Source organism: Triturus cristatus, chromosome 4_1, assembly GCF_964204655.1.
Source record: "Triturus cristatus chromosome 4_1, aTriCri1.1, whole genome shotgun sequence".
Taxonomy (NCBI): domain Eukaryota; kingdom Metazoa; phylum Chordata; class Amphibia; order Caudata; family Salamandridae; genus Triturus; species Triturus cristatus.
In genome coordinates this window covers 34440920-34729277 of record NC_140585.1, presented here as the reverse complement: position 1 = coordinate 34729277, position 288358 = coordinate 34440920, and the positions used below count along the sequence as shown (strand labels likewise).

The 288358-nt window shown below is 49.3% G+C and overlaps 3 protein-coding genes across 6 annotated transcripts; all 3 read left to right on the top strand.

Moving 5' to 3' along the window:
* The first annotated feature begins 111838 nt into the window (after window positions 1-111838).
* Window positions 111839-247954, top strand: LOC146839389 (uncharacterized). Of its 3 annotated transcripts, XR_014981065.1 has the most exons (9): window positions 111839-112443; window positions 157264-157916; window positions 185661-185880; window positions 201258-201306; window positions 208184-208327; window positions 218460-218574; window positions 227338-227489; window positions 230413-230703; window positions 242952-247954. XR_014981065.1 is itself a non-coding variant. In XM_085651415.1 (8 exons), the coding sequence occupies exons 2-8, from the start codon at window positions 157266-157268 to the stop codon at window positions 243106-243108; spliced, it is 1488 nt and encodes a 495-aa protein (XP_085507541.1). In that variant the 5' UTR covers window positions 111839-112443; window positions 157264-157265; the 3' UTR covers window positions 243109-247954. The 3 variants fall into 3 exon arrangements, 2 of the variants coding, with proteins under 2 accessions (XP_085507541.1, XP_085507542.1); XM_085651415.1 differs by lacking the exon at window positions 230413-230703; XM_085651416.1 differs by lacking the exons at window positions 230413-230703; window positions 242952-247954 and adding an exon at window positions 230001-230331.
* On the top strand, window positions 211476-217166 carry LOC146839391 (uncharacterized). Of its 2 annotated transcripts, XR_014981066.1 has the most exons (3): window positions 211476-211677; window positions 211874-211954; window positions 216897-217166. XR_014981066.1 is itself a non-coding variant. In XM_085651417.1 (2 exons), the coding sequence occupies exon 2, from the start codon at window positions 212670-212672 to the stop codon at window positions 213609-213611; it is 942 nt and encodes a 313-aa protein (XP_085507543.1). In that variant the 5' UTR covers window positions 211476-211677; window positions 211874-212669. The 2 variants fall into 2 exon arrangements, 1 of the variants encoding a protein (XP_085507543.1); XM_085651417.1 differs by lacking the exon at window positions 216897-217166 and having other exon boundaries at window positions 211874-213611.
* On the top strand, window positions 213347-217233 carry LOC146839390 (uncharacterized). The gene is made up of 2 exons (XM_085651414.1): window positions 213347-216956; window positions 217153-217233. The coding sequence occupies exon 1, from the start codon at window positions 214037-214039 to the stop codon at window positions 215849-215851; it is 1815 nt and encodes a 604-aa protein (XP_085507540.1). The 5' UTR covers window positions 213347-214036; the 3' UTR covers window positions 215852-216956; window positions 217153-217233.
* Window positions 247955-288358: the final 40404 nt, after the last annotated feature.

Here is a 288358-nt window from a genome sequence, read left to right as displayed (position 1 = left end):
TTCAGCTGCCCCTCCCACTATACGTTTACCCATTTGAAGACGTATGGAGTCAGGTACAGTTATTGTCAGGGCAATATTTTCCTGTCAGCGCCCGGCGACCCCAAATTGTCAGAACTGGCACTCGGGGGTGTCTTCCTTATCCTACGATATGGGACTGATCTCTGCTTTTAAGTTGCTAGGTCCGTTTGCGGTACTGCTGGTCAGGTGGACTGTAATAGTAGAGTCTTGCGTTTTCATTTAAAACATGTCCTGGTTCTGTAAGCTTTCATCCTGTCAAACCTGCAGGGAGGTAGTTTCCTTGTCGTAGAATGCTAATCTGACAAGCTGCCTATTGAACTACAAAGATTTTGATGGTTGGCAGCAAGAATCTGGCATTTTATTTTTCAAAACTGAATGGAAAAATGGAATCAGTGCAGGCTCCATCCGGTAGGTGATAACCCCGGGTATTGGTAGCAAATTACGAATTCGTAATAAACAGTCCTAACAGACATGCTTGACAGGATCACTGTACTATTTTGCTTGCTTACTTTGCACATTACCTGATGTCTTTCGAAAATCGTTTTTATTTAATTTTAAATTGCTTACCTGTTGTCCTTTGAAAACTGTTCTAATCAATTTTAGCTAGCCTATGTTCCTAATTTGTTGCTCGAACATTGTGTGTGGTGCCTTTTGCCTCACTTCCGGTTTCCCCATGCTGTCACTAAGAGACGCCATTTTTTTTTTTGGTTGAGTGCTCTCTAGTCTTTTGGCTGCCGGGGCTATTTTAATGCACGCTGCACGGATGCGCAGCGGACGCGTGCAGCAGGATCGTGAAAGGCACGCCCGTCAGCATCCCGGAAGCGGCCAGCTCTAGCCATGCTGCCCGCCGCTGCCCAGGTCAGGGTACTAGACTTCACTACACTGGGGATACCTTGAGGGCTATTAACCCTCCCACCTGCCCCGCCCGAGGAAATTGGGATGTGAATGTCTGCAGCAATAATGTGTGCCAGACCTGTGACTTCAATTTGGGCCTGGGACCTGTTGTAGAGCAGCAGGTAAGCTCACCTCTGAATAGTCCTCCTAGGGCCCTCCCCCCCCCCCCCATCGCTGCCACTTTGATCAATGTTCGCTCCCTTAGGAAGCATCATCTGGAAGTGTTTGTTCTTCTTGATGATGGATCGCTTGATCTATTGTTTGTGACGGAGACCTGGCTAGACTCCTCGTCAGACCCCGTTGTTACCCTTGCCACGCCAGAGGGATATAAGATCATTAGAGCAGACCATCCAGAAGGAAGGGGGGGGTGGGGTGGCCATCTTCTATAAGAGTAAGTGGGATCTACGTAGGGGGGATGTCACCTTATGGGGAAGTGGGGGCGTTCTTGACTTTAGTACCCGTTTCTCAGACCACTTTTCTGTGGGTAGCTCTTTGATTTATAGGCCCCCCCGGTCCGGCTAGTTCATTCAATTGGGCCTGTGGGGATGCCATTGTGTCTAGGGCATTGAGATTCTGTCATTATATTGTATTGGGGGATCTCAACATTCATCTTGATCACGCTGATGCCAAGGATCCGTGCGAATTCCTGGATGCCCTCCATCTGGCCCAACTTGTCCAGCGGATTAAGCTTCCCACCCATCAGGCTGCCCATTTATTGGACCCGATTTGTAGCAACTTTCCTATTTCGATCAGAGACCCATGTCCGGTCTCTTGGTCGGATCATTTTATCACATATTGGGACATGATGAATGATGAACCTGTAGCGCGGTCTTATGCAAACCTGCCTTTAGCAGAATTGCCCCCGGTGTGTTCAAACTAGCTTTGGAGACCACTAGACCTACCTTATCAGGTGGCCTTGTAGATTGCCTGGATGGTTTTACCAGTTGGATTTCCAAGGCAGTCATTACACTTACTCCACTGGGCTCTTTTAGGCTGTCCAGGGACTCTCCTTCCAAACCCTGGTCCAGCCCCGAGCTTAAAATACTTAAACATGAATGTAAGATTCTTGAGCGAGCGTGGCGCCGCAGTGACTACTGTTCGGCTGCTAAGTTGAAGCTCAGAATCAAACAGAAAGTCTACGACGAGGCCATAGCGGATGCCAAGAGGCAATTCTATTCGAGTCGAATTGACTCCGCTAAAAACAACGTACAAGAAATCTTTTCGATTGTTCAGACCTTCACATCTCCCTCGGCCCAGGCTAGTGTGCTATTACCTTCTGACACCTGGTGCGATACTTTATCGAATTTCATCCTGGATAAGATCTGCACTATTCAAGCGGCCTTTTCACTGTGATAATGAGTCGGTGGTATCTGTCTTGCCTCTAACTCCCAGGGCTGAACACTGCCTGGATGCGTTTAAGATAGTGGTTCTGCAGGACTCTCTCAAAATGATTAGGAGTTTTAAATCTGTCTCACCCTCTGATCCTTGTCCTGCTAGACTGCTTGCCGCAGCAGCAGAAACTATCAACGTAGAGGTAAATAGCATTGTTAATTTGTCTCTCCAGACAGCCAGTGTTCCAGCGGCCTGGAAGCAGGACAGGATTTTGCCACTTATAAAAAAAACATCACTTGACCCCCTCAATCCGTGAAACCATCGACCTATTTCCCTTTTGCCGGGGCTGGCTAAAGTGTGTGAGAAGGTTGTCAATAATCAACTCACTCAGTTCATTGAGAGGGAGGGTATTTTGTACCCTGCTCAATCCGGGTTCTGGGCTGCCCATAGCACCGAGTCGGTCTTGGTGGAGGTCGTGGAGGCTATTCGGGAGTGTCTGGACGCTGGCGGGAGGGCAGCACTGATCCTGTTGGACCTCTCGGCGGCGTTCGACATGGTCCCGCACTCTCTTCTCCTCTCACGACTCGCCGAGATAGGTGTGTTGGGCAGTGCCTGAGACTGGCTTAGATCTTTCTTAGAAGATCGGGCCCAACAGATCTGGATGCCCCCGTGCTCCTCCTCTACACAGTTTGTGTCCACGGGGGTGCCCCAGGGGTCTTGTCTTAGCCCCCTTCTTCTTAATATTTATGTTACACCCTTAGTCTACTTGACAGGGAGCTTGGGAGCCAAGGTGATGGCCTACGCTGACGATACCCCGCTGCTATTCACTTGGGATAATAATGATGAGTCGGTTTCTTCGGTTTATCACTGCCTTTCATCCATTGTTCAATGGTTAGCCGCTGCGCAGCTCAAGTGCAATGAGGAGAAGTCCGAAATTCTCCTCTTAGGGAGATTTTCTCCAAACTAACGTGGTGAGGTGGTTACTACTCATTTATGATCCCACGCCACTATCTCATTCCTAAATGCACCCCAATAGTTATGTTGGAGCGCTATGTATTTATTTGGCCGGCTACCTGCAGCATTCCTCCCTGGTGGTAGCTCAGAGCGCCCCGCTAAGTACAATAAGCAGTGAGTTTTGCTTGCAGTTCAGGCTTCTGTTTGTTGACCTCATTCTCACTCAATTCTCTAGCGGAAGGAGCTGCCACCGCCACAAGCACACTGGGCTCAGTAGTCGTATGTTTCGGGATCTCTCTTTCTGCTCCTTTTGTAGCCCTGTAAGCCAGGGGCGTAACAAACGCCCCAGCAGCCCCCGTGGTGCGGGGGCCCCCAGTCTTCAGTAGGTGAAGGGGGCCCCCTCAGCTCTTCAGTAAAGAGCTGTGAAAGGCTTGCTCTAGTAAGCAGGTGCAGTCTGCAGCCTGCTCCTCCCGCAGACCCAGGGCTGAACTGAAGAGAAACAAAGTAACAAGTTACATTGTTTCTCTTCAGTCAGAGCCGGCCGGAAAAAGGATGGGGCCCCGCACTCTTCAGAAACACCGGGGCTTTCAGGGAGAGAGGTGAGACTTGTAAAGAGCAGGGCAGATAACATTCTGCAGCGTTGTCGGTAAGTCTAGCAGTTTTGATTTTGAGTATTCATTGTGAGCTCCTTCAAAAAACATGCTATGTTGTGGGTTGATAACAAATGCCTGATATGTTTTAAAATGCAGCATTTACATTTCTACAGATAGGTTATCTGGGACTTTAATTAGTCCCAGCTGTAAATATCCTCCTGTCGCTGACCCTTTTCTTTGTCTCACACCACTAACAAGTGCAGGATATGTTACCTCCTGCCAGGCCCAAACATGAGCCATGGCCCTACCAGTGAATCTGCCACCGATGTACAACTACAATAAAAACTGTGCAGATAACTGGTGATTTACAATCCTGCTGCAGAGTAACCATTTGTCTGTTGGTAGTTTTTAAATGCTGATAAACTGAATTTTATGGGAATAGCTCAGTGGGTTACTACCTCTGTCACAGATATCCTTGTGTTACTTGCAGTTCAGAAGTTACTATCCTAACATAGGACAGTGACCTATGAACTGTCTTTAAAAAGCTGCATACAAACTTCGCTTTTTTGTATTGTGATATAGTTAGAACTTCTCCATTCCTTCATTATTCTAATGTTGCCAAAAAGAGTTTGTTTGGGCAGTTATACATTTTAATCAGTAAAGCCAACCCCCAACCACTGGAGTACTCTTTAAATCCTGAGTTTGTGATTCTCCAGTCCACACCCCCGTAAAATATGTTGCCCACCAGTATGGATGACGTGATTTCTACACCTTATAATCCTCATTGGCTTATGTGACATTCCCCATAGACTGATTTATTGTCTCTGTATAATGCGTGCTGTTATGTAAAGTACTGTGACACCCTAAACTCATATGAGTAGCGCTGTACAACAAACGGAATGGATATGAGAGAGGGGCAACGGAGAGATGAGGGGCACAAGTGGAGGGTGGCAGTGAGGGAATCCGAGGAAGAGGTCATGGGGTGGGGAGCTACGGAGAGATGAGGGGCGCTGGTGGAGGGTGGCAGTGAGGGAGTCAGAGGAGGAGGTCACGGGGTGGGGGGAACTACAGAGAGATGAGGGGCACTAGTGGAGAGTGGCAGTGAGGGAAGCCGAGGAGGAGGTCCTGGAGTGGGGGTGGAGCTGCGGAAAGATGAGGGGCACTAGTTGGAGGGTGGCAGTGAGGGAAAACGAGGAAGAGGTAATGGGGTGGGGAGCTACAGTGAGATGAGGAGCACTGGTGGAGGGTGGCAGTGAGGGAGTCAGAGGAGGTGGTCACGGGGTGGGGGGAACAGCAGAGTGATGAGGGGCACTAGTGGAGGGTGGCAGTGAGGGAATCCGAGGAGGAGGTCACAGGGTGGAGGGGAACTACAGAGAGATGAGGGGTACTGGTGGAGGGCGGCAGTGAAGAAATCTGAGGAGGAGGTCATGGGGTGGGGGGAACTACAGAGAGATGAGGGGCGCTGGTGGAGGGAGCAGTGAGGGAATCTGAGGAGGAGATCATGGGGTGGGGGGGCTATGTAGAAATGAGGGGCACTAGTGGAGGTTGGCAGTGAGGGAAGCGGAGGAGGAGGTCATGAGGTGGGGGAACTACAGAGAGCTGAGGGGCACTAGTGGGGGGTGGCAGTGAGGGAATCCAAAGAGGAGGTCACGGGTGGGGGGATCTACGGAGAGATGAAGGGTGCTGGTGGAGGGTGGCAGTGAAGGAATCTGAGGAGGAGGTTATGGGGGTGGGGGGAATTATGGAGAAATGAGGGGCACTGGTGGAGGGTGGCAGTGAGGGAATCTGAGGAGGAGGTCAGGGGTGGGGGGGAACTACAGAGAGATGAGGGGCACTGGTGGAGGGTGGCAGTGAGGTAATCCGAGGAGGAGGTCATGGGGCTCGGGGGGAATTACAGAGAGATGAGGGGCGCTGGTTGAGGGAGCAGTGAGGGAATCTGAGGAGGAGGTCATGGGGTGGGGGTGCTACAGAGAAATGAGAGGCACTAGTGGAGGGTGGCAGCGAGGGAAGCCGAGGAGGAGGTCATGGGGTGGGGGGAACTATAGAGAGATGAGGGGCACTGGTGGAGGGTGGCAGGGAATCCGAGGAAGAGGTCATGGGGTGGGGGGAAATACGAAGCTATGAGGGGCGCTGGTGGAGGGTGGCAGTGAGGGAATCTGAGGAGGAGGTCATGGGGTGTGGGGGAGCTACAGAAAGATGGGGGACACTGGTGCAGGGTGGTAGTTAGGGAGTCTGAGGAGGAGGCCATGAGGGGGAGTGGCTATGGCGAGATGAAGGGTAGTGTTGGAGGGTGGTAGTTAAGCTATCTACAGAGAAAGAGGTCAAAAAAGAGGTCAAAAAGACGTTTGCACCAGCAATAAAGCCGGCCCTGTCATGGCCTTTCTGTTTTCATTTATTTAATTAACAGTCAGGTGATTAGGACAACTGTGGAGCATACTTTAACATGCATGCTAATTATTTTTACTGCTATATTCAATGTTTCAAGTTTGAAGGTGATTTTACTATTGTTTTTTACGGGGAATAGTGAAAGTGGAACTGAATGGTGGCTGATATGGGGCTAGGGCCCAAGGTCAGGTGTGAGATAAGGTGTGATGGTGAAGGGTGGTAGAAAAGTGGATAATCAAGCCTGTAAGAGAGTGCGCTGCAGAGTCAGAGGTCAGGTGGAGGTAGTAATGAAGAGGGTTTCTCCCTGAAGGCTCGCACAGAGGGAGCCCGGGTAGGTTCACTTGCTTGATACTCCCACCTTAGAAACTTCCTCTTCCCATCAAAGGGACATTGCATGGAAGAAAAGCACTTTTTAGAGTGATAACATTTAGAAAGAGACTTTGAAAAGAGTGCGTTTTACTGTGCCTTGTAAGAGTAAGGAGAGATAAAGGAGGGCCCAGAAGCAGGCCTGGCTAGATATACAAGTGATAAATTGGGCCAGCAGTGGCCCACCCGAATGTACCCTTGGCCCACCCAAATAAAAATTCCTGGAGCCGGGCCTACCTCCTGCCCCCAATTTTACCATTCCCCGTCCCACCCTTCGTGTTAGTTGGCACTAGCTTGGTTTTATTTTACCTTTGCCAATGCTTGATTACTTGCTTCACAAGCATTGGCTGCCGCTGCATGGCTCCCACGTTCTGGCCTCACACTTCGGAGCTGAGGAGACCCGTCCCCTGTTGCTGTAGACGCCTTGGTGCTGTTGCTCCACCCTGGTGTAGGCTGCCAGCTCCTCACCCTGCTCCTAAACCTCTTACTCATCAGCTCACAGCCTCACATCTACCGGGGCACATGAGCTGAGCTACCGGGAGCCGTTTGTGTTGGCCTTGGCGCTGTTCTGTGGTATTGCTTGCTGTGCTGGAAGGAGAAAGGGCTCCTTCCTGTCCACCTCTAAACAGGTGCCGGGGACTACAGAGAAAGGGGGCCGGGATTGACAACCCTTGTTGCATGTGACAATAAATGACCTAGTATTACATTCTCTCTATAATGGTGAGTTCAAATCAGAACATGCCAAATGTGGCCCTCGGGGTAAACGCACTGCTACTGGGCGCCAGAGACACACAAAAATCACTATTCGGCTCCCGGGCATCGGCTAAGCTTTATCCAAACTGTTCTGAAGTGCTGCTCACGTGGTATTAAGAAGTCTTTTCTTGCACTTTTTCGTCGAACAGCACGTCACAGAGACCGGTCTGTGTGCAACCCATTAATAAAACAAATTGCACCTCTGCCAGTGGCATAGCGTTAACTTTTGTTGAAATAGTGCCAAGAAACACGCTTATGCTGTTTGTGAGCGCTATAATACATATAAATTGTACCTATTTCAGCTGCACGCAAGTTACCAACTGAAGCGTGTTACAATATCGCTTAATAGAAGGTCCTTGCTCTTCATCTGATGTGTACATAAAATGAAAAGCATGTCATGCTTTGTTAGCACTGGAGTCGTAGAAGAATATGGAAGGATTTGCTGTCTTCGTCTTTCTTTTCTCATCTTGGTCTCTTTCAATCTTACTTTCATTAATCTTGCACTTAATTTACTAACTTTTCCTACTTATGCCTACTGCTGATTTTTGTTTCTACTCGTATGTTGCATACTTCCTCTTACTGTGCTACGTAACCTCTTAATTTTACCTTTCTCTTACACCTCATATTTGTTCCCACTCTTACGTTTTATTATTCCAACATACTCTTGCTTCCACTTACAATTTATTACGCCTATTTCCTCCTGCTCTTACTCATTTCTCCTCTTACTCCTATTACGTCTTCTAACTGCTATTCTTACTTTTGCTACCGTATTTACCAATGCCCTTATTACCATTAACTTAGTCCTACCTACTCCTACTTACACTCTTACTCCTGCATACTCCCACTTGAACCTACCTTCCACTACTTTTACATCTACATACTTCAGCTCTTCTGCTTAGCCCTTCGAATGCCTATTCTTACTCATACTTGGGAGAGGAGTTGGCCTAACGGCTAGGGCGGTCGACCTCGAATCTGGGGAACTGGGTTCGAGTTTCAACAATGACGCTGAACATCCTGTGATTCTGGGCAAATCACTTAATCTCCCTGTGCCTAACAAATATGAATGTGTCCTCATGTAACGCAACTGGTGCTCATGTAAAGCGCTATGATACCCGATACGGGTCAAGTTCGAGCTATGTAAAACTCCATAAAATAAATAAAAATAAAAAAAATGAACATGATCTGCTCGGTCGCATTGGAAGGTAAACAAGCATTTGCAATGCAATTGGTCTCGCATTTGTGAGAGTTAGAGCTATTGACATTGTAAAGGACAGTGTATTCTACCTATGTGTTTTCTGCTTGGAGTGGAGTGAATGTGTGTGGTGTCAAGTGGACATATGTGGTTTGGATTGGAATTGTTAGTTGTGGAATTGTGTTGTGTGGATTGGATCTGTGTAGCGAAATAATGTAATTATGTGGATAGTAATTGTGTGGTATTGAGTGTACTGGAATTATGTGGAGTGGGATTGTGTGTCATGGAGTGGGATTGTGTGTCTTGGAGTGAGATTATCTGGAATGGTATTTTGCGTTGTAGAGTGGTATGTAGTGGAGTTTACTTATGTGGTGTGCTGTTAAATATTATAGCATGATGTGGAATTTTGTGGTGTAGATGGGATGTATTCTGTTGTTGGTTTGAATTCTGTAGTTTGTTGTTGAATTATGTGGTGTGGAATGGAAATGTGTAGAGTTGAAATGTGTGACGTGGAAGTGTTCGCTGCTGGGTGAAAATTATGTTGAGTGGTATCATGAGGCATGGTGTGAAGTGTAGTTATGTGGAATGTTGCTACGTGGCAGACTGGATTTATGTGGAGTGTATTTATGCAATATGGATGAGAGCATAATTATGTGGAGGTTAATTATGTGGTGCTGAGTGGTATTATGTGGAGTAATTATGTGTGATGAATTGTGTGGGGATGAATTGTGGAATTGTGAGACGTGTGGAATTATGTGGCATGGTGTGGTGTATAATTGTGTGGAGTGGAATTATGTAGCATGTTGCAGAGTTGTATTTTGTGGAGGGTAATTCTGTGTTTTAAAGTTGAGTGTAAATATGTTGTGTGACGTATAATTATATAGGTTGAAGTGGAATTATGTATACTTAAATTGTGTTGTGTGGAGTGTAATTATGTGGTTTGGAGTGCTATTAAGTTGTGTGGAATGTTATTATGTGATGTGGACTTATGTGGTATGGAGTGAAGTAGAAGTATATGTTTTTTCATTTTTAGGATTGTAATTATGTGGTATGGAATGTAGGGTTAAATTATTTATAGTTGAATTGTGTGGCATAGAATTATGAGATGTTCAAATGTGCTGAGTTTGGTAGAATTAGGTAGCGTGGATTTGAGCAAGCTGTGCAGGCTAAGGCTTTTATGTCATGGGGTATAAAGTTGACGATTGTCTATTTTTCTTTGTAAAAATAATTTGGGCTGTTTCTTTACCTTCCGGTACATTTCTGAACAATTTGTTTAGCTAAATTGTAATGTTGCTTTGTGTGCGCATGCAGGGAAGAACGAGTGTATGCAAAAAATCATCCTATGTCTCAGTATTAACTTCCACACCTCTAAACAATAATCCCAATCCTAGAATGAGTTATCCGTTTGCTTTACAACAGTTAGTAAAACAAGGAAGTGCTTTGCGAGTCTGTAAGTAGCAAAGGTTTTAAAGGGACTTTTTTTTGTGCAAAGTATTGCTTTTCCCAGTTCAAGGAAGGGATAAAAAAATATCTTCAGATAATAATAGGGGTGACAGGATGGTGCGATAGCAGAATATTGATTTGTGTGGATCTGGCGAGGACTGCGGGCAGCAAGTGCTTGATACGCTATTTGCATAAGAAAATACTATATAGTTTTTTCGTTATCCTCCATTAGTTATTAGTAAGGAAGAGGGAAGAGAAGCGTTCACCGACAGCATTCGGTTAGTCTTAGGGAGACAAAGAATGCTGTGGTCTGTGGTAGATGGCGCCCAGAAGGCGTACGAACTGCCAAAGAAAGGAAGTGGAAATGCGCTTTAGACGTTGCTGGTATTGATGGCTACTGTGCGGTTGCAGACTTCGCTGGGCTGACAGTTGGTGGGGAAATGCTACGTTGTCACTGTAGGTTTAATTACATGAATCACGCATTCTCTCTGGTGTTTGTCCTTGGGGTACTTGTTGACTGGTGCTACATATGGGATCTGGTTTGCCTTTGACAGCAGGTATGGTTTAGTGGGGTACATAGTGTAAATTAATGTTGGCGTGAGGAAACAAAAATCGGACCCTTTGTACATTTGATATTATTCTGTGCATCATGCAGAGGATGAAAAGTAGCAGGAACGGCTTTGATGCCGTATAGGCTAGCAGGAAGAAGTGTTTTGGGGTGGTCAGTTGCAGAGATTGTTCAACATTTTTAAAACTTCCATAGTGGCATTGGGGAGGCCAGCAGCTGAAATGCTCTGTCTTTACTGGTAGGCAGTGGTTAGATGGTGACCGGTCATCAGTCTTTCTGTGGGTGATGGACAGGGGAGCAGTAGGCGGCGGTCACAGGTTTGCAGTGACATCCGAGGGGTGGTTTTAAAGGCGGGCAGAAAAGCATAATTGCGGGTTTCATAGGGGTGAGGGTAGAGTGTAATGGATGAGTTAGTAGCAGGCACGACGGAAGTGATCTGCGTTTGGAGGTGGTTAACTGAGAGGGCTTCGCTTGAAGGTGGCTCATCAAGTAGGAGGATGTGTTTGGTGGGCCGGCTGGAGGCGGTGTTATGTAACTTTGCTGGAGGGCGCAGCAGCATTTACTGATGTATGTAAATCGCTCGATGAGAGGGCGGATGTGACCAATAGAGGAACCAGAATCCTTTTTTTATGGCTGGGGTGACCCCCAGCAGTATGGCGGGTCGCTGGCCTGAGGGCTCTTGACTAGCGAGGAGAATGGGGGGCCCCCTCCATGTACTTTGCAGGGGGGCCCCCTCAAGTTTCGTTACGCCACTGCTGTAAGCTCTGGCATAGTCAATTGCCTACATCAGTTGGTGTTGCACATTTAACAGTTTTTTTATAAGCCGCGCCACGTAAGGGCAATCGTCCCAGGCCCATCACTCTGTGGCTTTCTCTGCTTCGTTTCACCGTGAGACTCACTGGATAGATGCGGGTTCGCTGGAAGCATGTGTGCTTTATGGGGTTTGTGGTGCAAGTTCCTCCGTCAATGTAATATTGGACTCTGGTCTGAATGTATTCACCAAAAAGTGAATTACCTTTCATCTTTGGTGACTCCTTGGTTTCATAGCCATGGGGTACATGTTTTCCTGGCCCTTTAGTTTGAAAAGGATGCTTACTGGATCTTTCCGGAGAAGTCTTGTTTTCCTACCGGGAGCCCTCCTATCTTGGAGGAGAAGAGAGCTGTGTGGCATCTGCTGGTACACTCTGAGAGTTAGTGTTATCGCCCACTTCTTGCCACTGTTTGTTTGCATCTCTTGAAATTGTGCTGCCGTGTTAGACAGCGTAGACCTTTAGGTAAGTGTGTTCCTTGCCACCCTTAAATGCCACCCATGCTCTTTCTTCTAATGCACATGCCGTTGTACATTTGTTGGTGTGTGCCAGGTGGGCAACTACCTTTTGTGCTGAGAGGGCTTTAGGCCCCCTCATCCCCCAGGTCAGGTTCCCTGGGATAGGCTGGCGGGGCTGGAGCTGCTGGCCTGACCTTCAGCCACAACAAGGTATGTTCGGGGGGACAGCGGCAGCTCGGGCAGCCCAGTGTGTGTTTGTTGCATTGACGATGGGAATACAAGCCCATGTTATCATTGTGAACGGGCGAAACGCGTCAAAGCTGCAACTCTCGCATCCCACACCCACCAGCAAACACCAGCCGGGGTACCCAGCGGCACCCTCACTCTAGCCAAAGGCCTAGAGGACGTACCCATCAAATGGCACTTCAAAGATAGACAATGTTTGGCCTAAAGAATGGTTTCCTTCCATAAAACTCTATAAAGTTAGCCTCGTGTATGAAAGTATAACATACATTTTAATAGCGTCTGGTCATGTTTTCTCGGGGCTCTGAAGGCATCGATATTGTCCAACACTAATTAAACATAATGTGCCATTAAAGTGCACAAAAGATATATTTATTTTTGGTACCAAGGAAACAAGCATTGGCATAGCCAATAGGTCTCGCCTTTGGGACCTTATAAGTGTTTAGCCACGCAACAGTTGATGTGGTTGCACCAAGGATATTGTGCTGCATAACTAAATACTTAGAAGGTCCCAAAAGCGAGACCTATTGGCTATGCCAATGCTTGTTAATTACTTCCGTATCTGAGACCAGTACCATATAATATACTGGGTTAAGGTTATTGAATGCCTCTCTAGCGCTCTCTTGTGTTATCGCAGCCAGGCGCGTGGCACGTGGCCACGGACAGACAGGTCCCACAGTAACCTGCCCTGATCCGCATTTGTGGGTCGGGAGTCACGCGGGCCACTCACGTCTAATCCGGATTAGCTCCAGATTAGCCCCTCCTCCCCCGAGGAGGTGAGCCCCCTCGGCGTGTCGGCCACCCTCCTGCCCCGGAGCCCGTCCGGCCTCGTCCTGCTCACGGGTCCCACCGAGTCCAGTCGGATGTTTGCTTGTTTACCTGCCGCTGCCTGTTTTCCTCTTGGCTCGTTGTTTTTCTGTTCTGGCTCATGAGTTTTTTTCTGATGCCTGTTTACGTTTCCCCATCTCCGGGGCGCTGGAAGAAGGGGCGCGGGGAGGGGGCGGGTGGGGGGGGCTGGCTGCCGCCCTCCAAGATAACCGTACAGAAGACTGAGGTGCCATAGAGAGGCCTTCACAGTTTGTTCCCAACTTGTCCGTTTGCTGTTAGTTCTCAGCAGAGGTCAGAGGCCACGGGGCAGGCGGTGTTTTCTGACAAACTGATGTTCATTTAACAAAGATTTATGTTGACTTTTCTTTTCATTGATTTTGCGTTTTGAATTGTGTGTAATCTGAGCCCGGGCACAGTGCCCCTGGGGTACAGGAAGTGGCAAATACTTTCTTACACACAACATTTAAATACATCTAAATGAAGTAAAAAATATTTCAAAATATATCAGCAAAAAAAGTCCCTCCGTTTTTTGAACTTCCGAAGTGTGACGGAAACACAGGTTTTCATAGGGTCGAAATAAGCCGCACACTTTACTTGGCGACGCGCACATGACACGCGCGCCAGTAATCTGCTTTCCGCTCATTCCCGCTGGGCCCAGAGGGGTTGAGCTGTGATGCTGCACGTCTGAGGCTCAGTGCGCCGAGATCTCCGGGGGCCATGCCAGTGGAGAGGGCGCTGCCCCCCGAGGGGCTGTCGCCTTCCCCCGGAGAGGGATACTCGCCATCTGTTCACCTTTGAGATTCCACATAGGGCAGACGTGATCCTTAAATAGGACATTATGGGATAGCACCTGTACTCGCTTCTAACCTGCCTCTCCGTCTTTGATCACTTTATTATCCCCAGAGATCCCGAGGCGGCTCCCGAGCACACCTGCTTTCTGTGTATTATTACTATTTAAAGTCTGTAAAGCTAAGGGGGAAGCAAAGATACCAGCTTTAGGCGATGTTCCTAATGTTTCCACCTGCCAGAACATTCGAACACCGGCCATGTCAGTAATAGCCGGCCAGGTGGCCCCTGGCTCTCTGGAGTGGCCGTGCCCAGGACACCTCACTTTCACCGTATGTTTGGGACAGTGCGTTCCCCATGCACCACAGGACCCACGCTGCTCCCCACCAGACCGGGGGGAGTGTGATGGCCTGTTATGTTTATGGGGAACACCCCCCTGATCACAGAGAGGGTGGTCTGGGCTGTGACCCGGAAGAGGTGCAGATAACAAATGGGGGCCGGACCGGATGATCCGGGTCAGTGCACCGAAGCGTAAGCGTGGAGTAGGTGTGTGTTTAATCATTCCCCGATCCCGGAGCGCATGCTGCCCTCCTACCCACATAGTGCGATCGTCACACTAGCAGACGATTTAACAATGGCCTAGAAGCCATAGACCTCGTGGCTAGCGCGCTGCATCGCACAGTGATTCACTCGGACACACGATGTGGTTTCCAGCGTGGTCCCGACTGCCGTTTGCGGGCCACGCCCCTTTATTTATATCCAGCGCATGACGTCATGCGTCAGCGCTCTTCCCTCACCTCCGACGCGGGTAGACTATACCGCTACCCCACGTCGGAGGACACTACATTCCTTCTAACCTTTATCAAAACAAACAATAAACATTTTGACCTAGTAGGTCTGTTACCAGTCACTGGAATTCCAGTCCCAGGTCCGTCACACCAGGAAGTCAGCCAGCTGGGAGGACGGCGCCGGATTTCTTCTCAGGCTGTATCCGGACTGCTGTCCCCGCACTGATGGTGTTGTCGGGACCACTCCTTGCGAGGCTGCGCCCCCTGGGGACCGCTCCTGAGGGCTGGGCGACCTCCCGCCGGGTGTTCCTGGCGGCGACGTCGCACTCTGGTCTGGGTGATCCTCGTGATCGGAGGGGGTGGGCCCCTGACTCCCTTCTGAGCCTCCATCCGCTGGCGGCTGACTCGGCCAGTCGCCCTGGCGTTCCGACGGATGCTGGTCTGAGGTCCCGGGGTGCACTCTTTTGAAGAACGATATGTTCCTGGTGACCTCCTCGGTCCCTCGCCTCGCGGTGACCAGAGTTCCAGTTCGGCGGACTACTGTCCAAGGTTTGTGTTCAAAGGGGAGCCGGAATTTGCTCCCAGGATACCTGTCCTTGAGATAGACTCTGTCTCTAACTTGAATGGTTGACATCCGGGCTCCCCGGTCGGCACTGGCCTGTTCATTGGTGTGGGTCCTATTGGCTAGGACCTTCCCCGCGTCGATCTGAGGCGGAATCCAGCTTGGGTGATGCGGGATGGTGTCTCGCACTATTCTGCCCATGCTCGCCGGTCCCGGGGCTGTCTCTGTCGTGAGATGAGGCGTCAGCCGATATTCTCTCAGGAAGCTGTAGATGGCCCTCTCGAGCGGCGACCCTTCGGCGTGCGCAATGCGTACCACTTTGTTGAGGGTCCGCATGAACCTCTCCGCTTCCCCATTGGCTTGAGGCCAGCGCGGGGACACTTTCCGGTGGTGGATTCCCCACTCCTTTAGATAGTCCGCAAATTCTTGCCCTTGGAAGGGTGTGCCGTTGTCCGTCTTGACCACTTCAAATATCCCGTGCGTGGCAATGGTCTTCTCGAACTTTGTGATAACCTCCGCGGCGGTCTGGCTTCCCACCACCTCGACCTCCGGGTACTTTGTGTAGTCGCCGATGATCACCAGGGCATAGCGTCCATCTGGGAGGTGCCCAAAATCTGCGCTCACCTTCTCCCATGGTCGTTGCGGGTTTTCCTCGGTGATGACGGGGTGGGGATGCTCCGGCTGACCTGACGCCTGGCACCAGGAGCATGTTCGGACCGTTCGCTCCACCATAGGGTCCATCCCCGGGAACCATACCTTGGCTCTCAGCCGACTCTTTGTTTTCACCATGCCCTGATGGCCCCGGTGTGCCAGGTCTACTGCTTGCTGGGCCAGACTGGATGGGATCACCAGTCGCGGGCCCCGAAGAAGACACCCGCTGGTGTCAACCGAGAGTTCATCCCTGACCCGCGTGAGCGACTCCAGGATGGCTTTGGCTTGCAGCGTTCGTCTGGCCATGGAGGACTGGATGGGGCGCCAGTCATATGACTGAACGGCCGTCAGGACTAGTTGCAGACATTCGTCCTCCTGGGTGGCTGCTACGATTGTGTCGAGGCTCATGGGCAATGGCCGGGACCTCTCTGATACCATCCGGACATATTCTTCCGTGTCTTCAGCATCCTCTTCTTCCGCTTTAGTGGCTACTCTGGGATGTCTTGAGAGATAGTCCGCGGGATTCGAGGAGCCTGGCTTGTACTCTACTGTGTAGTCGTACTCCTGTAACTGAAGGATCCACTTTTCGATCCGCGGCGGGGGTTTTGATGCCGATCCCTGAAACAGGGGGATGAGGGGTTTGTGGTCCGTGGACACGGTGAATGGATTGCCCTACACGTAGACGTGAAAATGTCGGCAGGCCCAATGGATGGCGATCGCTTCTCGCTCGATCTGCGAGTACCTCTGTTCTGTGTCCGTCAAAGAGCGGCTCGCATAGGCTATCGGGGCCCACTCACCATTCTCCTGCAGCTGCGCGAGCACTGCCCCTAGCCCATACGGGCTGGCGTCCACTGCCACATTGGTGGGCCGTGCCGGATTGAAGTATGATAGGGTGGTATCAGCTGACAACGCCGCCTTGGTGTCCTTAAAGGCTTGCTCCTGTTCTGGTCCCCATTGCCACGGGGTGGTGGACTTTGTCAGTTCCCTGAGGGGCTTCGTGAGGTTTGACAAATCCGGGACAAACCGGCCGCAGAAGTTCACCATCCCCAGGAAACTCCTTATTTCCGAGATGTTGGAGGGTGCTGGAGCGTCCTGCACATCTTTGACCTTGTCCGGGTCCGGGGCGACTCCTTGGTCGGAGAATGTGTATCCAAAGAAACTGATCTTCTTCTTTAGGAATTGGCACTTCTCCCTATGTAGGGTCAGTCCGGATTCTTTGATCCTCTGGAGGACCCCTCGCAGCCTCCAGTGGTGGTCTTCTATCGATGAGGCGTACACCAGGAGATCATCGCTTACGTTCAGGACCCCTGGCAGCCCACTGAGTACTTCTCGGATAGCGTTTTGGAACACCTCCGCGGCGCTTGAGATTCCGAAGTTGAGGCGTCGGTACCGCCTGAGGCCAAATTGTGTCGAGAAGGTCGTGACGTAGCGAGAGTCTTGGTGCAGCGGCAGTTGGTGATATCCGGACCTAAGGTCCATCTTTGAAAACCATCTGGCACCGTTCAGTTCTCCCAGGATGTCGTCAATGGTGGGAGTTAGGTGACGCTCCCTCTTCACTGCGGCGTTGGGGAGGCGCATGTCCACGCAGATGCGGACCTGCTCCGGCTGCTTCGGTTTTCTCGCCACTACGATCGGGGACACCCAAGGGGTGGGTCCGCTGACCTTCTCAATAATCCCCTGTCTCTCCAGTGCCTCTAGCTCGTCCTCCACCTTCTTGCTCAAATGGAACGCGATGCGCCTGTGTCTCAGCGCCACCGGTTGGACCGACTGGTCGATGTGGAGGGATACTTCTTTACCTTTGAGGCATCCGATGCCCTTGAAGACGTCTTCGAACTCCTCTAGGATAGCCTCTAACTCTTCCTCCTGCACCGCCAGGGCGAACGATATCAGCCTCAGCTCTTCCGCTGACTGCCCACTGATCAGCATTCCATTACCTTCAGGGCTCACGTATACTGTGGTGGGTATCTTGACGTCGTTGTGGCATATCTCCGTCTTGAAACACCCCAGGAGCGGGATTGGTGTCTTCTGCCCATACGCAAACACTCTGATTCTTGCTTTGCTCAGTGGGGGGCTGGGATTCAGTTGTTCATACACATTGGCCGCCATGAGCTCGATCGACGCCCCCGTGTCTATGGTGGCTCTCACGTCCTGGTTGTGGATCTTGACTTTGCACCTTGGGAGTCGTCGTCTCTTCCGTCGTGGTTGGTCTACCGCGAACACGTAGTGGACCGGGTAGTCCCCTGCGTCGTCATCCATGTCCTCTCCGTCTTGCTCTTCCGCCACCGTCTGGGCTGCCTCCTTCCGTGACTTTGTAGACCGGCAGACTGCCGCAAAATGGTTCATCCACCCGCATGCACTGCATCTTTTCCCTCTTGCTGGGCAGTCTTGCAGGCGATGGGGCGCGCCTCCGCAGTATCCGCGTCCCTTTTTCCTGTCTTGCGGCTTTCTCCCTGCGTTTTGGCGCGATTTGGGCCTTACCACGTTGGTCGTGTCCACCGCGTTGACTTGCTCCGTCTTGACAGGGCGGTGGAGCGCCGCCTCCATGTGCGACGCCCTGGCTTGCGACAATTCTTTCGACCGGCCCAGAGTGAGGATGTCCGCCAGGGGCTTGCCGTCCTCCTGAAGAATGTTAACTCTGAGTTTGGACGAGAAGCATCCTTGAATAATCTGACCTCGGATCTCCTCCTTTTCTTCGCGAAAACCACACGTGCTGGCCAGTTCCTTCAGGCGCCCATGGAATGCGTCCAGCGATTCTTCTGCTTCCTGCTTGGCCTGGCGAAATATGAACCGTTCGTAGTCCCTGTTCGCCATCGGCTCGAAGTGCGCATTCAGGGCATTGAGAAGCGTGTGGTAGGTCTTAGGTGTTGCCTCCACCAATGTCTTGTAAATGCGATGGATGTCCTTGCCTCCCAGGTGAAGAAGTAGGGCCCTGCGCCGCTCTCGGGCTATGCCCGCCCCTTCGAAGTAGATCAGGAGACGATCGGTCCAGTCTCTCCATCGTGGGGCAAGAGAGGAGGAAGTGCCGTCGACCACAAACGGCTCAATGGCGGGAATCAACGCCATCTTGGCGCAGTCGCAGACACACTCCGCAGCACGTGCGCTGCCTACCTTCCTGGGACAGTGACAGCCGCCTGGCTGAGGTCAGGATGGACACCCTCAGGGCCTCTTCAGTGTCCCGGCCGCGTCAGGCCTCGCAGCGGGGTCCTCCGCTCACCAGGGTGCCGGGCGCGTAGCTCCGTAGGCTCCACCGGCCACGTGCGAGGCACACACGCATCAGCAGGCACACCCCCGAGGAGATGGGCCCAGCGTGGGGTCTCCCAACCTGCCTAGGGCACATCGCAGGCGAGCCGCACCCAGGCGAGACAGCAAAGGGCCAGGGTCGAGGGCACAGCAGAGGTGCACGAAGAGATGGCTGTCAGCACCATAGCATGGGGTCGTTTCTGCCCCTCGTCGCCAGTGTGATGGCCTAGAAGCCATAGACCTCGTGGCTAGCGCGCTGCATCGCGCAGTAATTCACTCGGACACACAATGTGGTTTCCAGCGTGGTCCCGACTGCCGTTTGCGGGCCACGCCCCTTTATTTATATCCAGCGCATGACGTCATGCGTCAGCGCTCTTCCCTCACCTCCGACGCGGGTAGACTATACCGCTACCCCACGTCGGAGGACACTACAGGGAGCACAGGACCCACGCGGCTCCCCACCAGACTGGGGGGAGCGGTTTATTGCGCGGTGTGGCCGTGAGACTTCACCGAGCGCTGAACTCGCGACCTGTCCTGGGGCCGCTGTAGGAGAGTAGGGTCTGCTATCCTATGGTCACCCCAAATTTTTGCTTTTTGCTTCACTGGTTTTCGACATATTGAGGCTGTGGGCCTGCCAATCAGACCCCCAGCCTGCTGTTCTCTCTACTAAATTGACACTGTGCACCCTAGGTGCATAACCTATTGGAATTGGATCACCCTGTGAGCCCCTGTACCAGTGTACACTAGGTACCCAGGGCATTGGTGTATCTAAGGCCTGCCAGGGGCTGAAGCATGTATTATGCCACCCCAGGCTTGGCCTAACAAATTTGACACAACTGGCTGATCACTCAGCTGGGGTAAGTTGGTGTAACCACCTCTTACTTAGGTGTAGTATACCTATACCTAACCTTAAATGGGACACATGTTAACCTATAAGTCACTCCTATGGCAGGCCTTAACAATCCTGAAGGCAGAGTGCTTGGTTCCATGTGAGATGGTGCTCTGGCATGAGCTGAGCCTGTCTGCAGTGGTCGGAACAACTTCCTTCTACTGTTTCCAGATATCGTCATACCATATACTCTTAAGTGCATTATGAACCTCGCGGTTTAATGCTAACTTTGGTTTGGCTTTATCAAAACATGTCGAGTAAGGTGTCATACGAATTGGAATACTAACCCCTCGCCAATTCTGGCGACGGGGTTAGCATTCCACCCTTCTAGAGGGACACGACATTTACAGTACCTGAAACCCGGGTAAAATCAGACATAGCCTCAGCTCCACCAAATGGATGCTGCCACCACAGACACAAGTCTGCCCTCCTGCTGCTGGGAGTCCTTCCAGCTTGGGAGGTGTGGACAAAGGGTTTCCTGCCAGGGGAGGTGCGTGCACCACCCCAGACAGGATTTTGTGTATTGGTCAGGTAGGGCTTGAAAGAAACCAGACATGCCTGAGGCTCACAAGGAGCCTCGGTGCATATGCCAGTTCAAACCGGTCCTGGGGCACACCAGTCCCGGGCCTGGGGCGAGCTGGACAAAGGATTGGGGGTGTAACCACCCCCCTTCCTGGTCCCACCCTTAGGGAGGGACCTAGCAGGTAGTCCGGCCCCTAGAATCCGCTTAAAGGTAGGAGCTGTGTCCTAAGACTTCAGACATCCTGGAATCAACTTGAAACTAAGAAGAAGACGGGAACTTCGACGCTCTGCCGCACAGAGGACTGAAGCCAATCTCCCCTGTGGTCAGGGAGTGACCACCTTGCTAACGCAAGCACCATCCAGCGAATCAACGTCTGCTTTGCCGCCGCCTCCCGCCGGAGCCCGAGCCCAGAGACTGACAAGATCTGGACCTCCAGACCTCTCACCGCCCGATCCACAGTCCCTGAAAAGAGGAGACCCGTGGAGGCACCGAGACACGTGGAGCCAGCCATCTTGAAACGACCACAACAAGCTGACAAGTGCAACAACCGAGGCTCCCTCCAAGTTGTGCTTTGGGATCTGAGAAGCCCAACACCCGAGCAGCATCTGCACCAAAGGTGAGCCCTCCAGCATCTCCACGATCTGCGTGGGGCCCTTCTGCATTTTGCCACTTGACGCGCCTAACCGGTTGCTGGCCCGCTGGCTAGTGGCCATCTTGGCGACGAACTACAAGAAATACACCGCTGGTCTGGTTGCTCCCGACTGGCCCTTGCTCCCCTCCAAAGGAGCAGTCCCTCTGACCTTGCTGGTCAGAACCATCAGCCTATTTCATTTTCCACAACAATTGCTTTTGCCAAGGCTTGTTTGCTTCGATCAAGTCGCCGACACCGCCGACAGCGAGAGCCTGCGTGGGACAGGTCGTGAACCGACTCCTGGACGTTGTCGACCTTCAGGGACTACGTGGCTGCAGAGACAAGCTACACCTTTTTTCCTGTTTGCACCCGACATCGCCTGGTACCCACCTGGTGCCACGCTGGTCACTGGCTAGTGACTGTGAACACTGTCCCCTCTGCTTACAGGTCTTCAACATCCCCGATCCACTCTTGGATCCACCCCATCTCTTCCAGACCGACCGCCTGCAGCATCTTTGTCCACAGGCTCCACGGAACAGATAGAAGAAACCCGACGCACTTCGACGCCTATGCACCCGCTTCCTGTGGGTGAGGTAAAGCTGGCACTCCGGTGCCCAAGTGTAGAGAATCATCTCTAGTGTCTGTGTTTCCAATCTTAAGTTCCTAGTCCATCCGGAAGATCCTTTTTGCAGTAACTTTGTACTTTTTACGCACCCATTGAAACCTATGGGAGCTCGCGTGTGACTATTTGCTCTGCACACGCAACCCGTGGACTTCCTGGTCACTAACTGAAGTTAGCTCCTTGTAGGCCCAGCGATTCTAGAGGCCCTAGGCCTTTTCCCTTTTCTGTTCGTGGTACTTATACCACTATTTTAGTATATGGTTTGAGTGGCCACCAGGGCCTATCCATATAACGTGCAACTTCTGTGTATTCTATTGGAATCTTGTTTGACGATTTGTGCTCCAGTGCTCATAAAGAGACTAGGGGTTACTTTGAGAAATAAATACATATATATTTTGAATATATATCTGTGTGGTGTCCTTTCATTGGTATAAAAGGGGGTTGCATTTGGTAAAACAGCTTGCTTAACACGTTTCATGAGTTTAGCCTCAAAGACTGCTTAGCCTACGCTACCACTAGGGCAGCTAGTCTGAAAAGGTTGACTTACAACCACACCATAAGGGTTGCTTGGCATGGTACAAGGTGGTCACTTTAACTAGTGAACATCATATACCAGGCCAACTTCTCACATTGGTGAGCAGCGGTTGGATTTGAGCTTGCTGTGTTTTACCATTGTAATCTCTTGGTTACCAATTGAAAGATCACATAGGTACCTGTAGGTACATATAAAACAAGATTAGATATACTTAAGTTCTACTGAACTTAGTTGTTGTAGAGCAAAGGGAGTAGCACACCCTGACTACAACTACTAGATAGGTTTAGTAGGTAAACCCAAGTGTAGGTAGATTGCAACACATCCACCCACACTTAAGAGCAATGGCTGGGGCAGAGGGGTCCAAGGTACCCATCTCTGTTGAGAGTGACCCCCAGAGGGCACCATCCATCTTTGCTACCCTAAATCAGAATGAGCTCAGGCATTTGGCAACTCTTAGAGGCCTTAAACAGCCCAAGAACCCTACCTCTGCTGAGCTCAGAGAACTCTTACAGAATGATGAAAATCAGAAAGAGCTCGAGAAAGCTTCCCAGTTAGCCCCCTCAGGGACAGGAACAGGAGGCCCCCCTTCTGAAGATGCTACTGAGGTACCCCTTTCCAATAGTCACCCCTTAGATGGGAATCCTACCACAGAGGATGAGAGTGAGAAGGATACTGAAAGTAGTGAGGATGAAGGGAGAACTAGCCCAGTGCCAAGTGTTATACGTGGCCCAGCTAACCTAAGGCTATTGGGGACTGACAGTGGGTTCACCCCATTGGATCTCCCCAGTGGACTTAACACAGGGCTTGGGAGGCAAAGGAATCGCTCAGGTGAATCTAATGCTTCCCATGGCTCTAGAGGCTCTCAAGGTCACTCCAGAAGGAGACTGACCACCCCTCAGAGGAGGGAACATGAGGCCAGAATGCAGGAAGCCCAGCTGAGGATCAGGAAGCAGGAGCAAGAAGTAGCCATGATGGAAGAAAAACTGAACAAGGCTAGGCAACCTAGAGAGAGTGGGTCTATACCCACTGGTGGCAGCATTGTCCCTAAGGACAAAGATAGGGTCTTTGACAATAGGAACCTGTCTAAGGTTGTGCCCCCCTACAAAAGGGGGATGATATCCACAAATGGATGACTGCTCTTGAGAGAGCCTGCAAAGTGCAGCAGGTTCCTGAAGACCAGTGGGCAGCAATCCTCTGGCTCTCCTTTGAAGGAAGAGGCAGAGACAGACTCCTCACTACTAGAGAAGAGGATGTCAGAAATTACAGAGTCCTGAAGAGTGTCCTAGTTGATGGGTTAGGCTTAACCACTGAACAGTACAGGTTAATGTTCAGAGACACCCAAAAGACACAGACTCAGGACTGGTCTGAATACATTGAATGTGCCACTAAGGCTTTGGAGGGTTGGTTGCTGGGAAGTAAGGTATCTGATTATACAGGATTGTACAATTTGATGATGAGAGAACAGATTTTAAATAACTGTCAAAACCAGCAACTGCATCAACACTTGGTTGACTCTGATCTGACCTCTCCCCAAGAATTGGGAAAGAAGGCAGACAAATGGGTCAGAACCAGGGTTAAGCAAAAGAACCAGGACCAGGGCCAAGGGGGTGATCAGAAGAAAACAGACCAAAAGGGTGGAGATCAGAAACCTAAAGACCAGAAGTCTTCAACAGGGCCCCAAACTACTGCTAAGGAGGGTGGGTCCCAACAACAATCTAAGGGAAAGAAGAAAGAAGGTCAAAAGAACGCCTGGTGCAATCATTGCAAGAATACAACTCACTGGACTAGTGATTGTAAGAAGGGTGGAGCCCCCAACACTGTTGCCCCTAAGGCACCTGCTCCCAGTACTACTGTTAGCAGTGTTGGTCCCCAGACAAAGGGTGTAGTGGGAATCACTATGGGAACTGAAGGAGATTCTGACTTAGACAGAACCCTGACACAGGCAGTCCTGATCTGTGATGGGGACATTGATTTGTCCCTGACTGTGAGCCCCAGTAACCTGGGCAAGTACAGACAGACTCCTTTAATTAATGAAAAAGTGGCTCAAGCCTACAGGGACACATGTGCCAGTGTCACTATGGTGACACCAGGCTTTGTGGATCCTGGACAGTACATACCAGGTGAGAATTACCTGGTGACCAATGCCACTACTTCACATAGTGTGGCAGTTGTTAACTTCTCATGGGGAGGGGTAACTGGCTGTGAGAAGTTGGCCTGGTATATGATGTTCACTAGTTAAAGTGACCACCTTGTACCATGCCAAGCAACCCTTATGGTGTGGTTGTAAGTCAACCTTTTCGGACTAGCTGCCCTAGTGGTAGCGTAGGCTAAGCAGTCTTTGAGGCTAAACTCGTGAAGCGTGTTAAGCCAGCTGTTTTACCAAATGCAACCCCCTTTTATACCAATGAAAGGACACCACACAGATATATATTCAAAATATATATGTATTTATTTCTCAAAGTAACCCCTAGTCTCTTTATGAGCACAGGAGCACAAATCGTCAAACAAGATTATCACAGAATACACAGAAGTTGCACTTTATATGGATAGGCCCTGGTGGCCACTCGAACCATATACTAAAATAGTGGTATAAGTACCACGAACAGAAAAGGGAAAAGGCCTAGGGCCTCTAGAATCGCTGGGCCTACAAGGAGCTAACGTCAGTTAGTGACCAGGAGGTCCACGGGTGGCGTGTGCAGAGCAAATAGTCACACGCGTGCTCCCATAGGTTTCAATGGGTGCGTAAAAAGCACAAAGTTACTGCAAAGGAGATCTTCCGGGTTGACTAGGAACTTAAGATTTGGAACACAGGCACTAGAGATGTATTACTACACTTGGGCACCGGAGTACCAGCTTTACCTCACCCACAGGAAGCGGGTGCATAGGCCTCAAAGTGCGTCGGGTTTCTTCTATCTGTTCCGTTGAGCCTGGGACAAAGATGCTGCAGGCGGTCGGTCCGGGAGAGATGCGGTGGATCCAAGGGTGGATCAGAGTTGCAGAAGACCTGAAAGCAGAGGGGACAGTGTTCACAGTCACTAGCCAGTGACCGGCGTGGCACCAGGTAGGTACCAGGCGATGTCGGGTGCAAACAGGTGATGAGGGGTAGCTTGTCTCCGCAGCCACGTGGTCCCTGAAGGTCGATGACGTCCAGGAGTCGGCTCACGAGCTGTCCCACGCAGGCTCTCGCTGACGGCGGTGTCGGCGACTTGGTCGAAGCAAACAAGCCTTGGCAAAAGCAATTGTAGGAGGATTCGGAAATCAGCTGTTGGTTCTGACCAGCAAGGTCAGAGGGATTGCTCCTTTGGAGAGGAGCAAGGGCCAGTCTGGAGCAACCAGACCAGCGGTGTTTTTCGTAGAGTTCATCGCCAAGATGGCCACTAGCCAGCGGGCCAGCAACCGGTTAGGCGCGTCGAGTGGCAAAATGCAGAAGGGCCCCACGCAGATCGTGGAGATGCTGGAGGGCTCACCTTTGGTGCAAATGCTGCTCGAGAGTTGGGCTTCTCAGATCCCAAAGCACAACTTGGAGGGAGCCTCGGTTGTTGCACTTGTCAGCTTGTCGTAGTCGATCCAAGATGGCTGGCTCCACGTGTCTCGGTGCCTCCCGGGTCTCCTCTTTTCAGGGACTGTGGATCGGGCGGTGAGAGGTCTGGAGGTCCAGGTCTTGTCAGTCTCTGGGCTCGGGCTCCGGCGGGAGGCGGCGGCAAAGCAGACGTTGATTTGCTGGATGGTGCTTGCGTTAGCAAGGTGGTCACTCCCTGACCACAGGGGAGATTGGCTTCAGTCCTCTGTGCAGCAGAGCGTCGAAGTTCCCGTCTTCTTCTTAGTGTTAAGTTGATTCCAGGATGTCTGAAGTCTTAGGACACAGCTCCTACCTTTAAGCGGATTCTAGGGGCCGGACTACCTGCTAGGTCCCTCCCTATGGGTGGGACCAGGAAGGGGGGTGGTTACACCCCCAATCCTTTGTCCAGCTCGCCCCAGGCCCGGGACTGGTGTGCCCCAGGACCGGTTTGAACTGGCATATGCACCGAGGCTCCTTGTGAGCCACAGGCATGTCTGGTTTCTTTCAAGCCCTACCTGACCAATACACAAAATCCTGTCTGGGGTGGTGCACGCACCTCCCCTGGCAGGAGACCCTTTGTCCACACCTCCCAAGCTGGAAGGACTCCCAGCAGCAGGAGGGCAGACTTGTGTCTGTGGTGGCAGCATCCATTTTGGGGAGCTGAGGCTATGTCTGATTTTACCCGGGTTTCAGGTACTGTACATGTCGTGTCCCTCTAGAAGGGTGGAATGCTAACCCCGTCGCCAGAATTGGCGAGGGGTTAGTATTCCAATTCGTATGACACCTTACTCGACATGTTTTGATAAAGCCAAACCAAAGATAGCATTTAACCGCGAGGTTCATAATGCACTTAAGAGTATATGGTATGACGATATCTGGAAACAGTAGAAGGAAGTTGTTCCGACCACTGCAGACAGGCTCAGCTCATGCCAGAGCACCATCTCACATGGAACCAAGCACTCTGCCTTCAGGATTGTTAAGGCCTGCCATAGGAGTGACTTATAGGTTACCAGGTGTCCCATTTAAGGTTAGGTATAGGTATACTACACCTAAGTAAGAGGTGATTACACCAACTTACCCCAGCTGAGTGATCAGCCAGTTGTGTCAAATTGTTAGGCCAAGCCTGGGGTGGCATAATACATGCTTCAGCCCCTGGCAGGCCTTGGGTACACCAATGCCCTGGGTACCTAGTGTACACTGGTACAGGGGCTGACAGGGTGATCCAACCAATTGGGTATGTACCTAGGGTACATGGAGTCCATTTTAAAGAGAGAACAGCCAGGCTGAGATCCTGAATAGCAGGATCTCAGGCCAACTAAGTCGAAAAACCAGCTAGACACTAGGCAAAAATTTGGGGGTAACCATAGTCAGATATCCACCTTCCTACACAACCCCCCCCCAAACGAAGGGAGATAAGGCTGACCTTGACCAGGTAAGCCTATATTGCCCAAGAGGCCATATAAGGAGGAACCAGCACTGGCATGGTTACCCCCTGTCTCATGGTCCACTAAGCAATCCCTCACCCTAAGGGTATCAGAGGGTCTCCACCATAGGGAATCTCTACCTTTGGTGTGTCTTGGCAAAGTAAAAGGCTGGTGTTGAGATGGAGTACTGAAGTGAGTGTCCTCAAAGTGAGGCCTCAGCTTCCTCCAATCATCCTCCACCATGGATGCCTTTCTTTCTTTCACTGAGTTGCACTGTGCTCTCAGGGTCAGCCTCTGGCTACCTAAAGCTGGAGGCTGGGTCCCTTTTGTGGGCTTACTGGAGGGACAGGTCAAGTTTGGGGCCCTAAGGTCCCATGTTTGCCTGTGCCCAACAGAATCCCTCTGGGGGAGGTCCCTAACTACCTGTAAAGGAGATCCCTCAGGAATGTTTTTACCCATCACCTGACTAGGGCTACTAGCCAGGCAATCCTCATTCTTTTGATGGGGGGGTTCTTGTGGACAGGGGCCCTCTTGGGGTCCACTGGCCTCCCTGACCTCTGCAGCCCTGGGCTGACTGAGGCAGGGTAGAGAGAGGCAGGCTACCTGCACCAGACTGGGTCCCACCTTGGAAGGGGCCACTGACATCAGAGGCTCTGCCAGGCCAGGCCTGGCTACCTCTGGGGCAGTTCCTTCACAAGGGGTGAGGTCAGCTCCCTGAGGAGGCTGACTTTTTCCTAATGTCTGGGGAGAGGGAGACTTTTCTTCCTCCCCACTACTCTCTGTTTGTGTGGAGTGATCCATAGTTTCAGGCTTCACTACACCTATGTCAGTCTGAGTGTGGGCTGAGACCATTACAGCCTTGCCAACCTTTTCAGGGGGGCACTCAGTTTGTGTTTGAGCTGTGACTGTCACAGCTCTGCCAGTCTCTACAGGGAAGTCTGTCTGTGCCTGGGCTGTGGCTACCACTGCCCTTCCAACCTTTCCAGGGAGGAAATCTATTTGGACAGGGGTTGTGAATGGCACAACCCCACTACCCTTTTGTGAAAGGCCTACCATTTTAGAATGGGTGTCTTGTTCAACTCCAGCCCAAGCTGAGAGTTCTAAGTCATTCCCCAGTAAGCAGTCTACAGGCAAGGTTGGGGACACTGCCACCCTTTTAGGGCCAGTGACACCTCCCCAGCTGAGACATACCTCTGCCATGGGATGACTGTTCTGTTTGCCATCAATGTTGGTCACCTGGTAGGAGAAACCAGGCAAAAGCTGCTCAGAGGGAACTAGCCAATGGGCCACCATTGTGATGCTAGCTCCAGTGTCTCTGTAGGCCTCAGCTTTTGTACCATTGATGTAGGGCTCCTGTCTGTACCTACCCAAAGTGTTGGGACAGGCAGTGAAGTTGGCAAACCCCAGGCCACCATCACAGACAAGAGTATCTGCTGCAGGGGAATTGGCTAAGCCAGGGTCCCCCTGTGTTCCCCAAGTAAACCCACCCAAATGTTTGGGGGCACTCCCACCACCTGGGGGATTACTGCTGACAGTAATAGGTGGTGTGACAGGAGTAATTGGAGGAACAGTTTTGTTTGTAGCCCTTGGGGAACTGCTGTCAGTTTTCCAATGCCCAGGAGTTTTACACTCATGGCAGTAAGGCTTTTTACCTGTGGTAGAGGAGGGAGCTTGGGACCCACCACCCTGTGTGGAGTTTTGGGGCCCTGAGGAAGATTTCTCTTTTGCTTTATCCCCACCCTTCTCTTGAGGTTTGGTGGTATCTTTCTTTTGGTCACCACCCTGATTCTTAGGCCTGATCCTGGTCCTGACCCATTTATCTGCCCTCTTTCCCAATTCTTGGGGAGAGGTCAAATCTGAGTCTACCAGGTGTTGATGGAGCAGCTGGTTTTGACAGTTACTTAAAATCTGTTCTCTCATCATCAAATTGTACAATCCTGTATAATCAGATACCTTACTTCCCAGCAACCAACCCTCCAAAGCCTTAGTGGCACATTCAACATATTCAGACCAGTCCTGAGTCTGTGTCTTTTGGGTGTCTCTGAACATTAACCTGTACTGTTCAGTGGTTAAGCCTAACCCATCTACCAGAACACTCTTCAGGACTCTGTAGTTTCTGACATCCTCTTCTCTAACAGTGAGGAGTCTGTCTCTGCCTCTTCCTTCAAAGGAGAGCCAGAGGATTGCTGCCCACTGGTCTTCAGGAACCTGCTGTACCTTGCAGGCTCTCTCAAGAGCAGTTATCCATTTGTGGATGTCATCCCCACTTTTGTAGGGGGGCACAACCTTAGACAGGTTCCTATTATCAAAGACCCTATCTTTGTCCTTAGGGACAATGCTGCCACCAGTGGGTATAGACCCACTCTCTCTAGGTTGCCTAGCCTTCCTCAGTTTTTCTTCCATCAGGGCTACCTCTAGCTCCTGCTTCCTGATCCTCAGCTGGGCTTCCTGCATTCTGGCCTCATGTTCCCTCCTCTGAGGGGTGGTCATCCTTTTCCTGGAGTGACCTTGAGAGCCTCTAGAGCCATGAGAAGCATTGGAGTCACCTGAGCGATTCCTTTGCCTCCCAAGCCCTGTGTTAAGTCCACTGGGGAGATCCAATGGGGTGAACCCATTGTCAGTCCCCAATAGCCTTAGTTTAGCTGGGCCAAGTATAATACTTGGCACTGGGCTAGTTCTCCCTTCATCATCACTACTTTCTGTATCCTCACCACTTTCCTCCCCTGTAGTATGATTCTCATCTAAGGGATGGCTATTGGAACTGGGTACCTCTGTAGCATCTTCAGAAGGGGGGCCTCCTGTTCCTGACCCTAAGGGGGCTAACTGGGAAGCTTTCTTGAGTTCTCTCTGATTCTCATCATTCTGTAAGAGTTCTCTGAGCTCAGCAGAGGTAGGGTTCTTGGGCTGTTTAAGGCCTCTAAGAGTTGCCAAATGCCTGAGCTCATTCTGGTTAAGGGTAGCAAAGCTGGATGGTGCCCTCTGGGGGTCACTCTCAACAGAGATGGGTACAGTGGACCCCTCTGCCCCGGCCATTGCTCTTAAGTGTGGGTGGATGTGTTGCAATCTACCTACACTTGGGTTTACCTACTAAACCTATCTAGTAGTTGTAGTCAGGGTGTGCTACTCCCTTTGCTCTACAACAACTAAGTTCAGTAGAACTTATGTATATCTAATCTTGTTTTATATGTACCTAAAGGTACCTGTATGATCTTTCAATTGGTGACCAAGAGATTACAATGGTAAAAAACAGCAAGCTCAAATCCAACCGCTGCTCACCAATGTGAGAAGTTGGCCTGGTATATGATGTTCACTAGTTAAAGTGACCACCTTGTACCATGCCAAGCAACCCTTATGGTGTGGTTGTAAGTCAACCTTTTCGGACTAGCTGCCCTAGTGGTAGCGTAGGCTAAGCAGTCTTTGAGGCTAAACTCGTGAAGCGTGTTAAGCCAGCTGTTTTACCAAATGCAACCCCCTTTTATACCAATGAAAGGACACCACACAGATATATATTCAAAATATATATGTATTTATTTCTCAAAGTAACCCCTAGTCTCTTTATGAGCACAGGAGCACAAATCGTCAAACAAGATTATCACAGAATACACAGAAGTTGCACTTTATATGGATAGGCCCTGGTGGCCACTCGAACCATATACTAAAATAGTGGTATAAGTACCACGAACAGAAAAGGGAAAAGGCCTAGGGCCTCTAGAATCGCTGGGCCTACAAGGAGCTAACGTCAGTTAGTGACCAGGAGGTCCACGGGTGGCGTGTGCAGAGCAAATAGTCACACGCGTGCTCCCATAGGTTTCAATGGGTGCGTAAAAAGTACAAAGTTACTGCAAAGGAGATCTTCCGGGTTGACTAGGAACTTAAGATTTGGAACACAGGCACTAGAGATGTATTACTACACTTGGGCACCGGAGTACCAGCTTTACCTCACCCACAGGAAGCGGGTGCATAGGCCTCAAAGTGCGTCGGGTTTCTTCTATCTGTTCCGTTGAGCCTGGGACAAAGATGCTGCAGGCGGTCGGTCCGGGAGAGATGCGGTGGATCCAAGGGTGGATCGGAGTTGCAGAAGACCTGAAAGCAGAGGGGACAGTGTTCACAGTCACTAGCCAGTGACCGGCGTGGCACCAGGTAGGTACCAGGCGATGTCGGGTGCAAACAGGTGATGAGGGGTAGCTTGTCTCCGCAGCCACGTGGTCCCTGAAGGTCGATGACGTCCAGGAGTCGGCTCACGAGCTGTCCCACGCAGGCTCTCGCTGTCGGCGGTGTCGGCGACTTGGTCGAAGCAAACAAGCCTTGGCAAAAGCAATTGTAGGAGGATTCGGAAATCAGCTGTTGGTTCTGACCAGCAAGGTCAGTGGGATTGCTCCTTTGGAGAGGAGCAAGGGCCAGTCTGGAGCAACCAGACCAGCGGTGTTTTTTGTAGAGTTCGTCGCCAAGATGGCCACTAGCCAGCGGGCCAGCAACCGGTTAGGCGCGTCGAGTGGCAAAATGCAGAAGGGCCCCACGCAGATCGTGGAGATGCTGGAGGGCTCACCTTTGGTGCAAATGCTGCTCGAGAGTTGGGCTTCTCAGATCCCAAAGCACAACTTGGAGGGAGCCTCGGTTGTTGCACTTGTCAGCTTGTCGTAGTCGATCCAAGATGGCTGGCTCCACGTGTCTCGGTGCCTCCACGGGTCTCTTCTTTTCAGGGACTGTGGATCGGGCGGTGAGAGGTCTGGAGGTCCAGGTCTTGTCAGTCTCTGGGCTCGGGCTCCGGCGGGAGGCGGCGGCAAAGCAGATGTTGATTCGCTGGATGGTGCTTGCGTTAGCAAGGTGGTCACTCCCTGACCACAGGGGAGATTGGCTTCAGTCCTCTGTGCAGCAGAGCGTCGAAGTTCCCATCTTCTTCTTAGTGTTAAGTTGATTCCAGGATGTCTGAAGTCTTAGGACACAGCTCCTACCTTTAAGCGGATTCTAGGGGCCGGACTACCTGCTAGGTCCCTCCCTATGGGTGGGACCAGGAAGGGGGGTGGTTACACCCCCAATCCTTTGTCCAGCTCGCCCCAGGCCCGGGACTGGTGTGCCCCAGGACCGGTTTGAACTGGCATATGCACCGAGGCTCCTTGTGAGCCACAGGCATGTCTGGTTTCTTTCAAGCCCTACCTGACCAATACACAAAATCCTGTCTGGGGTGGTGCACGCACCTCCCCTGGCAGGAGACCCTTTGTCCACACCTCCCAAGCTGGAAGGACTCCCAGCAGCAGGAGGGCAGACTTGTGTCTGTGGTGGCAGCATCCATTTTGGGGAGCTGAGGCTATGTCTGATTTTACCCGGGTTTCAGGTACTGTACATGTCGTGTCCCTCTAGAAGGGTGGAATGCTAACCCCGTCGCCAGAATTGGCGAGGGGTTAGTATTCCAATTCGTATGACACCTTACTCGACATGTTTTGATAAAGCCAAACCAAAGATAGCATTTAACCGCGAGGTTCATAATGCACTTAAGAGTATATGGTATGACGATATCTGGAAACAGTAGAAGGAAGTTGTTCCGACCACTGCAGACAGGCTCAGCTCATGCCAGAGCACCATCTCACATGGAACCAAGCACTCTGCCTTCAGGATTGTTAAGGCCTGCCATAGGAGTGACTTATAGGTTACCAGGTGTCCCATTTAAGGTTAGGTATAGGTATACTACACCTAAGTAAGAGGTGATTACACCAACTTACCCCAGCTGAGTGATCAGCCAGTTGTGTCAAATTGTTAGGCCAAGCCTGGGGTGGCATAATACATGCTTCAGCCCCTGGCAGGCCTTGGGTACACCAATGCCCTGGGTACCTAGTGTACACTGGTACAGGGGCTGACAGGGTGATCCAACCAATTGGGTATGTACCTAGGGTACATGGAGTCCATTTTAAAGAGAGAACAGCCAGGCTGAGATCCTGAATAGCAGGATCTCAGGCCAACTAAGTCGAAAAACCAGCTAGACACTAGGCAAAAATTTGGGGGTAACCATAGTCAGATATCCACCTTCCTACACTGGCCTCAAAAGGGTTGTGGTTAGTGCAGACCTCCCAGTAGAATGTTTGTTGGGCAATGACCTAGAGAGTTCTCTATGATCTGAAGTGGAGTACAGGACACATGCAGAGATGTTAGGTATATCACCACATGTCCTTGCTGTGACCAGGTCACAGGCCAAAAAGTGCCTTACTGAACCTCAGGTCTTGGATCCTGGAACAATGGACCAAGCACCTACCAAGAAGAAGAACAGGAGGGTTAAGGCTGTGCCTTCCCCCCTGCCTCAGAGTGATGATCAACCTTCCCAGGAAGCTGATCTAGAGACCCCTGAAGGAACTGTCCCTGAAGAGCTTGAACCTGATCAGGTTGAGTTTCTGGGGACAGGGGGACCTTCAAGGGCTGACTTGAGGCAGGCTCAGTTATCCTGTCCCTCTCTTGAACCCCTCAGACAGCTGGCTGCTGCTGAGGCTGCTGGGAATGCTCAAGGTACCCATAAAGTGTATTGGGATGAAGGCCTCCTTTATTCAGAGGCTAGAGACCCCAAGCCTGGTGCCACCAGGAGGTTGGTCATACCTCTGCAATTTAGGGGCTTCCTTCTTACCTTGGCCCATGATATTCCTTTAGCAGGACACTTAGGCCAGAACAAGACTTGGGACAGGCTTTTCCCTCACTTTCACTGGCCCCATATGTCAGAAGATACTAAGGAGTTTTGTCGCTCCTGTGTCACCTGCCAAGCCAGTGGCAAATCAGGTGGCACAACAAAGGCCCACCTAATACCACTACCTGTGGTGGGGGTCCCCTTTGAAAGAGTGGGAATAGATATAGTGGGTCCCATGGATCCTCCCACTGCATCTGGGCACAGATTTATACTGGTGGTAGTGGATCATGCCACCAGGTATCCAGAGGCAATTCCCCTTAGGACCACTACAGCACCTGTTGTGGCCAGGGCCCTGCTGGGAGTATTCTCCAGAGTGGGGTTTCCTAAGGAGGTAGTATCTGACAGAGGTACCAACTTTATGTCAGGATACTTGACAGCTATATGGAAGGAATGTGGTGTCAACTACAAGTTCACCACCCCTTATCACCCACAATGCAATGGGCTTGTTGAGAGATTCAACAAGACCCTAAAGGGTATGATCAAAGGATTACCTGAAAAGCTCAGGCGAAGATGGGACATCCTTCTACCCTGCCTTCTGTTTGCTTACAGAGAGGTCCCACAAAAGGGGGTTGGCTACAGCCCCTTTGAATTGTTGTTTGGGCACCCTGTGAGAGGCCCACTGTGTTTAGTGAAGGAAGGATGGGAGTTACCTCTCAAAAAGCCTAAGCAAGACATAGTGGACTATGTACTTGGTCTCCGCTCCAGGATGGCTGAGTATATGGAGAAGGCATCCAAAAACCTTGAGGCAAGCCAGGCCTTACAGAAAGCTTGGCATGACCAAAAAGCTGTCTTGGTTGAGTTCAGCCAGGACAGAAGGTATGGGTGTTGGAGCCAGTGGCCCCAGCAGCCCTCCAAGACAAATGGTCTGGACCCCATACAATCCTGGAAAAGAAGGGAGAGGTCACCTACTTGGTGGACCTAGGAACTCCCAGGAGTCCCCACAGGGTACTCCATGTTAACAGGTTAAAAGCATATGTTGACAGGGCAGACATGGGCTTGCTCATGGCTACAGATGAGGGACAGGAGGAAGAGAGTGACCCTCTCCCAGACCTGTTGTCTCAGAACCCTGAAGATGGCTCAGTTGAAGGAGTGACCCTTGGAGGCAACCTCACTGCCCACCAGCAGACTGAATGTAGACAAGTTCTACAATCATTTCAACATCTGTTTTCCCTAATACCTAGCCAAACTGACTGGTGTACCCATGTGGTGGACACTGGTGACAGTCTGCCTGTAAAGAACAAGCTTTACAGACAACCTGACCACGTCAGGGACTGTATAAAGGCTGAGGTACATAAAATGCTGGAATTAGGTGTCATTGAACCCTCAGAGAGCCCCTGGGCTAGCCCAGTGGTTCTGGTCCCCAAACCTCACACCAAAGATGGCAAGAGAGATGTGAGAAGTTGGCCTGATATGTAGTGCTCACTATTCTAGTGATCACTGTGTATCATTCCAAACGACCCTTATTGATGATTGGTTGCAAGTCAACCTTATAGACCAGCTATCCTAGTAGCGTGGATACGAGCAGTCTTAGGCTAAACTCTAGAGGGCGTGTTAAGCCAGCTGTTTACCATCACATATACCCCTTGAACACCAAGTGAAAGGACACCACACAAGTTGTTATGAAAATAAAAGGATATTTATTTATAACAAGACTACCCTGGCTCTTTAGGAGTCAGGGAGCTAAGCACACTACAAAACTCTTAGGAAAATACTTCAGTTGCACAATTTACACAAATGCCCGAGGGGCACGAGAAACCATCTACACTAACAGTGAAATGCGAATGGTTAGAGTCTGGAGGTACTGATTCCGGAGGGTTCCGATCAGTGGGACTAAACGAAAAAGGAACTGGACACTTGTAGAGCGAACCTGCGATGGAGCACCGAGATGCTCGAGTTACCTAGCCCGGAGGCTGCGGCTGCGTGAAGTTCGGCAAGATGTCGGGAGTCCTCGTGTAGTCTCAGGAGCCTGAAAGAAGAAGTTGCTGGCAGGCGACCAGTGACGATGTTCAGAGCGATCCAAGCCTGGATCGGTGATGAAGGAAACCTGAAAGCAGAGGGGACTCAGTTCTCAACCGCTAGCCAGCGATCGTGTGGGTACCAGGGGGGTACCGGCTGAGGTCACCTCGACCAGGTGAGTGGGTGACGTCGGACTCGGCTGTTCCTCGGACCAGGAGGCGCGGCGGCGACCAGGATGGAGGGCGAGCTGTCCCACGAAGGTGTCTGCTGTCGATGATGCTGGGCCCAGGAAGGGGCAGCGGATCTTGGCAGTGGCAACCCAAGCGGGGGAGTCAAGATGGCGTCGGGAGTGGACCAGGAGGGTCCGTGGTACTCCTCTGTTGAAGGGGAGCAAGAGCCAGTCTGGAGCAACCAGACCGGTGATGCAAATAATCTTGGAGCGTCGTGAAGAGGGCCACAAGCCGGTCGGCAAGTGGTCGGACAACGCTGGGAACAGCAAGAAGCGGAAGGGCCCCCACGCAGATCTCGTGGATGCTGGGGAGACAGACTTCGATGCTGGAGCTGCTCAGGGTTTAGGGCTTCTCAAACCCTAGGTGCACTCACTCGAGGGTCCCTCGGTGGGCGTGCTAGATAAGCGTCGTGCAGGTTCTGAAGATAGCCGGTCCCGCAGGTCTCGTCACACCTACGACTCTCAGCTGGGCTGATGAGGTAGGTAAAAGGTCAGAGATGGCAGGGAACTCGGGTCTCGTCGAGCTGGGCAGTCTTGATCCGTTGGAGACGTACAGCAAACCGCAAGCGCTTAGGTGGTGCCTGCTGGTGCAGGGTGGCTACTCCTTAGCCACAAGGGAGAGTCTTCAGAAATAGTCAAGAGTTCCTTTCGTGGAAAGTGGTTCGTGATTCGGAGTTATCCGATTATCTGATTATCCAATTTGGGAAGGGGACTCGCTCCTACCTTTATTCTAAGAAAAGGGGCTGGCCCGTGACTAGGTTCTACCTATGGGTGGAGCCAGGAGGGGGGTGGTTACACCCCTATCCTTTGTCCGGCTTCGCGCCAGCTCAGGGGCTGGTGTGCCCCCGAAACTGGTTTGAGCCGGGCTATGCACAGTGAGCACCGGGGTGCCACTTGCAATCACCTTCCTTTCAGCCCTGCCTACCTGGGATACACAAACCCTGTCTGGGATGGTGCTAACACCGCCCTCGACAGGAAACCCTTTGTCCAAGCTCCCCTTGCTGGAAGGTCCCCCAGCAGCAGGAGGTCAGACTTGTGTCTGGTGGCAGCATCCATTTTGTGATGCTGAGGCTTGAGTCAACTTTAACCGGGGTTCAAGGTTACTTCCATGTCGTGTCCCTCTAAAAGGGGGGAATGCTAACCCCGTCGCCAGGACTGGCGAGGGGTTCGTATTCCCATTCGTATGACACCTTACTCGACATGTGTAGGTGATGTGATGCCAAAGTTAGCAAATAACCGCAAGGATTATAATGCATTAAAAGTAGTTGGCCCGCGTCACCATGGAACGGCTATTAGGACTTGGTTCCGCAAGCCGTCGACGGGCTCAGCTCGCGCCAGAGCACCGTCCCACATGATTCCCTGCACTCTGCCTTCAGGATTCATAAGGCCTGCTATAGGAGTGACTGATAGGAATCCATGTGTCCATTTTAGGGTTTAGGTGTAGGAATACTACACCTACAGCAACGGGTGATTACACCACGTGGCCCCAGCTGTCGTGCAGCCAGTTGTGTCAGATTTGGGCGGCCATTCCAGGGGTGGCATTATACATGCTTCAGCCCCTGGTAGGCCCTGGGTACACCGATGCCCTGGATACCTGTGGTATGCTGAGACAGGGACTGACAAGGCGGCCCAGTTCCAATTAGTGGATGCACCTAATGTACATGTGTGTTAATTTCGAGAGAGAACAGCTAGGCTGTGGGTCTGATTGGCAGGCCCACAGCCGGAGAAAGTCATAAACCAATGAAGCAAAAGCAAAAAATCTGGGTGATCATAGGATTGCAGACCCTACTCTCCTACATGACCCCCCCCAAACTTTGGGACAATAAGCTAACCTTGACCAGGTGAGTCTTCTTGCTCTAAGTGGAAATACCTGGAGAGCCCATCTGCATTGCCATGATCAGTGCCAGGTCTATGCTCCACTGTGAAGTCCATCCCCTGTAGGGAAATGGACCACCTAAGTAGTTTGGGGTTTTCACCCTTCATTTGATTTAGCCACAAGAGGGGCTTATGGTCGGTCTGAATCTTGAAGTGAGTGCCAAACAAGTATGGCCTCAACTTCTTCAGGGCCCAAACCACAGCAAAGGCCTCCCTCTCAATAGCTGACCAATTCTTCTCTCTGGGGGTCAGCCTCCTGCTAATAAAAGCTATGGGCTGGTCATGACCATCAAAATTCAGTTGCGATAGAACAGCTCCCACACCCAGCTCCGAAGCGTCTGTTTGGACAATGAATGGTTTGGAGTAGTCTGGACTCTTTAGGATAGGTGCTGTGCACATGGCCTGCTTTAGGTCATCGAATGCCTTCTGACAGCTTGCTGTCCACTGAACTTTTTTTGGCATCTTTTTACTTGTCAGGTCGTTTAGCGGGGTCACAATGGATCCATAATTTCTGACAAATTTCCGGTAATAACCAGTCAGGCCCAAGAAAGCTCGAACCTGAGTCTGGGTGGTTGGAGGAGCCCAGTCCTGGATGGCCTGTATTTTGCTCTCCAATGGTTGAACCTGGCCTCCACCTACAAGGTGGCCCAGGTATACAACCTGTGTCTGCCCTATCTGGCACTTGGTGGCCTTGATAGTGAGGCCTGCCTTCTGCAGGGCCTCTAACACTTTCCTCAGGTGGACCAGGTGATCCTCCCAGGTGGAGCTAAAGACAGCGATATCGTCCAGATACGCCGCACAGAAGTCGTCCAACCCAGTGAGAACTCGATTCACCAGCCTTTGGAAGGTGGCAGGTGCATTTTTCAAACCAAAGGGCATTACCACGAACTGATAATGCCCACCCGGGGTAGAAAATGCTGTTTTGGGCTTGGCCTCCTCAGCTAACCTGATTTGCTAATACCCAGCTGTCAGGTCAAACGTACTTAAGTAGTTGGCCGAGGCCAACCGGTCGATAAGTTCGTCTGCTCTTGGTATCGGGTGGGCGTCAGTCTTAGTGACCGCATTGAGACCTCTGTAGTCCACGCAAAACCTCATCTCTTTCTTACCGCCCTGGGTGTGAGGTTTCGGCACGAGCACTACGGGACTAGCCCAGGGGCTGTCCGAGGGTTCAATGACTCCCAGCTCCAACATTTTCTGCACCTCTGTCTTGATGCAGTCTCTGACATGATCAGGTTGCCGATAGATTTTACTCTTTACGGGCAGACTGTCCCCAGTGTCGACCTCATGGGTACACCACTTGGTCTGACTGGGTGTCAGAGAGAACATATGTCGAAAGGATTGAAGAACCTGTTTACAATCCTCTTGTTGATGTCCAGAGAGGCTGCCACAAAAGACAACACCATCTGCTGATCCATCGTCAGGGTTCTGAGAGAGCAGGTCTGGGAGAGGGTCACTCTCCTCCTCCTGTCCCTCATCTGTGGCCATGAGCAAGCCCATGCCCTCCCTGTCGACATATGCCTTGAGCCTGTTTACATGGAGCACCCTGTGGGGGCTCCGGGGAGTTCCCAGGTCTACCAAGTAGGTGACCTCTCCCTTTTGCTCAATGATCGTGTGGGGCCCAGACCATTTGTCTTTGAGTGCTACTGGGGCCACTGGCTCCAGCACCCACACCTTCTGTCCAGGCTGGTACACAGTCAGGACAGTCTTTTGGTCGTGCCAAGCTTTCTGTAATTCTTGGCTCGCCTCCCGGTTTTTAGACGCCTTTTCCATGTACTCCGCCATCCGCGAGCGGAGACCGAGCACATAGTCCACAATGTTTGATGCCGGCTTTCTGAGAGGTCTCTCCCATCCTTCCTTTACCAAACAAAGGGGTCCCCTTACAGGATGTCCGAACAGAAGCTCAAAAGGGCTGTAGCCAACCCCCTTCTGCGGGACCTCTCTGTAGGCGAACAAGAGGCAGGGTATCAGGACATCCCATCTCCGCCGAAGCTTTTCAGGTAGTCCGTGAATCATCCCTTTTAGGGTCCTGTTGAATCTCTCAACAAGCCCATTGCATTGTGGGTGATAGGGTGTGGTGAACTTGTAGTTGACACCACATTCCTTCCACATAGCAGTCAGATATCCCGACATGAAGTTTGCACCTCTGTCTGAGACGACCTCCTTAGGGAAGCCCACTCTGGAGAACACTCCAAGTAGGGCCCGTGCCACCACAGGTGCTGTAGTGGTCCTAAGGGGAATAGCTTCGGGATACCTGGTGGCGTGGTCCACCACCACCAGTATAAACTTGTGCCCTGATGCTGTCTGGGGTTCCATTGGTCCGACAATGTCGATCCCCACTCGTTCAAAGGGTACCCCCACCACTGGTAGTGGTATGAGGGGGGCCTTTGTCGTGCCACCTGACTTACCACTGGCTTGGCAAGTGACACAGGAGCGGCAAAACTCCTTCGTATCTTCGGACATGTGGGGCCAGTGAAAGTGTGGAACAATTCTGTCCCAAGTCTTATTGTGGCCTAAGTGACCTGCAAGGGGAATCTCGTGGGCCAAGGTGAGGAGGAAACCTCTCAGAGACAAGGGGATGACCAGCCTCCTGGTCGCACCAGGTTTGGGGTCTCTTGCCTCGGAGTACAGGAGTCCATCGTCCCAGTACACTTTGTGGGTACCTGTGGCGTTCCCTGCAGCCTCAGCAGCGGCCTGCTGTCTGAGGGGTTCAAGTGAGGGGCAGTCTAACTGTGCCTTCCCCAGGTCTTCCCTGGAGGGTCCCCCTGAGCCCAGAAACTCAACCTGACCAGGTTCAAGCTCTTGCGGCTCAGTTTCCCTCAGTTCCTTAAGGTCAGCCTCCTCGGAGACTTGATCCACGACCTGGGGCAAGGGGGAAGGCGAAGCCTTACCCTTACTGCTCCTTTTCTTGGAAGGTGTCTGGTCCGTTCTTCCAGGATCCAGCACCTGTTCAGTGGGGCATCTTTTGGCCTGTGACCTGGTCACAGCAAGGACATGTGCTGGCAAGCCTAACATCTCCATGTGAGTCCTCTGCTCCACTTCTGACCATTGTGACGTTTCCAAATCATTGCCCAACAGACATTCTACAGGGAGGTCTGAACTAACCACAACCTTTTTCGGGCCACTTACCCCTCCCCAGGAGAAATCAACAACTGCCATACTGTGATTGGTAGTGACGTTGCTGGCATTGGTCACTAGGTAACTGGTACCTAGCATGATCTGTCCAGGGTCCACGAAGTTAGGTGTCACCATGGTGACACTGGCACACGTGTCCCTGTAGGCCTGAGCCACTTTTCCATTTATCAAAGGTGTCTGTCTGTATTTGCCCAAAGTATTGGGACTGGCATCAGAGGACATATCCATATCCCCTGTACAGACAAGGACGGCCTGAGTGAGCGTGCCGACTAAGTCGTCACTCCCCTCGGTTCCCAAGGTTAACCCAACTAATGCCTTGGGAGGCGCACTACCACTGCTGACTGTACTAGGGGGCGCAGGTGCCTTAGGGGCTGCAGTGGCAGGAGTTTGCCCTCCTTTCTTGGTGCACTCACTAAACCAGTGAGTCTTACTTTTACAGTATTGGCACCACCTTTTTGACTGGCCTTCTTGAGTCTTCTTCTTCTGTGAAGCCTGACCCCCACCCTCTTTGGTTTGTTGGGGACCTGTCGAAGACTTCTGGTCATTTTGTTCGTTCTTGTTACCCTTTTGGTCTGCTTTCTTTTGACCACCCTGGTTCTGATTCTGGTTCTGCTTGACCCTTGTTCTGACCCATCTGTCTGCCTTCTGTCCCAATTCGTGGGGAGAGGTCAGATCCGAGTCGACAAGGTGCTGATGCAACAATTGGTTCTGACAGTTGTTTAAAATCTGTTCTCGCATGATAAGATTGTACAATCCTGTGTAATCAGTAACCTTGCTACCCAGCAACCAGCCTTCCAAAGCCTTAGTGGCACAATCGACAAAGTCAGCCCAATCCTGAGACTGAATTTTCTGGGTGTCCCGGAACAGCACCCGGTACTGTTCCGTGGTTAAGCCGAACCCATCAATCAGTGTGTTCTTCAGGACTTGGTATTTGTTAGCATCCTCAGCTCTTGTAGTGAGGAGCTTGTCCCTTCCTTTACCTTCAAAGGAAAGCCACAGTATAGCTGCCCACTGACTTGGGGGGACGCACTGGACAGTGCAGGCCCTCTCCAAGGCAGTTATCCACTTGTGGATGTCGTCCCCTTGTTTAAAGGGGGGCACTATTTTACTCAGGTGTCTAGTGTCTATACCCCTGTCTTTCTCTCTATTGAGAATGCTGCCACCAGTGGGGTCTAACCCACTTAATTTCTGCTCTCGGGCCAAGGCAAGTCTTTCTTTGGCGAGGGCAAGTTCTTCCCGCTCGATCCTCAGATTGACCTCCCGCATCTTCGCTTCATGCTCCCTCCTCTGAGGGGAAGTCATTCCTCTCTGAGAAGGTGCCTGAGAGACATGTGTATGAACCGATCTGCCAGAGCCTCTGGAGAGAGACCTAGCTCGTCCGTTCCCAAGGTTAAGCCTGCTTGATGGTGGGCCCGGGGCTCCCCCAGTTCCATTCTCATGCCTGCTTAAGTTGGTCCTTGTAAGCCTGCCGACTACCACTGGACCTTTGTCTGCCTCGTCTCCCGATAACTCGTCCTCGTCCTCCTCCTCTGTGTGGAGGTCGAGGTCTGGGTCACCGAGGGTTCCCTCTAAGGGAGGCATGTTCCCATCTGCACTGGGGGGACCTGGGTTAGAGGACCTCCTAGCATCGTACGCCTCTAAGAGACCTATCAGTATTGCGATGGTAGGGTTAGAACCCTGGTTTAGCTTCCTGGAGGCACACAGTTGTCTCATCTCCTTGAAGCTAAGAGTTGCATATCGTGACACGACCTGTGGAGGGTCACTGACCACTAAGGGAGTCCCTGCAGACTCTCCGTGGACCGACATGCTTTTCTAGTGAGGTGTAAGTGTTGCACCTACCTACACTATGGGTTTACCTACTGATCCCTTGCTAAGAGTTGTAGTCAGGGTGTGCTAAGCCCTGTTACACTACAACAGCCGGTTCAGTAGAACTCGGAGTATTCTAAGTTAAGTTATATGTACCTGGGTACTTATGTGATCTTTCACTGCGATATTCTTAGGATACGTGTGTGGTAAAACAACAGCAAGCTCAAATCCCAACCGCTGCTCACCAATGTGAGAAGTTGGCCTGATATGTAGTGCTCACTATTCTAGTGATCACTGTGTATCATTCCAAACGACCCTTATTGATGATTGGTTGCAAGTCAACCTTATAGACCAGCTATCCTAGTAGCGTGGATACGAGCAGTCTTAGGCTAAACTCTAGAGGGCGTGTTAAGCCAGCTGTTTACCATCACATATACCCCTTGAACACCAAGTGAAAGGACACCACACAAGTTGTTATGAAAATAAAAGGATATTTATTTATAACAAGACTACCCTGGCTCTTTAGGAGTCAGGGAGCTAAGCACACTACAAAACTCTTAGGAAAATACTTCAGTTGCACAATTTACACAAATGCCCGAGGGGCACGAGAAACCATCTACACTAACAGTGAAATGCGAATGGTTAGAGTCTGGAGGTACTGATTCCGGAGGGTTCCGATCAGTGGGACTAAACGAAAAAGGAACTGGACACTTGTAGAGCGAACCTGCGATGGAGCACCGAGATGCTCGAGTTACCTAGCCCGGAGGCTGCGGCTGCGTGAAGTTCGGCAAGATGTCGGGAGTCCTCGTGTAGTCTCAGGAGCCTGAAAGAAGAAGTTGCTGGCAGGCGACCAGTGACGATGTTCAGAGCGATCCAAGCCTGGATCGGTGATGAAGGAAACCTGAAAGCAGAGGGGACTCAGTTCTCAACCGCTAGCCAGCGATCGTGTGGGTACCAGGGGGGTACCGGCTGAGGTCACCTCGACCAGGTGAGTGGGTGACGTCGGACTCGGCTGTTCCTCGGACCAGGAGGCGCGGCGGCGACCAGGATGGAGGGCGAGCTGTCCCACGAAGGTGTCTGCTGTCGATGATGCTGGGCCCAGGAAGGGGCAGCGGATCTTGGCAGTGACAACCCAAGCGGGGGAGTCAAGATGGCGTCGGGAGTGGACCAGGAGGGTCCGTGGTACTCCTCTGTTGAAGGGGAGCAAGAGCCAGTCTGGAGCAACCAGACCGGTGATGCAAATAATCTTGGAGCGTCGTGAAGAGGGCCACAAGCCGGTCGGCAAGTGGTCGGACAACGCTGGGAACAGCAAGAAGCGGAAGGGCCCCCACGCAGATCTCGTGGATGCTGGGGAGACAGACTTCGATGCTGGAGCTGCTCAGGGTTTAGGGCTTCTCAAACCCTAGGTGCACTCACTCGAGGGTCCCTCGGTGGGCGTGCTAGATAAGCGTCGTGCAGGTTCTGAAGATAGCCGGTCCCGCAGGTCTCGTCACACCTACGACTCTCAGCTGGGCTGATGAGGTAGGTAAAAGGTCAGAGATGGCAGGGAACTCGGGTCTCGTCGAGCTGGGCAGTCTTGATCCGTTGGAGACGTACAGCAAACCGCAAGCGCTTAGGTGGTGCCTGCTGGTGCAGGGTGGCTACTCCTTAGCCACAAGGGAGAGTCTTCAGAAATAGTCAAGAGTTCCTTTCGTGGAAAGTGGTTCGTGATTCGGAGTTATCCGATTATCTGATTATCCAATTTGGGAAGGGGACTCGCTCCTACCTTTATTCTAAGAAAAGGGGCTGGCCCGTGACTAGGTTCTACCTATGGGTGGAGCCAGGAGGGGGGTGGTTACACCCCTATCCTTTGTCCGGCTTCGCGCCAGCTCAGGGGCTGGTGTGCCCCCGAAACTGGTTTGAGCCGGGCTATGCACAGTGAGCACCGGGGTGCCACTTGCAATCACCTTCCTTTCAGCCCTGCCTACCTGGGATACACAAACCCTGTCTGGGATGGTGCTAACACCGCCCTCGACAGGAAACCCTTTGTCCAAGCTCCCCTTGCTGGAAGGTCCCCCAGCAGCAGGAGGTCAGACTTGTGTCTGGTGGCAGCATCCATTTTGTGATGCTGAGGCTTGAGTCAACTTTAACCGGGGTTCAAGGTTACTTCCATGTCGTGTCCCTCTAAAAGGGGGGAATGCTAACCCCGTCGCCAGGACTGGCGAGGGGTTCGTATTCCCATTCGTATGACACCTTACTCGACATGTGTAGGTGATGTGATGCCAAAGTTAGCAAATAACCGCAAGGATTATAATGCATTAAAAGTAGTTGGCCCGCGTCACCATGGAACGGCTATTAGGACTTGGTTCCGCAAGCCGTCGACGGGCTCAGCTCGCGCCAGAGCACCGTCCCACATGATTCCCTGCACTCTGCCTTCAGGATTGATAAGGCCTGCTATAGGAGTGACTGATAGGAATCCATGTGTCCATTTTAGGGTTTAGGTGTAGGAATACTACACCTACAGCAACGGGTGATTACACCACGTGGCCCCAGCTGTCGTGCAGCCAGTTGTGTCAGATTTGGGCGGCCATTCCAGGGGTGGCATTATACATGCTTCAGCCCCTGGTAGGCCCTGGGTACACCGATGCCCTGGATACCTGTGGTATGCTGAGACAGGGACTGACAAGGCGGCCCAGTTCCAATTAGTGGATGCACCTAATGTACATGTGTGTTAATTTCGAGAGAGAACAGCTAGGCTGTGGGTCTGATTGGCAGGCCCACAGCCGGAGAAAGTCGTAAACCAATGAAGCAAAAGCAAAAAATCTGGGTGATCATAGGATTGCAGACCCTACTCTCCTACAAGAGAGATGAGGTTCTGTGTGGACTACAGGGGCCTCAATGCTGTCACCAGGAACAGATGCACACCCTATTCCAAGGGCAGATGAGCTCATAGACAAACTAGCTTCTGCTAAGTTTTTGAGCACATTTGACTTGACAGCTGGCTACTGGCAAATCAGATTAGCTGAGGAGTCTAAGGCCAAAACAGCATTCTCAACCCCAGGTGGGCATTATCAGTTTGTGGTGATGCCCTTTGGTCTGAAGAATGCACCTGCCACCTTCCAAAGGCTGGTGAACCAAGTCCTTACTGGGTTGGATGACTTTTGTGCAGCATATCTTGATGACATCGCTGTCTTTAGCACCACCTGGGAGGATCACCTGATCCACCTGAAGAAGGCTCTTGAGGCTCTGCAAAGGGCAGGCCTCACTATCAAGGCTACTAAGTGCCAGATAGGGCAGAGTAAGGTTGTGTACTTGGGCCACCTTGTAGGTGGAGGCCAAGTTCAACCACTGGAGAGTAAGATACAATCCATCAAGGACTGGTCCCCTCCAACCACCCAGACTCAAGTTCGAGCTTTCTTGGGCTTGACTGGGTACTACAGGAAGTTTGTTAAGAACTATAGGTCCATTGTGACTCCTCTTAATGATCTGACATCCAAGAAGATGCCCAAAAAGGTTCAGTGGACAGTAAGCTGTCAAAAGGCATTTGATGACCTGAAGGAGGCCATGTGCTCTGCACCTATCCTGAAAAGTCCTGACTACTCCAAAGAGTTTATTGTCCAAACAGATGCTTCTGAGTTGGGTGTGGGAGCTGTGCTGTCACAACTTAATATAGATGGTCAAGACCAACCCATTGCTTTTATTAGCAGAAGGTTGACACCCAGAGAGAAGAATTGGTCAGCTATTGAGAGGGAGGCCTTTGCTGTGGTGTGGGCCCTGAAGAAGCTGAGGCCATACTTGTTTGGCACTCACTTCAAGATTCAGACCGACCATAAGCCCCTCTTGTGGCTAAATCAGATGAAGGGTGAAAACCCCAAACTGCTTAGGTGGTCCATTTCCCTACAGGGGATGGACTTTACAGTGGAGCACCGGCCAGGTACTGACCATGGGAATGCAGATGGTCTCTCCAGGTACTTCCACTTAGGACATGAAGACGAGACTGGGCAAGGCTAGTTTAATGTCCCAGCGTTTGGGGGGGGGGGGGTTGTGTAGGAGAGTAGGGTCTGCTATCCTATGGTCACCCCAAATTTTTGCTTTTTGCTTCACTGGTTTTCGACATATTGAGGCTGTGGGCCTGCCAATCAGACCCCCAGCCTGCTGTTCTCTCTACTAAATTGACACTGTGCACCCTAGGTGCATAACCTATTGGAATTGGATCACCCTGTGAGCCCCTGTACCAGTGTACACTAGGTACCCAGGGCATTGGTGCATCTAAGGCCTGCCAGGGGCTGAAGCATGTATTATGCCACCCCAGGCTTGGCCTAACAAATTTGACACAACTGGCTGATCACTCAGCTGGGGTAAGTTGGTGTAACCACCTCTTACTTAGGTGTAGTATACCTATACCTAACCTTAAATGGGACACATGTTAACCTTTAAGTCACTCCTATGGCAGGCCTTAACAATCCTGAAGGCAGAGTGCTTGGTTCCATGTGAGATGGTGCTCTGGCATGAGCTGAGCCTGTCTGCAGCTTTCGGAACAACGTCCTTTAGCTGTTTCATGATATTGCCATACCATATACTCTTAAGTGCATTATGTACCTCGCGGTCAAATGCTAATTTTGGTTTGGTTTTATCAAAACATGTCGAGTAAGGTGTCTTATGATTTGGAATACTACCCCCTCGCCAATTCTGGTCGCGGGGGTAGCATTCCACCCTTCTAGAGGGACACGACATGTACCTAACCTGAAACCCGGGTAAAGTTAGACAGAGCCTCAGCATCACAAAATGGATGCTGCCACCACAGACACAAGTCTGCCCTCCTGCTGCTGGGAGTCCTTCCAGCTTGGGAGGTGTGGACAAAGGGTTTCCTGTCAGGGGAGGTGCTTGCACCACCCCAGACAGGATTTTGTGTAGTGGGTTAGGGAGGGCTGAATAGATTGAGACATGCCTGGGGCACACAAGGTGTCCCTGTGCATATGCCAGTTCAAACCGGAGCTGGGGCTCTCCAGCCCCAGTCCTGGCGCGAAACTGGACATAGGAAAGGGGGTGTAACCACCCCCCTTCCTCTGTCCCACCCAGAGGAGGGACCTAGCAGGTAATCCGGCCCCTAGATTTGGAATAAGAGTAGGAGCTGTGTCCCAAGACTTCAGATCATCCTGAAACTCGACTTTAATAAGAAGAACTACTGGACTTTGACGTTCTGCTGCACAGAAGACTGAAGAGAATCTCCCTTGTGGCCAAGGAGTGACCACCCTGTGAATACAGGCACCATCCAGCAACTCAACGACTGCTTTGCCGCCGCCTCCCGCCGGAGACCGAGCCCAGAGCCTGACAAGACCCAGACTCCCAGACATCTCTGAGCCAGATCCACAGTCCCTGCAAAGAAGAGACCCGTGGAGGCACCGAGAGATGTGGGACCGGCCATCTTGAAACGTCCACGACAAGCTGACTGCGCAGCACCTGAGGCATCCTCAATGCTGTGCTTTGGCCCCTGAGAAGCCCCAACACCGAGCAGCATTTGCACCAAAGACCAGCCCTCCAGCATCCACGAGATCTGCGTGGGGACCTTTTGCTTTTTGCCACTCGACGCGTCATCCCGGTTACTGGCCCGTTGGCCAGTGGCCATCTTGGCGACGAAAACGACAACTAACACCGCTGGTCTGGTTGCTCCAGACTGGCCCTTGCTCCTGTGAAAAGGAGCAGCCCCTCTGACCTTGCTGGCCAGAGCACCAAGCTTTCCTCGATTCCTGCGTGGCTTGCATTAGCCAAGGCCTGTTTGCTCCGATCAAGAAGCCGACACCGCCAGCAGCTAAAGCCTTTGTGGGACAGCTCTTGAGTGACTCCTGGACATCGTCAATTTCTTCACTTCCACGTGGCTGCAGAGACAAGCTTCCCTTCTTCACCTGTTGGCACACGACATCGCCTGGCCGGTCACTGGCTAGTGATTTTGAACACTGTCCCCTCTGCTTACAGGTCGTCTACTCTTCAGATCCATCCTTGGATCCACCCGAACTCTTCCTGCCTGGCCGCCTGCAGCATCTTCATCCTCAGGCTCCATAGACCTGCACGACGAAACCCGACGCACTTTGACCCCTATGCACCCGCTTCCTGTGGGTGAGGTAACGCTGGCACTCCAGTGCTCCTGGGTAGAGAAACACCTCTAGTGTCTAGGTTTCAAGTTGTTAGGTTCTGGTCCATCCGGAAGACTCCTTTTCCTTTAACTTTGTGACTTCTACGCACCCATTGAAATCAATAGGTACGCGCGTGTAACTTTTAACACTGCACACGCATCCTCTGGGCCTCCTGGTCACTAACTACAGTTAGCTCCTTGTCGTCCCAGCGATTCCCAAGGCCCTAGGCCTTCTTTCCTTTCTATTTGTGGTTCTTATACCACTATTTTAGTATATGGTTTAGCTGGCCACCTGGCCCATCCATAATTGTGCAACTTTTGTATATTTAAACACTGCCTTGTTTTAAACGAATGTGCTTCTGTGCTCATAAAGAGTATAGGGGATACTTTTAAGTAAATAAATACATATATATTTTGAATATATATCTGTGTGGTGTCCTTTCATTTGGTATTCAAGGAGGTTACATATGGTAAAACAGCTTGCTTCACATGCCCTCAAGAGTTTAGCCTGCAGACTGCACTGTCCACGCTACCACTAGGATAGCTGGTCTATCAAGGTTGACTTCAACCACCACCATAAGGGTTGTTTGGCATGGTACAAGGTGATCACTAGAATTAGTGAGCAGCATATACCAGGCCAACTTCTCACAGTAGAAATAGTTCAGTTCAATGCAAGTTGTAATTTTTAACTCACTTCTCTACCTCGTAGTGCTGCGCCCTCACCACACCAGAAACTCGCATATGGGATTCTAACATACATAAAACATCCCAGAGCTCCTACCTCACAGTGGTATTGCCACTGGGAGGAGAAACCCATATGATGAAGCATGCCACCTATGGTGAGTGATGGTTTTCATCCTAAAAGGGATATCTCCCCTTTGGGGTTTGTGTTAGACAATAGTCCTTCATTTCACAGTCTTTTGTTTTCGTGCTAGCATAGACCCGAGGATTTTTTGTTACTATAGAAAGTGTCTGTACCCAGCCAAAACCAGTTATGTGGGGCACTTTGCAACACAACCTCCATTGTCAGTGTGAGCCCTGGCACCAGACATACCACAGGGAGGAGGAGCCAGGTAGTGCTAGAGGTACTCATGTGGTTTGACACCCAGTGATGACCTTTGACTACCATTATTTTAACTGACTTTAGTGTGTTATTTCATCCTTGCATGGATGTACGCAATGGTCCTGCATATGCCTGCTTCTCTTCTTGCTGTCTTTCAGTGGGTGCTGTCACGGAGTAGAACAGTCTTGCCAAGAGCAGAGTGTGTGGGATGTGCATTTGAAAGTGTGAAAGAGAGAGAGAGTTGTGGAATGTACTCTTTGGTCTCAAGGTGCAGTGTTGTGGGCAGTGATGCACACATGTGCTCGGTGTTGTACATTAATAAGAATTATGAAGTGCTTACTATTGGCTTTGACATGGACTTATGTCATCCTTTTTTCCTGACTTTGCCTTGCTTCAGCTTTTCTGCATGCACAGCAGCGCTTGCAAGCTGTTTGGGTTATGAGAATTATGAGGTGCTTACTATTGGCTTTGACATGGCCTCATGTCATCCATTTTTCCTGGCTTTGCCTTGCTTCAGCCTTTGCTTCAGCTTTTCTGCGTGCATAGCAGTGCTTGCAAGTTGCTTGGGTTATTCACGTTCACGGTCTTTCTATTTTTGTGAGGGATTGTTTATGTGCTCTGAAAGGCTTTTGTGAGCTTTGTCAAGATAAAGGCTGGAACATGCAAGATTCAGGGAAGGGGACGTGAGAGCTCCTTCCTGCCATGGGAATGCTTGCTTGGAACCTGGCCAGTTCAGGTAAGATTCCTCTGGCCCGGGGGAGGTCTTTCTCGAACCTTCTAGTGTGTGAAAGCTGAGGGTTGTGGACTTGGAAAACGGGAGTTTGGAATCCAAGCGAGGACGGAAGCGTCTATCTCGGAGTGTGAACCCTGGTTGCTGAGGCTCTCAATCACGGCTGTTTACTTCCTCAGTCTGAGATGCGGTGTTTTGCACCAGGTGATGTATTGAGTTTTGGTTATTGCCATTGTGATGTGAGCCAGTGGCTGTGATCATTTGATGTGAGAGTGAGTGTGTTTTCTTTGTGATGTGTGAGTGAGTCAAAGTGCACCTCCAAAGTACTAATTTGATGTATATATACTTTTCTGAACTCTTGCAGGACGTCTATTATATTTGCTTGAGTCTTATCTCGTATTATTTGCTGATTGTTTATTAATCAGTATTACTCATGCATTTAGGTTATTATTGCTTGCATATAAACATATACATCTCTTTCTATATTTGAATCTTTTGCATTTGACATCTGGACAAGCTTTTGGGAGCATTGTGTAAAATAAAACCCCAAGCCTTATTCTAAGTGAGAGAGTCCTTGCATTTTGTAAAATATAACCCTTTTCTAAAGGTGTAGTTTGTTTTGAGTTAAAGTCTTTAACTGCATCGGGTGCTGGGCTACTGTGTGGAAGATTCTGTATTATCTAATAGGCACAATCAAGACAGGCTATCAGTGTGGAAGGCAGGCACAGCCCTATTCAGGTGCAGGTGCTACTCCTCCCACCACTCCAAATGCAGACCAGGCCTATTCAGCCCAGCCCTGACTCATCAGGCTCTTTGGAGCCACTGCTCCTCCCCAGCCCCTGACACTACAAAGCCAGACATGCAATACACAAACCTAGCAGAGGCATACTGGATGGCTAAGCAAGACAATACCTACTTTCTAAAAGTGGTATTTTCAAACACAGAATGTAACAAGCATTTGCAATGCAATAGGTCTCGTATTACTGAAATCTTGAGCTATTGGTGTTGCATTATAATGTGCAACGCCAATAGCTAAAACTTTAATTAATGAGAGACCTATTGCATTGCAAATGCTTGTTCTACGGTAGGCGCTGAAGAATTAACAGCCCGGGTCCTAGCCACAGATTGAAGGGGCAGTGGAACTCACCAAAGAGCCAGCTCTGCTGTCAAAAGGCCCACTGGAATGGTGTGGAAACTCATTACAAAACGTATGCGTCAAGGAAAGACACATTATGTGGCTTATTGTAGCACTGTCTGAGGCAGTATGTGTTCTCTGTTTTGTCACTGTAATACATGTGCATACTATTTGAATGAATGAATGAACTCCGATTTCTAAAGCGCACGTAGCTGCCCTGAGGCGTCCAAGCGCTAAGCATACCAACTGAGGTTGTGTTAGGAAGAGGCAGATTCAGCTCCACAGTTATGTAGTGAGCAGTTTCCTCTGTGACAGTACCTGCTTAAGTCTTGAATGCAGCAATCAGCAACCAAAAAGTGACCAGCTGACCTTTGCAAAGGGCCTGTCACTCACGGCACCATGTAGAGTGCTTTTTAAAAGAACCTTTGATAAGTTTGCACTAGAGATATTTTTGTTGTTGTTGAAAACTGTACATTATGCAGTGGATTGTGAATTATGTGGCAAGTAAATCCATAACGAGTATGAAAAGTCTCTGATCGCAGAATTGGGGATATTGTGAAGATATACGGTGGACACTTGCACGGTAGTGAGCATAATAAACCTGTCCTTTAGTAATACTTTTTGTAAAGTTATAGATTCCCAGAAGGCCCTCGAGTCACCAACCTCCAAAGGAGGAAAGGCTGAGCCGGCCCGGTCTAGACCAGAATCACCACCCACCAAAAAATGAAAGGCCATGTCTGTCCGGTTGAGGCTTGAACCTCTTACCCTGTTCAAGGGTAGAAGCTTTTACCTTGAGCCCTCACGTCACCAGCCACCTGAGAATGAATGCCGAGTGGGCCCCGTGGAGGCGAGACCCCTCCACCCTGAGATGATGGTATAGCCCTGCCTCTGTGGCCTGCAGTGAATGCACTCGATAGCTCCTCACCTGTCCTTGGTGCTGCAGGGCCCATGGTGGCACGGCTCAATTGTCTTCTGCACGACCTGTGCCTGGTACAGGTAAAGTGGCATCCAGGGCCCCGGTGGTGAAGGAGACCATCGACGTGGCGAGGGAAGAGAACACGTAGCTGCGGCTTTGGTGGGGAGTGGGGTGGGGGCAGCAGGAGAGAGAGAGATGAGATATCAGCATAAGTGCCTCGGCTCATAGTAAATGAAAGAACAAGAGTGAAGCAATGGTGGCGACGCGCTCACTAGTGATGCACCAGCCGTGAACTGACAGTAAAAAAGAAGCCCGCGAGTGGGCACAGCAAGCCATGTGGTTTCAATTATCGCGCCCGTGTCTGGGCACGATAATTAAAACCACATGGCAGCGGTGCGTGTAATAGACACCAATAGGCCATGGGCGGAGCAATGCTCCCGCCTTTAGCCAATTGCGTGCTGTCTTTGATAAAAAGACGCACGCAAAGCCCAATAGCGTGGGCCAATAGGAAAAGCACACGCACGAGGGTGTGCGATTCCTAGGTCCGTTTTCAAACCCCCTACATGAGGTCTCTCGCTGTGCGAGCAGTGCTACGCACTGCAACGCGAGGCGCGAGACCTAAAAATCACCCTCACTAAAAGATGCATTGTAACATTCTGAGTTCAGACATATCAAACTTTATTTTCCTTCCTCGTTTCCAGGGGTAGTTATGTTTAGAAGATGTTATAAACAAACTCCCCATTCTTTCCTATGGGAACAGGTAACTTTGCAATAGTAAAAAACGAAATTGCCAGTAATTAACTATCAGGTCATGCCACACACACCAGGGCATGTCCCACCTTTCACATTCACTGCACCCTACCCACAGGGGTACCTTGGGCCTACCTTAGGGGTGACTGATATGTAAGAAAATGGAAGGTTAGGAGCTGGCAAGCCGGTGAACTTGCTAAGTCGACATGGCAGTACTAGACTGCACACAGGCTCTGCAATGGCAGGCCAGAGTTACATTTTACAGGCTCCTTCTGTGGGTGACACAATCAATGCTGCAGCCCACTAGTAGCATTTGATTTACAGGCCCTTGACACACACAGTGCACTGTACTAGGGTCTGACTAGTAAATCAAATATACCAATCATGGAATCACCAATCCATAACAACAATTTACAGGGAGAGCATATGCACTTTAGCACTGATCAGCAGTGGTGAAGCGCACAGAGTCATAAAACCACCAACAACAGGTCAAACAAAATACAGGAGGAAGGCAAAAAGTCCTGGGATGACCCTGCAAAAAGGGCCAAGTCCAACAATATTGTTTTAACCTTTTGTTAGCCAATTTTATTACGTCTTTTACTTTTTATATGTCTTTGTGTTCTGTTTGAAGATGTTGTTGCGTGCCCCTTGTATATGTTCTTTGATTACTTCACCACAGACCACAACTTTATGACAGTCTCTGCAGTGCATGCCAAAATAATGCATGTTGTCATTTTTTTCTTGGTCTTCTGTTCCAGCACTTCCTGCGGAGCACTTGATTCTCTTTCGACTGCTCCCTTCTTCTGCATCTCTGCTGTTTGGGTGCCTAGCCCTTAGCATGCTTCCACATTCCAGTGGTTCCCATTAAATAGTGTCCATCTTCCCTCCATGCAGCACCCTCTTGCACAAAGTGGTCATAATCTCCTGTGCATTTATGTTTCTTTACCAGCTGGAAGTTTAAAAACAACTCCCATAGCAGTGACTTCTTTGCTGGCCATGCTTGTGATGCTCATCATGTTCAGATGATTTATCTTGCATCGGCCTGGTGGATGATGCTTTTGGTGTTTGCTGGTCTCGAGTCTTTTTTGAGGCCATGATGACTTATTGCACTCTGGAGTTGCTGCAAATTGTCTCTGTGAAACACCAATTAGTAATGGTACATAGCAAAATCAGTTGATGTTGTTTATAGAAGATGTGGGATTTTTTTGAGTAGTCTCCTGAGCGGCTAATCAAATGGCTGCTTTAATTTGTTTTTTTGACCTCCCATAAGTTGTTCAAGCAGGACACATAGAACCAATGAGAGAGTCCCACAGGAATCCTGTGTGGTTTTCTGTTTTGGGCCCTGCTGGAGACCAAGGAACTAGAAAAAATGTTGTGCTCGCTATGCACGGTTAGTTTTATTTAAACTTAAAGCCTTGAGGTTTCCTCACAGGCCCAAATAAGAAAGGTGTCTTGAAGGTTTTAGTGAAATGTCTGAGTTTTTAGGTGTCACTCTACTGCAGTACCTGAAAATGGGGCTGCGGTACTTTTGACAGACAGAGAAACACCATCTCATTGACTAACGTCATTGACAGAAAGTTCCCACCCTCTCTTTGTTATTAGAGCGTGGAAATTCAAACTATTCACACTCTGTCCAGTGTCTGCTGCCTTTTATTTCTTTTTTGATCATTTTGGGGGATTCCGGCAAAAACAACGGCGTCTCCTGGGGGAGCAGGAACTCCACTTGAGCGCCAAACAGGAGCAGCAGAAAGAAGATGCACACAGCACCTCCCGTTCCATCAACTGGGAGTTATTCCCATTCCACTTGGTGAAAACAAAGTATCTGCAAAGGTGGTAATGTGCAGCCTCGGCGACAAGCAGTTATCCAGAGGTACTACAAACAAATATTCTTTCAGTACCCCAGGGACGATACAGCACCGCAAAGATTAGCACACCAGGCAGCTGAAAAGAGCGAGAAGCAGGAGGAGGAAGGAGCTTCAACATCTCGTGCTTCAGACCACTCTGTGCAGCCCGCTGACACTGCTCCTGCTGGAGCTGCGTCTGTCCTCACATACAACAGAAACCGCTGGTATGAGCGCATCACCACCTTCTGCATGGATTGCAGAAAATGTATTTCAGCAGGGGATCAAAGTGCCCAATCAGGGACCATGCCTGGACTTCACACAAGCAGATGTGCAAAGGAAATTAGTATTTTTTCTATGTTGGATCCATGTTTTGGTGCCACTTTTTTATGTTTTTAGTTGAACCCCCAAAATGTTTTCAAAAAAGAAAAATGTTAAAAAAAGGTTCTTTCTAGAACCACCTCCCATGATTAAAAGAGAGGAAAATGATTTATGTTGTTTGTCATGTCTGTCTCTTAAGGCTAATATATCCTTATTGTCAACCAGAGGAGGCTGCAGTGACTATTAAAGTCCCACTCCACTGTTATATGTGCAAACTAAAGGAATACATGTATACCAAGAGATGTGTGCTCTACTGGCTGCAATAGCTGCTACAGCGAACCATAAAGGTATAAGAAGATTCTGCTCTATAATGACAGAATGTCTTTATATACCCTTCTAGCAGGTTCTACGCGCCATTAAAACCCCACTCCAAAGTAATTGGCCAAAGCTGAAAGCGAGCACTTATAATAAGGCAGCGGGCCTTTAATAACCACTAGCGGCCCATGGCCGTGTGCAGCGTGGGGTTGGGCACAGCATCTGACTTGTGACCAGCTCCTGCGCCCAATACTCTGTTGGCAACCGTTCCTTCCAATGGTGACCAACCCTCTACACTGCACAGCTTCTGGCCGTGTGCAGTGGGGGACGGGCAGCTTTGGCCATGTGCAACATGGGATTGGGCACAGGGCCTGACTGGTGGCTAGGCCATGAGCCCAACCCCGTGCATGTGGCCAACCCCCCGCTGCACACGGCCTTCATCCCTCTATGACAGGAGGGCTCGCTGCACGCCAGGCCTGTGGTCAGGCCCTGTGTCCAACACCCCACAGGTGGTCAACCCACTGCTGCACACAGCCGTAAATCATATGTGGCATGGGGTTGGCTGCTTCAGCGGTACACATCTCTCAAAATGGATGAACAGATTTACACCAAATAGTGAAAAGCACGCTTTTGGAGTAATGTTCTAACTTTCTGCTGAATTTGGTGTAATTCCGTTAACTGTATTTTTCTGTATAATTCCCAACGTTTCCTATAGGAATTAACATGGGAAAAGAATGTTTTGGTATTCCCTATTTTTTTGCCCCCACTTGACGGATCACGTCAAAACTTTCCAGAAAGGAGATGTGGTGGGTGAACTTTGCTTTCAAAAGTTTGGAAAGTTTTGTGAAGATTTGTCGGCCCCATTCACCGAGCCATACTATGGCCTAGGGGTCCCCACCCCCAGGGCCCGCTTCGTTCTGGTGTCCCAGGGTCCCCAACCCCCAGGACCCCCATGGGGCTGGAGCAGAAAGCTGCCCCCACCAGGTGTGAGCTCAAAAGTTTCTCTCTGCCAGCTTTCTCACGAGCATAGAAACGTATAATTGTTCCTGCAAGAACAAAAGAAAACTGCTCCAATGGATGGGTGCAATTCCGGCTCCCGCCGCACCTAGGATGGGTGCTGGCAAGGGAGCCGGAGGGGCTGCGGAGACCTTCGGATCCCCCTGTGGTCCCATCAAAACTAATACTATCAGGTGCTCCTGGTTGGCACCGGAGCACCCCACTGTTAAAAAAAAAAGTCAGCTATTGTGCTTGCAGTGAGCCGGTGGGGCCACAGGGGCACCTGGGGTTCCCCCGCAGTCTCTAACAAAAGTGAAAGACGAGTGAGCCCAGAAATACCCAACATTTTATTTAAAAACAATAAATGAACAATACACGAGGGGCAGGAGTTGCTCATCTATTATTCACTGCTCCAAGCAAGGAGTGCCCCATAATGCACTGCGAGGGCTTTTAATGATTATTTTGAGCACGGTGTTACCCCTAGAAGGGGCACAGGCACCACCAAGCATTTTTTTAAATGTTGTGGTGGGCTGCAGGAAGTGCCACACCAATATAAAACAAGCATTGGCATAGCCAATAGGTCTCGCCTTTGGGACCTTATGTGTTTAGCCATGCAACAGTTGATGTTGTTGCACCAAGGATATTGTACTGCATAACTAAATACTTATAAGGTCCCAAAGGCGAGACCTATTGGCTATCTCCATGCTGGACGAGTTTGAAACGAGCTGATATCGCTACTTCCACAACTCTCAATTAAAAATGGTCAGACGCTTAGGGAAGCTAGTACAGTCACCAGCTTGGCATGATGGTCACCCTCTCAGAGACACGGGCCTCATGTATGACTGACTCTGCCTCAGCCCCAGCAGCCCTTCCATGGCACCTGGCTGGCAGGCGGTTAGCTGTGCCCTGGTCTCTCTAGCCTTCCATGGACACCGGCCTGCGTCATTCTTTTAGAGGCAGGCCTGGCTTTCAGGCCCTGCCGGCCTGGCATGGAACTAGGCGTCCCCATGCCCCCAGCATGTCAGACATGACATGGGCCTCCCCCACCTCGCCTCACCAGCCTTCCTCAAACACATCGCAATGAATCTTCTATGAAACCGTTACTCTACAGCTCTGAGAAGCAGCTCACGTGCAGGCGCTATATTTATATATATAAACATAACGTAACAAGGCCATCTGTGCTGGGGCTGCCTCATTCCCCCCTCTCCCGACCTGTCTGTTATCACAGAGATAACTCTTGCCAGACAGGCCCCTTAGGATGGGTCACAAGCACACCCCGCCGCAGATAGAGGGCATTCTTTGCCATTAGAGGCCCGTCGTGGGGGGAAGGGGGGGGGGGGGAGGGGTTGGGGGCTCTGCTGCTGACACCTATTTATGGAAAGTCCTGGGCCCTGTCCGCGCAGCCTTGTAAGCACACAGGCTGCTGGGTTTTCTGAATGAGGTGAGACGTGCTCTATTCAGTGTGTATCAAAGTAACAATGACAAGGCGCTGCCCCCCTCCGCCATGATCCATCCCCTGCCGCCCTGTCACCCCCTGTCCCTCGCCACGAGAGGAGTCCTGGAGACTCCACTGTTGATTCCGGCTTAAATGGGCTTCTGTGGTCGGGGTCTCGTTTGTTTTCTTTCCGCGATGCCCGTCACTAACAAGGCCACGCCCACCAAATACATATAGATGGATGAATGGATGTATGGGTGGGTGGATGGGTTTATGGATGGGTGGGTGGATGGATCAATGAGTGGGTGGGTGCTGTTAGACCCGAGGATGAACAGCAGGGTTCAGGAAGAACAGCGCCATTATACGTGAGGGCCCAGGGCCCCGGCAGCAGAGCAGGACCCACTATCACTAAAACTGAGCCCCCCCCCACCCCCCCTCCCCAAAACACTGGCAGCAGACCAGGACACATTGTCATCGAAACCAAGGGCCCCAGGCCCAGGAAGCAGACCAGGACACATCATCGAAGCCAAGGGCCCCAGGTAGTGACTGCAGAGCAGCCAGAATGTAGACAACGAACGTTTTATTCCTGGTATTGGCAGGAGCGCGAGGAATCCACCAGGCCTCTGTTCAACAAGAACACCCCCAGGGGGTCCACCTGGGCGCCCATGCTGCCAAGCAGGGGGTGCGGGGCTGGGACGAGAGAGAGGACCCCAATGCTGCCAAGCAGGGGGTGCGGGGCTCGGGCGACAGAGAGGACCCCCAGAGGGTCCACCTGGGAGCCCATGCTGCCAACCAGGGGATGCGGGGCTGGGGCAACAGATAGGACCAACAGAGGGTCCACCTGGGCGCCCATGCTGCCAAGCAGGGGGTGTGGGGCTGGGACAAGAGAGAGGACCCCGATGCTGCCAAGCAGGGGATGCGGGGCTGGGGCAACAGAGAGCACCCCCAGAGGGTCCACCTGGGCGCCCATGCTGCCAACCAGGGGGTGTGGGGCTGGGACAAGAGAGAGGACCCCGATGCTGCCAAGCAGGGGGTGCGGGGCTGGGGCAACAGAGAGGACCCCCAGAGGGTCCACCTGGGCGTCCATGCTGCCAAGCAGGGGGTGCGGGGCTGGGACAAGAGAGAGAACCCCAGAGGGTCCACCTGGGCTCCGATGCCGCCAAGCAGGGGGTGTGGGGCTGGGACGAGAGAGAGGACCCCTATGCTGCCAAGCAGTAGGTGCGGGGCTGGGGCGACAGAGAGGATCCCCAGAGGATCCACCTGGGTGTCCATGCTGCCAAGCAGGGGGTGCGGGGCTGGGACGAGAGAGAGAACCCCAGAGGGTCCACCTGGGCTCCGATGCCGCCAAGCAGGGGGTGTGGGGCTGGGACGAGAGAGACGACCCCCAGAGGATCCACCTGGGTGTCCATGCTGCCAAGCAGGGGGTGCGGGGCTGGGACGAGAGAGAGAACCCCAGAGGGTCCACCTGGGCTCCAATGCCGCCAAGCAGGGGGTGTGGGGCTGGGACGAGAGAGAGGACCCCGATGCTGCCAAGCAGGGGGTGCGGGGCTGGGGCGACAGAGAGGACCCCAAGTGGATCCACCTGGCCGCCCATGCTGCCAAGCAGGGGGTGTGGGGTTGGGACGAGAGAGAGGCCCCCGATGCTATCAAGCAGCGGGTGCGGGGCTGGGGCGACAGAGAGGACCCCCAGAAGGTCCACCTGGGAGCCCATGCTGCCAAGCAGGGGGTGCGGGGCTGGGGCGACAGAGAGGACCCCCAGGGGGTCAACTTGGGCGCCCATGCTGCCAAGCAGGGGGTGCGGGGCTGGGGTGACAGAGAGGACCCCCAGAGGGTCCACCTGGGCGCCCATGCTGCCAAGCAGGGGGTGTGGGGCTGGGACGAGAGAGAGGACCCCAATGCTGCCATGCAGGGGGTGTGGGGCTGGGGCGACAGAGAGGACCCACAGAGGGTCCACCTGGGCGCCCATGCTGCCAAGCAGGGGATGCGGGGCTGGGGCAACAGAAAGGACCCCCAGGGGGTCCACCTGGGCGCCCATGCTGCCAAGCAGGGGGTGCGGGGCTGGGGTGACAGAGAGGACCCCCAGGGGGTCCACCTGGGCGCCCCTGCTGCCAAGCAGGGGGTGTGGGGCTGAGGCGACAGAGAGGACCCCCAGAGGTTCCACCTGGGCGCCCATGCTGCCAAGCAGGGGGTGTGGGGCTGGGACGAGAGAGAAGACCCCAATGCTGCCAAGCAGGGGGTGCGGGGCTCGGGCGACAGAGAGGACCCCCAGAGGGTCCACCTGGGAGCCCATGCTGCCAACCAGGGGATGCGGGGCTGGGGCAACAGATAGGACCAACAGAGGGTCCACCTGGGCGCCCATGCTGCCAAGCAGGGGGTGCGGGGCTGGGACAAGAGAGAGGACCCCGATGCTGCCAAGCAGGGGATGCGGGGCTGGGGCAACAGAGAGCACCCCCAGAGGGTCCACCTGGGCGCCCATGCTGCCAACCAGGGGGTGTGGGGCTGGGACAAGAGAGAGGACCCCGATGCTGCCAAGCAGGGGGTGCGGGGCTGGGGCAACAGAGAGGACCCCCAGAGGGTCCACCTGGGAGCCCATGCTGCCAAGCAGGGGGTGTGGGGTTGGGACGAGAGAGAGGCCCCCGATGCTATCAAGCAGCGGGTGCGGGGCTGGGGCGACAGAGAGGACCCCCAGGGGGTCCACCTGGGCGCCCCTGCTGCCAAGCAGGGGGTGTGGGGCTGAGGCGACAGAGAGGACCCCCAGAGGTTCCACCTGGGCGCCCATGCTGCCAAGCAGGGGGTGTGGGGCTGGGACGAGAGAGAAGACCCCAATGCTGCCAAGCAGGGGGTGCGGGGCTCGGGCGACAGAGAGGACCCCCAGAGGGTCCACCTGGGAGCCCATGCTGCCAACCAGGGGATGCGGGGCTGGGGCAACAGATAGGACCAACAGAGGGTCCACCTGGGCGCCCATGCTGCCAAGCAGGGGGTGCGGGGCTGGGACAAGAGAGAGGACCCCGATGCTGCCAAGCAGGGGATGCGGGGCTGGGGCAACAGAGAGCACCCCCAGAGGGTCCACCTGGGCGCCCATGCTGCCAACCAGGGGGTGTGGGGCTGGGACAAGAGAGAGGACCCCGATGCTGCCAAGCAGGGGGTGCGGGGCTGGGGCAACAGAGAGGACCCCCAGAGGGTCCACCTGGGCGTCCATGCTGCCAAGCAGGGGGTGCGGGGCTGGGACAAGAGAGAGAACCCCAGAGGGTCCACCTGGGCTCCGATGCCGCCAAGCAGGGGGTGTGGGGCTGGGACGGGAGAGAGGACCCCTATGCTGCCAAGCAGTAGGTGCGGGGCTGGGGCGACAGAGAGGATCCCCAGAGGATCCACCTGGGTGTCCATGCTGCCAAGCAGGGGGTGCGGGGCTGGGACGAGAGAGAGAACCCCAGAGGGTCCACCTGGGCTCCGATGCCGCCAAGCAGGGGGTGTGGGGCTGGGACGAGAGAGACGACCCCCAGAGGATCCACCTGGGTGTCCATGCTGCCAAGCAGGGGGTGCGGGGCTGGGACGAGAGAGAGAACCCCAGAGGGTCCACCTGGGCTCCAATGCCGCCAAGCAGGGGGTGTGGGGCTGGGACGAGAGAGAGGACCCCGATGCTGCCAAGCAGGGGGTGCGGGGCTGGGGCGACAGAGAGGACCCCCAGTGGATCCACCTGGCCGCCCATGCTGCCAAGCAGGGGGTGTGGGGTTGGGACGAGAGAGAGGCCCCCGATGCTATCAAGCAGCGGGTGCGGGGCTGGGGCGACAGAGAGGACCCCCAGAAGGTCCACCTGGGAGCCCATGCTGCCAAGCAGGGGGTGCGGGGCTGGGGCGACAGAGAGGACCCCCAGGGGGTCAACTTGGGCGCCCATGCTGCCAAGCAGGGGGTGCGGGGCTGGGGTGACAGAGAGGACCCCCAGAGGGTCCACCTGGGCGCCCATGCTGCCAAGCAGGGGGTGTGGGGCTGGGACGAGAGAGAGGACCCCAATGCTGCCATGCAGGGGGTGTGGGGCTGGGGCGACAGAGAGGACCCACAGAGGGTCCACCTGGGCGCCCATGCTGCCAAGCAGGGGATGCGGGGCTGGGGTAACAGAAAGGACCCCCAGGGGGTCCACCTGGGCGCCCATGCTGCCAAGCAGGGGGTGCGGGGCTGGGGTGACAGAGAGGACCCCCAGGGGGTCCACCTGGGCGCCCCTGCTGCCAAGCAGGGGGTGTGGGGCTGAGGCGACAGAGAGGACCCCCAGAGGTTCCACCTGGGCGCCCATGCTGCCAAGCAGGGGGTGTGGGGCTGGGACGAGAGAGAAGACCCCGATGCTGCCAAGCAGGCAGAGGGTGTGGGGCTGGGACGAGAGAGAGGACACATCGACTGCCACAGCTTCAGGCTGGCCCTGGAGGCCTTGCTCAAGTGCCTGTGCAGGTACACTGTCCTTCTCTGGGAGTCGCATCCAAGGCCCTCAGAGTCACCTGGTGCACAAGCGGCACAGTGCATAATGCAACTTCCTTTGTTGATATCCATTTAACAGTTTACAATTTGTTATTACAGCACAGCCATCCTCAGTGGCACATGCCATCAGTCATATATGTTGCACAGTGAGGCCTGGGGGCAGAGCCGCTGATGGGGGGTGGCTCTGTGGGTGCTGTCTTACAAGAGGGCCACCTTTAACTTCAGGCGTGCTTTAAATCTCGCAGACGGGGATCCCGTCCGCCGAAATATAAACCCCATTATATCCTATGGACAGTTTATCCATCACCATTGTAACAGAGTAACCCATATGCTGAGATCTCCATCAGGCCCTTTGTTAAATTTGGTCACCTTTCCATTACCTTATTAGTTTAACGTACTCCTGTGCTATCCTGCGCCTTTAGTATATCTGTCCTCGCTTCTTACATTACAATAGGCAGTGTTTCTCTCACATATTGACGCTTATGTTGTGTTTCTTTGGTTCTGCGTCTAGTTTGTCTTTTCTTTCTTTGTCTTGGTGATCTGTCGATGAGTATTTGATCCTTTGAGCTGACTTCTTTCCCTTGAAAGGTTTCAATGGTTTACCAGATCTCGAAGACCACGAACCATGAGCACACCTCAAAGCATCACCCAGGCAGACATCAGACATCAGATAACCAGCTCTGTCCTTTGTTGGGGGTCGCGCTGGTGCATGTTGTTGCCAGTTTAGAAGCGGATGGCCCCCTTAAGAGGAATCAAAGGAGCCATCTTGGTTGGGTGAGCCACCACAACTAGAATAGAGTCGTACCCTCCCTTGGACAAGGCTGAGGAAGATTTGAATAAATATCACATTTCTGTGGTCTGTCAGAATGGTAATAGTGTGGCGTGAACGCAGAAGATGATGACGCCACTCCTAGATGGCTCTTTGAATGGCCAGGTGTTCTCGAGCTGCCACTGAGTAGTTAGTTTCTGCAAGAACTAACTTATGGTACAAAAAGGCTCCTGGGTGTAATTGGCCGGAGTTCAGGTCTCGTTCAGATAAGACTCTACCCAGGGCCACTAAAAAGCATCTATTTCTATGACTAAAGGTTGGGTAGACTCTGGGTTCTTGACTTCTGGTGCTGAGATAAACGTCATTTCGAGATTTTCAAAACCTGCTCAGCTTCCAATTGAAGGGACACCCTTTCTGTAGGAGTTTTGTTATTCGTGCTACAGTTATAGAGAAGCGGTCAATAAGATGCCTGTAGAAATTAGTGAAACCTTAGAAGCTTTGTACTTCCTTGACAGATGTGGGTGCCTTCCAATGCATACCCGCTGCCACCTTCTTGGGGTGAATGCTAATGCCTGGGGGGTAATAATGAAACACAAAATGCCACTTCTTGAGGATAAATGAAGGAAAGTGCCTCTTTTTGCATGGTTAGCCCCCACTTTTTGCCTGATGCCTGATGTGATTCTGAACTGTAAGTTCACTGGGTCCCTGCTAACCCGGTTCCCAATGCCAGATCTCTTTCCCACACACTGTACTATGATTGGCACCACTTCAGCCACCCCTGTAAGCCCCTAGTAAATGGCACCCATGGTACATAGGGCATGGGTACTGAGGAGGGTCCTCTGGGGCTGAAGCACTGACTGTGCCACTCCGGGGACCCCTCACCTAGGCTATTCACTCTGAAGAGTCGACCCACCACTACTGCAGGCCTTTAGCCCTAAGGCAGGGTGCACTATATCCCATGTGTGAGAATAACTGCATGAGCAGATATGCCCCTATAATGTTCAGTCTATTCTGAGATGTTGTGAGTGCACAGGGAAGCCATAAAGTGTACATGAGCTGGGTACTTGTGAACACGAGTTTCCCAGGTCCATGATGGCTTCACTGATTTCTAAGATGTTTGGTGCCAAACATCTTGTCTTCATAAATCCTCACTGATGCTCGTGTTGGATTTATCAATAAATTCACACAGGAGACCCTTTTAAAGGGTCCCCTTAAAACCTAACAAGCACTGGTGTGGTTCCTGACTTGTTTTTGCCAGCCTGCCACTAGTCTCTGACCTGTTTTTGACACTCTGCAACCCCCAGACATGTTTCTGACCTCATGGGGTGAGAGCCAGTGCTCTCAGAGGACATAGACAAAGCCTTCTCTGGGTGGAGGTGATTCACACCTCCTCCAGGACAGGTTGGCCTTCCTAGGTAGGAAGCTTCAAAGGTGATGTTGCCTTTTAAATCCAACTAAGGTAACTCCAGATAGTGGGGGAAGCCAACCCCCCTGCCCTGTTCCACTGCTGGTTGGTGTGAGAAAAGGTGGGGGAATTAGTTAGATTAGGAGGAGGGCCCCCACTTAGCCTGCACCACCCCTAGAGAGGGGCAGGCGATGTGAACCCCTCTCCTGAAATTCCAACATCATGGGATGGTAGAAAACCACCTATGCGGGCTAGGATCATGCTCTTTCCCACAGGAATAAGTCACTAGAGGGTGTAGACACCCTAAAGGTAAGTAGCCCACTGGCTACTACCTGTTTCCCCTTGTAACACCCCTAAATTCAGTATTTAGGTAGCACCCCAAAACCTGAACATCAGATTCAACGTACAAGAGAAGACCAGGACAAAGAAGACCCACGGCACAAGAACTGAAGCCCTGCTGCAGAAGAAAAAGGCACCAAACCTTGCCTGCTGCTCCAAGGACTTGACAGTCGCTGCCGCTGTGGCGTCCTGAAACCTCAAAGGACTCCAAGAACCCTGGAGTACCTCCAGCCTTCATTAAAGCACCAAGAAGCTCCCTTGGAGTGAAGGTATTACTCCCCTGCACCCTGCAGGCACCGATCCCATGAAGTCCAGTTTGTCAACTTGCTACTCCCCCATGACCTCGAAACAGCACTGAAGCAGGAAAAGGTACAACAGCTCCGGAGGGTCTTATCTGACTCCACACCAAGTTTGGAGTCACCAGGACCTACCAGAGGTAACAACCAAGAAGAAGAGTTCACACCGGACTCCCAAAGCACCAGAAGCAAACACATATTGAGGGACATTGAGACGCCCGAGACCTACTCTCTGAGTGGCCCAGCTGTCCTGAGATTACCTCTCCAAGTTGCCTTCTCCTGACCGCGAGGACCTCAAGATGCACATCGCTCAGCTGACCCGTTCGCTGTACACCCAGCCCCACCGGCCCCAGCCCAGACCAACCAGCTGTGCTCCTGTTATCCCTAATCCCTTCTACCTCCTCCCTCCAAGGAGACCCACTGGACTTACCCGTAAGTCCATCTGTGCAGTGTGTTTTCAGGTGCCCCCCTTCATCTTTGCGCACCAGCTTCCAAAACCCTCAGCACTCTGTTCGCGGACGCTCTTGAACTTCTCCTGCTGGAACTTTGAACCTGCTCCCGGCTTTGACTTAAACAATAAGGTGAACTTAGTGAAAGCATTACCTGATTTTATTTGCATTTTTCTACTTTTTCTCCATTGTTTTCAATGGTGCGTAATTGGGCACAAAAGTGATACCTCCTAAAAGGTAGTGCACTGTCAGTGTGCCCCCTGATAGCTGCCCTCTGGATAGGGAAAGGGGGTATAATGAACCCCCAGACATTCCCTTGAAGGCGGGTGTAGTCACTCACAGTACCCACCTGCGAAGAGATCTCTAATACCCTTTAAAACTGCAGGTGGGTTGCCGCCTGCACAGTGAAACATGGAGCGGCTACTTCAAAGCCTCTCTGTTTTTCACCTGAATGCGCTACCATGGGGGCAGCGCATTCTATGTAATAGGGCATACCTGTTTTAAGGTGCACGTGGTGATAGGGCCCCAGGTACCCTGAGGCAATTCCCCTAAGCACCACAACTGCACCTGCAGTGGCCAAGGCCCTCCTTGGTATTTTTACTAGGGTTGGCTTTCTCAAGGAGGTAGTATCAGACAGAGGTACAACTTTATTTCTGCATATTTAAAACACGTGTGGGCTGAGTGTGGGGTGACCTATAAGTTCACTACACCATACCATCCGCAGACAAATTGGCTTGTTGAAAGATTTAACAAGCCCCTAATAAAGCAGGCTTGGTGGACTCCCTGAAAAACTCAAAAAGAGATGGAATGTGTTACATCCTTGCCTGCGTTTTGCTTACAGAGAAGTGCCACAAAAGGAAAGAGGATTTTCCCCCTTTGCACTTTTGTTTGGACATCCTGTAATAAGGCCTCTCTGTCATCTCAAGAAAGGATGGGAGAGACCCCTACAGGCTGCCATGGTGGATTTCCAAACAGGGCACAAGTGTGGGTTTTGGAGCCTTTGGCACCTAGGGCCCTCCAGGAAAATTGGACTGAGCCCTACCCTATCCTTGAGAGATAAGGGGAGGTCACCTATCAAGTTAACCTCAGAACACGTAGAAACCACAAGAGGGTGATACATGGAAATCACCTTAAACCCTACCATGACAAGACTGATGTGACCATTCTTATGGTTGCAGATGAAGAACTGGAGTCAGAGAGTGAGCAAATTCCTGATCTCCTTTCCCACAACCCTAAGAATGGGTCAGTTGATGGAGTGGTCTTTTCAGACACCCTCACTGACCAACAGCCGACTGATTGCAGGCAAGTCCTAAATCAGTTTCCTGAACTGTTTTCTTTGACTCCTGGTCAGACTAACTGGTGTACACATGGACACTAGTGACAGCCTACCTGTAAAAAGCAAACTTTACAGGCAGTCTGATCATGTCAATGAAAGCATCAAACCTGAGGTAAGCAAGATGCTGGAGTTGGGTATCATTGAACACTCAGAGCCCCTGGCCCAGCCCACTTATGTTAGTCCTCAAGCCTCATTCCCAGGGTGGAAAAAAGAAATTAGGTTCTGTGTGGACTACAGGGGCATCAACGCAGTCACCAAAACAGATGCACATCAAATTCTAAGAGCTGATGAGGTGATTGACAGGCTGGGGGCATCCACATATCTGAGTACCTTTGATCTCACATCAGGGTACTGTCAGATAGGTCTGGTCCCTGGAGCAAAAGAAGATTCGACATTTTCCACTCCATATGGGCACTTCCAGTTTACTGTGATGCCCTTTGGTTTGAAGAATGCCCTTCCACCTTTCAGAGGTTGGTGAAAAAAGTCTTTGCTGGATTTGAGTCCTATACTACAGTTTATCTGGATTATATTACTGTCTTAAACTCCACTTGGCAGGATCACCTGATCTACCTGCAAATGGCCCTGAAGGCTCTGCAGAGTGCGGGTCTCACTATCAAGGCAGGCAAGTGCTGGATAGGGCAAGGCAAGGTTGTATACTTGGGCCACCTTTTGGATAGAGGCCAAGTTTTGCCTCTACAGTCCAAAATCCAGATTATCATAGATTGGGAAACTCCAACTATCAAGACACAAGTCAGGGCACTCCTTGGCTTGACTGGGTACTAAAGGAAGTGCCCCGCTTAGGGTCACCCGGGTCACTAGTAGACCACCTCTCAGCCTTCCATACCAAATGAAGAGTCAGAGGGACAGTGGAGAATATACACCAATAACTGTTTATTTGTATACGCTCCATCGGCACAGTCTCTGGGAGTGGTCCAGCGGGAACTAACGATCTGCAAGCATAGAGATACAATATGTACATTTCATGATTGGTTAAGAACACGCCCACAGTGGAATTTTCCAGGCACATGCAGCAGGACAGTAAAATACAAAAGAAAAACAGTTTCTGATCTCATAACTCAGCACAGTCCAAGGCCATTGCACCCTGAGCTGCGCTAACACTACCATACAGGTGGGAGAGGGCCTCTATCTAGTGGGAAAACTATGCGCTGGCATTAACAGTTCTTCATTGCAAAAACGAAACTAGCAAAGGGCATTTCTCAGAAATAGCAAAGAATAGTTTTGATTAATGCGTCTAAACATAAAATAATGCAGCGAATGCTAATTTACACAGCATTAACTGGCCTAATCTAACAGTACTTATGGAGGTTTGTGTAGGAATATGGATCCATTGTGACCCCTCTCATACAACTGACCTCTAAGAAGATGTCCAAAAAGGTTAACTGGACAGTTAGTTGCCAAAAGGCTTTTGACACCCTGAAAGAAGCCATGTGCTCAGCACCAATTCTAAAAGCTCCAGAATATGCCAAGCAGTTCATAGTGCAGACTGATGCCTCTGAGCTAGGGATAGGAGCGGTCCTATCCCAGACCAATGATGAAGGCCAAGACCAGCCTGTTGCTTTTATAAGCAGGAGGCTTCTCTCCAGAGTGCAGCGTTTGAGTGCCACTGAGAGGGTGGCCGTTTCTGTCATTTTGTCCCTGAAGAAGCTGAAACCATACTAGTTTGGGTCTCACTTTCTTGTCCAAACTGACGAAAGACCTCTCAGATGGCTCATGTAGATGAAAGGAGAAACCCCCAAACTGTTAAGGTGGTCCATATCCCTACAGGGAATCGACTTTACAGTGGAACACAGACCTGGGACTGCCCATGCCAATGTAGATGGCCTTTCCAGGTTCTTCCACTTAGAAGATGAAGACTCTAAAGAGAAAAGTTATTATCATCCTCTTTTGTTTGGGGTTCATGTAGGAAAGTCCCTCTTTTGACATGGATAGCCCCCACTTTTTGCCTGATGCCTGATGTGATCTTGAACTGTAAGTGCACTGGACCCCTGCCACCCAGATCTCGTTCCCAAGCACTGTACTACGATTGGCACAACTTCTGTAAATCCCTAGTAAATAGTACCCCTGGTACCTAGAGCATTGGTAATGAAGAGGGTCCTTTAGGGCTGCAGCACTGGTTGTGCCATCCCAGAGACCCCTCTGCCATTGCAGGCTGCGTGTCTTGGTGCAGAGAAATCCGAAGAGTTGACATGGCACATAGCCACTTGTGCTATGCCACCCATGCTCTGCATAAGATATAGGTAAGTCACCATTACTGCAGGCCTTTAGCCCTTAAGCAGGGTGCACTATATCCCATGTGTGGGCATCTAAGCATGAACAGATATGCTCCTACAATGTCTAGTCCATTCTGAGATGTTGTAACTGTAAGAAAGTGGCTCTGTATATACTGTTCCCAAATAGGTACAGTGTGTAAAGAGTCCCCAGTCCCCGAGGTTTGGCAGAGGCTAAAGTTAGATATAACCTTACTCTCTAAAGTGGTAGCTTGGTCGAGCAGTAAGGCAGTACCAGAGAACAGTGTAAAGCATTTGTTGTACACACTCAGTCAGCAAATCGTCTCACACACTCAAGAACTGAACTCTAGGCCAATGGTTTTGTATAAAAATATATAGGGGCATATAGCAACAGACGGCGATAAATATCGCAAAGCGCGCTTAGCGCTTTCATATTTATCGCCGTCTATCGCTGTTATTTATTGCCTGGTTAGCGCGTTATTTACAACGTGTATAACCTAGGTGATAAATATTCCAGCGTCAGCGCAAAAATGGGCAAACAACGCTGGAAAACCAGCGATGTTCACCCAAAAACAGCGAAAACATTGCTGATATGAGCATGAGGTCGTAACCACATAATGCACATCCCATGTAAAGTATACCCTAGTCTGAATTTTAACAGACGGGAAAATCCAGAGCTAAGGGTGCGTTAGCGCGATTAAGATTATCGCTACGCCGGATTTGGGGTCCTTGCAAATATCGCGATGCTGGTTTAGTGATATCTTTCCATGGAGTATTGTCAGGCACGCCTCCTTTGCATCTCATTAATGATGCGATGCGAGGCGTGCTGACATCGGGCGCTAAAACAAGGAAACATGCGTTAGCGTGTCCTTGTAAATAAAGCGATAATATTATCGCCACTTTTCGCCCAAAAACGGACGCAAAAGCGGCGATAATATTACCGCCAGCCCTTGATAATGTGCCCCACAGTTGTTGTATTTTAGAACTAACAATAGGTATCAAAAAGATACTTTCTCAGAATGAGATGCTTTGGATAAATACTTTTCAATAGGCAATCGACTTTTGAATGCAATAGATACAGTGGTTGCAATGGGCAACACAATTTCAAACACAATTATACATTGAGCTCAATGGGAATTTCTAGTTAAATGCAATTGATTTCTTTATGGATTACTTTTCATACCACAGGACTGGATCCTAGATTCAGTCCTGGGACATCTCCTGTAAACAGTTGGGTAAAAACGTTTTGGTTACAATTGTGATTTTTAAGGAATATTATTGTACTTTAAAAGTTGACACTAAGAAACTTTTTCACATAGAATCACCAATGTTATCCTATGGGAGAAAATTCACTTAGCAGGTAAGTGGAGTTATTGTTACTTTTTCTAAGTCAGTGTTGGATCCTGGATCCAGCACTGGGGCATCTCCTGTAAACAGTTGAAAGAATGTGTTTTTGTTATACAGGCGATATTTAACGAATATTTGTAAGTTTGCAAAATCGACAGAGAAGAATTTCTAGTGAAAACCAGGCAATGTTATCCTATGGAAGGAAAATCAAGTTATAGGTAAGTTGTAATTACTTTTCAGGGTCAGTGCTGGGCACCAAGATCCAGCACTGGGCTCTCTCCTGATAACAGGTGAGTAAATTCGTTTTCGCAATTCGGCTGATTTTAGATGAATATTTTAAAGTTTCAAAACTCGACAGAAGAATTTCCAAGTGAAACAAGTCAATGTTACCCTATGGAAGAAAAGTGAGTTATGAGCTGTTGGGTAAGTACTCGACTGGCAGACTTAAGGTTCTGGGCATAGACTAGACTCAAGGGTCTCCCAGGGTCAGGTAGGTACAGTTGTTACACCCTCAGCGGCACAGGGGCAGCCGGGTGCAGAGTGAGTTAGACCCAATGTTATCCTATGGGAGGCAGGGTGCCTTTGGTTGGTGGCTGCTGGCTAGCAGGCCACGCGGCTGTGGGAGCTGGGCTCCTGGTCACTTGCTCAGGGCAAATGGGGAAGTAGATTAGAGTAGAGGTTGCACTGCCAGGGCCACTCGGGCGGCTGGGTGCAGGGTGCTTTTGAGCCGTCAGGCGCTCAATGGATTTCAATGGAGAAGCTCAAGAACGAACAAAGGCTGCAAGCTCGGGAACGAAGATTCTTCAGGTGCGACCACCACTTCGAGAGGTAAGTTGGGTAGTTGGAGGATAGGTAGGCAACCAGGAGTTGGGCATAGGGGTGTCGGGAAATCTTACCCTCTGCTGGTCGCAGTTGGAGGGGTCCCTGGTTATGAGGCTGCAGGGTTGTCAGGAGCATCGAGGTGGGTCCTTGGGTGCTGGATTCGGGGTCACAGTTGCCGGGGGGATGTCATTGTGGTCTTTGTCCACTCCGGCAGAGGCCAGGCTTGGCGGGTGCAGAGTGTGCAGGGTTCGCGGTTCCAGGCTGATGCCAGGGGTCAGTTACTTGGTTTGAGCAGTACCACTGTTCGTGGTCGTCCAAGTTAGTTAGAGTCACAAGGCAGTCAGGTCCTCCGGGGTTTTTGAGGTTGGTGACCACTGGAGATGCAGGGGTTTAGCAGGAGCAGGTTCGAGGGTCGACAAGCTGGTAGGGCTGGGGCCAAATCAGTTGGTCTCTTCCTCTTGTTAGCAGCTGCACGGCAGGTCTTCTTGTTTCTTGATCTTTCTTGTTTCGGAATCTGGATCTGAGGAAGGAAGGTTCAGGGTGCCCCTAAATAGTAAATGTAGGGGTGTTACAGGTAGGTAAAGGGCAGGGACCAATGGGTCCCCTCCCTGGGGTGGGTACACCTCCATCCTGCCACTCTCCTGTGGGAGGAGGGCAGTAGCCTAGAACTGATTGGTCAGGGCTTCCCATCTTCAAGATGGCGAGAGCCCGGAGATGTGCTTCACCTCGCCTCCCCCACCTGAGAGCTGGGGTTGGCAGAGGCTGGCACACCCCCTTTCCTTCCTTGGGGTTTCCGGCCAGTCTTCCCGCCAGAGTGGAGGTCAGAACCGGTAGGGGCCAGTTGCTGAGTAAAGCAAGTGGCCTGGAGAAGCTCACAAAGGCGGCATGCCTTTGAAGCTTCCCCTGCCCATCCTGGGGTAGGAGACCTAGCACCTCGCCCAGGATGTGCATTGTTGCAGGCCCAGTAGAGCGGATGGCTCTCTACCCAGGGGTCCAGCAACATGTCTGCTGTGTGGCAGCCTAGGCAGCCCCTCAGACAAGACATGGATTGTAGGTTAGGTTCAGGGGGCATCTCTAAGATGCCCTCTGTCGTGCATTGTACATTAAATCCCACACTGGCATCAGTGCGGGTTTAATGTGCTAAGTTTGATACCAAACTTCTCAGTCTTCAGTGTAGCCATCATGGTGCTGTGGAGTTCGTGTTGACGATCTCCCAGCACCATATACTCTTAAATGGCAGCACTGCACTTACAGTGCAGAGGAATGGACCTGGGCACTGTAGGGGCACAGGGCTCATGCACCTGTACCCACACCACTGGCATAGGGCACCCAGCTAGAGGGGTGGCTGATGTATGCCAGGGCAGTGTGTGTTGTCGGCATGGCACACAGGTATGTGTGCCATGTCGACTGTCTGTTTTGTTATGAACCCAGACACTCAGCCTGCAAGGGCAGTGTGGGTGTGTCAGGGTACAAGGCCTCTAAGGGTGGCACAATACGTGCTGCAGCCCTTAGGGGCCTTCTCTGGTCACAAGGCCCTGGGTACCTAGTGTACCATTTACCAGGGGCTGACGTGGCCAGAGATGCCAATTGGGTTTAGGCTTCAACACAGCTTTAGGGAAGGAACATACGCCCTGGGTACCTGATTGGCAGGAGCCCAGGGCACACTTAGTCAAATTTCATGAGCAATTCAGCAAAAAATGGGGGCATACCATGCAAGAAAGATGGCACTTTCTCACAGTAACTGAACATGGAAGCCATAAAGAGTACATGGACTGGATACTTGTCAACACAAGTTTCCTATCTCCATTATGGTTTCACTGATTTCTAAGATGTTTGGTACCAAACCCCTTGTCTTAATAAATCCTCACTGATGCAATTGTTGGATTTATTCATACATTCACACAGGAGACCCTTTTAGAGGGTCCCCAATAAAATCTACCAAGCACTGGCGTGGTCTCTGTCTTGTTTTCACCAGTTTGCCACCACCAGACATGTTTCTGACATCATGGGGTGAGAGCCAGCGCTCTCAGAGGACAGACACAAAGCCTTCTCTGGGTGGAGGTGCTTCACACCTCCTCCAGGACAGAATGGCCTTCCTATGCGGGAAGCTTCAAAGGTGATGCCACCTTTGAAATCCGAAGCAGGAACCTCCAGATAGTGGGGAGGCCAAGCTCCACTTTGCATAATGAGACATCTGTGACTTTTGTTACCTTGAGAGCAACGGGCAATCTGTAATGAACATATACGTGGCGGCCAATGTGCATTTGAGCAGGATGGACACATGGGTAAAAGAATGACAGAAAAGGTCTCTTAACCCAATGTTACCTCTACCTTTGCAGACCAGCCGTCGAAGATAGATTTGTTGCTGGTTGATTTTTAAAAACAATTAGCAAAAATGAGGATGCATCGCCTTTGCAGCTTCCGTGGCAGTGAGTGTAGCCAGAAAGAGGCGTTGCCTCTGCATGCTGCTTCATGGTCTAGCTTTCATCTCCCGAAGTTATTTACGGTCGCTCTCCAGAGCTGCTCAGGTGGTTTAACTTTGAGCCCCATCGAGGCCTACACTTGACGTCAAGTGATCTGAACCTAGTGTTCACTTGATGCTGGCCAGTGCGGCTACCAAGTTTGAGTAAGTCAGGGCTGCCCCATGTTGAGCTTGTACGGCAATGTCTACGTAGTATCTACAGGTAGAAAAGGGATAGTTCTGTAGTAATTTATTTCAGTTTTCTTCACCGCTTTGGTGCTTTGGACGTGGAGGTCATGTCCATCTCACAGCCCTTGGGGGAATACCCGGTCTGGAAGTGCAATCTTTTCATGGTGTCTAGTTGGTCTTCGAGCCTTCCCCACCCTTAGATATGGTGGTAAAGGGTGTGGGGTCGAAAGGACATAGGGAGAGTGTGGGAAGCTGGCTCTGTATATACTACACCAAAGTAAGGTATAGTGTGCACAGAGTCCAGTGGATCCCCAGAGGCTTTAAAGAGGCTAAAGTAGATAACACCTTACTCTGTTCCGTGGCACTGTGGGCGATCAGTCAGGCTTAACAGAGGGTTGTGTTAAGCATTTGTTGTACACACTCAAAAAATGATGCACACGCTCAATGACTAACTCCAAGTCCAATCTTTTAATAAATATGTTACTTTGTTACTTTTATTTTAGAACCAAGAAACACTCAGTTGCAGGTTTCAGGTACACTAGGATTGTGTTGCAGATAACAATAGGAATATATTACAGTAGTACTGGAAATATATTGTGATGTCAATCAACAGTAGCAATACTTAGCAATGTAGAAAATAGACACCTAGTGCAAATAGCAAGAAATACAATGCAATCCCAAGGAAGGAAAACAGTTATGCACATTAACAGGTAAGGACACAACTTACTATCCCAGCCTTTGAGGGTTTGGACCAACACAGGGCAAGGTTCTAGTGGACCCCAAGTTTGCACCAACAGCGGCACAGGGGCAGCCGGGTGCAGAGGTCAAAGTTGGAGTTGAGGGTACAATGTTAGTCTATGGAGACTGGGGGTGATTAGAGAGGCATGGTTTGCAGGTAAGTACCAGCGGTTTCAGGGCACAGGCCCTGGGGGTTTAGGCAAGCATGGGGGGGGGGGCACAAGGCAGCACTAAGCATACACTGTCAACGGCACAGGGGCAGCCAGGTGCAGGGTGCCCAGATAGCATCAGGCATCCAATGCAATTGAATGGAGGAACAGGAACTCGGTTTCACAAAGAGGCTGCAGGCTCGGACCAGGAGGCTGGATGAAGGTGATCAATGACTGGGCAAGCAAGTTGCGTTGGCAGCGGATGCTGGGGCACTGTCAGCTGGGCTCCCCAACATTGTGGGGCTGAGGATGCCTATTGACGTCGGAAAATCTTCACCGGAGCTGGTCGCAGGGACCTCTCATATTGACATGAAGCTTATTAAGCGCTCGAATGCCGAGGCGTCTTGGCACTGGTGTGTGTAAGCGAAGAGCTGAGACTACGCTAAGTCTGCTCGGGTGTAAACAGCCGAGTTTTCAGAGCTTTCCTGAAGAGTAATAGGTTGGATTGAAGTCTCAGAGCCACTGGCATTTTGATCCACAGCTTTGCTGCACAACTGGACAAGGTCCTACCACCCCATCTCGCTCGTCTAGTCTTGGGGGTGCAAATCAGGCCGAGACTGGCCGATCGGAGGTTTCGGGAGTGATTGTGAGGCGTGAACATTTCCTGAATGTCATCTGAAGTCCCTCCATAACGTGCCTTGTACACCAGGCAGAGAGCCTTAAATTCTACTCGCTGCTGTATAGGGAGCCAGTGTAACGTCCTTATACCCTGCAACGTAGGATGGCCCTTGGGAAGGTTCAAGAGTAATCGTGCTGCGACATTCTGTAAAGATTGCAGTTTTTTTATCTGGACTTTGTCGATTCCCAAGAACAGCGCGTTGCAATAGTCCAATTTGGAAAGAAAGATGGCCACCATTACCGTCTTGGGAGGAATAAAAGGAAAGATCTTACATAAGGTCTTTAATAGAAAGAAACTGGCAGACATTAGACTATTGACCTGCGCTGAGAAGTTAAGCCTGTCGTCAAAGATGACTCCAAGATTCCTGACCTTTGAGACAGGGCGGGGACATTCACCCGCCTCTGACGGCCACCAGGAGTTGTTCCACAAGGATTTCCCATTGCCAAACTCTATCACTTCGGTTTTTTCTGTATTGATCTTCAAGAAACTTAGGCTCATCCAATTCATGATATCCGTTAGACAGGTGTAAATGCTAGCAGCTGTGATCTCAGGCTTGTCCGACATAGATATCACAACTTGTGAGTCATCAGCATAAGAGACAAATGTGAAACCATATTTCCTGACGAGTCTAGCCAGCGGCGTCACATAGATGTTGAATAACGTCGGGGACAGAGCCGATCCCTGTGGGACTCCACAGGGAAGGTAGAAACTATCAGATTGTAAGCCGTCCCAGCTCAAGCTCTGTTTCCTGTCTTCCAGAAAAGAGGAGAGGAAGGCCACGGCCGACTCCCCAATTCCTACATCCTTCAGCCGCCGCACCAACACCGTGTGGTTCACGGTGTCAAATGCGGCCGACAGGTCCAGGAGAACGAGAACGGCCCTGCCCCCCACGTCCACCACTCTCCGGATTCCTTCTGTGGCAATAATCAAAGCAGACTCAGTGGAATCACGTGGTCGAAAACCATGCTGCGTAGGGTCCAGCAGCCTGTTAGTATCTAGATAATTGGTCAGTGTCTTATTAACCGATTTTTCAAGGATCTTAGCTGCAAAAGGTAGGCCCGAAATTGGGCGATAGTTTTTACATTCAGTGGGGTCTAACTTTGGCTTCTTCAAAATTGGCTAATGCAGGCTCTCTTCCAAGCTGCGGGGTAGGTCCCGAAGGCCAGAACTTGATTGATCAGGGGGGTAAGCACCTCGCTGATCTTCTCGGCGGCCAAGTGCATGACGACGGGGGGGGAGGGGTCATTAGGTGACCCAGATTTTATCGATTAAAGGAGGTTTATTACTTCGTCTGCCAAAAGCGGTTTAAAACATGTTAGCCTTCACTGCACTATCTCCGCCACCGAGGGTGATTGGTTGTTATTAACTATAGTGTTTGACGTGTTGGCAAGATTGTTGTATATCAGTTGTACCTTAGTCAGAATGCCTGATCTGGTTTAAACATATTGGCCTGCTGTGGTTTAGCTAAGAATGTGACGGATTTAAAAATGTCTTTGGCTGAGTTTCCTGCCTCTTGAATCTTTGCAGTAAAATATACCTGTTTTGCTTCAACAATATGTAACAATCAGAGTGGAGGGAATAAGAAGCTGCGATCCATTCGGCTTCCAATGGCTCGTACAATTAATCAGGGAGGGGGAGAATGGATCACGTGTCCTGTGAAATCAGGGTCTAAGTCGTGTTGGAACCGTATAAAAACCCTCATATATGTACACAGGCAACTGGCGGTGTATCTCGATTCTCCGCCTGGGTGTACTGTTACAGCGTCATCATAGGGTTTTTAGATAGTACATGCTGTCCTCCGCCTGGAGGTAGACCAACTGATTGGCCAGTAGTGTCCAGAAATTAAAAGAGGGCGTGTGAGTACTCAGGTGCAGTGAAGTTAAAATTCCCTACATCACCAATACAAGAAAAAAAAAAATTATTTGAAAAAATAGTGATGTAAGAAATTAAAACGATAAGTTGGTGCGTCTGTAGACCCAGTTACTAGTCTACCGCACTAGTAGGTCCAATAATAGCCTCCTTGTAATGTTGCAATGCCCTGTTGTCTTGTATGCATGTTTGCTCTCTATACTGTAATCTACTCTCCAGAGGCGCTCGAACCTCCTGCAGCCCACCTTTAGAAGTTTGAGTTCAGGGCCATACCAAGGCGCTGACGACGGGCGCCTTTTAGCCATTCCCGTTTGTTCAGGGGAAACACAGTCGGCCGCCCCCTGAATCCAATCACTAAACTGGGAGGTTGCCACCTCGTTGTCACTGTCTAATATCGGGGGAGAGTGATTGAGAGCCGCTTCAGAATCCCTACCCTTTACCTTATTCCAGCATCGGAACGTGACCCTAGATGCTTTGAAAGGGATGCGCTTCTCAAGTGCCCTCATCTTGGCCTCAAAAGATACTGCCTTGTGGTCAGTCCAGGGGAGCGACTCAACTCTGGCCAATGTAATATCAGGGTTGTTAGTAAAAAGCCCATCCAGAATGTGTCCCGCCCGATTTGTAGGCTCGGACACTATCTGGCTAAGGCCATACGCCGCCAGGTAGTCTAGGAGGCTACAGGCATCTTCGTGGAGTCCAGGAGAGGTCACCTACTGATGGATTTGAGGTCAGTCTCACTGGGCTGGTGGGCCACTCAGACTCGGGCCGTGGGCATCGGGTGCAGAGTGGGCAGGACGCGCAGTTCCAAAGCGCATAAGGAGACCTTGGTGTTGGATTCTTTGTGGAAAGGGCTGCTGTACCCGGGAGTCCTTGCTCTTTAGGGAAGGCAGGCAGTCCTTTGAGGGATTTGGAGGTTGCTGGGCCTGCAGGACGAGCCGTTTCTTGATCTTTTTAACTCCATACTGGGCACCTAGTATTAAAATTGGAATAAGGTTTTCCCAGTATTGGTTTTATATCACTGTTTATCATTGGTTCTGCACTTTCAACTCACCGTTGGTTCCACATTTTTTTGTATGTTGTATTTGTTTTTCCCCTCCCTTATTGCTCCACCTCCATGCGTTTGGCTGGCGCGGAGGTGTAGTAGCAGCCCTATGATGAAGCATGACACAGCTTGCTGTGTGTGAGGGCAGTTTTATAAAATTGGTGTATCTCCCTCACACTTATTGGTCTTCACGAAAATCTGTTTTTATCTCTCTTCTTTGTGTGATATTCAATTCCTGAGAGGGAGGTCGAAGAGGGATATTCCTCTCACCCCTCTGTACTTTGTGTGTTTTGCTTCTGTATGTGTGTGCCACAGGAGTAAAGCTGGTAACCATGTGCTGTGTGTGTGCCGCAGGGGTAAAGCTAGAGACCATGTACTGTTTGTGTGCCGCAGGGGTAAAGCTAGAGACCATGTACTGTGTGTGCTGCAGGGTGTAAAGCTAGAGACCATGACCTGTGTGTGCTGCAGGGTGTAAAGCTAGAGACCATGTACTGTGTGTATGCCGCAGGTGTAAAGCTAGAGACCATGTACGGTTTGCGTGCCGCAGGGGTAAAGCTAGAGACCATGTACTGTGTGTGTGCCGCAGGGGTAAAGATAGAGACCATGCATGTACTGTGTGTGTACCACAGGGGTAAAATTAGTGACCATGTACTGTGTGTGTGCTGCACAGGGTAAAACTAGAGACCATGTACTGTGTGTGTGCCACAGGGGTAAAGCTACAGACCACGTACTGTGTGTGTGCCACAGGGGTAAAGCTACAGACCACGTACTGTGTGTGTGCAGCAGGGGTAAAGCTAGAGACCATGTACCGTGTGTGTGCTGCAAGGGTAAAGCTAGAGACCATGTACTGTGTGTGTGCAGCAGGGGTAAAGCTAGAGACCATGTACTGTGTGTGTGCCGCAGGGGTAAAGCTAGAGACTATATATTGTGTGTGTACTTCAAGGGTAAAGCTAGAAACCATGTACTGTGTGTGTGCCACAGGGGTAAAGCTAGACACTATATATTGTGTGTGTACTGCAAGGGTAAAGCTAGAGACCATGTACTTTGTGTGTGCCGCAGGGGTACAGCTGCAGGCCATGTTCTGTGATTGCTTCTGTGTTTAAAGCTAGAGACCATGTACTGTGTGTGCGCAGCAGGGTTGACGCTGGAGACCATGTACTGTGTGTGTGCCACAGGGGTAAAGCTAGAGATCATGTACTGTGTGTGTGCCACAGGGGTAAAGCTAGAGACCATGTACTGTGTGTATGCCACAGGGTAAAGCTAGAGACCATGTACTGTGTGTGTGTGTCACAGGGGTAAAGCTAGAGACCCTGTACTGTGCGTGTGCCACAGGGGTAAAGCTAGAGACCATGTACTGTGTGTGTGCCACAGGGGTAAGGCTAGAGACCATGTACTGTGTGTGTGCCACAGGGGTAATGTTAGAGACCCTGTACTCTGTGTGTGCCACAGGGGTAAAGCTAGAGACCATGTACAGTGTGTGCCACAGGGTGTAAAGCTAGAGACCATGTACAGTGTGTGCCACAGGGTGTAAAGCTAGAGACCATGTACTGTTTGTGTGCCACAGGGGTAAAGCTGCAGACCATGTACTGTGTGTGCCGCAGGGTGTAAAGTTAGAGACCATGTACTGTGTGTGCCGCAAGGGTAAAGCTAGAGACCATTTAGTGTGTGTGTGCCGCAGGAGTAAAGCTGCAGACCATGCACTGAGTGTGCGCTGCAAGGATAAAACTGCAGCTCATGTACTGTTTGCGCTGCAGGGGTAAAGCTAGAGCCCATGTACTGTGTGCGCCGCAGGGTGCAAAGCTAGAGACCATCTACAGTGTGTATGCCTCAGGGATAAAGCTGCAGACCATGTACTGTGTGTGGCGCAGGGTTAAAGCTGCAGACCATGTACTGTGTGTTTGCCACAGGGGTAAACCAGGAGGACATGTACTGTGTATGTGTAGCAAAGTGCCCCTTTTTTCATGGTTACCCCTCACTTTTTGCCTGACATCTGACGCAACCTGACTTGATGTGCCCTGGGTCCCTGCCAGTCAGCTTCCAAGGGCCTGTGTTCTTTCCCAAAAGCTGTACCTTTGTACCCACAATTGGCACATCCCTTGCTACAGGTAAGCCCTTTTTAGGTCTCGCCTGACCCAGCGCATGCGCTGGTCTGGCGAGACTTATTGAGAGGGCTCCAAAAAGTGCTACCAGGCCAGCCTGGAGCCACAGTGCATGTGCGCGGGCGCGCGCGCCGTACTTTACCGCCATTACTTTCGGTTTCGCGGCCGCACGGCCTCTTTGATGTTTGATCGCGATCACTTTCACTTTCGCGGCCGTAGGGCCGCTTTGCATAGCCAATAGGTCTCGCTTTTGGGACCTTATAAGTATTTAGTTATGCAACTGTTGCATGGCTAAACACTTATAAGGTCCCAAAGGCGAGACCTATTGGCTATGCCAATGCTTGTTAAAGGGTACCATGGGTACCAAGGGCACTGTGACCAGCGAAGGCCTCTAAGGGCTGCAGAACATATTGTGCCACCCTTAGAGGTCCTGTACCATGACACACACATACCCTGCCATTGCAGGCTGCATGTTTTGGTGCAGAGAAAAGTGAAGAGTCAACATGGCACACAATCCTGTGTGCCATGCCTGCAATTCACTGCCTGTGGCCCAGGTAAGCTACCCCTCTAGAAGGGTGCACTAGACCACATGTGAGGGACAGTTGCATGAACACTGTACCCCTACAGTGTCTAATCCATTCTTAGACATTGTAAGTGCAATAAAGAGTTTATGCAGAAAGCATCCACACATCCTGAGTCCATCCCGGAGCTGTACAAGCACTGGTATGACCAGAAAGCTGCACTGGTGGAGTTCCAACCAGGACAGCAGGTGTGGGTTTTGGAGCCAGTGGCACCAAGGGCTCTCCAGGACAAATGGAGTGGACCTTACTCCATCGTAGAGAAAAAAAAGTGCGGTCATCTACTTGTTTGAGCTGAGCACTAGAAGGTCCCACAAACGGGTGATCCATGTGAACCACCTGAAGCTCTTCCATGACAGGGCTGACATCACCATGCTGATGGTTACTGATGAGGATCAGGCGACAGAGAGTGACCCTCTCCCTGACCTCCTCTTATACAGCCCCCAAGATGGGTCGACGGATGGAGTTGTCTATTTTGGCACCCTCTCTGCCCAACAGCAAGCAGGTCCTGCAGGAGGATGCACAGCTCTTTTCCTTAACCCCTGGTCAGACCCACTGGTGTACCCATGATATGGACACTGGAGACAGCTTGGCTGTCAAAACCACAATCTATCGCCAGTCTGACTAAGTCAAGGAAAGCATCAGAGCTGAAGTCAGCAAGATGCTGGCGTTGGGGGTCATTGAGCCTTCTAAGAGTCCCTGGGCCAGCCCAGTAGTTCTAGTCCCGAAACCTCATTCACAGGGTGGAAAGAGAGAAATTAGGTTTTGTGTGCACTATAGAGGGCTCAATGCTGTTACCAAGACAGATGCACAACCTGCCCCCAGAGCTGGAGAATTGATAGATAAGTTAGGTGCAGCCAAATTTCACAGTACCTTTGATTTGACTGCAGGGTACTGGTGGATTGGCATGTCCTCAGGAGCAAAATGAAAGAAAGCATTCCCTACACCTGATGGGCACTTCCAGTTTACTGTGATGCCCTTTGGTCTACAGAATGCCCCTGCCACGTTCCAAAGGTTGGTGAATCAAGTCCTTGCTGTGTTGGAGTCCTTTAGTACAGCTTAGCTCCACCTGGCAGGATCACCTGGTCCACCTGGGGATAGAATTACAGGCCCTGCAAGCTGCAGGCCTAACTATCAAGGCATCCAAGTGCCAGATAGGGCAGGGAACTGTGGTATACTTGGGCCACCTTGCAGATGGACACCAAGTCCAACCCCTTCAACTCAAAATCCTGACTATTCTGGATTGGAAAGCTCTAACCATTCAGAACCAAGCCAGGCATTCCTTTGCTTACTGGGTACTACAGGAGGTTTGTAAAGAGGTATGGGTCCATTGTGACTCCCCTCACAGAACTCATCTCTAACAAGATTCCCAAGAAAGTTAATTGGATAGTTGGCTGGCAAAAGGCTTTTGACACCCTAAAAGAGGCAATGTGCTCAGCACCTATTCTCAATGCTCCAGATTACTCCAATCAGTTCATAGTGCAGACTGATGCCTCTGAGCTGGGGATAGGAACGGTCCTATCCCAAACCAATGATGATGGACAATGCCACCATGTTGCTTTTATAAGCAGAAGGCCATTGAGAGGTAGGCTTTTGCTGTGGTTTGGTCCCTGAAGAAGCTGAGACCATACCTATTTGGTACTCACTCCTGGTTCAAACTGACCACAGACCTCTCAGGTGGCTAATGCAAATGAAAGGGGAAGGCCCAAAACTTTTGAGGTGGTCCATCTCCCCATAGGGAATGGACTTTACAGTGGGACACAGTTCCGGGGCTCCAGATTTATCCACTTAGGCAATGAAGACTCTCTTTGGAAAGATTAGTCTCATCCTCTTTCGTTTGGGGGGTAGGGGGAGGTTGTATAGGAAAGTGCCATTTCTGCATGGTTACCCCCACTTTTGCCTGACACTTGATGCACTTTGACTTGATGTGCCTAGGGTCCCTGCCAATCAGGTTCCCAGGGCCTGTGTTCTTTCCCAAAAGATGTACCTTTGTACCCACAATTGCCACATCCTTGGCCACAGGTAAGCCCTTTGTAATAGGTACCATAGGTACCAAGGGCACTGGGACCAGGAAAGGTCTCTTATGGCTGCAGCAACTATTGTGCCACCCTTAGAGACCCTGCACCTTGACACCCACACACTGCCATTGCAGGTTGTGTGTTTTGTTGCAGAGAAAAGTGAAGAGTCGACACGGCACACATCCATGTGTGCCATGCCTGCCATCAAATGCCTGTGGCTTAGGTAAGCCACCCCTCTAGTAGGGTGCACTAGATCACAGTTGAGGGTTCAAGTGAATGAACACTCTAGCCCTACAGTGTCTAAGTCCATTCTTAGACTTTGTAAGTGCAGTAAAGCCCTAAAGAGTATATTGTCTGGAAGTTGGTCATTATGAACTCCATAGCTCCATAAGAGATTTGCTGAAACCTGGGAAGTTTGGTAGCAAACTTCTCAGCACATTAAACCCCACTGATGCCAGTGTGGGATTTAATGTAAAACACACTTATAGGGCATCTTAGAGATGCCCCCTGAAAAAAGCCCAGTCCTGTTAAGGTTCCTGAATGGCTGCCCACCATTTGCCACCACCAGACAGATTTCTGGACCCCTAGGTCTAGGGCCTCCTCTCTTTGGGGGAAATTCTCAAGAACGCGTGAAAACGACCGCAAAAGTAGCTTAGCGCAACTCTCCACGTCGTGGTCTATTGCGGGAAAATAACACTGTGTCAACGTGGTATTCTCAACATGGCGGCACCATGCGATAGACCCACCACAACGCGTCAAATGACCGCGTTAAAACCAATGCGACGCTGCAAAAATACGAAACACAAATGCAAAATAAGTAGTGATGTGGCCAACCGCGAAACAAAAATCAGTGATAACCAGCGACAGGCCTGCAATTCCCCCGCCTCATGCGGGAAAATGCACCATAAAAGCAAACAAAAAAAACAAAAGGGGAAAAAAAGAAACTACGTAGCACCATGGATGCTCCCGGACCGAGTGCAGAGGCCAACGCAAACCCCACAAGCCATACAGACCACCACCAAGGAACCTTGTGGTCGTGGAAGGCGAAGGAGAAGAGGAAAAGGCAGACGGGGTGCTACCTGCAGGAAAACCAGATCAGCGTCACGGAGGTGACAGAACACCACCATCCACTGAACGTCAACATGACAAACGTGAATGCAGTCGGAGTGTCGAGGAGGCATATGGAGGAGGACAAGAGGCACTGGCACGATGTGAAAAGGCAAACTAAGCACAAACCCGCTGACAACAGGAAGGCAGCAACGGTGAAAGGAGGTGGGAGTCCTGCGCCATTGGAGGAGCTGTAGCAAATGGAGGCCACAGTCATCAGGGTGAAGACGGCGCAAGGAGTTGGGAGTGCGGACACAGCTCGATAGGAACTGAAACAACATCGACCGGGTGAGTAACGACCAGGGACTGGGGGAATGGGGGGAGATGGGCACAAACATGTGCAGCACACTGCACAACCACAATGACCCTGGAATATGTCTCTGATCCCGTGGCACACTGCAGCACACACACATAGCAATAACAGCACATCCGACGACAATGTGGTACAAAGTGCAACACCGACACTGCAGAACAGAGGACACAGCTGGGTCTGCTCATGTGCAGAAACAGGCCAATCACATGTAACATAGGAGGAAACTGCGAGATGGAAATGCATGTGCAGAACCTCACCTACGTCATGTATTCAAAATGTCCACTTTCCCGCATCAATCATACAGCACCTCCCAAACAGTCACAATGTACATCATCATACAATCAGCATGTAAACCAGAATAATGCGCCAACACACATGTCAACACAATGTCAACATGCATCTCCCCTTCACATTGCAGAGGGACAAACAACACCTCCATCAGAGCAGACCAGACTACTCATCAGTGATGCTGGAGAGGATCACCACACCTTCGACACCGACGCCCTACAACAACCCATGGACATCTTAGGCAACCCACCCCCATGAGCAGTGCAGGCAAGCCACATAGAGGAGACACCAACCCCTGCACAGACCACACAGCAGGAAGCACCCGACTCCACGTCTGGCTCCCAACACTCCACCTCGGCACACATCACATTCCAACGCTAGGTGTCAGAATGCCAAAAGGAGGTGGCCGAACAGGTGCGGGTGGGGTCAGAGCACATGGAAGCCGAAATAGATCACAGATGTGGGTGTTCAAGTCCCACCAGGGACCACCTACACCCCACAAAGGAGACCCCCAGCTCGACAGAGACACATGCATACTTCCTGCAATGAACCAAGCCCACAGTCCAGGAATCAACATGCACACCCCCGCGCTGGACCTCCGCGCGGCGGCCCATTCCACTCCTCCCACGCATTGAGCTGGTGACAACAAAGCTGCATGTCCAAGGTCTTACCCGCTGCCAGAGGTAACATGGTTCGCCCGCTGTACACAGCACAAAGTAATGTTGTAGGCCCAGGGACCCTCATAAATACATCATGACCACACGGACACACTAAGATAGATTTCGGAACAGGCTACGGGCATGTGCGCCCGGCTCCTTTATCGGCAGGGACACATGTACAGTGACGCCTGTGCTGGATGTGTGTAGGGTGAGTGTAAGCCAGCCTGCACGGAGTGGCTGATGCTGGCAACAACTTGTACAGTCAACACTATGGAAACGGAAACAGAAAACACCAGCATCACAGAGACAACTGTGGAGCATCATGTTGGTAGCCGGAGCAAGTACAGAGGCCACCCAACATGCAAACAGAAGTGTCCGTGAGTTGCAGTGCACCGATGTTGGGGCACTAGAGCTGAGCTTGCTCATGCACATTAAATGTCTAGGATTGTGTCACTCCGGGAAATACATGATGCAGCTGCAGTGGGGTGTGTTACACCTGCATCATCTAGCTCATCATCGTGCTAGGTTGGCCACACTGTCTGAAGTGACATTGCTGCGTGACATCCCAACAGCATACAACTCAATCAGAAACGGTCCATGAGCCGTGGTGCTCTGAGTCAGTGGCACCTGGAGTGCAGAGCAGGGTATCAGGCAGATGATGGCATCCACGACAGGTGTGACCAACTCTGATAGTCTGGCAGCAAGACACTTCTGACTCTGGCAGTTGTCATCTGGAGGTGGCCCTGGCGGTGGTGGCGTGTGCCTCCTGCGGTGATGCGACGTCCGGGCCGGTCAGGACTCAATTTGATGTGTGAGCCCTGGTGGATCGCATTTGAGGCCAGAGGCAGCGGACAGCGCAGGGCCACAGACACATGGCGTTGATGACACATCGCCACCATCTCAGAGGCCATCCAAAACTCAGCAAACAGGGTCCCTGAATGTGCTGCACAGAGTTAGTGGCCCCAGATGCACTGCGTCCGGCACAGGCACACACGCAAGGAACGGTGACTTGTGGTGCACAGCGATAGGGACATGCGAGCTGAGCGGTCCTCATCGATGTCCAAGATGAATGTGGCAGAGGGTTGCGGGAGACAGTGGAAGGTGTCCTACAGGGCATGATGCAGAGGGTAGAAGCCGTCCGGAAGTGGCAAATGGAGGAGTGGAATGCTTCTGCCTCGTATTTTTCACAAAGTCAGTATCACAGCCATGATGATGACGACAAACTCAAGTCCTCAGACCCATTCGCCACCACAGAACAACCAGGAAGTGTCCATGGATGTCGTGGAACAGACTTAGTGGCACCGGAGGTGAAAGGGGATGCAGTCTGCGACGAGGCCTGTACAAAGATATAAAATCTGCCATGAATAAATCAAGACTGAGTTCTGAAAGTGTGACCTACTCGGCCGCAGTGTAGGCCCGAGGCAGCGGTCAGCGCGGACCAAACGCTGTTCAGCGAGCTCCTCCTGGAACTCTGACACACGACGCTGAAATGGCATGTGGGGGTGACTTGTAGTTGACAGAGGTAGAGGCACCATAGCTGAGCGTGTGTTCAGTCAGTGATGGTGCCGTGTCCTGCCTGGTACGGACTGGTTTGGATTGGTGTGACGCCAGCTGGACCGCAGTGTAGGCCTGAGGCAGCGGTCAGCAGGGGCACACAGCCACGTGTCGTTGGGATGCTATGCATAGGGTTTCTGCCACTTGATCGAAGGGTGTACGGTGAAGTAAGGCTGCCATGTATGTTTGGCCTCAGACATCATGTAATCAAGACACAGTTATGTTACGTTAAAATGAATTTATAGAGCGCACGTACACCGGGGAGGTTTCATGGCGCTATTTTGGTTGAGATCCAGGTCATAAAAAGAGTCTGGAAAGATAGAGGGGAATGCCAAAATATAATGAATTGGCATAATCGACGTGGGACATGATCAAGGCGAGAATCACCTGAATCCGGGCATCATGAGTGAGATATCTGCAAATCTTTTATATTTTACGAAGTTGAAAAAAACAGACGGAGATCACTGAACTAATCTGAGGCTTCAAAGTAAGATCCTGACTGATGATCACCCCTAAGCTTTTAGCCGAACTAGAAGGAACAGGGGGCAGCTCCATAGGCCAGAAATGAGGTCCCCATGAATTTTTAACAATGCCACCTGTTAAATATGTGTGACCATATTCCCCGCAGTGTCGGCCCGAGGCAGCGGTCAACATGGGCACACAGGCACGTGTGGTTGGCCCGCGATGCACAGAGTTAGTGACACCACAGCAGTTGTCTGCAGTGTTCAATCACCTCCGTAACGATGCTCCTTTTCTCCTCCAGACTGAACCTCGTCTTCCTCTTACACCTCTCCCTTCGTGCAATGATATGAACTCTGGCATACATGAATCAAGACTCAGTTCCAAGTGTGTGACCTACTCAGACTCAGAATGCTATGCACAGAGTTGGTGGCTCCACATAGAAGGGAGGACACAGATATGACTCAGCCATGAAGTGTGTACTCTGCCATTGCATAATCAAGACTCAGTTCCAAAAGTGTGACCTACTTGACCGTAGTGTAGGCCGGAGGCAGCAGTAGAGTACGTCAACAAGAAAGGAATAAAGCGGGCCTGTGTCACGGAGGCCGTGATGGTCTGAGGAGGCTGCCAAGGTCGCGGGCCTCGGGTTCGGGGTCGTACGGCCCGGGGTACAGCAGGTGCACAGGATCGCAGGCAACTCCGCTCACGACGACGGCGTCGGCCTCGTGGCAGGGTGAGAGGCGCCGCCCTGGCAGAGACGTTGGGCATTCCGGAAAGGAACCACGCCCAGGACTACATCCTTTTTATTCACACCCCTACCTGGCCTGGCGTATGCCGGGCCAGCCCACTTTGCACACGTTTATGGGGGACGTATCAGGCTACATTTCCCTGAACACCCCCACTGGCTGGGGTAACATGGTTTCGTCCACTGTCCACTACACTCCATACACCAGCGCTGTATGTCGCCATGGATATGGGTGTGTTTTGCATACTGCAGTCTGTCCAGCACATCTCCTCCACACTTGGTATTGTGTACTTTCCCATTCATGGGTCACTTGCCTAGTCAACACATGCCTGTTTCCCACCTCTCCCCACATTCTGCTATTGTGTGGCTGGGGTGCCATGACGTTGATGGCTCATGTTCATGGCTAGCCCAGGTTACCATAGTGCGTTGTGCTATCGTGTCTGGTGGGTGGGCAAGTTGTTTTGCATGTTGTATGTGACTTTGTGACATGTGCATTGCCAGAGTTGTGAGTTGCATGGTTGTGGAGTTGAGGTGTGTGGGGTGTTCATTTGGTACTTGCCAATGGGCTGTGTGTTTCCATTGGTGCCATCCTGGAAGCGCTGGTTGGTGATGGACTGTCAGAAGATGAAGGTCTCATGCACACTGCCTGTGTAGTTGGCAACGATGTTGGTGGCGATTTCACGGTGTTTGGATGTTGCCTGCACATTGATGTGAGGCGTTTGCTTGCTGTTGCGGTAATTGTGTGCTGTGCCACCAGGGGTTACAAGTAGGTCATGTGTGCAGTCGATTGCCCCCAACACGTGCGTGCATCCAGCTTTGGCGTATAGTCCTTGCTTGGAGTCCAGCTGTTCCTGCGCATTGTGGTGGACGTATAGGTACTGAGGTACCAGGCTGATGATGGCATCCAGGACAGGTGTGGGGGAATTAGAATTGGCTGGCTGTGAGACTCCTCCAACTCAGGCGGCTGCTGGTTGGGAGATACCAGAGGCCAACATGTGCAGCACAGCCAGCAGCTTTGTCTGGGGTGGGATGTTGGTTGTCTGCTGTGTTGGTGCCATCAGCCTGTTGGGCGATGATGGTCAGGATGCATGGATGGTTGTCCTGTTGAGCCTGCAGTGGGCAATGACATTCTCAGGTTTTGGGTCTGTGGGGGCTGGTGCGTTTCCTGGTGGTCCGCTGACTTTGTCTGCGCTGCCTCTGTGGTGGTCCGGGGGGGGGGTTCTGGGGGTGGTGGCGGTGGGTGTTGTGGCCCTGTTGGGGCTCCAAGCTGCATGATGAGTGGCTCCATGGCGTCTGTTGTTCTTCAGGTGTGGCTGTGGTCTGGGCTCCCTTTTCTGTTGCCAGTTGTCGTCCGACTTTGCATGCACCAGGTCAGAGCAGGTGTTAGTTTCCTGCTGCTAATGCGCCTTATCGCATGTTTTGTGATATTTCGCCAGTCTGGCTGGTCGTTGAGAATGTTGTTGAGTGGTGTTGTCGCGGCTTTTTGCTCAGGAACACCTACTCTGCATCTCTTTAGCGACAGTTGCCGGGGTCATCCGTGGCGATGTTTTTTGAGGATGCTATCGCCGAAAAACTGGTGATATGGGCTGTTAGCACTGGCTTGTGAATGCGGCAGTAAATGTATTACGAGTTTGGCTGCGATAATGTGCAGAATACTCTGCGATAGCTCCCTGAGAATATGCCCCTTTGGGTCCAAAAACAAAGCCCATCCTGGGCAGAGGTGTCATGCCTCCTCCCCCAGGATGGGCTGTGTCCATGAAAGGGAAGCTTTAAAGGCCTGCCGCCTTTGGGAGCTGTCCCTGCAGTTTGCTTTCCCCAGCAACTGGCTCCCACCGGTTCTGACCCCCACTTTGGGCGGTAGAATCAGCAGGAAAACCAAGTGAGTAAGAGAGGTGTGCCCACCTTTGTCAACCCCACCCCTCAGGTGGGGGAGGTGAGGTGAAGCACACATCTCAGTTCCCTCCATCTTGAGGATGAGGGGACACAACCAATCAGAGAGATGCTCATGCCCCCTCCCACTGGAGGGTGACATAATAAGGGATGTATTCACCCCAAGGTAGGGAGCCATCAGTCCCGACCCGCACACCCCTGTAACGCCCCTAAATGTAGTATTAGGGCTGAACCTTGCCTCCTCATGTTCGAGGAAGAAAGAAGAAGGACCGAAGAGCTATGCTGACCCAGGAAGAAGAGCACACCAACTGCTTTGGGCCCAGCCCTCCAGCCTGTCTTGACTCCGACCTACCTACATCGAAACCTCGACGTGTCCAGCAGCCAGCACTCATCTGAAAGACTCTGTCTCTCCTGAGCACTGAATTTGCTCCACAAAGACTCCAACACAGAACCCTGATCTAGGCGGCTCCGCAGTTTTGCAGCACCCTACACCCAATGCACACAGCCCGAGTCTGAGTAGCCCAACACCACGAGGAGTTTTCCCGAGTGAGCCTGACCTGGGATCTGGTAATCCCCGACCTACCTCGAGCTTCAGACACCTGAAGGGTCTCCCTGACCGGTACCGGAGCTGGTAAGAAGATCAGACGCCTAAAGGCACCACTGCACCCGATGACCCACGGCCCTGGGTGGCCCAAAGGTGTGTAGGGATAAAAATGTTCTAGCTGTGCTGTTAATGTATTGTTCATCTTAAGTTAGCATTCACGGCACCATTTAATGTTTAGCCGCCATTTTGAGCCATGATCGAAACTAATTCTCTCTCTGCCTATCCTGAAAGCAGCTGTGGTAGTTTTCGTTTCTTCAAGGTTGGGCCTTGCTGTACTAATGAATACACTGTTCCTATTAGTGCATACCTTGCCCACTAGATAGAGGCCTGCTCCCAACTTTAGAGCGGTGGGCACAGGCAGAATGACCTTGGCATTAAGATAGCGTGTGGCCGGTCTCAGGATCGAAACTCATCCTTCTGTACCTTCTTTGTCTAGCTTCCTCAAACTGGAAATTTCCTGTCAGGGTGTGTCTTCATTGGTTCTGAATTGTACATAATGTATCACCGTGTTTGCTGAAGTCAGTCCCTCTGTAGCAATCCCAGTAGGCTGGTCAGACTGGACTCCACTCGAGTGTACCTGAATAAATATACTTGGTTTGTAATCTCTACTGTCTGACCGACTCTTCATTTGTATAGAAGGCTGAGTGGTGGTCGCGAGTTACCTGGGTGACCCTAATTGGGACACTTCCTTCAGTTGGCACCTGAACAGGGCTTCATCGGGTGACCCATCCTCGCCCGCGGATGGGTGAGGAGGTCAGGGCCATCGTCGGGTCGGTCGGGCGGACTAGGGATCCCTGCACGAGAGAGTTACTGAACTCGCAGCTGCCCTGTCTGACCGGTCGGTGCCTCTTTCAGCACTCATCCCGGCAGGGGTCCTGAACGGCAAACCTTTGGATCTGACCGATTGGTCTGAAGAGTCGGCAGTGGAGAATACATTTGTTTGACTTGTGCGCACCAGGTGAGTTTGTTTTGGTTCTTTGTGGATATGGTACAATTTTGGTTTGCATTTGGTACAGTCTGAGGACCGATTTGGATACAAAGTGTTTGAACACTTTGCCAGGCAACATAACAAATTTGGCTTACTTTTGAAAATGCCTGTATTCAGCCAGCTTTTGGTTTCCTGTTGTCGTTGTTGTTCTGTTGATGCTCGACTTGAAGAAAAACAGCCAGAGCCTCCGGAAGGCAATACGAATTTTGATATGTTTGTGAAGCATGGTATTGGCCATATTACGTTTAGTACGCTATGGCACAAATTTATGAGGGACAATGCTGAGTTGCAGTGGCCGTTGACGGGCACTTTTGATAAACAAAAAAATGCCTTTTTAAGGAGAAGTTATTTGCAATAATAAGTAGGCAGTCTATGTTTGATTCCCTCAGAACATGGCAAAAGGAGGTTATACAGAGGCGAATAAAAGCAGAGAAAGAGGCCCAGAAGGGGAGATTGCAAACATTGACTCAAAAAGCTGTAGCACATGATAGAGAGAAACAAGAGATAGGGAAGATAGGAGATTCAGATTACAAATTAATCAATCTTATATGGCTCAAGAAGAAAATGATACGTTTGTGGAACAATTGTTAGATACTCGACCTCCACCTCCGTATGCCCTGCAGAGGCTATATCCTGCTCTTCCCTCACAGGCCCAGCTGCCCGTTTTTTCTATCTCTGCTGTTTCTGCTTCTGTTACTGTTGATCCGACTGCCTTGGCCACGGCACCTCCTGTCCTTTCTCTGCCCTCGCCGTCTGTGGCAGCTATGACTGTTAGTACTCCTGCATCACCTATTGCTTCGGCATCTCTTTTGCCCACTCTCACACCCACGACACAGCTAGCAGCGACGTTAGTACCTATTGCCTCTGTCATCACTCCCACTGTGTTCTTCCATTCCCTGACATTGCAGAGTAGTGGGACACCAGTACATGGATTTGAGGATAGAGACTCGACAAAATTTAAGGAGTGTATGGGGCGGGCGTTAGTCTGATCTGATATCGGAGAAGAAAAGAAAAAGGTGGTGGCCAATCAGGCTGCGCAGTGGGCCCGAAACCCCATGTATAGTGTGGAAGATGTGTTGCGTGTGATGTAAGAGTATGAACCTTTTGTACAGCAGCATGCCCTTAAGCATATGACAGCTACTTTGATTGGTCTTTGGGAGCAGTGTTTCAATGGTGCAGCACCGCAGATCATATATGATATTAGGGATCATGTGTATGTTACTGATATGGAGCCTACTCATGTCTTTGGTAATGTTGCGGCGTTGGTTGCTTATCCAGGAAGACTGCTTGAGAACAGCCCCAACCCAGTATCTCAGTTTCCGATGCGGGAGGTTCATCCTATCTACCATCCCGAGATACCAGAGCTAAGGGATAAGCAGGATCATGTTACTAGGCCAAGGGTAGAGGCCCGTTTCCAAGAACAATGGGCATATACTCTGTGGAAAAGGAGTGACGTTTTGTCTCTTAAGACTCAGTTACCTAACCCCTTGGGAAAATCCTACCGCTTACTATCAGGAATTGACTGAAAAAGCCTCTTCAACAGTAATGACGCTTGCGGATATTGAAATGTTTTTTGGTTTAGTAGTTCTGGTCGATATTTGGAGACAAGTACACACCCAGGATCATGTTGCGGAATTGGGTGGTACCTGGGATCAAATTAAAGCATGGGATCAGGAACGGAAGCCAGGTGATAAGCCTAGAGCAGAGATACTTGCTTTGCCCGGCCGTATCATTATGTATATGCATTCTGTTATTCCTCTGAGAAAAGTTGATTGGGACCAGTTATCGGCTTGTCGTCAGAAGGAAGATGAGAGTGTGTCTGATTTTTTCACGCGGTTTGAAGGTGTGTTTCTAGATTATAGTGGACAGGATTTGTCGCTCAAAGGGGGTGTGCAACTGTTTGTTAACAGATTCGTTTCTAATTTGCTTCCTGAAATTGCGACCCAATTGCAGGCTTCCGAGAGCACCTGGTCCACATCTTCCCCTTCTGTTATTTTGAATATGGCACAATTTTATGAACACAGGGAAAATGAGGATAAGGAGAGGTCAGAGAAGAAGCATAAAGATTTGAAGAAGAAGTTGTTGTTGCAGCAGGCTTCTAGGGGCAATGATAGAGGACGTGGTGGTTTGGCCCGACAGCTTCCACGCACTAGCAGGTCCGCAAATACCGCGCCTTTAGGGGCGAATTAGTGTGTGTACTGTAAAGAGGAAGGACACTGGCGCAGCAAGTGTCCGGTGCTTTTGCAGAAGGTGGCGGCCTCTACAGGGGTAGGTTCTCCTGGACGGAGTTGTGGAGCTGGTGACCAAGACAGGGCTCAGAATGCTGTGGCTTTGCAGGGTCGCTCTGATCAGAACTATTTTAATTGCACTCTGGGTGGACAGTATTACCATGATGATTATGATACGGATGAGGTGACAGGGATGTCTTGTAGCTAGGACAGCCAGGAACAGAGTGAGGGACCAATTCCGATACCTGTAGATCAACGTGGTCCGTACGTTAGTGCAGATGTGCATGGTTCGACTAAGGAGTTCTTGGTGGATACAGGTGCATCATACAGTTCTATTTCTTGTTCTTTGGTCCCTGGGGCGACTCTGTCTGGCGATAATAATGTTTCGGTCGGTTTTTCTGGTGTACCGGTTGTACCCCTTGCGTTGACTATTGGTCCCTTTACTGTGGATTCGCCATTCTTGTTGACGTCTAATAGTGGAGTAAATTTGATGGGTTTGGACTTGTTGAGGAAATTTCATGCCATGATTTACTGTTTCCCGGAGGGTGTCTACATGACAATGCATCCGAATGTTGTGCACGCTACGCAGTGTCTGTCCAAAACTGCGCTCCTCCTGTGGAGTTTAAAGACGTGCCGCCCACACTGTGGGCAATGGGAAAAACAGATGTGGGTTTATTGCAGATATCGCCTGTTTCAATACATGTCAAGGAAGGTGCTATTTTACCCCGTATCCCTCAGTATGAAATACCGCAGGCTGGTGAGCAAGCTTTGTTGCAAATTGTGCTGGATTTGATTGAGAAAGGTGTGGTTGAGGAGACGACTGCTAATGTTTGTAATAGCCCTATTCTTTCCATTCTCAAAAGGACTCCTCCGGGTTCCTCTGATGATCATGCAGACGTTTATCGCTTTGTGATCGACTTGCGTGAAGTTAATAAGATAATGATTCCCCAGTTTCCGGTGGTCCCTAATATTAACGACTCTGTTGACAATGATTCCTTCGTCTGCTAAATTCTTTTCTGTCATTGATTTGAAAAACGCATTCTCCAGTATTCCCATTCATCCTGATAGCAGATATCTATTCGGGTTCACTCTAGCTGGTAGAATCTTTCGATTCTGTCACGCTCCTCAAGGCTATACAGAGAGTCCGAGTATCTAGAGTTAGGCATTGAAAGGTCAGCTGGATTCCTTGTCGCTTTCCACAGGTAATGTATTGCTTTCAATATGTCGACAATGTGATCATCGCCTCAAATACCAAACAAGGTTGCAGAGACAGTACGGTTAAGTTGTTGCTACATTTAACTGAACATGGCCATAAAGTATCCCTTTCCAAATTTCAGTATTGTCGACAGGAGGTCACCTACTTAGTTCACCCACTGCCAAAGGAGGGTAGGGGATTGACCCCTTAGCGCATCAGTACCATTGTTAAAATGCCCAATTCGCAAACTCAGAAAGATGTGCGGACTTTCATAGGTATCACTTCCTATTGAAGGCAGTGGATACCTGGCTATTCGCTGCTTATTAAGCCCCTGCTTGCGTTAACACTAAAAGATGTGCATGAACCCCTGCCTTGGATGCCTGAGTGTCAGCAGTATTTTGAGAAATTAAAAACTGAGCTATGCTCGGATACAGTGCTTGGTACCCCTTACTATGCTAAATGCTTTGTATTGTATGTCCACGAGAAGGGGGGTTGAGCGCTTTCTGTTTTAACACAAAAATTTGGGGATAAGCAACGTCTGTGTGCTTATTTCTCTGCTGTGCTTGACCCTGTTGCATGAGCCCTCCCGAGCTGTCTAAGAGCGGTTGCGGCTGTGTCTGTCTCAATAAGACAATTGGCTGAACTTGTACTTGATACTGACCTCACAGTTATGGTACCCCATGCTGTGGATACACTTTTGAATAAGACAAAGAAGCAGCGCCTCACCAGTTCATGTCTGACAGGTTACGAGCTAATCCTCTGTGCGAAGCACATTACGATCAAAAGCTGTTGCTCTCTGAATCCAGCCACATTATTACCCCTCCCTTCTAAAATTGAGGAGATTGACATACATAATTATATCTTCCGGGAGGAAGAAGATACGAAAGGACGGGTAGACCTGACTGATGTTCCCTTATCTGACCCCCAAGGGGAACTATATGTTGATGGCTCTTGCTTTAAGTTACCAGATGGCACTACAACTGCTGCATACGCCATTACTACACTGCTTACAGTAGTTGAGGCATCACGAGTTCCCTATCAGTTCGCCCAAGCTGCAGAGTTTGTTGCCCTTATTCGAGCCTGTGAATTGAGTGAGGGAATAGTTGTTAATATTTATACTGACAGCCAGTACCCTTTTGGAGTCGCCCATAATTTTGGGCGGCTCTGGGCAGAGAGAGGGTTCTTTACCTACCATGGGACAAGAATTCAGCATGGTCCTCTTATACATAGGCTTCTGTCTGCTCTGACACTCCCTAAGAAATTGGCCATAGTGAAGTGCAGCACCCACAGAAACGTTACTGATGCTGTGGGTAAAGGGAACGCTTTTGAAGATTAGACAGCTAAGAAAACAGCCTGAACTAAGATGAAAAGAATGTTTATAGCAGGTCCCGCTAGGTGGGTGCCCGAGGTCACCATGTTTGAGGATACACTTGAGAACATGAAGGAAATACAGAGTGAGGCTACAGTGGAGGAATTAGCAGTGTGGCAAGAAAGTACAGCACTGTTGAACGATGAGGGATGTTGGATTGACAAGTCAGGGAAGCAGAAATGGATGTTGCCAGATGCATATGTTCTTCCTGTAGTCACGATGGGTCATGGCCCAGGCCATATAAGTGCTAAGGGTATTTGCAAGTTGTTAGAACATGTATAGCAAAATGACCACATTTCAAAGACAGCTGCATATTTAGTAAAGTACTACATGGTGTGCATGATGCACAATCCTGGCAAGGGGACCCCTACACCACCCGGCAATTTTGCACAATTTCCCTTTTGAGGTCCTTCAAATGGACTACATTGAGATGGACAGGGTCAATAATTTGAAGTATGTGTTGGTGGTTGTTTTTGCATTCAGTAAAAGGCTTGGAGCTTACCCTACTAAAGAGAATACAGCCATTGCGACTGCAAAGGCACTTCTGAAGGAGTTCTTTCCTCGCTTCGGTTTGCCCGGTTTGATTTGGAGTGATAACGGAAGCCACTTTAATGCCAAGGTTATCCAGTTAGTCTGCGATGGTTTACACATAAAGCAGAAATTTCATGCTGCGAATCACCCCAGTCAGCAGGTTTGATTGAGAAGTACAATGGTACTCTCAAACTGAAGTTGGCAAAGATTCAGAAAACCACAGGGTTATAGTGGCCAGATGCTTTACCATTAGCTCTTTTGTCAACGAGAACTACAGCACATTCTAGGACAGGATTGTCACCGTACGAGGTCGTGTTTGGACGCCGGGCAAATGTCTGGGGCGTCCCATGCCCGCGTAGGTTTTCTGAGCTTGAGTACCCTTTATTGACAGATTACCTGTGCCAATTAACTGAAATTTTGCGTTCTGTTCACCAACAAATTCGTGAGCCACTCCCACCCATTCCAGAGGAGCAGGTATTTGTTGAACCCTCTATGCCTGGAGTCACCAGGTACAATTTGTCCCTCGGCTGAGGAATAGTGCACCAAAGGAAAAGTCAGACTAGTCAGGGATGGACTGTGCAAGTTAGAGTGTACTTTGCTGTAGTACCAACGGTGTTAGTTAGGGTGAGGTGAGATTGGTGCACTGTTCCGACATTGGACAGGATAAATTGAATGTGCTCCCTCGGAGGGGGGTACATTATCCTGAGCAACGTGGGACTCATCAAGAGCTAGGACTGTGCAAGCTCCACCGCCGGTGCTCATGAGCGCCAACGTTGATGAACAATAGAAGCTTGTACCAGTGAGGCTCAGACGAACACTGGGAACACTTACCTTTACTATTAGTTTTATTGCTTTCCTTTTTCCTTGCTTCATAATGCATCCACTTGGTCGACCTACTGAGGAGGAGAAATGTAATGTTTCTAAGGACAAACCGATGCCGGTGTCCGTGGTCAACACAACAGCTAGTTTCTGTGTCCAGGGAACTGGGGAGGTAAAGGTGGGGGAAAGTAAATGCCACTTCACCTGAGGTTCTGTAATTCTCAAGACTGACTCCATTTTATTGTGCCACCATTTTGTGTTGCCCTCACGTAGGCCTGTGAAGGTAGCCTGGCGAACAAAGTGGCCTGGCCTTCTTAGTCCATGTATACATTAACTAGGTTTCTTTTTGACTCTGGAATGAACTGTAAGAAACTGACCTCTTTACCTGAAACTGACCTCACAAAGCCAATTTCCCTGATCGATCTTTGTCTGAGATTGCCAATCAAGATACTGTACATGTAATCATGCCATGCCCTGCAGTGCCATCTAAATCAGATTAACCTTTGTGAACTATGTAATTATAATGTTTGGCCCATGTCCTGCTAAAACCCCAAAGGCTACTCACCTGCTGACCCTCCAGATTTTCCATTTGTTTAGGAATGTAATTGGTACAACTCCCTTACATGCCTGGGGCAGGATAAAGAGTATATAAGACTTGAAGTAAGACCATTCTATGGACTACCTCATTCAGTTGCTACGGCTTCTGTGTGACGTAGTCACACTCATTTGAGTTTAATAAAAATGTTCTTTTATATTTCAGCTTCTGTGCCAAATTCTTTATTATTGGTTTGAATGGACTAAGTATCAGTGAGACCCCTGAGAAGGAAATCATAATTCTTCAATTGGTGCCCAACGTTGGGCCTCATCAGAGAAGTGGCTATCTGAGGGAGTGATCTTGTCAGAAGACAGAAATCTACTGAGTAGGACAGGACAGGACTCTACTAAGGAGGTACTCTGTGCACGGAGATTCTGGGGATTCTTTGTCTCTGCAGCCCAGTATATTTCTGATCTTCCTGATTTTGATCCTCCACATGATGTCACCTCTGACTGAGAACATTTTTGGCGTGAGTATTTAAAAAGAAAAAAACCGTTAGGTCATTTAGAACTTGGCAGTTAGAATTTGGACAACCATTTGTTTGGTAAAAGTCGTTATGCGACTCTTACTGTTGGTTTTTGCCTTGGATTGGTAAGGTAGTTTAGTAACACTTACTATAGCTTTGGAATTTTGGAATTTGTGTTGGCCAACTTTGGATTTGTATGGGTTTGTATATGCGAATTGCAATTTGTGTAGGCAGGTAATGAGGAGATTTTTCTCTATCTGGTTTTGTTGAACGGTGTAACGTACGAAGAGTACCTTAAGCACTACTTTGATTATAATATTGCATATTCTGCAGTATTTTTGGCATGCCTGTTTTCAAAGCTCACATTGAAAAATGTGTTGCTTTTTCTTGGTGTGATGTGAAGTAAATTAGCCGGCTCCCCTAGAGGGAATACCTAAATAGGTTTAGGTATAAAAACATATTTCTTCCTTGGTGATTCTGTATCCCCAGGGAATTAAAATATGCACATAATACATACAAGGATCCTTTGTTCTGCGCAATCTTATGAATGGAGATATGCAGAGCGATTTTTGGTGTTCTGCCAGCCAAAGCTAGTGAATTGAGTGTATCTTGGCTTCTTGGAAATAAAGGTCTGTGGGGCTGTTTTTGCAGTCTTTTGGAACACTATTGAGAAGCGCTTCTTGTAAATATGACTTACAACTAGTATTTACAAATGTTTTGGTTTAAGTACAGTCTGTGGGCTGTCCTTTGTTTCTGTCTGGAGTATTGATCTGTGGGTTAAATGTGTGTTTAAATGTCTATGTGGTTTTCCCATTAGTGCAACTTCTGTAAGTAAATAGCGCTGGCATTATTTATGAAATAAATGACTAAAACGCGCTGTATTGTGTGTCCTGAGTGTTTGACCCCTTTTTGTTTATGTCTGAAATGAGCTCAATGTGTGTTTGTGGTTTTTTCTTGATGTTTTCAGTCTGTTAAGCAAAATATCAGTTAATTAATTAAGTAGAAATTAAATAAAAATCCGGAAATGAACCATGTGATATGCTACAATAGCTATATGTTGCTATTTAATTTATAGAGTAAGCAATTATGCATATATACAAACTGTTAAATGCTTAAAAGATTAAATTAAAATTCACATTCACTAGGAATAAAAAGGCATCAAAAACGAAATTGTGTGTTTTGTAGAAAAATAAACTTATAGTATTTTTTTACTTACATACATTGTATTAGATATTAACAGGCAAACACTTCAGCTAAAGTAAATCTTTGCTGAACTCAAACGCAATACGCATTGATATGTCAGAGTTTGAAAAAGACTGACACCGTGCTCATGTTATAACACTGAGAGACAAGCTTTTACTGCCGCGGAGCAAATAGCAGGTCACGAATAGACAGGAATGTTTACTCAAGCCAGGACTTCGCCCTCAGTTAAACACGGGTGGAACTTTGCATTTCAGGCTGTTGTTTTAAAAAAGGTTCCAAAACTACGGTTCATTATTTTGTATTACAAGAAGACATTTCAATTAAGGGTTTCCTCTCTTTAAGCATTTTTTATAAGCATATTCTTTGTTCTAATGTTAGAATAATTGTTCTTTTTAAAAAAATAAAAAAAAAGTGGCGCAAGAATTTGTCATGTTTCAAGTTAAGCTTCTGTGTTTAGGCTTATAAATAAATGCGTCTAAAATGATAGGCAAGGGATGCAGCTTACTTTTATATATGGACCTATCAAAAATGATTGGGTTTATTAAAAATAATTATTAATTATGAAAAAGAATTATTAAAAATAAGTGCTTCTAAATTCGTTTTTTAATATGTATAAAGCTTAATACTCATACTGTGACCTCCTCGCATTAACATTTAATTTTAGTTGTGTTGAACCGCAAAAATTAGAACATTTGCATATGGAATTTCACTTGGCGCAGGCGTAAAAAACTCGTTTTTCTAAGGATTTACATGAGATATGTCTAATGTCCAATCTCTGCAATTTGTAAAGAACATTCTGAGGATGATTAATATGTAGCACAATTATAGGATATTTATTTTTAAGTGCCCCAGGTGTCAAAGTCGAAATTGGGTGAGGGCACTATTTAGGCAGCATTTTTTTTCATTCAGAGTAGCTTTTAAAGTGCCTTAGGCTTCAGTAAATGCATACATTTAGGTATAATACAAATTTGCAGGTTGTTCTCATTTGGGGTTGCTTTTAATGGCTCAGTGAGCCAATGTGCCCGGTGCAGAGGTTTGAGTTTAATATCAGGGTTGAAGGTTTTAACTCTAGCTGGACCTACATCCATTTAAGGTCGATGAAATGAGTACCATTGCATAGGGTGGTAACAAGCATTTGTTCTAAAGCTGGTATGTTGTGTTGTTGTGTTCTGTGAATTATTCACAGTAGATGTTTTTGAGTCTGGGAATAGGAGTGGATTGTGGCCCCTATAGGGAGTAATATAAATGGTATGTGGTTTTGGATAAGGGTTGGTTATTGCAAGTTAGAAAGAGTTAGGAAGGCTTTTTGTCTTTGACAGCTTCAGGGTGAAGAGAGAGAGGGCTGAGGAGAGGCAGAGTTTTACCTTGAGTTCAGTAAGGTGGGGGTTAGCAGTATGTTGAAACAAGATGAGTTTTTGTATGACTCCTTTGAAGAAAAAATGTTCGTGTGTTTTTCACGGTTTTGCATTTTGTCCTTCTATGAATTGTTCCTGCTGGTCCTGTGTGTCAGAAGCGACACAGTAAGTTGTATTTGACAGCTGATCACCACTAACTGGTGACCAGTTGTCAAAAGGAGGGTGAGGAAAGTAAAAGAAAGTGTACTTTTAATTTTAAGCCTGACAAATTAAGCAGGCCCGAATATTGGGTTTTGGGCTGCATGAAGTGCGTGCGTCACCGCTCATTTATATGTGCTATTGTAATTTGTCTATGCTTTTTGTGCTTGGTATACAGCACGTATATCTGATGGCTTGACATGTGTGTTTTTTATTTTATGTATGTTTTTGTTTTATGTTGTTGCTTCTGATACTATTACAAGCTCCCCTGTGTTGTGAGGGGATGGTCATGACGATGCCCATCGCTACGCAACAGTTGGTTGGACTTGTTCTAGTTACTAAATTTCACAGATATGATATTTCATGCTGTGAATATGACAGACAACACTTCACCAGTGCATGTCTATTTGGCTATAATGGTATTGAAAAATAATAATAAATAAATAAGAGATATACAGGATTAAAAGTGTGTCACCTGCAGTTAGTCATGTTAATGCTCCTTCCTTTAAGGAACGAGCAGCCTAGATTGATGTTCCCTGATTAGACCCTAAGGATGAACTATAAATCTGTGGCTCTTGCTAAAGGTGACCTAACTTTCCTTATGATATTGCACTTCTACATGTAGTCATACGAGACACCAAGAGTTTCTTATTTGCTGTCCTGAGTAGCAGGATTGTGATTTTAAGTGGGTATAGTGCCCCCTCCGGACAGGTGACTAGGGAAAGGAAAAATTGTAGATCAGACACCAGAGACCTGAGAATTATTAGACTAGGGTGACAGGTATTCTCAGTGATCATGAGGAGATATTGTTTAGCCTGTGTATTGCATGGTGCACTTGCTGCACAATTATTAAAGGGAGGTATCTGCATGCCCCTGATCATTTGTATCATGTGTTTCCCCTTTTGAGGTGTTCTAGAGAAGGAATGTAGGAACACACAGATGTAGTAATTTAAGAGATGTTTATCCCATTAGAAAATCATGAAATGAATATTTGTAACTCCATAAGGGACTGGCCTATCTGTAAAACTGGTTCCACTATGAACCACGTCCAGTTTTACTAATGATACCAGAATGTTTAATTGATTGGTTATTGAATTTGCCTTTTGGATTCCCCTCCTTTATATCTGTCCTACTTCATGAGCACTTTTTGTTTTCTTCACACTCCCCTTGAAGCAACCTCTTTCTCTATTAGGAGCGCTTAATATGGTGATCTGTTCTAAAAGTCTCTTAGTTTTCTCTGGTCTGTATCATACCCTGTCCTCCTCAGGTTTTGAGCTGATCATCTAAACTGACACATTTTCACTCTGACTCCTGCAGTACCACATTTTGGTGGGTCAGCACTGATTACAGCTCAGGCTACTGCTGCCATACCTTTTTGATGGTGCACTGTTCACACACATGTTGTGACTGATAAAGGAGAGTCTGCAACATGGTCAATCTCCTTGTGGCTTAATTATATTGAGATTGGATACAGACTGTCATGTAGCAGATCCTATAGGCTGGCACACTGTGTGTTTGAGTGTTGGTGTGAGTTACTGTGATATGTTTGGCTGGCTGTCACTCTTAGGGTCTTGAGATGATCAGTGCTGCCTTCTTTAATAGGCACCTACTCGGAAATTGATTCTGGGCTTAACTTCGCCTCAGAGAGCTACTTTGAAGGTACCAGTGGCTCCCGAGCTACTCGTTGGAGACGCCTGGACTAGAAGTACTGCCTTTGCCTTTGCGTCTTATGAGAGTGACAGTGCATTCTAAACCAGAGTTGTCCCATGGCTTCTGGCCACTCCCTTGAAGATTGCAGGCCACCTGCCTGCAGTCCTATTGTTAAATACAATGAACTGTTTTTATTCTAAACTGAAGGAAACTAACAACTGTGTCACATTTCCTACGTCACTAGATTCTGCGGGAATTAAGTCATAATAACCTGCAGAACATTGATTTAAGCATAATTCCCATCAGTGACAGCTACAGATGAGGGCCGGAGGTCTTGGCCCTACAGTCCCAGCACCCAGAAAAGTAGCAAGGCTGGACAGTGATCGCCAGCGCGCCATCAATGGTATCTCCAAAGCATCGTGCTTGCTTCATCAGAAGGCGTTGAGCATCAGAAAAGAAGGAGGGGCTGTTGATGGCAGGGTTGATTTGAGCCTTGAGTTTTCTACCTGTCATGTGCTGGCAACCTCTGACAGTGAGCAGTCCCTTGAACCCCTTGGCCTGAGTTTTGGCCACCCCCCCCCCCCCCTTTTTCTTTGCTCCAATGGAAGGGCAGTGCACCGGAGAATCTAAGATTGACAAAAGGCACTACATTATGGTGCCCATGAAAGAGCAGCCTGAGCGTCCTTTGACACTGAATAATGAGTGTTGGAGCCTGAGAATGTAGACCCGGGTCTGCACAAGATGATCTGTGCCCATGACCAATGAAGAGCACATTATTTGTAGTGTCTGCCGCAGAGGAGAGACACTGGTGCACTGCCTTGAGACATTGAGACTTTCAAGTGAGCTGTGAGTGTTTGCCAGGAGGGCACTCCAACTAAGCAATACTATTTTCATGAAGAGGCCTGAATCGAGAGGCCCAATGCGGAAGAAGACAATGGAAGCGGATTTGATGGACGATAGAAGCCTGCCAGAGAGGCTTGGAACGGACTTTGGGCACAGTTGCACAAGCGATTCCAGTGCAATTGTATAAAGTAAATGTTAATTAAGTTCTCATTTGACTGAATTGCCATGAAGAGGAAGTTGCTCCGCCTCTAGCATCCAAAAATGGTCCACCAGAAGTGAGTCTTTGTGCTACTATGTGTGTTCGGAGACCTGTCCCGAGAGCAGTAGAGAATAATAAGATGATGTTACAGCAACACCTTGACGACCTAATGAATATCGATATAGACCTAGATTCAGATTAACATGAGTCTTAGGTTATTGCCTACGTAATGGCAAAAAGAGGGTCTGAGGTTCTGTAATTCTCGAGACTGACTCCATTTTATATTGTGCCACCATTTTGTGTTGCCCTCACGTAGGCCTGTGAAGGTAGCCTGGCGAACAAAGTGGCCTGGCCTTCTTAGTCCATGTATACATTAACTAGGTTTCTTTCTGACTCTGGAATGAACTGTAAGAAACTGACCTCTTCACCTGAAACTGACCCCGCAAAGCCAATTTCCCTGATCGATCTTTGTCTGAGATTGCCAATCAAGATACTGTACATGTAATCATGCCATGCCCTGCAGTGCCATCTAAATCAGATTAACCTTTGTGAACTATGTAATTATAATGTTTTGCCCATATCCTGCTAAAACCCCAAAGGCCACTCACCTGCTGACCCTCCAGATTTTCCATTTGTTTAGGAATGTAATTGGTACAACTCCCTTACATGCCTGGGGCAGGATAAAGAGTATATAAGACTTGAAGTAAGACCATTCTATGAACTACCTCATTCAGTTGCTACGGCTTCTGTGTGACGTAGTCACACTCATTTGAGTTTAATAAAAATGTTCTTCTATATTTCAGCTTCTGTGCCAAATTCTTTATTATTGGTTTGAATGGACTAAGTATCAGTGAGACCCCTGAGAAGAAAATCATATTTCTTCACACCTACAGACTGAGAACGATTAATAGTCCGCCCTTGATCCTACCCCATAATGTCTATTTTGTCTGTGGATCCCAAGCTCACGTCTGGCTCCCGAGGGGGAGGTCTGGCAGATGTTATCTCTCTTTCCTTCTTCCCCCTGTGTATATTGCCCCGCCCAATTACCATAAAGATCATCGGCTGCAGCATAGGAGTACGTACTTGCCCCGAGTCAGAAGGGTTGTTGACACTGAAGATATAGTTCAGAAAGATACCACCTGGCAACAGTTTGATGATGCTGCAAGGGGTCTTTTACCTTTCTGGGGCCCCATGGCTAATAGTCTTCAGCTTCGTCGGCTAACAAGAGTTGTGGAAGGGGTTATCAATACAAGCTCAGGAAACCTCCTTGACCGAGCCAGCAGCCTTTTCTTCAACCTAGAGATCTTCCTTGCACACCACAGGGCTCTTCTTTGCACCTTGCACCCGGCCGCCCCTGTGCCGCTGATGGTGCAGCTCCTGTGCTGATTATTGGCCCCTACAGTGCTGATCCTAACCCCAGGAGCTTTGCTCCCACACCCGAGTGGTCTGCTCATAAGCAGCCCCTGACTGAAGGCCCCCTTAGCCCCATTGGCTAATGTTGTGCCCCTGCACTCTGCACCAAGATGCCCCAGTTCCGGTAGTGGTGCAATTTGAGTGTCTCACTGAACCTTGGTTCTAACCCCCACAAATTTATTCTTACAGGCCGTTTACTTACCTAGAAACCGATAACCTTCTTTTCCCCATAGGAACCAATGTTACACGTTTTTGTTCCTAAAATGTTGTGTTGAACTGTTTTTGTATGAAAGAAAAGAAAATTTGCTTTAAACCAAAGTTTCTTACTTACCGTTGTATTGTAAGATCCACGGTGTTATATCTAGGCATATCACCCCGAGAAATTGATGTAATCCAAAAGTAACACAAAAGTAATTTCTATATATTTGTAACCATTTTCAAAGCAAATACGAACCTGTAACGATTGCAATTCCATTCACAACTGCATTTCCTTGTAAAGTTTTGCCTTTGTGAGTATATTCTCCGTGCCTGTCCTCAGATCTGCTTGGTTCTAGAAATAAAACATAAGGATACCTTTTTATACTTACTCAATGAGTCTGGATTCTGTCTCTGAGTGTGTGTAATCAGTCCTTTATTGAGTGAATACAATACATGCTTAACACACTCTCTGGATAAGCCTAACTGCTCGCCCACACTACAACAAAGAGAGCTGTTAGTGATTGTCTAATTTAACCTCTGCTAAACATCTGGGGATCCCCTGGACTCTGTTCACACCATACCTCACTTTGGTATAGTGTATACAGAGCCAGCTTCCTACAGTGTGCGCCGCAGGGGTAAAACTGCAGACCACGTACTGTTTGTGTGCCACCCAGTGTAAACCTGGAAACCATGTACTGTGTGTGCGTCACAGGGGTGAAACTGCAGACCACGTACTGTGTGTGTGCCGCCGGTGTAAACCTGGAAACCATGTACTGTGTGTGCGCCACAGGGGTAAAACTGCAGACCACGTACTGTGTGTGTGCCGCCGGTGTAAACCTGGAAACCATGTACTGTGTGTGCGCCACAGGGGTAAAACTGCAGACCACGTACTGTGTGTGTGCCGCCGGTGTAAACCTGGAAACCATGTACTGTGTGTGCACCACAGGGGTAAAACTGCAGACCACGTACTGTGTGTGTGCCGCCAGTGTAAACCTGGAAACCATGTACTGTGTGTGCGCCACAGGGGTAAAACTGCAGACCACGTACTGTGTGTGTGCCGCCGGTGTAAACCTGGAAACCATGTACTGTGTGTGCACCACAGGGGTAAAACTGCAGACTAGATACTGTGTGTGTGCCGCCGGTGTAAACCTGGAAACTATGTACTGTGTGTGCGTCACAGGGGTAAAACTGCAGACCACGTACTGTGTGTGTGCCACTGGTGTAAACCTGGAAACCATGTAATGTGTGTGCCACAGGGGTATAACTGCAGACCACGTACTGTGTGTGTGCCGCCAGTGTAAACCTGGAAACCATGTAATGTGTGTGCGCCACAGGGGTAAAGCTGCAGACCACATACTGTGTGTGAGCCGCCGGTGTAAGCCTGGAAACCATGTACTGTGTGTGCGCCACAGGGTTAAAGCTGCAGACCACGTACTGTGTGTGTGCCAAATTCACCTTGACGCTTGACGAGGAGACGTTCTTGCATTAGCCTATACAGGGTTACTCCACATTTATAAAGCTCTTTAATGGAAAAATGATTTTTGGACCCCATTTTCAGTTTGATCGTACTACATAGGAAATCTCTAAACTGACTACCCTGAGTCGAGAGAAATTTGCCAATCATACCGCTATTGAGGCTAATATTCTGCCCCATTGGGTCCAAATTCCATCACATATATACCTTTTCTGCTATTCGACCAGCTGAACATATAGGAGCCCTGACAAAGTTTCCTCTGGCAAAAATCGGGAACGAAACGTGTTGGCTGTGTGCCAGTTTTAAAAAGATTGATTGAATAAAAAGAAGCAATTCTGGAACAGATCTCGATGTATGTGTATTGACTTCGCAACGAGTGCACCTTCCATTTTCTCTTGTGAATTTGGCTACCACTGACACCCCTGGACGGCGGGTGTGGGAAGCGACTGCACCACCTTTTGAATTTACTGTACATACAGACTGGATGTGCTTGACCTTGGTCTGCTGTTTGTTCTTTCTCTGATACTGCGTGTGTGCCGCCGGTGTAAACCTGGAAACCATGGGGCATATTTACAAGGCGGCGATAGAAAATTATCGCCGCTTTTGCGGCCGTTTTCGACCGAAAAGCGGCAATAAGTTTATCGCCCAATTAGCAAGGTCACGCTAACGCGTAAAACCTTGCATAAGCGCACAAATTCTTAACGCCCAGCTTTGCATCTCTAATGAGATGCCAAGTGGGCGTTCCTGACATGACAGGAGAAATGTCGCTAAGCGACATTTCTCCTATCATCAAGCCCCACGCTATGAAGCATAGCGGCAAGAAAAGTAGCGATAACCCCTGTTATCGCTACTTTCCTTACGCCTGCTTCAGGACTGACTTAGCCATGATATCCTATGGAAGGTGGATATCATGGCTAAGTTTGTGGGGCCCTATCAACAAGCTAACGCCACATTTCGTGAGATTATCGCTGGATTTCCAGCGATAATCTCACGTTAGGCAGTTAGCGCAAGAATTTTTATTGCTTTTGAGATAAGCGTTGCTAATAGCACGCTATCTCAGCGATAAAAATCCACGTTAGCCGGCGATAACTATTCTAGCGCAAAGTGCGCTTAGCGATAATTATCGCCGGTTGTTGCTGATATGCCCCCATGTACTGTGTGAACCGCCGGGGTAAACCTGGAGACAATGTTGTGGATTAGTGACATGGGATAACTGACAATAAATAGGCGGGTCCCTATGTGCTTCATGCCTGCCTGGATTTTCGACTGAGCCCATCAGCCTAGCGCCTGGATAACCCCACGGTTGAATAGCAGCGCCTTCCAAATCCGGATTGATTAAACTAGGGAGTGTCACACTACTCAGTCCATACTCCTGTGTGCATGCAGTACTTCAGGTCGGAGCAGAATCCCTGAGACGGAGGGCCAACCCCTGAGGGTGTCCAGGCATGTGAGGGTCAGGATAAGGGGGTGCTGAGACCCCCCCTCCCCGCTGCCTGAGACCCCGCGGTCATCAGAATCCCTGAGACTGAGGGCTAACCCCTGAGGGAGTCCAGGCATGTGAGGGTCAGGATAAGGGGGTGCTGAGACCCCCCTCCCCGCTGCCTGAGACCCCGCGGTCATCAGAATCCCTGAGACTGAGGGCTAACCCCTGAGGGAGTCCAGGCATGTGAGGGTCAGGATAAGGGGGTGCTGAGACCCCCCTCCCCGCTGCCTGAGACCCCGCGGTCATCAGAATCCCTGAGACTGAGGGCCAACCCCTGAGGGTGTCCAGGCATGTGAAGGTCAGGGTGGGGGTGCAGGGACACCACCCCTGCCTGGGACCCCGATGTCAACAGAATCCCTGAGATTGAGGGACCGCCCCTGACGGTATCCAGGCATGTGAGGGTCAGGGTGGGGAGGGTGCTGAGACAACCCTTGCCTGGGACTCTGAGGTCAACAGAATCCCTGAGACTGAGGGCCAACCCCTGAGGGTGTCCAGGCATGTGATGGTCAGGATAAGGGGGTGCTGAGACCCTCCTCCCCGCTGCCTTAGACCCCGTGGTCATCAGAATCCCTGAGATTGAGGGACCACCCCTGAGGGTGTCCAGGCATGTGAGGGTCAAGGTGGGGAGGGGGCCGAGACAACTCCTGCCTGGGACCCTGAGGTCAACAGATCCCCTGAGATTGAGGGACAGCCTCGGGTTTGTGGAGGATTCGCGTTCGGGCGGGGGTGGGTGGGAATGAGGGGGAGGGGCTGACGGTACTCCTAAACTGCTGGGTGTCCCCAGACTGGGGCTGTCATGTCTCCCTTCTCACGCACGAGACACGCCCCCCTTGTCCAGATAATATGGCCGCCCCCTGACGGAAGATGTCAGCTGGAGGTCACAGGGGTCATGCCTGTGGGGGGGGCAGGAGGCGTGATTGAAGGGATAACACCTGTTAATCTGTGATAAAAATAGGAGCTCTGTTCTCCTCGGCGGATAAGCGGGGGGGGGGGGGGGGGCACTGTGTGTGTCTGTTTACCAGGGAGACAGGGAAGAGGGGGCAGGGGTGACCAGTGAGAGGGTAGAGAGAGAGAAGAGACAGGGAGACAGGGGAGAGGGGGACCAGGGGGAAAAGGGGAGACCAGTGAGTGGGTAGAGAGAGAGAGGAGAGACAGGGTAGAGGTGAGAGGGGGCGGGGGAGACCAATGAGAGGGTAGAGAGAGAGGAGAGACAGTGAGACAGGGGGGAGGGGGTAGACCAGTGAGAGGGTCGAGAGAGTGGAGAGACAGGGAGACACTGGAGAGGGGGGAGACCAGTTAGAGGTTAGAGAGAGAAGAGACAGGGAGACAGGAGAGAGGAGAGAGGGGGACCAGTGGGAAGATGGGAGACCAGTGAGAGTTTAGAGAGAGAGGAGAGACAGGGTAGAGGGGATAGGGGGCGGGGGAGACCAGTGAGAGGGTAGAGAGAGAGGAGAGACAGTGAGACAGGGGAGAGGGGGGAGACCAGTGAGAGGGTCGAGAGAGAGGAGAGACAGTGAGACAGGGGGGACGTGGGAGACCAGTGAGAGGGTAGAGAGAGAGGAGAGACAGTGAGACAGGGGGGAGGGGGAGACCAGTGAGAGGGTCGAGAGAGAGGAGAGACAGTGAGAGAGGGGGGAGGGTGGAGACCAGTGAAAGGGTAGAGAGAGAGGAGAGACAGGGAGACACTGGAGAAGGGGGAGACCAGTTAGAGGTTAGAGAGAGAGAGAAGAGACAGGGAGACAGGAGAGAGGAGAGAGGAGAGAGGGGGACCAGTGGGAAGATGGGAGACCAGTGAGAGGGTCGAGAGAGAGGAGAGACAGTGAGACAGGGCAGAGGGGGGAGACCAGTGAGAGGGTAGAGAGAGAGGAGAGACAGGGAGACACTGGAGAGGGGGTACCAGTGAGAGGTTAGAGAGAGGAGAGACAGGGAGACAGGGGAGAGGGGGAGACCAGTGAGAGGGAACAAAGAGAGCAGAGACCGGTAGACAGGATAGGGGGGGCAGCGGTGAGAGGAGACCAGTGAGATGGTAGAAGGAAAGTAGAGACAGGGGAGAGGGGCGGGGGAGGGGGAAGACTAGTGTGAGGGTAGAGAGAGGAGAGACAGGCGAAGGGGGCAGAGTTGAGTGGAGACCAGTGAAAGGGTAGAGAGAGAGGAGAGACAGGGAGACGGGGGGCAGTGAGAGGGTAGAAAGAGGAGAGACAAGTGAGAGGGTAGAGAGAGAGGAGAGACAGGGAGACAGGAACGAGAGGGGTAGAAGCAGTGCCCGCTCTGTGTGAGACAGACTACAGAGGGAGACAGGGGAGGGAGAGGGCGATGGGCGTATGAGACAGGCTCCCGAGGGGGGGGGGGGGGGGAGAGAGGAGGGAGGGTGTTCACTCTGTGTGAGACAGGCCACAGAGTGAGACAAGGGAACGAGACAGGGATAACAGGTTAGCGTTAGTGGCAGTGAGGAAGAGAGACAGAGGAGGGGGCGAGGGGGATAGGGGAGAGGAGAGATACTGGAACTGACAGGGAGAGGTGGAGACAGGGGCAGGGTAGGGCGGAACGAAGAAGGTGGGAGACAGGTGGAGAGAGGGAGAAGAGACAGGACATTGTAGCGAGGGGACGAGGAGGGGGCAGAGGAGACGCAGGAAAGTGAGAGAGCTCAGAGGGGGCAGAGGAGACGGAGGAAAGAGAGAGAGGTTGGGGGGAGCTCGGGAATGTTTGGCTGAGGTGGGACTGAGAGACGGTGAGAGAGAGAGAGAGAGAGGAGAAAGAGGAGGAGGGCTAATGCACCCAGGGGAGAGGGGGAAGGATCGGAGGGATTGGGGCTGGAGGGAGGAAGAGGCGAGCCGGTCAGAGGTGGGCAGCAGAGGGCTGGGGCAGAGTCAACGAACAAGGGAAGGAGAGCTGAGGCAGAGGGAGGCACAGACGAGGCGCTGCAGCCGGTGTAGGCTTCGTCCCTCCCGCGGGAGCGCCGGACACTTCAAGGCTCTTCAGGGTACCTCAAGGCGCTGGGAGGTAAGTGCGGAACAACCCTCTGTACGGTAGCAGCCGAGTGTTTGTGTGATGACTGTGTGTGGGGGGCGGGGGGGGGGGTGGATGTGCATGTGTGTCACCCTAAGACAACTAAACACCTCAGAGGAAGTTTGTTTATTTGCTGTTTTATAAAACGCGAACTCGACCCGGGTCAGAGGTCAGTGATGGGAGAAAAGTCAAGGGTCTGAGGCTTTCGAGAGCCCAGAGGCAGTCCAGGGATGGACAGAGGCTCAAAGCTCCGAGGCAGGTCAGAGGGTCCGAGCTCAAAGGCAGTCCAGGGATGGACAGAGGCTCAAAGCTCTGAGGCGGGACAGAGGGTCCGAGCTCAAAGGCAGTCCAGGGATGGACAGGGGCTCAAAGCTCCGAGGCGGGTCAGAGGGTCCGAGCTCAAAGGCAGTCCAGGGATGGACAGGGGCTCAAAGCTCCGAGGCGGGTCAGAGGGTCCGAGCTCAAAGGCAGTCCAGGGATGGACAGAGGCTCAAAGCTCTGAGGCGGGACAGAGGGTCCGAGCTCAAAGGCAGTCCAGGGATGGACAGGGGCTCAAAGCTCTGAGGCGGGTCAGAGGGTCCGAGCTCAAAGGCAGTCCAGGGATGGACAGAAGCTTAAAGCTCTTAGGCAGGTCAGAGGGTCCAAGCTCAAAGGCAGTCCAGGGATGGACAGGGGCTCAAAGCTCTGAGGCAGGTCAGAGCTCAAAGGCAGTTCAGGGATGGACAGGCTCAAAGCTCTGAGGCGGGTCAGAGGGTCCGAGCTCAAAGGCAGTCCAGGGATGGACAGGGGCTCAAAGCTCTGAGGCGGGTCAGAGGGTCCGAGCTCAAAGGCAGTCCAGGGATGGACAGAAGCTTAAAGCTCTTAGGCAGGTCAGAGGGTCCAAGCTCAAAGGCAGTCCAGGGATGGACAGGGGCTCAAAGCTCTGAGGCAGGTCAGAGCTCAAAGGCAGTCCAGGGATGGACAGAGGCTCAAAGCTCTGAGGCGGGTCAGAGGGTCCGAGCTCAAAGGCAGTCCAGGGATGGACAGAAGCTTAAAGCTCTTAGGCAGGTCAGAGGGTCCAAGCTCAAAGGCAGTCCAGGGATGGACAGGGGCTCAAAGCTCTGAGGCAGGTCAGAGCTCAAAGGCAGTTCAGGGATGGACAGAGGCTCAAAGCTCTGAGGCGGGTCAGAGGGTCCGAGCTCAACGGCAGTCCAGGGATGGACAGGGGCTCAAAGCTCCGAGGCGGGTCAGAGGGTCCGAGCTCAAAGGCAGTCCAGGGATGGACAGAGGCTCAAAGCTCCGAGGCAGGTCAGAGGGTCCGAGCTCAAAGGCAGTCCAGGGATGGACAGAGGCTCAAAGCTCCGAGGCAGGTCAGAGGGTCCGAGCTCAAAGGCAGTCCAGGGATGACAGAGGCTCAAAGCTCCGAGGCGGGTCAGAAATGGGCAGAGGGTCAGAGCGGAGGTATTGGAGCGCTTTAAGGGAAGAGCACCAGTTACATTATATAAGGACAGACACGCATTTGTGGTAGACAGGGGGAGATTAAGTGATGTGCCCAGAATCACAGGATATCGAACCGACGCTGAGACTCGAACCTGGTTCCTCAGCTCTTAAGTTGTCAGCTCTGGTCGTCAGGCAGCTGCGAGGCAGTGTGGGTGCTATTCAGAGCACGCGGGCAGGTCTGGTTCTCTCCAGAGCTCGGAGGCATGCTAGGGATGGGACCCCAGTCAGTGATAAGAGGTCAGAGCTCTGTGGCTGGTCAGAGCCTGGAGGAGAGCTCAGAGGCAGTCCAGGCGCTGTTGAGATCTCGGAGGCAGGTCTGGGCTCGGATGCGAGTCAGCTGATCAGAGCTGTGAGGCGAGGCACCGATGGGGAAATGTCATAGTACCCCCAGGGGCACCCCGCTGTCCCCCCACCCCCATAATAGGTACCCAAATGACACACACAAGACAGTTGGTGTTGGGTAACAATGCTGCAGGTTTATTACATAATTCCAGAATATGTAATGGGTGGGTTATTTTACGGGCGATCCAATGGCAGGCAGCCAACTGGGCCGCCTGCCCGCCGGATGAGCCGGGCAGCGCGGGAGCGATGCCCGCCGTTGCTGCCCTCCCGGTGATTCTTTCTACGATCACGTGCCGTTGGTAATTCTACTCACGCCCCCCTCTCGGGGCAGAGCGTCGCATAGCAAGCCCCCGGTTGTTCAGGCCCACAACCGCCCGCAGGACTAGCGGGGCGCCGACACGGCTTCCGGGACCTCCCTTGAGGCTCCTCGGTTTTGGCTCAGGCACCCCCTATGGTGCCGTGCAGAGGTACCCTTTGTACCGGCCTGCTTCCAGATCGCCCTGTAACTCCGCCTGCAACGAAAAAGAAAACATTACAACGCTCAGAAACCCCCCCCACCCAACGCCTACGCCGGGTAAGCGGTAGGGAGGGAAATGGCGAGGTGGGCGACAGAGGTCGCCAGGTGGGTTGGGGAAGGCTAAATAGCCTCCCCCTCACACCAGGGCCAGGAAGTGACACGCATTGCGCGTCACTTCCGGCCAGCCCGAGGAGGGGGGCTCCGGTCTGCGTCTCCGCCCCCCCCAGTGGGAGGGGGTGTGGAGGGGTGACCGGTGCCCCGGGGGCACTAAGGTGCCGACCGCCGATTGGCCCCCTGCGGGGGCCGCGGTCAGCGGCATAGTACCCCCAGGGGCACCCCGCTGTCCCCCCTCCCCCATAATAGGTACCCAAATGACACACACAAGACAGTTGGTGTTGGGTAACAATGCTGCAGGTTTATTACATAATTCCAGAATATGTAATGAGTGGGTTATCTTACGGGCGATCCAAGGGCAGGCAACCAACTGGGTTGCCCGCCCGCCTGATGAGCCGGGCAGCGCGGGAGCGATGCCCGCCGTTGCTGCCCTCCCGGTGATTCTTTCTACGATCACGTGCCGTTGGTAATTCTACTCACGCCCCCCCTCTCGGGGCGGAGCGTCGCATAGCAAGCCCCCGGTTGTTCAGGCCCACAACCGCCCGCAGGACTAGCGGGGCGCCGACACGGCTTCCGGGACCTCCCTTGAGGCTCCTCGGTTTTGGCTCAGGCACCCCCTATGGTGCCGCGCAGAGGTACCCTTTGTACCGGCCTGCTTCCAGATCGCCCTGTAACTCTGCCACAGCCCTGGAGGCGGCTAACCGTCGCAGCCAGGGCCCCCCACCAACCCGCTATAGTCTTACCTGCACCTCTCCTATCTAGGGCTTCCTGCAACTAGCTGGAAGGGAACCGTCCCTGCAGAAAGAAGAGTTTGACATTCTGCCACCTCATGACAGTTTGACAGTGCTAGCTGGACTCAAACCTTGTGAGATCCCTTATAACCACAGGCCCAAGACTTACCAGTGAGCTATGGCTCCTGGAGTTGTAGATGGCCCCATCTATGTCCCCAGGCCCTAGACGCTATCCCAATCGGATAGGGTCTGCTGAAATAAAGGGCCTGTGAAGATGTGCAATAACTATTCAGAGCTCGGAGGCAGGTCAGAGATGGGCAGAGGGGAAGAGCTCGGAGGCAGGTCAGAGATGGGCAGAGGGGCAGAGCTCGGAGGCAGGTCAGAGGTGGGCAGAGGGTCAGAGGCAGGTCAGAGATGGGCAGAGCTCAGAGGTAGATCACATATGGGCACAGGGTCGGAGCGCGGAGGCAGGTCAGAGATGTGCAGAGCTCAGAGGCAGGCCAGAGATGGGCAGAGAGTCAGAGGCAGGCCAGAAATGGGCAGAGCTCAGAGGCAGGCCAGAGATGGGCAGAGAGTCAGAGGCAGGCCAGAGATCGGCAGACGGTCAGAGGCAGGGCAGAGATGGGCAGAGGTCAGAGGCAGGTCAGAGATGGGCAGAGGGGCAGAGCTCGGAAGCAGGTGAGAGCTTGTCTGTGAGGAGGAGGTTAAGGAGTACTTTGCGGAGGATAGAAAAGAGAATGAGGGGCAGTGGAGAGACAAGATCAGAGCAGGGGGTAAGAGGGAAGTGTGGAGAGACAAGAACGGGTGGCAGAAAATGACAGTATGGAAAAGAGGCGTGAGGTAGACGAGGTAAGCATGAGGGTGGCAGAGAAGAGAGTAGGAGAGAGCCATGAGTGAGGCTGGAAGGGAGGGAAGTGAGAGCTGACGGAGGAGAGATGGTGTAGTGGATGGAAGAAGAGGCGCCCGAAGAGGCGCTACAAGGGTGAAGGGAGAGAGGGGATGTTAGAAAGGGGCAGGGGGTGAGGGGGGCGGTAGAAAAGAAGAGAGAGAGGAGAGAGCGAGTCTGAAGACGGATTGAAAAGAGCAGTGTGGAAAGGGCAGAGTATAGGGAAGGGAAGGCAGACCGGTGGGGGGGGGGAGGGGGGGGGGAGGGGTAGTGGAGAGGGCAGAGGGGAGGGTGAGAGCCTGGGAAGAGCTAGAGAAGAAAGGACAGTGGCGGCGCCGGGTGTGAGCTCCCTCCAGGAACATGTTAGGAGTCTAATCTCGCACCTGAACTTTCTTTCCTACGCAGCTGAAAACGCGGTTCTTTTCGTGTCAGTCCCCCCTTAGAGTTGCCTGGTAGTTGAGGTTGTCTCTGCTTTGGGTCCTCGCCTTTCACACGGTTCTCTTCCGGTTTAGCGCTTTGATGCCGCCTGGTTTAAAGCGCTCCATAAATGCTACAATTAGAAGGTGTGGGAGAGGAGGGAACATTGAGTGAGTGGACAGAGAGGTGTAGGGAAGTGGGCCGTGGAGAGGGGGAGGGGCAGAGAGGGGAAGACACACCAAAGACAGCAGAGGAACATGTGAACCCGGTGTCAGCGGCGCAGGAGTTGGCCCTGCACACTCCTTCTGGGGGGGCTCCGAGGGACACACCTGGAAGGCTTCAACTGCTAATAAAATGGCTGTTGTGTCGCCGAGAAACAGCTGTCACACTGAAGCAGACCCCCCCACCCCCAGGATTTGTGTTAAATCTCTCTGAGAACACAGTCTGACCAGTCCTGACCGAGAGCTCAGGGACACCTCACCCCGGAATCCGTGCACCGAGGCGGTTTCTGAGGTCACCACCAGGCGCTGAAAGGCCTGAGACTTACCCCACCCTAATATGGACTCCAGGATATCGTGGACAAATATAGTGAGCCCTACAATCGAGAAGACAAGTGCAACTTTAGGTAACTCTAGGCTTACTGCTCTAAACTCCACATACCTGAGCCGTGGCAGCGCACACCCACGCAAGGCGCGCAGCTGTGGGTTTAGGAACGGTATATCCGGCCTCAGGGCCGGACTGACTATAGGACACTCAGGCAGGGCCCGAAGGGCTGGGATCACTGACAGCATCACAACCAGAAAGATCGTGTGGACAGAAAATTGTGACAAGTGCAAATAGGTAACTATTGATTTACTATTGTTAACTCCACATCTGCGTATCTTGAAGATATATCGATCGTATTAGTGCAGATATTAGGATTTATTACAGCCAAGGTTTACTTACGCACAGGACCTTCTCCTCGCAATATTTTTGTCGTCAATATATTTGATACAACATTTTCTCGGCTGTATTTCTGGTTCCTTGTCCCGTGCAGACCCCCTGGGCTGGTCTGTATTTCTGGTTCCTTGTCCAGTGCAGACCCCCTGGGCTGGTCTGTATTTCTGGTTCCTTGTCCAGTGCAGACCCCCTGGGCTGGTCTGTATTTCTGGTTCCTTGTCCAGTGCAGACCCCCTGGGCTGGTCTGTATTTCTGGTTCCTTGTCCCGTGCAGACCCCCTGGGCTGGTCTGTATTTCTGGTTCCTTGTCCAGTGCAGACCCCCTGGGCTGGTCTGTATTTCTGGTTCCTTGTCCAGTGCAGACCCCCTGGGCTGGTCTGTATTTCTGGTTCCTTGTCCCGTGCAGACCCCCTGGGCTGGTCTGTATTTCTGGTTCCTTGTCCCGTGCAGACCCCCTGGGCTGGTCTGTATTTCTGGTTCCTTGTCCAGTGCAGACCCCCTGGGCTGGTCTGTATTTCTGGTTCCTTGTCCCGTGCAGACCCCCTGGGCTGGTCTGTATTTCTGGTTCCTTGTCCTGTGCAGACACCCTGGGCTGGTCTGTATTTCTGGTTCCTTGTCCTGTGCAGACACCCTGGGCTGGTCTGTATTTCTGGTTCCTTGTCCTGTGCAGACCCCCTGGGCTGGTCTGTATTTCTGGTTCCTTGTCCCGTGCAGACCCCCTGGGCTGGTCTGTATTTCTGGTTCCGTTGTCCCGTGCAGACCCCCTGGGCTGGTCTGTATTTCTGGTTCCTTGTCCCGTGCAGACCCCCTGGGCTGGTCTGTATTTCTGGTTCTGTTGTCCCGTGCAGACCCCCTGGGCTGGTCTGTATTTCTGGTTCCGTTGTCCCGTGCAGACCCCCTGGGCTGGTCTGTATTTCTGGTTCCGTTGTCCCGTGCAGACCCCCTGGGTTGGTCTGTATTTCTGGTTCCTTGTCCTGTGCAGACCCCCTGGGCTGGTCTGTATTTCTGGTTCCTTGTCCCATGCAGACCCCCTGGGCTGGTCTGTATTTCTGGTTCCTTGTCCCGTGCAGACCCCCTGGGCTGGTCTGTATTTCTGGTTCCGTTGTCCTGTGCAGACCCCCTGGGCTGGTCGGACAGGGCAGTGTGTGGGCCGGATCCGTGGCTGTCCATGAGCCCGCCTTATGGTCTGATGAGCTGGTTTTTCTGTTGCTTTTCCTGATATTAAAACAAACATTGTCTGCAGTCAGCTCAGATCCATGCAGCCTTCTATAGCCAGTGAAACGCTTCCACAGCTGTCTTTACGAGTTCAAACCTGGCCCCACTTCGCAAACGCCAGCCACTTTTTAGGTCTCGCCTGAGCCAGCGCTTTGGCGCTGCTCTGGCGAGAGCTTTAGTGAACAGGGGATTTGGTAGTGCAAACTAGTGCTTTTCAGGCCTCCAAATACAGTGCATGTGCGCCGGGCGCGCGCACCATTTGTCAGCCTGCTGATCACTTTCGCGGCCACTTTGATGTTCTCAGTGAGCCGCGCGGCCACTGAGAACATTAAAGCGGCCGCGAAAGTGCTCACCATATGCCAGCCTTCCCTGTGTTGCTTTAGCACTCACTGCCCCCCTCCCCCCTCCATGTTACCCGTGTGGCTCACTTTCTCTTTCATAGCCGCGCAGCGTTAATTTCACAGCCGCGCGGCCAATGCTTGTTTTGCAATTGTTACAGAGCGACAAATATTTTTGGGGAAAGTGCCCCCTCAGCTTTCAGAGACCGGCAATGAGTGAGGACTCGATTGATTGGCTGTGCCCCAGCCCTACTGCCGAATTGCGTAATCTCAGCATTTCCTTTCAGCCTTTCCTGCCTCTAGGTCATTGTTTGCTTACTCCTTCTAATCGTGTCGGGCAGTCTTTTTTTATGTGGATTTCTTAAGATTTCATCGCACTGTTTTAATTGTATCTTGCGTATCACTTTGGTACATTTTTCACAGCATTGCTAATTTCTGCTCACAAGTAGTTGCTGTGAATGAATATTCACACTGCCTTCAATTTCGGCCAGTGAGATATGTCCGGTGTTATATTTTTTCCAGCTATCCTTGAAGCAGTGTGGCATGCCTTCCCCACATTGCCTATAATGCTTATAAGTAAACAGAAAACAAACAAGCGACTGAAGTCAGATTAAAAAACAAAAAACCCTCCCCCCTTTCAGCACCGCAATGCATGGATTGGTTTTATTTACTTTCAAGGGACCGACATAGTCATGCGTTGTGCTGCACGTTACCACCGCAGACATCATGCAATGCACTTTAGCGTTGCAATAAGAAAAGCAAACCTACAAGCCCAAAAATCCAAAGTGCTGTTGGTGAAAACAGCTGGCTATGTGACGGTGAATATTATCAACAAGCATTGGCATAGCCAATAGGTCTCGCTTTTTGGACCGTATAACTATTTAGTTATGCAGCAGAATATCCTTGGTGCAACAACACCAACTGTTGCATGGCTAAACACTTATAAGGTCCCAAAAGCGAGACCTATTGGCTATGCCAATGCTTGTTAGCTATTTCATTTGTTAATGGGACCCCTTTTATTTTGGTGCTGGGGCCCAGTTTCTGACCCAGTCCAACCTGTCTCTACTTACCTATGTGTACCTACCCTGTCCATATTTTGGTACCTCGATGTTTCCGTAGTCGATATTTTGATGCACAACTCCCCAAGATTCCCATGAGACATAAACCCCAGCTCTGCCAACCCCACGGGGTGGGCGCTTCTATGACAGCCACTGTGGAGGCCACAGCTTCCCCCCGCCCCCGGTGCAGGGTGGGGGGCTAACAGCAAACCTCAAACTCTCGCTACACCTTGTGTTTGTATTTGTGAGAGGGTCTGTGCAGCTCAACAAACCAACTAGAATGTTACACACTGGGGGCCACATGTACTGTTGTTCTGGTCACTATTTGAGAACAGTTTGTGACTGAAAACCTAGCCTGGGAGCCATCCTCGGCGCTAATGTCAGTTTACGGACTCGGACTGCCTTCAGTCTGACCTCCTGATTCATTTTAATTAGTTTGGGCACAAATTGCAGCTGACTCTGATTGGCCACCATCACAGGCACGGTGGCGGCAAGCACCAGCAGACCACCCCCCACTGATCATTTTTTTTTAAAAGAATCTTTTTTTACGTTTCGGTGAGAGTAGCTGGTGGTCCAGTGAAGCACTGCCCACTCCCCCTGAATCGTGCACCCCAATTCAGAAAGTAAATGGGATCCTAAGAGGACCCTCTTCTCTTTTGCAACACGGTTACTACCGCAAGTAAGGAGTCAGTAACTTTCCGTTGGTTTGCGACCAGAATTCTAGCCCTAAACCATTGATAAAGGTGTTATTGTTTTGTAATTTCGAGTTAGGAGTCACAGTATCGAGTCAAGGAGTCAAAGCATTGAGTCAAGGAGTCAAAGTGTTGAGTCAGGGAGTCAAAGTATTGACTCAAGGAGTCAAAATATCGAGTCAGGGAGTCTAAGTAATGAGCCAGGGAGTCACAGTATCGAGTCAGGGTGTCAAAGTATTGAGTCGAGAAGTCAAAGTATTGAGACAGTGAGTCAAAGTATTGAGTCAAGGAGTCACAGTATCGAGTCAGGGAGTCAAAGTATTGAGTCGAGAAGTCAAAGTATTGAGTCGAGAAGTCTAAGTATTGAGACAGGGAGTCAAAGTATTGAGTCAAGGAGTCTAAGTATTGCGCTAGGAGTCAAAGTATCGAGCCAGGCAGGGAGATAAAGCATTGAGTCAAGGAGTCAAAGTACTAAGTCAAGGAGTCAAAGTATTGACTCAAAGAGTCAAAATATCGAGTCAGGGAGGCTAAGTAATGAGTCAGGGAGTCACAGTATCGAGTCAGGGAGTCAAAGTATTGAGTCGAGAAGTCAAAGTATTGAGACAGGGAGTCAAAGTATTGAGTCAAGGAGTCACAGTATCGAGTCAGGGAGTCAAAGTATTGAGTCAAGAAGTCTAAGCATTGAGTCAGGGAGTCAAAGTATTGAGTCAAGGAGTCAAAGTATCGAGTCAGGGAGTCTAAGTATTGCGCTAGGAGTCAAAGTATCGAGCCAGGCAGGGAGTCAAAGCATTGAGTCAAGGAGTCAAAGTATTGAGTCAAGGAGTCAAAGTATTGAGTCAGGGAGTCAAATTATTGAGCTAGGAGTCAAAATATCGAGTCAGGGAGTCAAAGTATTCAGTCAGGGAGTCAAAGTATTGAGTCAGGGAGTAAAAGTATTGAGTCAAGGAGTCAGCGTATTGAGCCAGGCAGGGAGTTAAAGTATTGAGCCAGAGTATAGAGTTAAGGAGTCAAAGTATTGAGCAAGGGGTCAGAGTATTCAGCCAGGAGTCAAAGGATTGATTCAAGGATTCAGAGTATCGAGCCAGGAGTCAAAGTATTGAGTCAAGGAGTCAAAGTATTGAGCTAGGGAGTCAGAGCATCAAGTCAAGGACTTAAAGTATCGTGTCAGGGAGTCAAAGTATAAGGCCAGGGGCCTGAGTAGAGAGTCAGGGAGTCAAAGTATCGAGCCAGGGGTCAGAGTATAGAGTCAGGGAGTCAAAGTATCGAGCCAGGGGTCAGAGTATAGAGTCAGGGACTCAACGTATCGAGCAAGGGAGTTAGAGCATTGGTTCAAGTAGTCATAGTATTGTGTCAGGGAGCCAAAGTATCGAGCCAGGGAGTCAAAGTATTTAGCCAGGGAGTAAAGTATTCAGCCTGGAGTCAAAGGATTGAGTCAAGGAGTCAGAGTATCGAGTCAGAGAGTCAAAGTATCGAGCCAGAGATTCAGAGTATCGAGCCAGGAGTCAAAGTATTGAGTCAAGGAGTCAAAGTATCGAGCCAGGAGTCAAAGTATGGAGTCAAGAAGTCAAAGTATCAAGCCAGGAGTCAAAGTATTGAGCCAAGGAGTAAAAGTATTGAGCCAGGGAGTCAGAGCATCGAGTCAACTAGTCAAAGAATCGTGTCAGGGAGTCAAAGTATCGAGCCAGGGAGTTAAAGTATTGAGTCAAGGAATTAAAGTATCGAGCCAGGGAGTCAGAGTATTGAGTCAAGGTGTCAGAGTATCGAACCAGGGAGTCAACGTATCGAGCCAGAGAGTCAAAGTATTGAGGCAGGAGTCAAAGTGTCAAGTAGTCAAAGTATCAAGTCAGGGGAGTCAAAATATCGAGCCAGGGAGTCAAAGTATTGAGCCAGGAGTCAAAGTATTGAGTTATGGAGTCAAAGTTTCGAGCCAGGGAGTCAAAGTATCGAGCCAGGGAGTCAGAGCATTGACTCAAGGAGTCAAAGTATTGTGTCAGGGACTCAAAGTATCGAGCCAGGGAGTCAAAGTATTAAGTGAAGGAGTCAAAGTATCGAGTCAAGTAGTCAAAGTATCAAGTCAGGGGAGTCAAAGTATTGAGCCAGGGAGTCAAAGTATCGAGCCAGGAGTCAAAGTATTGAGTCAAGGAGTCAAAGTATCGAGCCAGGAGTCAACGTATCGAGCCAAGGAGTTAGAGCATTGACTTAAGGAGTCAAAGTATCGAGCCAGGAGTCAAAGTATCATGTCAGGGAGTCAAAGTATGGAGCCAGGGAGTCAGAGCATCGACTTAAGGAGTCAAAGTATCGAGCCAGGAGTCAAAGTATCATGTCAGGGAGTCAAAGTATGGAGCCAGGGAGTCAGAGCATCGATTTAAGGAGTCAAAGTATTGTGCAAGGGAATCAAAGTATCGAACCAGGGAGTCAAAGTATCGAGCCAAGGAGTCAGAGCATTGACTTAAGGAGTCAAAGTATCGAGTCAAGGAGTCAAAGTATGGAGCCAGGGAGTCAGAGCACCGAGTCAAGGAGTCAAAGTATCATGTCAGGGAGTCAAAGCATGGAGTCAGGGAGTCAGAGCATCGAGTCAGGGAGTCGAAGCATCCAGCCGGGAGTCAAAAGTATCAAGTCAGGGAGTCGGAGTATTACACCTGGGAGTTAGAGGGTCAGAGTTTTGAGCCGGGGAGTCCCTATAGCAGATTTGACATTTTAACCCCAGTGATACCCACAGCAGCACACATGCCCCGCCCCACGTCCCAGCTCCACAGATGACTGGTGGGACCACCTTGAGACCACTTTTACCTCCTAAACCGTCCACAGAGGAGCAGCTTGAAACCTCCCCCTGTGGGAGTGCACTTCTTACAGAGGTTCATGCAGCAATTTAAGATCAACACAGTGCTTCGGATTGTGTCTCCCACGTCCATGTTGACACCAACGAATACCCTGTTACTTAGAATTAGCTACTCTCCCACACCTTTGTGTTTACACTTCTGACTGTAACTGAGCATTCATATCCCTACCATATTCGTCACTGGCTACCAGACGGGCCAAACGCAGGCACATGAGACCCCCACATCTTCAGTCTCGGCACACTCACTCCTGCCCTGTGGGTTCCCATGATCTATTTACACAGAAATTAACTGGGCAGAAAAAGAATCCACTTTGGCCAAACAAGAACCTTATGCCTTTGGTATTGAAATTCCAGCCCAACAGCTGCCTTGGTTCCTCTACTCACTCATAAGGTGCAAAAAGGAAATCCGAAATATTGTGACTAGAGGGCAAAAGGATAGGGGGAGGGGCATGCTACAAGCTGCATTCTGCACTCAGGGCAGGATGGATATGATTGACGCATGCGACCAATGGGTTCTAGGTCCAAGGGACAGAGCGAAGGACGTGCCACAAGCCATACCCTACACTCAGAGGCAGCTGAGTGTTACTGGAGGATGTGCCCGTCGGGTTCTGGGGCGAAGGGCATGCCACAAGCTGCATCCTGGACTCAGGACAGGCTGGGTATGATTGAAGTATGTGCCCAACCCAATGGGTTCTGGGTCCAAGGGACAGAGCGAAGGACGTGCCACAAGCCGCACCCTACACTCAGAGGCAGCTGAGTATTACTGGAGGATGTGCCCGTCGGGTTCTGGGGCCAAGGAACAGGGCGAAGGGCATGTCACAAGCTGCATCCTGGACTCAGGACAGGCTGGGTATGATTGAAGTATGTGCCCAACCCAATGGGTTCTGGGGCCATGGCACAGGGCGAAGGGCATGCCACAAGCTGCACCCTACACTCAGAGGCAGCTGAGTATTACTGGAGTGTGCCCATGGGTTCTGTGTTCAGGGGACAGGGCGAAGGGCATTCCACAAATTACGCCCTGCACTCAGGGCCTGCTTGATCCAATATATCAAATAAAATCCCCATAAATTAGATAGAACACCTTTTTTAAGGGGCGGGATGGTTCACAATTAAAATGGGCATTTTGAGAAGACTGGGGCATCAGTTCTGCTTTGTGTGTTTACCTGTAGTGCAAACAAAAGGTCACAGATCTGGGTTGAATCCATCGTTCTTTAGCTCACTTCACCACCCGAGTTCAGACCCAGCTATATGCAAATCAGTCTTGACCCTGTGCCTCATGGGGACAGTCCAGCTCGCACTGCCAAGCCAGGTCTTCCCTGAACTGGAAACAAGCATTCTGGGACCGGTTTCAGGGTAACACCCCTCATCATCCAGGCTAGCTTGAATCCAGTGGCAAAGTGAGCAACGGACCCAGCAAACACAAGAATATGATGGACGGAGCACTGAAACTTTGCAGACACTCAACCCCCAGTCACAGATCTGGGTTGAATCCATCATCGTTCTTTAGCTCACTTTGCCACCTCAGTTCAGACCCAGCTATATACAAATCAGTCTTGACCCTGTACCTCATGGGAACAGTCCAGCCCGAACTGGGTAGTCAGGTCTTCCCTGACTTGGAAACAAGCATCCTGAGACTGGTTTCGGGGTAACACCCCTCATCAGCCAGGATTGCTTTAATACAATGGCAAAGTGAGCAAGGGACCCACACCTGGGCATACCCTGCCAACTTAGGGCGAACAAAGCAAACACAAGGAGATGGTGGACGGAGCGTCGAAACTTTTCATACACTCACCCCCAGTCACAGATCTGGGTTGAATCCATCATCGTTCTTTAGCTCACTTCGCCACCTCAGTTCAGACCCAGCTATATGCAAATCAGTCTTGACCCTGTGCCTCATGGGAACAGTCCAGCTCGAACTGCCAAGCCAGGTCTTCCCTGAACCGTAAACAAGCATCCTGGGTCTGGTTTTGGGGTGACACCCCTCATCAGCCAGGCTAACTTGAATCCAGTGGTAAAGTGAGCAAGGGACCCATGTCTGGGCATACCCTGCCAACTTAGGGCAAACAAAGCAAACACAAGGAGATGATGGACGGAGCGCTGAAACTTTTCAGACACTCCATGTCCATGGGACCACTGTCCTCTTGTAAAAAATATTTTCACTGCCAGTCACAAAGGGAAAGAGGTGCGTGGGGACCCCTTCCCTTTGGCGAGGGGCCTACCACCCATATACCACCCATTTCAAATGGGTGGTAAACTGTGAGTGTTTTGCGGCTGCAAAACAATCTTACATTGAAGTGCGACTCGCTATTAGGAAGGGACGCGCCTGGCACCCCTATCCTAATAGCGAGTCGCAAACCCTATTTTGCGAGTCAGTAATAGGTTTCCAACTAGCAAAATAGGGTTTGTAAATAGGGCAGACGTATTTTACGGTCGCATACTAGCCGGTTTCCCGTTTGCGACCGCAAAAAACGTTCGTACATCTGGCCCTATATTTCCAGTTTAGATAGGGGACTCTCCCCCTTTGAGGGTTTTCACTAAGCTCTGGCCCAGAGGTGATGCGTCTGAACACCTGACACCGGCTCCCATGTCCTCCTTCACCGGAAGTTCAGTTCTTCATCACTCAGCTGGCTCTCCAGGCGCACCGATGATTCTAATGCGGGTTCAACAAGGACTCGAGGGGGAAGGAAGTGAGGGAAGAGCAGGTCCGCATAGAGTGATCTTAGAAATATGACATTTTCAATATTCCCTCGGGGTCAGCCGCCATACAAACTGTGCCCAAACCCAAAATACAGTTGGATTGTAAGGACCAAAGTTACAGGAAAGGTACAGCTGTACAAGTGGTCGGAGATTTCTGTCCTTACAAATCCTGCCTCAATATATAACCTGTGGTCCCACAAGAGGAAATTCCCCATTTTAAGAGTAGGTTTGGAGAACTGGTGGACCTTCCAGCAGAGAGGAGATAGCACCCCTCTTGTCCTATAAAGTAGAACTTTATACATAGGTTTTGCACAGCAGTGCCCCACCCCTCATCTGCATAGCACTGACATAGCTCCTAGAATTGAGTGGCAGTGTTGCACCCCCTATGAAATTCCAGTAAACCCGAGCCAGTGTTTCACGGTATGTCGGTGTTTCAAGATGAGTCTGAGTTTCATGGTGTGTCGGTGTTTCACGGTGTGTAGGTGTTTCACAGTGAGTTGGTGTTGTTGGTGTTTCACGGTGTGTCGGTGTTTCACTGTGAGTCTGTGTTTCACGGTGTGTCTGTGTTTCACAGTGTTTCAAGGTGAGTAGTTGTTTCACAGTGAGTTGGCGTTGTAGGTGTTTTGTGGTGTGTCGGTGTTTCACGGTGAGTCTGTGTTTCACGGTGTGTCGTGTTTCACAGTGTTTCACGGTGAGTAGGTGTTTCACAGTGAGTTGGTGTTTTCAGTGTTTCACGGTGTGTCGGTGTTTCAAGATGAGTCTGTGTTTCACACTGTGTCGGTGTTTCACGGTGTGTCAGTGTTTCACTGTGAGTCTGTGTTTCACGGTGTGTCTGTGTTTCACAGTGTTTCAAGGTGAGTAGTTGTTTCACAGTGAGTTGGCGTTGTAGGTGTTTTGTGGTGTGTCGGTGTTTCACGGTGAGTCTGTGTTTCACGGTGAGTCTGTGTTTCACAGAGTTTCACGGTGAGTAGGTGTTTCACAGTGAGTTGGTGTTTTCAGTGTTTCACGGTGTGTCGGTGTTTCAAGATGAGTCTGTGTTTCACACTGTGTCGGTGTTTCACGGTGTGTCGGTGTTTCACGGCGAGTAGGTGTTTCACAGTGAGTTGGTGTTGTCGGTGTTTCACGGTGTGTCGGTGTTTCACGGTGTGTCGGTGTTTCACGGTGAGCCTGTGTTTCACGGTGTGTCTGTGTTTCACAGTGTTTCGCGGTGAGTCGGTGTTTCACAGTGAGTTGGTGTTGTCGGTGTTTCACGGTGTGTCGGTGTTTCAAGATGAGTCTGTGTTTCATGGTGTGTCGGTGTTTCACGGTGTGTCGGTGTTTCACGGTGAGTCTGTGTTTCACAATGAGTTGGCGTTGTTGATGTTTCACGGTGAGTCTGTGTTTTACGGTGAGTCTGTGTTTCACAGTGTTTCACGGTGAGTAGGTGTTTCACAGTGAGTTGGTGTTTTCAGTGTTTCACGGTGTGTCGGTGTTTCAAGATGAGTCTGTGTTTCACACTGTGTCGGTGTTTCACGGTGTGTCGGTGTTTCACGGCGAGTAGGTGTTTCACAGTGAGTTGGTGTTGTCGGTGTTTCACGGTGTGTCGGTGTTTCACGGTGTGTCGGTGTTTCACGGTGAGCCTGTGTTTCACGGTGTGTCTGTGTTTCACAGTGTTTCGCGGTGAGTAGGTGTTTCACAGTGAGTTGGTGTTGTCGGTGTTTCACGGTGTGTCGGTGTTTCAAGATGAGTCTGTGTTTCATGGTGTGTCGGTGTTTCACGGTGTGTCGGTGTTTCACGGTGAGTCTTTGTTTCACAATGAGTTGGCGTTGTTGATGTTTCACGGTGAGTCTGTGTTTCACGGTGGGTCGGTGTTTCACAGTGTTTCGCGGTGAGTAGGTGTTTCACAGTGAGTTGGTGTTGTCGGTGTTTCACGGTGTGTCGGTGTTTCATGGTGCTCAGAGAAGGGTTAACTGGGGCTCAGACTCCTCTTCCTGCTCATTCCTTTGGAACATGAGAGATCGCACGATCACATGCCGAGCCCCACACCTGACTCTCAGTGTGATACTGGGCAACCAAGGTTAGTGTCCCAAATGCATGCATTCCTCAGTTGGCATGCATAGGGAAATGTATGGACCACTCAGGCCCAGGGTAGTGACCAGAAAGCATCCGTTATAGGTCGGCATGATGTATGCTGCACCTGCGAAGTTTAGCTAAGTTAATAAACTTGACGCTTTTAAAACGTTACAAAGTTTTGAAAACTTTCAAAGGTGTCTTCTGTGAACCAAAATTCTCACTTGAAAAAAAATTCTCACTAAACATTTTTAGCGAAAGAATTCTGCCACTAAAAGTGGGGTTTCGATTTTTTTTAATCAACATGTGTAGACTTTATTCATCTTGGAAACCTTTGCAAACTTTGTGAAACTTGGAAAGTATTGAGACAAGTGTCAGTTTGCAGAAGCAAAGCATTACAACTTTCAGTACTTATAGCAACAGGCTCTGACCTTTAGAAAGGGTCCTCTTGGGGTCTCCCTTGTACCCCAAGAGGGCAGACTTCTATTTTACACTCATGTTCTCAAGTGATAAGTTACAAATATTCCATATTTGACAGAGCGATCCTGACTTCCCATTAGTCCGGAAGCACAGACCACCTTGCCGCACCGACTACCTCCTAGGGTGCCTGTAGCAGTGCCGGGAGCTTCAGGGGCCCATCTCATGTGACAAGAGGTGTCAGAGCTCAGTCTCATCTCCTCTGTTCATTCTCTCCCACTTTGCACCTCCCCCTAGTTTTTCCTTTCAACTTCGCCACCTGGATTTAGATTTCCACTGCCTGTTTTTAGGTCGAGCCTAGGCAGTGCTTGAGCTGTCTGGAAGACATGCTGTATTCAGTGTGTGGGCTTTCAATCTGCCCCTCGCTGCTGATTGGTTTAGGAGAGCATCATTCCCAAAAGCTTGCTTTTCAATGGTTTATTCGCGTTCTATGTCCCACCTTCTCGTGTCTTGCTCCTCCTCTAGAGCACTGGCCTATTAGGGCCACCCTTCCATAAAAGGTTTTTCCCTTGGTCTTCGCACACTCTTTTAGTTTTGCACTGCCATCTTTTTTCATTAAGAGTGCTTTTCACGAAACAAGCGCGAGCCGGGCCCCTTCATGCTGCAGGTAGTTGCCTAGCTGGCTGAATTGGAATGAGCACTTCCCATTAGTGATCATGTTTTGTTTTTATGTTTAGTGCGCTTTATTATTCCCGCTTCACTGCTGCCGCGCTGTATCACACAGAATGGCGGCCGCTTGTTTTACATTGGGACGAACACTTCCCATTAGTGCTCATGTTTTGTTTTTATGTTTAGTGCGCTTTATTATTCCCGCTTCACTGCTGCCGGGCTGTATCACACAGAATGGCGGCCGCTTGTTTTACATTGGGACGAACACTTCCCATTAGTGCTCATGTTTTGTTTTTATGTTTAGTGCACTTTATTATTCCCGCTTCACTGCTGCCGGGCTGTATCACACAGAATGGCGGCCGCTTGTTTTACATTGGGACGAACACTTCCCATTAGTGCTCATGTTTTGTTTTTATGTTTAGTGCACTTTATTATTCCCGCTTCACTGCTGACGGGCTGTATCACACAGAATGGCGGCCGCTTGTTTTACATTGGGACGAACACTTCCCATTAGTGCTCATGTTTTGTTTTTATGTTTAGTGCACTTTATTATTCCCGCTTCACTGCTGACGGGCTGTATCACACAGAATGGCGGCCGCTTGTTTTACATTGGGACGAACACTTCCCATTAGTGCTCATGTTTTGTTTTTCTGTTTAGTGCGCTTTATTGTGCAGCCTCCTGCCGCACAGTGCCCACTTCACAGCCGCCATGCTTTATCACACAGCATGGCAGCCGCACACCTTTCTTTTTCTGCACAGCACTTCTTCCACTTCTATACTGAAAGTCTGTCCCATCACCACTGTGAAACCCCTTCAGGTGGGGTACAAACAAAGCAGGCTTCCTTAGGTGGCTTCCGCCCACTGTCAGTGTTTCAATTTTACACAGTGTTTCCCTTTTCAAGGTGTGGAGTGTCTTTTTGTGTGCTTTCTCACGTGAAACACGTAGGGTAAGACTGCAGAGCACTCCACCCACCCCAACCCCCACTCAATGCACCCAGTGTATTAGCCTTTAACATACATATCCAGCATACTGCACGGCGTTACCGTTAACCATGCGCATACCAGTAGTGGCTGCTAGTGGACTTACCTTTAATGCCCACCGCCTCTCCTCCATCCTCATACTCCATTTTCCTGCCTCGGCTGGCGGCAGCAGGAAGCACCTGGGCAGACAGGCTCCCCTGAGCCAATCTCAGCGCTACAATGCAGCGTTGTGATTGGTCTGAGCGATGTGGATCGGCGCTCAGACTGGAACAGGGAGCCTGTGCATGTTCCTGACCAGGCTGTGTGATGCAGCCTGGCAGGAACATGCAAAGTGCGCAGGACAGTGTGGTCGGCCCCAGAGGGCCGGCCAAACAGTTCATGCACACTTAGGGAGTGCACACCACTCTCTGCCCAGCCCCGCCCCGCCCCATCACTGACTGCATTAGGGAAAATAAGATGATACTAATGATACGTTATTATCATTTTCTTTTTCCTTTTGAGCAATGGGGCGGTGCTCCTCCACCCTTGCGGAGGAGCCACCACTGGCACATACGCAATAGCTCCGTCAAAAACAATCCGTAAAATAAGGAGCCATTTGTGGGCAACATCATTTCTTTACCAACATGTTCCAAGCAGTTGGTGAGTGCTCCACCAAATATGTAGATCAATCGTTGCCAAAGTGTCGTATTGCGCCCGTCCCAGGCCTCTGTGGATCGCGCTCTGACTGCAGCCCTGCCAGTGTTGTTTTTTTTTTTGCATCGGCCTTTTGAATGAGTCACATATTTTTTCACGACATGCTATTAATGTTTGCTAACCCTACTTTATGATAAAAATAATAAAAAAGATGATGAATATGTGCACTATAATGCTCTCTTAACACAAAGTTCTTTCTAAATCTCCGGCATGCACAGTTTGAATAAAAATGCTCCTGCAGCGTTAAAAAGTAACTCGCTATTTATTCTAAAGGGCCTTTCTATGTACTCTGAAATAAAATCCATAAGAAGCGCTTTAAAATTATCGTCATGTTTTGGGCACTGGATTTGCACTGGCATTTTTAATGTTTCCTCTTTTTTACATTACTTGCATCTGCATTTTAAATTTTTCCATATTTTACCTCTACTGAAATTGTGCTTCTAAAATCTATTTTTTAGCAACAGTTTTTATTTTTATGTTTCTAATCGGCATTATTTTCCCATCGGGGTTGTAGCCGCATTTTTAATGTTTTCCCCATTGTTGCTAAAGCTTGTCAGTCATGAGGCCATCTTTCTTGGTGGCTAGTTTTACATCGAGCACTTCTGTGTGTGCATTTGCTCTCCTATAAAATGCCATGTAGGCAATTCATCTTCTTTGACATTCTATGTATCGAGTCGATCTTCTTTGACATGTTATATATGTACTCTATACTCCATAATTTTCCATGTATGCATTCTCTCTTCTATATATGCAATTGATCTTCTTTTCTTTTCATGTAAATAGTGATCTTTAAAATATTTCATGTGTGTAGCAATCTTCAATAATGTGTTATGTCTATATTCAGTCTTCTTTAACATTCTGCATATGAAGTCGATCTCCTTTAACATTCTCTGTATGGAGTCGATCTCCTGTAACATTCTATGTATGGAGTCGATCTCCTTTAGCATTCTCTGTATGGAGTCTATCTTCTTTAACATTCTACGTATGTAGTCTATCTTCTTTAACATTCAATATATGCAGCTGTTCTTCTTTATTAGTCTCTGTATGGAGGAAATATTCTTTAACATTCTATGTATGGAGTTGATCTTCTTTAACATTCCATCTATGCAGTTGAACATATTTAACATTCTATGTACAAAGCTGGTCTTCTTTAACATTCTGCAGATGAATGTGATCTTTTTTTAGCATACTGTGTATGAAGTTGATCTTCTTTAACAGAAGTGAGTTCATCTTCTCATTCCATTTTACGTATGGAGTCAATCAACTTTGACATTCCATGTATGCAGTCTTGAGTCACTCATCTTTAACATTATTTGTATGGAGATGATCTTCTTCAATGTTCACTATATGGAGTCAATCTTCTTTCACCTCCATCTCTGCAGTCAATCTTCTTTAACATTTTTCACATTACTTTGATCTTCTTTAGCATTCTGTGTATGAAGTGATCTTCCTTAACATTCTGTGTATGTGGTAGATCTTCTTTAACATTCTATATATGAGTCAATCTTCTTTAACATTCAATGTATGAATTCAGTCTTCTTGAACATTCCATTTTATGTATGAAGTCAATCTTCTTTGACATTTCATGTATGCAGTCTTGAGTCAATATTCTTTAACATTATTTGTATGGATTTGATCTTCTTTAATATTCCACGTATGCAGTCATGAGTCAATCTTCTTTGACATTCTATTTCATGTATCGAGTTGATCTTTTTCAACCTCCATGTATACAATTGATCATCTTTAACCTTCAGTGTATAAAGTCGATCTTCTTTAACATTCTGATTATTGGAATCGATCTTCGTTAACATTCTGTGCATTGAGTCGAGTTCTTTAAAATTATTTATATACAGTCAATCTTCTTTAACATTCCATATATGACTCGATCTTCTTTAACATTCTATGTATGCAGTCAATCGTCTTTATTGCTTCATGTATGCAGTCATGACTAAATCTTCTTTAACATCTAACATTCTATGTATGGAGTCAATCTTCAACTTTCTATGTATGGAAACGATTATCTTTAACATACTATGTATGGAGTCAATGTTCTGTAACATTCATGCATGCAGTTGATCGCCTTTAATATTCAGCGTATTTAGTTGATCTTATTTAACATTTCAAGAACTGAGTCAATCTTTTCCATGTACACAGTTGAGCATCTTGAACTTTCACTGGACGAAGTTTATATTCTTTAACATTCTGTATATGGATTTGATCTTCTTTAATATTTTGTGTATTAAGTCGATCTTCTTTAACATTCCTTGTATGTAGTCGATCTTTAACATTCCATATATGACTCAATCTTCTTTAACATTCCATTTCTGCTGTCATGAGTCAATCTTCTTTAACATTCTATGTATGCAGTCAATCATCTTTAACATTATGCGTATGGAGTAGATTTTATTTAACATTCTGCATATAGAGTCGACCTTGTTTAACAGCCCATGTATTGGGCTGGTCTTCTATAAAATTCCATCTATGCAGTTGTGAGTCAATCTGCTTTACCATTCTATGTAAAAAATAAAAAAAATAAAAAAATGTTTTTACTTTATCTAACGAGCCCCCCCCTCCCTGTCAATTCAATTATTTATTATGATTTGGAACTCCGAAGAGTTCCACATAAAAATAGATCTAAAAAACAACATTACACTCCATTAAAATAGACTGCGAAGTACTAAATTCATCATAACATATCTTATAAAAACACAAATGAACATATAAGTAAGAACCATTCTATAAGCTTTCGAGTGCCCAGAGGAGTGATCCATAATAAATCGGATTAACATAGATGAACACTTGCGGATTTATACGAAGTTTATGATCTAATACTATCATAAAATCTTCAAAATTAAAACCTTATTATAAAATGCGGGAATTTGAGAATTTGCTATACAGTACTAGATAACTAGCAACATAAGTATGTAGTGAAAAACAGAAATGTGTCTATTCACTATACAGTACAAGATATCCAGCAGCATAATAGCAGTGCAAGAGTATTTAAAAACTTCACAGGGCCATTTTCGGCATGGAATACACGATAACTAGCAGCGAGAAAGGGTTGGTAAGGTACAAGTGCTCAATGCGTACATAGTACATCCGAATACAGAACTCGTAAGCTAGCAGCAAAAAAGGTTAGAAAAGTGCAGGAGCTGAGATGCGTACACAGTAAATCAGCCTCCTTTGTTCCTTAGCCTTAGGGATGAAAAGTCGAAAAAGTGCAAGTGCTCAGAACATACATGATAAATCAATCTGTACTGCTCTAATATATATTTAAAAATTGTTTAAAAGAGCTAAACATTTTAAAACACATAAGTTCAGATGGGGGTGCCAGCAGGCAGTTCCAGGCCTCTTCTGCTGTGGCGATATTACACTTTAAAAAACAATTCCTTATGTATCTGCGACGTACTGTTTGTAATGTGGGGTAAACAATTAGGACATGATTTAAGTCTTGTACACAGGAATTACATAAATGAATTACTAAAAGTCTTTCATGTCTAGCGGTACCCTCCCAAGCTCCTGTTACAATTCTTAGAGGAAGTAAATTCAGTCTAAGCAACAGAATCACCCTACGTACTCCATGTTTAAGATTCCATAAAACATAAGGTTGGGGGGTTTTGCAAATACTAATCCCCACAATACAGTCATTATTGTTATTCTCTGCACACATGTTAATGTCTCTTTCACGAGAAACCCCATAGATTGTTTTCTTAATTCTGATTTTCAAAGCCCTTTTACAGAGATCCGCCACACAATCCTTATCTAAGCCGAACATTGTTAAGGCTTTTAAATAATTCCTAAAAAGACACTCTTTTCTTTCATGTTGACAAAAATGTCTCTGTATAGTGCTACCCGTAGCAGATTCTCAGAACAATTTAATAATGCATTGCTCCATCTTAGGCACGCAACCATAGATAGCACATAAGTGGAGAGTAAACCGAATTCAAGCCTAATCGCTGCAATTGGTGCAGCGCGGTTCAAATTACAAATTTGGCGCCAGATCTACCCCTCCACTTTCTCAAATGTATCCCAATCTAGTGCGTCTATTGTTTCGCTGGCATAACTCAGTGCGGGTGGTATCTTTATTTTCTAGACTGATATGATATGTGAGAAGTGTCTTTTCCCGCAGTGTGTGTACAAACGGTATATTGCAAAGGCTTGTGAAATTGCTTTGCCCTTACAGTGTCCATAGGATTGCTAGCGGAACACCTGTTTGTAAATATTTTTCCTAGATATGGATAAAACTTTACTACTTCCAGTTTGTCTTTTCCCAAAAACCAATACGAGTTTTTTCTGACTTTACATCCTTGATAACTAAAAATCATAACTTTACTCTATAAAATATTTATTTTTAAATAATACTCTTCTGTATACCTAATCAACTCGGCAAGTCATCTTTGAAGTCTGATTGGGGTTAAATCCATTATTATGGCGTCATCTGCATGTAGCAGTCAGCTCAGCTTTAAATTTCCTAATTTAGGGGAATCCCCTTTCCTGAACCCCACTCTTCTTGGCAAGTCATTGATATAAATAGAAAAAAGTAAAGGGGCCAAAAGGCACCCCTGCTTCAACCCGTTATTAGTTACTATTTTTCCTCGAGAGGCCTTGTGTTCCCCTAATAACACCTGTGTCCAAGTAGAGGTGTGAAGAGCAATAGCTAATCGTAAAAGATTTCCTGGTATCCCCATGGTGACCAATTTTCTCCACAGTCTCCCCCGATCTACCCTGCCGAATGCTGTAGAGAAATCTATAAAAGGCGCATATAACGGCATTCCCCGACTCACTGGATATTTTTCGGTTAGGGTTTGCAGGACGGTGATATTATCCAAGGTGCCACTAGTTTTGCGAAATCCTGTTTGTTCTAAGGGAATAAAATCATTCCCGAATGCCCAGTCTTGCAGATGAGCGAGGATGCTCTTTGCAAATAATTTCCCAGTTGCATCCAGGAGAGAGATCTGTCTAAAACTGGCAGGGGAGTTTTTTGGACCCTTTTTGTACAGTGGAACAATTATACTTTCCTTCCAGGATTGTGGGATCTCACCATGGGTATAACAATGGACAAACAGGGGATGCAAAAATGTTGCCCACTCTTCGCCATTCTGTTTTATAATGGCTATTGGTACGTCATCGGGACCCATCGCGCTAGAGTATCTTGCCCCTTTAATGTAGCCCTCTATTTCAGAGCATGATGGTGCACCATAATCGCTCCCCACGGTCGGGGCAGAGCTAACCTCTTGATTCCGCCCAACTGCGGAATTTAAGGCATACAGCTGGGAAATATACGTAGACCATTCTGCTTCTGGAATCAAAATAGGTTTTGACTTCTCTCTCCCATCACAAAATGTTGTTATCAGTGCCCAATACTTCCTAGTGTCTCCAGATTGAGCAACCTCTCGGAGTCTAACCCAATTTGAGTCTTCAACCCTTCTACGTTCCGATACCCTTTTCCTTTTCCGTACTTGTTTCAGTCTGTTGTTTTCTCTTTGCCTTGGTATCGTAGGCAGCCTAAATTAAAGCATTAAATTCCCAATTCATTTTTTAAATTTCCTTTGATATAATTACTAAGGGTGCAGAACTGTTAACTTGCTTTTTTCTTCCAAAGTTCTAATTGCATCCAAGATTCTCTCAAACATTTGGATAGGGGTTTCTTGAGTACAAATAAAAGCAGTATTTTCAAAGACCCTCTTAAAATTTGGGAGCTAATTATTAGACCAGCAAGTGCGCCCATTACTGCAATTGTGTAAGACCTTTTCATCCCTGATTCCAGAGTTCAGGCTTTTCGATTTCTATATCAACATTAACAGCCAAAATACTATGGTCACTCAAACTTGTAGAAAATACCTTAAATTGTGAACATACATTAAATAGTTGGAAAAATACCACCATATAATCAATTAAGGAGTGACCATATGCGCCCCGATAAGTATAAGAGGCAGGGGAATCCTCTGGAAATCTGCCATTTAACATTACAAGGTCTAAAATTCTGAGATTATGCAGAAGTGACAAGCCTCGTTTATCTGATCTTAATTGGTCGGGTAATAAGGAATCTGGAATGGACCATACTTCCTCCAATTCATGGTTTGATAAAGACATGACAACACTGTTCGATAATTTGGCATTAAAGTCACCCACCATCATAATCCGTGAGCATTCTTCAGTGTTACTTAACCTTTGCACAAAAGTACAAATTGACTCGACCAGTAAGTTCGATTCTCTCCCTGGGGGAATATACACGTTTATCAATAAAATGAAAACTGCTTGCCCCGAGTTATCTTCACCAATCCTCAACTTCACTCCCATACAACACTTTGAGGGTTGAATGTAAATCACAGGACCCCATCTTATGGTACAGCTAAGTAAAATAGCTAAACCACCATGCCCTTTTATAGATGTTTTTGCTGCACAACAATACACATGAAAATTCTCAAAATGAAAATCCCCACCCTTCCAGGTTATCTGGAGGCAAATTATTTTGGGGTCATATTCTAATAACGATTTAAGCTTGCAGCTACTTTTTCCTACCCCCGCTACATTCCAGGAAAGGATTCTTCCCAATTGGCTACCCCCGCAATTTAGGCTTTGTGTTTGTTACTTTTTACCCATTCAGGGTACCGGCCACCCAACTCCACTTAGCCAGCTCATCCTCCACATTGGGACTACTGAGCCTTTGGACTTCGGGACCTAAAATGTTAATTTCTCTGTTTCCTAGATTTCTCCCAACTGTTATTTCAATGTCTTTAGGGTTTATAGGAGTTATAGCGCCCCTGTTAGTAGAGAACCCACAACCTTGCATCTGACGGATCATTCCTGAGCTTTCAGACAGAACTGGGCAAGGGGTGGCACATCTATACCTCTCTTCCTAAAGGTATCTACATTAGCTATTACTAACATTGAAACTATCCCTGATGTGAATGTAACTCTAGTTCTTGGGGGGGCGCTCCACGAATCTAAGTAGACCAACTCAAGGTCTTTGCTTGTTATCAGTCCCAAGTCCTTTATCTCTGTCAGCAACTGAAGAAGGGCACTTCTACTCAGTAACATTGATTCAGTTTCGAACAGAGAAACAAAGAGCAAGGTTCTGCTCACCTGCCCGACAACTGGCCCTATATTCCCTATGGGCCCTTTCCCAGACTGCCCTAAGACCAGACCCCTCTCTAACATGACCCTGTTACTGTTACAAACTGTGATTAAGTCCCCCTCCCCAGATTTACCCTGGCCGGGATCTAACCGTTCTGGGAAGGTATCCCTTCCACAGGGAAGAAGAGGGGCACCTCCACTAACTAAGTCTTGTTCTAATACAGGGACATATGAGTTTGCCAATACGTTTCCTGGTGTAGGGTCTCTACTTATTTCATATTTAACCAAATGAATGTTCCGGGGAAGACTCTGATTCTGATTCTCGCTGTCGCCTGTGTTGACTTTGGGGGTCCCACTTTCTTCCTGACCCTCTTGGCTCTGCGGGTTAATCAGCACCAAGTTCGAGCAGATCGGCTGATTACCGTCATCTAACCCAATATTATGACCCACATTCAATGTAAATTGCCCCAGGGTCCCGGGAGCCTTTCTACTTGGTTGTGATTTTGTACTATTTAACTCCTCAATTACGGAAGGGAACTTCAATTTTTTCTGTTTTCGTTTTTGGATACCTCGAATCCTGTTCTTCTTCTTTCCCCTCCGACCATGTCGGGTGTTACTTTCTCTCGGTACGGGGACCTCCCCTAAGGGTGCAATGTCTAAAGTATTTGCCGATTCTTCAGTTAACTGTAATTTATTCAGTGGGTCTGTTAAGCGTGAATTGTTTGAGATACTTTTGTTTTTAATGGGGCATAACCGTAATGGGGGCGTAACCGGAGTTACTTTTAAGTTTAAATTTCCCCCTTGGCTAGTAGGCTGGGCACTCTCTATATGTTGCTTAGCTGGGGATAAATTTACCATTGGGATACCTCTGAGCGGTACAGCTAGAGAACCCTCCTTCGTTTCCCCATCCTCTAACCCAACTCCCCGTCATGGCACCCGTTACATGTCTGGCATGAGCGACAAGCTACTTCAGGGGCCTTTACTAATTTATTAGTTGCTTGATTAATCTGATTGAGTTCTTGGACCCCTATTAATATGGGAGAGAGGACTTCCAATATATGATCAGAATTTACCATACTTTTTTCTAACAGAAATAAGATTGAGGAGCGAATTCTCTCCAATGCATAGAAAATCTCCAAGGTTCCCCCATGCGTATATTCTCAATTGAGTTCATGATGTTATCTGCCCCCTTTTCCAGTAATACTGCTGATGTCCCTACATCGGACAGTTCTAATGAATCCGTTTATTAAAAACTAGTGGGGGTACTACTATACAGGGCGGGCATGTGTGGTTGACCAGCTAATAAAACCAGAGACACTCCCAATTCCAGGTCCATCTCCTTGGTACTTGTTTTTCTCATATGCACCTTCGGTTCTTCGTTTTTTCTTATTTGTTTAGCAATGTCCGGTAGAGTATAGTCCTCCATTTTCGCCAGTGCAGCGCTAGAGCTAAGGTCTATACACTGTGGCACCTTTAGCGCGGGCTCACCCAAATTTCACGGAGAGGGTCCTGACTTATGTCCGATCATACTTCTTGGAGTGGCTTGGGGATTGTCAAACAGAGATACCAGCCCTGACAATGGTGATCAAGGTGAAGTTTCTTTTCTGTTCAAGCTCTCGTTCGGAGGCCTTCTGCTTTGCCCTCAGCTAGATCCATTTCCATCTTACCGTCCTCCCCTCCTGTTTGTAAAACAATTTCACCAAGTGGCTGTATAGATGTCGATCACTGAATATTTTCACCATTATTCTGTTGATGTATAATTACGGGGGGATAGAGAGCCGCTTTAAGCTCTGGGAAAGTAAGCTGAACACCCTCCTCATTCTCCGATCTTACATGGGTGTCCATCTCCTCGACGTCCTGGACCTCCTTTTTCTCTTCCTTTGCCCCCTTACCACGCTTGGAGCATCTTACACCCTTTGTGAGCATTGACATCACCGATGGGTACGTTTTCAAATGTGAGAGGTGGTCCCTATTTCTCCTTCGCCGGATAGAGTGTAAGGGGACTACTGTGGTACGTGTAGTGATTTCCCGAGCTCGCAGATGGACCTGACAGACCTGTAACTGTTTCTACTGTTGCGTTTGAGCGTAAGCACCTGGATGGCATTACAAGGTACTCGTTTATACTCGTTTATACTCGTTTATAGTCTATTGTAATCCCACTGGGCAGGAACTGTGAGGGGTAGGGAGTCGGGTTCTCTGCTCTTCTGCAATTACTCCACTTTCTCCACCGACTCCACAGGCTCTCTTAAGAATGCCGCTGCCCGCGTCCCACGCAGTGGGACATCAGCAGGGCAGCTTTCTAGTGGCCGCCCGTCGCAGCCTTCCCCCTCCCCCTTCTTCTGCCTCGCGCGCGAGGCCGCGCCCAGGGAGGAGATCTCCCAATGAGTGTGCAGGTGGAGGTGGGCCGTTAGGGGGGCGAGGCTAGCCCCCCCTACATAGGCGTCCCTCTCGCCCAGTTCCTCCTCTGCTTCCTGCGCGCCGCAACCCATTTATCGTCATACTTATGTTGTATGAAATAAACCTGCAGCAGTTCTTCACCCACAATGAAAGTGTCAGTGTAATCCTTGGGTGACGTCTGTGCATGCGTGTTGAATGAAGCAGATGACGGTGTGGTCACTAGGAGGGATTCACCCCCGCAGCACCCGCAACCTCTCCCACAGTCACTAGCCGTGCCCTATGTAAGTTATTATGACTTACCGGGCCACATGAGGGAAACAGAAGTGAAAAAGACGGTGCTCTCAGCTCTCAGCTCCCAGCTGGGAAGTGCTGCCCGAGAAGCACAGGTCCACAGAGCCTCAGTACCTCTCAGTACCTCGAAGCCTCCTGCTCAAACTCCTGGCTCCTGGCTCCCACTCTTTCACCCTTCGCTGTAGCTGCAGGCTAAAAAGCTACAAGGGCCACTGGAAGCTCTCCTGAAGCTCCCCTGAGGGAAGCGGAGGAGTTTACGGGATTTTTGTGAGGCGGGCAGGTGGGACAAGGCAATACAAGGCGATACAGGGGAACAGGAAAACGACAGGGTGCAGTGAAGAGCCGCAGGTCTCCCCCTCCTCACTAGCACCCGTTCTCGCTCTCACCCGGGAGCCTCCGGCGTCTACCACTGATTGATCATCGCCTCGCTTCATCCACTTAACTATCGAGGCTGCTCAAAGCTGCTCAAGTCACGTCACGTTACGTCAGTGTTCAATGCCTGTGCCAGTGTTCAGTGCATGGCTTAACCCTCATGAGCCTCTAAGCGTGGGTGCGTTTTGATATGCAGGACGCCGAGCACCACCGCCGCCGCCACTGACCGCGGTCCTCCGCCGCCGCTGCCACCGCCGCCTGCTGCGAGCGGGGGTTGCGGGATCGTCCTATGAGCTGGCGGCCACGGACACAGAGCACGCGGGCACAGGGCACAGGGCATGAACAGGGCTCCGCTTGCCGTTTCGACACTCAGCGCTCCGATGCCGCCCCAACGCTCTCCAACGCTCTCCCCTCTGAACCGGAACCAGATTGCGATCACCTCTATGTACGGAGTCGATCTTCTTTAACAGTCTATGTATCCAGTCGATCTTCTATAACATTCCTTGGGTGCACACTCCAGGACTGAACAATCGATTCTCACCCCAAAGATGCTACACTAGGCCCACTGGGACCGATTCACAGAGGTAAACTGAGACGGAAGTCTAACTTTACAACTTTTGGTGGTCACAAACGTCATTTAAGGGTAATAAATTAAGACTTTTGTCTCAGTTTAACCTAAGTTTTGGTCTCAGTTAAACTTAAGACCAAAACTTAAGTTAAACTGAGACAAAAGTCCAGCTTTACCACTCGTAAATGCCCGTTGTGAATACTGAAAGTCATAAAGTTTATACGTTCGTCTCCGTTTACCTTTGTGACTCAAGCCCATTGTCTTTAATCTTGGTTCTAGAGGAGTATCCGTCTCGATCTCTTGATCATTGCTTCACCTACAGACCATCTTTACATACCGTTCTCTGCAGACCAACCCCTGCAGGCCAATTCCCAGACTAGAGCCTGCAAAGCATCCACAATACATCTACAGACCTTCTTTGCGGACCATTGTCTGCAGACCAGCCCCCGCTAACCATCATGAGGAAGGATTCTTCGCAGACCAGTCCCAGCAGACACCCATGCGCTCGTCAGCAGCAGACTTTACCAAAGCAACGCACTCTATGCCAGCACCACCCAGAAACTCCAAAAGAATCTGCAGAACATTTAAAACACCTCTGCCAGACCCATCCTTAACATCCCACGCCGCAACCACATCACCGGCCACCTGAGAGACCTTCACTGGCTACCGGCCAACAAGAGAATCACCTTCCAGCTCCTCATGCACACCTTCAGAGCCCCCCCACAACGCCAGACCTGCTTACCTCAGCCACTGCCTTTCCTTCTAAACTCCCACCAGACATCTCCACTCCGCCCAGCTGGCCCTGGCCACCATCCCACTGCCCTGGCCACCATCCCACGGCCCTGGTCACCATCCCACGGCTCTGGCCACCATCCCAAGGCCCTGGCCACCATCCCACGGCCCTGGCCACCATCCCACGGCCTTGGTCACCATCCCACGGCTCTGGCCACCATCCCAAGGCCCTAGCCACCATCCCACGGATCCCTAAGACCACGTCTGAGGGAAGACCCTTCTGCCTCGCTGCGGAGACCTGGAACTCCCTGCCTCTGCACCACAGGCAAATACCGTCACTGCCTCAATTCCTGGCTTTTCAACTGAACTGCAGACCCCCTCAGCACCTTGAGACCCTCACGGGTGAGTAGTCGCGCTATACAAGAAACCTAATTGATCGATTAATTGATTGAACCATTTACAAATCAACATTCTATGTAGACCAGATCACCAGGAGACCATCGTCTTTTTGAGGGGTTTGGGTGGCATGAGAGGTGTATGTGACAGGCATTGGGTTATGGGTGATGTGGGTGGCAGAATGGGGGTGGAGAGGAGCACGCGTGAAGCGGTAGGGGCTGTGTGTGTTGTGTGTAAGGGTTGAAAATGTGTTGCAAGACAGATGTGGACTCTGGGTAGTGGCAGTCGCCAGGGGTGGTTGAATGTGTGGTGTGGAATGGGGACACGTGACTGTGTGTGGTGGCTGCAGTGAGGAGGGTGTGTGTGGAAGGGATGCACGTGTGGGGGTTACTGGTGAGTAATGTGTGGAGGGGTGACAAGTGTGAGGTACGTGGTGGCGGATGTGTTTATAAGTATGCGGGTTGGAACATGGGTATTGACTAGTGCTTGTTTGGGGGAGTTTTGTGTGGTGATTATGGAGTGGCAGGAATAGTTGTGTCAATGGAGTTTAGGTGGTTGGGGGTGACTACTATGTGCATGTGCGGGTTGGTTGGTGTATTGCGTGCGGGGGTTGCAATGTTGTGTGTGAGCGGCTTTGGATGAGACCTGGGTGAGGGTGGGAGTTTGCTGGTGTGTTCTTTTGGGTAGGACATGTTTTATGGCTACGCTTTGTGTCACTCGCGTAGTAGTGTCTGCTGAGGCGAGTGTAGTGCCTTTGAGGGGTTCCGAGCAGGTGAAAGGGTCTTTGAGGACGGCCGCTGCAGGTGCGGGGTGACAGGTGCACTTAGGGTGAATGTCAGGCGGTATTTTTAGGCCCCAGTTTGTCCTGTTTCCCAGGAGACCCCTGTCTGGCCGAAGAGCACACGTGGTTACAGGATTATCACCCGGGAGCCTGGGCTGAGAAGGAAGGTTGGGCTTTAGAGGGGATTAATGCCTGGGGCGTCACCAGCTCGGCCCAGGAGGATGGCTGGAGGGGGGTTTTATTTAAACATTCAAAACTAGTGACGGAATGCGCTAGAAAGGGCCAAGATATTCCCACAGAAGGCCCGCCCATCACATCCCTACTCACAGGTTGGTGCAGTGTGGTAGGCAGGGGTGCCCGCGCCCTCCCCCCCCCCCCTCCTAGATTTAAATCACAGGGGGCCACTTCTCACCGGCCGTATAAGCACTACAGTAGCTTCCAGTGGGCCAAGGGGTCTCATTCTAGGCACCCAGCGCCTCATGCGGGCAGTCATAGGTGTAAGCCACACTGTACTCGGACCAGACATGCCAAGCTCCAGTCTGCAGTGACCTCCGAGCTGCCCCCCTGGGGTCAAGGACGGCATCCCTTCAGCGCTCGTTTATAGTTCGGGGAGTACCCTTCATGGGTGAACTCTGATCGATGTGTGATGTCACCTGACTCTTCATGGGTGAGCTCTGCTCCCGCTTGTGATGTCATCTGACTCTTCATGGGTGAGCTCTGCACCCGCTTGTGATGTCATCTGACACTTCATGGGTGACCTCTGCAACCGTTTGTGATGTAATCTGACTCTTCATGGGTGAGCCCTGCTCCCTTGTGATGTCATCTGACACTTCATGGGTGAGCTCTGCACCCGCTTGTGATGTCATCTTACACTTCATGGGTGAGCTCTGCACCCGCTTGTGATGTCATCTGACACTTCATGGGTGACCTCTGCACCCGCTTGTGATGTCATCTGACACTTCATGGGTGAGCTCTGCACCCGCTTGTGATGTCATCTGACACTTCATGGGTGAGCTCTGCATCCATTTGTTATGTCACCTGACACTTCATCGGTGAGCTCTGCACCCATATGTGACGTCATCTGACACTACATGGGTGACCTCTGCATCCATTTGTGATGTCACCTGACTCTTCATGAGTGAGCCCTGCTCCCACTTGCGATGTCATCTGACACTTCATGGGTGACATCTGCACCTGCTTGTGATGTCATCTGACACTTCATGGGTGACATCTACACCAGTTGGTGATGTAATCTTACTCTTCATGGGTGAGCCCTGCTCCTGCTTGTGATGTCATCTGACTCGTCATGGGTGACCTCTGCACCCACTTGTGATGTCATCTGACACTTCATGGGTGAGCTCTGCACCCGCTTGTGATGTCATCTGACACTTCATGGGTGACCTCTGCACCCGCTTGTGATGTCAGATTGGGTGACCTCTGCACCTGCTTGTGATGTCATCTGACACTTCATGGGTGACCTCTGCATCCATTTGTGATGTCATCTGACACTTCATGGGTGACCTCTGCACCCGCTTGTGATGTCATCTGATACTTCGTGGGTGACGTCTGCACTCATCTGTGATGTCATCTGACACTTCGTGGGTGACCTCTACATCTATGTGTGATATCATCTGACACTTCGTGGGTGACGTCTGCACTCATCTGTGATGTCATCTGACACTTCGTGGGTGACCTCTACATCTATGTGTGATATCATCTGACACTTCATGGGTGACCTCTGCAACCGTTTGTGATGTAATCTGACTCTTCATGGGTGAGCCCTGCTCCCTTGTGATGTCATCTGATACTTCATGGGTTACCTCTGCACCCATATGTGATGTCATCTGACACTTTATGGGTAACTTCTGCACCCGCTTGTGATGTCATCTGACACTTCATGGGTGACCTCTGCACCCGCTTGTGATGTCATCTGACACTTCATGAGTGAGCTCTGCACCCGCTTGTGATGTCATCTGACACTTCATGGGTGAGCTCTGCACCCGCTTGTGATGTCATCTTACACTTCATGGGTGAGCTCTGCATCCACTTGTGATGTCATCTGACACTTCATGGGTGACCTCTTCACCCGATTGTGATGTCATATGACACTTCATGGGTGAGCTCTGCACCTGCTTGTGATGTCATCTAACACTTCATGGGTGACCTCTGCCTCCGTTTGTTATGTCACCTGACACTTCATGAGTGAGCCCTGCTCCCACTTGTGATGTCATCAGACACTTCATTGGTGACATCTGCACCCGCTTGTGATGTCATCTGACACTTCATGGGTGAACTCTGATGTAATCTGACTCTTCATGAGTGAGCCCTGCTCCCTTGTGATGTCATCTGACACTTCATGGGTGAGCCCTGCTCCCGCTTGTGATGTCATCTGACACTTCATGGGTGAGCCCTGCACCAGCTTGTGATGTCATCTGACACTTCATGGGTGACCTCTACACCCGTTTGTGATGTCATCTGACACTTCATGAGTGACCTCTGCACCCGCTTGTGATGTCATCTGACACTTCATGGGTGAGCTCTGCACCCGCTTGTGATGTCATCTGACACTTCATGGGTGACCTCTGCACCCATATGTGATGTCATCTGACACTTCATGAGTGACCTTTGCACCCGCTTGTGATGTCATCTGACACTTCATGGGTGAGCTCCGCACCCACTTGTGATGTCATCTGACACTTCATGGGTGAGCCCTGCTCCCACTTGTGATGTCATATGACACTTCATGGGTGACATCTGCACCCGTTGGTGATGTCATCTTACTCTTCATGGGTGAACTCTGATGTAATCTGACTCTTCATGGGTGAGACCTGCTCCCTTGTGATGTCATCTGACACTTCATGGGTGAGCTCTGCACCCGCTTGTGACATCATTTTACACTTCATGGGTGAGCTCTGCACCCGCTTGTGATGTCATCTGGCACTTCATGGGTGACCTCTGCACCCATATGTGATGTCACCTGACACTTCATGGGTGACCTCTGCACCCGCTTGTGATGTCATCTGATACTTCATGTGTGACCTCTGCACCCGCTTGTGTTGTTATCTGACACTTCATGGGTGAGCTCTGCACCTGCTTGTGATGTCATCTGACACTTCATGGGTGACCTCTACACCCGTTTGTGATGTCATCTGACACTTCATGGGTGACCTCTGCACCCGCTTGTGATGTCATCTGACACTTCATGTGTGAGCTCCGCACCCGCTTGTGATGTCATCTGACACTTCATGGGTGAGCTCCGCACCCACTTGTGATGTCATCTGACACTTCACGGGTGAGCCCTGCTCCCACTTGTGATGTCATCTGACACTTCATGGGTGACATCTGCACCCGTTGGTGATGTTATCTTACTCTTCATGGGTGAACTCTGATGTAATCTGACTTTTCATGGGTGAGCCCTGCTCCCTTGTGATGTCATCTGACACGTCATGGGTGAGCCCTGCTCCCGCTTGTGATGTCATCTGACACTTCATGGGTGACCTCTGCACCCGCTTGTGATGTCATCTGACACTTCATGTGTGAGCTCCGCACTCACTTGTGATGTCATCTGACACTTCATGGGTGAACCCTGCTCCCACTTGTGATGTCATATGACACTTCATGGGTGACATCTGCACCCGTTGGTGATGTCATCTTACTCTTCATGGGTGAACTCTGATGTAATCTGACTCTTCATGGGTGAGTCCTGCTCCCTTGTGATGTCATCTGACACTTCATGGGTGAGCTCTGCACTCGCTTGTGATGTCATCTTACACTTCATGGGTGAGCTCTGCACCCACTTGTGATGTCATCTGACACTTCATGGGTGACCTCTGCACCCGCTTGTGATGTCATCTGACACTTCATGAGTGAGCTCTGCACCCGCTTGTGATGTCATCTGGCACTTCATGGGTGAGCTCTGCACCCGCTTGTGATGTCATCTTACACTTCATGGGTGATCTCTGCATCCGCTTGTGATGTCATCTGACACTTCATGGGTGACTTCTGCACCCAATTGTGATGTCATCTGACACTTCATGGGTGAGCTCTGCACCCGCTTGTGATGTCATCTGACACTTAATGGGTGACCTCTGATCCCGCTTGTGATGCTATCTGACACTTCATGGGTGATCTTTGCACCCATATGTGATGTCATCTGACTCTTCACGTGTGACCTCTGCACCCGTTTGTGATGTCATCTTACACTTCATGGCCAGTGTGATTTCTGCACCCTCTTGTTATGTCCTCGAACCCCTTATGGGTGACCTATGCACCAATTTCTTCATGGGTGAGCCCTGCTCCCTTGTGATGTCATCTGACACTTCATGGGTGAGCTCTGCACCCGCTTGTGATGTCATCTTACACTTCATGGGTGAGCTCTGCACCCGCTTGTGATGTCATCTGACACTTCATGGGTGACCTCTGCATCCATATGTGATGTCAACTGACACTTCATGGGTGACCTCTGCACCCGCTTGTGATGTCATCTGACACTTCATGGGTGAGCTCTGCACCCGCTTGTGATGTCATCTGACACTTCATGGGTGAGCTCTGCACCCATATGTGATGTCATCTGACACTTCATGGGTGACTTCTGCATCCATTTGTTATGTCACCTGACACTTCATCGGTGAGCTCTGCACCCATATGTGACGTCATCTGACACTACATGGGTGACCTCTGCATCCATTTGTGATGTCACCTGACTCTTCATGAGTGAGCCCTGCTCCCACTTGCGATGTCATCTGACACTTCATGGGTGACATCTGCACCCGCTTGTGATGTCATCTGACACTTCATGGGTGACATCTACACCCGTTGGTGATGTCATCTTACTCTTCATGGGTGAGCCCTGCTCCTGCTTGTGATGTCATCTGACACTTCATGGGTGAGCTCTGCACCCGCTTGTGATGTCATCTGACACTTCATGGGTGACCTCTGCACCCGCTTGTGATGTCAGATTGGGTGACCTCTGCACCCGCTTGTGATGTCATCTGACACTTCATGGGTGACCTCTGCATCCGTTTGTGATGTCATCTGACACTTCATGGGTGACCTCTGCACCCGCTTGTGATGTCATCTGATACTTCGTGGGTGACGTCTGCACTCATCTGTGATGTCATCTGACACTTCGTGGGTGACCTCTACATCTATGTGTGATATCATCTGACACTTCATGGGTGACCTCTGCAACCGTTTGTGATGTAATCTGACTCTTCATGGGTGAGCCCTGCTCCCTTGTGATGTCATCTGATACTTCATGGGTGAGCTCTGCACCCGCTTGTGATGTCATCTTACACTTCATGGGTGAGCTCTGCACCCATATGTGATGTCATCTGACACTTCATGGGTGACCTCTGCACCCGCTTGTGATGGCATCTGACACTTCATGTGTGACCTCTGCACCTGCTTGTGTTGTTATCTGACACTTCATGGGTGAGCTCTGCACCTGCTTGTGATGTCATCTGACACTTCATGGGTGACCTCTACACCTCTTACCTATATGTTCCCCCAGTGGTCCTCACACATTTGTTCTACCTCTTCCACCAATACTCAGACCGCCCCACCCTCACTGAGCCAGCACCCCCACCCCACCAGGGCCGGACGGAGAACACTAACCGCCCTGGCAATTAGGTCGACTGGCCCTGGGGGGCTCAGGGGGGGTGCTGGCGGGAAACACTGCTGCTGCTTTTGTTACATGGGGCTACTATTGTAGCACACGCTGCAAAACCAGCCCTCAGTAACAAAAACCGCCCACAGCGGTCCAAAACCGGACGCACCCTTCCAGCCTACTGGGAAAATACCTGGTGCCCACTACGGCCAGTCCAGCTCTGCCCCTCACCCCCAGTGCAGACACCGAGTGGTAAGCTCCACCCATGTGCAAGTTAGCGCCAACGAGAGTTCCCAGACAGCGCCAACCAGTGTCCCCAGATAGCGCCAACGAGAGTCCTCAGATAGCGCCAACAAGTGTCCCCAGATAGCGCCAACGTTCAGCTACAGCGCTCCACAGACCTCTCTGGAGTTGAAGGAAGGTTCTGGGTAATAACAGCTGCTGCTTCTGACGCGAGAGGGTGTTGCCAGCCCCTGGCCTTGACCCTGGAGATGTTATTCTTGTCTCTCTTTGCATCTTGGCACAAACAGGGCCCTGCGTTTGTTGAAGTGGAGGGGCAGTTTGGGCTGGACTGTTCCCATGAGGCACAGGGTCAAGACTGATTTGCATATGGCCAGGTCTAAACTGGGGTGGCATGGTGAGCAAAAGTATGATGGATTTAACCCAGATCTCTTGACTGGGGGTGAATGTTTTGATTTGTTCTGTATTCCGTCCATCACATGTGTGTGTTTTGCTTTCTCGCCCTAAGTTTGCCAGGTATGCCCAGACGTGGGTCCTGGGCTCACTGTACCACTGGAATCAAGCTATCCTGGCTGAAGAGGGGTGAAACCCCGAAACCGGTCCTAGGATGCTTGTGTCCGGTCCAGTGAGGACCTGGCTTGGCAGTTCGGGCTGGACTGTTACCATGAGGCACAGGGTTGAGACTGATTTGCATATGGCCAGGTCTAAACTGGGGTGGCATGGTGAGCAAAAGAATGATGGATTTAACCCAGATCTCTTGACTGGGGGTGAATGTTTTGATTTGTTCTGCATTCCGTCCATCAGTTGTGTGTCTTTTCCTTTCTCGCCCTAAGTGTGCCAGGTATGCCCAGACATGGGTCCTGGGCTCACTGTGCCACTGGAATCAAGCTATCCTGGCTGAAGAGGGGTGAAACCCCGAAACCGGTCCTTGGAAGCTTGTTTCCGGTCGAGGAAGGACCTGGCTTGGCAGTTCAGGCTGGACTGTTCCCATGAGGCACAGGGTCAAGACTGATTTGCAAATGGCCAGGTCTAAACTGGGGTGGCATGGTGAGCAAAAGAATGACGGATTTAACCCAGATCTCTTGACTGGGGGTGAACGTTTTGATTTGTCCTGCATTCCGTCCATCAGTTGTGTGTCTTTTGCTTTCTCACCCAAAGTTTGTAACGCCCGGGTCGGGCCGCCCCACCCCTTGCTTCGCCACTGAGGCCAAACTGTCTTGCGCACTTCGCATGTTCTCTATGTAGTCTGCATTATAGCCTGCATGGAGAACATGCCCAGGCTCCCGATAAGTGTCTGAGCGCCGAACCACATAGCTCAGACCAACCACAATGCTGCTACGGCTGCGTTGTGATTGGCTAACTGGGAGCCTGGGTGTGCTTCCTGTTCAGGCCAAGCAAGGGACTATGGAGGAGAGACACAGCGAGAAGGTACGGTTTTTCTTTTTTAATAAACGTTTCCCCCGTATCCTAACTCCTACCGCCCCCCTACCTCCGATCCGTGCCGGCCGCCGCTGGTGAGGCGCACTCACTCCATCCCTCCAGGGTGGTGGGTGAACCTATATGTTCCCCCAGTGGTCCTCACACATTTGTTCTACCTCTTCCACCAATACTCAGAGTGCCCCACCCTCACTGAGCCAACAGCCCCCACCCCTAACCAGCCATGGCAATAAAGTCGACTGGCCCTGGAAGGGGGTGGTTAGGGGGGGTGCTGGTGTGAAACACTGCTGCTGCTTTTGTTACATGGGGCTACTATTGTAGAACACGCTGCAAAACCAGCCCTCGGTAACAAAAACCACCCACACCGGTCAAAAACCGGCCCCACCCTTCCAGCCTACTGGGAAAATGCCTGGTGCCCACTACGGCCAGTCCAGCCCTGCCCCTCACCCCCAGTGCAGACACCGAGTGGTAAGTTCCACCCATGTTCAAGATAGCACCAACGAGAGTACCCAGACAGCGCCAACCAGTGTCCCCAGATAGCGCCAACGAGAGTCCTCAGATAGCGCCAACAAGTGTCCCCAGATAGCGCCAACGTTCCGCTACATCGCTCCACAGACCTCTCTGGAGTTGAAGGAAGGTTCTGGGTGACCACAGCTGCTGCTTCTGACGCGAGAGGGTGTTGCCAGCCTCTGGCCCTGTGCCATGGAGATGTTATTCTTGTCTCTCTTTGCATCTTGGCACAAACAGGGCCCTGCGTTTGTTGAAGTGGAGGGGGGTCTCAGGTTTCTTTCTTTGCTCAGGGTCCATCTGAACTCACCCCACCCTGGAAGCCTCTGATGGCATGAGTCCCCTCCCTCTCATGCCCCTGGAGTGTGACTCCCCAGTGCCCTGAAGGAGCTTCCCTTGGCCCTTGAAAGTCCTGCTCAGACCCCTCAGTAAATACCAACAGTGACGTGTAATGGGAAAACATTATGGGGCCAGATGTACGTAGGAAATCGTTTGCGATTCGCTATTTGGTAATCGCATACACCAATGTACAAATGTGTCTTCGAGTCATTTTAAGATTCCCAGTGTGTCGCAAATAAACTGACCTCATGAATATTAATGAGGTAGGTCTCGGTTTATGACCCATTGGGAGTCGCAAAAATCACAGAGATGGTGGTTAGCTGGGATCAGCAGACCACCATGTCTGTGATTGCTTTTAAATAAAGCAATCTTTTTAGGGCTTGCGCTTAGCGATGCAGTGCGCAGCACTGCTCGTGCAGCGAGAGGCCTTTTGTCCGGGGTTCCGAAACGGACCCTGGAATTGTACACGCTCGTGCGTGTGTTTTTACTTTTGTGGCCTGCTATTGGCCTTTGCCTGCGTGTTTGTTTTTAATAGAGCACGCAATAGGCCAAAGGCGGGCGCATAGCTGCGCCCATGGCCAATTGGTGTCTATTACGCGCATTGATGACATATGGTTTCAATTATCGTCCCCAGACACGGGCGCGATAATTGAAACCATATGGCTCGCAGTGGCGCGCGCGCGCACTACTCGCGGTTTTCTATGTTTCCAAAAGCGATCGTTCGCGATCGCTTTACTTTTTGTATATGGCTGGTTCTATTTGCAGTTTTTAGTATCATTTTTAGTCGCCGCCGTCAGCCAATCCCACCTTCCGTTGCTTGTTTTTTTTAAAAACTATAATGGAGGCCGGTTCCTCGCCCTGAGGATTATCGCACCGCTTCTCTCGCTGGGTTCTCAATGTTGACATGTAACAAGGCCGGCAGCAGAATGGTGGTAGATGCCGCCGGGTCCAATGAGCGCCCTTCCAGCCCGTGGCCCTGTCACACATCAGAGGTGAGCTGCTGCGCGAGGCCTTGTTCAGGGAGATTTTTTTTTTTTTACCAATTTTGTTCCATTACTCTTTTCATGCTCAGCATCTCTTTCTCCGTTCTGCTTTCTTTTCAGGCACAATAGGCCTTTGGTTCCATTGTCGTCGGCATAATGCCCCTGGACACCATGCTGTGAATGGAGACAGAAGCAATTTAAACAAACTGGGCCCCTGCATCCCTCCTCCCCAATTGTTAAGTGAATGGGCCTTCTGCATGCGGCCGCTAGGAAACACTGCCAGTGCACGTTCAGCGGCAGGGGCACCTCACAGTGGCACGGGCTCTTTGAAAGCCAGGGCCTGCTTCCAGGCAAATAGGGAGCCCTGCTTTGTACACACCAACAACTCAAAGGGAGACAACTCTTTAGCATACATTTTATTGTGTATAATAGGGTGCACTCTACTGCACTGCTGAGCTGTGTTATGCCACGGTGGGTTTCACGGTAGCGTCTTATGTCTTGGGACATTTGAAGTGCTCTGTTTCTGTCGGAAGTATTATGTTAAAATGTAATGCTGCGTAATATTATTACATCATTATTTATGTAGGTTTTATATACTATTAGTGTTATCCTATACTTTATAGAAGGGCTTGAAATGGAAAAATGGAAGTGCAGGTACTCTGTATCAGAGTGCCTGCTTGTTTCTGAGAAGTGCCTGTACTCTCCAATTAAAAGCAGTATGTCTCTCTTGACAAGTGTGGGCACTTTCCCTCTCAAAATAGAAAAGTGCCGGTACTCAGTACCGGACAGTACCGCCCCATTTAAAGCATTGCTTTATAGCAGATGTTCTATGATGTAAAGCTGTTTGTCGTTATGTAATGTCATTTTGTTACCGTGACGTAAATAATGTTGTTGTTATGCTGTAGTAATAGAGAAACAAAATCTCAGCAAACTACAGGGTGTCTAGATGCAAGCAGGCACGGCTGGCAGGGAATGTCTGTTTTGTTTCTGGGCGTGAAGTTGGACTTTGACGGAGGTCCGGAGCCGAAGGAATCTGTGCTGCGTTTGGCTCGGAGGTCGCTTCTCTGCTGCGGTGTTGTAAATGTAGGTTCCACACTGGATTGCTGAAGCAGGCAACAGGGCGCAGGCCTAAAAGGCCTGACAGTGAACACGGCATGTCTTGGTGTTTTGGGGAGGGAAGTTTGCCTGGAAGTCAGGAATGGCGTATGCCCCGTATGGGTTATCTTTTACAGTTACGTGCCACTACCAGCATGTGACGTGATTATGTGTGCGCCCACCTCTTGCCCCACAGCGGAAGACATCAATTAATTCCAGGACATTTATGAAACCGGAGTTGTGAAATCATCAGAACTCTGTCACTGGCCTTCATTAACAAAACAAGCATTTGCAATGCAATAGGTTTCGCATTATTAAAGTTTGAGCTATTGGTGTTGCATTATTTAACAGTGCCAATAGCTCAAACTTTAATAATGCGAGACCTATTGCATTGCAAATGCTTGTTTTTAAATGTAGCCCGTTTTTCTTAAAGGAAAATGAGATACGTTTAAAAAAAAAAAAGTTTTATTTTCATTTTTTAAGAGCAGGCAGTGGTTTCTGGGCCCCACTGCCTGCTCTTAAAAAATGTATTTATCAACATTCACAAAGTGTAGGGGTCCTTTGGGGACCCCTTCCCATTTGCAAATGGGTTACCTCTTACATGAAGTATGTGGTAAAATGTGAATGATTTGCAAACGCATTTCGGTCGCGAAACATTCACACAAACCACTGGGATTCGTTATTAGGAAGGGATGCTCTAAACATGCCTCTTCCTAATAACGAATCACAAACCCAATTTGTGATATGTTAATAGGTTACTGAATCGCAAATAGGGCTTTGTACATGTAAAAAAGCTTTTTTGCGTATGCACACGGGCTGATTCTGCTAATCGGCCCATTTTCGAACGCAAATAAGCTTTGTACATCTGCCCCATGGTGTTTTTATTAAATGCAATATGACAAAATCATAAAAGGTTAAAACGAGTTCACAGGGGTTATGGAAAGTGTTCCCCTCCAGATGTGACATGATCGTTTATTCAAGAGCTTGGAGCCCCCACCTAAAGCTTTCCTTAAACAAAAGATTCACATTTAGTTTGCGGGACCGTGAGAAGACGGACTTTGAGGGTCTTTACCTGCCAGAGAGACAAGAACACACAGTGGATATGATGTCAGAGACCCACCCTTATGGTGCTTCTGGCTGTAGAGCCAGCCATGTTCCAGAAACACGGACGTTACCTCACCTTTACATGAGGCGGTAGAACTGAGGGGTGAAGGGACGGGCCAGTTACCACCCAACCTCAAAGGACAGCCTTGGTCCCTAAATATCTGCGTCCTACAGAAAGTGTTGACACTGTCCCACTAACAGCACCAATGTCCAGTGGAGAGGACAACATCTGTCCCAGAATATGGACTTTACGGTGGAACATCACCATGGGACTGACCAATCCAACTAGGATGGTCTTTCCGGGTGTTTCCGCCTTAGTGATTAAAACTCCCCTGGGGATTGGGTGGTTCTTCTCGCCCCCTGCTGGGGGAGTGCTATGTAGGATTGACCCTTTGTACGGTGTACCCCCTGGGTTTTTGCACTGACTGTCTTTGTTGGCTGTTGGACTCTGCACTCTTTCCCCTTGGTAACCAGTGGTAAAGGGCCTGTGCTCCCCCTTTAAACATAATAAGATTGGCACACCCCTGATTGGCATATTTAACGTCCTTGCAAAGCCCCGGCGCATGGCAGGAATGGTACCCAGGGCCTGTCATTGAAATGCCACTAGTGACTGCAGCACCCAGTATCCCTCCTACTACAGTGACAGTGTAAACATGCAGAATGGCTGCTCGACCTGTCGACATAACACCTTCAGGCATCTCAAACCCTTCCTTTTAAATATGTATACGCCCCCCCTATGTCGGCCTTATTGCCCATAAGGCAGGTGCGTAATATTTAACAGGAGGACATGTAAAAGTTTAATGTTACTCATCTCCTCACAGTGAAAGAGCCATAAAACAATTTCCACTGTGTCAAGGCTGCTCTTCCAAATGAAAACACAACGACCTGCAATAGATCTTTTCCTGTAACTGCCCAGCTGACCAGTGGCAGCTGGACCGGGACTGGACTCAGCTGTTTGGCCTCTGCCTGACACCCTGTGGGTCTTTAAGGGTCTCCCCTGTGGCTCTGGGGGCCCCCAGGCCCTAGAGTACCATGACTATTCCCCATCATTGGCACTTTATGCTTCTTGGCGCATTTCCTACTTAAAACTTTTTAAAAACGTATCTGTCTCCCTTGGTTGGATTTTTGTAATGTTGGTGTCATTTTCTTTAGCAATTGTTACTCTATGTTTCTAATGTGGTTTGGAATTTTTATTCTTTGCATTTTGACTTTATCACTATTTTGTTACTGCGTACATTCTTTACACATTGCCTTAAGTTAAGCCTGTCTGCCCTGTGCCATACCTGCCAGGGGGGTGAGCTAAGGTGGATTTAGCGACTTAGGGTTCAACTTGACAATGGTTGTGATTTTTCCTTGAAGTGGGTAGTCACACTCCCCCCCCCCCCCCCAAAAAAAAATAACCCAATTTCTTACACCATCCATCACTGGTCAAGTTGGGAACCATTCATCGTTGCTAGACATTAAGGGTCAACAATGGTCCGCAGGTTGCTTTTTCACCTTTAGCACAGGGCACTCCCCTTCCTTTTCGGACCGCCACTATAGTTTCTATGGGTGCCCGGTCCACCGCATGCTGGGAGGTCATGATCTCTGCCACCTTCCCCCTTCTCAAAGTAAGATGAGTGGGCACAGATGAGGAGGCTGGACGGAACATCAACCTCTCTTTATGCCCTGATGCCCGAGTCAACAACCATTGGCATTGGTACTGCAGGTACACCCCCAATTATAAAGTAGGTAGATGGGACCCCCGGAGCGGTGAGGTCTGCAGGTCTCTGAACACTAAATCATGTTTCACATTTTCTCCTCTCGCCCACCTAGGCATGGAGCCGCCCTCCGCAACCCCCTCACTCTCGGAGCTCTCTGATGCTCAGTCTCTTTTAAATGCTGAAGGGACCCTGGGAGATGGTCACAGCGACTGGACAGAGGAGCCGACTGGAGTCGACCATATTAATACTCCGAAGATCGAAGGAGGCACGGATACGGAGAAGACCCTGGGAGCTCTTCTCACAGACACGAGTCAAGAAGAGACCCCAAGGTCTGATAACAGAGACACAACTCAGAAGTTGACTGGAGACCAGATCAATGAGAAGGCACTTGGGGCTCAAGAAGACACAAGTCCACAGGAGACCACAGGAGTTCATCCCACAGACAGGGGTCAAGAAGATCCTATTAGAACTGACCACTGTGACACAACCCCACAGGGCACATCTGGAGCCAAAGACAAGGACACGGTGAACGAAGAGCCCAAGGTGACCCACGGGATCACGGAGCCCGAAGTGACAACCCCGGACCCCAAAGAGAGTGAAGGAGCCGGGGGTGAAGAGAAGCAGAAGGAACAAGAGAGAGACAAAAAGGAGAGTGACAACACACTTCTAGGAGGAGCATCAGGAGAGGAGGAAGTGGCTACTGAAGAGGTGGAGGTTGGAGGGGAACAGAAACATGCAGACATCAAAAACGCTCAAGCCACGGAGGTAAGGATGTTCTTTTAGATTGTGTGATGATGAGTGTTGCCCACCTGGGATTCTGAGTAAGAATAGAAGGAGCGCTCATTGGTGATCATGAGTGTATGTATGTATGTATGTGTGTCTTCATATTGATGTGTAAAGAATGTCATAGTCCATAATATGGCGTTGGTGCATCAGGTCACACTGAGACACAAAATGGTCTAAGTGGAGATGTCTGGTGCACTTGGGAGCTACACCTAAGCGCATGATGGCATGGGGTATCCCATGGGGATGCCTCACACTCATCTATTCATCCACCCATCTGCTAGGGAATGAAGAGGACACATCATGGCACTTGGTGGCCTGGCGTGGGAGGGATGGAAGCCCTCGGCACAAGATGGCACTGACTGGTTTACGGGAGGCTCATTGTGGCACACAAAAGCATTGACTGGCGTTTGCAAAATTCCTAGGTATCATCTTGACACTTACTGGTCTACTGAGGTACAGTTAGGCACACAGTGGCACCGACTGGCCAAGGGAGGACATGTAATAGATACAAAGACATTGACTGGTCTCCAGGAGAAGTTTGAGGAACCTCCAACGGCAGACTGCCATATAACGGATGCTTGAGGCATATGGAGAATGCATGAGGTAATTTGGGGATGATTGAGGGATTTGGGGGATGCTTGAACCATACGGGTCATGTTTGGGGCATATGGGGGATGCTTGAACCATACAATCATGCTTGAGGCATATGGGGGATGCTTGAACCATACAATCATGCTTGAGGCATATGGGGGATCCTTGTACCATACAGGTCATGCTTGAGACATATGGGAGATGCTTGAACCATACAATCATGCTTGAGGCATATGGGGGATGCTTGAACCATACAATCATGCTTGAGGCATATGGGGGATCTTTGTACCATACGGGTCATGCTTGAGGCATATGGGGGATGCTTGAACCATACAATCATGCTTGAGGCATATCAAGGTTGCTTGAGGTATATTGGGAATGCTTTATCCATATAGAGGCTGCCTGAGTCATCTGGGGATGCTTGAGTCATATGGAAATGCTTGATGTATTTTAGGGATGTGTGAGGTATATTGGGGATGCTTGAGGTATAGAGAGATATTTGAGGAATATTTTATGTTATGTTAAAAAGTTTGTAAAGCGCTCGATTGCCCAATGGGCGTCTTGGCGCTAGCTGAAATGACTGCTATAGAAGTGCAATCCTTAAACACAAGATCAGCAGGACCTAAATAGCCAAGTTTTCAGAGCCTTCCTAACGGCAGCAGATTAGGCATCGATATAAGAGGAAGAGGAAGCTTGTTCCAGGCTTTGGAGGCTCCCGCCACGAGGCCCCTGCCGCCCCGAGGAACACGCCTAAATCTGGGAAGTAGTCTTAGCTTCGCCGAAGCGGATCTCAGTGTCCTGGAAGGCAGGTACCACCGGAAACTGTTGCTGAAGAACTCAGGTCCTTGATTGTGCCGAGCCTTGTACATGGTACAGAGCACTCTCTGTCTGACTGGAAGCCAGTGAAGCTTCTTAACAGACTTGGCCACAGCGTGAGATCTGGGAATTTTAAATAAAATCCTGGCTGCCGCATTCTGAAGGGTTTGTAATTTATTTAGCACCTGCTGGTGAGCCGTTAGGTACAAGCTGTTCTCGTAGTCAATTCTTGACATGACTAATGAGGTGACTACTGTTTTCTGCAGGTAGCTGAGATTATTTTGTATTAATCTCAACGTGTAGAAAGCAGCAGATGTGACTGCTTTGGCCTGATCCATCAACGAGAGTGAATCATTAATGATTACGCCCAGGTTTTTTTCTTTCCTGACAGGTCAAGGGAGAGAACCCAACTCTGCAGGCCACCGTTCCAGGGACCAGAAAGAGGGCGGCGGCCCAAAAATGAGCATCTCCGTCTTTCCGGAATTCAATTTCAAACAGTTCTTGGCCATCCACAAACTGAGGGCGTGCATACAGTTGCGAAAATTAGAACCGTCTGCTTCCTCTCCGCTTTCTAGCGAGACGACAATCTGCGTGTTGTCAGCATAAGATGTAAGAGTGAAAAAGAAGGATCTGGTAAGGTCTGCTAGCGGCATCACATAATGGCTGACCCCTGAGGAACCCCACAAGGCAGCAAGAATTTCCTGGAAGAGACGTCTCCCAACCGTACAAACTGAACCCGTGCTTTAAGAAAGGAGTCCAGCAGCTTCCAAGCCTCAGACGACACTCCTATCCTGCTCAACCTATCCATCTGCAGCTCAGGGTTTACCGTATCAAAGGCTGCGGACAGGTCGAGCAGGATTAGCGCCGCCTTGCCACTACTGTCGAGTGAGCTCCTGCTTGGCCAATATATGGGTGGATTCAGTGCTGTGCCCAGCCCTGAAACCGAACTGGGTGAATCCAGCAGGTTGTTATCCTGTACATATTTGACCAATTGCTAATTTATGATCTTTTCGATCAACTTGGCGGGCAGTGGCAAGCATGAGATTGGACGGTAAGTATTTGAATCTGCGGGGTCGAGTAGGCTTCTTGATGGCCGGCAGGACTAATGCCTTTTTCCATTCAGGTGGAAATTGACGTTACGACGCATAAGATGGAAAATCGAATTAAGCTTGGGAGCAATGTTTTCTGCCACCAGTGGTGCGATTTTAGGAGGGCAGGGGTCGCAAGGAGACCCGGACTTAGCTGACTTCAGCAGGTCAGCAACTTTTTATGTAGAGTGCGGTATGAGGGCGCTGAAAGAGCTGTTTGGCGGATGACAGGAAAGAGCCACAGCATCAGATGGCAGAGACAGGGAAGACGAAGCAAATATGTTAAAAAAAACCTCAATGTTGTCCCTGAACGCAGTAGCTAAAGTCTCACAGGAAGCTTGACTATGGTCAGAGCAATCCTTAATGCTAGCCGAGGAGATCTTTTTGACAGTCACAAATAGCACCTTTGTCAAATTAGACGCTTCTTCCACTCTAGTGGTATAGAAGAGGGCCTGTTCCTGAATAGTTAATTTTTTATATTCCGCTATACATTTTCTGTAAATAGCCTTCTCTGCCTCAGAGTAATCGAGTCTCCATTTTTTCTCCTGTCTACGACAAACCTGCTTCGCTGCTCTCAATCAATCAATCAATCAATCAGGGAATTGTAAGCGCGCTACTCACACGTGAGTTTGTCATTGAACCAGGGTGCAGATTGCTTTTGTCTTTTAAATAGTGCTTTTTTAACTGGTGCTAGGACATGTGCCGCGGCATCTAGCCAATGCGTGTAGTGTGCTACTTCAAGATCAAGTTCTCCAGAAGCTTTAGGAGAAGAGCTGAGTAACAGAGAAGTCAAATCATCTTCAGCCCGAAAGTTCTGCCACTTGCGAGAGGAGATCCATCTTGAGGGCCGGAGCCACCTGTCTGGAGGGTAAACAGCCAACTTCAAAGAAAATTGCCCTATGATCCGACCCAAGAAGGGGCAGTGATATGGGAAATGCTTGAGGCATACTGGAGATGTTTGAGGCACATGGGGAACGCTTGAGGCATACAGGATATGTTTGAGGTATATGGGGAATACTTGAGGCATATGGGAGATGCTTGAGGCATACATGGGGTGATTGAGGCATATGGGGATGCTTGAGGCATATGGGGGATGCTTAAGGTATATTGGGGATGCTTGAGGCATATGGGGATGCTTGAGTCATATGGGGAATGCTTAAGGTATATTGGGGAATGCTTAATGTACATTGGGGAATATTTTATGTATATTGGGGATGCTTGAGGTATATTGGGGAATTCTTGAGGTATATTGTGAATGATTGAGGCATATGGGAGATGCTTGAGTCATATGGGAAATGCTTGAGGTATTTGGAGGATACTTGAGTCATTGGGAGATGCTTGTGGTATGTGGGGGATGCTGGAGACATATGGAGCATGATTGAGGTATATTGGGGAATGATTGAGGCATATATGGGGTGATTGAGGCATTTGGGGGATGCTTTAGGTATATTGGGGATTCTTGAGGCATATGGGGGATGCTTGAGTCATATGGGGAATGCTTAAGGTATATTGGGGGATGCTTAAGGTATATTGGGCAATGGTTGAGGTATATTGGGGATGCTTGAGGCATATGGGAGATGCTTCAGTCATATGGGAAATGCTTGAGGTATGTGGAGGATACTTGAGGCATATGGGGGATGCTTGAGGTATATGGGGGATGCTTGAGGTATGTGGGGGATGCTTGAGGCACATGGGAGATGTTTGAGTCATATGGGGAATACTTGAGGTATGTGGGTGATGCTTGAGGTATGTGGAGTATGCTTGAGGTATGTGGGGGATGCTTGAGGTATGTGGGGGATGCTTGAGGCATATTGGGGATGTTTGCGGAATATGGGGGATGCTTGAACCATATGGGGAATACTTGAGACATATGGGGGATGCTTGAGGCACATGTTATGTTATGTTATGTTATCGTTTTGGTAGAGCACAACAGCTGACCCAGCTAAGAGGCGTCCCGGCGCTAAGGAACCACAGACACTATACTGAGGAAGAAAGGAGTGGGACAGACAAGAGTCCTAAGGGGAGGGGGAACAGGTGGGTCTTGATGGCCTTCCGGAAGGTAGACAGGTTCTCCAAAGAACGGATGTTCAGTGGCAGAGCGTTCCAGAGCTTGGCTCCTAAAACCCTAAAGGAGCGACCACCAGTTCGGCAGAGCTTTGTGCGGGGCACAGTCAATAGGTGTTGGCCTAATGAGCGCAAGTTGCGCTGAGGTACATACGGTGTAAGGAGTGGACGCAGAAGTTCTGGGCAACCGGATTTAATAACTTTGAATGTCATGATGAGGGTTTTGAACTGGATTCGGGAATCAATGGGTAACCAGTGTAACTTTCGTATAGTAGCTCTGACCGAGCATCTGCGGGGAAGACCAACCAAGGCTCTTGCCGCAGAGTTCTGCACGCCTTGCAATCTCGCTATCTCCCCTTTGTTGGCGCCCAGAAGTAGAACATTGGCGTAATCCAAACGGGAGAGAATTGTGGTTTGGACAATGAGTTGGCGAACCTTAGAGTAAAAAAAGCCAAGTATCGATCTGAGACTCCTCAGCAGGCCCACACAAGTAGCTGCCACTTTTTTTGTGTGGGTTTGAAAGCTGAGCGAGGAGTCCATCCAGATGCCTAGGTTCTTGACCAAGGCTTTAGGTGGTGGAATAGTGCCCAATGACGAGGGCCACCAGTGCTCGTTCCAGTAGCTGGTATTCTTCCCGAGGAGCAGCACCTCCGTCTTGCCTGCATTGAGCTGCAGGCAGTTGTCCATCATCCACTGGGCTACTGCAGCAAGGCCATCCCTAAATCTTGAGGCCGAAGTAGAAGGGCCTTCAGTGAGAGTGATGGCCAGCTGCGTGTCATCTGCGTATGACACCAGCGTTAGGTCCCACTCCTTAGCCACTACCGCAAGTGGCTGCACAAAAAGACTAAAAAGGGATGGGCTTAGTGCAGAGCCCTGCGGGACTCCCTGTCCGATGGAATGGGGCTTTGAAAGAAACGGGGGAGCTGAAACCCAGAAGGATCTGTCCTTCAAGAAGGAGCGGAACCATTCCAAGGCAAGGCCGGAAATCCCTACTGTCGCCAGACGATTTAACAGAATGTTATGGGATACCGTGTCAAAGGCTGCGCCGAGGTCTAACAGAATCAGCGCAGCACTCTGACCGGCATCGAGGATCGTCCGGAGATGTTCAGTCGTGGCCAGGAGGGCAGACTCAGTGCTGTGGCCCGGCCTGAAACCATTTTGAGATGGGTCCAAGATATTGTTTTGATCCATATGTAGGGACAGGACGTTGTTAACATGAGCCTCTGCAAGTTTAGATAGCCATGGGAGTAGCGAGATAGGTCTGAAGTTTTCCAGTTTGGAAGGGTCTAGAGTGGGCTTCTTGATAATAGGGGAGACCCAAGCTTGTTTCCAAACAGTCGGGCCATTAGCCGAAGAAAAGGAAAGATTCAGTATAGAGGCCAGGGAAGGCAGAAAAAATTCTAGCGATTCTATAAATTGGGTCGGCCTCATCGGGTCTGCTGGAGAACCAGACTTAACTTTCCTGCAGAGTTTAGTTAGGTCCTCATACGAGATTTCTGGTATGGACATCATGGTGGTGCCATTAGTAATGGAGTTAGTGGAGTTAGGCGGGTTGGAGGAGTGCTGTGGAAATGATCTGTATATTCTTTGTACTTTCTCTACAAAGAACGTGGCAAGGTCCTCACAGTGCTGCGCAGAGGTGATACTGGAGAAAGGGGATCTGCTACTCTGCAATTCTTGTACCAGTTTAAAAATAACTTTAGCAGGATTCGAGCTAGAGTTAATTTCTTCTGCATAGAAGGAGGCACGTGCGGAGCAAATAGCTTTATGGTAGAGTTTTTGTTTGGATAGGTAGAAAGCTTTATCCCTATCATTAATAATAATAATACTGATATTTGTAGAGCGCGAACAGCTACCTCACGAGGAGGTGTCCCGGCGCTATAGACCGCTGGGGAACCCGTCCTGGCTATCCCTGTGAGATGGTCCCTTTCTGGGTATCTCCAAGGTGAAACCAGGCATCCCCAGCGTCTGTGGGGGGCCGTTGTAGAGATAAGGCAAGCTTAATGCCCAGAGTTGCCGAGTGTGTTCCTGGTTAGAGTAGGTACCGAGGCGAGAATTATCCAGTCTGTTTTGACCCTGGTCCACGACCCTGCCGCGTCGGGAATTGAACCCTGGTCTCTGGCCAATTCTCTGCTTACGGGTCTGCCGCCTCTAACCAGTGAGCCACACCTCTCCTCAAGCATCTCCCTTCTCCAGACATGGGAGATGCTTGAGTCATATGGGGAATGCTTGAGGTATGTGGGGGATGCTTGAGGCATATGGGGGATGTTTGAGGAATATGCTGGATGCTAGAACCATATGGGGAATACTTGAGGCATATCAGGGGTGCCTGACCCATATGGGGATACTTGAGGCATATGGGGGCTGATTGAGGTATGTGGGGAATGCTTGAGGCATATGGGGGATGCTAGCGGCATACAGGGGATGCTTGAGGTTTATGGGGGATTTTAAGGCACATGGGAGATGCCTGAATCATATGGGGGATGCTTGAGGCATATGAGGGATGCTTGAGGCATATGGGGGGATGCCTGAACTATATGAGGGATGCTTGAGGCATATGAGGGATGCTTGAGGCAAATGGGGGATGTTTGAGGCGTATGGGGGTGCTTGAGGCATACAGCGAACACACGAGGTAACTTTGGAATACTTGAGGCATATGTTTGAGGCTTCAGGCATGCGCAAGGTATATGGAGGATGCCTGAGGCGTATCACAGCCATGACTGGCACCTGGAACACTCACACCGCTGGACCAAAAATGAAAAGTGGTATGAAGGAACAGATTCATTTATTTGGGGACAGGTATAGTCCAATTAAGTGGCAAGCTTATATTTGGTGGCAAAATGAGTTTATTTACTAAAAATGAAATAAGGTATTTAGGTAATATGATTGTACTATTAGAAAATAGCGAGCTGATATTGGGGTCCAAGCTACAATGTTTACTGAAAATGATATTTTGGAACAAAATAAATGTGGCTACAAATGATATGAAACTGATGATTGGGTGATACTAGGTGCTGATGTGACTACGTCAAGCTGCTGTCTGAGGCTGGAGCCTGTAAGATGAAGGTGATGGAGCTCCTCCTTCTGTATCCATATGACCCGATGAAGGCTCTGTTGCCCCAGGCCTAGGATTAGAAAAGGTGTGCAACATTTCACTTTCCCATCCTTCATTCACTGGTAGATTCTCAAATGATGTGACATGGAATCTACTTAAAGACCTCAAGACATAAAAAGAAAAGGGAGGTGCTTGGTAAATTTTGGGAAAGAAGGGGCAGTGTCAAATCAGATTATTTGACCCACATGCAAAATGTATCGCTCTTTATTATGGCAACCTCATGGTTAATGATTTTATCAAGACTGGTTGAAGTGCAATGTGTGGTCTAGTAAGGGTCACGAGAAGGTATGGGTCTTTCCTCTCTCACTGTCTGGTCCAGTAAGGGTCATGTGCCGTTATAGATCTTTCTTATCTCAATGTCTGGTCTAGTTAGAGCCATGTGTCGGTATGGATATTTAGTATCGCAATGTCTGGTCTAGTAAGGGTCATGTGCCGTTATGGATCTTTCCTATCTCAATGTCTGGTCTAGTAAGGGTCATGTGCCGGTATAGATCTTTCCTATCTCAATGTCTGGTTTAGTAAGGGTCATGTGCCTTTATGGATCTTTCCTCTCTCAATGTCTGGTCTAGTAAGGGTCATGTGCCATTATGGATCTTTCCTGTCTCAATGTCTGTTCTAGTTAGGGCCATGTGTCGGTAGGGGTCTTTCGTATCCAGTGTCTGGTCTAGTAAGTAGCATGTGCCATTATGGATCTTTTCTATATCAATGTCTGGTCTAGTAAGGGTCATGTGCCTGTATGGGTCTTTTGTATCTCAGTGTCTGGTCTAGTAAGGGCCATGTACCGGTATGGATCTTTCCTATCTCAATTTCAGGTCTAGTTAGGGCCATGTGCCGGTATGGATCTTTCGTATCTCAATGTCTGGTCTAGTAAGGGTCATGTGCCGGTATGGGTCTTTTGTATCTCAGTGTCTGGTCTAGTAAGGGCCATGTACCGGTATGGATCTTTCCTATCTCAATTTCTGGTCTAGTTAGGGCCATGTGCCGGTATGGATCTTTCCTATCTCAATGTCTGGTCTAGTAAGGGTCATGTGCTGGCATAGGTCTTTTGTATCTCAGTGTTTGGTCTAGTAAGGGCCATGTACCGATATGGATCTTTCCTATCTCAATGTCTGGTCTAGTTAGGGCCATATGCCGGTATGGATCTTTCGTATCTCAATGTCTGGTCCAGTAAGGGTCATGTGCCGGTATGGATCTTTCCTATCTCAATGTCTGGTCTACTTAAAGCCATTTGCCGGTATGGATCTTTCCTATCTCAATATCTGGTCTAGTAAGGGTCATGTGCCGTTATGGATCTTTCCTATCTCAATCTCTGGTCTAGTAAGGGTCATGTGCCAGTATGGGTCTTTAGTATCCAACCACTAATGAAAAGGTTTAGAGCGAAGGTGGAGAATGTTGTTTTATACAGCAGTGAGTTGTTAATAGGATGGTAACCGGGTTTGAGGTACAAGTGATTCGATGCCTTAAGGAAGGTTGGTATGGGCACCGTGAGTAGATCTGGGACCCCTCGAAACACTGGCGATGATCATATTAGTGACGTGGACATTAGAAACCATGAACAAATGTTACCTATATGCTGAAATGACCTAAAGAAAGCTAAGAATAAACAAAATCTCAAATATGGAGTGTGTGAGAGAGTGGACTATACTTTGGTGTTGGGCCCATGGAATAATGTATTTATTGTGCAGGTAAAACATATATCTGTATGTGTATTATATTTGTGTAGCACGTACCTAGCCAGAAGGCAGCAGGGTGCTGTATAAGGTGAAAGACAAGTATAAAGTCAGTAAGTAAGAGGAGGGGAATCTGGGTTGTGGACGGTTAATGCCTTATGATGTAGCTCCTTTTCAAGAGGTGAATCTTCAACTCTTTCCTAAATTGGAGTGGTCCTGATGGATAAGAACATGTTGTTCCATATCCTGGTGCAATGGTGGGAAAGGCCTGCTGCCTTGTTTTTTTCTTATTTACACTTCTTTCTCTGCAGTCTGATGGGGCACTGGCTACGGGGGTGCCGAGAACCACCAGAGGTAGTGAATGTGTCCGCAAGCTAAGCCGGAGTGCTAAACGTGATGGCTTTGTAGGTGATGCAGCTGGCTGTGAAGATGGTGCAGGACTGTGTGGGACGCCAGTGGAGTTCCATCAGGCAGGGGGTGATGCGATCATATTTCTTCAGGCCCTGGATGAGACGTGGTGTGTAGGATGGCCTAAGGGGTGAAAGGGATGTATTTTGGGAGGTCATAGAGTAGGGCATTCCTACCACCCACATGCAAGAATACAGTGTCTTGAACAGCTGTTCTGAAGTCACTTTCTGGAAGAAATAGTTTGCTTTTCCTTAGAGGACAGAGCTGATGCTAAGCAGTCTTTGTTTATTTGCCTTTGTGTTCCTTGAGTGTGAGGTTGGGGTCCAGTGTGAATCCAAGAGACTTGGCATTTGCTGATAGTTGGGGTTCAAAGCTCTCAAGGTCCATGTCACTGATTCAGGTTTGTAATGTATCTTGTTTAATGCTCTTGGCAAATGACAGAAATTCTGTCTTGGTCGGGTTGAGCTTCAGGCGGGTGCTGCACATCTAGTTGTGGATGACGTGCAGGTCGTGTTTGAGACATGGATGTCTGAAGCAGAGGAGACTTTCAAGTAGAGCGGTGTTTCGACAGCATATTGGTGAATCTTGATGCTGTTGTCTGGGAGTAGAGTGCCAAGTGGCTCTGTGTAAGGGATGACGATGACGGGGGACAGTATGGACCCCTGGGGTACTCCACAACTGATTGGAATATTTTCCGTCCTGGAGCAGTCCGTGTGAAGAAAATGGCATTGGTTGAAAAGGTAGGAGGAGAGCCAGTGAAGGACATTGCCGATTAGATGCTCCAGAATATATATGAGGGTGGAATGGACGACTGTATCGAAGGCAGCTGAGAGGTCCAATAATATCAGGATACGAGGGTCATCTTCATTTGTGGTCACAGGGGCATCGTCTACGGTGAGTTAGGTTCTGAAGCAGTCTCCGTGCTGCAGCGTAAGTTGTAGGCAGACTGGTAGGTGTGCAGGAGATGGTGAGCATTGATGTGATCTTGGAGTTGGATACAGAGTGCATTTTCGGTGATCCCGCTAATCATTGGTAGGTGAGTGAAGGGACGGTAGTTGACGAGGTCATCAGGGTCTGGTGTAGGTTTCTTTAGGAGTGAGAGGACCTGGGATGTCATGAGAGCTGCCAGGACCCTGCCTTGAGGGAGGGAGCCAGTGCCAGTGGTAATTAGGGATAAGAGAGTGTCCCCAAAGAGAGATTTAATGAAGGACGAGGGTAAGACATCATCGTCATGGAAGTGGCGTTGCGGGAGTGGAGCACGTCAGATAGATCTGGGCGAGAGGGAGGGCTTTGAGGGCCGACCCTTGTGGGATTCTACGGCTGCGAGGGATGACGCGGGCTTGGCGTTCAATCAATCAATCATAGCACTTGTATAGCGCGCTACTCACCCGGAAGGGTCTCAAGGCGCTTGGGGGAAGGGGGCGTTGTCGATGTTGTCAGTTCTGTATTTTTCCACTGAAGGAGAGATTGGGGGCTTTGCACTTTCTTTGTAGTGAGGAAAGGGGGGTCCAGCCTGGGGCGATGCAGTGCTTGATTGTTTGAACACAGTTGCAAGTTTTGGGAGCTCAACATCATAGAGTTCTATTGATCAGCAGTCTATATTAGCAGATTCATTTATCAATTTTTAGGATGTTAAAATATTTCTTATGACTTTGTAAAAGATTTCTGAGGCACCCAGCTGACACATTAACTATTAAGATAACAAAATTGATATAATACAAATATGGGCATTAAGAGTTTTCCTAAACGTGTTAAAGAGAAGCATGTGAAATGCATCTTTACAAGGCTGGTGACTGCTAACTCCGTCTTCGACCTGTCGCCGTTGGGAATCCCCTCGAGAGCGTTTCCGCCACATCTTTTTAGTGCAAAACTTGTATCGACCAGGGATAGGGTTATATGTTTTTGAAAAAGAAAGCAAAATAGGTTACTGTAGAATTCGATGGTTTCTTAGCAGCACTAAAAGATACCTAAATGGAAATGTAATTATTAAATGTATTACATTGATAATTATTTTACAGTGTATAACATGTGTTTGTTGTATGGCCTCGTTGTGTCGTTTTTTCCTTTAAAATATGTCTTGTTTGCGTGTTTCATGGCTCTGCATTGGTCACATAAACCAGTCTTCACCACAATAGGTTTTCAGCCAAGTTTGTTTGAAAAGTGTGCCGCATGAACTGCAGATGGTAGACCCCTGTCCACGTTTATTCTCGGGGGAGGAGGAGGGCGCCCCCCAACCTGCACTGTGCCAGTTCGGCCTCACTCCGCAGACAAACCACGTATTTGAACATTCCATGAGTTCCCGTGAAACCCTGTGGCTTTTTGACCAATTTCGTTGTAAGATAGTCCTGCAAAATGTTGAGTTGCATTTATAAATATTCAGGGGCAGGGGTCGCCCCTACAAGGGGCGGGTGGGGTCAGAGTAACTTGGTCAGTAGCTTGAAAGGCCGTCGGTCATCTCTGTAAATCAGTCCCATTCCAGGGTGAATCTGAGGACATTTTGTGTAAAGAATGCAGAATTATTAGGTGTCACTTGAGGGTTTGTCCAGGGGGTGAACAAGGGTTCGCTACTACTGTGCTTCGGTGCCACTGCACCTGCTGCACTGATGATGCAGACGTCCGTGGGATCACCCCTCCCAGGCAGGGACAGATTAGTGGCGCTCCTACTCAAGCAGGAAGCTGCATAAAAGCTCATTGGGTGCAGTGCCGCTTCTTACCAGCAGAGGTCAGACCATGACCGCTTTGCACCCACTGAGCTTATCCCTGGCAACGAGACACCAGGGGCAGTGCCATGCTGGGCTGTGCTGGCGCAGCGCCTGCAGCGCTTAAAATGGGAACTAATATGAATGAATGAATGAAGTGATTTACAGAGCACACAGCTACTTCACGGAGTGTCCCAGCGCTCAGACTGCACGCTATGATCGCCCCTAAGAGAAAAGAAGGGGGGTTTAGCTCCTTTCTGACCCGAGATTCCACAGAGATCGTGGGTTTTGTAATGATGGGCACTAGGCCCGCATGATGTGCGCAAGGACTGACACGGAACACATGGTTAGGGGTAGTGAGAATGGCCACGAGCACGTGCGCTTGGCCTTTTTATTAACCGCGTCACCTGACACCGTGACGTCTGTGGTGGGTGGGTGTATAGTGTATTACTAGGAGTTAGAACACTAGAACGTGCCCATGCACGGACACTACATCCCTCCCAATTTTTAATGACAAAACCCAAAGTCAAAGTTCAACCTGTGGTAGAAAGAAAGACCCATACATATGTAATACAGTGACCAAAACTTCTGTAGAGTCTCTTACACCCCCGCTGCTTGGGGTCACAGACGATGTTCTTCCTGTCGCGGAGACCACCAGATCACTGTGGCACCAGCCATGGGTGCTCGATGGATCCAGTCTGTTGACGACTCTGCCTTGAAGTTATCCTCACAGTCTTTTCTTCACCTTACTTCAGTGGCGACAAACGCAATTGGAGTTCTTGTGGTTCACCGCTAGATGTTGCCGTTTTCGGTCCTGTCCTTTTCTTCATCGGCAGCGTGTGTTTTGCTTGGCAAAAGACGGATTGTTTGCAAGACATCCCTCTCACCATGATGCCCCTCTCGCGGGTGTTCCCCTGCCACGGGATATCCCTGAGGCCCTCTTCATCAGATTTGTCCTGGGCTGAGTGTACTGTATCGTGTTACTCCCACGCCGATCAGTGTGGGTGCGGAGGAGACGACAAGTCTCACCTCAGCTTCCGCAGGCGCACCTGGAGGGTAGCTGTTGGCTCCTGCCTTTGCGCGCGATGTCTTCATCCTCCCGGGACCTTTGCTGAAGGGCGGCTGATGACCATCTCTCGTCGCGGGGACGCTCTCTCACTGGCATCCCTGAGGCCTCTGCCCCTGAATCACCACGGCTGGCGTTGTCCAGTGTCCGTGTGACCCCAAAGGTGGATATTCCGAATGGTCCAGCCTGCTCACCTCTGCAGATCCCAGGTGTGCTGAAAGCATCGTAAAGCAGATGGTCTTCTCTCCGTGCCACGGGTGTTCTCAGGACTTGCGCTCCGTGTTCGGACACTTGTCGCCTTCCTTATCTTCGGAGTGTGAGTAGTCTTGCCACACTCTTCTCTCTTTTCCTCGGTTCTTTTCTCCGTGAGGATGTCGTGTCACTCTGACTTCTTCTCCTCTTCTTGCAGTGGCAACCGTGCCACTCAGATCTCTTTCTTTCTCCTCTTCTTGTAGTGGCAATCGTGCCACTCCGATCTCTTCTTTCTTCTTTTTCTTGTAGTGGCAAATGTGCCACTCCGATATCTTCATCCCTTCGCTTCACGACGTAATCTGGACCGTTTCTGTTCTCCTTTGTCTGGCCAGGCTTCTCCATGCAGCGCGCGCACTCTGCACGTGTTCCCCCTGGTCTTGTCCTCGTCCGAGGACACTCTCTCCATCTTCCTCAGCATCCCGAGTTAGGGTCGTGACCTTCTCTTCGTCTTCTCCTTTCACCAGCTACTTTGGTTGTCGAAGTTCGTGGGGCCATACTCTTGGTCCTCTTCGTTCTTGAACTTCCTGGACCACTTGACGGTCCACTCTGCCGATCTCTGGCAGGATACCTTTGGTCTTTTCATCAGACCTCTTGATCCGTAGTTTCACTGACCCTTGCGTTGGTCACCTCCTTTTGCAACCCCTGGTGGGTTGGCTTCTGTGTGTTGACCACCTGGCTAGTCACTTGTTGGTGTGATTATTCACTCTGACCCGTGCGTCGGTCACCTCCTTTCGCAACCCCTGGTGGGTTGGCTTTTGTGGTGCGACCATTTGGCTGGTCGGCTTCACGAGGTGCGTCACGTCGTGTGACTACCTGTGTCTTCTTACTTGTCAGGCGCTGGTGCGTGCTTCTCTTCGTACCGTCGTGGTACATCTTCAGTGTAGCGTTGCTCCTTGCACCGTGTGATCTCTGGTTGTGGTGGCTTCTTGGTGCCACTGGGTGTGCCCTCTGCATCCTTACCCTTGAGTGTCGTTGGATACCTGCTGCGCACATCTTCTTCAGTGAGTTCCTCTCTTGTAGGCGCTGCTGTGGACCTTCCGCGTCTGGGGTACATCTGCGCTGAGTCCTTTAGCTCTCTCGAGGGTTCACTCCACTTGATGCGGCGACAGCGCAATCCTCGCTGGGGTGGATGTGGCTTGACCCTTTTTTTTCTTCCTCCTTGTCGCTGTGGGATGGCACTGCATCCCTCTGGCACACTGTCGTCTGCCTCCATGGCTTCCCCTTGTTTGCAGACTTTGAACATGCTGTTCACATTCCTTCCAGTGCAGTTGCTGGAACCGGCCACTAGATGGCAGTGTTGCTTTCCACTTCATTCAGCAGCAACCTTCTTTGCTGCTAGAACTTTTTGCCGTGTTGTCTTCCCTTTTTCCAGGCTTCACCCGGGCCGTGTAGGGGAGCTGGAGCCACAGCAGAACACTGGGAGCGGGACACCGCCACACAGCAGGTAAGTCTCTTTACATTTCTTTATTTACAGGCAGGGGGCACTGGCATTGTCAGCGAGCTGCCTGGAGGACGAGGCATCACTCTGCGTGTGCGCGAGTTGGGGGGGGGGGGGAAATGCTCCTTCCTCCAGCTGGGTTTCCCAGCACATTCGGGACTTCAGTGGCCATATTGGCAGTCATTGCCATCGCGCACCCAGTTGTAGTTTACTTCGGCGGCGCTGGCCGCTTACCTGCACTTTTTTTTCATGCCGCCGGGGTCCTGCGAGTTGGGGGCATGTTCCGATGGCCGGCGGCGGCCATTCCTTACTTTCTCGACCGCCGTCCCTGCCCGCGGCAGCTTCTTGCAGTCCTCGCGCGGCAGGGAGGGGGTGCCGGCATGTTCGTCTCTATGCGGGGTAGGCACCCGCTGGTTCCCTTTCGTCACGCTGCATTCACTCTTTATGAGCGGTTAACTCGCGCTCGATTCTGCCGGGACACAGACGCAAGGGGCTGCACCCGGACTTGGCGCCATTTCAGCTTCACTTATTATCGCGCCTGCAGCGCTCTGACCCGGCAGCTGCTTCCTTTCTTCACCTTCGCCGCTCTCTGCACACGCCGCGCGGGGTGGGGGGTGTGTTCGTGCTGCACCCGGGGCTGCTTAGCAACTAGGGCTCACCTTCTACCCGGCTGGGCTTCCCTTTAATGCGGGTGGGCTCCGCTTGGTTCCCTCCACTTGCGGGGGTCGGACCACTCTTCACCACCGGGCACGGCGGCAGGCTCGACGGGGTCGGTGTGGGCACCCGACCTCCTCCTATGGGGTCACGGCGTCGTGGCCAATGCGGGTGGGCTCCGCTCGGCTTGCCCTTCACCACGGGGCACAGCGGCAGGCTTAACGGGGTCGGGGTGGGCACCCGACTTTCTCGCCTTCACTTTGGGGCGACTTGTACGCCCACAGGTCTTCACGGCGGTGCGGGGTGGGCTCCCGGTCACCGTTTTTTTGCGCCTGAGGCTCTTCGCATGCCTGCAGGCAATTAGGCGCTTCTCGCCTGCTGGGGGCCTTCACGCAGGCAGCTCTCTCCCCCTTTTCTTATAGCTTGGCTGCTGCACGCCAGGGCACAGCCCCCTCGTCGCCAGTGTAATGATGGGCACTAGGCCTGCATGCTGTGCGCAAGGACTGACACAGGACACATGGTTAGGGGTAGTGAGAATGGCCACGAGCACGTGCGCTCGGCCTTTCTATTAACCGCGTCACCTGACACCGTGACGTCTGTGGTGGGTGGGTGTATAGTGTATTACTAGGAGTTAGAACACTAGAACGTGTCCATGCACGGACACTACAGGTTTGAGCCATATTTCTCTGAGTTAGGGGCATATTATCAAGCCAGGCGATAAAATTATCGCCGCTTTAGCGTCAGAAAACTGCCGCTAAAACGGCGATAATGGGCTTGATAATATGCTACAGAGAATTCCAATTGAAGCCCATGTTAGACGTCCTTCACAGTTAACATGGGCTTCAATTGGAATTCCACAGAGCATATTATCAAGCCCTTTATCGCCGTTTTAGCGGCAGTTTTCTGCCGCTAAAGCGGTGATAATTTTAACGCCGTGCTTGATAATATGCCCCCTAGTGCTTCAGTTTTAGGCCCTACAGCTCGGAAATGGTGAGCTGTGTTTCGCTGCTTCTGTTTCTGAGCTGATGCTTTTTTTGTGCAGCCGAAGAGCAGAGGGTTCTGTGCGTTTTCTTTAAGCGTCTCGAGCGCGCACGGTAACTCAAAGAGGTGAATTAGAAATCGTTCGGGATTTTCTTTCCAAAGCAAAACTTGTTTTGTGCTGAAAGTTGCCTCAGGGTAACGCACAGCAGCGCTTCGTTACTCAGCATCAAGGGGGTGTCCCATGGGACCCCAATACAAAGTTGGCTGAACAGCCTAGCATTCTACAACACTAACAGTGACGTCTATTCCAATTCGCTGCCTCGCTCCTCCCGTCTCAAAGATATTCGAGGGCCATTCAGGAATCATGTGGAGACGGAACACCGAGCTGCTGGCCCGCAGCTTGAAGAAGGTATAGTCCCGGCCGGGGTGGGGCAGCCAGCTTCATGACCACAATTGCACCTTTACTAATGTTCCTCTGTATGTTGCAGAGGCTGTTATTTTTGATGACATGTCTGCGTTTGAAGCTGCTTTTTGCGGGAGGGCTGGATGTTGGGCTGATGGAGCCGGACGCTTTCATTTTTGTGAGTTGGGCGGGCCACCGGGACTTGTATTCACAAATTTTAATTCTTTCTCCTTTCCCTCTTGTTTCTTGATGTATTGACTTCTATTTGGTTAACACTTTCTCATTGTTAAGATGGAGTGGCAATGACAGTGAGCACTCATGTTTGTACTGATATAACGTACTAAAATGGTAAATAAAGTTTAAAAAAAGGGGGGGGTGTCCCATGGGCGGTACTCGGGTGTGCCATGCCCCCATGGTTTTGACACAGAGCACTATCTCTTAACAAGCAGACAGGATTTCACACACAAAATAACGCCACTTTCCAGCTTTTATTTCTTTTAGCGTTTCCTGCTGCAGATCAGGGCATACAAATTCTCCCTACTTCCACGGATAGAGTAATTTCACAGATGCACGCACATGCACTCATCACACACTTGGGCCCATTTCACTCACATACACTCGATTACTCTATCAGCACTAAACATGGAGAGAGAAAACTCCTAAACACCCTGTATCTACAGTAAGGTCAATGCGATCAGATTGTTACTGTCCTGAGTCATGATTTAAACAACAATAATCACATCAGAGTATTCAATAAACAACAAGAAATAACCACCAACACAGTAATTCATAAATGATATTTTATCTAAAATTAGTTCAAATGAAAGTCAATCAATAGCAAAATCATTATTCTCATAGTTACCTATTCTAGCTAAATGTCATAAATGGGTCAGGACAGGTCTCTCAGTAAAGTCTCCCGAGTCGCCGTCCTCACAGCATCGATCCTCACCAACGCAGGTTTGGGAAGAAGTGGCCTTAGACCCTCCCTAGTCTAACAATATTTATAATAGAACTTGCAAAATAAAGCAACATAAAAAATTCTAAATGTTCATTGAATCACCAAGCGAAACGAGCAGGAAAGGATGTTGCATCGCAACATTTGTAAGAACCTCCGCTCAGAAAAAATCCCAAAAATAAAAAGACGGAAGAAGGAAACTTGAGTTTTGCAAAAGATACTTTCATGAATATATTTCCTCGGAACCATAGCGAAACCACCGCTGTAATCACAATGTTCATTGTGGCTTTCTTTCCCTCCAAGGACAGTTGGAAGCTTGCCTGGAGTCGCTGTCATCACGGAAACTTTCTAAACTCCAGCAGAAGCCATGGTCAGATGACTGTCAACCATGTTCAGCAAGGCCTTTTCGTCATATTTTTTTTCACTCGAGTGCAGGCTGTAAACGGCAGCCATCTTGTTATAGGCCAAAACAGACCATCTTAATTAAAAGAGACACAAAACAACGTTACCACAGCATAATAATAAAACAGTGTTAATCCCCACTAATACCCTTATGTGTATGTAATTATCTAGCCTTTTGCAACACAATAAAGCATTAGTACACGTTATTTCAAAAGCGTTTCGTGCTTTAAACAAATAGCACTTAGCAACATTCATTTAATTAAACCTGCACATTATTATTAAGCAACATATATGCATTCCCACGTGTAGTTTCTCTTGTTAGTCATATTGGTTAGTCAAAATTTCTCACAAAACCAATAATTATCGATTATAAATTAATAATTTTAATTATGACATATAGACAAAACCGGAGCTTAAAACTCGATAAATTTTCAACAGAAAACCCTGCTCCAGCATTCCCACTTTGCATGCGCAACGCTCATCATGCCTGCGATGCATCTGTGACAGGGCGAGGATGTGGTCCTAGGCGCACACTATGTGCTCCCTTGTCACTGAGCGTGCCTCCTGTCAGCCTGATTGACTGTGAAGGACTGAGAGAGATGAAAACAATAAGATCATAGAGTCTTTACCTGTGTCTGCCAGAGAGAGTCCACTCTCTGCCTTTTTAAACTGCTCTGTCAGTTCCCTGAAACCACACCCTTCATGGACGTTGGATGTAATGAGTGTGTACTACACTGCGTGAGTAGAGGAAGTGTGTGGAGTGTCATACATGTGGCCAAAGCCACACTGGAATCCATCTAGTATTTGCTGCATCCAAGTGGTACATAGTAAAACCCAGAAGTGAAGAGCCTTGGGTCCTACTGGACAAAGATCCGTGTGTGGCCTCCCAGGCAGAGAATACTGCGGATACCTGCTTCGGCCTCCTAAGAGCTCTAAGAAGGACGCTCACGTGGCTCCCTAACGTAGGATAGGAGTCCAAGGCCTTGGACTATCTTGCCTAGACTACGGCAACTCTCTCTCTTTAGGGAGCCCGCTATCTGTCACCAAGAAGTTGCAAGTTACCCAAAATGCCGCGGCGCGAGGATTGCCGGTATACCTAAAACCAGCACTCTCAGCCTTTGTGAAACTTCATTGGCTGCCTATAAATCAAAGGATACGATTCAAAGCTCTATGCATCACTCACAAGGTAAAATACACGCCTGCTCCACATATCCCTTAGCTCCTCATTACCCCCTACAGCCAGTGCTTAATTTGAGCAGGAGCTTTCCAGTGCTGAGTACCGGCACTTTATTGGTTTCCGGTGCTCGGCACCGGCACCTAATTGTCATCACCACTCTTATGACACTCTGCCACAAGGTGGCACTGCTCACGTAATTTAGAGATGAGCAGTGTAACTGTTGTTTAGGGAAACAATCTACAAAAAAAAATGACTAATACCTGCCTCCCCAGCCATTCCTTTAGCTTTGCAGACCTTGAATAATCTGAACTGTCTCATTTACAAGGGAGAGAGATGGTTAGTCTTTGTTTTGGCAGCAATGACAGGGGCAATGGGTGGTACAAGCTGCAGTGTCCTCCCGGTCAGAGCCCTGGCACTTAATGTTTTACAAATTAAGCACTGCCTACAGCACTACTAGAGAACTGAGTTCGAGCAACTTCTCTCTTCTTGCCGTCTCTAGAATCAATAGAATAAGAGTTGGGGTCACTCGTTTGCATATCGTCTTTTCAAATGTTAGAACTCTCTACAAATTCACCTCAGGACAAATGGAAACCTGTTCAGTTTCAGAAAGCAACTGAAACCCCATCTCTTCATTTAACCAGCTCACCTCCTCACTAGTCCTGTTGGCGCTGGGAAGCCCGTTCTTTAGGTAGCCGTGCGCTTTACAGAAACCCATTAGTAATAATGATATGGAGGGAGCTCAGACAGGAGGTGTGTATTGCAAGGCTACTCCAGGGCATTCCAGAGATCCTCTGAGGTGGGTCTGAATTGTTGGGTGGCAGACAGAAAACATAATGCCAGTTTGAAGACTGAAAGTTTTCCCCTGCCTGAGCCATTGTTCACTGGAAGGGCTACCCCAAAGATTGAAAGATAATTAAGGGGGAAAGACTCTCTTTTGTACCCTTGTTTTGTGTCTCTGCTGACTTGAGACTCCTAGCTGCACCCACCTTCCTCCTAGCACCTTGCAGTAGCGGCCAGCACGGATTGGGAGTGGTGAGCCGTGGAGGGGTGTTGCTACATTTTTTTTTTAAATAAACGTACCTTCTTGCCGCTCTCCCGCACGTCGTCTCAGTCTCTCCTCTCTGGGGCCAGAACAGAAAGCAGCCAGGCTCCCGCCCCTAAACCAGTCACAACGCTGCAATGCAGCATTGTGACTGGTCGGAGCACCACGGATCAGCGCTCTGCCAGGGGATGCAGGGGTGGGCATGTTCTCCACGCAGGCTGTAATGCAGCCTGCATGGAGAACAATCAAAGTGCGCATGACTGTGTTGGACGGCCCCGGAGGGCCGGCTAAACAGTCATTGCACCCTTGGAGCGGACAAGCCACTCCTCCCCTGCACAGCAGGAACAAATACAATGAAAATACCCTCGAGTTATTATCATTGAATTTGTTCTTTCTTTCACTGCTTTGCAGCAGTGGGGCGACACCCCTCCGCCTTAGCAGAGGAGCCGCCACTGACACCTTGTAGAAAAGACCTTGGCGTGATCAGTCTAATTGGAAGAAGCCAAAGGTAAGAACTGGTCTGAGAGCGGTCTGAAAATGTATTATAAAGATGGGGCAGACACATACAGCCAGAGTGGCAAGACTTCTTTGCCAGAACCCAGGGTCTCTACATCCATGGCAACCAGAAACTCTCTCTGCTCGTCAGTTGGGGGATACACCATTAACTCCCCTTGCCAGGTTCAGGAGCAGAAACATGGAATCTTATCTTCAACAAAAAATGCCAGGACTGGTTGTCTGGACCCTAAGAGCTGATCGGCTCCTCAGGAGGGCCTTGTGCTTTCCTTGCGCGAGGGAGAAGCTGCTCAGAAGAAGGGAGAGCAGGAAAGAGACAAGGCAAGATGAGCCAGAGATGACCTCGGCAGCACCAGGGAAGGACCCACACTGCTTTGCAAGGGTGGGGCCAAGAAGCCCCTCAAGTTACCCTACAGTATTGTCATATTGTGTGCCCCCCATGGACATAGGGTATTGAAGACCTCAAGTGTGTCCAAGTTCTGCACCAACAATCAACCAGCAAGACGTCAGTGCAGAGAAACTGGCCCGCTGTCTGCGGTCCCCACCGTAGCAGTTTCATAGGTGAAACTGAGCTGCGTTCCGAGGGCCCTGCAAAAGATTAGCGTGAGTAGCGGAGGAGAACCACAGTGGCAAAGAGGCCGGCATCGGGATCTGTGTATTCACCAGGTGAGGGCATTGAGCTTGCTGGAGTGGTGGCCTTTCAGTCTGGGCCAAAGAAAATTCCAAGCCCCAACATTCACTTGTTGCAAGCAGCGTACGAGCGCCACAGCCTCTTCGATTGGAGCTAGTACTGCCTACGCTCACCTGTAACACCGTGCCGGGGCTCATGCATCAGTTGGCTGGCCAGAGGTGAGATACTGCGGTCTGTGGTCCATGGAGCATGCAGTGCACATCACATACAGCAGCACAGTCCTCTCGAAACAGCAGGACATGCAGGTGCTGCCTGCCCAACTAACACAATCAGACAGTGGCGTAACAATAGCTCCTGTAGTGTGGTGGTGGGGCCCCCCGAGCTCCTGGGGACCCCCTCTGGCACTGTGCACGGGCAGCAGGCACCTGGCCTGAGAGCTCTTGACTGGGCCCAGGGGGCGGGCCTCTATGTACTTAGCAGGGGACCCCCCTCAAGTTTTGTTACAACACTACAATCGGACTAACAGTCATGGCACTGTTCCATCTCAGGGCACCCGAACGGCTGTGAGGAGGGTTATGAGAATGAATCCTACTCTAACAAAGAGGGAAATACCACCAGAGCCACCCACAAGTACTGGCTGGGCATTTCATTACAGACTTTTATTGGTTAGCTTAAAGAGTTCTGAACCTCTAAACCCTCACCACCTTCCTGAGTAAGCCATGGTCTGCTTGACTCTCCTGAGGGTCAGGTACTAAAGGGGTGTACATAGTGCTCAGCTTTGGAGTCATTACTAACGTTAAACTCCAGGACAGGGTGGTAAAAGGCTCTTATTGACACAATCTGAACCCAGTAACCACAGTATGCCTGGGGACTTCGGATGCATGTGCTATTGTGTTTGTTGCTGAGATCCATGTGCAACATGCAGGTGAAATAGCTCAGTGCATTATGCTGTCAGTGCAAAATCTGCATTTAAAGGTGTAAGTTTAAAATCCTTACAGGACTCACTCAAAGGATAATTCTACCGCAAGCAAAAAATTGAACACCATCAAGTTGACTACTAAATAATATTGTTTAAGAAGCACCAACACATATTAAATTTTGCATCGTTCTGAGAGCATTAATTAGAAAGATAGCAGAATTAACAGATTCCTCCACAGAATAACCCTTAAAAGAAGTGTTTGGTTATTTGTGCACAAGTTAAAGAGGGTACCTATGAGGGTCTTCGAACCATTAGCTCGAGATAGACACATTCCGCAGAAAAGAAATTGTTGAAGTGATAGAATCTTCTGTTCGGCTGCCCCAGTGTGCATAGTGTGGAAGCCGAGGGAAGCTCGAGAATGTGTGTGGATTTGAGGGCACTTGACAGTAGGAAATGCGTGATTTGGTACTCATTATGTGATATAAATGACATGCTGTAAACTATGGAAAAAGGTGGAGAGGTTTGGCACGCTCCACTTAACACCTGCATATTATGAAACACAATTATAGACACCATAAACACACTTAACATCATTTCTGACTCTGTATTTCACATGCGGAAATGTGGTAACACACCTTGTATTGGCTGCAAGCCTGTGTCAGGGACTAATGGACATATCTCTCAAGGGAATTCCCAGTCATCTGTTTTGAAGATGATGTTCTGATGAGCACTCAAAATGTACATAGTTGAAATAAAGTTTCTAAGTCTGGCCTATTTGTTCCACGTGTTTAGCAAACAAAGGATTCAGCTTAAGGTAGTGTTAGTTAAGGGCACCCTTGAGTCTAAGGCACCCAAAGTCAGCTTGCAGCTCAGAACTTTTCTGAGCCTTTTGGAATACTATATAAAATGCATAAAACAATTCAGACTTTGTGAATCAGGAGTTCACTTTCGATGCCGGTGACATATGGGTGGCTCTGATGGATAAATCATAGGACTTGGTGTTCCTAACGGAAACATGGATTAAGGAGAACTCTAGCCTGACCTGAACCTGGATGTCCCCCCGTTCCTGAATTATATGCGCCAACCGGAGTGGTGATAGGAGGGGGGGAGTGGCTATCATTTTAAAGGACTCGTGGGAGATCTCCACCTCGAAACTGAATACAACAGGCAACATTGATGGTTTAACCTTCTGTATTAAGATCTCGCCAGTCTGCTCCTTAGCTGGGCTATTGCTTTTAATACCACCAGACTGTCCTCATACCCTCACACCAGAACTGTGCAATACCCTTGCTTAGCTGACTTACACTATGCCAACTTTACCGTTCTAGGAGATTTTAACTTGCATGGCGATGACCCATGTTGTACCCAGGCTTCTCACGTAAACTTGACTCTTACCGGTGTCAATCTCACTCAGTACGTTACTTCGCCCACCCACACTGGAGGACAAACTTTAGACCTAATCTTTTCTAACATCCAAAATCTGGAAGGGGAGGGCGCCCTGCGTTAGTTTGGACGGACCATTTCCTTGTTCCATTCCCTTTTGACATGAAGACCAAGCAATCGCCGAGCAGGAAGCGAAGCGAGTTAAAGAGAAATAGGAAAAATATGGATACCTTACAGGCATGGAAGCCACTGCTGTCGGAGGATCCCGAGAGAGACTCCTCCTCTTTCAACTCCTGGATCACTGCCACCCTGGATACAGTGGCACCACTTAGGTCAGTCACCTCCGCGAGAACTTCACCGCCCGCCCCCCTGGTTCTCAGGTGAACTAAAAATGGAAAAGAGCAGATGCAAAATGTTAGAGCGCTGCTGCAGAAGGGCCTATAATTCTGCTGCACAGGACACTTATAAGGAGGCACTGAAGGAACGACACAAGTCAATGCGGAGCGCAAGGAGAGAATACTTGGTCCACCGCATAGAGAGCGCAGGAAACTCTGCAAAATAAATATTTAAGGGGCATATCAGCAAGGGCCGGCGATAATTGTCGCTCAGCGCTCTTAGCGTGAGGATAATTATCGCCGGCCAACTCTGAATTTTATCGCGGAGATAGCGTGCTATTAGCAACGCCTATCTCCAAAGCGCTAAAATTCAGAGTGCAAGCTGCCAAATGTGCGATTATCGCTGGAAATACAGCGATAATCACACAACTTTTGGCGATAGCTTGCTGATAGGGCCCTCACATACTTAGCCATGATATCCACCTTCCATAGGATATCATGGCTAAGTCAGTTTCAAAGCAGGCGTAAGGAAAGCAGTGATAACAGAGGCTATCGCTACTTTTCTTGTCGCTCTGCTGCTTTGCGTGAGGCTTGATAATAGGACAAATGTCGCTTAGCGACATTTCTCCCGTTATCCTGGGGAGGAACACCCACTTTGCATCTCATTAGAGATGCATAGATGGGCGTTAAGTGAAATGGCGATAAGGCAAGGCTTCACGCGATAGCATGACCTTGCTGGTAAGGCGATAAAATTATCGCCGCTTTTCGTCCGAAAACGGACGCAAAAGCGGCGATAATTTTGAATCGCCTGCTTGCTGATATGCCCCTAAGTTTGTTAGATCTTTCAACCAACCCGGCAGCATCGGAGGGTTTCACCCATCCACCCCCTCCCTCTGTGTAAGCCCGGCAGACTTCTTTAAGGAAATAATTCAAAAACTGTATTCCTCATTCCTGGCGAGGGCAAAGGATTTGACTATAGAGCATTCTGGTGCTTATAACACCTCGAGCTTCCTCAGTGGTTCGCCCTGTCACAATAGAGGAATCTCTGGCCGAACTGCAGAGATGCAAGTCAGGTTCTCCTGGAGATCCGCACCCCCCTCTGGCTCACCGGCTTATGAGAGGCCACGCCCAGAAAAAACAGGGTGAATTTGTTCGCGGAAGAGCACAACGTTACGAGGTGGCACGTGCCAGCAGAGGAGAAAGTAATTATTTCTATTTATTTTATCAAAATCTCCTGTGGAAGGCAGTGAAAGTTCAAATGTGTGTCAGAAACTGATCTGCAGGCCCGTGACCCACTGGCCACTCCAAAGAGATGAGCAGGTATTAATGAGGGCGACCTTTGGTCAACGTTGCAAGCTTGGCCTGAGCGCAAGGTAAACGATGGAGAAAGTACATGTCGGGAGCGGGCAAAAAGAAGCCAACTAGGGAACAAGAAATACAGATAATTTCAAAGACTATGCTCAGGTTAAGTAACAAATTCAAATTTAATGGGAAAATTAAAAAAAAAGAATGGAAAGGAAAACATTAGGAAATAGTTAAAGGTATCAAAAATGTAATATTTGAGTCTTGTGTAAGCCTCGCTGCTCTCCCTGGCGGGGTGGGTGCTGGGCTGAGAGCACAAGTCCTCTCGCAGTCCATTCAACAAGTACTTCTCACAGAAATAAGTCGTGCTGGCCGGTGCAATTAAACCCGTTTATTAAATCCAAGGCAACATCAACATGTTTCGGCCAGTACTGCCTTCACGGTAACATTAACCGTCCCTTCTATTGTGTTTTTATGAGCAAGTGTCTTAACAGAAACAAGAAACTGTAGCATCAAAAGTTGCAATGTGCACAGAAAGAGGACAGGGTGGCACTCCAGATCTTACAGTTTTGCTTTATACATTTGTTTAATTTATAATTAAAATATAAAAACAATTGCACAGTTTTTAAAAGAATTTTCTGAGACTTTTTTTATCCAACTCAAATCCTGCCAAAGTGGGTGACCTAGTTTTTTTTTGTTTAAAATAAAATAAAAAAATATTTCCTCCATTATAGCTAAAAGTAATAGAATGGAACATTGCTTAGGGAATTCAAGAATAGGTAAGACAGTGCTTAATTTGAGCCAGGGGTTAAAGGCGGGCCCACTGGTACTCGTTTTTAGGGACCAGCACTTTTTTTTCCTCAACAGACTTCGATCCAGAGCAAGGAAGAGAAAAACACAAAAGAGGGAACGGAAGGGAAAGACTGGAAAACAGTGACACTGAGAAAGCAGGAATAAAAAAGAACCTGGAAGAGTAAAATGAAGAGGCAGGTGGTGGATGAAAGACTAAGCGGCCTTAGTATTCTGCCCCCCGACATTCAGCAGCAATGCCCGCAGGCTTCTGAGCAGAGCTTTGGGCAGCAGTACTTAGGGGCATATTTACGAGGAAATGTCGGAGTGCAGAGGTGCGCCAAATTTGTCAGCGCCGTACTCTGACATTTTTAAAATGCAGGGATGCGTTGGATTCACAAGAATACAGTGCCCCCCTGCGTTTTTCCTAGCTCTGGCACTAAGTTTAGCTAAATAATCACTAATGGTGATTTGTTACTTCTGTGTGTTGCATTTTACAGCACGTAAACAGTTATGAAAGGCGTTTTGCTCTGTCGATATGAGCTGCAGAATGCAACACACATAGAAAAAGCAAAAAGAAGGAGACATAAACGTATTTCTCCTCGTTGCACCATTCTAACGCCTGCTTTTGCATGGAGTTCGTTTTTGGCACGGCCTCAGATTTACAGATCCTTGTAAATCTGTCCAGCGTCAAAAAGCAATAGGTGCTGCGATGGAACGCCCACATCAGCATCCATCGCACGCCCCTTTCATGCCGAGTGATGCGTGTAAAGGGGCCGTATTTACAAGGCTGCGTTAGGCCACATGAAGTGGCTTAACGCCTCTTGGTAGATATGGAGAAGGGCACAGCGCCACGGGAATGTTGGTAAAGTGCTGCTCTGGTGGCGAAATCCCCTTGTAAATATGCCCCTCGTTATGTTAGAAACTAAGCATGACATCAGAAGCAGCGCCATCCATGCCTTTTCTCTCTCTTGTCTCTCCTCTCCTGCCACCTCTTGCCTAACCCCTCTTGTCTCTCCTCCATACCCAGGACACTGCGGATGAGACCACCAGCCCAGCCGAGGAGCCCCCCAACTCTGCTGAGGACCCCTCGAGCCCTGGTGACCAGATCCCCAGCCCAGTTGAAGAGGAGAGGGAGGCAGAGGAGCCCCCTCAGAAGGAGTCAGGATCTCCTGAGACCTCCCTCTCGGAAGGCCCTGGAAGCCCTGAGGTGGCGGAGGGGGGACTGAAGACAGGAGACTCGCAGCCAGGTGAGGGGAGGCCAGAGAACTGGAGGGATGAACATACCTGGAACAACAGAGGAAGCAAGCAGTGTGGAAAGCTGTCGAGCAGTGGGGATCACTGTGTGTAGAGTGCTGTGGTGAAATGTGGAGCACTGTGGTGAAATCTGGAGTGCTGTGGTGAAATGTGGAGCGCTGTGGTGAAATGTGGAGTGCTGTACTGAAATGTGGATTGCTGTGGTCAAACGTGGTGTGCTGTGGTGAAATGTGGATTGCTGTGGTCAAACGTGGTGTGCTGTGGTGAAATGTGGAGTTCTGTGACGCACTTTGGGTAAGGGTAACACTTCCAGTGCACGCACTTCAGGACACAGGGACAGGAAGCAGGCTTTGGTGTTGCCACCATTTTACGTAAAAGCAGCTTTACGACCCACGTCAAGGGTGGCTATGTACAGTACATCATTCATTCAACGCATCAGAATCGAGTGGAGGTGATTGTGCCCTTCGTAACACACCTAGGGGCTTATTGACAAGCCCCTTACGCCACCAGCACATCACTTTTTTCCATGTTCAAAGTGCTACATCAGTGGCGCAAGGTGCTTGTACATAAGCCCCCTAGTGCATCAAACATTGTAAATTTGATGAACTGAGGGGCATATTTATGCAATAGTGGCGCAGCGCAGTGCAGCGTAGCGCAGCAAGTCATCTTGCTGCGCTGCACTGCGTCACTGGGAAATGGCAGGAATGCGCCGTATTTAAGGCAGATGGCGCATTCCTGACTTCCCCCTGCGCTGCACTCTTACACCATGGGGCACGGGGCCAGCATTGCATGCAGGATTGTTTTGTGCAGAAAGGGGCACTTTCCGCCTTCTGCAGCACACATAGAAAGAGGAAGTCACAGGGAGAAATAAAGATATTTCTTCCTGTTACGCCTCACCTGGGAGGTGCATCTTTCTGGCGCATTCCCAGGTTTACATGGTCTTGTAAATCTGGGAAGGCTTCAAAAACCAAGGGAGGTGCGTGGGAACACCCACACAACTCCCACAGAAGGCCTTCCCAGGATGGAGTAACGCAATGTAGAGGTTTGCGCTGCGTTGCTGTACTCCAGATTTTTGGGGCTACTCAAAGGCTTTGCATGGCTTCAAAAATCTAACTTAAGGTTTGCATCGTTCTTGCACCACGTTGCATGGTGTAAGAGCGACGCAAACCAGGTAATAAATATCGCCCTATATCTACGAGGATCATAAGACGATGTGAACCATGATTCTTTGGTGGCATGCAGTGAGTTACGAGGCAGTTTTTCAGGAGAGTCAGTATTACCTCAACAATCTCTGTGGACTAGAAATGCATCTGGAACCACAAGTAGGACCAGGGAAGTCACAACACAAAACAATTTCATCAGATGTTCATCATCTCCTAAATTGGACGATCCGGGTGTCACAAAGGTCTTGTCCTCAGGAGCAGCATCCTCCCTGAAGACAATAAACCTCTGGGGCTTGAGAGGCATGTCCATGGGGTCAGGGTTCATTCCTTGGTTGACCCAGCCGCCACCATCGTGTTTCGACTGATAAAGAGTTATCACACATGCCGAAGAATATCAAACTCTATCCGGCCAGAGTAAAGATTCACGCAGATGGCTCGAAGTTGTCTTCGCCCTGTAAATGTTACTTCAACACACATGTCTGGAGAAGGGCATCGTGGTGGACTAGATGTCGTTGCTTTTCACGTGGATGCTCAGCGGGCGTCTTGCTTCATTTCAGGTGAGCCGTTAAATGGGGTCATGTCAGGTAATCGACTGACTCTTCGCAAGAGTCTCCTCATCGGCATAAGATGAAGTTGGAAATCAGTTCCCTAAATTAAGTCAAGATTTATGAAAACCTACAGACCGACATCAGAGTTCATCTTGATGAATCTATTGGTCCTGTGACCGAGGATTTTAGGTAGGCCTGGGCTAAATTTCCGTTCCGCTCGCGGAAATTGCGATAATGTGACATTTTCGCGTTCCGCGGAGAGCGCGAAAATGTCAAAATTTCCACATTCCGCAGCTTAGCGATAATTTGGTTCTTGCTCGCGCTGTAAAATAATACATTCTCGCGCGCGCGATCGCCTTACCTGAATCCCCGCGTTCGCCGACAAGTTTTCCCGATCCGGTCGCGTTCTCCACGAGATGTTGGATTGTTGGTAGCCATTTGCGCTGTCTCGCGACAGTTCGCGCCCGCAGTAACGTCATGCGTCGCGCGGTCACGTCTTTCTTCTCGTGATCATGCACCGCGAGAAGAGTGAAAACAAGATGGCCGCGCCCGCAAGCAACCGCATGGGTAAGTTGGCGAGCCGCGAACACGCAGAAAATACCGCGAATGGGCGGGAAAAAAACTTCCGCATCTTCGCAATATTTCCGCGTGTTTGCAGAGATTTTAAACATTTTCGCGATAATTTGCGAAAGTCGCTTTCGCAAATTCCGCCCACCCCTAATTTTAGGTGCATCTTGAAGAATATCCAGACCAAGCTGAAGCTGGAATTAACAGTCTTCTGAAACAATACGTCATTGAGCCTATAGACGGCCATACCCCAGGGGCGTCTCGGGTTGTTCCTGTGCCTAAAAGGCAATTGGGAGGACTGACCTGCATCTTTGTTGACATGTGACAGCTTGATATTGCCACACAGAGCAGAAGGCACCTTCCTCGTTGACCACACGATCCACCAGTTAAACAGGGTAAAAGGTGTGTGGAGACACCTTATAAACTGCCATTTTCAAGATGGTGGTCTCTCGGTAGGATGTTATCAGCAGTTCCCAATCCAAGATGAAGTAGAGTCCTTTCTGTGATGTCACCTTCTGTTTTGAAGCACATATAAGAGACTTTGCAGATTATGGATGCGTCGCAACACACTTGTTCCCCTACTGTTTCTCAAGTTCTTTGCCCCTTGTTACCATTTTTGCCCCTGATTTCTAATTCCAGTAGCTGGAACATCTTTTGGATTTTTCTTCTGGTTATTACGCTTGTCTCTTTTCCTTTTCCATAATGTCAGAGAGAGTTGGTGCTGATCCCTCTTACAAACTGCTTTGCCTTTCACCCGGCACAGCTTGGACCACACTGTTAAAATCTGGCGCAAAGGGATGAGATGTTATCATGAGAAACCCAAAGCTGGCTGTAGAATTGCTCTCCGCAACTACAAACAGGTCATCAGCCCTGCCAGAGCCTCCTACGACACACCCATGACCACTGCTTCAAAGAATGCTCCTTCAGATCTGTTTGCCCCAGTGACAGAGCTCAGTCGCCCATTCCCCACATCTCATTCAACAAGCACTGGTCTGGACACCTCAGGGTCTCGGGGCTCCTCCTGCACCTGAGAACGCTGCCAAAAACTTTCAATAACAAACTTTCCACTTCTGTTCATACGAGTCACGTGGCGCCCATATTTTCGAATACTTCGAATGTACATATAATGTTGCCATAATTCCAACTTCCTCCAGTAGAACAGTGGCGCGGAATCTCCTCTCCTGCCGGCTTGACGAGGGGAACTTCCTTCATCTTGCGGCCTCCTAACCATGTGCTTCCGCGTTTGCAGAGAGCACAGGAGGCCGGAGTCGCCTGGTTCCTCACCTTAACCTCAACATCCCAAGACGGGTCCCTCCCAGAGCTCATCTGGACGCTTTGCACCGGCTCCTCGTACATGAATACACAATGTTTAGAGCAGTAGTCAATTTTTAAAAATATTTAAGAGCCAGGTCCTTGTCGGGAGGTCATTGCAGCTCGCACCACCCATTACCCCTCTACCACAGCCGATGGCGGTACTGTTGTGTTCATGTGAGTGGGTTGAGCCCACTACGCTCACCCCATGAGTGGTGTTCTGTAAGTTAACCCTTGCGGTCGGATCCCAATGGGCACGGCTGTGACGTAGGGAGAAGGGATAAAATAAACGGATCTGGGGCATGACCTCATGGTCGTGAAGCACACATGTGTAGACGTTGCCTTATTTCCCCAGCTGCACAGTATCATCATTTAGAACCAGGCCGCTGTGCAAACGTGGCATGCAACACCTGGAGACGAGGCGGTCTGAGCCCGCCACCTACCTTGTCTTCGCCTGCCTCGAGCGCCCCACCGTGACGACCCTCCAGGGCCTGGGATTCTTCTCTTTGGTGGCACGCAGTTTGGTGTATGACACTGCACCGAGGGGCCGAGAGCTCTGCTGGTGCTTCCCTCATCCCCGCCCTGCTGGCACATCATGTGCTCGGCCTCCGCTGTGTGGCCCTGCCCATCCTGGTGTGTTCCGGGCAAAGGATTCTACATTGGAGCCTGGGTGCCGTGTGCCGTGTGCCGATCCCTGTGAGGGTGTCCTGGCCTGTTGTGCAGGGCGTGGAAGTTCTGCGGATCTCATGCCCGCTCCAGAAATGCTGAGGGGGCATGGCTTTCGCTCTTCGTGACCACAAGGTGGTTTCTCATCATTTACATCACTGCAGTCTGTCTGGGGTAGTGGCTGTGCCAGGACTGTTTCTTTCGTTGATACTAAAGAGAGGAGTGGACTGGACACATCATCTACAGAACGACCACAATGACAGCCAAACCCCCGGTGGAGCCATTCCTGGTTGATGGCCCTGCATCGGCGCAGGCTGCAAAATGGAAGGACAGGGCTGAGTGTTTGAAGACCTACTTTGCAGCTATAGACCTAGATGTTGACAGATGACATCCCATGCTCTTCCTTTTAGGAGGGCCAGCTATACACAAGTTGGGAAAGTCAATCGCAGAAGCTGGACCACCTTTCACGTATGGCACATTGAAGCGATCACTGACAGCCTGTTTTGAACCACTAGCAAACCCTCACTACGAACCATTTTTGCCGCATCAGGCCAGGCAATTACCGAATGAATCTGTTGACCCTTTCTACGCCTGCCTGAGACAGTCGACTAGCACCTGTGCACTACCGTTCCAGGAATGCCCATGGCGGACATGCTGACCATGGGTAGGACAAAAGAACTTTCCAAGGTGCAAACCGCACACATGGAGGCAGCATTACAGCAGCCAATCTAAAACGGAACCAGTCACTGCCGTGCTGGTAAAACCCTGGACAAGAGGAAGGCACGGAATAAACCAACGTCTGTGCCTAAACCATGCTATGGACCCAAGAGGAACCGCCGATCAGCTGACCTCGCCGGACCCCCATGCATCCACAGAGCAAGAACAGGCAGCAGGACCTTCTCCTACATCACGGCCAAGACCTGAAATGAGCTCCTGATCGAAATCAGCTGAGCCGCCACTCTGCACATCTTCAGGAAGACCCTTAAGACCTGGCTCTTCGACTGACCGGAGCTGCTCCCCCCTCTCCTCCCCAGCGCCTTGAGACCCTCACGGGTGAGGAGCGCACTTAAAGAATCCCCGATTGATTGATTAGATATGGAGGGCTTTACCCCCACCAGAGGCTTTGCCCAGCACAAGGAAAGTGATGCTTAGCACGCAACAAACTGAATCACTTTGTAAAGGTATGTTGTTCCTCAGAGCCTTTGAAAGGTCAACGGCTTAAACCGGTCAATGCCTTACTTGCATCAGACGTTCCAGTAGATGAAGGAGACAAGGACGATGATGACGTTGAGGGACGCGGTCCATGTGATACATGCCATGCAGACAAAAGGAGGCCTACGAAAACACATCCCAAAGTGCAATATATCCCAGGGGGTTAGCAAGTGCATGCACTGATTGACACTGAAGCCTCCATCAACATCATGGCCCAATCCATGATGCTCACTCTGCCGGTGCCACCTACCCTGAGACCCACCACTACAAAGTATTCGCCTACTGGTCTACCACTCCACTTCCTTTAGCGGGAGCATTCCCGGCCGAAATTACACACGAATCTTGCTCGACTCGGGCCAATGGCTGTGTCACCAAAAGAAGGCACCGGGATGTTGCTGAGCTGCCGAACAGCAGAGCGCCTTCAATTAGCCGCCTTCACCCTCAGCATACACCAAGAAAATGTGAATGATTTGTTAACTCAGTTTGCACCGCTGTTTAAGGGAAGGGGTGCCTAAAAGACCGTTTGATACGCCTACATATCGACGACTGGATCCAGCCAGTGGCTCTGAAGCATCGATGAGTGGCGTTCCATCTCACGTCAAAAGTGGAAGAGGAACTAATAAAGCTGGTACATGTGGATATCATCGAGAAAGCTGGCGGCCCAACTCCCTGGGTGTCCTCAGTTGTTGTAGCACACAAACCTAAGCAACACGGAGAAGTTCGAATATGCGTGGGCATGTGCCTACCTAATATGGCTATCAAGTAGGAGTGGCATCTTACGCCCACTGTGGATGTTATAGGGTCAGAAGTGAGTGGCTCAAAATGGTTCTCAAAAATGGACTCACAAGCTGGTTATCACCAACTGCTATTGGACCCTAAATCCCAAGCCATCACTGTAAGAAACTGGCTCTATATATACTGCACCAAAGTGAGGTACAGTGTGTATAGAGTCCAGGAGTCTGCAGAGGTTTGGCAGAGGTTAAAGTTAGACAGAACCTTACTCTCTAAAGTGGTAGCTTGGTCGAGCAGTAAGGCAGTATCAGAGAACAGTGTTAAGCATTTGATGTACACACTCAGTCAACAAATTAATTCACACACTCAAGAACTGAACTCTAGGCCAATTGTTTATCTATAAAAAAATATACTTTTATTTTATTTCTAGAACCAAGCAAGCCTGGCACAGGTTAGCATAAAAATACTTTGCAGTAGTAGATTACTTGTATGAACACAGTTCAAAATTGCAGTATAACTTGTATTGATCTTGGTTACAGTTTAAGAAAGCAGTTTGCAACACTTAACAGGTATAGTACATTCGAATGAATGGGCTTTTTAAGTAAAATGCAATTAATTACTTTGCAGAATACTTTTGCTAACACAGGGCTGGATCATAGATTCAGCACTGGGACATTTCCTGAAAACAGTTGAGTAAATTCGTTTTAGTTAGAGCAACGATTTTTAAAGAATATTATTGTATTTCAAAAGTTGACCCAGAAACGTTTTCACATAGAATCACCAATGTTATCCTATGGGAGGAAATTCACTTAGCAGGTAAGTTACTTTAGCAATACTTTTCTTACTCAGTGCTGGATACCTAGATTCAGCACTGGGACATCTCCTGAAAACAGTTGAGAACATGCATTTTGGTTAATCGTGTGATTTTTAAGGAATATTCTCAGTTTTCAAAAGTCGACACTTCGAAACTTTTTGGGAGAAAAAAGGGTCAATGTTATTCTATGAGGAAAAAGAGGTTATCGGTTTCCAGGTAGTTAATCGGTCTTTGGTGTTAGGGTCCTGGGGTTAGACTCAGGGGTCTCCCAGGGTCAGTGATACACTGTTGTTGCACCCTCAGCGGCACTCGGGCGGGCAGGTGCAGAGTGTTGAGGCCAATGTTATCCTATGGAGGATAGGGGGACTACTGTTGGTGGCTGCTGGCAAGCAGGCCACGGGGTTGTGGGAGCCAATCTCCTAGGGTTAAGCTCAGGGCAAGTTGGGGACCAAGTTAGCACAAAAGGGGCACCCTCAGCGGCACTAGAGCGGCCGGGTGCAGGGTGCTGTTTTGAGGTCGGGTGCCCTGTTGATTTCAATGGAGATACTCCGGGACAAAGAAACACTGCAGGCTCGGGGATGAGGATCTTCCAGGAGCGACCACCACTTCGAGGGGTAAGTAGGGATGTAGAGGGTTGGTTAGGCACTGCTGGGTTGGGCACATAAGGCCGTGGGGCGTTGGGTGCAGTGGTGCCTTGGGACGTCGGATTTTCTTATCCCACTCTGGTCGCGGTAGAGGGGTCCTCTGGATTGAGGCTGCAGGTGTTGTCTGGAGGCTTGAGGCAGGTCAGGGGTCGCCGGATCTTGGGTCAGGATCGTTAGGGGGACCTCCTCGTGGTATTTTTCCACTCGAGCTCGGGCCGGGTTCGGCGGGTGCAGAGTGGGCTGGATTCGCGGTTCCTGGCTGGCACCAGAAGCTGCAGTTCAAACACGCCCAGTGTTCACAGGAGAAACAGCTTGGAAAGTGAAGGCAGGCAGGTCCTCCGGGATTTTTGAGGTTGCTGTCCGCTGGACACGCCGGGGTTTTGCAGAAGCAAGTTCGAGGGAAGACATGCCTGTAGGGCTGAGGCCAAGTCAGTGGGCGTCGTCCTCTTGTTAGCTCTGCAAGGCTTCTCTTCCTTCTTCTTCTCTTCTTTTTCTTGTGGTTGCTGGATCTGCCTTCTTTGTTCAGGGCTGCCCCCCAAATACTGTATTTAGGGGGCGTTTTAGGGGTCTTGAGGTCAGTAGCCAATGGGCTACTGACCTTAGGGTGACTTCACCCTTGGTGTGCTCACCCCAAGTGGGGGAGTGAGCACAATCCCTAGTCCTGATTGGGGAGTGCCTGCCATCTGCAAGATGGCGAGCACAGGAGAGTGGGCATCACCTCGCCTCCCCCACCTGAGGGGTGGAGTTGGCAGAGGTGGGCACACCTCCTGGGCTGGCTAGTTTTTTCCACCCGTATTCCCGCCGAAATGGAGGGGAGACAGGAAGGGGGCCTGCTCCTGATAGCAGAAGAGGGTGAGGGTCTCATTACAAAGGCTGCCAGGCCTGTGAAGCTCCTGGCCTGGGGGATGGGTGAACACCTCCGCCCAGGAAAGGCTTTGTTTCTGGGCTCAGAGAGCATAGGCTCCCACCCTAGGGGTCCAGAAACATGTCTCGTGGTGGCAGGCTGGTGCGTGCCAGTCAGGGAACCCACCAGAGGCTGGTCGTTTTTCAGGGGGCATCTCTGAGATGCCCTCTGTGTGCATTTTTCATTAAATCCCACACTGGCATCAGTGTGGGTTTAAGGGGCTGAGAAGTTTGATACCAAACTTCTCAGTTTTCAGTGTAGCCATTATGGTACTGTGGAGTTCATAATGACAAACTCCCAGCACCATATACTCTTAATGGCAGCACTGCACTTAGAATGCCTAAGAATTGGCTTAGACACTGTAGGGGTACAGGGCTCACGCACCTGTACCCTCACCACTGGCATAGGGCACCCAGCTAGAGGGGTGACTGATCAATGCCAGGGCAGTGGGTTGTAGGCATGGCACACAGGGCTGTGTGCCATGTCGACTCTTTAATTTGTTCTGCACCAAAACACGCAGCCTGCAAAGGCAGTGTGTGAGTGTCCAGGTACAGGGCCTCTAAGGGTGGTACAATAACTGTTGCAGCCCTTAGAGGTCTTCCCTGGTCACAGTGCCCTGGGTACCTGTGGTACCATTTACCAGGGACAGACCTGTAGCCAGAGATGCCAATTGGGTTAGTTTTGGGGAAAGAGCACAGGCCCTGGGAACCTGATTGGCAGGGACCCAGGGCACATCAAGTGAAAGTGCATCAGTAGTCTGGCAAAAAGTGTGGGGGGGGTTACTGCAACAGAAGCCTACTTTCCTACAATCACCACTTTCTCCACCCTTGTGGGCCCGAGGAGATATAAGCGTTGGAGTTTTGGAATCTCTAGCACCACTGAGGTCTTCCAGGATACGATCAGGAGTGTACTTGCCGGCCTTTGAGGGAGTCCTCAATGTCAGTGATGACATTTTAGTCCACGCTCCCACGCTGGAGGAACATTTTGATCGCTTGAGGGTTGTGTTTCAGTGCCTCAAAGAAAATGGATTAACTCTTCATAGTGAAAAGTGTGCTTTTCTCCAGAAGGAGATTGCGCTTTTTGGATATTGTTTTTCCCAAGATGGGGTGTCACCTGATCCCATCAAATTTCAGGGCATCCAAGCTGCCCCAACACCCACCAATGTGACCAGAGTGAGAAGTTTCCTGGGCATGGTCACGTATTGTGGCCAGTTCATTCGTAATCTCACTGACCTTACCGCTCCGCTGAGGGAGAAAGTCAAATCCAACGTCTGGAACTGGGGTCCTGATCAGGAGAAGGCTTTCCAGGCCACAAAACTGGCACTGTCGTACGACACAACCATAGTCTACTTCGATCCTGCCCAAAAATCTGAAATGTCTGTTGATGCCAGCCCCACTGGCCTCAGAGCGGTGTTGTCTCAAAAGCAGAGTAATGGGCAATGGGCTCCTGGGGCATATGCCAGCCAAGCGCTGACTGAGAAGGAGCAGCGCTATTCCCACATTGAAAGGAGACAACTGCCGTACATTGGGGATGCGTTCATTTTCATCTATATCTTTTCAGCCAACCTTTTGTTGGCCACACTGATCACAAACCCCTCATCCCATTCTTCATGGGGTCCTCATTCAAGCCCCCACCCGAATCAGAAAATGAATTCTGCAGTTGCAGGAATATCATTTTACAGTTGTTTTTCACCCAGACATTCAGAACCCTGTGAAATATCTGTCAAGACATGCCCGTCCTGCCACAGAAAGTGAAGAGCTTGACGAGGAAGAGATGGAGGAATATGTTTGCTTCATTGTTCTGTGCTCCATACCATTCCCTATCTCCCTCGAGATCATCAAAGCCACTGACAACGACAAAGGCATCCAGTTGAGCATTTCTGCCATGCGGTCCGGAAGATGGTGTACTTTATTATTTAAAACTACATATTGCACCGATGATGCAAGATTGATGTTAGCCTCCCTCCACAATCTTCGCAAGGAGCTAGTGGTGTCTTTGGAAGGCTGTCTCATGAGAGGGGCAAGTCCGGCATAGTTCACGGAGTTTTGCTATGCAGAACTCCGGGAAGTTACCAAAAACCTCAGCGGAGTTCCACAAGTGGCAGAGTGCAGTGCTAACTGCAGTTCGCGCTGGTATTCCTGCCGTTCGGGTAGAAATTCTACCGGAGCAGCAGCTCGCGTTCGCGAACTTACCATTTGCGATTGCGAGTGGGGAAAAAACTCCGCTGCACTATGCAAATCGGAATTGTCTGCACTCCGCGAGCTCTGCAGAGTTCACCCCCCAGGCCTGGTTTATGGGATTTTACAACAGCGAGTGGTTGATCATGCCTATCTGGCCCATCGAGGGGTCGTCAAGAAAAATTCTCTACTGAGATGCAAGGTTGTGTTTCCCACTCTGGATACCCTAGTAGAGCAGACTATTCGCCAGTGCAGCCTATGCCAAGCTGCAGGTCTTGCGGACCCACCAGCACCCATCAGCACTGAAACCATCCCACCATTCCCCTGGCAGAAGGACAGTGCAGATTTTGGTAGTCTCCCAGATGGCCGACACATGCTGGTGGTAATCGATGACTTTTCAAAATATCCCGAGGTTGAAATCATGGATTCTACCAACGCGAAGCAGACCATACCTCATCTGGAAAAGATCATAGCCACCCACGGATTACTCAAGGAACTGCGCACTGACAATGGACCTTTGTTCTCAACCAATAGTTTACTGAACACTTACAATCCTGGGGAGTCCCCCCACAGGAAGGTAACACCCCGTTGGCCGCAAGAGAATTGAGAAGCGGAGCGCTTTATTTGCACTCTAAATAAGGTACTTAAAATCAATTTGGCCAATGGACAGAACATGGACTGCGGGCTCTTTGTTTTTCTGAGGGAGTATCATTTGACTCATCACTCTGCAACTCAGGTCAGTCCGCAGTCTCTATGCATGAATCGCACCATCGGTGATGTCATTCTGCACCTAGAAGGTCTGTCAGGAAGGCAGGAACAGGTTGTGGACAGCTTAAAGATGCACCGAATAAGGAATGAACACATGCCCAAAACTCAGAGCCAAACAGAGTTCCATGAGTGTGGGTGGCTTGGTGATGGTAAAGAATAGACATTTCCGAGGAAAGTTCACGCTACCTTTTGAGCTTGATACATGGAAAGTGCAAACAGTGAAAGGATTCATGTTCACGATGCAGAGAGCTGGAGAGACCATCACCAGGAATGTTTAATTTTTCAAGATTTATCAAACTCCTGTGAACAGGCCCATGATGGATACAGGTCCCCGGTTTGAAGTGGAAGTGCCAGCCGAGGGAGAGCTGCTGCCAGTTAGCCATCCTGCCGCACTCAAGTCACCAGGCTTGGTGCCCTAGCTCCCTGAGACTGGAAGGGAGTGCCTCTCAGGACTGTGCTCTTCTGGGCCGTCTGCTCTCAGCACTTCACCATCGCCTGTTGTGCCAAATAAGCCAAGCAGAGATGCTAGTCGCAAAGGGACAGAGAGATGCCATCTTCGACCCCATCAGGCGAGAACATCTCGTGTGAAGGATTTTCTGTTATGTTATGTTATGGGTCACCTGTAGAACGCACGTTCACCATGAGGTCTCTTGGCGCGAGAAGCAGAGGGAAGCATCGATCGCCAGTTTAGGCATAGGTTTGTCGGAACAACCAAGTTTTTAAGAGTCTCCTGAATATCGCATAGTTGGATACTGATCTAATATCCAAGAGGAGGGTGTTCCATGTGAGAGGAGCCAGAACAGAAAATGTGACCCCTGCTAGCCTTTCCCTTTTGCTTCTCGGCACCGTTAGAAAATTGAGATGGGCTGATCTCAGATGACGAGCGGGCATGTGGCACTGACGTCTGGTTGTAGGTTGATATAAAACCAGGGCTTTTATCATGAAGAGCCTTAAAAAATCGTGCAGGCTGTTTTAAAGATGGTCCTCTAGGCCAGAGGGAGCCAGTGCAGCTTTTTCATCAGTGGCTTACTGTGACAATGTCGTGATTGGGAGAAGACCAGCCGGGCCACCTGATTTGCACCAATTGCAACCTGTGAATTAAATATATATGTTGCATTGAATACATGACTTTGATGGTGTTGCGTGCTCTCTCTCTCTCTCTCTCTCTCTCTCTCTCTCTCTTGTTTCTCTTTCTGCACCACCCACTACCCCTCTACCACAGCCGATGACAGTACTGCTGTGTTCACATGAGTGGGTTGAGCCCACTATGCCAGGAGGGGTGTTATGTGAGTTAACCCTTACGGTCGGATCCCAATAGTCACGCCCATCACGTAGGGAAAAGGGATAAAATAAACAGACCTGAGGCATGACCTCATGGTCGTAAAACAGACATGTGTAGAGGATGCCTTTTTTCCAAAGCTGCACAGTATCATCATTTAGAACCAGGACGCTGTGCAAACGTGGCATGCAATAAGTACCATCACAACTAACCATCACACTCATGCAAGTCTGAAAATTCAGACTTTAAATATACATTAAAAATGACTAATACATGGGGCCCAAGCTATTCTTATAGCTCTGGATGGCAGGTATCACTGATTTTAATGTATATTTAATAATTAAACAACTGCTGTTGTGCTGCTTACAAAATTAGAGAAACAGCACCTCCTTGTGGCAGCTGTTATAAGTGCCGGTGATGAGTACTGAACCTACTAGCTCAAATTAAGTACTGGTTTAGAGCCCTTTGTCATTTTACAATGTTGCTCGAATATGAATTTACCTTGATAAAAACAGGAACAGCTGGTTTAATTAAATGCTGCAGCCAGGAGAGCAGACAACAGAGTTGAGGTCCGAAGTCTGTCTTGAAGCACTGGTTTTAACAGGTAGGCTGTAGAAGCTCAATTTTATTTACTCATTCGGTATTTCAAGGACTGCTGAGCACTGTTGACTTGTGTGGATAGTTGTGGTGGGTCAACGAGAAGCATACCAGAGACACACGTGGATGTGTGGGTCAGTGTGGAGTATGTCAGACAAACACAGAGAGATGTGCAGATGTGTGGGTCAGTGTGGAGCACTTCAGCGACACATGGGCAGCTGTGAGGATGTGTGGGAGCACTTCAGTGACACATGGACAGCTGTGCAGATGTGTGGGTCAGTTAGGAGCACATCAGAGACACATGGGAAGCTATGCAGATGTGCTGGTCAGTGAAGAATACTTCAGAGACACACAGGGAGTTGTACAGCTGTGCGGATCACAGTGGAGGACTTTAGAGACACACAGGAAGCTGTGCGAGCAGATGTGTGGGTTAGTGTGGAGCACTTCAGTGACACATGGTCAGCTGTGAGGATGTGTGGGAGCACTTCAGTGACACATGGACAGCTGTGAGGATGTGTGGCAGCGCTCACATGGACAGCTGTGAGGATGTGTGGGAGCACTTCAGTGACACATGGGCAGCTGTGAGGATGTGTGGGAGCACTTTAGTGACACATGGGCAGCTGTGCAGATGTGTGGGTCAGTGAGGAGCACATCAGAGACACATGGGAAGCTGTGTAGATGTGCTGGTCAGTGAAGAATACTTCAGAGGCACACAGGGAGCTGTACAGCTGTGCGGATCACAGTGGAGGACTTCAGAGACACACAGGAAGCTGTGCGTGCAGATTTGTGGGTCAGTGTGGAGTACGTTAGAGAAGCATGGGAAGATGTGCAGATGTGTGGGTCAGTGTGGAGCACTTCAGCGACACATGGCCAGCTGTGAGGATGTGTGGGTGCACTTCAGTGACACATGGACAGCTGTGAGGATGTGTGGGAGCACTTCAGTGACACATGGGCAGCTGTGAGGATGTGTGGGAGCACTTCAGTGATCCATGGGCAGCTGTGCAGATGTGTGAGTCAGTGAGGAGCACATCAGAGACACATGGGAAGCTGTGTAGATGTGCTGGTCAGTGATGAATACTTCAGAGACACACAGGGAGCTGTAAAGCAGTGCGGATCACAGTGGAGGACTTCAGAGACACACAGGAAGCTGTGCGTGCAGATGTGTGGGTTAGTGTGGAGTACGCTAGAGAAGCATGGGAAGATGTGCAGATGTGTGGGTCAGTGTGGAGCACTTCAGCGACACATGGGCAGCTGTGAGGATGTGTGGGCGCACTTCAGTGACACATGGACAGCTGTAAGGATGTGTGGGAGCACTTCAGTGACACATGGACAGCTGTGAGGATGTGTGGGAGCACTTCAGTGACACATGGGCAGCTGTGAGGATGTGTGGGAGCACGTCAGCGACACATGGGCAGCTGTGAGGATGTATGGGAGCACTTCAGTGACACATGGGCAGCTGTTACACAAGGGCAGCTGTGAGGATGTGTGGGAGCACTTCAGCGACACATGGGCAGCTGTGAGGATGTGTGGGAGCACTTCAGTGACACATGGACAGCTGTGAGGATGTGTGGGAGCACTTCAGTGACACATGGGCAGCTGTGAGGATGTGTGGGTCAGTGAGGAGCACTTCAGAGATACACAGAGAGCTGTACAGATGTGTGAGTCAGTAAGGAAGAGTTCAAAGACGCATGCCAAGTTGTGCAGATGTGCGAGTCACTCTAGGTGCTAAGGGGAACCTGAGAGCACTTTAGATGCATGAGGGCAGCAGGGAACTGGGAAGTGCTGCAGGCAGCCTGCAGCACCGTGGGTCTTTGAGGTGCAAGTAGAGAAGTGGCCCTGAGTGCTGTGGTGGTAACCCTGTAGAGTGCTTCATAAGTATGAAGGAGTCTACAGATGTGAGGGTCACTCTGCAGGATTGTGTGTTGCTGTGACTGGCATCATGGGGTGGGTTAATCTCATGTCTGTTAACATTTCCTGTTCCTTTTCAGATGGCAAGGCCGAAGGAAGTGCATCCGGTGTGGAAGCCTCTGCTGAGGGGTAAGAGACACCCATTGTCTGCATGTAGTTCGAGACAGACCTGGGCGTCTACCTCACACACCACGATCCATGAATATTCCTCAGAGCAGCCAAGTCTGCACCATGGAACCAAGGGCAGCACTTGCTAGCACTATGAATGGCACCCATGATACACAGCACTCCCTAACACTATGAACAGTACCCATAGCAACAGGCTTGTTAATAGAACCCCTAGCAGCACATCATTCACTAACACTATGAATGGTACCCATAGCACCTCAGCACTCGCTAACAGCATGAACGGTACCTGCAGCGATACATCACTCGCTAACAGCATGAACAGCTCCCACAGCAACACGCTCATTAATAAGCACCCATAGCAACACAGCACTCGCTAACACTATGAACGATATCCATAGCACCACAGCACTCGCTAACACTATGAACGATACCCATAGCACCACAGCACTCGCTAACACTATGAACGATACCCATAGCACCACAGCACTCGCTAACACTATGAACGATACCCATAGCACCACAGCGCTCGCTAATAGCATGAACAGTACCCGCAGCGACACAGCGCTCGCTAACAGTATAAACTGCTCCCATAGCAACACACTCGTTAATAGCATCCATGGCAACTGTAGGAAGCTGGCTCTCTATATAGTGCACTATAATGAAGTTTACTGTGCAGAGAGTCCAGTGAGTCCCAGATTGGTTTACAGAGGCAAAGGTAGATTATTCTAATGCTCTCTTTGTGGTCGTGTGGTCGAGCAGTTTAGAGTTATCAGAGGGTCATGCTCAGCATTTGCTGTACTCACAGAGGCAATAAATGAGACGCACACTCAAGAATAAATCCGAGACCAATTTTCAAAAATAACAACAATTTTAAAATAATTTTTGAGACCAAGAACTTTGTTCTAAAGTAAATACTTTTTAAGATATGAATCTTCAAAGTTCGCAAAATCAATCACTTTTGTGCTCAATTACACACCATTGAAATCAATGGGAGAAAATAGGAAAATGCATATAAAATCTCACAGTTGGATCTCAAGGTGCACCTTCGGGATTTAGGTAACTAGCAAGGCCAGGCCCAATTTTCCACCATCGAGGAGAGGAGGAGCACACATATAGGCATAGAGGCGGAGATCGTACCACATATCACGCATGACCAAAGGGGTCTCCTGCCCTCACCCTCCTATGGGGCAATTGGTCCCAATATTAGGGCTTTAGACACAGGCCGCCCCACAGTGAAGTGTGATCCTGATCACCCCACACAGTGGAAACCTCTCACCACAGTCTGGTAAGAGTGGAGCCCGCAGTTATTTCACTAGGTCCTATTGAATGCCACGGACCCTACTGAGCACCCCGTGCCTCTGGTTCCCTCACCCCAGATCTCCTCTGGGTCTTGTGGTTACCCAATGTTCCACCAGTCTATTCTTGGGAGCATCCCGGATTCAGCCAGGAGCAGGATGCTGAGGTTGTTGGTAGCTGGTGCACTACGAAGAAGGGGGCCACTTGACAACACACTGCACAGGGGGACTTAAAGGTAAGACTTATGGGTCCCACTCGAGGGATCAGGTCGCAAGGGCCTCAGGACCATGGGAGCATAGCTGGTTTGTCGGTACCCAGGGCAGGCTGGGTACAGAGCAGATAGGTCAAGCCAGGCGGAGTGCATCAAGATGTCCTCACGGTTAGGAACAGGCAGGTTGTAGAGGCGATTCCTGGACAACTGGGCCACTCACAAAGTGGGTCTCAGGGCTCCTTATGTTCCTCGATGGGTGCTTGCTTCCTGGACAGTTAGAGTCCCGATTGGACTGTACGTCTTGCTGTATGCTGCAGAGGGTCCGGTACCCTGGTTATTGGTGGTGCATGGCTCTGGTAGATCTTGGTGTCGTCACACTTGGCAGGGAGATGGATCTAATCATCCAGAGTTGGTGTACAACTTTTGGTTTGGGTGCTGCATCGGAGTCTCCAGGGAGCAGCAAGTCGGGAAACTGGATTCTGAGGTTTGGTGCCTGCAGACTGCAGGGGTGTGGTACCTCCACTCCAAGCGAATTCTTTGGTGATTTGTCAAAGGCTGGTGGTGCTCCAGGGTTCTTGGAGGCCTCACAGTTGCAGGTCGAGACAGCACACCATGATGGTTGAGTCCTTAAGGCAGCAGGCAGAGTTTGGCAGCAAAATGCTGTAGCAGGGCTTACGTTTTTCGAGTCAGCAGCTCTTCTTTGTCCGTATCTTCTTTGTGTCCGTCAAATCTAAGTTTCTAGGTCCAGGGATATGCTTTTCACAATTAATAAGCTAGACCTACTGCCTGCGGCACAGTCTTTTATAATAAGATGATGAGACCTGTGGCATCTGATATAGGGTATTTCCGAGTGCACCAATCAGACCTATCTATAGCTTGTGGCCATCACAGGCCGACAGTAATGTGCGTGAAACCCTCCGACACACAGTCATTAAATTAGAAAGGTATACAAATTACAGTTGGAAAAGCAAACTACCATCTCTCCTTAGACAACCTAACAAGGATTCTCACAGTGCACACCTATATTCCCCATTTACAACATGGAGTAACTAATACCGAAACCATTCCCTACTACATCATTTGCGAGATTCCATGTAACAAAATTCCAATCTGTAGGCCTAAATATATAGTAATAACAATCCACCCTTACATTCCTATCGTCTTTAATATAAGCTTTACACAAAAAATGCACAAGGCCTATAAATAAATGGACCAGGCCTGTAGCCATGATCATAGGTGTGCCACCGTATCCAACTCAGTCCCGTGTATTGAGAATAAAATTTGCCATAAGACAAAAAGTGCAATCTTTTTAGTGAATCCTCAAAAATAAGGTGATGGATGGAAAGCTTGAATTATTCCCAGCCACTGGCAGTCGCTCGGGCCGTCTCTTAATCCATCATTTTCCCACATTATGACACCTCAGTTTGGCCCCAGCCATATGCAAATCAATCTAGACCCTTCTCCAATAGGAACAGTCCAGCCGAGCTGCCAGGCCGGGTCCTCCTTGAACCGGAACATAAGGAGCCCAGGACTGGTTTGGCGCTTATTAGGGCTAATCAGCCAAGTAAAGCTTGGTTCTGGTGGCACAGTGAGCATGAGACCCACGTCTGGAACTTTAGCATAAGCTTTTGACATAAAATACATCAGGCTAGCGCCTTTATCAAATCATTTCATAATAAACGGATCAGATCAATAACCCTGATCATTGGTTTGCCACCATAACCAACTCAGTCCTGCTGTATCGAGCATAAACTTTGCCACAAGTGCAGTCACTGTAGTGGACGCACACAAATTTGGCCCAATCAAATACTGTACACAAAGGAACCTGCAGGTGGGTCGAGCCTAAGCCCCTTTTCCTGTAGGACTCTGAAAGCTCTTTTTGTTGATCATATCAGGTCAGGAGACAGTTGCACTGTCAAGCCAACAAAAAATCCATTTAAGTTAGTCTAGTCCTGGGCTCTCAAACAGAAAACTGCACTCTGAAGTCTAAATAACAAAAGGACTACGGCTGTGAGGAGGGAAAACACTTTTTGTAGAAGCACATATCTTCTGCCCAATCAATATAAGTACTCCAGGCTACTGGAATGTGGGCGGAGGCAAAGCCCCTCTCCAGGAAGCGCCCTTTTTTAGGTTGATCACAGAATGTCTGGTGACAGCTGCGCTTTCAAGCCAGACCTAAGGCACAGCATCCACAATAATGCAGCTCCTGCTAACACGGGCAGGGGTCCTGGAGCCAGTGACAGCAGATCCTTTGCTGTCACCTAACAGCACCAAATGACACGCCACGATGCACAGAACCCTACGCAGGGCATACAGCCATCACTTTAAACAGCACCTACATCAGTTCCCACAGAGGGCGCTACCAGATGCACACAGCCCAAAACATTGACAGCAGATCTAACAGCTAACACTGTACGCTCCATCCCACAGCACAGCATCCGAAAAGCAGAGCCAGCACCATGGACAACACCTCCATCAGCACAGAACCCTTAACATTATGCACATCAGCACACCAGCTCCTAGCACCATGGAGAGCAGCACAGCACATGCTAACACATCATGCCAACACCATTGGAAAAAACAAAGCACACACAGCACACACAAACGTCTTGGACTGCAGCTACAGGAGCAATAACCCTGCTAACTCAATGAACAGTAGACATTATCAGCAGAAAATATCACTTGCCACCATAAACAGTAACAAAGCACCTCCTGGCACCTTACAGCAGAAAGCACCACCTACCACCCTAAATAGTAACAAAGCACTTCATAGCATGTAAAGCACGGTAGTAAAGCGCCTCCCAATGCAATGCACAGCATCAAAACAACTCCTAACAGCTGTCTATCCTTCAGCAGATAGCACATCCTACTAGCATAAACAACAACAAACAGAGCACCTCCTAGCACACAAAGCACCTCCTACCACCATAAACAGCAGTAAAGAATCTCCAAATACCATAAACAGCAGCTAAGACCTTCTAACGCTATGTATAGCAGAATCACCTTCTAGCACTTTATAGCAGCAAAGCGCCTCGTACCACCATAAACAGCAGTAAAGTGCTTCCCAACACCATAAACAGCAGCAAAGCACCTCCTAACATGTAAAGCACCTCCTATCAACATAAGCATCAGGAAAGAACCTCCCAATACAATAAATAGCAGCATAGCACCTCCTAACATGTAAACCATTTCCTACCACCATAAACAGCAACAAAATGCCTTCTAAGACACAAAGAACCACCTACCACCATACACTGTAGCACAAGACTGTCTAACACCATAAACAGCAACAACACGCCTCCCTTCATGTAAAACACAGTAGTAAAGTACCTTCTAACAGCATAAACAGCAGTAACATAACTCCTAATGCATTAAAATACAGTAAAGTACCTTCTTACACTTTAGCAGCAGCAAAGTACATTCTAACACCAGAAAGTGCAACAAAGCACCTCCTAGCACCTTACACCAGTAAGCACCCCTACCACCCTAAACAGCAACAAAGACCTCATACGCGTAAAGCACAGTAGTAAAGCACCTCCCAACACCATAAACAGCAGCACAGCACGACAACACCTTTCAGGAGAAAGCACATCCTACCACTCTAAACAGTAACGGAGCACCTCCTAGCACACAAAGCACCTCCTGCAGCATAATACCTATCAACCCCATACACAGCAGTAAAGCATCTCCACATACTATAAACAGCAATAAAGTACTTCTAACTCTATCTACAGCAGATCACCTTCTAGCAGCAAAGCGCCTCGTACCACCATAAACAGCAGTAAAGAATCTCCAAATACCATAAACAGCAGCTAAGACCTTCTAACGCTATGTATAGCAGAATCACCTTCTAGCACTTTATAGCAGCAAAGCGCCTCGTACCACCATAAACAGCAGTAAAGTGCTTCCCAACACCATAAACAGCAGCAAAGCACCTCCTAACATGTAAAGCACCTCCTATCAACATAAGCATCAGGAAAGAACCTCCCAATACAATAAATAGCAGCATAGCACCTCCTAACATGTAAACCATTTCCTACCACCATAAACAGCAACAAAATGCCTTCTAAGACACAAAGAACCACCTACCACCATACACTGTAGCACAAGACTGTCTAACACCATAAACAGCAACAACACGCCTCCCTTCATGTAAAACACAGTAGTAAAGTACCTTCTAACAGCATAAACAGCAGTAACACAACTCCTAATGCATTAAAATACAGTAAAGTACCTTCTTACACTTTAGCAGCAGCAAAGTACATTCTAACACCAGAAAGTGCAACAAAGCACCTCCTAGCACCTTACACCAGTAAGCACCCCTACCACCCTAAACAGCAACAAAGACCTCATACGCGTAAAGCACAGTAGTAAAGCACCTCCCAACACCATAAACAGCAGCACAGCACGACAACACCTTTCAGGAGAAAGCACATCCTACCACTCTAAACAGTAACGGAGCACCTCCTAGCACACAAAGCACCTCCTACCACCATAAGCTGCAGCATAGTACCTATCAACCCCATAAACAGCAGTAAAACATCTCCACATACTATTAACAGCAATAAAGTACTTCTAACTCTATCTACAGCAGATCACCTTCTAGCAGCAAAGCGCCTCGTACCACCATAAACAGCAGTAAAGTGCTTCCCAACACCATAAACAGCAGCAAAGCACCTCCTAACATGTAAAGCACCTCCTATCAACATAAGCATCAGGAAAGAACCTCCCAATACAATAAATAGCAGCATAGCACCTCCTAACATGTAAAGCCCTTCATATCACCATAAGCAGCAGTAAAGCATCTCCAAATACCATATACAGCAGCAAAGGACTTCTAACACCAGAACTAGCAGCAGAGCACCTTCTAACACCTGATAGCAGCAAAGCACCTCCTACCACCATAAGCAACTGAAAAGCACTCCCCAACACTACAAACAGCAGCAAAGCAACATCTAACATGCAAAGAACAACTTATCACTGTAAAGAGCAGCACAACACCTCCCAACACCATTACCAGCAGCATGGAACCTTCTACCACCATAAGCAGCGGAAAAGCACCTCCCAACTCTATAAACAGCAGAAAATCACTTCCTAACATGTAAAGCACCACCTACCACCATAAAGAGCAGCACAACATCTCACAACAGCATTACAAAGTAGTAAAGCACCCCCCAACAGCAAACAGCCATAAATCACCTGCTCCCATGCAGAGCACCTCTAAGTACCATAAACAGCATCAAAGCACCTCTGAACTCCACAGCAGCAGAGCAGCACACTTCTATGCCCTACTCGGCCTCAGTGTGTTGTAGTTCATAGGTACGAAGAACCATGTACTCCCATTGAGTCATTTGCTGTCCTTGTCTTTAGGGCAGGCGCTGGGGAGACAGACAAGCCCCCCGCCCCTGAGAAGAAGAAGCCAGTGGAGAAGAAGAGAGATGTCGCCCGGTCCCGCACCATCCCCAAGTCCTATGGGGGCCAGTCCCGCAAGGCCATCATGGAGAAGTTTGGGGGGTGAGTATTTCAGGGAGTGAGTGGGTCTCAGGGAATGTATGGGGTGTATTCCAGGGAGTGCAGGATGACTCTTAGGAGTGTGGGGGTAACTGTCATGGAGTTTTGGGGTGAGTAAGTCCGGGATTGAGGAGATAGCAGGGAATGTGGGTGTGAGTATTCCAGGGAATGTGGGGGTGACTGTCAGGAGTGTGGGGGTGATTGTCAGGAGTGTTGGGGTGAGTATCTCAGGGAGTGAGGAGGTCTTACGGAATGTGGGGGGTGTATTCCAGGGAGTGTGGGCTGACTGTCACAAGTGTGGGGTAACTCTCATGGAGTGTTGGGGTATGTCCGGAGAGAGATATCTCAGAGAATGTAGGTGTGAGTATGCCAGGGAATTTGGGGGTGACTGTCAGGAGCGTGGGGGTGACTCTCACGAGTGTGGGAGTGTGTATGCCAGGGAGTGTCTTAATATAGCTGGGTTGAGAGCTTTAAAGTGCGCATGTCTGGCTGGCCGTCTCAAGACGGCCGGCCAAAGACGCATGAACACTTTAAACAAGTTCAAAAGGCAGCCCTCTGTCCACCACTCCTCCCTGCTCACTCAGCAGGCCCTGCCCCGTCCTGATTCTCGGTTCAGTACAGGACGATAAAAAATAAAATGGTAATGAATTACTGCTTTATTATTTATCTCTAGGGCTTTGGGGGGCACATAAGTGGGGTGACACTCCTTCCCTCCAATGGAGGAGCCACCCCACAGCAATAGGTGGAGGGCGAGAGAGACTGGAGGGAGAGTGTGGGGTGTATGTCAGGGAGTGTGGGGAGACTGTCAGTAGTATGGGAGTGTCTGCCAGGGGTGTGGGGGTGAATGTTTCAGGGAGTGAGGAAGTACCAGCGAATGTGGGTGTGAGTATGCCAGGGAGGGCTGATGGATAGTGGGGGAGAGATAGAGGCATGGCCAGAGATGGAGGGTGAGAGGGAGACTGAGGTAAAGGATGAGAGAGAGAACTGGGAGAATGATGTAGGAGAGCCGAACTTTTCCTGGCCAGCGCCTTGAGCAAACATGCACAAGACTTCAAGGAGCTGGCAATAGATATTCTAACAATGGCCAGTGGCTGTGGCTATCTGGAATATATGACCAGCCTGATGACTACCCAGGCTGTGGTGCCAGACGACTGTGGGGGGCCTGTTCACTGCAGAGAGCACATGGCTTCCAGCAGGCACATTCTTGAACCCCAGGTCCCAGGACACAGTAGGGTAGGGGACATGCCCAGGGACTAGGCCTGCCCGAGTCTTGCTCTCAGCACGCAAGGAGGCACATACCCTAAGAACGGGCAATGGCTTTGACTACCAGCTGTCACCTAAAAAAAGGGGTCTGGTGAGCTGATTACGGCCAAGTTCTAAACATCTGGTCATAAGCAAGAGGGGTTCATTTAATGAATGACGTAGCTCCCAACAGCAGTGGGATTTCAAGGTGATATTTTAGCAGTGTTATTTCAACGCTTATGTCCCTTTTGCAAAATGCAAAATGTACCAGGGATCCCTCCCATCCCTGGTACATTTTGGAGAATGCTTTTGGAAAGAAGCACTTTTGGAGAATGTAACAAAGGAGAACACCAAAAGAACAGTATGTGTTACAACATTTACCCCTGCCTCTAATGCCGTACAAAAAATAATTAAGAAAAGATGGAATATTCTTAACAGCGCCGGAAAGCAGTGGGATCCTCCGCTTTTTGCCTTCAAACGGAACAAAAATCTGCGAGATCAACTCGTTCATGCCACTATGCCAACCGCAGAGGGCACGGAACAACAGAGGCTCTGGGATCAACCACGAGTAGTGGGACACTTCACATGCGGGGGTTGTATTTCATGCAAACTCACTTCTAACACCAAAGAAGTCGACATTGGCACAGATAGACCATGGCAACTCCGCAAGTTTAGCAACTGCAATACTGAGAATGTGGTTTACCTACTCAAATGCCCCTGCCAACTTCAGTACGTTGGCATGACAACCAGAAAGGTCAGGGTACGTATCAATGAACATTGCAGCACCATAAGATGCAAGAAAACAAACACTAAGCTCACACGCCATTTCTTGGAGAAGAACCACAAAGACACTGATTTGCGATGGACAGTCCTAGAGGTCATGAACAAAACCAAAGCTGATCTCTCAAGAGCTCTCCACATCAGAGAACAACGCTGGGTGTTCCGTCTGCGGTCCCACGAAAAGGGACTTAACGACGATATACCGTGGCTTCATCTGACAAGATGACCGCTCCACCTACCCATGAACACCTGGGCATCCCTTCTAGCACGTGGCAGTTTCCCTAACACACCATTTACTCCTCCTGTCCCTCTTCCTGCCTACCCTTTGGTTTTTGTGACCTTCATCGCAGGGATATCCAGCAAATGAGCATAGTGACAGGAGCACTTGGGCAACACACCATTTTTTCTGTGACCCCCTGGCTTGTCTGGAGCTGACTGACTCTCCATTTAGACTGGGATATTTTCCATTATATACAGAGAGCAACGCAGAGGGCATGGTGTTTACTGTTTACTTTTTCTGTTGCCGTCAGCAACCGCCACACCCCCTCACGAACCCTCTTAATCAACGCACTTATCGAACGCTGCATGAATGACCTCTCACCTTTTATCAGGGTCTTAACGGCATACGGCGATAATTTCTCCCCTATCATGCCCCTCACGACTTGGGACGCGCACACGTGCCTGTGAACTTTTTAACCACACCCCCCGGGGCACCTTAGCACATGTTGCTTTCATCCCCGGGTTTCACGCCGAACGCGTGCACCGCGTTCCCCGGACAACCTTGGACGCGCACGCCCATACGGGACCGCCTTCCCTGGGCGGATCCCCTGACTCGTTCCTTATTTGGGCATAAGACTCAGCCTGGACACTCCAATAGGCCCTCACAATCGGCCATTACACAACCAGGCACTGCACTGCATGCGCCGCCACTACGATTATTCCGGACCCCGGATGCACCGCAGCCGGAACTGCCGCACAGCCGTGATCACTCCAGGCTGTTTCCTATTTTTCCATTAAGCACGCTATTTAAACGCGCTTTGCGGTCTCACTCCCATATTCGGGCGGACGAGGAGCAACACCGTAGGCTGAACACGGGACACCCTGCCTCAGATAGTAAGAGTACGAATGGTGGTTTCGCGCTGTTTTAACCCCTTTGTGGGCTCATTGTGGAATGATTGTGGTTCCATCCTGATTCCAGGCTTTGCAAGGGTCCACGTTCTGAGCATTTTAAGTTTGCTGACTGTTACGTTATTCTTCTTCTCTCCCTGTAGACTGAACAGGAGTGTCTCCTCCTTTATCCCCCCATGTGGCAAGTAGTCTTTCTGACTAGGGTAAGCCTCATGAGAGCACTTTTGACTCTCAAACATATTAGTGTACTCACGTAGAGTGGCACATGTCACGTGATTAGTCACTCACTTTAAGATAATTACGCATGCGTTTATCTTGATACCTTTGTTTTTCACCTTTGACCTTTCTTCTACAGTTGTGTATACAGATACATTTGTTTGTTTTGCTTGTTTTCTATAGGCTTTACAGTTGGAGGCCATCTTTGAAGTGGAGTGTGGCCTTCGCCACACCTGCGCAGTGGTATTCTCTTGCCACGAGTTGGTAAGAACGGAGCCCTCTTCTTGTAAACCTAGGTCCTGATGAATGCCCTGGACCCGCTCGGGCCAAGAAGGCAGAAACATGTCGACCTAACACTAGACGGCTAGGGGACACCTAAAATACCCCACCTGCCGCTATTTGTTTTTAGCATCATATAGTTACTGATCACATTAAAAATATTTTTTAGTAACTATAATGATTTTTAACTTCACGTTCTACCCCATGGGCCCCCACTCTTTAGTTTAGAAGTGCATCCCTGTCTCCAGGTGTATGCCCGCCCTCCATCAAACGAAGGTTTTGGAGGGCGAGGACTGGCCGATGATGAAGCATGACACCAGGTGGTGTGTGAGGCCAGTCCGTCACTTTTTGTGAGATGTCCACACTTTACTCACAACTGTAGTAAGGTCACATCACACTAGGAGCAGCTTCTTGTGGTCAATAGTAGTATTGGAGGCCGCTAGCTCCTAGTACCCCGTGCCTCCTGTTCCCCCCCCTCCACACTTTGTGGAGTTCTTCTAGTGATTGCTATTTATGTACAGCTGCTGGCTGTGGGAACACTATTGGGGTACCACTCCTTTAAAATAGGGTGATGTTCTGAGTCACGTATTCTTACGACCGGAACGAGCAGACAGACACTTCTACGTCTGCCTTTTGAACCAATACAGTTCATTCTAAAGTGTGAGATAACTTTTCACACTCTCCTTACCCACCTTGCACCATGGATACCGAACTCTCCTTCGGGGATGAGATCCTAGCGGAGATTCTTAACACCCCATCTCTCCTAGCAGAAACCATAGTCACCAACACGGTAAAAAACTCAGATGAATGGGAAGCCCTTTCTTCTAAGAAAAAAGAACAGATACGCACTGCACTACATGGTGCGTTTATGACGGAGTACCTCCGGAAAAACACAGCCCCGAGAGGTCTCATCGTCACCAACGAACCACGACTGTTCCTCAACAATAGAGAGTTCAGAATTAACTGGTCGAGCATTGCCTGGAAGTGCACCAAGGACTGGCTCATCCTCATTATAAACACCGCCAGACAGCTGGCAGATGCACTCCTGATTGAGATCCAACAGAGTGAGGGTAGACTCAAGGCAACGGTACAGCTTTCAGCCTTTAAAAAGAAACTGGAGGAGATCAACAAAGATCACTCCGATTATAAAGAATACCTCACACAGTCGAAACTTACTAAACTCCGTAAGGATGTACAAAAATTTAGTAAGGAAACTGTCTACCCGTACGTCACAGACGAACACTATGATAAACCAGCCCCTCAACCAACAGGGAGAAAACAACGGTTTAGACCAACACCCCAGAACTGGACGTTCAGCTCTGGAGAGGAAAGGAGTGACAGTAGCGGCGATGAGGGCCAAGGACCACAATTCCGGAAACCTATGGGTTATCACCATCCGATGATGCAGGGTCCACAACCTCAACCTCCACCATTCGGGTTTTGGCCACAACCATTTTACCAACCAGGATTTGGTTTTCCACATGGCCAACCGCCTTTTTTGTTCCAGGGCCGTGGCAGAGGGAGAGGACGCCAAAAACGAAGAAATACGAGGGTCCAGTGGGAAGATCAACCAGAGCCACAGCATGGTGTAGTAACCAGGAGCAGAGGGAGAGGAGAGATGCCCTCGACGAGCAGGGAGTAACCAACATAGTGAATATCAGTAAACACACACTCTCACAAGACGAAACAACCGTCCTTTCTAAAGGGCTGGGATTTGTACCCACACCCCGAAATGACCCCTTTGCTCTTCACACAGAATTGGCCCAATTCTTCAGGAAAATCAAACTCCGCGATTATTTCGGAGATGCTGAAGATACTACAGACGAGAACGAGAAGAAGTCCACAGGGCTAAGGAGAAAATCCACCTTCCAACCCCCGAACCAGAACATTTCATGTAACATACTTGCTTTCGAACAGGCCGTACTAAAAGATATTGAGAAGATTGATTTCCAGAATACTCGTGGGTTCGACAACCTTACGGGAAAGGAGCGCACGGCCCTCGCGAAATTGAGCAGTAATAAAAACCTAACAATAAAACCAGCTGACAAAGGGGGCGCCATTGTGGTCATGGATAGTGATATGTACAGAGAAGAATGCTTGAGACTTCTCTCTGACTCAAACAGCTACACCATACACAGGTCTGACCCTACTGGTCCTTTGACGACAAAGATTAAGATCATGGTCACAGAAGCACTCGGCAATGATTGGATAACCAAACAAGAGGCAGACTTCCTCGTGAATGAAGAACCAAGAATGCCTAAATTTTATACACTCCCGAAAATCCACAAAAACAGGACGCCTCCTCCTGGGAGACCAATAGTGTCCGGGATAGGGTCAGTATTAGAACCACTGTCACAATTCTGTGACTGGTTCCTTCGCCCTATCGTCCAGAAATCTGCATCCTACCTCAGAGATACGAAGGACGTCCTGTGCCTCCTCAGAGACCTCACGGTAGATTCGACCAACGACTGGCTAATAACCATGGACATAGAAGCTCTCTACACGAGCATACCACAGAGGCGCACATTGGAAGTAGTGGAAAACATCATCATAAATAGGGAGTGGGATTTCTTAACACCACAGCAGTTCGTGATGGAATGTGCGGAACTAGCGTTAATGGAAAACTACTTCGAATTCGAGAAAGTCATCTACCACCAGATCTCTGGGACTTCAATGGGGAGCACTTTTGCCCCTAGTATGGCTTGCCTGTACGTACAACAGTTTGAAGACGACTTCATATACAACCCACAAAATCCATTCCTACAGAACCTGAGACTTTGGAAGCGCTACATAGATGATGTTCTGATAATATGGAATGGATCAGAGGAAGAAGCGATGAACTTTGTCCAGTGGGTGAACAGTAAAGATGTACACCTCAGGTTCACCCACACTATCAGCAAGAACCACGCTATCTTCCTCGACCTGGACATCACTATGGACAATGATGGTTTCTCAACAAAAGTGCACAATAAGCCAACGGATAGGAATAGCCTTTTACTGTACGAAAGCTACCACCCCAAGGCCCTTCGACAGAATCTCCCAGTTGGACAGTTCCTTCGGGTTAGGAGAAATTGCTCAGACACCCCTACCTTTGAGGAACAGGCATCCCACCTTGAAGAAAAACTTGCTGCCCGCCACTATCCCCAAAAAATGATACGCAAGGCCAGGAAACGAGCTAGGAACAATCCTAGAGAAGCACTTTTGGAGAATGTAACAAAGGAGAACACCAAAAGAACAGTATGTGTTACAACATTTACCCCTGCCTCTAATGCCGTACAAAAAATAATTAAGAAAAGATGGAATATTCTTAACAGCGCCGGAAAGCAGTGGGATCCTCCGCTTTTTGCCTTCAAACGGAACAAAAATCTGCGAGATCAACTCGTTCATGCCACTATGCCAACCGCAGAGGGCACGGAACAACAGAGGCTCTGGGATCAACCACGAGTAGTGGGACACTTCACATGCGGGGGTTGTATTTCATGCAAACTCACTTCTAACACCAAAGAAGTCGACATTGGCACAGATAGACCATGGCAACTCCGCAAGTTTAGCAACTGCAATACTGAGAATGTGGTTTACCTACTCAAATGCCCCTGCCAACTTCAGTACGTTGGCATGACAACCAGAAAGGTCAGGGTACGTATCAATGAACATTGCAGCACCATAAGATGCAAGAAAACAAACACTAAGCTCACACGCCATTTCTTGGAGAAGAACCACAAAGACACTGATTTGCGATGGACAGTCCTAGAGGTCATGAACAAAACCAAAGCTGATCTCTCAAGAGCTCTCCACATCAGAGAACAACGCTGGGTGTTCCGTCTGCGGTCCCACGAAAAGGGACTTAACGACGATATACCGTGGCTTCATCTGACAAGATGACCGCTCCACCTACCCATGAACACCTGGGCATCCCTTCTAGCACGTGGCAGTTTCCCTAACACACCATTTACTCCTCCTGTCCCTCTTCCTGCCTACCCTTTGGTTTTTGTGACCTTCATCGCAGGGATATCCAGCAAATGAGCATAGTGACAGGAGCACTTGGGCAACACACCATTTTTTCTGTGACCCCCTGGCTTGTCTGGAGCTGACTGACTCTCCATTTAGACTGGGATATTTTCCATTATATACAGAGAGCAACGCAGAGGGCATGGTGTTTACTGTTTACTTTTTCTGTTGCCGTCAGCAACCGCCACACCCCCTCACGAACCCTCTTAATCAACGCACTTATCGAACGCTGCATGAATGACCTCTCACCTTTTATCAGGGTCTTAACGGCATACGGCGATAATTTCTCCCCTATCATGCCCCTCACGACTTGGGACGCGCACACGTGCCTGTGAACTTTTTAACCACACCCCCCGGGGCACCTTAGCACATGTTGCTTTCATCCCCGGGTTTCACGCCGAACGCGTGCACCGCGTTCCCCGGACAACCTTGGACGCGCACGCCCATACGGGACCGCCTTCCCTGGGCGGATCCCCTGACTCGTTCCTTATTTGGGCATAAGACTCAGCCTGGACACTCCAATAGGCCCTCACAATCGGCCATTACACAACCAGGCACTGCACTGCATGCGCCGCCACTACGATTATTCCGGACCCCGGATGCACCGCAGCCGGAACTGCCGCACAGCCGTGATCACTCCAGGCTGTTTCCTATTTTTCCATTAAGCACGCTATTTAAACGCGCTTTGCGGTCTCACTCCCATATTCGGGCGGACGAGGAGCAACACCGTATGCTGAACACGGGACACCCTGCCTCAGATAGTAAGAGTACGAATGGTGGTTTCGCGCTGTTTTAACCCCTTTGTGGGCTCATTGTGGAATGATTGTGGTTCCATCCTGATTCCAGGCTTTGCAAGGGTCCACGTTCTGAGCATTTTAAGTTTGCTGACTGTTACGTTATTCTTCTTCTCTCCCTGTAGACTGAACAGGAGTGTCTCCTCCTTTATCCCCCCATGTGGCAAGTAGTCTTTCTGACTAGGGTAAGCCTCATGAGAGCACTTTTGACTCTCAAACATATTAGTGTACTCACGTAGAGTGGCACATGTCACGTGATTAGTCACTCACTTTAAGATAATTACGCATGCGTTTATCTTGATACCTTTGTTTTTCACCTTTGACCTTTCTTCTACAGTTGTGTATACAGATACATTTGTTTGTTTTGCTTGTTTTCTATAGGCTTTACAGTTGGAGGCCATCTTTGTAGTGGAGTGTGGCCTTCGCCACACCTGCGCAGTGGTATTCTCTTGCCACGAGTTGGTAAGAACGGAGCCCTCTTCTTGTAAACCTAGGTCCTGATGAATGCCCTGGACCCGCTCGGGCCAAGAAGGCAGAAACATGTCGACCTAACACTAGACGGCTAGGGGACACCTAAAATACCCCACCTGCCGCTATTTGTTTTTAGCATCATATAGTTACTGATCACATTAAAAATATTTTTTAGTAACTATAATGATTTTTAACTTCACGTTCTACCCCATGGGCCCCCACTCTTTAGTTTAGAAGTGCATCCCTGTCTCCAGGTGTATGCCCGCCCTCCATCAAACGAAGGTTTTGGAGGGCGAGGACTGGCCGATGATGAAGCATGACACCAGGTGGTGTGTGAGGCCAGTCCGTCACTTTTTGTGAGATGTCCACACTTTACTCACAACTGTAGTAAGGTCACATCACACTAGGAGCAGCTTCTTGTGGTCAATAGTAGTATTGGAGGCCGCTAGCTCCTAGTACCCCGTGCCTCCTGTTCCCCCCCCTCCACACTTTGTGGAGTTCTTCTAGTGATTGCTATCCCTCCCATCCCGCCACAGAAACACAACAGAATCCAGAGCTCTGTACAGAGGCGTGGACCGAAACAACCTGGAGCTACAGCAGAATGTCATGGGGCATCACACTGTGGAGGCCGCTGATAAACACAAGGGAGCATCAGGAACCAGTCTTTACACCCCGGCTCGAACCACGCTGTGCCTTTACAACGCAGTCTGAACCACGAATGTGTCTTCACAACGCATTCCTTTACTACACAAGTCGTTATAAAGACTTGTCTTAGGGAAAGTGTTATTGGACTAATGTTGGACTTTAAGTCCAACACTTTCCTACTGTTGGGCAGATTGGAGTTCGAATAGTAAATTATACTATTCCAAAGACCAGCGCTTTGCCTAAGGCACGTTGTTGTAGCAACTTGCTAGGAAACGGAATGTGTTGTAAAGACGCATCCGTCGTTCGGACCGCATTGCTAAGGCAGGTGTGGTACATGCATGCGTGGTTCTAACATACTCTGCGTAGCTTTGATTAATTAGAAGAGAGCACCCATGGAGTCACCTGATGTGTGGCCCATCGCTGACCGCCTCAAGGGAAGGGGCTCTTGTTCCTCACAACGAGGTGCAAGACCACTGCCCAGCGTAGGAATCCAACACTTGTGTATATGAGGGGAGTGTGAGAGTGAGTGAACTCTCAGTCCAGTGTCACAAGGGTCTTCTTGATACTTCCAGCCCCGCAGCCGGACCCGCTCCAGGAGTCAAGGTGCAGAGATCCACCAGCTTCGGAGCCTCCAGTGTGAAGAACATGTTGCTAGAGTGGTGCAAAGCCAAGACGAGAGACTATGAGGTGAGAGAAGCAGAGGGAAGTGGAGGGGAGGGGAGGAAACGGGAGGGGAGAGGAGATGAGATGAGGGAAGGAGAGGGGAGGGGAGGAAAGAGGAGAGGAGAGTGGGAGGTGAGGAGAGTGGGAGGTGAGGAGAGTGAGAGTGGGAGGAGAAAGAAATGAGGGGAGAGGAGAAGAGAAGAGAGAAGAGAAGAGAAGAGAAGAGAAGAGAAGAGAAGAGAAGAGAAGAGAAGAGGAGAGGAGAGGAGAGGAGAGGAGAGTAAGAGATACGAAGAGATATGAAGAGAAGAAGAGATATGAAGAGATATGAAGAGAAGAGAAGAAGAGATATGAAGAGAAGAGAAGAAGATATAGGAAGAGATATGAAAAGAAGAGATATGAAGAGATGAAAAAAAGAGATATGAAGAGATGAAAAAAAGAGATATGAAGAGATGAAGATATATGAAGAGATATGAAGAGATATGGAGAGAAGAGAAGAAGAGATATGAAGAGAGTAGGAGGAGAGGAGAGTGAAAGGAGAGGGGAGGGGTGGGAAGGAAGAGGAGAAAAGAAGAGAGGAGAGGAAAGGAGAGGAGAGGAGAGAGATGGGAGGAAGTAAAGAGGGACAGCAATCAAGAGATGGAAGGAAGTAAAGAGGGACAACTAGCAAGAGATGGAAGGAAGTAAAGAGGGACAGCAATCAAGAGATGGAAGGAAGTAAAGAGGGACAACGAGCAAGAGATGGGAGGAAGTAAAGAGTGAGAGCGATAGAGCTTTTGGAGGCATGGAAAAAGGATAAGGAGAGCGATTAAAAGATGTGAGGGAGGAAAGAAAGATAGAAAGCGTGACCAAGAAATGGGAGGCAGGAGAGAGAGAGACAGGAATCAAAATGTGGAGATGAAGAAGCGAAGAAGAAGAGAATGGCATTGGGCGAATGATCAAGAAATGCAAGGGAGGAGAGAGACAGGATCCAAGAGATGGAGGGAGTAAAGAGTGACATAGACAGCAATCGAGAGATTGGGAGAGGACAGAGAGGACAGAGAGAGGAATTAAGATATGGGAGGGCGATAGAGAGAGGGATCAAGAGATGAGAAGCAGGATAGAGGGGTAGAGAAAGCAATCAAGAAATGGGAGAGAAGATAGATGGAGGGATCAAGATGTGAGCTAGAGATTCAAAGTTAGGAGGTAGGAAAGAGGGATGGTGAGCAAAAGATAAGAGAAAAGAACAGGGGATAGACAGAGGGATCATAATATGGGAGGGAGAAAGTAAATAAACAATAAGCAGTATGAGTGAGTGACAGTGATGGGAGAGAGGAAAAAAGGAGTGGAGAACACGTGATGGGAGGGTCTGGCAGGCACCACTGTTGCATGAACCTCGCTGTCTTATGGCTGAAATGTGGCTTTCTGAGAGCCTGTCTGTGCACACTGAGGCCAGAGTTAAGCTGAGCCTGGAGACCGGTCCCTTGGGCCAGAGCCAGGCTGGAGTTAGCCCCCCTCCCCCAAGGCCAGATCCGGGTTTGCTTGTGAATCTGAACATCTCACTTTACAACAGAATTAGACTAGCAGGAGTAATGCTTTGCATCTCCCCAGGGTCATACTAAAGCCTCATATTAAAGCACAGAAGGACTCGCCCTTGAGTCTCCCCTTTTCTCCTAAGGCCAGAGCTGAGCCCACAGTGGGGGCTCTTCCTCTTCCTCTAAAACAAAAGCTTGGCTTCCAAGGGGTCCACCCTATCCGATAATACCTGCTCTGAGATGACATTTTTCAGCTCTCCCAGACCCCTAGCATCAGACCTGGGTTCACCCTTATGGTCTGTCTTCTCCTGAAAGCTGAGCTGACCCACTCGCTTACTCCAGGGATGGGCACATCCCTCCTCCTTACTCCAGAACTGGGCGTGTCTTAGGGTCCTGTCTCTCTTCCTTACTCCAGAACTGGGCGTGTCTGAGGGACCTGTCTCTCTTCCTTACTCCAGAGATGGGCATATCTAACGGACCTGTCTCTCTACCTTACTCCAGAGTTGGGTGCGTCGAAGGGGCTGTCTCTCTTCCTTACTCCAGAGCTGGGTGCGTCGAAGGGGCTGTCTCTCTTCCTTACTCCATAGTTGGGTGCGTCGAAGGGGCTGTCTCCTTTCCTTACTCCAGAGTTGGGCATGTCCAACTGACTTGTCCCTCTTCCTTACTCCAGAACTGGGCGTGTCAGAGGGTCGTGTCTCATTTCCTTACTCCAGAACTGGGCGTGTCAGAGAGTCCTGTTTCTCTTCCTTACTACAGAGTTGGGCATGTCCACTGGACCTGTCCCTCTTCCTTACTCCCGAACTGAGCGCGTCCTAGGGGCCTGTTCCTTTTCCTTAATCCTGAGCTGGGAGCATCCTAGGGGGCTTACACTTTTTCTTACTCCAGAGTCGGTCCCATTTTAGGATGCTGACCCTTTCCCTTACTCCTGAGCTGGGCGATTCCTAGGGGCTTGTCACTCTTCCTTACTAAGGAGTTGGGCGTGTCCTAGATGTCTGTCCCTCTTCCTTACTCCAGAGTTGGGCACATCCTAGGGGCCTGTCTCTCTTCCTGACCCCAGAGCTGGGCACGTCCTAGATGTTTGTCCCTCTTCCTTACTCCAGAGTTGGGCATATCCTGAGGTCCTGACCCTTTTCCTTACTTCAGAGCTGGGCACATCCTAGACATCTATCCCTCCTCCTTACTCCAGAGTGGGGCGCATCCTAGGGGCCTGTCCCTCATCTTTACTCCAGAGCTGGGCACGTCCTAGATGTCTGTCCCTCTTCCTCACTCCAGAGTTGGGCGTGTCCTAGATGTCTGTCCCGCTTCCTTATTCTAGAGTTGGGCACATCCTAGGGGCCTGTCTCTCTTCCTAACCCCAGAGCTGGGCACGTCCTAGATGTCTGTCTCTCTTCCTTACTCTAGAGTTGGGCATATCCTGAGGTCCTGACCCTTTCCTTTACTCCAGAGCTGGGCGCGTCCTAGACATATATCCCTCTTCCTTACTCCAGAGTTGGGCGCATCCTAGGGGCCTGTCCCTCATCCTTACTCCAGAGCTGGGCGTGTCCTAGATGTCTGTCCCTCTGCTTTACTCCAGAGTTGGGCACATCCTAGGGGCCTGTCCCTTGTCCTTACTCCAGAGCTGGGCGCGTCCTAGATGTCTGTCCCTCTTCCTTACTCCAGAGTTGGGCATATCCTGAGGTCCTGACCATTTTTCTTACTCCAGAGTTGAGCACGTCATAGGATGCAGACCCTTTTCCTTACTCCAGAGCTAGGTGCGTCCTAGACATCTATCCCTCTTCCTTACTCCAGTGTTGGGCGCGTCCTAAAGGCCTGTCCCTCGTCCTTACTCCAGAGCTGGGCGTGTCCTCGGCATCTGTCCCTCTGCTCTAGAGCGGTCACCACCGGCTGAGGAGAGTTGGTACCTCAGTCTGCTGGGACAAAAGTGAGCCCTGAGGAGATCTGATGGAAGCAGAGACTAGAGCCTCAGGGTGCTTCGGTGGACCACATCCAGAGACCTGTGCAGCCGGTGTCACTTCAGAAGTGGTCTGTGGTGGGACTGACACGCTGAGTGCCCCAAGGCGACACCATCCTGTACACGCCATGATCACTGGTTCCTACTCACCCTCCCATCCCTTTTCCTTATTTGTTCCTGCTGTATTGTGACCCCTCATAGAAAATCTCCCATCCCCCCAAAAAGCCTTGGAACCAAAACAGGCCTCCAGGTGTCCAACCTTCATGAAAGACTGACCCGGATGAGGAGTTTCTCTGCCTTCTGCTTTACGAAGTTGGGTGAACTCACACCTCTGCCTGGAGCATTGCTGGTTTCTCCCTTTTGACCTGATTGCCCTTATCTTTTGAGGTTATATTCATGGTGCAAGAAAACTGCAAGCCCCAGAAGGCACCAAACTTGGCAAAAATACTGATGCAACTGATGTATAGACGCTGTGTAATAGGGGGACACATGGCAGCTGTGTTATTTTTCTTAGAATGGCTTAGTCTCTTAAAGGTTACCTAGTAATGGCTAAGAAAAAAAACTCCATCGAACTCTGTAACTCACTCTACCCACGCATTGACAACGCAAAGAGGTCTGGCTGTAATATGCTGACGCATAAGGCTGTGCTTGCATGCGTTACCACATTAAAACAAGCCCTATGGGCACTGTTTCTTCAAAGGTGCCTGTGAGAGGGGCACAGACGCTTCTTCTCACCTCTGCTGTATCCACACTTGTTGCTGCCCTCACATTTCGTGGCGTCACAATGCTGGCCACAGGCAAGGTGTTTCTTCTTGCAAGGACAGACGCCATGCATGTACTAGGGTTTGCCTCCTGGGGGTGCACATGAGTACACAGCACCCACCCCTACTCATGGTTCGTTACTCACATTCTGCAGCTTTCAATTATTATTTATTGTATTTTCGGAGTTGGCAGTGTCTTCAGATTTCCAGCCTTATCTTTTGAGATGGGAGACCACCCTTCTTTTGTTAATTTCAGTTCGGATCCTCCCGCCTTTGCTTTGGAGACGTCTGCATCTTTCTGGCTTTGAGCACTTTCACGTGTCCCCTTCCAGCTTTGGCAAGTAGGTAGTGGTTAGATGTTATTGTTAGACTTCAGGTGGCCCAGCGGCACCCCCTGTATCATGAGTTATAGGCACGGTCGTTCTCCAAGGCGGCTGCCACCAACACCTGGGCAGAGTTTCCTCTAGGACCCTCCTTTGAAGGGGCTTAGAATGTCTGTGCTGCCATCCAAGCCTGTGCGCCATGGTTAGCTGGACAGGTGCCTGATTTGGATGCAAAGGAACTTACATGTCACCTTGAGACGTGGGTGATCTTGACGGAGAAGTAATGTACATGTCATCTTGAGACGTGGGTGATCCGGACGAAGAAGTAATGTACATGTCACCTTAAGACGTGGGTGATCTGGACGGAGAAGTAATTTACATGTCATCTTGAGACGCAGGTGATCAGGACGAAGAAGTAATGTACATGTCATCTTGAGACGTGCGTGATCCGGACAGAGAAGTAATGTACATCTTGTAGGAGAGTAGGAACTGCCTCTTATGGTTATCCCCACTTTTTGCTGGTGTTTCACTGTTTTTCAACTTTAGTCTGGTTGGGACCCTGCTATTCAGGGCCCCAGCCTAGCTGCTTCCTCTCTAAATTGATTCCATGTACTTTAGATACACTCCAGATTGGATTCTGGGTTACCCTTGTGAGTCCCTAGTATATGGTATACTATGTACCCAGGGCATAGGTACCCCAGAGGCCTACCAGGGGCTGAAGCATGTATTATGCCACCCCTGGAAAGCCTTCCAAAATGACACCATAGGTCTGCTACTGCAGCCTGGGTAAGGTGGTGCATGCACCCCTTACTGAGATATAGGTTCACTATATCTCACCTATCACTGCACATAGAAACCTATCAGTCACCCCTATGGCAGGCCTTATCAATCCTGAAGGCAGGGTGCTTGGTTATATGTGAGAGGGTGCCCAGGCATGAGCTGAGCCCCTCTGCAGCCTTCGGAATCTCTTCTCCGGGGTTGTCAGTAGTGCAGCCTGACCATATACTCTTAAGTGCATTATAACCAAACGGTACATGCTAACTTTTGACTGGCTGCACTGAAACATGTCGTGTTTGGTGTCAAACACCTTGGAATCATACCCCCACACCAGTAACGGGTGTGGGAGTATGATCCCACCCTTCTAGAGGGAGAGACATGGCAGTACTGGTATACCCGGTAGAAACTTAACAGAGACCTGGCATCACAAAATGGATGCTGCAGCCACAGACACGGGTCTGGCCTCCTGCTGCTGACTGAAACTCTGGCAGGGGAGGCCTGGACAATAGGTTTCCTGTCACAGGGAGGTGTAACCACCTCCCAGACAGGATGATGTGTATTGGGGCTGGGTGGGAGCACTCAGAGTGCTTTGAAGTCCTGCACTGGGGGCACATTTGGTGTCCCTGTTCATAGTCCAGCTCAAACCAGTTCAGGGGCTTCCAGCCCCTGCTCTGGCACAAAACTGGACAAAGGAAATGGGTATAGCCACCCCTCTTTCCAAACCCTCCCATAGGTGGGTCCCTAGAGTAAACTCAACCCCTTCCTTAGGTATAAGTAAGGAACTCCTGGCAACAGGAATTTAGATATCCCTGGACGAAACTCTGAAGCTGAATCCTGGAACTGCATGCTCTACTAAAGACTAGAGGACTGAAGAAATCTCCCTTGGGGTCAAGGAGTGACTCCCCTGCTTGGCAGGCACCAACTAAGCATTTTGCCGGTCTGCATCTCTGAAGCTCCCGCCAGACTCCAAAGTATTTGCAGCCCAGGAAGAAGATTTCCAGACATCTCAGAGGCTGACCCGAGTCCCCAGCAAAGATGAGACCCACAGCCCTTGTAAGTAGCGTGGAACCGGAACTCCTGGTCACCGTGCAATTTTGCGAATGCATTGACTTCTCAACGTTTCTTGAGGTCATGCTTGCGGTTACTTGTAGCCCCCACCTTGAGCAGAGAATCCACTGAAGATTGTCGGCCTAGTCACCCCAAGTGACCCGCGAGCCACCATTTTGTGTTTCCTCTCGAAGCCCCTTCGTGATCCCTGGTCCGTCGACTGGTGAGTTCCTGAGAAGGCAACTTTGATTTTCTTTGGGCTTCTCTTGTTGCTCCAGACGTGCCCTGACTCCCTACCAAGTGGTGAGTCCCTCAGACCTTGCTGGTCTGCACCGGAGCATCTTTCTCCTTTCTGCATGGGTTGCTGTTGCCAAGGCTTGTTGTGTCCAATCCGGGCACCAATGCTGCAGCACTCGACATCCTTTGTGGGACAGCTGGAATCCAGCTCCTGGTCACCCTTGACACCTCCTGGTCCTCGTGGCTGAAGAGTCAAGCTTCACCTTCTTCACCTGAAACACCCGACATCGGTGGGCATTCGTCCGCCGTGCCCCTGGTAACTGGCAAGTGACCCAGACTCTGTCCCCTCTGCTTTCAGGTTCTTCTCGACTTCGATCCAGGCTTGGATCTCTTTGGACACTTCTCATCGTCCCGGCAGCAGCACTTCTTTGCCAGCTCCCATTGAAAACGACAACGTGACCCGACATCATTTGACACCTATGCACCCGGCTTCCCTGGGTGAGGTAACTCGAGTACTCCGGTGCTCCCGTGGGTGTTGACCCTAGAGCTTCCTAAGTCCCAAAGGGTTTGGTCCTGACTGATTTCTAAGTGTCCCTAATCTTTAAAAATCTAACTGCGACTTTCCCCATAGAAGCTAACAGGAGCTCGCGGCTGTGTTCTCACACAGCACACGGCCCCCGTAGGTCCCCTGTGTCACTACCTTGGGTGGTTCCTTGGGGTCCCAGCAATTCTACAGGCTCTATGACTTGTGTCTAGTTAAGTTGTGGTTCTTATAACACTATTTTAGTATATGGTTTGGCTCGCCCCTAGGGCCTGACGTGTATTTGTGCTTTTTTACTGTACTATTTGAAGTGTAACTTATATGTTTTGACCTCTAGTCTCATAAGAGACTAGGAGGGTGTGTTTAGAAATAAATACATATATTTTAGATATATACCTGGTGTGGTTGTCTTTCATTTAGCCATTCAAGAGAGTATAGACTGGTAAAACAAGCTGCTTTACATTCCTTCAAGACTTAGCCTGAAAGCTGCTCTCCATAGCTATCACTAGGATGGCTTTCAATAAAGGTTGTCTTTCACCTATCATCAATAAGGGGTTGTTTGGACTGATACAAGGTGCCCACTATAACTAGTGGACAGCATATACCTGGCCAACATCTCACACATGTCATCTTGTGACGCGGATGATCTGGATGGGAAGTAATGTTCATGTCATCTTGTGACGTGGGTGATCCGAACGGAGAAGTAATGCACGTCATCTTGTGACGTGGGTGATCCAGACGGAGAAGTAATGTACATGTCATCTTGTGACGTGGGTGATCCGGACGGAGAAGTAATGTACATGTCATCTTGTGACACGGTTGATCCGGACGGAGAAGTAATGTACATGTCATCTTGTGACGTTGGTGATCCGGATGGAGAAGTAATGTACATGTCATCTTGTGACGTTGGTGATCCGGATGGGGAAGTAATGTACATGTCATCTTGTGACGCGGGTGATCCGGACGGAGAAGTAATGTACATGTCATCTTGTGATGCGGGTGATCTGAACGGAGAAGTAATGTACATATCCTGTACTCTGAATGTGAGAGGGGTGAAAAAATAGCCATGCTGAATACAGTTGAAACACTAGCATACGTAGGGTTGCCACCTTTCCCAGAGAAAAATATTGGCCATTTGTTCATGCATTAAGATTTTGCAAGGGCCCAGACATGTTACTCAAGTGGAACTTTAAAGAAAATCGACTGCATTTTATGGCCTTCCTGTCTTTGTGCATGTACTGATCCGGGGGGAAAGTCCGGCTTAGGGTTACTTTCCTCATTTTCCTTATGTTTGCACCGGCCAGCTATAAAATACTTGTTATGCTGGTAAAAAACAAAACTGCCAGGTGGCAGCCCGAGGCATATGAAAGTTGGAACTTCCTACCTTGTAATTATTTGGAGTAACAACTTAAGCAGCCATCTTGGATTGGGAAACATCCCTCCAGCAGCCAGGAATTCATTTTGAATCTTGAGAAACAAGTCAGTTACAAAAGTACAAGGGTTTGCAGTGCTTAAGGGGATAGGGTCAAGAACGGTGAGTTTTGTTCTTCTGTGTTCACTTCTTCCCTTGCTTCTCTTCCATGTTTGTCCCACTCATCTTTTCTCCATCATAATCCCTTGTACCCTTCTTCTGCAGCATGTGGAAATCCAGAACTTCTCATCTAGCTGGAGCAGTGGGATGGCTTTCTGCGCTCTGGTGCATAAATTCTTCCCAGAGGAATTTGACTACGCCACGCTGGACCCCAAAAACCGCAGACATAACTTTGAGATTGCCTTCTCCACTGCAGAGTGAGTATCCTGGGAGAGGGGGTGTACATAGTGGCGAGGAGGTGTATCCTGGGAGAGGGGGTGTACATAGTGGCGAGGAGGTGTATCCTGGGAGAGGGGGTATACATAGTGGCGAGGAGGTGTATCCTGGGAGAGGGGGTGTACATAGTGGCGAGGAGGTGTATCCTGGGAGATGGGGTGTACATAGTGGCGAAGAGGTGTATCCTAGGAGAGGGGGGTGTACATAGTGACAAGGGAGTGTATCCTGGGAGAGGGGGTGTACATAGTGGCGAGGAGGTGTATCCTGGGAGATGGGATGTACATAGTGGCAAAGAGGTGTATCATAGGAGAGGGGGGTGTACATAGTGGTGAGGGGGTGTATCCTGGGAGAGGGGGTGTACATAGTGGCGAGGGGGTGTATCCTGGGAGATGGGATGTACATAGTGGCGAGGAGGTGTATCCTGGGAGAGGGGGTGTACATAGGGGCGAGGAGGTGTATCCTGGGAGATGGGTGTACATAGTGGCAAGGAGGTGTATCTTAGGGGATGGGTATACATAGTGGCGAGGGGGTGTATCCTGGGAGAGGGGGAGTACATAGTGGCGAGGGGGTGTATCCTGGGAGATGGGGTGTACATAGTGGCGAGTGGGTGTATCCTGGGAGAGGGGGTGTACATAGTGACGAGGAGGTGTATCTTAAGAGATGGGTGTACATAGTGGTGAGGAGGTGTATCCTGGGAGATGAGGTGTACATAGTGGCGAGGGGGTGTATCCTGGGAGATGGGTGTACATAGTGGCGAGGAGGTGTATCTTAGGAGATGGGTGTACATAGTGGCGAGGAGGTGTATCCTGGGAGATGGGGTGTACATAGTGGCGAGGAGGTGTATCCTGGGAGATGTGTGTACATAGTGACGAGGAGGTATATCCTGGGAGATGGGTGTACATTGTGGTGAGGAGGTGTATCCTGGGAGATGTGTGTATATGGTGGCGAGGAGGTGTATCTTAGGAGATGGGTGTACATAGTGGCGAGGAGGTGTATCCTGGGAGATGGGGTGTACATAGTGGTGAGGAGGTGTATCCTGGATGATGAGGTGTACATAGTGACGAGGAGGTGTATCCTGGGAGATGGGTGTACATAGTGGCGAGGAGGTGTATCTCAGGAGATGGGTGTACATAGTGGCGAGGAGGTGTATCCTGGGAGAGGGGGTGTACATAGTGGCGAGGAGGTGTATCCTGGGAGAGGGGGTGTACAAAGTGGAGAGGGGGTGTATCCTGGGAGATGGGTGTACATAGTGGCGAGGAGGTGTATCCTGGGAGAGGGGGTGTACATAGTGGCGAGGAGGTGTATCCTGGGAGAGGGGGTGTACAAAGTGGAGAGGGGGTGTATCCTGGGAGATGGGTGTACATAGTGGCGAGGAGGTGTATCCTGGGAGATGGGGTGTACATAGTGACGAGGAGGTGTATCCTGGGAGAGGGGGTGTACATAGTGGTGAGGAGGTGTATCCTGGGAGATGGGTGTACATAGTGGCGAGGAGATATATCCTGGGAGATGGGTGTACATAGTGGCGAGGCGGTGTATCCTGGGAGAGGGGGTGTACATAGTGGCGAGGAGGTGTATCCTGGGAGAGGGGGTGTACATAGTGGCGAGGAGGTGTATCCTGGGAGATGGGTGTACATAGTGACGAGGAGGTGTATCCTGGGAGAGGGGGTGTACATAGTGACGAAGAGGTGTATCCTGGGAGAGGGGGTGTACATAGTGGCGAGGAGGTGTATCCTGGGAGAGGGGGTGTACATAGTGGCGAGGAGGTGTATCCTGGGAGAGGGGGTGTACAAAGTGGAGAGGGGGTGTATCCTGGGAGATGGGTGTACATAGTGGCAAGGAGGTGTATCCTGGGAGTCTGGATGCACGTGCTGTGGAAAAGGCAACAGATCTTTGGAGTGGGGGGTGGTGAAAGGAAGTATCCTGAGATATGAAGGTAGGGGAGGCAAGCTGGTGGATTGTGTTCATGCTCTGCTGACAAGGAACGCCCTTAGACTGGGGATGTGTGCTGAAGCACTGAGACTTGGGCCGGGGCACGCGGACCAGGGTAGTTCTTCACTAATGAATAGTAACATAGATATGTGCATGTGTGCTGCGGGATTATCCTGGGGTGGGGGCGAATGTGCTCTATTGTACGCTCAAGGGGAGCGATGAGGTCAAGGGAGAGGTTCCTGGGAGTGTTGGTGTGTGATGGGGAAGGAGGAATGTACAGGACGTCTGGGTCTGGTCAGGAATGGTGAGTTCTTTGGTGAGGTTGGTGTTAGGTGGTGGGTAGGATAATGGGAGGAATTGTCCTGGGACAAGGGACAGTGCTCAGGGAAGAGGCTCATAGTGGTGATGTAAGCGTGCACGTGCTCGGAGAACAGTTAGCAAGAGTGACCTGGCTCAACTGGCATGGGGATGAGTGGGACAGATCCTGTGAAGAATATGGAATTTTTCAACAGTAATCCAACTTTTCCCTCCCTCCTCTCTCATTCATCCTGTTCACACATTAGCTGTTTGTCTCCCTCATTTGTCACTCGCCTTCTCTCCTTCACACGTGCATCATTCTTCCCTCGCTCTTGTGACTCTCTTTCTCCTATCCTGTCACACTCATTCCAGCATTTTGTCTCTATATCCTTCTCCTAGTCCTCAGCCTGCTCACACTTCGCATCTTTTTCATTCCTTTCATCTCCCAACTCACTTCACAAACGTGTCAGTTTTTTCTTCCCACTTTCCTCTCTCCCACCCCCTCTCTTCCCCATCACAGATAAGACACTGTCCTCTTCTCAACTTAACCTTGTGCTGAAGAGATCTCTACAGGGATCAGAACTAACCTTTCACTTCACCCTTCACCTCCCACCTTTCCCCCGATACTCCTGTCTTTCTCTTTCTCCTCTGCTGGGTATGGGTTACCTGACCACCCAGGAAGCGTGCGGACTGCGCTCAGCTCTTGGAGGTGGACGACATGGTGCGCATGCGTGTGCCGGACTCCAAATGCGTGTACACCTACATTCAGGAGCTTTACCGGAGCCTGGTGCAGATGGGGCTAGTGAAGACCAAGAAGCAGTGACTCTCTCCCTTCTCAAACTCCCCCCTTCTCTGGCCAAACCCACCCCCCTTGCAGCAACCCTTTCGCGAAACCGTTCTTCTGAATACTGTTCATCCCCCTCCTTTTGACAACTCAACACCAAGGACGGAGAGACCCCGCCAGAATGGGTGAGATGATTTATGTGGCTACAGCAGCGTCCTGCTTGGCTTGCTTTTCAAGATGGCTAATGGACAAGAGCATCTTGGGACATCATGGATGCATCAGCATCCCCCTATTAAAAAGAAATAAAAGGAAAAGGATCTTCCATGGCCACGGAAGCTTCAATCTTCCTGTCACTTGTTGGGTCTTAAGTTTACCTTAGATGGATAGTGATGTCACTGCATGGATACTTTATCTTTATTCTATAATTTTCCATTATCCAACTTCAGCTCATACCTTTTCAAGATGGCTGCCAGAATAGTTCATCCGGTCGAATCAAAAATAAGTTAACAGCTTACCCCAACACAGCCAAAAAAGGAATGCATGTGGAAAAGTAGAGCAGCCGAGGGGGGGAGATTAGAACTGTGGTTGGTGGAGATCCTGAGATTTAGGGCTAGTTGTCATAGATCACTACAACATGGAAGACCCGGCATTCCGCTCTCTGCAAATCTACATTTTGTACCATTTTTTGTTCTGTATGAGATATACATATCTCTTACTAGTTTTTCAGTTCTTCCATATTGGGAATGTGATGAATAAAGGGACAAGAAGATGTAATGTGCCATGGATCAGACAGTTTGGTTAAGTAAAGAAACTGGGATGGTTCTACAGCCAACGATTGAGCCACAAGACCAGACCTGGTCAGGGTCATCATGGTGAACTACCAGAAAGTGCTGCTCGGGATGTAAGATGAGGTTAGAAGTCTCACAGCCAGGTCAGTGTGATCTTCCAGGTGTAGCGCCTGTTCTAAAAGAGACCAGTGCATCTCACCAAGCTCCTGTGTTTGTTAGAAGCTTCAGAGTTTTCTAATCCAAAAGGAAACCCACAGGAGTTCCTATGCATAGCTATATGTCAGCCCTGAATGCAGAGAGAAAGTGGGCAGCCCCTGTGGGTGGGCCAATTCTAAACAGATCGCACTTTGAAGACTTGGCATGGTGCCCAAGGATTAAAGCACCAACCTCTAAACATTTCACAAGAGCATCCATGCTCTGCTTGGCACCTCTCCAAAAGGTTTTAGAGATAAATGTCCTAATGGTTGTGCTGTGGGGCCAGATGAGCCCAAGATCACATGGAGTGTCATCAGTTCTTCACACTCTGCCTGCTTAGGGCGGCCTGTAGCACTGGAGGTCAAGCAGGAGTGGGTGGAAGTGAAACCATGGGAAGACAGCAACATGTGATCCCTATTACTAGTAGAAACAGTGCACTCAACGAGATGAGAAAGGCTGGGAGGAAGAGAATGAAGGAAAAGATGGAGCAGAGACAGGCACTCAAATCTAGAGAACAAACCAGGAGGATAAAGTGCAAAGGATAAGAAGCGCGACAGAGGAGTCCACCAGGAAGGGTTGAGGCAGTGGTGCCCATGGTTGGTCCCTCAACCACGAGACCCACAAAAGAGCTTTTCCCCGTTGTACAACTGAGATGCAGAACTCTGATACTCATTCCATGACTTCACCTCTGTCGGCCTCTTCTCCAATTTCCTGGTGTCTGGCTCAGAAGCTGTGCACAGGGGGCAGTTCTACGGTTAGATGTTCCTACAGTATGGGAATCTAGGTAAAAGGGGGTCCGGGTGAAGGCCATCCTTCCCAAGCCAAGGGCCCCCCCCCTTCTCTTCTTTTATATTCACACCCAGGGGATTATGGAGCCTAGACTCCTGCCTTACTGTTTCTGCACAAGTTTGGAGAACCCTTTGCATATCTCATATGAAAACCAAACATTTACTCGAGGGCTGTCAGCCTGAGATAGCAGTGCAACTCCCCTTCATCAGATCTTAGGGTGGACCGGGGTTGCGGGGGGTGGGCCGAGTTCTTCTGACCCACTGCCAGGTTTTGAGTCCTCCACCCGGGTCTGAATCTTCCATCTGGAGCTGTCATAGTGATGATGTCCCAGGATGCATTGGGTGGCAGGGGGCTGCTCAGCCTCCTAACTCCCAGAATCCCACAGCTCACACCGCCTTGGCCTCAGTGCTGCTTCCTGGCTTCCAGTTTCTTAGTTCTGCTTCCTGGCTTCCAGTTTCTTAGTTCTGCTTCCTGGCTTCCAGTTTCCTCCCATGTGCTCCTGTGGTTAATGGTGTGTTGATAACTAGTGTGTTGTATGTGTTAGAAGCTGTGACTTCTCTCCTGTTCAGAATCTCCCAACCGATAGCAAGCTGCACTATTTTCAGTAGAACCCACCATCATGCCTTCCTCTCCCGTCATGTGAAGTGCAAGTCAAAAAGGTGCATTCCATAAAACCCTTCAGTTTTCTTCAGCCGAACCTTTGCGTTCTGACTGCGACAACAGAGCGTTTTCCACGTTTGTCCCTGATCCTGATTTAAAGCGTTATAAGAAACCCGACAGCTTCAGTACATTCCAGTCTATATGAAGCCTTTCAAACAAGCCATACTAATAAAATATGCCACGACAGTAGCAGGAACCTCAGTCATAACAATCCAAAATAACACAAATCTCTGCTTAAGGACATTATCCTCCTATTGCCTTTCTTTTAAAAAGGAATCTCTGTCAAAGGTCCAATAAGAGCATCTGTTACAGATATTTTTAGAGTTAAAATAAAGATAAAATAAATAATATATATATATATATATATATATATATATATATATATATATATATATATATATATACATATATATATATATATATATATATATAAATATATGTGAGGAACTTCGTCTACTGCTTCCACATTCCCAGGAAAAGACGAACACGGACCCAGAACAATTCAGTGCAAGGTGATTTTATTCTTCCATAAGTGCACCTCGAACCACCATGACTCGTTTCGGCCTTGTATATATACACAATATAAATACATATTTAGTATGAGTTACAAATGTTTCAGAAATGTGGTGTTAGAGCCAAATTCCTGAACAGAAAAATTGTTTTAAAGGAGCTACTTCTGCTGTCAAACCCTATGTTATATAGAGCTTCTCTAAGAACAATAAATGTAATTAGTGATTAGAAATTACTGTAACTAGAAGAAATTCTCCTAATAACAAAACTGTAATGAAAAATTCCCTTAGTAAAGAGAAACTCCATTTACAGCCAAACACTCCCTAATATGAAGAATCTCCCCAAAAACAAGAACAAGAATCTCTCTGATGAGAAACTCTTCGAATAGTTAAAAACTCTAATAATAATAATAATGTGAAGATCCCTAATAATAAGAAACTCCTCTAAGGACAAAACATTCCTTGTATACAAATGTTTGTGCAAATATTGACAAAATGCCTTGATCAAAACAATTCAAATTTTGCTAATAAAAATAAACTCTCCTAATAACCAAACACCCAAAAACCTAAATAAGATGTGTCCCTTATGTTGTATAATGATTTGTAATAACTATAAAGAAGGAGAGGCCCATTCAGCAAAAATTGTTCAAGACTCTCTCAGTAACAAAAAACTCTCCTGATAACAATAGACTTTCGTAGAAAAAAAACCTTCCTCATCATGACAAACTCACCAATGAAAGGAGGCTTGCTAATGGTCAATCCATGACAAACTCACCAATGAAAGGAGGCTCGCTAATGGTCAATCCATGACAAACTCACCAATGAAAGTAGGCTCGCTAATGGTCAATCTCTAAGATAATGATGCATTCTTCTAATAAGAATGAAGACCCTTAATCAGTGATCACAAGAAACCTTCTGTATATTGAGTGATAACCCCCAATTAAGAAAAAGTCCCTCAACAAGGGGAAACCCAACCAATAAAATAAAGAAAACACTCTTAATATGAAAGTGTCATAATAACACTAACCCCTGATAACAAAAAGCTCTTGCAAATATTGAGAAACTTGGTTAACAATGGTAAACTCACTGACAACTCACAAAACATTTGTAAACTCCTTTAATACAAATAACAGTAGAAGCCCCAACTATTGTTAATCAACTCACCAAGAACTATAAACTCTCCTAAAAAGCAAAACTCCCATAACCATAAATTCCCCAAACCGATACTGATAAATTCCCATAAATTGAAAATCGTCCGACTCTTAGGTATATCTCTTACTCTCCGTTAGCTGTGGGAGTATTGTCCAGTCCTTCCTGAATAAACCAGTCTGCTTCTCAGTTATATTCAGCTCTGAATAAAAATCCTACTAGCAATGAAGACGACTAATACAAATGGACCCTCTTCTGAAAAGAAAGCCTTCGATTAACAACTTATGACAATAATCAGAGTCCCCCAATAATGTGCCCTTCCTTAATAAGGATAAACTTCCTAAAAACTATGAACTATAACACTAAAGCACAAAAAAGAGCCATAAAACTAATCATGTTTACAACTATGTACCATGAATTCAAGAGAAATATTACTAAAATGATCCCAAATAGGATTCCCAGGATAAAAATAATGGTACCTCCCGATGAAGAATAAATGGCAACACATTCCATATTGAGGTAGCAATGGATATATAAAGTGTTTTAAAGCATTGTATTTCTTTCAAACCAAAGAGCCTTTATCATTTTGGAAGAAGTGATCTTCAAAACAGTTTCAGTTTCGAGCTGTGTGACAGAGTTCTCAAGTGCACCATCTTCCATTCCAGACTGGAATCTCAGATTCAAACTTTGCTTGAATCATGACCCTGTGGTGGAATCAGAGGACGTTGGCAGTGTAATCAAATGCACTAAACTCCTAATAATGAGATGCCTTCCTAACACCATGATATTCCCCTAATAAGAAAAAGGTATTTCTTAATATCACTAGCCTCTAAAAACACTATTACAATTTCCTGGGACTTCCCCCGTTTAATAGCCACACAGATCAGAATGATTTTTTCAAAGAGTCTTTACTGACTGGCATACTACCGTCAAGGTTTGTTTGCCGGTCGCTTCTGATTGGCCGGGGTTTGGTTGTCTTGTCTCTTCTGATTGGCCGGGGTTTGGTTGTCCATACCTTTGGGTTCTGTTTGCTTTGTTGTTGACATGATCTTCTAGGGGAGACTTCATTTTATCTTATGGGATAGTTTTCACTTTTTACCAGATGGTTGACAGTACCTACTGGCAGGCTAGGAGTTAGTTATTTATACCTTGTGATGGTCCCGGATGGGATTGCATGTACCTCCTGATTGACCAGTGTGTACTTGTGCATATCTTCTGTCGGCGTTGGTTGTAGGTGTCTTCTGATAGTAAAGGGGCTGTTTGCCAGAAGCTTTTGATAGTGAGACAGTCTATGGGATAAAGTAGGATTTAGTTGGTTGTACCTTCTTATCGACTTGTGTTTTCACTAACCTGGATAGTCAATACCCTGAGAAGCACTTGTGGTTGGTTGCTAATACCTTCAGATAGACCAGGGATTGGTTGTCTGTACTTTCTGATTGATCAGGACATTGTTATCACATTGCTTGATGGGCCATGGTTTGTCTGTGCGTATAGTCCAACAGGACAGGGCTTAGTCGTCCATTTTTAGTATGGACCAAGATTTGATCATCTATAACTTTTAAAAGGGCAAGGGTTCGTTGTTCGTATCATGTGACATAGCAGGGACTTGTTGTCAGTACCCTGTGCTAGACTGGTTTTGAGTTGTTAGTGATTTATGATGGGAGACGGTTTGCTCATCCTAACATCCTGAAGGGATTTGGGGTTGGTTCTTTTTGATAATTATTCAGACTTTGGAAAGGCTTTGGTTGTCCAGAGTCTCTGGTCCTACTCGAGTTGTTGAGAACCCAGGGTTTTGTTTTGTGCATTGCTTGATGGGAAAGAGTTTTGTATCCAAGAATGATGCTGGGATAGGGGTTGTTCGTTCTTGATGAAAAGCTGGGCGATAATTTACTGCGCGTTGCACATAAAGGGTGCGACTTTGCTTATAAATGGATACATTTATTTCCCACATGGTAGGCTGTAATGGTCCATACATTCTGGTAGCTCAGTCTTTGGCTGTCGTAATGTTATGCTGCATCACAAGTGGTTGTCTGTTTGTTGTGATTGGCACGGTTCTAGTGGTCTATACACTCTGTTGGGACAGGAGAGGGGTGTCTTAGGGCACCACAATGAAGGGTTTTCTTTCTGTTCCTCCCAGTGGGCCTGGCTTTGCTTAGCTGTTACTCCTGAAAGGATAGGATTGTTGTCTAGGAGTTTTTGATCTTGTTGTATGACAGGGGGGGGGGGGGGGGGTGTTTCCCTTGCAATTGGCCACTGCTTGATTTTCTTACTTCCTGCTATACCAGGGATTGATTGCCTGACACTTCTGATAGGCCAGGGTCTGGCTCTCTGTGCACCGTGATTGGCAGGTTTTGTCATCTGCCCCTTATGATTGGCCTGGTTCGGGGTTTGTCTTCCCCGAGAAGATCCTGCCGCCACAGGACACAACTGGTGGGCAGGAGGGGATGCTTTGAGATGTTTGGACCAAGATTCTACTGAGCCCTTGCTACAGACAAGCATAGGATTCCGCCAGCGGTCTGTACACTAAACATATGGCACAAAACATTTCTGATGGCTCTGAAACAACAACACCTGAACATAGAGAGACACCCGACAGGCTTTGGATCAGATTGGCAAAGCAATTCAGTACAGGTGCTTGTGTTGATATCATAGAAAAGTAGTTTTGATTGGGCAAGAGCTGGCAGCTTTGGCACAGCAAGGAGCTGCTTCTCATAACATGGTAGCTAGCAGTGTTGGCACAGCAGAGAGCTGCTTCTGATAATTAAGGGAGTCGGCAGTGTTGGCACAGTAGGGAGCTGCTTCTGACAATTAAGGGAGTCGGCAGTGTTGGCACAGTAGGGAGCTGCTTCTGACAGTTAAGGGAGCTGCTTCTGATAATTAAGGGAGCCGGCAGTGTTGGCACAGCAGGGAGCTGCTTCTGACAGTTAAGGGTGCTGCTTCTGGTAATTAGGGGAGCCAGTTGTGTTGACATAGTAGGGAGCTGCTTCTGATAGTTAAGGGAGCTGGCAGTGTTGGCACAGCAGGGAGCTGCTTCTGACAGTTAAGGCTGCTGCTTCTGATAATTAAGGAAGCCGGCAGTGTTGGCACAGCAGGGAGATGCTTCTGATAATTAAGGGAGTCTGCAGTGTTGGCACAGCAGGGAGCTGCTTCTGATAATTAAGGGAGCCGGCAGTGTTGGCACAGCAGGGAGCTGCTTCTGATAATTAAGGGTGCCGGCAGTGTTGGCACAGCAGGGAGCTGCTTCTGACAGTTAAGGGAGCTGCTTCTGATAATTAAGGGAGTCCGCAGTGTTGGCACAGCAGGGAGCTGCTTCTGATAATTAAGGGAGCCGGCAGTGTTGGCACAGAAGGGTGCTGCTTCTGACAGTTAAGGGAGCTGCTTCTGATAATTAAGGGAGTCCGCAGTGTTGGCACAGCAGGGAGCTGCTTCTGATAGTTAAGGGAGCCGGCAGTGTTGGCACACCAGGGAGATCCTTCTGATAATTAAGGGAGCCAGCAGTGTTGGCACAGCAGGGAGATGCTTCTGATAATTAAGGGAGCTGGCAGTGTTGGCACAGCAGGGAGCTGCTTCTGACAGTTAAGGGTGCTGCTTCTGATAATTAGGGGAGCCAGTTGTGTTGACATAGTAGGGAGCTGCTTCTGATAATTAAGGGAGCCAGGAGTGTTGGCACAGCAGGGAGCTGCTTCTGACAGTTAAGGGTGCTGCTTCTGATAATTAGGGGAGCCAGTTGTGTTGACATAGTAGGGAGCTGCTTCTGATAATTAAGGGAGCCAGGAGTGTTGGCACAGCAGAGTGCTGCTCTGATAGTTAAGGGAGCTGCTTCTGATAATTAAGGGAGCCGGCAGTGTTGGCACAGCAGAGTGCTGCTTCCGACAGTTAAGGGAGCTGCTTCTGATAATTAAGGGAGCTGGCAGTGTTGGCACAGCAGGGAGCTGCTTCTGACAGTTAAGGGTACTGCTTCTGATAATTAAGGGAGCCAGGCGTGTTGGCACAGAAGGGTTCTGCTTCCGACAGTTAAGGGTGCTGCTTCTGATAATTAAGGGAGCCGGCAGTGTTGGCACAGCAGGGAGCTGCTTCTGATAATTAAGGGAGCCGGCAGTGTTGGCACAGAAGGGTGCTGCTTCTGACAGTTAAGGGAGCTGCTTCTGATAATTAAGAGAGTCCGCAGTGTTGGCACAGCAGGGAGCTGCTTCTGATAATTAAGGGAGTCGGCAGTGTTGGCACAGTAGGGAGCTGCTTCTGACAATTAAGGGAGTCGGCAGTGTTGGCACAGTAGGGAGCTGCTTCTGACAGTTAAGGGAGCTGCTTCTGATAATTAAGGGACTCTGCAGTGTTGGCACAGCAGGGAGCTGCTTCTGATAATTAAGGGAGCCAGCAGTGTTGGCACAGCAGGGAGCTGCTTCTGACAATTAAGGGAGCCGGCAGTGTTGGCACAGCAGGGAGCTGCTTCTGACAGTTAAGGGTGCTGCTTCTGATAATTAGGGGAGCCAGTTGTGTTGACATAGTAGGGAGCTGCTTCTGATAGTTAAGGGAGCTGGCAGTGTTGGCACAGCAGGGAGCTGCTTCTGACAGTTAAGGGTGCTGCTTCTGACAATTAAGGGAGTCCGCAGTGTTGGCACAGCAGGGAGCTGCTTCTGATAATTAACGGAGTCTGCAGTGTTGGCACAGCAGGGAGCTGCTTCTGACAATTAAGGGAGCCGGCAATGTTGGCACAGCAGGGAGCTGCTTGTGACAGTTAAGGGTGCTGCTTCTGATAATTAGGGGAGCCAGTTGTGTTGACATAGTAGGGAGCTGCTTCTGATAGTTAAGGGAGCTGGCAGTGTTGGCACAGCAGGGAGCTGCTTCTGACAGTTAAGGGTGCTGCTTCTGACAATTAAGGGAGTCCGCAGTGTTGGCACAGCAGGGAGCTGCTTCTGATAGTTAAGGGAGCTGGCAGTGTTGGCACACCAGGGAGATGGTTCTGATACTTAAGGGAGCCGGCAGTGTTGGCACAGCAGGGAGATGCTTCTGATAATTAAGGGAGCTGGCAGTGTTGGCACAGCAGGGAGCTGCTTCTGACAGTTAAGGGTGCTGCTTCTGATAATTAGGGGAGCCAGTTGTGTTGACATAGTAGGGAGCTGCTTCTGATAATTAAGTGAGCCAGGAGTGTTGGCACAGCAGAGTGCTGCTCTGATAGTTAAGGGAGCTGCTTCTGATAATTAAGGGAGCCGGCAGTGTTGGCACAGCAGAGTGCTGCTTCGGACAGTTAAGGGAGCTGCTTCTGATAATTAAGGGACTCTGCAGTGTTGGCACAACAGGGAGCTGCTTCTGATAATTAAGGGAGGCGGCAGTGTTGGCACAGCAGGGAGCTGCTCCTGACAGTTAAGGGTGCTGCTTCTGGTAATTAGGGGAGCCAGTTGTGTTGACATAGTAGGGAGCTGCTTCTGATAGTTAAGGGAGCTGGCAGTGTTGGCACAGCAGGGAGCTGCTTCTGACAGTTAAGGCTGCTGCTTCTGATAATTAAGGAAGCCGGCAGTGTTGGCACAGCAGGGAGATGCTTCTGATAATTAAGGGAGTCTGCAGTGTTGGCACAGCAGGGAGCTGCTTCTGATAATTAAGGGAGCCGGCAGTGTTGGCACAGCAGGGAGCTGCTTCTGATAATTAAGGGTGCCGGCAGTGTTGGCACAGCAGGGAGCTGCTTCTGACAGTTAAGGGAGCTGCTTCTGATAATTAAGGGTGTCCGCAGTGTTGGCACAGCAGGGAGCTGCTTCTGATAATTAAGGGAGCCGGCAGTGTTGGCACAGAAGGGTGCTGCTTCTGACAGTTAAGGGAGCTGCTTCTGATAATTAAGGGAGTCCGCAGTGTTGGCACAGCAGGGAGCTGCTTCTGATAGTTAAGGGAGCCGGCAGTGTTGGCACACCAGGGAGATGCTTCTGATAATTAAGGGAGCCAGCAGTGTTGGCACAGCAGGGAGATGCTTCTGATAATTAAGGGAGCTGGCAGTGTTGGCACAGCAGGGAGCTGCTTCTGACAGTTAAGGGTGCTGCTTCTGATAATTAGGGGAGCCAGTTGTGTTGACATAGTAGGGAGCTGCTTCTGATAATTAAGGGAGCCAGGAGTGTTGGCACAGCAGGGAGCTGCTTCTGACAGTTAAGGGTGCTGCTTCTGATAATTAGGGGAGCCAGTTGTGTTGACATAGTAGGGAGCTGCTTCTGATAATTAAGGGAGCCAGGAGTGTTGGCACAGCAGAGTGCTGCTCTGATAGTTAAGGGAGCTGCTTCTGATAATTAAGGGAGCCGGCAGTGTTGGCACAGCAGAGTGCTGCTTCCGACAGTTAAGGGAGCTGCTTCTGATAATTAAGGGAGCTGGCAGTGTTGGCACAGCAGGGAGCTGCTTCTGACAGTTAAGGGTACTGCTTCTGATAATTAAGGGAGCCAGGCGTGTTGGCACAGAAGGGTTCTGCTTCTGACAGTTAAGGGTGCTGCTTCTGATAATTAAGGGAGCCGGCAGTGTTGGCACAGCAGGGAGCTGCTTCTGATAATTAAGGGAGCCGGCAGTGTTGGCACAGAAGGGTGCTGCTTCTGACAGTTAAGGGAGCTGCTTCTGAGAATTAAGAGAGTCCGCAGTGTTGGCACAGCAGGGAGCTGCTTCTGATAATTAAGGGAGTCGGCAGTGTTGGCACAGTAGGGAGCTGCTTCTGACAATTAAGGGAGTCGGCAGTGTTGGCACAGTAGGGAGCTGCTTCTGATAATTAAGGGACTCTGCAGTGTTGGCACAGCAGGGAGCTGCTTCTGATAATTAAGGGAGCCAGCAGTGTTGGCACAGCAGGGAGCTGCTTCTGACAATTAAGGGAGCCGGCAGTGTTGGCACAGCAGGGAGCTGCTTCTGACAGTTAAGGGTGCTGCTTCTGATAATTAGGGGAGCCAGTTGTGTTGACATAGTAGGGAGCTGCTTCTGATAGTTAAGGGAGCTGGCAGTGTTGGCACAGCAGGGAGCTGCTTCTGACAGTTAAGGGTGCTGCTTCTGACAATTAAGGGAGTCCGCAGTGTTGGCACAGCAGGGAGCTGCTTCTGATAATTAACGGAGTCTGCAGTGTTGGCACAGCAGGGAGCTGCTTCTGACAATTAAGGGAGCCGGCAATGTTGGCACAGCAGGGAGCTGCTTCTGACAGTTAAGGGTGCTGCTTCTGATAATTAGGGGAGCCAGTTGTGTTGACATAGTAGGGAGCTGCTTCTGATAGTTAAGGGAGCTGGCAGTGTTGGCACAGCAGGGAGCTGCTTCTGACAGTTAAGGGTGCTGCTTCTGACAATTAAGGGAGTCCGCAGTGTTGGCACAGCAGGGAGCTGCTTCTGATAATTAACGGAGTCTGCAGTGTTGGCACAGCAGGGAGCTGCTTCTGATAGTTAAGGGAGCTGGCAGTGTTGGCACACCAGGGAGATGCTTCTGATAATTAAGGGAGCCGGCAGTGTTGGCACAGCAGGGAGATGCTTCTGATAATTAAGGGAGCTGGCAGTGTTGGCACAGCAGGGAGCTGCTTCTGACAGTTAAGGGTGCTGCTTCTGATAATTAGGGGAGCCAGTTGTGTTGACATAGTAGGGAGCTGCTTCTGATAATTAAGGGAGCCAGGAGTGTTGGCACAGCAGAGTGCTGCTCTGATAGTTAAGGGAGCTGCTTCTGATAATTAAGGGAGCCGGCAGTGTTGGCACAGCAGAGTGCTGCTTCGGACAGTTAAGGGAGCTGCTTCTGATAATTAAGGGAGCTGGCAGTGTTGGCAGAGCAGGGAGCTGCTTCTGACAGTTAAGGGTGCTGATTCTGATAATTAAGGGAGCCAGGCGTGTTGGCAGAGAAGGGTTCTGCTTCCGACAGTTAAGGGTGCTGCTTCTGATAATTAAGGGAGCCAGGCGTGTTGGCACAGAAGGGTGCTGCTTCCGACAGTTAAGGGTGCTGCTTCTGATAGTTAAGGGAGCTGGCAGTGTTGGCACAGCAGGGAGCTGCTTCTGACAATTAAGGGAGCTGGCAGTGTTGGCACAGCAGGGATCTGCTTCTGACAGTTAAGGGTGCTGCTTCTGATAGTTAAGGGAGCCGGCAGTGTTGGCACAGCGGGGATCTGCTTCTGATAGTTAAGGGTGCTGCTTCTGGTAATTCAGGGAGCTGGCAGTGTTGGCACAGCAGAGTGCAGCATCAGCATTGCAGTTTGGTTTGCTGTCACAGCATAATACTGCTTTTTAAAGGAGTTGGCAATGTTGGCATGTTATGACTGCATGGGAGAAGGTAATTCCGACATCTGATCAGGAGATGATACCGTTGGCACAGCCGAATGTACCTTTATTTGACAATGTTTAATACCACCTCTCTTCTTCTCAGGCACAAGGCTGACTGCACTCCGCTGGTGGAGGTGGAAGATATGATGGTGATGGGACCTCGCCCAGACCCCATGTGTGTTTTTACTTATGTTCAGTCCTTGTACAATCATCTCCTGAGGGTGGAGAAGCGTCGCAGCCAAGGTTTGGTAGCCACGTAAGCTCTACACACCTGTATCTGGCTGGCCAACTTGTATTGTAGTGTTGGCAGACACTGAGGTAACCTGAGGGCAAAACCTTCTATACCACTGGGCATGTCAATGGCCTTACCTCCCATGGTCACACTGGGCTCCAGGAGGCAGCAGGCACACCATCAGTTCTTCCGCGGGAAAGGATTCTCGCTCAAAGATGACCGCTTCACAAGACTTCATTCTTGAGCATCTGTGTCTCATGGAATCCTGGGACAGATGGAGGCACACGTAGCCCCAAGGACTCAAAAGTTGGTGAAGTGACACACTCTTCTGGAATGGTTCCAGAGCCCTGGCCCACCCTTGCCTTCGTTAATTCCAATACAGTCATCCTTGGAGCAGAGCTGGTGGGACACTCCCCTTCATCTTCTCCAATCCTCCGTTTTCCACCTCTCCGAGCACTTCCTTGTTTTACCACAATCCTGAAGCGCCATCCTCTCCGTACGGTCGAGAGGTCCCTCGAGTCAATCACTGGCACGTCGATAGCCGCGGGCAGCGAGTTGTATGGCACAGCCTTTGTTCAACAGTCAAGTTGCACAAGTAAGACAAGTCCTAATATTTCATCGCAGGCTTCCTCTTTCACTGCTGGCCCCTGTGTGTAACAACTTCTTGTTTACTGACTCAGGTTCACGTTTAAGGGCTTGTCCTTTTGTTCATCAGCTCAGCCTTATGTTTAATACTAGGCCTTACGTTCAGCGGCTCTGCCTCATGTTAACAACGAAGCCTTCGGTTGAAAGACATAGGTTTATTTTTATTGCCCGTGTTCAATGGTTACCCTGTTGGTTCATTGATTACGCCATGTTTAGGACTTTTTGTATGTGTGGTCCTCACATGGAATGGCCAATTCTGCTGTTCTTCAGCATAGGCCCCTTGTTTTGCTGCTCTGTCCTATGTTGGACTGCTAAGCCGCATCAGTAGCCGGGTCTCTTGTTTACCAGCAGAGCCCTATGTGTGAAAGCTATGTTTACTAATGTTATGACTCCTTTTGACTGCTAGGCGGCATGTTTCACGACTAACCATTGATGGCTATGTCTAATTGTTAACTCCTACTGAGGCTAGCTGTTAATGGCTCGCTCTAGTTATTAATGGTTGGCCTAAGTGTTAGTGCAAAGTAATAATTATACGCAGCTAGTTCTAGTTGTTCAGGACTAGGAGAAACGGTTAATAGCTAGGTCTAATTGTTAATGGCTAGGTCTAAAGGTTAACAGCTTGGTCTAACTTAACAACTCTGTACACTTGTTAATGGCTGGCTCAGTTCTTGACAAACACTAAATTCTAATTCTTAGCAGCTGTGTCTTATCATTAACCATTAGGTCTAATGGCCAATGACTAGGCTTCAAGTGTATAGCTCCCACATCATTTATAAAGGTTGTCTTATTTTCTGAGTACTCACTTTCGTGTGAGAGCGCTAAGAGTACATAGTGATAATTTACGCACATCAAGGACTGAAAGCATGGACAGGACAAGAGTCCACCAGCAGAGACAATGGAAACATGGACTACGGGAGTGCTCTAGGTTGTTGGGGGCATGGAAGGGGCAGGGTGGCAACAATCTAAGTGTCCAGGGTGTTTGGTTTGATGTGTGCCTTGTCCCAAAGCACAAAGGCATCTCTGAAGGTAATTACACCTGACAAAGAAACTTCTACAAGACAGCGGGGAGCTCAGGCGTGAGATGGGCATGGTAGCTAGACTGACTTCTCTCCTATTGGCGGTCGCCCATCGTGATGGAATGGACAGAGTGTTTGTACTGCCCAGCTCTTTTCAGGTGCATTTCTGTGCTCTTCTGGCCCTTCCTGGGGTTCTGTCCCTTGCACAGAGTGTTGCTTCCTTAGCAGGAGTGTGTTGGACAGGCCATGTGCACTGAGTGTTATGACGTTTGTAGTTTGGTCCAATAGGAATGTTATGTTGTATCTAATAAATGGATTCTTGCAAAGAAAATTACATTTTTGTCATGGTGACTTTGTTTGATTATGGTTGTGATCAAAGCTGAATTTAATTTCACCGAAAGAAAATGAAAGTTTTGCCGCCCCACTCATTCCCTGGGTGGTGGTCCTTTCCGGACATAGTGAGGGCACCTCCACTGATGAGGCTCCTCCCTAACCATGGGTATGGTGCTTCTGCTATCCCCTGAATGAAGCCCCTCCCTGGCCATGGTTATTGTGATCCTATGGATGGTGCTCCCACAGTCTCATGCATGGTGGCCCTCACTGGCCATGGTGATGGTGACCCTCCCTGGCTATGGTGATGGTGCACCGTAGTCGCATGGATGGTCCTTCTCCCTGGCCATGGTGATGGTGCTCTCACAGTCCCATAGATGGTCCTTCTCCCTGGCCATGGTGATGGCACTCTCATGATCCCACAGATGGTCCTTCTCCCTGGCCATGGTGATGGCGCTCTCATGATCCCACAGATGGTCCTTCGCCCTGGCCATGGTGATCTTATGACCCCACAGATGGTCCTTCGCCCTGGCCATGGTGATGGTGCTCTCATGATCCCACAGATGGTCCTTCGCCCTGGCCATGGTGATGGCACTCTCACAGTCCCATAGATGGCCCTTCTCCCTGGCCATGGTGATGGCACTCTCACAGTCCCATAGATGGTGGTCATTGTGATGGTGCTCCCAAGGTCTAATGGATGGCCATTCTCCTTGGCCAAGGTGATGGTACTCCCACAGTCTCATAGATGGTGGTTCTTCCTGGCCTCGGTGATGGCACTGCCACGTTCCCATGGATGGTCCTTCTCCTTGGCCATGGTGATGGTGCTCCCACAGTCCCAGGGATTGGGGTTCTTCCTTGCCATGACAATGGTGCTCCCATAGTCCCAGGGATGGTGGTTCTTCCTGGCCATTGTGATGGTGCTCCCACGGTCCCATAGATGGTGGTTCTTCTTAATCATGGTGGTGGCGCTTCCACAGTCCCATTCATGGTGGGTCTCCCTGGCCATGATGATGGCACTCCCATAGATGGTGGTCACCCCTGGACGTGGTGATGGCGCTCTCATATATGGTCCTTCTTCCTGGCCATGGTGCTGGCACTTCCACAGTCCCATAGATGGTGGTTCTTCCTGGCCATGGTGATGGTGCTCCCACTGATGGTGGTTCTCCCTGGCCATGGTAATAGTGGTCCCCTAGACGGTCCTTCTTCCTGGCCATGGTGCTGGTGCTCCAACAAATGTTCCCTAAATGGTGCTCCTGCAGTCAGGAAGCCCCCGGTGCACCGTCCTGTCACCAGTTCTAAAAACCAACAGCTATTACAACCTCAGCTGTTGCCCACATCAATCCTCTTCTACAAACCCTAATCTTAACTTTTGGGATAACAGTTGTTGGCCGAAATACATCCTCTTCTCAAAACCCTACTCTGGACTTTCCTGACAACGACGGCTGCCCACATGCATCCTCTTCCCAAAACCTGCACTATCGACTTTCCTAATCTGAACTTTTTGGGATAACAACTGTTGCGTGATCACTTCTCCCTTGGTTTGGTGCATTATCGAAACGTGTGCTGCCTTTGAACATTGCAAACTTATGGGCTGCTACAATCCTCACTGCTCTGACCAATGAAAAAAAAAAAGGATTTATAAAGCGCAACAAATGACCGAACGCATCAGGGCGCAATTGAGGTTAGTCCTACTGCAGGAAAGGAAGTGGAACTAGGATGCAGAGATCATGATCTATGGGACTGTGGAAGCGCCATCACCATGGTCATGAAGTAGGACCATCCATGGGGCCGTGGGAGCACCATCACCCTGGCCAGGAAGAACCACCATCTATGGGAGTCCCATCACCCTGGCCAGGGAGAACCACCATCTATCGAAGCGCCATCACCATGGCTAGGGAGACCCACCATCTATGGAAGCGCCATCACCATGGCCAGGGAGACCCACCATCTATGGAAGCGCCATCACCATGGCCAGGGAGAACCACCATCTATGGGACTGTGAAAGCGCCATCACCATGGCCATGGAGTAGGACCATCTATGAGAGCACCATGTCCAGGGGGTGCCATCATCATGGCCATGGAGACCCACCATGAATGGGACTGTGGAAGCGCCACCACCATGACGAAGAAGAACCACCATCTATGGAACTGTGAAAGCGCCATCACCATGGCTAGGAAGAACCACCATCTATAGAAGCTCCATCATCATGGCCATGGAGACCCACCATGAATGGGACTGTGGAAGTGCCACCACCATGACTAAGAAGAACCACCATCTATGGAACTGTGAAAGCGCCATCACCATGGCTAGGAAGAACAACCATCTATAGAAGCTCCATCATCATGGCCAGGGAGACCCACCATCTATGGGACTGTGGCAGCGCCATCACCATGGTTAGGAAGAACGACCGTCTATGGGAAAAGGAGGCTAAGATTATGCAAATCTCATTTATGGCCAGCTCACAGCAGCAACAATTGAAGAATATGGAACTTCAATGAACATTCTAAAACACTATAAAGACCCCCATGTGTAGCCATCTTCCTTCTTTGTGTATCTGCGAACAAGATAACTTCAACGAAAAAATGTTTAAACTTCAGTCGATAACAGTTTTCCAGAAGAGGATCCAAGGAGATCGAGCTCCTTATTCTGAAAGAGAAAAGAATAGGTTTACGTTATATCTTTAGTATCGTCAGGGTGGGTTACAACGGTATGTGGAGGGATAATCTTAGCCTCTGTGTCTTTAATAAAATCCAAATTTTCTGCCCACTAAGCTGTGAAAAATCTAAATTTTCCAAACTTGAAAAATTCATATCTTTAAAATTACTTATTGTAGAACAAAGTTCTTGGTCTAGAAAATTGCATAAAAACTAGTGTTAGTTGTATATATTGGTCTTGGATTTATTCTTGAGTGTGCGTCTCATTTATTGCCTCTGTAAATACGACAAATGCTTAGCACTCTCCTCTGATAAGCCTAACTGCTCGCCTGCACTACCACAGATAGAACGCAAGAATTATCTACTTTTGTCTCTGTGTACCAACCTGGATCTACCTGGACTCTCTACACAGTGTACTTCGGTTTACGCTTTATATCGAGAGCCAGCTTCCTACATCCAGCCTAGAGGAAATCAACACCAGAGCCACTTCCTTACTTGCCGGCAGCAGAATAGAAGGAAACACCTTCCTAAGAGTCCTGATTATCCAGAAACAGGTAGAAACCATTCGAGTGATCTGATGGTCGAAAGAGGCAGGTTTTATCTACCAGAACTCTGAGCTTTTCATTCAGTGGCAGCGGGTAATGAACCTAACATATCTGGCCACCAGGACCTGGTCCAAATGTTTGGGGACCTTTGTCTTGTTGAGTAGAAGATAGTTTTTTCATCCAGATGGCCACTGCTTGAATGCAGTTCTTGAAGTTAGTGGCAGTCGCCTCCACATTTTTGCTAACTGACACAATAATTTGCATGTCATCTGCATAAGATATGGCTTGAAGCCTGGAAGACCTGATAACCTTAGCCAGTGGGGAAACAGACTGAGGGGGTCATTTATGAGGTTTTGACGTAGGGCAGCGCCGCAAGGAATCTTGCTGCGCTGCCCTACGTCAAAACAATAGGGCAGGAATATGCCATATCTATGTGATGAGGCGTATTGCTGTCCTTTTCCCAGCGCCCGCTCAGAATGAGCTGCCATGCGCCAACGCAGGCACCCTTGCATTGCGGGGCTGATTGATTTTGTGCAGGAAGGGAGACCTTACTCCACGAAATCCATCAATTCAGGCAATTTCCTTTTTCTATGTGTGCTGCAAAATACAGCACAAATAGAAAAAGTAAAGTACGAGGAGAAATTAAAACATTTCTCCTTGTTAAGCCTCCGTAACGCCACCCCTGGGGCAGCGTCAGGATCTGAAGCATTCCCAGGTTCACGATTTCTGTAAATCTGGGAATGTGTCAGGTTCCATGGGGGTGGCGTGGGAACACCCACACCAACACCCATGGAACGCTCCTTTCACACAGTGTTCCATGTGAAAGGGGAACATATTTATAAGGCCATGAAAAGCCACGTAAAGTGGCTTTACGTAGCCTTATGAATATGCCTTGGCACACTGCACCACTGGAACATCAAAAAAGTGACGTTCTGGTGGCGCAAAAGTGCCGGTAGGAGCTCATAAATGAGGCCCTGAATATTGTAGGGCTCAAGGAGGAGCCCTGGGAAGACCCACATGGCACGCTGATGGTTTCAGAACAACATTGCTCCACCATTGCTGTCTGTGACCTATCACTGCAGAAAGAAGTGAAGCGCTTCAATGCTAACTCTTTGACCCCCGATTCCTGCAGCCGACCCACACGCAGTGTGGGAGAGATGATGTCAAAGGCTGCAGACAAGTCTGAAAGGATCCGAGCCACAGCCTGACCTGCATCAACCACGGTTCCGATGCCATTCACTGCAGACCCCAATGCGGTTTCTGTCTCGTGGTTACACCTGAACCCAAACTGGGAGGCATCGGGTAACCCAAGTTGTTCCAAATTAGCCATCAGTTGGGCACTCAGGCGCCTTTCCAAGATTTTAGCAGGGGTAGGCAGCAAGCAAATAGACCGCTAGTTTTTTTTTTTAACTCAGTAGGGTTCAGATTAGTTTAAAAAGGTTTAACAGGGGTTTTTTTCTACAATTGTGGGTAGTGTCCTAACATGACAGCTTTGTTCAGAGTAGCAGTGGTGTTAGCTCCAAGCTGTAGAGTATTGAGGGGGGGGGGCGGGGGGGGGGGGCAAAAGGAGAGCCACATTTAATACCAAGAAGATAAGCCTCAGTCAGTTCGGGGGTGAGAATGGAAAAACTGGGAAAGGATGCCCACTAGTGGAGGGTGGCAGTGAGGGAATCCGATGCGGGGGTCATGGCGTGGGGGGAACTACAGAGAGATGAGGAGCGCTGGTGGAGGGTGGCAGTGAGGGAATCTGAGGGGGAGGTCATGGGGTGGGGGGGAGACTACAGAGAGATGAGGGGCACTGGTGGAGAATTGCAGTGAGGGAAGTCGAGGAGGAGGTCATGGCGTGGGGGGAACTACAGAGAGATGAGGGGTACTAGTGGAGGGGGGTAGTGAGGGAATCCAAGGAGGAGGTCATGGGGTGGGGGGGGAACTACAGAGAGATGAGGGGTGCTGGTGGAGGGTGGCTGTGAGGGAATCTGAGGAGGAGGCCATGAGGGGGAGGGGCTACGGAGAGATGAGGGGCGCTGGTGGAGGGTGGTAGTAAAGGTATCTACGGAGAAAAAGGTCATTGGTGGGGCGCCAAAAAAGACTTCCACACCAGCACTAGAGCCGGCCCTGTCATGGCCTTTCTGTTTTCATTTATTTAATGAACAGTCGGGTCATAAGGGCTACTGTGGAACATACTTTAAAGTGCGTGCTAATTACATTTACTGCTATATCGAATGTTTTAAGTTTGAAGGTGATTTTACTATTGTTTTCTACTGGGAGTAATGAAAGTGGAACTGAATGGTGGCTGATATTGGGCTGGGGCCCTAGGTCAGCTGTGAGATAAGGTGCAATGGAGAGGGGTGGTAGAAAAGTGGATAATCAAGCCTGTAAGGGAGTGCGCTGCAGAATCAGGGGTAGGTAGTAATGAAGAGGGTTTCTCCCTGAAGGCTCGCACAGAGGGAGCCCCTGTAGTGTCACTTGCCTGATACTCCCACCTTAGAAACCTCCTCTTCCCATCAAAGGGATATTACATGGAAAAAACACTTTTGGAGAGTGATAACATTTAGAAAGAGATTTGGAAAAGAGGGCGTTTTTACTGGGCCTTGTAAGACTAAGGCGAGATAAAATAGGGCCCAGAAGCAGGCCTGGCTAGATATATAAGCACTAAATCGGGCCGGCAGTGGCCCACCCGAATTTCTCCCTTGGCCCACCCAAATAAAAATTCCTGTAGCCGGGCCTCATGCGCTGCAGAAGAGAGGGGGTTACACGAGGTGGACTATGGACCCGACAAGGAGGGACTGCCCAGGTCAGTCTGTGGGAATGATCAGGGAATGAATGAGTGGCCCTTCAGGAGTCAGGTTCAGGAAAACAAATCTTAGCACAGCAGCAACCCTCAAACACGTCCTCGACAAAACCTACAAATACCACCCTCTCCAACATCCACACAAAGGAAAAGCTTCTTTCCCTCTCCATTGTCCAAACAACCATCATTCCCAGATCTGAATGTAGCACCGGTCTGTCGCTTTCCAGTATTTTAATCTCTGTGCCACTAAAGACAGGTGCCATCCACTTGTGAAGCACTCATGCCCACAAAAAGGACCTAAACCCTCAAACTGCTGGACCACGTCCCCTCTGTGCGAGACGCCAAGCGTTCTAGGCATGTCCATTCCATGAGGGCCTCATCAGCCAGGCTCAGCTTGGGCTCTGGCACAGCAAGGTATGGGACCCATGCATGGCAGCCTCGTGCCTCTTGCAGCATCTTCACTCAGCAAAGACTGCCTGCCAGCCTACAATCTGCTGATGTCTGTGTTCAAGCCCTAGACACAACACCTACTTACAGCATCTTCCCTCGGCAAACGCTGCTTGTCGGCCTGTCACCTGCTGAGGTCTGCGTTCAAACCTTACAAACACAAACACCCGTTTACAGCATCTTTACTCAGCAAAGGCTGCCTGCCGGCCTCTCACCTGCTGACATCTGCATCCAAATCTTGCAGCATCCTCCTGTTCCAGATGTAGTGAGACAGAAGCATCATCCTCCAGTTCCAGATGTAGGGGACAGAAGCTTCATCTTCCTGTTCCAGATGTAGTAGGACAGAAGCTTCATCCTCCCATTCCAGATGTAGTAGGACTGAAGCATCATCCGCTTGCTTCAGGTGCGGTGGGACAGAAGCTTCATCCTCCTGTTCCAGATGTACGGGACAGAAGCATCATCCTTCTGTTCCAGATGTAGTAGGACAGAAGCTTCATCCTCCCATTCCAGATGTAGTAGGACTGAAGCATCATCCTCTTGCTTCAGGTGCGGTGGGACAGAAGCTGCATCCTCCTGTTCCAGATGTAGGGGACAGAAGCATCATCCTTCTGTTCCAGATGTAGTAGGACAGAAGCTTCATCCTCCCATTCCAGATGTAGTAGGACTGAAGCATCATACTCTTGCTTCAGGTGCGGTGGGACAGAAGCTTCATCCTCCTGTTCCAGATGTAGGGGACAGAAGCATCATCCTTCTGTTCCAGATGTAGTAGGACAGAAGCATTATCCTCCTGTTCCAGATTTAGTGGTACAGTAGCATCATTCTCCTGTTCCAGATGTAGCCCTCCTGGTCCAGATGTAGTGGGACAAATATAATCCTGTTCCAGATGTTGTGGGCAGGGGGACAGAAGCATCATCCTCCTGTTCCAGATGTAGCCCTCCTGTTCGAGATGTAGTGAGCAGGGGGGCAGAAGCATCATCCTCCTGTTCCAGATGTAGTGGAACAGAAGCATCATCCTCTCGTTCCAGATGTAGTCCTCCTGTTCCAGATGTAGTGGAACAGAAGCATCACCCTCCTGTTCCAGATTTAGTGGAACAGAAGCATCATCCTCCTGTTCCAGATGCAGTGGGACAGAAGCATCATCCTCCTGTTCCAGATGTAGTCCTCCTGTTCCAGATGTAGTGGAACAGAAGCATCATTCTCCTGTTCCAGATTTAGTGGGACAGAAGCATCATCCTCCTGTTTCAGATGCAGTAGAACAGAAGCATCATCCTCCTGTTCCAGATGTAGGTAACTGAAGCTTCATCCTCCCGTTCCAGATGTAGGGAACTGAAGCTTCATCCTCCCGTTCCAGATGTAGGGTACATAAGCTTCATCCTCCCGTTCCAGATGTAGAGGACAGAAGCATCATTTTCCTGTTTCAGATGTAGTGGGACAGACGCATCATCCTCTTATTCCATATGCGGTGAGATAGAAGCTTCAACCTTTCGTTCCAGATGTAGTGAGACAGAAGCTTCATCATCTGGTTCCAGATGTAGGGCACAAGCTTCATCCTCCCGTTCCAGATTTAGAAGGACAGAAGCATCATCCTCCCGTTCCAGATGTAGTAGCACAGAAGCATCATCCTCCCATTCCAGATGTAGAGGACAGAAGCATCACCCTCCTGTCCCAGATGTAGTGGGACAGAAGCCTCATCCTCCTGTTCCAGATGTAGGGTACAGAAGCTTTATCCTCCCATTCCAGATGCAGTGGGACAGAAGCTTCATCCTCCCATTCCAGATGTAGGGGACAGGAGCATCATCCTCCTGTTTCAGATGTAGTGGGACAGAGGTTTAATTCTCCTGTTCGATTTAGTGAAACAGAAGCGTCATTCTCCCGTTCCAGATGTAGTGAGACAGACGCATCATCCTCTTATTCCATATGCGGTGAGATAGAAGCTTCAACCTTTCGTTCCAGATGTAGTGAGACAGAAGCTTCATCATCTGGTTGCAGATGTAGGGCAGAAGCTTCATCCTCCCGTTCCAGATTTAGTAGGACAGAAGCATCATCCTCCCGTTCCAGATGTAGTAGGACAGAAGCATCATCCTCCCGTTCCAGATGTAGTAGGACAGAAGCATCATCCTCCCATTCCAGATGTAGTGGGACAGAAGCAACATCCCTGCGCACGACATGGTCATGGAGTGCATTAAATTACTATTGGGACAAATAGTGTTGATGTCGACCTCAGTGGCAACCCTACAGCTAGAAACACATGGACGATCTGAAGAACACATGGGACAAAAGTTCAACTAAAGTTTCCCTGCAATACTTAGAATTATGTGGAAAATTATCTAAGTTACCCTGGTGAAGTAGACAAATGTATTAGGCGCACCCAGTCCGACTCCACGTAAGATGATACAATACCACATTTAACCTTAGTGCTGGAATTTAGGATGAGAGCGTGAAGAAGGCATCATGATGATGTCTAGGGAAGGAAAGAGGAGGGTTCCCCAGGGAGGGATGGCTTGGGGGGCGGGAGGGGAAGCATATGGGGAAAAAAACTGTTTATGGAAAGTCCTCTTGTCGTACAGAAGACATCAGCTTATTAGCCATAAAAATATAGCCTTCATTTAGGCAGGGATGTGGAATTCCTATTGCCTGATGCCCAGGACATATTGTTTGGGGTCAAGGGCAAAATGTTTTCATGTGTATTTTGTCCTTGGGACAAGTAGGCCCAACCCCCTGCAGCACAAACCCTTTGACTGCCAGTTTGCAGTACCACATTATGGATCAGGAAAGGGGATTGTCTGCGGTTAAGGTAATATTTTTGTCCATATGTTAATGCTGTTCAAACTTGTATTTATGGTTCATTAATTGAATCCTTGATTATTAGGGTGAGCGCTCTAAGTAAATGTTGTGGGTTTCAGTATAAAAATGTGTACACACGTTTTCAAAGTTTAGCAATATGAGGCTATGTATAAGCTCCCAGAATGCTCTCTGATTTGATGCAAATATTTGCAGAAGCTTGAAAGCAAGATTGATGATTCTTTGCATTTAAAATGAAATGTTCATAAAAAAATGAAAGCAGGAAAACAAAACATTTTGCTAAACTATTGTAAAATTTCAAGCAACATTTCTTGGCAGCATCATTTACTAACATGTGTTGATGCGTGTTAGTATTTCCCACAAATATTCATATTGGAAAATCAGTAACTAGTTTCGATAAGATTATGGGAAACAAAAATAAACAAGCAATAGCAAAGCTAGTAGGTCTGAAATTGGTGGTCAGCATTTTAGATTTGTCAATGTGTGATTTGTTTTGGTATGGTTTTTGTAAAACCTTATTGGTGTGGGAGCTGCCGGGCCCTCACCATTATGAAAAAAACATTGGCAAAAGCAAATATAGTTTTGGTCTCAAAAAGCACACACTGCCACAGTAGTTACTGGCACTGAACAAAATTACTTTGGGGCATATTATCAAGAACCGGCGTTAAAGTTATCACCGTTTTAGCAGCAGAAAACTGCCACTAAAGCGGCAATAATGAGCTTGATAATATGCAGCAGAGAATTCCCATAGAAACCCATGTTCTGGTGTCAACATGGGCTTCTATTGGAATTCTCTGAGGCATATTACCAAGCCCATGATCGCCGCTTTAGCGGCAGTTTTCTGCTTCTAAAGCGGCGATAATGTTAACGCTGTGCTTCATATGCCTCTTTGTGAACCAATATGCTCCTTGTGAAAGAGCAGAATGCGGTCACTCACAGTGAAGCCAGCTGATCCAGAGAGAGACTGAATTTTAATAAACACAGAAGGTTACAGTCAATGCCAGACCAAATTAGGGACCCAATTATTAAAGAAAGTCTCAAAAGTGTACCCATGGTATATGTCCTTGCATTAAGTGCAGATATACAGCCTTCGGGAATTCCCAAGAATTTACATAAGTAGGACAAGAAATAGTACCCCTAGAAAATATTTGTGAACTGCATTTTAGCATGATGCATGTGTAAATTTGCTCATGTGAAAATCTGAGTGTTTGCAAGTTCACTTTCCTTCTAACAACTTTTTTTGCCAACTCTGGAAGAAGGTTTACATCTGCCATTGTCAGGAGTAAATTTCCAACATTTCTCAGCATGGGAAAAGATTGGAGAAGAGTTGTAGAAAACCCTCAAAACATGTAAGTTAGTGGGTTTGCACAGACTCAAAAGGGCATTCTAACCCTGGAACTATTGATTACCGTTACCCTCAGACCCAGTATATTGATCTGCGGAAACGTGGCAACATAAGGGGATTGCAAGTATTCAAACACTTCTATGGTATGAACCCTGGCATAATCATAGAGGCTATATCAGCGCTCTTATCTTGTGAGATTGCTGCCATAATTTGCCACCGCACTACATGGCACCAAAGGGACAAGTACATTTTCTTACAGGATAAGTAGATTTATGAAGCAACCTGCCCCATTGACAAGTAGATATTTTATTACATTCCACACCCCTGTTTAAGTGATTGGACAATTGGTTGCAAAGGATGACTCCAGAGACCCCTCTTCTGGACTAGGAGGTGATGCGAGCGTTACAAGGATACAATGTAACCCTGTGATCTGCAGCTTAGCATGGTAGGGGACTGATAGAAACCAGATTGCTAATGTCTCCTGTCGAGGAAAATAAGAAATATTATGGAAACCTTAGAGGGGCTTGAAAATGAAATCATAGTTGAAGAAAAATGATGTAAGCAATGTCAGTCCTTTCCAATGTGGAGAGAAATGTGGCAAACTATTGGCTTGTGAAGTTGAGGCAGACTTTAGAAGGAACTAGAGTAAAGAAATACTTGGTGAAAGGACAAGCTTACACATGAGCAATAACCAGGTGAGCAAAGAGGGATTCTATCATTTCTTTCAGAAGCTTCACTTGGAAGACAATATGCCTAACACAGGGGAACTAAAACATGATTTAAGTATAAACGACCCCCAACCTAATCTAGATGAACACTCAATACAGAGCCAAGAAATAACAATGAAAGAAATATGCGGAATTTCAAAAAAGACTAATAAAGGTAAAGCGCTCTTGTGTAATCCATCAGGTCAGCAGTCTGACCGCGACAGTGAGAGAATACCCAAATTCTGCTAATTTGAAAGAAACCACCAAAAGGCAGGCTTGAATTCTCGAACTTCGGGCCTATCTCAAGATAACCTTTTGTGGCAAAAATAGTACAAAAAGAGATATTGATAAACAACTGAAAGAGCATCTGGAGGTCAATAAAGAGCTTGATAAAAAAAACACATGGGCTTCAGACCAGTCCACCGTACTATCAGTCTGGTGTCAGTTTTGGACAACATCAAGATGTTTCTGGATGGAGAATGTAGTGCTGCATGGATCCTGTTGGGTCTTAGCGCTGCGTTTGATACGGTCTCTCATAGTGTTCTCAGGCGGTAAGAGCGGAAGGTGGATCCCTAGGTTGGATCTTTTCATTCTTCTCCAGTTACTCTCAAGCGTTGAGATTGGCCAGATTCTCCTGTAATGAAATACCATCATTGTGTGGTGTGCCCCAAGGGTCTATTCTAAGCCGCGCGCCTTGTTTAACGTCAGTCGCTCCCCTGATTTCATCAATAAAAAAAAATTAATTATTACATGTCATACGCAGATACCCAAATTGTGGTCTCAGTGGTGGATGAATCTGAAGCCGCCTCAAATCTGCACCACTGCCTGACCTCAGTTATGAAATGAACGTGCGCCAACGCATCAAATTTGAATGGCGATAAGACGAAGGTGTGCGGTCTTGGAAAGCGGACTATCACCAATGCAAGTCAAGTCAAGTCAAGTCAAAAGATTTATATAGCGCGCTACATACCCAGAGGGTCTCAAGGCGCTTGTAGAAGGGTGGGGAGTTACTTGTCGAATATCCACGTTTTGAGTTGCTTTCTGAATGCTAGGTGGTTCTGAGTAAGGCGAAGGTGAGTGGGAAGTGAGTTCCAAGTTTTAGCAGCTAGGTAGGAGAAGGATCTACCTCCCATGGTGGTTTTGTTGATGCGAGGTACAGTGGCAAGGGCTAGGTTGGAGGATCGTAGCTGGCGGGAGGGGGTGTAGAAGGATAGTCGTGTGTTGAGGCATTCGGGTCCGATTTCGTAGAGTGCTTTGTGTGCGTGGGTTAGGAGCCGGAAAGTGATCCTCTTATTGACGGGGAGCCAGTGGAGGTTTTTCAGGTGATCAGAGATGTGTTCTTTACGCGGGATGTCTAGTATGAGCCTGGCTGAGGCGTTCTGGATGCGTTGTAGTTTTTTCTGGAGTTTTGCGGTGGTGCTGGCGTAGAGGGTGTTTCCGTAGTCCAGTCGGCTCGTGACCAGAGCGTGGGTGACTGTTTTTCTAGTTTCGGTAGGGATCCAGCGAAATGTTTTTTTGAGCATGCGAAGAATGTTGAAGCAAGATGAAGAAACGGCGTTGACTTGTCTGTTCATCGAGAGTGAGGATTCCAGGATGACGCCCAGGTTCCGTGCGTGGTCCGTCGGGATGGGTGCTTTTCCAAGGGCCTCTGGCCACCAAGAGTCGTCCCAGACGGAGGGGGAGGTACCTAAGATGAGGACTTCTGTTTTGTCTGAGTTCAGTTTCAGACGGCTGTGCTTCATCCATTCGGCTACTTCTTTCATTCCTTCGTGTAGGTTGGTTTTGGCCGTGTTAGGGTCTCTGGTGAGTGATAGGATCAGTTGAGTGTCGTCGGCGTAGGAGATGATGTTGAGGTTATGTTGGCGTGCGATGGCCGCGAGGGGGCTCATGTAAACGTTGAAGAGGGTGGGACTGAGTGAGGACCCTTGAGGTACGCCGCAGATGACTTCAGTGGCCTCTGACTTGAATGGTGGAAGGCGGACTCTCTGGGTTCTTCCGGAGAGGAACGAGGTGATCCATTCCAGTGCTTTTCCTTGGATTCCGATGTTTTTGAGGCGCTGTAGAAGGGTGCTATGGCAGACCGTGTCGAAGGCTGCGGAGAGGTCGAGGAGGATGAGGGCGACTGTGTCTCCATTGTCCAGTAGAGTTTGTATGTCGTCTGTTGCGGCGATGAGGGCGGTTTCAGTGCTGTGCTTGGCTCGGAAGCCGGATTGTGAGGAGTCGAGGGATTTGTTGGTTTCGAGGAAGGCGGCGAGCTGGTTGTTGACCGCTTTCTCGATGACTTTGGCCGGGAATGGGAGGAGCGAGATGGGGCGGTAGTTTTTGAGTTCGGTGGGGTCAGCTGTGGGTTTCTTCAGAAGGGCGCTGAGTTCGGCATGTTTCCAGCTTTCCGGGAAGGTGCCGGATTTGAGGGAGCAGTTGATGACGTCTCGGAGGTGTGGTGCTATGACGGAGTCTGCTTTGTTAAAGATGTGGTGAGGGCAAGGGTCTGTGGGGGATCCTGAGTGGATAGAGTTCATCAGATGGATGGTGTCTTCAGTGGAGACTGGCTTCCAGTCATTGAGGATGTTCAGGGGGGGTGGGGGTCCTGCAGGGGATTGGGTGGGTTGGTCTTCGGGTTGGTTGTCGAAGCTGTTGTGGATGTCTGCAATTTTGTTGTGGAAGAATGAGGCTAGGGAGTCGCAGAGGGCTTGAGAGGGGGTGATGTCGTTGGAGTTGGCTGAGGGGTTGGTAAATTCCTTGACGATGTTGAATAATTCCTTGCTGTTGTGGGCGTTGTTATCTAGACGGTCCTTGAGGGCTGCTTTCTTGGCATTTCGGATTAGTTGGTGGTGTATGCGGGTGGCGTTTTTGAAGGCGTCCTTGGTGCCGGTGGTTGGGTCTTTTTTCCAGGCCTTCTCGAGGGAGCGACAGAGTTTCTTGGATTTCTTAAGATCATCGTTGAACCAGGAGGCCTTCTTGCTGCCTAGTTTGATTTGTCGTTTTTTCAGTGGTGCTAGGATGTCGGCGCTGTTGGATAACCATTGGGTGAGGTTGGTGGCTGCTTGGTCTGGGTTTGAGGAGTGGGCGGGGGGCCTTTGAAGAAGCGATGAGGAGATCTGGTCGATGGTGATTTTGTTCCAGTTTCTTTGCAGAGTGGGTTGGGGGTGGTTGTTGGATGTGGGCTTGTTGTAGGTGAAGTGAACGCAGCTGTGGTCAGTCCAAAGGAGAGCTGTGGTGTGGCTGAAGGAAACATGCTTGCTGGAGGTGAAGATAGGGTCGAGTGTGTGACCTGCGATGTGGGTGGGGGTAGTGACAAGTTGTTTAAGTCCGAGGTTTGCGAGGTTGTCCAAAAGGGTGGTGGTGTTGCGGTCGTTGTTCTTTTCAAGGTGAAAGTTGAGGTCTCCCAAAAGGATGTAGTCCTCGGAGGGGAGCGCGTGTGGAGTGATGAAGTCCGTGATGTCTTCACTAAATTGTGCACGGTGTCCTGGTGGCCTGTAAAGGAGGGTGCCTCTGAGTGTGGTCTTGGGGTCTATGTGGATCTGGAAGTGAAGGTGTTCAGAGTTGGCGAGATTGACGTCTGAGCTGGTTGAGATGCGGATGGATTTCTTATAGACGATAGCGATGCCTCCTCCTGTGTGGCCGGTACGGTCCTTGCGAATGATCTTATATCCTTCTGGGATGGCAATGGTGATGTCTGGGGCTGAAGAGGCATTCATCCATGTTTCTGTCAGGAAGGCGACGTCCGGAGAGATGGTGTCGAGTAGATTCCAGAGGTCAATGGCGTGCCTGTGGACCGAGCGGGTGTTGAGCAGGATGCATTGTAGGTGGTTGGGATCGGATATCTGTTGTGTGTTCGTGGATGAGGAGTTGTTCTTGGTGCCGTCGAACTTGCAGGAGTTGCAGGAAAAGGGTCCATGGGTGTGTCCAGGAGCCGCTTGGATGCAGTTGGGGGAACGGCCGGGGTTGAGGGCTAGGAGGGTGGTGGCATCGTAAGTAATGCGGGAGGGGTGGGCATTACGAGGACCAGGGGCTCTGGCGCTGGGCGCGGTCCAGGCGCGGACGGGCGTAGACGGGCTTACCTTTGGCGCACCTTCGGCGCGAATGGGGCGCGATCGCTGCGCGTGAACGCTGCGCGCAAAAGTCACTGTCATAAGTGGATAGTTGAAGGGGAGGGGCGAGGCAGGCTCAGCTGGGAGGCGGGAGCGTGATTGGAGGGACGGGCTAGGACGTCGCAGGAAACTGGCGGCCCCTGAATTAGGTGACTCTTCAACCCCAGTATCAGAAGCTAGAAACTTGGGGGTGGTGACTGCTAATAATCATAATATGGATAAACACATAAAGTTTCCGCTTCCTGTTTCCTATATTAAAGGATGCTGTTTAAAGAGCTGCCAATGCTTCCTAAACGGACTCATAAAGGTAGTCCACGCTCCTATTCCATGGTGCTTGGACCATTGCGATGCTCTCTCCCGGGGGCGACCAGGTATAGTGATAGCCATTATACAGAGAGTACAAACTGGGGCCACTAGGCTGCTGGCAGGTGTTAAGCGGAAGGGGCTCGCTGTCCCTATATGAAACCTCTGCCCTGGTTACCTATACGCAAAAGACTCCAATGTAAAACCTCCTGCATGAGCCATCGAGCATACTATGGGGGGGGAGGGGAAGGGGGGGGAGATCAGAAATGATGGCTGAGAAGTTTCACTTTACGGTCTGCCAATGCTTTTCGGTTTACTGTCCCCAAAGGCGGGAAATCCTTCTCTTTCTTGGCACCCAAACTGTGGAACGCCCTCCCCCCTTCATTTAAGGGGTGACGGCAACCACCTAAAGGTTCGTAAAGGTTTGAAGACATGCCTGTTTCAATGAATGGACCGCTCCGTCTGTCTTGTAGCGCCTGGACACCCTTGTCCTTGTAATTGTAATTGTTGAGATTTAGTCATCATCAATCTATCATCATCTGCGTCTTTAATCAACTTCATCAATATGACGACCTTCCAAAGAGGTCTACTTGAAATGCAGTGAAATGGCAGGTCCAATATGGAGAACATTATTTAATTCTATTTTATTAGGAGAAGCACAGCTGCACCTTCCTGGCATGAAGCAACCATTACTTTAAGTTTGTAACTAATGAAAAACCCAACTAAGCCCTTTTAAATTGTAATTAAAAGTTGTCTGCAGCATTCTAGCGACTAGGTTAAGCCGCGTGGTAAACATTTTAAGACCTGAGGATCACGAGGGATTTTTACCAGGACGATAGTTCCGCGGATGAACAGACACCGCCGCAGGTTCCATGGCGCTAGCGGTGGCCCTTATACACCATTTGCTACTTTGACTCTAGTTGCAACAAAAGCCAAGCTTGGGATCGAGTGAACTGGCAGTATTTGATGGGGGTGTTGGAAAATGTAGGGTTAGGAAGAGTTTATTGTAGTACAATAGTGTTGACATACAGTCCCCTAGAAGCGAAGGTGTTGGTAAATGGGAGTTTGACTGCCCAACTTCACATACGTCGAGGGACTAGACAAGGGTGCCCACTCTCTTCTCTTACTTGCTCTGTACACTGAGCCATTTGTCCACAGTCTCGGAAAGACTGGCAAGATTGTGCATTTTGTCTGCAATTGGTATAAAAAGATAGCTTTATATCCAAATGATAGGATTATATATACTACAAACGAAGGGGATGCCCTTCCACATATAAATCAAGCAATACAGACAGCACGACTTATCAGGATGCAAGGCAAGCAGAAAACACACTATGCTTTAGAGCTCCACATGGGGAAGCAGAGAAATGAAGGAGGGAAGTAGATACCTAGGGATACAAGTGCTCCATCGCCTGGATGAAATGGGTGGGATAAAACTTAAAAAGACTTATGGAGTAAGAAAGTCTGAGGAATAAATGGCACAATCTTCCCTCAACATTCTATGGCTGAGCAAATTTAGCAAAGATGTCAATTTACATTCGTATTTGAGAATAGCCCCTTGAGGTTCATATAAAAGCTATAGCTTTTATAGGGAATATATGTACTTGCATGCAGGCGTTTTGGGGCAAATGAACCTCCTGCAAAAATTAAGATTAGTTAAAGGGTGCTTAGTGATTCCAGATGTTCAGCTTTATTGTTGGACTTTTCAATTTTAAAAAAACAACTGTAGGACACTCATGTCCATCTCAGATCTGTCAACTATTGGTTTTCTTTCAAGCGATAGTGAAGGATATATGTGATGGGAGCTTTTGTATACGTTTGAGCCAGATAAACACTTCAAAAAGATAGGACTAGAGCATCAAGCCAAGATAACGTATTAAGTTAGCCCCAGACTAGGTATCCCAGAAATATAATCTCTAGGCCAGAAAAACACAGGATAAGACAAAAAATATCTGCGACACGGTGTTTAGTCCTAGCAAAATCACAGATAGCCACGCGCTGGCGTGAGCCTAGGGTCTCATAGAGAAGCCTAGGAAGAAGGGAAGCCAAACTTTTCCACAGCTGAGGAGGTGTTTCTGAAAACAGGAAGAAAGGACGAGAAAGCACCACAGGATATAGCTATCCGATCAGACATGATTAACAGGTTAATTAGAACCCAGAAAATGAAGCACCACCAAACTAGGTTTGAAGAAAGAACCGTATGATGCAATGAGATCAATGTAGCATAAGGATTATGTTACTTACCCAGTAAGCATTTTCTCTTGGCATGTAGTGCTGTAAATTCACATTATTTGCATAAGTCTGCCCTCTAATGTTGGGCTCGAATGATTGCAAGTTTTTCTTCCAAGAATTCTTATGGAGTCACAAGGCTATGTGACTCCTCTCTTCGGTAACAGAGCGCCTGGGCATTAACTCCACTGCGCCAATTGTTTTCTCGCAGGCGGGTGAGAATGAAGTTAGAATCAGTGTAAGTTATGTGATGTCCATGCAAGTAATGTAGATTAATGTAAATGGCCAGCCACATAGGTATCCGGGGAGGGTGCATGTGAACCCTTTAGCTCTACATGCCAAGAACAGATGCTTACTGGGTAACAATCCGTTCAGTGCATATGTGGCTGTAGAGACACGTGCTTTGCATAAACTGTAAATCAGTCCCTCTCCCAAAGCAGTGGCTACCCTTTGGGGGCTCGGTTTGTTATAGTACTGCCTGTCCAACATTAGGTTGTTTGCGTGCTGCCAAATCCACACAATAATGTTTTGTGAAAGTGTGTGGAGTGGACCATGTTGCGGCTTTACACATTTTAGCAATTGGAATGTTCCCTAAAAATGCCATAGAATCCCCAATCTTTCCAGTAGAGTGGGCTTTAGGCGTAACTATTAGTTGTTTTTTTGCTTTTGCATAACATGTTTGGATGCATTTAACTATCCATCTGGCGATAAAATATTTTGGGACTGGTCTCCTAGTGTGTGGAGGCAAAAAAGCAATAAATTGTTCAGTAAATATAATACATTAACGCTCTCGACATCTAAAGTGTGAAGTGATCTTTCTGCTACAGAATTTGGGTTTGAAAAGAACATCGGCAGTTCAATAGATTGGTTCATATGAAAAGGAGAGACCACTTTAGGAAGTCACTTTGGATTTGTTCTTAAGACCACCTTGTTTTTATGCAGTTGGAAGAATGGTTCTTCTAAAGTTAATGCTTGGAACTCACCGACCCGAAGTGAAGTTATTGCTATTAAAAAATCAACTTTCCAAGATAAGTAATTGAGCCGACATGAATTCAATGCCTCAAATGTTGGTCCCATGAGTCGTGTTAATACATTTAGAAATCCAAGCTGGTGGTAGCTTAGAGGGAATGATTCTTTTGACTCCCTCCATGAAAGCCTTAATGACAGGTATCTTAAATAAAGATGTCTGTTGTCTAATGTGCAGCTAATTGTAGTCTTATAGAAGTATATGTAAGACCTGATGTCTGCTGATGCAAAAGATAATTTGTTTGCACTTGCACATCAAAAGGGTTACATTTTTGGCTTTGACAATAAATAATAAACCTTTTCCATTTAGCTGTGTAACATTTTCTTGTTGTAGGTTTACGCACCTCTTTAAGAATATCCATACTTGGGGCGTGGCGAAGCTACGGAGCGAGATGGCCGCCAGTTAGAGGAGCTCTGACACTAGTGAAGCCCTTCCTAACATCCGTAATACCTATCCAACCCCCAGACAGCGGGTTACCTGGGGCTTGAATCGCTGTCGCGGCAGAGCCAACCACAGGTGGCCCAGACCCAGTGTCTGCTGAGCAGGGCCAATCTGGATTTGCGGCCTCTCCCGGCTTCCTGCACAGGGGGCTGCGGCATGGGGCAGGGCGACGTGTGCCATCGAGCCCGTGATCTGGGCCTGGATTGAGGCTGGGTGTGGTGTGAGCAGAATATCACCCGAGAAGCAGACCCGGACAAGGCCAGCTGCCAGACTGGAGGGCGTGGATGCCACTTCGAAGGCCGTGGAGGTGGGCGGGTACAGCCGTCTGAACATTGATGCTGACGGAGGACCGAGGCAGCGGGGGTGAGTGAGGGAGAATGAGTGCTGACCGTGAGCTGCAGTGGCACCTCTCCCGTGCATAACTGAGGCGCAGGGGGGATCTGCTCCTGTGACAGCGGACGTCTCTTGACCCGAGCGGGGCCCAGGTGCCCATGACATTGCGGGACCGGTGCCTGCATCAATCTGCCCCCAGCGTGACCCTGAGCTACAGCCACACAACATATTAGTGCAGGAATGGACCAGGGCTGGTGCAATCGGCCCGAGGGGCACCCAGCTGTGTCAGGACCGTGTCTCATCATCTCTGCATCCAGGGGACGGATGCCGCTGGAGGCATCCTCCCCATAGGGGGTCAGCGCTCCCCTTCCCTCGGCTGGCCCAGACAACTATCACATGCGCTCCTGTAGCTTTTATCAAACCAGCGCTGGGCCTGGGAGGGGAGGGGAGGGGAGCGGACCCCTTCCCCCAGAGACAAGGAAGACCGACAGAGAGTGGAATCCGCTGACATCCGGGGGTGAGGGGCCCTTGCTGGATATGAGGAGTGGATGATTGCCTGCGCCCGGAGACATATCCTCTGCACACCCCGGCAAAGCGCAGGGGCACTGGCGGGCGCCTGGCGGCACGCGGAGCTCCCTTCCCTCGTGCTCCAGGACCGCCTCAGGGCCACCCGGATCCTTGCATTGGAGCCCACTGGTGCGGGGCTCCCAACCCACACTGTAATTGCAGACAAAGCAGCCTGGGGAACCGGTTCCACTACCGGCGCGCTGGTGGGTCCTGGGACCCCACGATACAGGTCTCATTGCCTTCTGAGACTGGTGAGGTGAGACCACTGCTGTGAGGATGTCTGGTACCAGAGGCCATAACCAAGTGCAACAAAATAAGCTGGACAAATACGTCTTTGATGTCTTTTCTAAAGCGTTGCTGCCGGAACCCCAACACGTGGCCGCCGGCAAGACGAACATGGGAGAAAGCCCCACAGAATTAACGCTCCACAACGTGATGGACGCCATAACGGGTGTTCAGACGTCCATGGAACAAAGGATGGACACGATCACGTCTGAGGTGACTTATTCGGGCAGACTCAACGCAAATACGGAGAAAGTGAAGCAGATGGAAATCACCACCTCCAGCCTGGTAGACGACACCTCCCAGCTGCAACGCAAAATAAGAGACCTGCAGACCTTTCGTAAACTGGCAGAGGACAGGCTGGATGATTACGAGGGACGCACTCGCCGCAACAACGTGCACATCACTGGGGTTCCGGAGTGGGCGGAGGGGCAGGCGAGTGACCTCTTCTTGGAAGACCTCATACTTAACCACCTCCAGCCTAAGGGATTGTCCAAATTCTTTCTGATTGAAAGGGCGCATAGGGTCCCTGGGAGAAAGCCAAAGGCGGGGGTGCCACCACGGCCGACCCTGGCACAAATTCTGAATTTCAGGGACCGGGACGTCATCCTTGAAAACGCCAGGATTGCCCCACCTCTTTGATATGAGAACTTAGTGATCTCGTTTTTCCCAGACTTTACACTAGCGTCCAGAAGCAACAGAGATCACTTCTTCCGGTAAAAAAGAAACTGCACAATAATGGCATCAAGTACGCAATGTTGTTCCCAGCCCGCCTCTGGGTGGAGGTGGAAGGTAAGGCCTGATTCTTTGACCGTCCCGAGGATGTCACAGATTGGCTGGAGAGTCGCGGAGGAGGAGAGGGACGGGCTGCCCATGGATGCCTGATTCTGTATTGACTAAGAACTGCTTGGACTACCAAACCGCAAGACGTCGCATAGCTCATTTGATGTGACATTGCCCCTGCTGTTGGCGAGGGATGGGGTCTCCTTGGGCAATTTGGATGAACACGCCGCCGACTAGCGGATTTATATAGATACGCATAACTCAATCGTAGCCGGGGGAAACCGACTCTGGGACTCGCTATTTCCCGTAAGAGGAGGGGTTCGCGAGGTAGTAGCCACACTGCCCCCAAGTTTACTACAGTTAGTACGGTTCTGGGCGACAGGCACTCTGCAAGTTTGTTAGATGGGCAGTTCAAAGCCCATAGTGCAGGGGAGCAGGGTGGGGGGGTAGTTGGGTGGGTAAAGTTGAATCATTGTTGTTTTTTGTTGTGTCGACTAAACTATACTTCTTACAGGCAGATACAAACACAAGTAAAGGTTATCATGACAGGTACGCACCCAGAGAGACACTTTAAATTGTTGAGTTGGAATGTCAACGGGATGGGGGACAAACTGAAGCACTACATATTCCTGCAACTTATTAAACAACACTCTCCAGAGGTAGTGCTTCTTCAGGAGTTCCACCTTGTGGGCAACTCCTGCAGGGCGCTAGACAGAGGGGGCTATAGACTTGTGGCGCACTCAGGATTTACCACCGGCTCCAGGGGGGTGGGTATCATGCTAAAAAACTCCTTCCCGTACTCTATATCCCAAACATGGGTGGATGACTTCGGCAGATATGCAGCGATCTCCGGGTGGTGGGAGGGCTCTACTCTTAACTTAGTGACGATCTATGTCGCCCCGGGGCTCCAGGACAGCACATTCAGGGATTTGGGATCCCCGTTACTAGCACTACCAGAGGGGCGAATGGTGGTTAGGGGAGACTTCAACTCTGTAGTATCGGGACTTCTAGATAGACACCCCCCACGTGACGTTGGCGCTTTGAAGAGGTGGCTCCCAAATTTCTTAGACGCAATGGGCATGGTGGACGTGTGGCCAACACATCACTCTGTCACCATCCAACATACCTTCTATTCGGGTGCCCATAACAGCCTCTCCCGCATTGACTATCTGCTAGTCTCGGCAGTCCAGGTCGCCGAGGTGCGTGACCCGAGATATATGGCAAGGGGAATATCGGACCACTTGCAAGTCTGTGCTCAAATAGCCCTAGACAGGAAACAAGCAGGAAGAATTGCACCCATCAACGCCTGGTACCTTCGCAACCCGGTAGTTAGGGATTCCCTTCTACTAGCAATTGATAACTACTTTCTTGAAAATGTGGGCTCAGTCCACTCCTCACTAACAATATGGGAGGCATTCAAGACATTGATCAGGGGTCAGGCGCTCTCCTGGATAGCCGGCACGTGAAAGGAAAAACAAAATTCTTGAGCAGGTGGAAAGTGAGATACTCCGCCTTGAGGGGACGAACGGGGAGGAGATCACAGGGGAGACCCTCCACACCCTGCGACTTAAGAGACGAATATAAAAGTATTGCGACTGATCTGGTCAAGGCAATGGGAAGGAACAAAGCGGGTAGATTATACGACCTGGGGGATAAAGCTTGGAAACTTCTCGCCTGGCTGGACAAAAAGGACTGGTCCTGGAACTGGAGTCTGATGGAGATCAAATGGTGACAGACCCGCAGGCTATAGCCAATGAATTTGCTACCTACTTTGGCAAGATCTATTGCTCTAACTCCACTCACTCCGTGGAGGACTCTACGGAGCTCCTCAAAGATATCCGGATGCCGACCTTGTCGACTGAGGAGAGGGATACGCTGGAGAGCACCCTCATGAATGACGAATTAGCGCAGGTGATCAGAGACCTTCGGCCCGGCAAGGCCATGGGCCCAAACGGCCTGTCAATAGAGTTATACAAACTAAAGCCAGACGCGGTTGCCCCGCACTTGCGGGCAATGTTTTAGGAAAGTATGGAGAAGGGACTGCTGCCGCATGATCAAAGAGTGGCCTCTCTAGTAACGATCCAGAAGGAGGGTAAACCCAAGAGCAAATGCTCATCCTTTAGACCAATCTCTTTGCTCAACTCAGAGCCTAATATCTTAGCCAAAGTATTAGCAAATCGACTCATCCAGGTAATCTGTAAATTAATACACCCGGACCGATGCGGCTTCATGCCTCATCGAAACACGGCTTTAAATCTGCGCCGCCTCCACTGGGTGCTGGGTAGAATAGCCACAATACAGGAGGCTGCGGTGGTGGTCTCGCTAGACGCAGCCATGGCATTTGATACGATAGAGTGGCCTTATTTATTTTCGCGTGTTAAACAAACTGGGGTTCGGGCCTACATTCATAGGATGGATCAGACTACTGTACACCGAGCCCTTGGCACAGGTCGTTGTAAACAACAAGAAATCTGGGGTATTTGAGCTTGGTCAAGGGACCAGACAGGGCTGCCCACTGTCCCCCCTTCTCTTCGCCTGCTCCTTGGAACCGCTCACGGCTTGGATCCGCTTGATTCCCTCCATTAGGGGTTTCAAATAGGCGGCTGACTGGGAGGATCGCATATCCCTATATGCGGACGATATTTTACTGTACCTGGCTTCCCCAAGGCCCTCTCCCCTCAAGGTCCTTAACATCTTCACTATTTTTGGAAGATACTCCGGATTTAGGATAAATTGGAGCAAGTCCTTGTTATACGTCCTGAGGTGGATCCCCCGTCCTTGCCTCGTGATTGCCCCATACAAACAGCAGGGGAGGGCTTCCGCTACCTCGGTATCTTTATCAGGCAGACCCCAAACTCAGATAGGAGCGAAATTCATGTCCCCCATTGCAAAGACTTAAGAGAGACGTAGACACATGGAAGGCGCTCCCGCTCTCTCTATTAGGGAGAGCGGCATGGTTTAAAATTATGGCATTGCCACGATTTCTCTACGCCTTACAAAACACTCCAGATATAGTCTCAGCTAGATATTTTGGTGAGATAGAAAGTATGCAGCGAGATTTACTGTGGGAAGGGAGACCCCGAATAGCGTTTTAGAAACGGACCCTGGGCTGGTACGACGATGGTATTGGACTGCCAGACATCCAGAAGTACTACTGGGCCACATATCTGGCGGCAATTAACCACTGCTCGTATCGACAACGATGACCCGGGGTATAGGCTTGACAATTGGCTAATCCCAGGAGGGACGTATCACCAAGCTCTCTACTCCAGACCACAGAAGTATTCCTGGACGGGTTCAACCAAGCACTCCGTGTGGGTCTAGTACATGGCCACCAAAAGCCTGGGGTGGGATAAAAAGCTCACACAAGCCACCCCACTGTGGGAAACCGAGAAGCTGGGCACACTAGGCAACACAAAGGGGTTTGACAAATGGGACATTATTGGGTTCTCAAAAATAGGGGACCTATGGGAAAAGGGAGACCTATGGGAAAAGGGAGAGGTGGTTACCTCCGCCACTTTACAACAGAGCCATGAGCTTGCTAACTCTGAACATTTCTGCTACTTGCAAGGCAGACACGCATTACTGTCAAATATACCCAGTGGCACCACCTTGCCAGACGCTTCGCCACTAGAGGACAGGTTGTTGGATGGATACATGCCTGACAAAGTGATATGCCTTTACCTATAAAAAGCTGACCAATAACTCTCCAAACCCCCTCATGAAACTTAGGCAGCACTGGGAGAGGGATGGACTAGAAATAGAGGACGGAGAATGGCAGGAGGCAGTCGCATCCCCAAGAGAGGTGGCGATCTCATCCCGGCTCCGTCTGGTGCAGCTGAAAATCCTCCATACAATTTAGGTCACCAGACCAACCCTAGTTAAAATGGGGAAAGTAGAGGACGGCAACAGCAGACGGGGGTGTGGACAGCTGGGCTCCTTTATGCATGTAATATCGGAATGTGAGTATATCCAATCCTACTGGTTGAAAATACATGAATTCATGAGGAGGGTGTTGGGGGTGACCTTGTGGCCAGAAGCTGAGCGATGCTTATTGAACATATCGGAACCCACCGATGTCAGTAGTAAAGACAAAAAAATGGGTCACACTTGGTTTAATGGTGGCTAAACGGAATGTTGCACAACTGTGGGGGGCAGGAGTGCCGACCAGGGTGGTGTCTTAGAAGGTGGACATGGACTGGTACGTGTTCCATAAGAAGATGGTGTATGTCTCCCGGGGATGCCCCAGAAAGTGGTCTTCCATCTGGAGTAAGTGGAATAAATAGAGGGGAAATCTGTGTTCCCCCCACTGTCCTGGAGCCAGAAGACCCAGCTCTCCCGTAGACATGGTCAACTTCTGCAATTTACCTATGTACTTTGTAATCATGATGGCATGTGATATTGACTTCTGCCTTAATCACTGTATCTTGTAACGTCGACCCAAGTTCTGTTAAATAAAAATATCTACAAAAGAAAAATGAAAATCCATACATGATTGTGGAAGATTTAGATACCCAAATTCTGGATCAAAATTAAAAGGTTCATTTATTTGGTGTTGGGATGTCTTATTTCTCCATGGTTCTGTTAGATGGTCCGGGAGGAGAGGAAGTTTCTAGTGAGACACCTGAGAAAGTTCCAGTAGGGTGGTAAACCATAGTTGACGAGCCCATAGGGGTGCCACTAGTATTAGTGTAAGTGAGGTTTGTCAAAGTTTCCTGAACACAAACGGAAGTAGTGAGCTAATAGAGCCTGGCTATTAGCTATCCTCCACTGGTTTGCCGATTGTGCTGGGGGGTGGGGGGGGGGGCATCCCCAGTGGTATGGGAATTTGCTCTTCTGCTAGCATTTACTGCAACCAAAGAGTATGGTGTTAATTGACTCAAGGTATAGAGGGTCTGAAGCCTTGTACTTTTTGTCACTCCTAATGCAAGCTTTAACTGGGTCTTTGAAAATGTCATCTGCAGGAAGAACAACCCTTTTAACATTGGTAAATACTGTGCTCCTTTTTGAGCATTAGTGAGTCTTGAAGAGGAAGTCCTCGCCAATGGGATCTTTATGCAAATGGACCTGATTGAAGGCTGCTGCCGTAGCAATTAAGTCTTGAAAAGCTAAGGCATCGTCTGGTGGTGAATGCCGTGAAGGATACAAGTCCGGATCAGTATTGTCCTGTGGCGCAAGATCAGTCATCCCAAGAATCTGGAGGTTGTGGATGCTTCAACAGGTTGTCACCAGTATCCTCTATATGAGAAGGGGATTGATGAGGTGAAATCTCTTCCTCATGTGACTGGTGAAAAATGAGAAGGTGGAGTAGTAGGCTGTGACGGAGACCTATGTAAGCGTGGTTGTGTATGGCTAGCGTCTCCGTCCTTTTGTTTTTTTAAGAGGGGATGGTGAGGATTCCAGGGCCTCAAAGGCCACTTAGAAACGTGAGGCTTTGCTGTCTGAACAATCATGTTTTTGTACCAGACTGCATTTTCGGTTTCGGATCGACTTTTTTGGACAATGCCTGGAGAATTGGTTGAGGAGGCGATTACAATCCGGACAACAAAAGTATTGGGTCCGAATGAAAAACATCTCAGTCCAGCAATGTTTTTCAATCTCGGGCCTGGCCACTAGGCACCGAATCAACAGGTACTTTGTGTTTCAGTACAAAGACTTGCTTTGGAGATAAAGTGAGTTGCTGGGGATGACTCCTGCTGAAAGTCCATCTTTCGGTGGCGAGGGCAAGGCTTCCGAATTTGTGTTTCATTCCCGCCAGGACTTTTGTGCAGTGGAGACCCTAGAGCAGCGGGAAGTGATGTTTTAGGTTTCAGATCATGGACCGAAGTACTCACGATCCAACTATCGTGGAAGGATTCCACCATCTCTGAATCTTGTTGGTCGGCGTCGTAACAGGAACTGTGTGTGGAGGCGGAATCTTCTTGGGCTGCGGAAGCCTCCTCATCTTGTTCGTCTCACAGATCGAAGAAGTCTGGTGTGTCGGTGTTCCTGCGCTGCATTTTGAGACAACGCGCACGTGGGTCGGAAAGAGTTTTCTTCTAACTGAATGATTTGCAAGCCTCATACGTACTTTAATGAGGATCAGGAGAGAGGCATAAATTACAGAGTGAAGCTCTGTATAAGGATTTTTGGAGTGGCACTGCAGACAAACACAAAGTGCAGTTGTTAGATTTGGGGGGCTCTAGTTGGCATAGGTAGGTACCTGTGACAGATAGGGACCTTGGCGTCTAGTCAGGGTAAAGGGGTACACTCCTAAAATAACCCCGGCTCACCCCCTTGGTAGCTTGGCACAAGCAGAAAGGCTTATCTCAGAGGCAGTGTGTAAAGCATTTGTGAACACATACAGTAATCAAGTGGCAACACTACAGATGGACACCACACAAGTTTTATATCAAAAATAAGTATTCTTTATATAGATTTATCACAAGACCATGAACAAAAATCCACAATACTGTTACTTTAAAATGGTAGAATTTAGCTTAGTTCTCTCAAGATGGTAAATGCGACACGCAGTTCAATGTACCTTAGATGCGACACTCAGGGCAACAAAAGTGTTGAAGACGGTGATGCGTTGAAGATTCAGTGCAAATAAACAAAGATGGCGCTTTCTTCTTGATGCTACACGCTTCCTGGTGATGCGGCAGCACCTGATGCGACGTCGATCCTCTTCTCCGGTGAGGCGAGAGGTTTCCTACCGATGCGAGCCATGACAGGCCCTGTGACACGCTTTCCAGTGATACGGCGGCATCTGCGGCAACGTCTATCCTCTCCCCTGGCAATGCGAGATGCTTCCACAACGATGTGAGCCGCGACAGGCCCTGCGACACCCTTCCCGGTGATGCGGCAGCATCTGCGGTGACGTCGATCCTCTTCTCCGGCCATGAGCTGCGACAGGCCCTGCGACACGCTACCCAGTGATGCAGCAGTGTCTGCGACGTCGTCCTCTTCTCCGGTAATGCGAGGCGCTTCGGGTTGTGAAGCGGCAGCAGCAGTTCGGCGACACGCTTCTTGTTCTTGAGTCGCGCTTCCAGCCCCTTGCGACACGCATGTCCTCAAAAAGTCCAGCACAACTGCAGGCACTTCAAGAGAACTCTTGGGGAGCTGGTGGGTGAAGTCTTTTGTCCCTGAGACTTCAGCAGGAGGCAAGCTCTTTTTCAAGCCCTTGGAGATACTACACAAGTTGAATGAAAATCCACACACAGTCCTTTCTCTGGCAGTCAGGCAACCACTGCAGGCCAATCCCCCAAGCAGCACTTCAGCTTAGGGATAATCTCTCCTCAGTTTCTTCTGGTTCCACTCCTCAGCAAAGGTTTCTTCTTGTTTCCCAAAGTGATCTAAAGTTCTTAGGTTTGGGTCCCAATATTGATACCAAGTTTCTCTTTGTTCTCTGAAGGCAGAGAGGCCTTTGCCTAGTCCAAACCAGTTCTGGTCAGTCCTGGAGCACTTTGTTTACATGACTCCTCCTTTCCTTTCAGAGTGCAGGAAAGAGACAGACGCACCACAGGGGGGGGGTGGAGCCAGCATTGTGTAGGGAAGGCACAGCCCTATTCAGGTCCCAGGTGCAACTTTTGTCCCACCCATCTAGATGCAGATCTCTCTATTCAGCCCTGTGCTGACTCACCCGGTCTCCTGGAATCCCCCAGCCCCTGTCACTCAAACTCCAGACAAGGAATCCACAGCCTAGGAGAGGCAGGTTTGGATGGTTAGACAAGAAAATACCTACTTTCTAAAAGTGGTATTTTCAAACACAGAATGTTAAAACCAACTTCACTAAAAGCTGTATTTTATCATTCTGAGTTCAGGCATACTAAATTCGAATTTCTACCATGTCCCCTGAGTCAGTTAGGATAAGATGTAATAATCAAACTACCCATTCTGGCCTATGGAGAACGGGTAGCCTTGCAATAGCGAAAAACGAAAATGGCTGTAACTCACTATTAGAACATGCCACACACACACCAGGGCATGTTCTCCCTTATACTTACAATGCACCCTGCCCTTGGGCCTACCATAGGGGTGTCGGATATGAAGAAAAGGGAAGGTTTAGGGACTGGCAAGTGGGTGCACTTGCCCTGTCAGCATGACAGTACCATACTGCACGCAGGCTGTGCAATGACAGGCCTTGGACACACTTTTACAGGCTGCTTCTGTGGGTGTCACAACCAGTGCTGCAAGCACACCAGCAGCATTTGGATTACTAGCCCTGGGCACTCCTGGTGCACTGTACTAGGGTCTGAGAGGTAAACCAAACCAACCAATCATGGAATCACTAAATTCATACATCAATTTACAATAGGGAACACTTGCACTGTGACACTGGACAGCAGTGGCACAGTGCCCAAAGCATCTAACACCAGCCATAACACATGAGGCAACAGCAACAAGCATTGGCATAGCAAATACGTCTCACCTTTGGGACCTTATAAGGGTTTAGCCAGAGCTATTGACTTTGCCAATGTCTTTAAGGAATGGTGTAGAGGAGTGAGGCTGCTGTGCAGCATGTTGAAAAGTTACCTGTGTGCATCGTGGTAGCATGTAGAAGTGGGGCATTAACAATGGAAAGGAAATCTATTAGAGAATGTTGAAATGTGGAGCACTGGGTTAGACCTAAAAACGAGGACCAAGTCGGGGGGCGCTAGGTGGCACACGAGCAGAATGGCCGCACTTGAGTGAGGCGCCCGCACAGGCTGGTCTGAAAATCCATCATTTATCCTGCTCCATGCGGGGTAAAACACTTGAAAAAGAGTGAGGAAAGACCCCATTATATTCAGGATCTCAGCGGTGTGCAGCAACAGGCAGCTCGTCACATTGGACGCCAGATAACAGCAGTCGAGTTAGCCAACCAGGGACAGCGACTGCCGCTTTGGAGCTGCGGAGCGGCAGTACTGATTACGTGAGCGGCGTGGTCCCCACAAGGCGGAGAGTCCGGAGTACACCAGCAGTGCAGACAACGGAGTGAGTCTTCGGCTAAACTGAACGTCCTCCGAGGCTGCTGAACTACCATATGCAGACACGGGCGAGGAAGGTAGGCGGCATGAAAGTTGAAGTTGGAGTGGCTGGAGAAGAGAACAGCGCACCGGTGCATTGAGCTGACGTAGCGGCCTTCGGAGGGGACCAGGGCGCGAACGGTCGCAGGGAGACGCGATCCCGTCTATGCTTGTGCGCAGAGGGTGATTCTTGAGGCGCCCTTGCACTCGGAAATAGCGGAGAATAGTGGAGCCGCTATAGTGCAAGTTTGTTATGCTGCACACTTGCAGGCGGGAAACACGCAGCAGAGGCGCGCAGACCGAGTAACTGCCTCAAACAGTGAGGGTCTTGAATCACGGATAGAAGTGCAGTCACTGTTCGGATCTCAGTTGAATCCCGCAGCTACTCCCCCCAGGACTGAAGGAGAGTTCGCAGAGGGAGTCCTTTATGTCACAGAGGGAACGTACTGCGATAAGGTGCAAAGGGGAAGAATTTGCTCTTTGCGTACAAGGCTGGAGGGGGCGCGCAGGAGATCTTCATGAATGCAGGAGTCATTGGTCAGTAGAAGACCGCGACTACACACGCTTGTATCCTGGGTGCCGGATACGCAGTGAGGTGGATGGTGAGTGTTGTTACCACTGCGCAAAGGAGAAGCTGGGCAACTCACCACAAGCAAACGTTGCGGGGCGGTGATTTACGTAGTGAATATAATGGACACTGTGCTTAAGCCATGTTGCCATCTGTACTTCACAAGGATTGAGTGCGGAAGGTCTCCACAAACAGGGGTGCAGGCGCAATAGATAGTTTTGCCGACTGACAGGAAAAATATCATATACTGCTCACACTGAGATAGGCAACATAATGTGTCAAGAAGCCCGCTGCAAATTATAGACCAACACTGGTGCACGACTCCAGCCTAGTAAGGGGTGATCGCTGGCAGCATAAACAAGAGCCAAGATGGGGAAGACGGATACTCGTCAACCAAGGTTGACGTTCGACACTAAAAAAACCCGCAAAGCAGCAGCAAGTGGAGGTAGACCCAGGAGCAGAATTCTCGCAGCCAGAACAAGAGCCCACGACAGAGGAAGACCTGAAAACACTCCTGCTGGAGGTGCAGCAGGGTTTTGCAGTCATCGCAGGTAAAATGGACACGATGACAACACGTATGGACGCAATAGCTCAGACACTTGATGGTCACGAGACATGATTAAAAGAAGCTGAGCAACGTATCTCTACTGTTGAAGACACCACGGATCATGTACAAAAGACGACGGCGCAGCTTGATAAGTTGCTTAAAGTCATAGCAGCTAAAAATGAGGACATAGAGGCACGTAGTCGTAGAAACAATATACGCGTTTTGGGAATACCGGAGAGTACTAACACTGGTAGGCTGGAAGACTATATATAGAGAAGCTCTTGAAAGCTGTGGTGGGCACGGAATTGCTATCCTCATTTTATCGTGGAACGAGCTCATCGATCCCTTGGGCCGCGGCCACCTCCTGGAAGCTCCCCCAGACCCATCATCGCCCGCCTGTTAAATTACAGGGACCGGAATTGTTGCATTGCGAGTCGCCAGAGAGAAAAAACAATTGAATTACGAGGGAATATCTTTTACTATGTACCCGGATTTCACACCACATGTACAGGAGGAGCGACGTCGATTTCTGGCAGTGAAACAAAAATTACGACAGGCTGGGATCGACTACGCCCTTTTGTAGCCGGCTCGTCTCCAAGTAACCCATCAGGGAACACAAACGTTCTATACCAAGCCCCAGCAGGTGGAAGATTTTCTAAAGCAACTTCGCAGGCAGAAAAGACAGACGTCACAGCCGGAGGGCTCACCGCAATCTCCTTCACCAGAAATGGACTAAACGCCACTGTGGATGATGACTGATAGGGACATTGATCTGCGCTGAGGCATGTAGGGATACCTGCATTCGGTGCGCAGTACACGAGAATGGGGCACAAAGCATTGCAAAAAAGGAGTGAGGTCTCATCAGGGTAGGACGCCGAGTGAGGAGTATCAAATGATGTCGCAGCCGGCCACCCTCGAAAACTTTCCAGGGACTAGCGGAGAAGGTGGCTTTACCAGGACTGACTAGAGGTATTCGTGAGCCATCCAGATGCTTTACCCCACCGGGGATACCCGATTACAGTTTTTCATGTTCATAGTCTTTTCTGTATCTACTTCTCGAGTTCGAAAAGGGGAGAAGTTGGTCTAAGAGTGAGACAGGAAAAGGTAATGGGTGTTGTGGAGGTTGTCTAATTCTGGCATGATTGGGATGCTTCAGTGGGTGGGGGAGGCAAAGGGGTGGGAGTTTCAAAGGTACAGCGATATGTGGACACAGGATGTTTCATGTATGAGAAGTTTCCAGAGTATGTACATTCCGGAGCGCGTAAGCTCGCAGAACAACTCAGTTGGGGATGGAAGGATAGAATGGCACAGGAGGATAGAAATATGCTAAGAGTACTGTCTTAGAATGTCAGGGGCCTTGGGGATTTGAGGAAACGGAGACAAGTATTAGCTTATCTAGATAGGCAGCAGATACACGTGGCATTGTTACAAGAAACCCATCTCTATCCGAGGGCCCGAAATCACATTGCGAGTAAATGGGCGGGATGTCGCCTATTCTTGTCATATTCCTCCTATGCCCGTGGTACAGCAATACTCTTCAAAAAACATGTTCGGTTTGAACAAGCAGGGGTGATAGAAGATACACAGGGCCGATATATTATTGTATGGGGGAGATTGTGCAGGGATTCTGTCACAAACGTAAACTGTTATGGCCCTAACACAGATAGCCCGGCATGCTTCACTGACCTGTGGAGTAAAATACGGACAGTTGGCTCCACCCACAAAATATGGGGGGGGTGATTTTAATGTCGCCCTGCAACCTCACCAGGACAGGTCGACTGCAGCTACACACCACTACACTAATGCACAGGTGGCACTGCAGGGCATAATTGAGGAAGGTGGACTGATCGATAGCTGGAGGCACATGCACCCACAGGTACGGGAGGGCACGCATTTTACATCGCACAGGGGGACTTGGGCAAGGATTGATTATTGCTTGCTTTCGTGGGGGGGGTTGGGGCCTGATATGCACAATGTAATACACTTGGCTAGAACTTTCTCAGACCATTGCCCGGTAAAGGTGTAACTCACCCTGCCAGGATATGATAGCCCTAGGCCAAGTTGAAGGCTGCAGCCTACGGCTTTACTAGATTCGGTCTTCCACGTGGAATTGGGGGGAGGAGATCCAGGATTTCTTTACTAGGAATAAGATATCAGTTGACTGCGTAGAGGTGATATGGGAGGCTTTTAAAGTGACAATAAGGGGATTTTGCCTTTCAAAGAGCTTTGGAGTGCTACAGGACATACGACGCACGTTACAGCGCCTAGAGCGAGAATTAAGGGGGTTAGAGAGCCAGATGAGGAGGGGAATGATAGGGCAAGTACATAGCACATTTCGCGAAAAACTAACAGAATATGAAGAAGCGGCGCAACAAGTAAAAATTTTGGGGGTCGCTACTGGGTAGCCCGTAGATATGGGGTAGGGGAGAGACCGGGGAAGGCATTGGCAGAAATAAGAAGGCACCCTCGCTTTTCTGCACACATATTGGAGATACAAGGCCCTGGTGAAATACTACAACTGGATTCATTAGCTATATTGGATACGTTTAGCACTCACTATAGTGCACTATACACATCTCAGAGACATGGATCGCTTGATTTGGATGACTTCATGGGGGAGGTGGCGCTTGGCTGGCTCAGCGATATGCAGCGGGAATTCCTCTGTCATCCATTTGAACTAGACTAAATTAGGGAAGCAATAATGCAGTTAAACGGGAAAGCGCCTGGGTCGGACGGTTTGCCAGTTGAATTTTATAAAAGCTATATTGATATCATGGCGCCAGTACTAAAAGAGGTGTACGAAGAATCCCTAGAGGTAGGAATATTGCCCCCCTCGATGAGAGAAGCCAGTTACATCTCTACTGAAGCCGGGGAAGCCCCCTGAATCTTGCGACTCATATCAGCCATTGTCGCTGATGAATTGTGACACAAAGATATTAGCAAAAGTACTGGCTAGCCGTTTGTCCCTTCTAATGGACAAGCTCATACTCCCAGATCAATCAGGGTTCTTGCCAGGCAGGGCGACGTCACAATCTCCGGACCCTATTCTCGCTGATCCAGACAGTAGCACCCAAATTCCCACTTGCCGCGGTGTTCTTAGATGCCACCAAGGCGTTTGATTCAGTGGAATGGGATTACTTATTTGGGGTTCTACAGAGGGTGGGGTTCCCACGTTTGTACCGATCGTGGCTTAAATTATTGTATTACCAACCCACGGCTAGAATATTGATTAATGGTCACCTATCCCGGCAGCTCACAATATCCAGAGGCACCCGTCAGGGGTGTCCGCTTTCCCAGCTTTTATTTGCCATTGCCGTGTAAACCGTTGGCCTCCAGACTGAGACAGGTTCACCAAGAAAGCGTTCCACTGCTGCCCAAGACAAATATTAATATCACTTTATGCAGATGATATAACACTATACTCAAGAGATCCGCAAGATAATATAAATCCCCTATTGCGGGAATTCATACGATTTGGTAGACTTTCTGGGGTAGGTATTAACTGGGGGAAATCTCAGGTGTTTCCTCTTACGCCAGTTGTGGTTCCATTCCGACTCGATTTTCCGCTAGAATGGTGCCATGCAGACTTAAGGTATCTTGGGGTGCAGATAACCAGAGACAGAGACAAAACTATAAGAGCGAATTACGGCACAGCCATCGAGCGAAAAATTACTATCACACGTTGGATATCACTACCCCTCTCGCTGGCAGGCCAGGCATCCCTTATAAAAATGATAATACTCCCGCAATTTCTTTATTTGTTTCTCAACATTCCCTACCATCCTGGGAGGCATTTCTTCAACACCTTGCGCTCCGAACTTATTAGACTGCTCTGGGGAGGGAAACAGCCATGACTTAAATGGTCAATATTAACCAGGCCATATGATCAGGGGGGCCTGGATATTCCTGATTTTGAGATATATTTCTTAAGTGCTCAGGCGCATTACGCCTATTATTGGGTGTACCCCCCTCGCTATATGCCCCAAGTGGCAGTGGAGGACTGGTTTGCAGATCCAGTACTGTTAAATGGATTGATACATGGACCAGCGCGTACGCGTGCGACACCACCTACCACAGTCACTGGTACAGTTGATGCCCGACACCAGATAACGACACTCCTAGGCGTATCTTTTCTTTACTCCCCTAGACTGCCTCTGTCTCATCATCCTAGCATCTCCCTATTGCAGGAAAAGGGATTCCTTGACTTATGCAAACGGGCTCATATTAACACATGGGGAGACTTCTTTCAGGACGGAACATTCCGCACACTTGAGCATTTTATGCAGGATATGAGGCGCACTCCTCTGGATATATTTTTATATGTGAGGCTGCGGCAGGGAATGCGATCGATCCTCCCAGACTTCCCATGGGAACCGGAATGCCTTAGGCCTTTACATCAGATGTTGGGGTCCACAGATGGAAAGCATCTTGTGTCTGGTTTATACAACGCAATACGCACGCACAGAATGGGAATGGTTAGCCCAGCCAGACTGCATTGGGAAGAGGAGATGGGGTGGGATATCTCTGATGAACAGTGGCAATACTGTTGTCTCCAGACAGCGCAGATTTCGGCTAGTAGTAAATTACGAGTGATGCACTATAAATATTTACATCGTTTATATTATACGCCGATGAAGAAACTACGATTTAAATGAACTGATAATGACATGTGACAAATGTAAACAGCCAGGGGTGGGTTTCATGCATTCGGCTTAGGACTGTATGAGAATACAAGAGTACTGGGAGCAGGTGTTTGTAGCGTTGGAGAAAATCGACAGCGTGCTGGAAAGGGATCCATTCCTTGCGTTACTTGGATACACAGAAGAGGTACCTAAAAAGTACAGGAAATTTGTAGCTATATAGCTTTTATTGGCAAAACGGAGGGTGGCCTGCAGATGGGGGGGGGGGGGGGGGGGGAGAGGCCGAGCACCGAAGTTCAAGGAGTGGCTCGCAGATCTCATGTACTGCCAAGAACAGAACACCACATATGCCGAACTGCTACCTCATGCTTGGTTTTTTGACTGGCTCCGCCATCATTACATTAATATTTACAATGAAATGTTAAGAACACAACAGCCCGTTTGATTCCCCAAAAAGCAATGCATAGCTGCAGGTTTTGGAATGTCTTTCAGAACAGAGTAAGTCATCTATGAAAATAGTTGAACATCCTTGAGCAACAAGACAGGGCTGAAAGAAGAAAGTTTGTACGAACAGCACAACTCTACTTACCAAATGGAGGATAGCCGGTGAACATCTCTAGTTACTGTCCGTAACACTCCATCAGTACCCTAGCCTGCAGCTGAGCACTGGGTCAATTGAAAGGCAATAAGTACCTTTATTGGCCACAGAGCCAGTCAATAATGCTAGAAAATGTAAAAATACCTACTAAAAAATACAAACTTAAAGCACTGATCATTGCTTCACCTTCCGACTAAGCAATTAAGCCATGCTTGTTCCCCAAAGCTTGTTGGCGAGTAGGTACTTGTATTTTATCATAAGTTAAAAATTTGTCAAGAGACTCAAAATAAAAATATCAATCAGAAAAGGACAGCCTTTTCATGTTAGTCAGTCCTTTCTATACGGTGTATATCGCTGGGAAGCCAGGTTATTTTCAACATTCAATTTAAATAAAAAGCTCATTTCAAATAACAAGCCGGTAATGACGTGCAGCCGCGAATGGGAGTGGTGTGCGCGCACGAAAGTGAAACGCGAAAGTGAAACTGATCGCGGTCCAGATGGCGCCTCGGATGGTGAAAGCTGGTGGGTGGGCGTGTGAACGCAAGCGCTAGGCCATCAAAAAGCATGGGGTAGCATTTTGAAACCCCGCTTACTAAATGTCTCGCAAGAGCAGCGCATGCGCTGGCTCAGGCGAGACGTAAAAATGGAAGGGAGACCCACGCCAAGGTGCCAGGTCTAACACGTGTCCCCTCCAGCTGAAATGTGGGGAGAACTACCCTACCTCCTGGGAGTTCTCATCACTAAGGCGAAAAATCTGGACAGACCATCAGCGTTGGCGTATTCTGTACCAGGGTGGTGTTCCACCGTGAAATCCATCGCCTGTAGGGAAATGGACAGCCTCAACAGCTTTGGATTCTCACCCCTCATCTGCATCAACCATCTGAGGGGCCTGTGGTTTGTCTAAACCCGGAAGAGAGTTCCAAACAGGTATGGTCTCAGCTTCTTCAGTGCCCAGACCACAGCAAATGCCTCACGTTCAATAGCACTCCACCTCTGTTCCCGTGGAAGTAACCTCCCAATGACGAAGGCTACGGGTTTATCTAGGCCCTCCTCATTCATCTGTGCCAAAACAGCCCCCACACCATGCTCTGAAGCGTCTGTTTGTACTATGAACTCTCTGGAGAAGTTGGGTGCCAGGAGCACGGGCGCCGCGCAAATAGCAGTTTTTAGGGCCTCAAAAGCTTTCTGACAGGTGTCAGTCCAAATCACTCTCGAGCTGCTTCCTGGAAGTCAGCGCGGTCAAGGGTGCAACAATGTTGCCATATCCCTTGATAAACCTCCTGTAGTAACCTGTGAGTCCTAAAAAGGCTCTCACCTCTGTCTGGGTTTTCGGCAGCTCCCAAGCCAGGATGGTTTCAATCTTGGGCTGCAGGGGCGTCACCTGGCCACTCCCAACCTGGTGTCCCAAGTACACCACGGAACCCTGCCCGATCTGGCACTTACTCGCCTGGATCGTGAGGCTTGCACTCCGCAGCACCATCAACACTTCCCAGAGGTGACGCAGATGTTCTTCCCAACTGGCACTGAACACTGCGATGTCATCCAGGTAGGCAGCACGGCACTGAACTCGTCCAGTCCAGCCAACACCTGGTTGACCAACTTCTGAAAGGTGGCAGGGGCATTCTTCATCCCAAAGGGCATAACCCGGAACTGGTAGTGCTCATCGGGTGTGGAGAATGCTGACCTCTCTCTTGCCCCATCAGTCAAGGCGATCTGCCAGTACCCAGACATTAGGTCAAACGTGCTGAGGTACCATGCAACCCCTAGCCGATATAGGAGTTCATCAGCTCTGGGGATGGGGTGCGCGTCATTCCTGGTGACTGAATTGAGTCCTCGGTAGTCCACACAGAACCGGAGTTCTGGTGTGGCACCTGGTGGGGCAGCCTTTGGGACGAAGACCACTGGGCTGGCCCAAGGACTGTTAGAGGACTCAATCACCCCCAACGCAAGCATCTTGGAGACCTCCTCACCCTGTAGGTTTTGTGCCTCACAGGTGTACTATATCCCCAGTGTCCACATCATGGACACACCAATCAGTGACACAGGGAATCAGGGATATCAGATCAGAAAACTGGCGGCAGTCATTCTGTTGCTCAGGGGTCAGGGTGGAAGAGAGGTTGACACCATACACTGACCCATCTTGCTGTGTCGCAGACAGGAGGTCTGGAAGAGGCTTGGTCTCCTCCTCCATTCCACGATCTGTCACTAACAGCATGCCCACTTGGGACCCCTCCAAGTGGGGCTTCAGGCGGTTGACATGCAGGACCCTCCAGGGGTTCCTGGGAGACCGAAAGTCCACCAAGTAGGTAACTGGACTTTTGCGCTCCACAACCTCAAATGGTCTGGTCCACTTATCCTGGAGCACACCGGGCTCCACTGGGGCCTTGACCGACACTTTCTGACCAGGCTGAAGCTCTACCAGAGTGCCATTCTGGTCGTACCACCGCTTCATCTCCTCCTGGCTGGCTTCCAGATTCGCCTCAGCGAGTTGCCTGAAACGCCTAGTTTGGTTCCTAAAGGCCAGGATGTAGCTATATACATCCTGGGGAGGTTTCCTGGGAGATTGCTCCCAGCCTCCTTTAACCAAACTCAGAGGTCCTCTCACTGGGTGTCCATAGAGAAGCTCAAAGGGGCTGAACCCTAGAGATTTCTGTGGCACCTCACAGTAAGCAGAGTCGGCATGGTAAGAGGACGTCCCACTTACACCTCATAGGTTCCTCAAGACCCATAATCATGCCCTTCGGGGTTCGGTCTAACCTTTAAACCAACCCATTTCCTTGGGGGTGGTAAGGAGTGGTAAACTTGTAGGTTACCCCACACTCCTGCCACAGGGACTTCATATACTTGGAAATAAAGTTAGTACCTTGGTCAGACACTACCTCGCGAGGGAATCCCACTCTGGAAAAAATTCCCATCAGTGCTCGTCCCACCACAATGGCAGTCACTGTCCTCAGAGGTATGGCTTCCAGCATACCAGGATGAACCTGTTGCCCATGGCTGTCTTGGGGTCCAGTGGCCCAACAATGTCAATACCTACCCGTTCAAAGGGGGTGCTGACCACAGGGAATGTCTGGAGAGGAGCCTTGCTCTTCCTCCCACTATTTTCACTTGCCTTGCAAGTCTGACATGTCCTGCAGTGAGTGTCTGAACTCCTGCGCATTTGGGGCGAATAAAAGTGGGTGACAAGCCTTTCAAAGGTCTTGTCCTGCCCCCAATGTCCTGCCAATGGCACATCATGAGCCAGCCCGAGTAGGAAAGCTCTGAAGCACTGTGGTACCACCAGCACACGGGCTGACCCAGGCTCAGAATACATGAGACCATTCTCCCAGTAGACCCAATGTGACCCGGACTGATCACCTGCTGCCTGGTATGCAGCCTGCTGCCGCAGACCCACGAGAGAAGGGCACTTGTTCAGCTCCTCACAGAACTCCTCCCTGGAGGGTCCTCCTCCTTGCTGCCAATGGATCAGCTCAGGCAGGTCCCCCAGTTAAGCTGTATAACACACAAAATGGATAAGGGGGGTCCAAGGGAACAGATTTAAAGACCTGCAAGAAGTTTCATTCCCCTAATACGTAATATGCAACACACAAACAAACTCTCGGGTCTGAGCAACTTTAGAACTAGAGCATGAAAGGAGAGATACTATAGTCAAGCTGTGTCTAAAATGACAGTGAACAAATCAGAAAGGAAAGGAATCCCTTTGAGGATGAATGCCCTCACTCACCCGAAGGTGACATGCTTCATCATTTAGGCTTTCTCCTCTCAGTGGGAAAACCTAGTCCCACTGAGGGCTACAACCACCGCACTGAGAAGTGGGAGCTCAGGGATGTTTTTGTTTAAGATTTTAGGATACTCAGATCCCAAAGATGAGCACTAATGTGAGAAGAGGGCGCAGCGCAAAGAAATTCAAAAGTGTGTGAAGTGTGAGCTAAAACTGGCTAGCGCTATTGAAAAAATGATTTTTATTAACTCATTAGCCCTGCCAGAGATAAAAAACAGTGCAAAGCAGTTACTATTGAAAACTGCTAGATGACAAGGGTCAACATGTTTCAGCCAATGACCATCTCAAAAGTATGTGTGGCTTTCATCAGGACCAAAAAACAAAGCTGCTGCTAGAAAGTGTTACACACGTGCAAATAAAGTTTGAAAAAAAGACCAAACCAGTTAATGCTTTAGCGGATACAATCTCGCTGGAACTTGTCTGAAAATAAGAAGACACATATAGAAAAAGTAAATCTCCAAACCTCATTAGTTAACAGTCAAGTCTGAAACACTGGTATATGTGGCTCAAACATAGTACTTATGTCCAAACTGTTAGAAAGCTCTAGTAAAAAGACTCACCCAATCTGTGGGACAAGTGAGCCCACCTCAACCTGGTTACAACTCAGGGAAGGGAGCCCCGCTCTGTGAAAATAAGCAAGTATAACCTAATCAGTATAATTTACTTGCTCAATAGTGCCATAAAAAGTGAAGAATATCAGTAATGTCCAACAGACTAAAACGGACTCAAAACGACATAGAGTGTTATAACGATGTCACTCCCCTTATATCCTGGAAGTGTATGTACATAAACCACTTGTTGAGGTTTTACAAAAGTGGTCAAGGACAAGGGAAGTCAAGTGTCTGAAAATTATGAACTCATGTTCAAGCCAGGAGTCTATACACCGAAAGACTACATCATGACCAAACACAGCAACAATTATCAATAACTTAAACCAAATCATCAAGCAGAAACTCACTAAAATGCATATCAACACACTCACCTCTCCGTCGGTACTCCGTCGATGTACAGAGATTGCAACCGGAGGAACCGACGGGGTGGGAAAAGTGAGAATAAATACCCAAACACTGATGGCTCCGAATGGAGAAATAAGGACCCCATAGGTGTCTATCCTGACTGCCTGCATTCGTGAAGGGACATAAGGACCCCATAGTCGTCTTGCTGTAATGCCTGTCTCTGGCAGGACGCTAGTGACTTAATAAAGCAGTGTACAGCAAAGCGCGCATGCGCACTCGGATGCATTTATATCATGGAGTTTTGTTAGCGAAGCCCGACCAGAGACAGCAATGATTGTTTATCTGTAGCTTAGCAACGAGAACATATAGTTTTTTCAGAAGACGATACAAACCGAAACACAAGCTTTATTAGTCAATGGGCACAACCAAATTGCTGAATGTTTAAGCAAATCGATTTGTGCATAATTAATGAAGGCCCAGTATTACCAAAGTACAAAACCCATTTGACACAAAAATGTGTAAAAAACGCTAAGAAGGCATGTGTCGTATTTCACCACAAGTACAGGATTCAGTAAATAATAGTGCCAAAGTTGACTCTACAAGTAAACAAACAATCGCTCCACAGTATAATCTCAGGAAGGATCTAGATATACCCAGATGTTTTACGTATTTACTGTGGGAATGTTGTAATATCAAATTATTTGTTGGAATTGCTAAAGGCAATTCTCATAGATGGTATAAGGTCATAGAGACAACCAAGGAATATCCTCGTTCAAACCTATGTTGTCACTTTTTAAGCGGAACACCCACCGCTGTTCTCTTCTGAAGAGAAATTTTGAAATATCTGTGATATGCTGGGGAATGAGAGGCTGCTCCAAAATGGTCCACGACAAATCATCTGCCTGATGATTAAAATCCAGGAAGTGGTTTGTCATTTTAGTAGCCCTCCTCTTGCACCGAATGGTGCTCTTGTGTTCAAGGATTCTGGTTTTGACCTTGCGTGTAGTCATGCCCACATACTGCATGGAACAGGGGCACGCGATGAGATAAATTACATTGTCGCTATTACAATTAGTGTGTTTTTGTAACAGCCAAGGTCTACCAGTGCCAATATCCACTTGTGTCATGTGTGAAGTCTGTGGACAAGCCGCACATGAACCGCATGGGTAATGTCCTTTCACCGGTGGTAAACCCCATAATGGCTGTTGTTCACTTGTATTGTGCAAGATTCTCGGTCTGGTGTGTACAATGTGGTCTTTAATGTTGGCACTCCTTTTAAAAGCAAAAAGTGGAGGTTCTGAGGCCTCAGTACCAATGTTCAGGATTTTCCAGTGTTTGAGGATACTGCTCTTGATTTTGTTAGAGTAAGTATTGTAAGTGTTCACACAGGTGAGTCTATCAGAAGGTTCTTTGGGGCTGGGCAAATCAATCAGAGCTGCCCAATTGTTGTTTGCTGCTCTTTTTCGAGACATATGTATCACTTTCTTGGGGTAATTACGCTCCTTCAGTTGAGTGCTGAGATGTTTCGCATGCTCATTGTATTTGGCAATGGATGAACAGTTCCTCCTTATTCTTAAAAACTGTCCAAAAGGAAGATTCTCCCTGAGGGATTTGGGATGGAAACTCTCAAAAGATAATAACAAATTATGGCTTTCCATACATGGATGAACACACAGAACAACTTCCTGAGATTCACAGTTGAACTTTCAAATACAAGTTTACCATTTTTAGATATTCGAATTTTCCCAGAGAACGGAGGGTTGGGTACTGAGTTATATCGCAAACCTACAGCCCGTAATTCGTTATTATCTTTTGAGAGTTTCCATCAGCCATTATGGGGTTTACCACCGGTGAAAGGACAT

What these genes read in the sequence shown, in the direction of transcription:
- LOC146839389 (XM_085651415.1), top strand. Translation starts at nt 157,266, where the DNA reads ATGGAGCCGCCCTCCGCAACCCCCTCACTCTCGGAGCTCTCTGATGCT. An exon ending in CCAAGACGAGAGACTATGAG is followed by an intron (nt 218,575 to 227,337) that starts GTGAGAGAAGCA and finishes CTTCTTCTGCAG; the next exon opens with CATGTGGAAATCCAGAACTT. An exon ending in ATTGCCTTCTCCACTGCAGA is followed by an intron (nt 227,490 to 242,951) that starts GTGAGTATCCTG and finishes TCTTCTTCTCAG; the next exon opens with GCACAAGGCTGACTGCACTC.
- LOC146839391 (XM_085651417.1), top strand. Translation starts at nt 212,670, where the DNA reads ATGGATACCGAACTCTCCTTCGGGGATGAGATCCTAGCGGAGATTCTT.
- LOC146839390 (XM_085651414.1), top strand. Translation starts at nt 214,037, where the DNA reads ATGGATAGTGATATGTACAGAGAAGAATGCTTGAGACTTCTCTCTGAC.